The 288,358-nt window shown below is 40.0% G+C and overlaps 5 protein-coding genes across 18 annotated transcripts in view; 3 read left to right on the top strand and 2 right to left on the bottom strand.

The window, feature by feature from the left end:
• Positions 1–38,516, top strand: part of KLHL14 (kelch like family member 14) — a 60,659-nt gene extending 22,143 nt beyond the window's left edge. For all 3 annotated transcript variants that reach the window (XM_085572062.1, XM_021525724.4, XM_085572063.1), the window contains exons 4-9: positions 21,256–21,345; positions 25,800–25,878; positions 31,994–32,184; positions 32,346–32,504; positions 35,210–35,367; positions 35,827–38,516. In XM_085572062.1, the coding sequence (XP_085428188.1) occupies positions 21,256–21,345; positions 25,800–25,878; positions 31,994–32,184; positions 32,346–32,504; positions 35,210–35,367; positions 35,827–35,967 (818 nt within the window). In that variant the 3' untranslated portion in view covers positions 35,968–38,516. The remainder of the gene's footprint in view (positions 1–21,255; positions 21,346–25,799; positions 25,879–31,993; positions 32,185–32,345; positions 32,505–35,209; positions 35,368–35,826) is intronic.
• Positions 38,517–68,397: 29,881 nt separating this feature from the next.
• On the top strand, positions 68,398–103,266 carry LOC110468134 (ras-related protein Rab-10). 2 transcript variants are annotated; one of them, XM_021525739.4, is made up of 6 exons: positions 68,400–68,597; positions 74,718–74,778; positions 77,923–78,061; positions 86,177–86,266; positions 91,087–91,188; positions 100,330–103,266. In XM_021525739.4, the coding sequence occupies exons 1-6, from the start codon at positions 68,432–68,434 to the stop codon at positions 100,402–100,404; spliced, it is 633 nt and encodes a 210-aa protein (XP_021381414.2). In that variant the 5' UTR covers positions 68,400–68,431; the 3' UTR covers positions 100,405–103,266. The 2 variants fall into 2 exon arrangements, with proteins under 2 accessions (XP_021381413.2, XP_021381414.2); XM_021525738.4 differs by lacking the exon at positions 86,177–86,266 and having other exon boundaries at positions 68,398–68,597.
• A 3,085-nt stretch (positions 103,267–106,351) lies between these two features.
• On the top strand, positions 106,352–207,538 carry GAREM1 (GRB2 associated regulator of MAPK1 subtype 1). Of its 2 annotated transcripts, XM_021525726.3 has the most exons (6): positions 106,352–106,769; positions 129,105–129,245; positions 182,983–183,113; positions 192,301–193,479; positions 198,485–198,651; positions 202,041–207,538. In XM_021525726.3, exons 1-6 carry the CDS (start codon positions 106,649–106,651, stop codon positions 202,951–202,953), a joined length of 2,652 nt encoding a protein of 883 aa, XP_021381401.1. In that variant the 5' UTR covers positions 106,352–106,648; the 3' UTR covers positions 202,954–207,538. The 2 variants fall into 2 exon arrangements, with proteins under 2 accessions (XP_021381401.1, XP_085428187.1); XM_085572061.1 differs by lacking the exons at positions 106,352–106,769; positions 182,983–183,113 and having other exon boundaries at positions 129,106–129,245.
• An 18,204-nt stretch (positions 207,539–225,742) lies between these two features.
• Positions 225,743–252,587, bottom strand: MEP1B (meprin A subunit beta). 6 transcript variants are annotated; one of them, XM_085572054.1, is made up of 15 exons: positions 250,898–251,026; positions 246,139–246,157; positions 245,903–245,953; positions 245,761–245,804; positions 244,687–244,759; positions 243,636–243,753; positions 239,549–239,727; positions 237,910–238,128; positions 234,694–234,846; positions 233,746–233,961; positions 231,011–231,478; positions 229,338–229,517; positions 228,643–228,901; positions 226,998–227,070; positions 225,743–225,920 (listed from the first exon to the last, which is right to left on the bottom strand). In XM_085572054.1, exons 1-15 carry the CDS (start codon positions 250,958–250,960, stop codon positions 225,903–225,905), a joined length of 2,133 nt encoding a protein of 710 aa, XP_085428180.1. In that variant the 5' UTR covers positions 250,961–251,026; the 3' UTR covers positions 225,743–225,902. The 6 variants fall into 6 exon arrangements, with proteins under 6 accessions (XP_085428180.1, XP_085428179.1, XP_085428182.1 ...); XM_085572053.1 differs by lacking the exon at positions 225,743–225,920 and having other exon boundaries at positions 226,648–227,070; positions 231,011–231,169; positions 231,269–231,478; positions 250,898–251,031; XM_085572056.1 differs by lacking the exons at positions 225,743–225,920; positions 250,898–251,026 and adding an exon at positions 252,497–252,587 and having other exon boundaries at positions 226,648–227,070.
• A 5,758-nt stretch (positions 252,588–258,345) lies between these two features.
• Positions 258,346–276,314, bottom strand: RNF138 (ring finger protein 138). 5 transcript variants are annotated; one of them, XM_085572059.1, is made up of 7 exons: positions 275,995–276,260; positions 274,949–275,114; positions 273,342–273,457; positions 270,396–270,464; positions 269,802–269,907; positions 268,901–269,008; positions 258,346–260,367 (listed from the first exon to the last, which is right to left on the bottom strand). In XM_085572059.1, the coding sequence occupies exons 1-7, from the start codon at positions 276,105–276,107 to the stop codon at positions 260,278–260,280; spliced, it is 768 nt and encodes a 255-aa protein (XP_085428185.1). In that variant the 5' UTR covers positions 276,108–276,260; the 3' UTR covers positions 258,346–260,277. The 5 variants fall into 5 exon arrangements, with proteins under 5 accessions (XP_085428185.1, XP_085428183.1, XP_021381402.1 ...); XM_085572057.1 differs by having other exon boundaries at positions 260,152–260,367; positions 270,396–270,461; positions 275,995–276,249; XM_021525727.3 differs by lacking the exon at positions 258,346–260,367 and adding an exon at positions 264,394–267,510 and having other exon boundaries at positions 275,995–276,314.
• Between the last annotated feature and the right edge of the window lie 12,044 nt (positions 276,315–288,358).

The following is a 288,358-nucleotide window of genomic DNA, read 5'->3' as shown; positions in this document are numbered from 1 at the left end:
AGTCAGGATGATCAGCTTTTCATATTTCTTCTTCTACTAGTTATTCCTTAGTCTTTTTTTCTTTTTTGCCTTGGCTTTCTGGCCTTTGCTAGGTATGTTTAGGTCAGCTGTGTTTGGTCCATATGTAAAGACAAACAATGAAGCAGGCACTTTGATTTCCTTCCCAATCCCTTTCCTTCCTGCCAGCAGCAATCACACAGTGTTAGAGTTGTCATCTTCATCTGATTCCCTGACCATAATGAGCAGTCAGAAACCTTTGCATCCTTTATTCTCTGATAAAGGCAGTCCACCTTTGCCTTCCTTCCCCAGGCTGGCTGTGCTTTCATTTTTACATGAAGCAGTACTACCCTGCAGGTAGTCTGGTCTGAATACAACATACTTTATTTCTGTCATTTTGACTTTTTAAATTTCCCTTGCATATATTCCGTGACAGTGCAGCAGTCCTCCATCTTCAGTAACAACATTTTTGCATGTTAGCCAGCATTTAGGCATACTGATGGTTCTCAAAACCCTTTGAACATCATTATGTATGTACTTTATCTAAAGGGAAGTCAAGTGGAAGGAAGGTAGAATGGTTTACTTCAAAGTCAGCATCAGAGAACCCAGGTCACTCCAGTCCCCAGCCTGCATTGTTCCTGCTGGAATAGGTTATATTTCTTTCTTCCATGTTTTCTTTGGCAGTTCTGTGGTGCTCTGTTGTATCAGCCTTTCCTATACTGAATGATACTTTATCTTTCCTGAGCAAATTAAAAACAAAACTCATGTTCCTCTTTTTCTGAAATGTCTTTGGAGTTTCTGAGAACTTCTCAATCCTTCATGTGTTGGAGTGTTTTATCCAGTTTTCTATTTTCCAGGTTGGCTACTTGTAAGACAAACAGTATGATTATAGCTCACATCAGAGGTTCTTGGAAGAAATTTTCAAAGGCTTAAGTGTCAGCTTGAGTACTACTAGATGCCCAGCACACATTATGCCTTTGGAAATGGGGTGTCTTTCAAGTAAATACACTCAATCAGTGTAAAGATTTTACTTTTTTGAAGAATGATGTTAGAAGCACAAGTTTCCTTCTTCAATTTACCCCAAAACAGTTGGTAACTGAATAAAAGAAGTGATGTTTGCAAAAAGTCTATGAAATCAGATGGACAGGTTGTCTTGATAAATGCTTGTTCTAATTTCTTCCTCCCCCTCCTTTTTTTTTTTTTTTTTTTTTTTTTATGTAGTTGTGAGAATAGTGCACACTTATATTAGTTAAAAAATATGTCTTGATGAGCTCTCGGCAGCCCTGATAAATTTCATTTCTCTTACTCCATTTATCCAGCAGCTGGAGATACTGCAGCTTCTACTTCAGTGCTGTGTCAAGGATGCTTCCAGCACTGCATTGAAAAGCTTGAGCAAGCATTAACACATCGCTAAGCCAGTAGTCTTTATATTACCCACTAGACAGGTATAATAAATGTGGTAGATGTATGTAGAAGTTGTACATGTACACGTATGTACATGCTTCTATGCATCCTCCTTGAAGAAACACATAGATTTTAAAACAAATTCCATCTATGTCTTTCATCCTTATACTTAGACCCTTTTAAAAGGTTCAGAAGCAGGCAAATACAGTCACAAAGGAAGAAAGATTCACACACAGAAAACTTGGCTGATTGGTATGACTATCCAGCTTTAAGTCTGGATTTAGGAGATTAATTCAAGGTGGTCATACACACTGCTAATAAGCCACATGTTTTATACCTACAGGGAAGTAGGAATATAGAAGTGAGAAACAGAAATACAGTGAAGAGTATTTTTCTACATGTGACATAGCAGAGGTTAACCACAACTCCCATTCTGAGGATGATGCGTGGGAGTTCAACTGTGCAAGTGCCATTAATGGCGCACGCCTGCGTATCTAAGAGCATGACAGAAGTCTCACAATGAGTAAAACATAGCGGGTGAAAATGTAGCAGGTTCTCACAGTGATTGCTTTATTTATGTGTTAAATATTATTTTCTTCTGCACTGCCATTTGAGATAAATTTCAGGAAATGTCAGACCTCTTTGAGCACATTTTTGGTTTTGATTACAATGTTGTCAATTTCTCCATTTACACAAGTGTTACTTGATTGTTTCTCCTATTCCCTGTGCCTTATTTGTAAATGTGAGTGTTGTAAATTCTGGATAGCTGTCTATTCCTGTGTTTCCAGTGCTTACACGTCTTACTGTGGTTGAAACAACCCTTTTCACTGCATTCAGTCTGTGCTAAAGCACTCAACAGTCTTTCAGCTTCTCTTGGCTGCTCTGTCTTTTGTTATGAACTTGTGAACACCCACGTGTGTGGAAACCAGGCTGTTCATTTCCTTTTGTATATACAAAGATACCTGAAACTACCTACTCATCTTCATCCTCAAAAATGCCATTGGCAAACAGTTACTTTCAGAGAGAGTCCATAAGTGTTACCTAAATGTCCTGTTCCCTGCCTGTGCTCAGCCAGGACTCTTTGTTGTTGAAAACCTGAGATAACGGGGCACAATTCCCTTCCAAATGCTGAGGAGTGCTCCTTCCTCAAGCAGGGCACTGAGGCAGTGGAGAGCTGAGTGAGAAGGCAGCAGATGTAAGACAGATGAGTTACCCCATGATCGGTGCCATTTTCACAGCAGATGCTGATGTCAGGCTGCTGTGGGGACATTTAAAAATGAAAGATGCTGGCTCCTGGAGATGCCACTTCTTTCTATATCCTTGCAAGGGCATCAGGACCTTTGACTCAAACCCTTCCTCCTGGATCACAGAGCTTACCTTTTTCCAAGTCATCTTTCAACTTGAGTTACATATCTTTACAGATGGCTTGAGGGTGACAGTTCCATTTTGCAGCAACTTCTACTGCTTAGTTCCAAGGCAAAACAAAAAAATATTTCAAATGTTTTGGCAAAACCAGAGTCACATCAGAACATCTCTTCTCAACATCTCTTGTGGAAGAGGGTCACAGTTAGAGCACAATTTTCTATCTTGTTAATTCTTCATATATGTCCCAAGGGATATTTCACATCTCCAACAAAGAGAGTTTTGTCAAGTTCTGCAAGGCTAACTGCAAACCAGAAACTGCCTAGCTACAAATGACAAGTTGCTGTGACTTCACCAGGTGATCAACAGAATGTAGATAGTGGGCAGAATGCCGCCCTAGAGGCTCTGCAACACTTTGAGTCCATCTCAGCCTATGGGCATTGTCTGTTATGTACACACATCTGGTCCAGTAGGAACAGGGAGCTGCCTTGTCCTGTATTCTGTCCAAAGCAAGTGTCCCACCTGGCTAGGTACAGATTTCAGTAAAGTCACCTAATTTCTACATTACCCAAATGTTCTCACCAGACCTCAATACTATATGGCTACTGTCTCTAAAAAAATCAACCATCTGGAATAACTTTAACACAAAATTATATGTCACTGTGCAAATTCAGTGCTTCTTGCAAACATCGCTTTATGTTTTTGAGTTAATTCCAGGTAAAAATCTCTATGTTTATTCTTACCTACTTGCTCTGAGATTTATGTAGCATTAATGGGAGCTAGGCCTGTATGGAGATGAAAATGAACTCAAGTGTGTTTATAGAGTCTTACTTTGGAAAGCATTCCCTTTCCAGTGGCTGATGTGGCATTTATGTAAAAAGGATTGCAAACAGGATGGCAGAACTCTTTTAGATGGGCAAAATGTAACAATAAAAAACTCTAATTGAATTCCTCCAATTTCTTTGAGAGATTGGTACATTTTATGAATTTTCTCCTCTCAAATGTTATTAAAAGGCTGTTTCCTTCTCAGAAGTGTTTTGTACACAATTATTTTCAATACAGATTTTTGAAGCCTGCCTTAGCTTTCTCCATTTTTCTAAGTGCTTTAGTGGTAAGAAGTGAACATTTTGCATCCTCAACTTTATTTGCTGTTGTATGTTCTTACTGTGCTGTAGAGGCTCATTGTTTATAGCTAGTCATTCTGTTTTCAATTTTCCTCTATTTCCTCACAGCTTAAGTTCCTTTCTCCCTTCCCTTCTCCATACCTTTCCCCTTCCCTGCTGCCCCCACTACTCTCCTACGTTCCCCTGTTAAAGACAGAAATAAAATTTATTACATACTTCAGAAGGGTTTTCTCTAAGCTTTCTGTCTCATACCAGGTGTTGTATGAGCTAGTGCTTTGATTTAACTGAATGCTGGAGTATCTGCAGGAACAGACTAATATGTCTTTACAGGGATGGGTTTTGGTATGTTGTTTTGTCATATTTATATATTGTGATTCTGTTCCCAAATGGGGATTGTGCTACTACACAGGGTATGCAACTGCAGAATGACTGTTCACACCGAGAAAAAAAGTGTTAACAAATTGAATAGTAATGAATTAACCTGCAGAAAAAGCATTTTGCCCTAGTACACAGAAACCCTGCATAACTAGAGCATATAATTTTAAATGAAGCAGGCTCTAGGAATGCCTCAATGGATGTGATGTCGACAGTAGCTCATAATTCATGGATATGAATTATGGCTGAATATCAGGAAAAAACTTCCTGACATTGAGATCTATTAGGTTGTGGAATAATCTCCCATGGGAAATGGTGGAAGTCCCATTGCTTACAATCAAACTGAGCACTGGGAAAGGGACAAATCCTGGCCTGGCCTCAATCTTTTAGGGCAAATTAATTAATTGCTTTAACATATGCCTTCCTGTCAGTCTAGACAAGTGGTCTCTTCTGGTATTTGCCAGGCAGGAGCAACAAAGGCAGCTGTAGTATCAGCTGCCCTTCCTTGCCCCACAGCTGTGCTGCCTCTGCTTGTGAATAGATCACCCCCAGGCTGAAAAAAGAGGTGCCTTTGAGCCCCTCCAGAGCTGTTCTGGAGAGTTACTCTGATGGCTTCTTGGGGGTTGAGTGTGAGATAAGCTGGGCTGTGTTTTTGGCGTGGAATGGGGTCTGGATTCCTGCTGCAGTGCCCTGGACTAACCTGCATGTGAGGGCTTAGGTAGATGAGCAAGCCCAGTGCTCTGGCTCTTTGGCATGAGATATCCCACTCAGGATCTTTAAGACCATGAAAGGGAATAGGAATCTTTTCCACAGTGCAAACATCTGTTTTCCATGAAGTGGATAAGCTACCCAAGCATTCCCTGGGCTCAGCAAACACTCAGAGCGGCCAGTGGCTGATGTGAGCCTGTCGTTTGCAGCAACAAATTATCTGTGACTGAATCATCTTAAAAATTCCCATTTTATTGCAAGTAGATAATGTATTTAATGCACATGATTTAGCTTTAATTTAGAGGGGTGGGAAGTCTTCAACTCTTGAGATGGCTGTGACTAAAACTATTAAATCAAACTTGTTTCCTTATGAGCAGAAACAGTAAGTAAATGCAAGTGATGGTTCTGCAGTGATAGATGACATTAATGTATATGAGTAGGCCAATGCTTGGAGTTCTGATTATTTTAAATGTATATATACGTATAAATACGCGCACACACACACACACACACACATATATATATGTGGATTGGAAAAGGTTTGACTGCAAAACTTACTAAAGATGGTAAATGTTCCTCCTAGGCTAAGCAGCAAAGGGAAAATTGAGAGAGAAATGTGCTTGCATCACTTTGAGGTGGAGAGGCTTGGCAAATTATGTTGTTAGAAATCATTAAAATATATTTAAATAGAATTACCATGATGAGTGATGTATGAGCCATGTTTCTTCTCTTCTCCTCCCTCCCCCCCCACCCAGTTTTACATGCAGAAAAACAAAGTGTGTGGCTCCAATCTGTACTCAACAGCAGCTGCTTGCTTGGTGGTCAAGAATTGCAGCTGCTGTGTGTGCATGGCCTTAACCAACATACACACCATATGTAAAAGATACTTTTCTAACTGAAGTGACATGGAAGGAATGTCAAAGAGCTGCAAGATCAGAAAGAAATAAACAGATTTGTTTTTTTTCTTGATTATAGACTAACAAAAAATAAGTCCAATTAAAAAGAAGTCTTCAGCCCTCATACATATGAAAGGCATTGTGCAGGCATAACTAAGGCAGAATTTGACTCCCAAATTAACTCATTTGTTGGATGCAAAACTGAAAGAAAATCCTTATGTCCATTTTCTAAGTGTATATAATGAAAAACTGCAACAGCAGAAAAATGTATTCATATCTCTAATTCAGCAAAGTATTAATCACACTGATGTTCAGCAGCCTGTTTAAATACATGCTTAAGTACTTTACTAAGTACTGCCTGTAAACAGCTCTATATGACGGTGCATTAACATAGAACAGAGTTTATCTATAGACTCTCTCCAGAGGACTGCAATTATTTTAAGTACCGTGGCAGACAGCAGCACAGTGCTGGATGATCTGTGGTGTCCAAATCCCAGCCTTCTGGCTAGTCCCCGTGCAGCCCTTGTCTCCCAGCTGCATTACACTGATGTCCACTCAAGCTCATTTAAACTTTGTTTTATTCAGCAGAATCACCACTGCTGGAATCAGCTGGACATTACTGGCTCCCATTAACTTCAGCTCCAGGAAAGAGTTCAGGGCAGAGATGTCCCATGTAAGGGTTTATCCAATAGTCAAGCCTCCAGCTTAAGTCCTGTTAATATGCAGGGTGTTTTAGGGGTTTTCTGCACCAGGACATATTTCACCCAGCAAGATTAGAGCCACTGTCCTTCTGTCAGCTCCCATGCTGTCTCTAGTACTGCTCCAAGAAATGATCACTTCAGCACTCAGAAATTTGATTTTTCTTAACTGCAAAGATTTACAACGTCAATAAAGCCCTGACATAGCATCCGTTTTCCTGAAGCCATAATTTGGCTTCACTCCAGCAGCTTTATTTTAGCAGCCTGGCTTTTCCTCTGAGAGGCAAGGCTGACACTGAAAGGGGTTCCCCCACAGGTAAAGCACTGGTACCCACCTGAAGTAGTTGCAGCCACTTCAGGGCTTTAATTTGAAACTTTCAGTATTGGAAAATAATTCATTGTCATCAGAGAAAATAATGGAGGGAAAAGTGTTCTGGCTTTACATGGCACAAAACAGTGCTGTTCAGTGGGAATGAAGCTATGTCTTGACACCATGTTTTTTTACCTCTTCTTCAGAAGTCCCTAATTACCTTTTAGCAGTATGCAAAAAATGTTGTTCAGGGCTCTGTGTTTCCTCTGAGGCTCAGAGGTTTTGCAGGGTGCTGCAGGGTTAGGCTTCAGGGGTGCAAAGCCAGGGGTGGGAATCCTCTTCCTCTTCACAAAAGCAAGGCTGCAAAAGTAGCACCAAAGTGGAGAAGGAATGATTACACGCCAGTTTTGGGTGTCAGGAGCCCTACAGAGGGTGCAGCTGGGGTTGAGGAGTGACTGGTTTTGGTTGGTTGGGTTGGACAATGAGGGCAGACACCAGGGCATCTCACGAGTCCACACCTGGAATCCTTTTTGGGTGGCCTCAGAGGCTGGTGCAATGTCAGGCAAGTATAGCAGGGAAAAAAAAAACACACAAGTAAAGGAGAGTCTGGGCTATTAGAGGTAAGCAAAGAGAATGGCATGGACCAAATTCATATCACTCTGTGAAATCTGTGGGTGAAATGAAATGTATTAAGAATTTAATGTCTGTTCTACTTATAAATGATTTGTGATTATCCAGTAGAGCAACCCACAGACAGATACTGGGAAGAAATACTCAATTTACCCATTTTTGATCATTTATATATGCCTTTTTAATGCACTTTTTCCTGCCATTGGTGGATAGAGTACCTACTGAACTCGGGCCCTTGACCATCTGGGACCTTTAAAACAAAGGAGAACTCGAGAGCACACCAGCTGGGGCTAGGTCAGTAACATGAAGTTAGTTCAGTTATCACTACACCACACCATAACAATTTTGGTACTCACAGTTCTACCCTAGGACCGTCCCCTCAGAGCACAACAATAATGATGCCCTTTGTCATGGACCCAAATAAAGCGTAACTGAGTACCTAATTCTGATTACTTCAGGGAACTTGCTGCAGAGTTACATTAGCTGTGTTGCCAACAACTTTATCTCTGATCTTGCACATTTAGTATATTAAGACAAAGCTGTGTGATTCAACTGATTGTTTTCAAATGGGAGGTTTTGATCTTATGGTTGAAAATTAAAAGTCAATTGAAAGCAAATTGAGGAAAGTAAATTAAGGGGCATCAAGCATATGTAGTGTTTTGGATATAGTGGTGTGGCTTGTAATTTTTGGAAATGTTTTGGGTTATCAGCACTTGTACTCTAGAGTAGATAAAAAATAACTTAGCCTTCATGGTAATATGATTTGAAGACAAAAATTTTGTAAACTTGCTTAGTATTCATTTTTATCAAAACTATGTTTATGCACCCTGGCGCTGCAATAGGAATGGATTTATTTGTGAATATCCAGTGAAATGGATCTCAGCAAGTGTCCCAAACAGTTTTTGCAGTTGTTCAGATGCTCCACATACTACAGAACACCAAAAACTACTTTATATCAGAAAACAAAATAAATCAGAGGAGCTACCATTTGAAAGCTTACATACAGCTGATCATGTGGAGCTGTCTTTGCAGACTTAATGGCTAAGATTTGACATCAAGGACTCTACAGAATTTTAACAAAATTATTTCTGCAATAAATATTCCATACTGTATCTTAGGATATGTACAGTCAATGCAAAATTTCAGAGTTTTAGTACTGTATAAATAGGGTACATTGACATAAAGAGTAGGTTGCTTTCATCAGCTCATTTTGCAGGTAGTTGCTGTTCTTGTCACCTGCGGAAGTTTATTCAGTCTGGAATTTTTGTGATTCTGTTGTGGCCAAGGGATTGCAAGAGATCCAGTTGATCTGCTTTTCCCCAAGGTAGCACCTAGTAGTTGAGCCACAATGCCTGCTAGTGCTCTCCTTCCTAAGTGGTTACAAATGTAAGGTAAAATGTGCTCATTTAAACAATGTAATCAGTGCTTAAGGTAGTTTAAGATAGTGGCTTCTTCTAATTTTAAAAGTCTAGGAGCAATTACCACAGCCCAGTTGATAAGTGGTGACTTCCTCAAGCCTGGTGCTACATCAAAGCAAGCGTGTTGATCATCTGTTCGTGCTCTGTAGTATGAATCAAAAGTGTTTGTATCAGTGGTAACCTAATTTGTATAAAAACACATTTATTTTACCCAGTTGTGGATCAGCAGTCTCCATATTAATATATATGATCAAACACCCTGCACTTGGGATTATATTCTGTCTATTAATTTATATAAAGACTGCAAACTCCTTAGGCAGGATCAGTCTGTGTTAATGTCCAGGAGTGATGCACTGCACATTTTATCAGCATTTTTGCAATGAATTAAAAAACCAACAGCTCAAATGCACTTTCTTATTTTATTTCGTGTTTCTTTTTCTGCCACATTTTTTACATCTGCTTCTCTTTGTGAAAGTCCAAATTCATTGGGAATGAAAGTTAAATTGAGTTTTTACCTGCAGGGTATGTGACAGGACACACTGTTGGGCAGGCACATATCTGTCTGCCTGCACTCCTCTCTCAGTTCACAACCCAAGTGCAATCCTGCCAAATCCAAGTGCTGCACTGCCACTTGGGTATACCCCTGCATATGGCTCTTTCAAGATGGTTTTTGAGACACTTGCAGGGAAACCAATTTGTGCAGTATTGTCTGTAACAGACTGCAAAATTCAAATTGTTCAATTGCTGGGCTAAAGAGGAGAATGGAGGGTGTTGTTACTCCTGCCTGTACTGCTGCCCTGTGCTAGGAGCATCCCCAGCAGTGGCTCTCAGGTAGTATTCCTTTGCTGAGCAGGACTTTCCCCATTCATACCATAAAGGAAAAGAAAAGCCTGATGAAAAAATTATCCTGGCTTTTTGCTCTCCTTCTCTTGGCCATGGAGAAGGAGTCTGTAGGAGCTTACAAGGCCAGGCCTGGTCATGAGAGGGTACTGTGCAGGGGATCTCAGATGTTGGTATTTTTGTGGGAAGCTGTAAGAAGCTGGATGTTGGGAAGGAGTGTTTGGTTGTATTTTATATACAGGTTTAATATAAGTATTGTTATTGAGATGGATGGTACGTTCAGAGGGACAAGTCTTGTAAACTGTTGGGGAAGAGTGAGAGAAGGCGTAATTCAGCAGTGGTGGAAATGCAGGTAAATATAAATCCCTGCACTCCTTCCTGGATGGACTAGACATGTTTCAGATTCATCACGCCTTCTCCAGAAGGTCATTCTTCAGGAAGATGAGGAGAGAGCAGTAATCTGGCCACCATTATGCAGTTCAGCTGGGGACTATCTGAGTAAAGCACTGTCTTCCCATTGGAAAGAATTGACTTTTTTAGAAAGGGTTTTTTTTTTCCTTCATTCCATAGTTATCTTTTTGTGTCACAGTTTCCTTGCATCCTCTTTCCTCTTAACCCCTGTAATGAGGAAGCACGCTCTTTGCTAAAAGCGAGCATGTTGTTTTTACCCAGATTCCAGATCATTATTAAGAGAGGGAAAGAGATTTGGCGGTGTATTGGTGGGGACGGGAACTGTGCCTGCTGTATTTCACTGGGACTGGCGCGTGGAGTAGAAAAGCAGATGTGTGTGCACTGCCAGGGAAATCGGTGACTGATCCTTGCGCAGTCTGGGTTCGAGGAGCTGAGACAAGACGAGACAAAGCAGGTATGACTGACACCCGTGCCAAAGCCTGAGCACCTGCCGTGCCCATTGCAGGCAGCGGGAGCCGGCGGCGGCTCCGCATCCGCCAGGATCGATGCACCGAGCACTCCCCGGGGCTTGTGTACTCCGTTTGATTTCTTCCCTTTCACGCCGAACACGAGGAACAAGCAGAAGTTAACTGCTTGGGAGGAAGCTGGCTATGCCCTTTTTTGTGCTGCGTTTCACCTCTTTTGTTTTTTGGTTGGCTGCAAAAGCTGAAGCCAAAAGATGATCGAAACGCCTCTCCCCGGGGCGGGGGGAGCCGGGCACAGCGCGCCCCATCTAGTGGCTCAGCGTCGCGCTGCCGGAGGGAAGGAACTGCGGCAGCAGCGGGAGGAGGAGGAGGAGGAGGAGGAGGAGGAGGAGGAGGAGGAAGAGGGCTCCTGCAGCCCTGGCCATGGGCTCCGTAGACTTTGGTCTCGTGGGTGATGCGGAGATGCTGAAGCAGCAGAAGGTGTTGGCTGTCTGTCACACCTGGGGCGAGGAACGCACGAGGGACTCGCACCCAGCTCGGAAAGAGTGTTAGACAGACGGCGATACTAAGCCCTCTGGAGTTAAGAAATGTGAGAATTAAGCTGCCTCTGCAACCTTAATTCGGCCTCTGTTTGCATGAGCACTAAGATAAAATCTCCAGTGATATCACACACTATTCTTTGTCACACATCAGTGCGCAGAAGGGACTGTGCTGAATTTCTGCTCGCAGCATTTCTCCTCTGTGTTCAGCAAGTAGATCCTGTCTGTCACATACTTCTGAAATACTCTTCAGAAGACGCAATTTTTTCACAAGGGTTTCTTCACAGACTTTACAACAACAGAGGCCAACTGCTTCATGGACATTCATTGTGATATTTTTGTACCATCCTCTTTGTGAGGAGCATAGTCTATCACTGTTCCAATTTTTTTGCAGATGAGGAACAGAGGTGCAATGTGATTAAAATAGAAGACATCCTTTATTTTGGGGTGCCTATTTTAAGACCTCTTAGACCAGGCTTTCCAGATGGCCTCTCCCACCTACTTCTGTTACAGCAGTGAGCACAGAGTGCTCCTGCATGTCAGGCACAGGGATCAAATCAGGCTCTGAAAATGAAGCACAAATAATTAGTGTTCTCCGAACAGGAGAAATGGGTAGCTGTAGAAAACAAACAGCTTAAACTAAATTGAAAATATACTTTTTTCTTTTCAGAATCATTTTTCTGCCAGGTTATTGCTTTGAAAGGACTCACTGGGGTGGGGGGATTCTAGGTTTTCTGGGCTGTAAGAGGGACAGGGCCACAGCAACCCTCTGTTAAAGCCATTTCAACGGCTTGGTATTTTGTGCTGAGGTTGTAGTTTCACAACCATTTTAAGCTGATCCAAACTGGTGCTGCTGTTAATACATCAGTCTTCCCTTCTCATGGCCTCACACTCCTGGTCAGTCTAATTTGTGTGGCCTGGCAGGAAAGCCTAGTGGGGAACAGATCAGGGTTAAATGCAATGCACCTTAAAAAAATAATGTGGCTTCTTGATTGTTTATTTCTTGGCTTCATGTGTGCACAGGCCATCGCATAGAATGATGGATCCTGAGACCCTGAGAAGGAGCTGAAGTGTTTTTTTGTAGTGGAAGTTTCCACAGACCTGTGGTGTGCATGGAACTGGACCTTCAGGAAGGTTCTCCTGGGAACCAGGGGGTGTAAACATGTCTGGGTTCTACCCAGATGTGCTGACAGCAGAGGAGTGTGAAGACTGCAAGACTTAAAGAGTTCTGGATCAGTATGTGCTGTGTTTGCAGACTTTGCTGTCTCTTCCTTCAGACCCAGTACTTTGGTATGTCCTCTCTGACCTGTCCTGATCCACCCCTGCCCTTTTCAGTTTCATTCCTTCTTCAATTCAGTCTCCACCAGAACCTGGTCCAAGTCATGTTTACTAGTACAGTGAGTCCCAGTTTCATTCATGCAGACTCCATGTCTCAGTTCTCGCTTTCCTTCACCTAACTAACTGAAAATTATACCTTCTTAAAAAATTCTCTTTGCAAAATAAATGTCTTAAACAAAAGATACAAGCTTTTTGAGGATACTTAAATATATTATTATATTATAAAATACACAGGTATATTTTATGTCTTTGGGATTGATCACAACAGCTATATTTTAGTCTATTGTCTGTGTTGAATCTGGCAGTGCCAGCATGGCCAGTAATTTGAATTAACATGACCTTTCATCCTGTTTGTCAGCAGCCCACAAGCATGCACTAGTGTGGGATTTGTGAATTATTTGTGATTCCATGTGAACATGTTTCAGCCCATGAATTTTGATACCTCTTGATTTAAGTAGCAGCCACTTGTGCTATGATACTCAGCTTGGTATTCAGTTTTGAGAAATGTGGTTTTCGGTCTGTTTCCTGATGGGATGCTTTCTAAATCCACAAAAGGTTTTTGGAAACACAGGAGTATGAGTACTTATATGGATTGAATTTTAGGGATTGTTACAAGTAGGCATCACAACACATTCTTCAGAATTGTTTTTTTATTAAAATATTAAACAGTACTGTTTTCATACAAAACAAAAGAAAATTAACATAAATTTAGTCCACATCTATTAATGGATTTTTTTTTTCAGCTATGCATTCTGATTTTGTCTTCTGTGTATAGATTTACAAAATAAATCTATGCAAATTTTACCTATGTGGTTTTGCTGCCTAGATCATTTCCTGCCCTAAATTTGAAAATTTTCTGTGTGTCTGTCTTTCCCTTCATTAGGAATTCCACTGTGGAGAGAGGTCTAGGAGAGAAACATTTCTGCCTTGTTTCTGTTGGAGAAATCAGTCCTTGGTGTTACCTACTTTATGTGGTTCAATTCCTGTGCTTCCTTCTGTATTTGTATTTGTATTTGTCTAGCTTCTATGTGGACAGTCCTGCTTTTGCATGCTGAGATTGAGCATGCTGGAAGTTAGGCATGTGGGAGTCAGGCTTTTCTTCAGATACCCGTATGAAGTATATATCTTCTGGGAAAGGAAGATTTTTTTCCAGGTGGTAGGTGTTGGACAGATCTTTCCACTGCCTTCTGCTTTAGGTCTAGTGCTTTAGGTATGGGCTGGACTTTCTTGTAAAAAAAGCCTTTCATTTGAAAATATTGAAGTACTTAAAATGAAAACTTGAAAAATCTGTAGCAGTGAATTTTAGCAGTTAATTCCATTTCATGTATTATGAATTAACTTCGGTGTATCAAAACTGCTTTTCTAATAGGGTGAAATATGGGTATATCCTTCCTTCATGTATGGTTTTCCAAATGGAAAATCACATTTTTCTTTCCCTGGAATGACTTTGAGAGTTAGTGGGAAGAAACAAAACCCTAAGTAACTCCAAAATGCTATGTCAGTCAAGAACTGAGAGCAGAGTAGGAAGTAGTGAAACTGAGAGAGAAGGTTGTGGAAGACTTGGGTTTTGGGGTGGTAGGGGCCAAGTAAGATATTGCTGCATGTGATGAATGCCTTTAAAGACATGGGTCCCCAAGGAGCATCAACCAGGGAAACACAAAGAGGGTCTGTGATTGTTCTGAGCTTGGAAGGTTGCCTTCAGAGGAGACCAGGAGAATGGGTGCATTTCAAGGTTAGGTGGAAATTGGGCCATAAATGAATACAACTGGTCACAAGCAGTTGGGTGTTAACACACCATTCCTGGTTAAAATTTTCTGCCCTGTGGCACTGTTGGAGAAGGGAATGCATGTCCTTGAGCTGACATCTTGGAGAATCTGAAAGCCCACTGGGACAAAATAGTATTTCTTTCCAGAGCTTTCTGGCAACTCTGCAGTGGCTTTCTCCCATCAGGGACTATTCATCATTTCGTCCATGAGAAGCTTTTGTTGTGCAAAATGTCACATCATGAGACTGTTATGATGTGACGAGATGTCATTTCCCAGGAATACATGTTGGGCTCCACTTCAGTGATTGTAAACACAGGCCTGAGTAGGTACACAAGATATTCTACTGGGGGGCAGCCATCACTGAGGTAGCATTGCATAACTCATGTTGGTGGACAAGTGTCTCTTGATAAATGCTCTGTGGAAATCCATGGGGCATCTGGATGGTGAGGGGCAACCTTCAGCAGGTAAGTTGATAAGCAAGGAGTAAGAAAACAATAAAAATTGTCACTTTGAACCTTTCCACAGGACCATGCATTACATACTCAGCTCCAAATTGTGCCAAGATTTTTGGTGTATTCACTTACATGAGCTTCTCAGACCTGCATCAGCAGCTCAGCTGCACAGAGTCATTCCCATGGGGAAGGCAGCAGGGGAGCACAGCAGAGTGCGCATAGGTTTTTGTATGCACTTCATGGGGAAGATTGTGTCAGGTTTTTGATTAAGGAATATCAGTTTTTAAGGTGGGAGTGCAGTATTTATCTACCTTATTTAAACTCTGTTGATCCAAGTAGACAGCATTATTCAAATTAAATCCAAACAGGTGCTTGCACCTTTGAAAATGTATGGATAAAATTTGTTCATGTAAGCAGCCAAATCTATATGTTGCTGAAAACCCAACAGAACATTCTCCCACAAGGTGAATTTCACCTGCAGAAACAGACAGATCTGTAAATAACCTTAAAGAAATTTATCTCAGGAGGGAGCTGAGCATGCCAGCTATTCCTGATGTTATGTTTGTTATGATTGTTGTGTCAGCATGAATTTAAGTGTCTTATTTTAGATGCTCATATATGAAAACTGTAGCTCACTAAAACAACTAAACCAAGGAACTCCCTGACCTCTGGAAAAATGTAGCTGTTGTTAAAAAAACTGGCTGAATGTATAAAAGAATAACTCTTGACATCTGAATGAAAAAAAAAAGTTAAGAAATATTGTCACAATGAGAAATACTGTAATTGACATTAAATATCATTCACTGTGTTGTGAATGGTCTTTGATCTGCTCAGATAACTCTTTCTTGGTGCTTATGTTATCCTTAGCCCCAGTAGAAGTATGGACTGTATCCTAGATGAACTCAGCAGCTCTGTGCCCATCCTACTTGTGATGGCTTGAATGAAGTTGCCACAAAGCTGGCATGGGAAGGAAGAGGTGGTGAGGTTTCCAGCTGAGCTGATGATGTTCTCAGTGGTGTAGCTGGACCAGAGCTGTATCAGTAATATTCCCTCAAAGGTGACTTCATCATAAGACTTTGTGCTTATGGTAACTGCTGTTGGATGGTCCCAGCCTTCCCTCAGTGAGTTGAGCTCAGACTCAAGGCTGGCATTGGCATGTTACTCGAAAAAACATTTTGCATGTATTTCCTTGAATTTGAGGTGACAGAATGCAGTTTGGCCAGGAATACTAACAGGGGTATTTTCCATCTATGTTGACAATTCTCTTAACTTTCTTTCCATTATCTTTTGAGAAAATAATAGTGGATGAATATCTGATGCCTTTAAAGCCAGTGCAAAACTACCACCACATTCACTGAGGCTAGAATTTCACACTTGTTGTGATCAGTCTTCCCCACAGTTATTAAATAACAAAAAATTGGAGAGAACAATTCACAGAGGAATTGTAGTGTTTATTTATATAACCTCCTTGGTGAGAAATAACAAGTAACATTCTGTAATAAATGCATAGTCTTTCTGAAAATGATGTATGAAACACAGAAAGGTGAACAGTATCTAATGTTTTGTTCTCAGGCAATAATTGGACCAGCTGTGGTCTGCCCACCATTTTGCTGATAGGGTTGGGAATTAAATGAATATTGTGTCTCTCCCATGAGCAAATTACAGTCTCCTAAATTAGTCTGTAGGTGCCTTCAGTACTGGAGAGACACATCTCTCATTCCACTGCCCTCTTCAGAGCTGTAGAAATAGCCAGTTTTCAAGAAGCTGTAGTTGAATATTATGTAGTCAATATGATAGGCTGTTAATATTGTGGAAGGTCATTATTGAATCCATATGTCCTCTGATAATGACATCTTTGTTCTGGAAACACTCTCTTCTCTTGCATCATCTGCACAGGTCATTAGAGATGCTGAGCATGACTTCTTGGTGTGTACTGAGTCTTGAAGGGGCTATGCTCAAGCTGTGCAGCAGTTGAGGAAGATATTTCTTGGCTTTCCTTGCAGTACCTCCTGTATCTCAAGCAGCTGATTTCTTCAGGGCAGAGTGTTCTTTTGTTGTTGTGGTTTGGTTTTGGGGTTTTTTTGGTTGGTTTGGGGTTGGTTTTTTTGTTTGTTTGTTTTGGTTTGTTTTGTTTTGGGTTTTTTGTTTGTTTGTTTGTTGTTTTTTGTTTGTTTGTTTTTTTTTTTTTTTTGTTTTTGTTTTTTTTTTTAGTAGGGGAATCACATAGAAATACTGGAAGGAGTTTTTAGCAGAGCAGGAGAATGGGTATAGCCTGTATCACAGATTTCAGATGTCCTGGGACTTGAGGTCATTTTCCTTCTGTCTTCCAGTTTTCCCTTCTTCCCTGGTAGTTAGTTTGAAGCGACAATAGACAGGGGAAGGTATAAGGAGGAGGAGGAACTGATGACCCTTTGATTAATTTATGGAGAACAACCAGATGCTGTTTCCTAAATGTGCAATAATTGGCAGGAAGTAAGCAAAACTGGGTAAGACAAGGAGCACATATTGTTGCTTGTTAGGTTCATGAGGTGTATCATGGAGGTGCCTTTGAAGCATCATTGCTTCTGGTTGACCTCACAGGCTTTCTAGTTGAGAGTGTTTAATTTAATGAATTCTGATTTTCATTAATTTCTCTGATTTTGACAGTAGGTCCCAGAACACTGTCTGGTACTTTTTATTAGGTGAGCTTTGACATATGTGAGGAATTTCTTCTTGGGATATCTATCCTGATATGCAGTGCTGCTGTGTCTTCCACCTCATCTGTATCTGAAGAGCAATTGAGTGTCACCTCCTGCACAATGTCACTGATGTTTGTGAAGTATTTCTTAGCAAACACCACTGCAGTCTTGGACTCCACTGCCTTCCAGATAATTCTCAAGTATAAATCTTCCATTTGGTTTTGACTTAGCTTTGCATGTTACATATCTGTACCTGAGAAATTTCCTCCCACGTTACCAAGTGTCTCCTACTGACCATACATCAAATGCTTGGGAAGGAGGCTGGTGGGAGTGCTGTCTTCAGCCAGGCTGTTTGCACTTGTTTGTGCTCTTGGTGCAGGAAAGCATGGGCATCCTGAGCTTTGGGAAATGTGTGTGAGGGGCAGGGACTTAGGAGAGGTGGTTTCTGCCCATCCAGCTACTCTGTTTTTATCTTCTATTTCACATATTTCTCTGGCACCTATCACCTTGGCATGTTTCTCAGATGACCATGGCTTTTTTTATCTTCTCCTCTTTTTAATAGTGTTTTTGCCTTATTTTTAAATTGGTCTTCAATAAAGTTAAGAATTTTTGCACAGGGTTTTATAAACATGTGTTATTAAATTTTAAATCTGTTTTGAAAGTGCCTCTATCCTACTCCCTCCTAGTAAAGTGACCTTTTTAAATGGAGGGAAGTGGGTTTAGATGACAGTCATGATAAATGCGGTCATGTTCACTCAATAAAATAAGGCCCAGTGCATTTGAGGATAAATCAGTGAAATGTACAGCCCCACCTGTCTGTCTCCATCATTCATTTCCACTGTCACTTTCACAGTGGCTGATGGATCACAGTTGCTGTAAAATTAGACAGCCTTTAATCTCATTTCATCCTGATTAGCTTCTCCTTACCCTTTCCCTCTAACTCACTGACTGACACGCTAAAAACTCATGCAGGGCTGTGTTTGAGCGTGGCATACAAACTTCTCTTCAGATACCCTTTTTGTGGGGCAGGCAGGTGTTCCAATGAGTTGAGATTAAAAAATGAGAAGATAGGATTTTCACAGCAGACAAAGACTCATATAAAATTAATGAAAGCAGCAGTCTGGCTAGACTTTGTGATGGGCCAAATTCTTCCAGTTACACCCTGGCAAGCCTAGTGAGTTTGAGAAGATTGCTTCTACCAGATACCGAATTTAGTGTGCTCATTGCTATGTGATTTTGACTGTTGTCTATGAAAAGTTAGGTCCTATCTGGGTGTATATTCACAAGAATCATGGTTTTTAGTGCAAGTTTTCTGTGTTCTCAAGGAATATTTTATAATAGAAAAAAAAATTGTTCATTCACATAGTTTTGTTTTCTGTGTATAACTCCCAGTTGTGACGGGTCAAGGAGCAAGACTGAGGTGATTGATTTCTCATGTAGAGTCCCTTCCCTCTTGGATGTCCACAGTGTTGCTCCATCCTCCCCGTTTTGTCCAACTCCCTTCAGTCCCATGGCTAGATTCATGAGACTAAGAACAGTTTTCCCCAAAGCTCTGAGAGAAACAAAAGGTCACAGTAAAGGTCTGCAGTGTTTTATTGCAGTCACCTTTCTTTCTGAAGGCCAAACACTACCCTCCTTTCTAAGGCAAGCTTCCTTTTAGCTTTCCCGTGAATTATGGACAGTAGTTTGGGTCGTTTGGGCCCAATCCTGTATCAATGGGAATGTTGCCATCAATTTCAGTAGGAGCCAGGATTAAGCCATTTGTTTTCAAGGTTTAATTATCATAATAATTACAGGAGTTTTACTGCATACCTTATATGCATGGTAACAGCAGAAAAGCTTAAAGCAGAATTTCTTTGTCTACTGACCCTGTTTGTGTCAATATGGTGGATAAATAAACACAAATTTTTGCAAAAGTGAAAACACAATGTGAAAAATATGCATGTATGCTGCCTGCAGACAGTTTTTTCTGTAAATGCTCAAGTTCTCCAGACTGACCAGTATAAGAGGTTGAATGTGCAACCATCAGCTTGGAACTTATTGGAAGCCGTAACAGAGCACTGTATTACTTAAAACTTGAAGCCCTTACAGACTGATCCTGGGCAGTCTCTTCTTGAGAGGAAGGGTCTCAGAAAGCATCTAAGGAAGACAGCAAATTTCTCAAGAGACTACAAGCTTCCACAAAATCAAGAAAAATTCTGTGGTTTTGAGAGAGAAGGTTTTAAAATAGGAAAATATCTAAGACTAAAGAGTGAGACAATGATGATATGGTGTCTCAAAAATAGCAAAAAACAGACTTCATCCTTTCATCCTACTGTAGGAATCTCTAGGTAGCATAAAATCTTTTGCAGTGTCTAGTATAAGATTAGTTCCCAGTTAATATAAATTGGATCAGTAACAAATAACCTTAATTAATGAACTCTCACTGTACCTGGCTGCCTAATTTAAGAACTGCTTCATTTACATGACTTGTAAGAGCACAGACTATGAAAAAGATATTCGACCTTTACTAGAAACTAAAAACATACCTTATTTATTCATCATTGCCTAGGCAAAAACTTCAGTAAGAAGCTAAAATGAGCCCACTTGATCTTTAAGAAAATGTATCCTAAACAGCAAAGCTGTGCGTATTTCTTCTTATTATTATTTGCATATGCTATACTGCACAACTGCATTCTGAGAAAAATAAAAGATAATAAAACAAATGAAATGAGAGATATATCACCCAAAATAATCCAAGTGTGAGATAGGCTGCCTCTTTTTTTTTTTTTTTTTTTTTTTTTTGGCATTGGCAAAAGAGCACAAAGTAAGAGCTGGCCCTGAGTCATATTGATTTCCCACTGCACTGGTTTCCTAAGTGCTCTGTTGATCCGTGTCAAGCAATAAGTTCCCTGCCTGTACATGCACATCACCTCCCCATTTGTCCTCACCTAGATTTAAGGTGCCCATATGATGAGCTGAACAAGGACATCATTTTTCCTACTGGTGTCACTGGGCCAAAACTACTTTATGTGGTATAGTAACTAATGCTGTATAAGTTTACATTTTCTATATGATATCATTAAAGTGGGCATGGCACACTGCAATAATATGTGTGTATTATCTACATATAATCCTTGGTTTTGCATTTTATCATTTGCAGTGGAAAAAGTAAATATTAAGAAATAGATGTTTACATCTGTAGCTGGTCCATAGTAATCATGATACCTTCCCCCCTAAAAAAGGGATATTGCAAACCTAATGCCACAGTTTTGATCTTTGTTAACAAAGGGCTTCCTGATTAGATGAATAGAAGATGTGTGAATGTGCTGCTAATGACATTGTACAGGAAATTAAGCGTATACATTTGGAAAAGGCATTAAATCAGCAGGACCTTAATTTAAAAACTTAAAACTCTATGGAAATGCAGCTTGTTCATTGCTGTGTAATAGAAAGCTACTGAACATACTGACTCTTCTTCTGGAAACATTACCAGAAGAACAAAGCATAGCTGAGGATTTTTTTAATGTTTTCTAGCATACTAAGATTCCTAGCATCTGCTTATTTTCAGGGAAATATCATGCAACTTCACCCCTTTCTACAAGTTCTTTTTAGATTAGCATGTACAGTATTTGGGCAGATGAGGGGACACTGAGGGAACAGAATTCCTGATTTTTTCCTTAATTATTTGCAAAATTAAATTTAACAAGTTTACTTTGTAAACTGCATAAGTGGCTTTGTCTGCTGCTAAGTCAGTGTTCGTACATGCCTGGGGTGACTCATATTATTTCCTACAGATGGTAAAGAGGAAATATTTGATAAAATCAGTGTCCTGAGCTGACAAGGAATTCTTGCTTTGTTTGCAGTTATGCCATACAACAGTGCCCATCACTGTGTCGTGGAAGTGGAAAACTTCTTGTTCGTGCTGGGAGGAGAAGACCAGTGGAACCCTAATGGTATGTGCAGAATACTAAAAGCAAAGGGAGCATCTGCCTTCCTGTGCTTTCCTGTCTGTCAGGTCAGCTGATATATTAATTAGCAAGGGATTTTGAGGACCTTCAGCCTAATTGTTGAACCTAGTAAAAACTACTCTTTGGTATTGATGTAATAAATATTTGGTACTTTAGCACTTAGCATCTCTGTCATTCATCAGCTCCCACATCCCTTGAGAAATGCCACAGGCAGCAGAACAGACTCTTTCAAGTGCATGCACCAGGCAGCAGCTGTTAAGAATTTTAACCTTCATTTCCAAGCTCCTTCCAGTCATAATATAATAATGCAATTGCAGTAGATGAATGCTTCTTTTCTATTGTCAAACAAGATACTTGCAGCTCAAGTTGTTAATGTGTTAATTATCTATACTTTCAGATTTTTAAACTGATCCTTTTTTTCAGTTTTGTGCAAGAGCTTCTCATATAGATATCTGCTTCTACCTTCTTTCATTTGATTACTTCATAAATTTACTGCAAAGAGAAATTAAACAATTTAACAGGCTTCTGAGCAAAGCAAAAGAAGAATACCATGCCTTGCAAAATTCACAGAATTGTCAAGACATTGTTAAAAAGCTTGCACATGAAGAAAGAGTTGTAGTTGTAGCAGTCTGTGTAACAGAGATAATTATGACTGAGAAACCATAAAACAGCTTGCAGGTACACATTTTTACTTTAAAACACCAGAGGATCCAGCTGAAATTACATATACTGCATATATTTTATTGTGAATGCCCCATTTCAGCATCTGCACCAAACCAAATTATAGAAAATTGTTACATCTGTTCACTCCCTAAAACCTGAGACAAACAATCCAGGCCACCCTATAAGCATGTTTCTGGTGTAGTTAAGAATATCACTATATGTCTTAGTAGAAGGGCCCCTTAGTTCTATTGTTGAATATTGTTGAGTGTCTTTTATTTGGAGCAGGAGACAGTGCAGTATCACTAATGACAATTTCTTTTAGGATCGTTGGCCACATCCATCCAGTGAGGGCTCCTGTTTTGGTGGTAGGCATATGGACAGCCAGACCTTGTTCCAGACAGTTTATAATTAAATGGCCATGTCACATGAAGGGTAAAAGAAAAAAAGTATAATTACCCATGTTTCAAAGATGTGGAAACTGACTTGCAAGGTGATGGAGAGATGGTAGAAGGGGTACATATTTTGCATCCAAGATAGGAGTCAAACACAGTTGTTTGTGAGATGAATAGTACCTAAGGCCTGAGATTGCCCAGATCTGGGTCAGCCTCTGGGCTGAAGATGTTGCTGAAGACATTTACCAATTTCCCTGGCCTGTGAATACCAGTGCTGGGACTTTTTCCGTAGAGAAGATAGCAATAAAAAAATATATGAGCATTGTTATATATTGATCACTTTATCAAATGGATGTTACTTGTCACTGAAAGTCGACTTGAAATCATAAACTACATCCTGTGTTGGGCATATTCTTTCTTGAAACCACTTTGCTCTAAATGTGCAGCTACATGGGGGCATCTCACACATGGCCACTTGAATTTATGTAAAGGTCCTTGACTGCTATCCTCAGAGCATAGGAAGGACTTCATATGGACCTACCTGGAACCATCTTGCCAAGGCTTTACAAAACTTCTGCTTCAAAAGAGGATGTTACAGGTGTTTTTCCCAATGTAAAGAATTATCTTAGAGGTGGTAGCCATAGTAAGATGTTGCTTTAGCCATCAGACTGTCTGGTTCTTGAGAAACTATGTGGAGTGCTCATGCTTCCTTCATGCTCCACTGACTTCCTGACAACCCAGAAAGTATGGGAGACATTTTTTCTCACTTTTTTACATCCTCCAGTAGCTATCCCTTTCCAGTCACAAGGGGTTCTTGCATGAGTAAACACTGATGAAAGCAGGGTGCACAACATAGGCATGGATTTAAGACCAACCTTCATAACCTTCAGAGCCCATCACCTTCTAGCATGGCTGCAGAGCAGAGAACAGTATCTGCCTCTTTTTGTGCCATCATCCTGGTTTGCTAATTCTGATTTTTGTTCACTTGTCCCAAATTCTGTGTTCTAACAGAACAGATGCATCCTAATATGTGCAATCTCCTAGCTGATGAGCAAAGCAAAATATAGGTAGAGTTGTCTTTCAGACTGAACTCCTGATTCAAACTGCAGTCAAACCAGTTACACCAGGCAGATTAAGTAGGTCACCAAGTCATTTTCCTGCATCATGTAATATAATCCCATTTTGTAAATTTTCAAAGCTACATTTGAAAAGCAGTTGGATTTCCAGTTCCCACTACTCCTCTTAGAAAACTGTTAGAGAATCCAATTGCTCTAAATTACTAGGAATCTTATTCTGATAGCAAATAAAAAGTATTCTTTGACTGTCTAAATCACCTTGTTGTCATGCCAAAGCTGGCCTTTATTTTAACAGTTTTTCCCCTTTTGGAGATTTCTTCCTCTAAAGTATTACAGACCTTACCTCCTATCCCCTTTCAGCTTTTGTATTTCTAGGTGCAACAGGCCAAATTCTTTGTTTCCTGCTAAAAGATAAACTTTCTGTTCTCCCTGTTGCCACAATAGCTCTTCTCTGTGACTTTTCTAGTTTGATTTCCTCTCCCTTCCTATGAAGGACCCAGATTTGTAGCTGCACTCCCAGTCTAGGCTTATTATACCCTTCTTCTACCCTGCACTTTACAGTCTTCTACATATGTGGTGTTTGTATTGAGTATGTGTATGACATGTGTTAGGCAGCCAAATTATAGATTTGAATGACTACAATCTATAACTAATGAGCACTGAAGTTCCAGTAACTCTGAAAGATGTAGTGAATACAGCAGTATTATAACCTAGAAAAAAAAAAAATAGAAGTTTAAACTTTGGATCAATATTTATATTATTTTGAATTCCTTCTTTTTGAAATGCAAATAGATTAGTAAATATCTTAGACAGTAAAACCTAGAATATCTTCAAGCTTGCTATGACTGTTTTGCTGTTTATTGAATCTATAGCTCTCAATGCCTCTTTTTCTAAATTGTCTGTGTAGACTAAAGGAATCCAAATAAGGACCAAAAGCAAAGGCTCACTTCACTAAGCCCAGTGGCAGAATGGCCAGTTGCCCTTAGAGTATGGGAATGTCACCCTGTGTCTTGAGATGGTGCTGAGATGGTCATGTCATTGAGTGGCACTCAGCATGGTCCTTGTTAGGCACCATGCTGGACTTGAAGGGAAATGCTGCATTATTCATCAGTCTTCTACTTTACCTTCCTCATACAGAACATGCTTATAACATGGCGAGGAAATCAGTTTACTTCCAAAGCGGTCAGTGTGGTTTCTTTCTCTGTTTACTTGTAGAACATGAACTTAAATTATTACAAATATAAATTCTAGCTGTATTGTTATTCTTCTCTACTGTCTTGATGGTCTGTTTACACATGCTGAAGTGTGGAATGAAGCAGGCAAAGCAAGCCAATCCTGCAGAGACTTGTCTGATGCAAAAATATTCACCTTGTAGAATGCCCAGTGACCATTTATAGAACTGTGACATATGCAGTTAGGTTATTCTGCTGGCCTGTGAAGCCTCTAATTCAATTTTTTAGTCACACATACATAAACAAAGGTTTCTGTTTTCAAAATGCTCATCTATTGAAGTCTCAGGTGTTACAGGAAATTGCCATGCATTCTATTGCTTCAGTTTTCTTGCTTTGGTGTCAATCTGCATGTAAAATAAGGTGAAATCTTAATATTGTGAAGACATGAACACAGTTCTTGGGCTTGACAGCAGGGAGAAGCTAGTTAGCTGGTGTATGTTGCTCATGCTTCATATTTTAGCTAACAGAGTTGGAATAAAACTCTTAGGAGTGTATTCCCCCTTCGATGCACATCTGTAATTCTTTCTAACTTACACTGAAAGTACATGGTAGAATACACTATCTAGTGCAAACACTGCATACCCCATGCTGATGGCTTATGCAGCTCCTGGTTATTTGCACAATGGGTTTTTGCCATGTTCCACACAGAGAGAATGTAAGGAGAAAGAAAAGAATGTGTTCTCCCTTCAATTTTTCTACATGACAAAATTCTAGTCATAAAAATACCATGGGGATGCCCTCTTTGGGCAGTAATTTTGTTTAGTGCTGTGATTTATTGTGGCTGTGAAAATACCACAGCTTGTATAAGTAAATTTAAATACACATTTTCAAGATCTTATTACAAAGACCAACAATAATCGCTATCTGCTTTTACTGCTAGCGATTGCTAATTCAAGCCTTGCAGTGCCCCATTTGTTGAATTATTACTGTACACACAGTGCAATCATACATTGTTGTAAAAGGGGGAACCCTTCATAAAAGGTGTCAACTTGTGAAGTATATGTAATATATATTACAATCATGGTGTTAAATACATGAAACAAACAGCTGAGTGTCAAAATAATCTATCTTTACAGGGAAACACAGTACAAACTTTGTTAGCCGATACGATCCCAGGTTTAACAGCTGGATACAACTTCCACCCATGCAAGAGAGGTAAAAACCTGCTATGTGTTTTTCAATTTCTGTTTTCTCATCTAGGAGCTGCTGAGGTTTGTCTTAGTTCTGGGAGTAAGAAGGCCTATAGAAGCATTGAAAACACAGATAAAACTGCAGCATGCAGTTGTGTCCCATTTGCTTCTTAATTTTTAAAACTTTCCAAATTTGGAACTCCAGATGCCAAGTCCTGCAGTGCTAACTCATGCAAAATAGCCATGGACTTTATGCAATTACTGGTTGCCTCAGTATGGTCTGAAGGATTTTCCTGAAGTCTCCGTAGTGTCCTGTCATGTTCCCTGACTGAAGTGTCGTGATGAGTTTGCAGTAAACAAGCAGTAATTATAGTCAGATATCTTAGAGGGAACTGAAACCTTCACATGTTGACTCCATCCTGTTTCACCACACCAGCTATGAAAAGCTCTCCTGAACATGTCTCCACTTGTCAGAGGACTCTTAATCCTAGGTGGTCTTTGAGTGAAGTTGCTGTCAGTAAATGCATATTAGAGTAGCTCATGTTTTAATCTTGCTGTGTACCAAAGAGCAAAGGTGGATGTGGACTTGAGCAATGACTCATAAAGATGATGTAAACATAACTGTGGATCCCAAATCCTGCCCTCACAGGAAAAAAAATCCCATAAACCTGAACAGAATTGTGCATGTTTCATAAGAAGAATCTCAAAGGCAGAAGATCCAAAGTTACAATGTTATTTGAAGAAAATATTCAGCATCCTTCCTTCAGTTAAACACTCATCTTCTCATGGTTCCCATGTACAAAAGATCTCACAATGTCTCCCTCAAATGCTTTCTTTATTCCATGCCAGTATTACAGTTCTTTTTTTGTTGGCTGTCTACACTATTCAGGTGTCTGGCAGTGATAAATATATTTAATTCAGTGCAGTGTTGTGATTCAAGGTGTGTCCTATGAGATGCTTGGAAATATGGCTGTTTTTTTCAAATTTTCAGGAGTAGAATGTCAGTCTGCAGAATTTTTGAAGGACCTTTGTTCAAGATTCAGTTTGATTGACCTAAGTCCCTTCTTTGGCAGCACCTTGCCTTCTCCCTTTTTCTCACCAACACTGTGGGATACCCTTCACAGCTGTGATTGTTTACTTTAAAACAGAGGAACACTTTCCCCCCTGGTTCAGCTTCCTAGAGTGAGTCACCACCAGTTTAGGTGTTGGCCTGGGGGAGACAGGAGGTGAGCATCAGCGTGGTCATCCTTACTGAACTGGGAGGCCAACTGATGTTTGTATGGAGCCTGGAGCTCTTCCATGGAGCCTGGAGCTCTTCCATGGAGCCTAATCTGAATTCTAATAAGGCCCTCTGGGTATCTCCAAGCCAGATTCCTGAGGGGTGTTGGCAGCTGGCTGAGCAGTTGGATTTATTTGGCTGACAAACTACAGAAAGCAGAAGGAGGCAGCTGAGGGCTGGAGAAAGGAAGCAGTAGGAATTTTCCCACCTCCACATTGGCCAGTTATGTTTCCCTGGAAAACCGTGCGTCAGATGACTGGCTTTGTGCTTTGGTGGAAGCTGTTGCCTTCAGCCAAGAGGCCAAAGCTCAGCTGTGCCCTGCGCCCCTGCCCATAATAAACTGTAATGTATGGACACCACAGCTCCTTTCAGAGGGACTGAAATACAATGGTCCACTCATACACAGTTCCTTCTGCAAGGGGCTTTGCTATGACAATGTTAATTGTCACCTCTTTTGCTCATGGGCTTGCTCATATTTTTTCTTTAAAGGGTCCTAAGCATTAGGGATATTTTTGGAAAAAAGAGATTTTACACTCACTTTCTAAAATGTTTTTGATGGTTTGTTTGCTCAGTCCTAATGACTTCCTCAGAGTTATTGCAGCTTTCAGAGGTATGGACTGGCCTAGTTTATAGAAGATCACGCAAATAAGAGAGAGCATTTACTCAGTTTTCTTTCCAAACTCCTTTAGTGAGATAAAGTTCCCATTAAAGCCAACAGGCTATTTTCCTCATGCTAGAAGTACAGGGTCATGCCCTATCTCTGCTAGCATAATGCAGGCACCATTGACAAGACAGACTGTTAAATGGGTTTTTCTGAGTCATTATGGTCCATCAAGTCAAAACCTATTTAGGAATTTTAGTCTGAGAATAATTGGCTGGATAGACTATAATAGCTTCTTTGAAATGACTGCCAGGTAAATGTGGGACTCATTCACAGGCAGTATATTCTCAAATCAAAAATCTGTATTAAATATTTGATAAGTAAATTTTTATCTCACATGCCAAAATCCATATCTGATTGATTTTACTATGTGAGCTATAAAGAAAAGTCTAATGCCATTATAGATTCAATGTCACCAGTGTATTTTCTTTAAAGCTAAGTTTGGTTTCTTTTCCCTTGAAGAACATCTCAAATATAAATGCTTTTGAAAAATATGTACTATTTTCAGGAGTTTGTTGTTTAGAGAACCAGCAAGTGACTCATAAGCTTTGGAAATACACATCTGCCTGATGATGTCATAACAACAGGAAGGTTTTTGGAGAGCAATTAAGTTAGACTATGATAGCTACTGAAGGAGCAGTCTTTGTAGCAATTGTATCTGAACTTGAGGTGTGAGCCTCAGCTGGACACCTCAGTCAGAACTATTGCTCCTTGCCAGCTCTTTTCAAGAGCTTTTCAAGGTGTGTGGAGCAAAACAGCATTTAAAACAACTTCCTTTTTCTTATATTCTGAATTAAAAATGTTTGTTTGAAGACCAGCAAAAAGTATGGCATTATACCAGGTTCTGAAGAAGCACAAGTGGAAGTGGAAAGTGAGCAGGTCTATGTACTCTCTGAGGCTGAGTGAACTAAGAAAAGGCACAGAAAAAGAGATTTTAAAAATTCACACTTTATTTTTCTCTTTGACTTTAATAATAGTAATGTCAACCCCTATTAAGATTATTTATTTTTTAAAAGCCAAAGCATACACTCTATAACTGACTCTGAAATTAGGTCCAGATATGTCCAGTAACAGCACTGGTAAATTTAAATCTCAGACTGGTAGCTCTGTTTGGTGTTTCAGGACATGAATTCACTAAGTGTGAAAATCATGAGGAAAATCTTCCCTTTTATATGTGTATATTTGGAAGAAGAAGTTGGTTGGGTTGATGGTTGGGTGAAGGGGTGTGAAGGAGAAGCATTTAGGAGACCAGTGAACATTGAGTACTTTCAAGTCCCGAAGAAAATCACAAAATAATTGTCTTATTGTCCGTACTCAGATCCTGAGGTACATTCTAGTTACCTGATTAGAATGGATAGTGTCTTCTCAGTATTGAGGGGAACGTTGTCATGCCAAGATTGCTGTATTATAGTTTAATCTGAATCATATTTTACAGCAGTTTAAAAGCCATCACTTGACAGCATGCCTTTGCATGCTGTAACAGCATGCCTTTACACACTGTATCATTGAAAACTTAAAAAACCCAAAAAGCTTAAAATATTTGTGACAGAAGCTACTGAGTGAATGTTCACATCCAAGCAGAAGAGTGAAGTATGCTGATGTTTTCATTTTTGCTCCTTATAGTGACACTGTGTGGATGAAACCAGGAGTACACATACAGAATATCATCAGTGAAACCCTAGTTAAGAGAATAATGCATGCAACTTGTGTCTACCTCTGTTTATTAAACCTGAACCAAAAGGAAAAAAAAAAAAAGGGCAAAACCTGCTGAGAGCAGTTTGCTAATGGGTTCACCAGAGGAGGTGCACAAGGACAGACGAGTGGATGTGAAAACACTGACAACAGGCACACTCTGGTTATGTGCCTTGTGGCTGCTGGACAGAGGAGGGTTGAAAAATGTGTACCTACTGATGCAGGCTCTCTCATATCTAGTAGGAGGTGACCTCTGCAGCATTTCCTACTTTTGGGGCAACTGCAGGCTGTGTTGCCTCAGGCCCATCACATGTTCTCAGAATGCTTATACACACTTGATTGCCTGTAACACCTATAGCCTCTGTCAAATTAGAGTGAAGTCAGTCAACAGGGTTTTTTTTAAGAGACAACAGTAGGCAGACATGGGTACATGTACAGTGTAATCAAATTAGCTTCATTTCCATAGAATATCAGGCTAAAAACATAGATGCACAATTTGCTGCCCAACCATGTGGAGCAAAATATGCCATCAGCTTCTATCTGCCCACTGACAGATAAATTAAATGGTCTTTTTTAATTCATCAGTTGATCTGGAGACATTTGCCAGTATTCCTGTCCTCCTATTTCCACTTTTTTTTTTCATAAGTCTTCCCTGTAGTGGAACTCCTCAGTCACATTCAGAAAGGGGTTCTGTCCCACACCATCCAAGTTTCCCATGTGCAGGCAGGGTGAAAGCAAAGAAGTGAACAGGAGGTGTTCCGTGACCCTGGCTGGTGAGAAGCCCTGTCAGGTGTGCACCAAATCCAAAAGTAAGGTCAGAAACTGGCAGTGATGCATCAAATCTGTTCCGTGGATGCCCAGCAAGTGCTGCTGTTTCCATGGCTGTATTCCTTGGTAGCTGCCTGGCTTCTCTTCCAGCTTATAAATTGTCAGCCAGTCTCAGGCACTTTTAACTAAGAGGGAAATTTCTCCAAAATGTTAAAGGATGCTGCAAATTTTGCGAAAATAGGTAGCTGTGCAAAAGAGCAAGATCTTATTCCTGCCTTCACTGAAGGAAATGCTCCTGAACATGCCTGGCTAGATGTCAGGTTAGGGACAGGGCACACCAGGCTTTGTTAGCTCACCTGGCCATGGGATGGCTCTCGGGAAGGCGGAGAAGGAGTTGGACTTGCCCAAGCTGTTCACTGAGGATGCTGTGCTCTGTGTGTACCACTGCTCATCCATGTGCTCTGCAGTCATCTGCAGGTTCAAGTCCTTGATGGTGCAGCTGACCATCAAGGCCCCAAGATTTAGTGCATGATTCAGGAGTGAAATATACAGCTACTCCCAGATTCGAAGTAAGGCATCTGGGGAGGAACCAGAGTGCATTGAATCAGCCACAGAGCAGGGTTTGGCAAGCTACAGCCACACTCCAGAGTGCCTGCTTTGCACGAGCTGTCAGACCTAACTTTGCTGTGCCTGGCCTGCCTGCTCATTTCTGGGCTCCCATGTCATTCTGGTTTCACTCAGGAGATTTTATGTTGGGCACTGATGACTCTTGTCATTCAATATTTTGTTCAGCTCTTCCTAGCCCAGCTGTGCTCTTTTGCAATTTTCTTTCTCATGTTATTGCAGCTTGAAATTAAAGATCTCTACTCTAGTAATCCTTCCTGTTGCTGAATGATCCAAGGAGCTCTCCCTGGAGTGGATCACACCAACCAAGGTCTCTCAAATTCATCTGCTGCTCAATTTTTACTTCAGCAACAAACACTCAGCATTGATTTTGGAGGCACAATGAAGACAAACTAATATTTGCCCAGCAGTCCTGGCTAGAAAACTTAATTGTTTTCCTACACACTTGAGTTGCATGTAAAAGCAGACAGGTGGCTAAAACTTTTCTCAGGGTTAGTCAGATGGAGACAGACCTCATTTGAGTTAAAGGGTGGAAATGTAGTGTTGTGGCTAGCATAAGGAAAGTTGTTCTATTTGCAGTACTGCAGAAGGAAGAAAAAATGATAATTGAAGAAAAATTTTGATGATGTGGTTCTCTTAGTAAATTGGGAACAATGACCCTTGAAGGACCATAAAGAAAGTGAATGTCAAGATAATTTATTATTGTTACATTATCTACCTCATTTTTCACTTTGTCTTACTGAGTTGTTATATCCCTTACAAGGTAATGCCCCATACATTAATGAGCACCTTTTTATCGTTCACGAGTGTGAAAAAGAAACAAACAGATTGGAAAAGGGGTATTTTCTGTCAGTTTTATGTGTGCCTAATTGTTTTGACACAAAAAATGAAGTATTTTTTGATGTTGAGTATTGTGCATTTGATTAGCAAAGCAGCCACAGTCTCTAGGATAGCTGTAAGCATGTGAAGCTTCCTGGAAGCTACTTCTCCCTGATGTAGCATTTGAAGGAGCAAATCTCTTAGTTCAGGAAGTCAGCTGGAGAGGGGAAAGAAACGTTTGACGTGGCTAATTGGTTTTTTGTTGGCTTGTTTGTTCTGCCCTGCCCTGTCCTCCAGGAGAGCCAGTTTCTACGCCTGCCGCCTTGACAAGAACTTGTATGTTATTGGTGGAAGAAACGAAACTGGCTACTTGTCCAGCGTTGAGTGCTACAACCTGGAGACAAACGAGTGGCGTTACGTGTCTTCGCTACCACAACCCCTGGCAGCCCATGCAGGAGCCGTTCACAATGGCAAGATATATATTTCAGGCCAGTGTCTTGAATAATTCCTGCTGTATGACAAGAAAACCAACCCAAAACCACCATAAAAAATAAATAAACTGCAGAACCCCAAAACCAGAGAGCTAAATTCCTGCTGCAGTGCAATGTCTTTATTTATATGAATGAACTGATGTGTATTTACTTTGCAGGAGGTGTTCACAATGGAGAATATGTTCCCTGGCTGTATTGCTATGACCCTGTGATGGACGTCTGGGCCCGGAAACAGGACATGAACACAAAACGAGCAATCCACACTCTGGCTGTAATGAATGATCGACTGTATGCAATTGGAGGAAACCATTTGAAAGGTCACATTTTTAATAGTGAAAAAGTATCTCAGTGTCCCACATCTCTGATAAAGAATATTTTTGTTAAACAGTCACTGTTAAATACATTGAAAGCCATGCAATACAATTTAACAGGACACTTGAGCCAGCAATTTTACAAACATTTTATGCAAATTATTTTAAAATTATAACAGTACATTAAATATATGAGTAATGAATGCTTTAGATAATAAAAATGGGAGCTTCCATTACTCAAAAGCATGGACAATTTGTCATTACCAAGAATTCAATGAAACAAACAGATTATTCTTTGACCCTAAAGCACCAGCAATATTTTCCTCTGTAAATCATTTTCCAAAATGTGCAGTTAAAGAAAGCTTTATTCAGAGCAACACACAAAAACAAGCTCCTGATTTAATGAAGAGAAAAAAAGAAGCAAACTTCCACCCATTAAATAGTAGAACTAAGCTCTTTAAATCCCTTTTTAGTATTAAATGCAGCTTGTTTATTATAATTCTTTTTAGAGGTCTCTTGTTTTCATCATTTGAAAAGGTCTCATATTAAAATAACTATTGCTTAGGCATCTGGTACTTTTATCTTAATACCTGTATGTCATTGCTGTTAAAGATGCTTCTTAATCCAGCCACTTAGACAAAAAGCACACCTCTTGCTCATTTCTCCCATGATGATATTTGATCATTTATATGCACTTTTTTCTTCTTTCTCCTTTAATGTTTAAAACTAAAAAGAATAAAATACTTCTAACAACAAAAGATAAAATCACACTATAGAAGAAAAAGTTAAAAAATGTGTTAACTGCCAGTAAGACCAGGTCATGTCTGACTCCAGTCCCCATGTCCTCATGACACGGTAAAGCCACATGCTGCTTTTGGAGACCTGAGTGTCTGTGGAGCATGCAAGGGACAAAGTCCCAAATGTGAATTTTCCCTGATAAATAGCACTGGTGCATAAACCCCTGCAGGCAGGTTCAGTGCTGCTGTGCCTCCACACCCCACACCAGCTGGGATGGATGTTTATGGACTGGACCTTACAAGGTGAAGAGAGCAAAAGCTGCTTGCACGTGAACAACTGCCAGGTTTCAGTGCTTTGGCTTTTCCTCCTACAAAAGTAAAACCTGTCACAGCTCTCCTCAAGCTAAAGCACATGCTTTGATTTGCAGGGGCTTGAATTGCTTCTATTCTGCCACCTTCTTTTTTATTTTTTCCACACAGTTTCACCTACTTCTAATAAGCATTTTTGCCTCTACAACTCTTGTCCTGTGTGCCTTTGTTATGCTTGAAGCGTTGTGAGGGTTATTTAACATCCAAGCTTCTGGAAAGGTGTGGCTGTCTGGTAAAAGGACTTTTTGGAAAAAAATGGTTTCTGCTATACAGAGAAACAAAAAGAAGAACTGCAGGTATAGGGAGGAGGGAGGGGACTGAAGTGTGGATGAAATGTTACAAATTCTCCACCAGCAGGGAATAGCAGGGCTCCATGGCAAAGCCCTCCTTTGTGAAGCTGAACTGTATAGTAGTGTAAGCTGTGCATTTACCACATCACAGCTGGTCATGTGCATACTGCAGTTTGTTACAGAGCTTTTGACAGGTTCTGGGTACACAGCAGTGGCCTTTTTATGACACCTTGAAAACATTAAAGTAGCAAATAATTATATCATCATTAATTATTTCATATTATTTCATACTCATTCCAGACATAAATAATATTCAAGCAAGCAGCTCCCTTGTGAAATGCCAATATCACCAAATACCCTTTTTACAGAAAATCTTACTTCTCTTTGCTGTCGTATCTTGAAGAGAAAACAGAAGGGTTAAGAAAAGCACTTCAGCATATTAGGAAAGCCATACTTTAACTGCAGTGCTCTGATAAAGAAGGTAGTTTGAAATAGGGAATTGCCTAAATATTAGAGCAGGAACCAGAACTCCTGTGTTCAATGTCTGTGTTCGGCTCACTTAATCGATACTAACTGATACAGCTTGAGAATCTTGAGCTGAGACCCCTCTGCCCTTTGGTGATCGAACAGCAGCAGTCGCTTGGAGCATTTTTTGGCCTACAAGGGAAAGATGGGGCCACCATTTTTGTGGTTACATTTTTTTGTTGCCTTAAAGACTTTACCCCAGCTGTGTGCTTTAGAATATACCTTAAATCAGCTGGAAAATTGAAACTGGTCCTGCACATCATGACCATCATGCTAAGCATTTCGTCCCACTAGAAACAAGTGGCTTCAGTTGTCTAAGCTCTCCCTGGACTTGTTAGACATTGATTTCTGAGCAAAATTCAATCTGTTAAATTTTGAATAAATTGTATCTGATGAATTTTCAGAAAGACTGCCAGGACAATCTTTTCCTACATGTTCAAACTTGTATTACCACTGATAGACAAGGAAAAATTTTGAGTCTGCTTGTGTCCCTAATAAGTTATTACTGAGTGTTTCCTGATGTGGTCAGGTTTTATATAGACTTGTGATTTGTAGAAGATTGTAGAACTAATGGTAAAAACCTTCAACAGATTTATTTGAACTGAAATAATAAAGCATTGATGTTACAGAATTTGGCTTAAATGTATATGAAAATATTTTCTAAAAACTATTTAAGGATTATAATTGTAATAATATAATTGTAACTATAATTTAATAAATGTAACAGTAAAATAAGTAATAAACCAGAATGTCATAACACATATTCTCTTTTCTTAATGCCCTCATCCAGGTTTCTCCCATCTCGACGTAATGCTTGTGGAATGCTACGATCCAAAAGGTGACCAGTGGAATATCCTCCAGACTCCTATTCTGGAGGGTCGCAGTGGCCCTGGCTGTGCAGTCCTTGATGACAGTATTTACCTTGTAGGAGGCTACAGCTGGAGTATGGTGTGTACCTGCTTTCTACAATCACCTTTCTATTCCTTCTGTGTTCTTGTGGTCAGTCCATAGAGCATGCAGATGGGATGGAGAGGGGAGGCGAATTAGCTCTACTGGGGCAGGTTCAGATTGGTTTTTAGCTTATAGAGAACATGGAGTGTTTTTTTACCTTTGTGCTTCTCTATTTAGATAAGTTATTATTACACTCTATTCACCTATATGGAGTAATTTAAAAACCAGAAGGAATTTTGAAAAAGTGATTGATGGGATTATATGCTTACAGCTCTGTTTATGAGGTGCTTGTAAAGGAGACTGATTTTCAGAGGCTGGGTGCTCACAAAACCAAAACCTCTTGTAGAGCTTCTAAGTTAGAGTGACCCTGAGTCACTTTCAAACATTGTTAGAGCTGATGTGTGACTTGGATTTTACCAAAGCCACATGTAATACGACATTTTGTTCTCTGACCAGGGAGCCTACAAATCTTCAACTATATGCTACAGTCCTGAGAAAGGGACTTGGACAGAACTGGAAGGTGACGTTGCGGAGCCCCTAGCAGGACCTGCGTGTTCGACTGTGGTATTGCCGGCCTGTGTTCCGTACAACAAGTGATGGGCCAGGAGCACTGACATGAACACTGAGTGCATTTGGGAAAATAATGACGGGTGACGTAAATATTTTATTAGAACAGAATTCCTGTTAAAACAAAGCTACCATAATTGACCCCTCATTCCATGTTTATGCTTTTGGAGCAAACTAAAAGATAAGAGAAACCAAGCATTGTCCCATCTCAGATAGGTGCCGGTGTCTTATGAAGCAAGAAGCTAAAATACACCGAACATTACATGCTGACAGACTGCCATTTCAGACTGATTTAAACTTTTCCTGCTGCAGAGATACTCCTCACATCAAATTTAACTTAAAAAAAAATGATGGCTAACTGTTCAAATAGAGCCTGAAGAGACAAGATCAGTATTGTGCATTGTATCTACCTGCATGTAATCTGTGTTGAAGTCATGAGGATGTTGTTTTCATGAATGTTTCAGAATTCAGATAGTGAAAAGCTCACACTGCATTGCAGAATTGTCTCCTCCTCTGTAATCCTAACCTACAACTACTTCATATGCTCTGCAAGCAACACAGCATCAGAAGATTATAAAAGGTAAAGAAACATTCAGTTTTTGCACAGCTTGGCAACTAATACACTCTGCCTTCAAAGTCCCCATGTGCAAGTGCAGCAGAAAGCAGACTACAATGAAAGCTATGCTTTACAGAGCACTTCTTGCAATAGCAGCTTAGGGATTAGGATCAAATTCTTCTAATCACACTTTTGTAAAGTCAGAACCATTTCACTGAAATCACATGGAATGACTGGTTCTACATTAGTATAACAGAATTTGGATCCTACAGCTTAAAATCTGGCTTTGTAAAGTAAGTTATTTCTATGACCACTTAACAAAGCACAGAAGCCCTACTTCCTTTTCACTAACCTGTTAGATATCAGCATCTGTGCAAGTTCTTTCCAAAGACAAGAAAACTGCATTTAATCATAAATTTATTGCTTTGGACTCTGAAATGCTTATGCACATTTTTAGAGAGACACTAGTAAGTAGTTAAAGTAGTCCTGTGTAGTTGATCTTAAGGTCCACTCTGAGAGAGTTTTACTGTTGATCCAAAGTAATACAAGGCTAGACTTTCCACTGCCTTATAGCCTGTGTAATTATTTACACATTGCAAAGTGAGTTCAGAATGCTCCCACAGGGGATCAGTAGCATTTAGGACTTGCTTCATGAAGTCATAGCTGCTTGCACAAATCAGACTGTCTATGTGTTAAGCTTATGTCTTTCTGTCCTGGCTTTGCAAAAGCGGTGACAAAATCTGAGCCTGATTCTTCACCACCTTGCAGCTAACAGACAAAATCATCTGCACCTCATTAAAGTGTGTGCATAATTCTCCCACTGTGGTTTACTAGTGCTGCATCCATTACTCTCAGGACCATCCTCTTTACTACTGTAAACTGACATTGCGCCATCGAAGCCAATGGATATACTTTATGTCAGCTAAATATCTGGCCTTTAATTTGCCTAGTTGTAGCTGGCTGCACCAGATAAAAGGCAAAGGACACTCTGCTCCTGCATTTTCAGCCCTGCACATATCTTTCATGACAGGACCTAATGCTAGTGTGCTAAGCAAGGAGCAGGCAGCTACTGGAGGTTGGTTTCAGCTGCAGAGGCAATAAATGGGAAAAAGACTTCATTTGCTTTGCAAAATAGAAAAAGGGTGAATGTACACAGAAATTACACTATATATTGATGCTTGAGAGCAAATATCACGGTTTCTCTCTGACATCAGTCCAATTTTATTGCAACTCCCTTGCTTGCATCAGAATTACACAACTTGTAAAATTGGTGTAATGCAGTAAAGACTGGTACCACACAAATGCAATAATCCAATTGATAAGGTAGCTGCATTCCCATAAAAAATGTTTAAACAAAATAATTATCTGAAGATGCTAATATTTGAATGTGCCCTTGGGGAGTTTTCCAGTGAGCATCACTAAGGAACTCATAAAGGTGGAGTGTATATCCTGAAATCTCAATCCATTTCTCCTATATAGTGCAATCTTAGTTGGTTTTGTATTTATTTATATTGTTCAGATCCAAGGGATCCCTTGTAAAATATATTTGGTGCAATCATGACTTTTTTTTCCTTTCCTGTTGAAAGTATATAAATATAAATATATATAAAAAAGGAAACTGTTAAGATAATAAATGAGGAAACCTTGTATGACATTTAAAAGGTCTGCCACTGAACATTGACTGTCACCTGTCTCTACTAAAATGTACCATTTTTAAAGGATACTTCTTGTCCTTTTAAATGGTTCCTTTTTTTACCAAAATAATTTAAAAATTTATGAGGACTGTATCTCAATCTTTCTATCTGTCAGGAAGGCATGACCAAGGAAACAATACTAACTAAATAAGTCACACAAAGAATGTAAATTTTGTACAGTACTAGACTGTGTAAATGAAGCTTGCTTGTAGGGGGGAAACTTTAAATAAAACTTTATGTACTAATTCAACTGTCTGCCATATTCCTACTTATAAAGTGTATGTATAAATAATATCTACATTAAATTCTTTGGAACTTTTTTTATCATGTAGATGTGTGAACTTCGTTTATTTTCTGGTGTTACATAACAGCCTCATTGTTTTCCAAGTGTCATTACTGAGTGCTTGTCAGTGCAGTGACCGCAGTAAAACGTGGGTCTGTAGTGAGCTGGTCTTCCCCAGAGCACAATGCCTGGCCTGGGAAAGCAGCACCTTTTTCCATCAGGGAAAGCTCCACCACTGTGCCTGGTCTCACTAGAGAAGCCACTACGTGCCTGTGAAATGCCTCCACCTTGTGCTGCTCCCTCTGTTCCTCTGTCCCACAGTAAGTGAAAAGGACCCTGCTTTGTTAAGCCCAGTCTTGCTTAGGGGAATTTAGTGCTTGTTGTGGCAACTTCATACTTCTTCAAAATGTTCCTCCCGTGGCAACTGACCCTTCTAACTATAGGTATTTCAGTTCTTGGAGGGAAAATGCTGGCATGGGCGTGCTGTAGAGGAGTTGGGACAAGAATTATTGCCAGGCTGAGAAGGTAAAAGCAGGAGGTTCTATCAGGAAGCAGAAGCATCATCGATGGCAGTTACTTTTCATGCATTGTTTATTCGTGCCTACAAACCTTTGTCAGGGACCAGAATCTGCCTGTGCAAACCAGGGGGGTGCACTGAGCAAAGTGGCTGTATTTAAAGCTGGTGTAGGCTGTACTGGATAGCACTAAGGTAGCACAATTAATAGAATTGTTTCATTAATGAGTTTATTGCAGCAGAAGAAGGAAAGGAGATTTATGCATTTTTTTTAAGTAATGTGGAAGAAGGATGAAGAGGAAAAACTGGAAGCAATGAGCAGAGATATGATTTGGAAAGGAAGGGAACAAAGAAAATGAAAGGAAATAATCAAAAATGGGACTATGAGAGGAGAAGCTTGGAAGTTTTTGAGGATCAGGAGCACAGAAAAAATCAGGATTAATGAGGAAAGCAAAGATGGTTTTTGAGAAGCACATATCAGAGCAAGGCTGGAAAAAAATTAGAGGAAAGGCAATACAAAGGGCAGAAGAGAAACATAATAAAATTCAATAGAAGACAACATGAGATAAACATGAAACTAACTAAAAAAAGCCCTTAGGTGATGGTATTCAGCTAATCATTTTCAGTGGCCTAGCTAATGTGCAGAAGGATTTAGGTGTTGCAGTGTTAAAGCTTTAATGCACAGACTTCAGCACAACAAAACCTATCAAAGAGATGCCCAGTGACACCTCTCTGCCCGGCCTGGGCTGTGGCAAACACCCAACCACAGCCAGCACCTGTGACAAGGGGAATTGATGCTGGTGGTGGGAAGCACAAGAAGAGCAGACGAGCCACAATTCCTGGTCCCAGTTGCATTGGAGGGAAGACCCCATTCAATTTCTGATTCTCGGATGAGAGTCATCTTTGGGAGATGGACACATGGACTGGTTCCATAGTTCTCTTTCTCTGCTGTCCTTCCTGCCTAACCTTAATCTTCTCCATTTCATCCTCAGCATGACAAACTTGCCTAGGTACTTTTGCAGAGTGGGACCTGGAAAACAACAGACTGGTGACTGAAGGTATTTTCCTGATCTTGAGCTATGGTCCCATCCACTGGACAAGAAGTGTGAGAAGATTGATTTGCTGGTGACTTGCTGGCTGTACCCATGCCTTTAAGAATGACAAAGAGGGCATTTGAAAAATATGCTTTTCAATAATTGCAGTGCTGTCTTTGAAGATACTCTGCATCCACCTCCCAAAAGCTGGCATTGCTTTCCCTCATGTGTTTGTCCCCCTTTCTGCTTTTAATTCAATGATTTCCTCTGCTAGCTGCATCTGTGAGCCAATTTCTGAGAAAAATCCATGCCAAACCTCATTATATATACTGGTTTCTATTGTATTATAGTCACTCATCAATAAAGTACTCTACTTCCCTTGCTTTTAAGGGAGAGGCCATATTTCAATTTAAATAAAGCTTTCTGATACAGACAAAGGAGAAAGAAATTCTGAGCAGTGCTAAAAGGCCCAAGGTAAGTGCCAATGCACACACTCCAGGGCAGTTTTAAGATACACGTTTAATTTCTGTTATTAGTGCAGCAGTGGAAAGGAGTCAGTATTTCAGCCTCTCGGGTCCAGTCCAAGGGAAGCAGTGATGGCAGCACTGGAGGTCAGAATGGCTTGCAAGAAGGGAAAGCACACTAATGAATTCTGGAGGGCTTGTAATGCCATAAAAGATTCAGTTAATCTGCAGCATAGATGTTGATCAGCAAAACTGAACCTAACTCTCTGGACCTTGTCAGATGTATTCTATGCATGTCAGTGTTCCACACCAATTACAGATTTTAGAAGATGCTCTCATGCAAAACTATGCACCCTAATATATAAGCCAGCTCAGATGTAACTAAAATTAAAATCTGACTGTGGCAAATCTCTGTGATCCTGATATATGAAAATCCAAATAAATGATTTGTTCCCAGAAATGAAAAATAACTTCAGCAGGAAATTTCAAAATTACTTATGCAGGATTAATCCAGTTCAATGAATGCATCTTGTGTTGATTAATAAAGCAATCCTGAATTGCAAACTAAAACGAGAGGAGACTTCTGGTGCTGATATATTTGTGTATTTCTGAAGCTGGAGAGAAATGCACACTTGCGAGAGATGTGGTCAACCAGTGTAAACAGAGATTGAATACAAATAGTGATTTTCTAATTGTCTGTCTTCTCCCTGCAGCAGAAAACTACCTTTTTGTCATTGATCTTTTCTTGAAGAACATAGGTACTATGTTACCTGCCACATATTGAATGAGAACAGGGTATCTAACTTGATTGTACAATGACTCCAATTAGTATCCAAATGACATCTGCAGTTTTATATAGCAAAGGAAAAAAAAAAAAACTTGAGGTACTTTCTGCTGATTTTCCTGCCACAGAGTAGAAATTTTGGTCTAGTAGCATTCGCTTTTGTGATCTGCTGCCCCTGAATTTAATTGGGCTTAGAGGTGAACAGATACAGGCAACCTATTCGTAAAGTGAAGACAAGGGAAGGAGATTTAAATGAATGTAACATTTTCCCAAATTTTTCATCAGCATCTACACAGACAAAAAAAAATTGGTTTTTTTATTTAAAGGGGTCTCATCATTAAATCTAAAAACCTCTTCTTCGGTTTGAAGAATTACCTTCAATCATTACAGTGTTTTAAAAAGGAGTAGTTACAAATGGTTGAGGTATTTTGCAAAACATCTTTAAAATCCTTTTGGTTTTATCTTTAAAAAAAATGGTTTCTCATGTCACCCTTAAATATCTTCCAGAAAAATCACACTTGCAGGATCAGATTTGTAAACTTCCTTAATATCTTGGTGTATTGTGTGGTATTCAGTTCCTGATCTTTGAAAAACGATTACTATTTTTGTTTCCATTTGTGCAAAATAATTCATTTTTCAAAAAACTTTGACTGACCAAGACTGTTTTGTATGAATGGAGGCTGAACTTAAAATGTACTTCACTGTGAATAGTGAATACCAAGGCTGATGATCCTTTTCATAAACACTAAGAGAAAAAAAATTGTTGCTTCCTATTTATGTAGGGGTTTTGTAAAATGTATACAAATATACATGTACACGTTTGCACCCAAAAAAATGACAAGTTCATAGGCCATAGCAAGGACTGCTGTGACATTGTTTTTGCTAAAACTGTTAACTCAGTAACAGCACTGAAACTTGGATGTTTTTCTTTAAAAACCACCTCTTTAACTGCGAAGATGCCATTAGTCACAGCAGGGAGCATAACCAGAAGGAGGATGTCTGTAACTATAGCAAGAGAGCACATTAAACTGTAGGTCAAAATCACGACTGACTGATTACCTTCAGGGTGAAAGTAAATCTTCAGACTTGCCGGAGTGAGAGGGAGCAGGAGTGGCTGGGGCTTGCCAAGGTCATCCCCTGCCTCCCCCACAGCGCGGCGGGGCCGGCGATGTCCGGCGCGCTCCCAGCAGACATTTGCTGACTGGCCTAACCTTCGTAGCCATGTGTGACGGGATGGAGTCACCGTCATCATCAGAAAATGCCTCCTAATGTCTGGCTTCAATGTCTCATTAGTTTAAAGAGGTGATTCCTGGAAAAAACCTAAAATAGAAAACAAATATTTTCCAAAAGTGTAAGTCCATAATTAAATAATCTAAAACTTGCACAACAGACAGAATCTTTAAAGCTGCTTTTTCTTCTCCTGCTTTCAGTGGAATAAACAGGAGAACTGTTTATTCCCACTTTGCAACAGGTTTTTTTGCAAACCCAGAGACTACCAGTCTTCACTTTCCTCTAAGCTGGTGACTCATTCTCTCCCTAACTATGGAATTTATATCTATCAGCAGATCTGGTTTTCCCTTTTTAGCTGATCACCTGTCCCACATCTTCACCTGCACAGTGACCAGGTGGTTTCTGTCTAGCTTATAGTAATGCACCCCAGGATTGCAATGGACTGAAGCTTTGCAATGAGGTCTTTCCATCCCTAGGAAACCTTGCCCAGGTCCCAAATGATCAGACTGATATTTTGGCACTAGACAAAACATCCCATTCTTACCAGTGCCTCCACTAAAGATAAGGATGAAAGCTGTCATCTGACTGTGTGAGGTTCGGGTAGGGAATCCAATAAACTTTAGTGAATGGAGTTTACATACAGGTCTGGGATTAATTAACCTGCTGCAAGAAAGTGTGGCACTTAATCACTGGGCATTCAGAACAAAATTGCTGATGTCTTTTAAATGCTTTTGCTTCTTCTACTGGAATAAAATGAAAGATATTGGTGAAGAATTATGTCTGGCATATCATCACCTCTTGTGCATTATTCTCCAAGCACTCAATTTTTCCATGATATATTCTAGTGTTCTCAAGAGCTGCTGAGCACTTCCAGTACCTGAACTGAAAAGATATATTTCTCCAACAATAGTCTATTTTGACTAGCACAAGGGTTTTGTGCTCTGGATCGCCTGCTCTTGTTTTTAGGCAGTTGGTCAGGGCAATTAGTTTCATAGATAGATGTATTTATGCTTCTGAAAAACACCAGCTCTTCTGCTTGTCCTATAAAAAATGTCATTGGACTTACTCCATCTCTGGCCCTGTAGTTCAGAGTTTAATCAGAAAACAATTTATTGCAATCCTTAGTGATACTGGATCTAGTAACTTAAGTCTTTGCATTCAGGGTTGCAATAACACTGGCCATTTCTCTTACAGTGGAGGGAAACAACCACAAAGAGCTGTAGCCTTGGTCTGCAAAGTGAACTGTGTATTAAACTCTATGCCTAGTCCAACCCAAAACATCAATTCATGAAGCCTTGGAGTAGCTCACACCCCCGTCACTACAAACACCACATTTCCATGCCAGCCCATAGGGCAGGCCACAGGCTGTGTGGCTTCACTCCCTCCTCTCTCCTCCAGTCCCTGGAGATAAGTGACAGCTTTCCCAAATGCCCCCTCCCTGCTGTCACTCCTGGCATTCCCCAGGCTGTGCCCAGCCCTGGCCTTCCCCAGGGCCCACTGTCACTCATGGATGGGCAGCAGGGCTGGCATTGGCCATGTGTCAGGGTCTGCCACTGTACCCTGACCATGTCCCTGTTTCAGATGAAGTAATTAAACTACGTTGCTTTGGGGAATTAACTGTGCAAACATTTTAGGAGCCAGCTGCAGAACAGAATTGGCACTATCATATTTTACCAGAGGGCACTTATTGGTAGCTATGGAGAAAACTCAAAAAATAATTTTTAAGACCTGAACAACACTTAACAGATGAGAGAAAGAGTTATCATTCTGTACTTATTGGTTCCAATTAGAGGATGAACTGTCCTCTATTTTCCAAAGCATGTTTAATTTTGAATGGGTTTCTCATGAGCAGTGGGCTACCATAGGCAAATCTCATTTTGGCAAGTACTAATTATGGACAACGCAGTGGCAGACTGTAATCTCTGTCATGAGAGCTATCAACAGGGATGCAGTGGAGGCTTTAACAGTGGGTGGCAGTACTCTGGGTCAAATTAATCACCACCATAATGACAATGAAATCAGTAGAGCTTTGGGATGTTAAGTTTGATAAAAGAAGCCATTCTGTTCTCTGTCTGGCTATTTACATTAAAGCCTGGCCTCAGCTTGAGCTAATCCTTTGTCACAGTGTTCAGGGCTGGATTTTTTTGGCATGGGGGAGAGAGAACAAAGAGCAGTCCTCCTTACACAAGAAATGTTTTCATGTCCAGGTCTGAGTGGCTGAAAATGGATTACCTAAGTGTGAAGGAGACAGCCCCACAGGCTCCTGTTTTGAGGCACGTGAAAGGACTCAAAAATATAAGTGGGATTTTTGGGGGCACAGCATTGGAAGTGTTGATGTGCTTGAAGTCAGCACCGTTTGGCTTTGGATTCTTGTGAAAGAGCTTTAGGAGGGTCTGTTTCTTTACTTTGCCTCCCTTTGCCACAGCCACAGGTTGAGGTCTAAACAAGTACCCCCCCCTGCAGCAAGATGTAGGCAAATGTCAGACAAAGAGAGATGCAGTGAGTGCAGACACAGCTGAAAAAAAAAGAAGAAGAATCTAGGAATAACCAGGTAAGACAATTCTGCATGTAATGATGTTGCACTAAACTGTGTCAAATCTGAACCCAAGTCAACCTTGCCCTACAGCTATGGACTTGCTCACCACGAGTGCTTCATAATGCTTAATTCTGCTTTAAATACACGTTTCATGCTCTGCTGCTAATGGCAGTTTCTATAATATTGAGCCTTAGAACATTCCCTAGCTATGTTCCATGTACCAGTTGTACCAATGCACAGGCTCCCTCCAGACCCACAGGAAGGGCATGTGCAGAGGTTGGACAGGAGCTGCTGCCTTCCCTGCCAGCTCTTAAGGCTTCAGATCCCAGGCAGTGGGGCCCAAAGCGCTGTTCAGCATTCTAGCTGTGTCCATGTGGACACAGACACAGCAATGGGCTGTGCTGCTTGTGTTCTGCTGTGGCACAAACATGGAACACCTCCTTGTTTAGCCACACAGGGCTCCCCAGTCCCCTGTTCTGCCCCCCTCAGAATTATTGTTCCATGTTCTCTGTATCTTCTGGCAACTTAACAAATACTGCTTTGATGATGGTGTGGTAGCCCAGCATTTTGTCTGGGGCTACAATAGAGAATTTTCATCCCAACATCCAGAGTGTCATATAAATAGAAGAATGAAATGTAAAACAGTGTCTTTCCATTCATTTATTTAGTAGCAGACTGGTTACAAAAATATATAAGTACCCTAAAACCCAAATAAACTGCCAACCATCCGTTTTGGATCCATTTTGTAACTGTGCAGAATAATCTGTTCTTTTATTAGAGTGGTTAAAGGAGATTTAGAGGGAGGAAAGAGCATGGTGACTTCCAAGGGAAGAGTGAGTGATTCAGTGCAAAAAGGGTAAATTTCATCTGCACATTCTTAACTGCGAGGACATTCTGCACATCTCAGGAGTGCACTAAGTGGTGCAGTAAACCAGTAAATTAGAAGAATGTAAATTCTTTAGTAGGAATTGCACGCAAGGGAAAAATGCTTCCTCATGCTCATATTTGTTTTCATGAAAATAATGTACACTCTTCCTAAAATCATACTGGTACAGAGCTGAGTAAGACATCAAAACCAGTAATAGATATTACACTGGACTAAGAAATGGCAATGACAAAATTATCTTTGATATTTCTGATGATCACTACGATAAAGCCAGGAGCTGGAGTACTTAGAGCCAGCTCGTAGCATTGTAACTCCCTTTCCCTCTCACTCTGTCTGTCTTATTTATCTCTCATTAAACTAAATTGTATTCTTATTGGCTGACTGACCTCTGATACTGTTATTAATTGATTTATATAGTGCCTTTTGCAAGCCTCAAGGCACTTCAGAGATTTGAAAATATATATAAGGATCACTTCACCAATCACCTCAGTGCAGCCACCTCTGGGCTGGAAACTGGTAGCCACTGCAGTGGCACTGGAAAGAATTTGGGTTAGAAAAGAAGGCAGGGTTGTGGAACCAACACTTCTAACAGTTCTACTGCCAAGCTGCTACCTTGTTATCAGACTGCAAGAGTCAAAAAACTTTAAGAACAAAGACTATCTCTGGCAAATAATGAGTCAACAGAATATGTTTAAAAGCAAGCTTGAGGCAAAATATTTCCATGGTGAATTCAGTGCCCAAGGGCTGTGGCAAGGCCTGTGTTTTTTCAAGAGGTCCTGAAGACCACAGAACCTCTCTGGGCATCATTCCCTCAGAACTTCTGCCCAGCATCAGCCTCCTTGCAGCACTGACCAACTTCCCCACTGGCTCCCATGTGTGCATGCAGCATGTCCCCAAAAGCCTCCCGGTGCCCAAAGGGTGGGTGGGTGCTGCCATGAATAAATGCCATGGACAGGCTGGGTCACTGAACAGCTACTGGGAGCCAGGACTGGTGCTTCCTCCTCTCACCATGTCAGGCACTTGGGAAGCTGACAGGGATTTCAGAGCAGAAACTGGGGTTTCCTGGCTGTCTGAGCCCTGTTTAGCTCAGGATCTAAAGCATCCCACACAGTGTGGGATGGCTGCTAGCACCACTGCTACACTTCTTAATGTCTGCAGGGTTACGAGTAATGAAGAAAAAAAAGTAAAAATAGGCAAACACACATAGTGGGTGGTCACCCTGACAGGAAGGGATAGCACCCACCAAAAAAAGGATGCAGATCTTCTCCACTGAAAGGCAACCCAGCCCTCTTTCCCTTACCCTCAATGGTGACTCCCAACACCACAGCAGAACTACACCTGTGGTCTCTGTCAGCATTGATGCCTACTTCTCAAATGTGGAAAGGCTGTTGCTTTTCTGTATAATAGCTTGAGCATTCACAATAAACATTTTTTCTGTTTTCCCATCAATCACAGATGAAAGGACTTTGTGTTTTTTTTCAGAATATTATAGTTTTGTCTTCATTTGAAACATCTGAATGCCTCTAATTTAAAAAAAATAAAAGAAAAAGAAATCTTTCTGAAGGTGTAAACATAACAGAGAATATCAGAAATCTCCTTTATTATGTTAGGTCATTAAAGCCACTTAGTGAAATGCTTTATATAGATCTGAAGGTTTTGAACCTTCCCCATTAAAATGAACCCTGAACATGAAAATGTGTACCCTTTTCCAGAGCAGAATTAATTTCACTAACTCTATTAACAAGCAGGTCTGCTCTCCTCTTATCTTTCAAGAATTCTCTACCTGATTGCATTTATGTTCTCATTTAGCATCTCAAAATGGGCACTTTCTCTCAAGAAGGGTTAGTGCATGACTCACCCGCTTAGTTAATCTGACTAATTAGCATACAGTCACCCATTAACAGCATTAGAACAACAACTGTAGCTCTCACTACCTCCCTGTCTGGAAAACAGACCTCTTTTAGTTTGCAAGGTCATTGGTTGCTGTCTTTTGACTGTGTGTGGGGTTATTTATCACACCAGCACAGGATTTGCCAATAGCTCTGGAAGGGGTGATATAATTCTTAATATCCTGCAAAAACCCTCAGCCCATAATCTTTCCTAGCAACTTATTGAAAATTATTCTAAAATTAAGTCCTTAAGACTGCAAAAACCTCTCTGACATCCAAGCTGCTCCCATGCACCTCTTCCGACTTCATTGAAAGAAATCAATTGTGGAAATTAAATAAGTTTTTCTGATGTGCGATAAGTCACAATAAATGTATCAATATTAAAATCTTTCATACTTCAGCCCTTCACAGTGGTTTTGGACTTATTTCCCACAGTTATTCTAGATGTATCAAGACAGAAGTAAGATCTGTGGTTGCTTAGAAGAGTTATTTTCTGGGAAGCATGCCTTGCAAACCAGGAACATTTTTATTCATGAAGGGAACAGCAGGTTAAAAGACTGAACTAGGGAGGCAAAGTTGTTCCTTAAGACAACTGCAGAGTTCCCAAAGTACTCAAGAAGATTTACACACCCAATTTTAGCCTGCCCCAAATAGTCTGAAAAGCTTTAGGATCCTGATAGGTGTGAATTTCTATTATTTATTTCAAAGGGTTGTTCACCAGAAGCCTAATTTTGGTCACTTAAATGCCAGGACAGTTAATCTTTCCACTGCTGCTCACCACAGCAGAAATCCCTATAATATAACAGACTTCCCCTGTGCCACCAGCACAGAATACCCTCACATCTTCACACCCAAGGGATAAACCTACAGCCTGACTGTGCCTGCCTGCACAATCCTCAGATGGTCCTCAAAGCAGGAGGGGAACTATTCAAAGCCTCTTGCAGTTAGCATGAAGCTCTTGGATGCTGGTGTTTGCCTGGGTTTTTAAAGTAAGGCTGCCTTTGTTGGGTGCCTTAGAGCCAGCTCTGGCACCTGCAAGACCTTGAGGTTTTGTAACCTCTGTACCTCACCTCCTCCTCAACCAGCAGTGAGAAGCAGCAGACATAATAGCTGAAACATGGGTATTCAACACAGCATCACAAACTCTAGAGATCTGAAATGCTTAGTGGGCCTGCAGGTTTTACCTGATGGCAATGTCACTGTTCACTGTCAAGAGCAAATCCAATTTTCAGGCAGGCTCAGGCTGGACAGTGCCAGAAGTCGTGCTGAATGGAGTTTCTATCTGAAAAGCCTGACTTGATCTGATTTTCTATCTTTTGAGCAAAAGCTGAGACACAGATCCCCTGACCAAAAGTCCCTCACAGGAGATGATGCTGCTTGTACCCCCCTCGTGCTGTGCAGCTGTGTCGTGCCACTCATAATGACTGTGCCTCCACAGCTGGGACTGAAGGGCAAAAGCTCCTAGCACAGATGGGACAACACCAATGCCCCCAGGAATTTGAGTCGAATTCTGGTTTCAAAGTTCCCCTGATGGCACCAACAAAGATTTTGTCCAACTCACATTAGCACTAGTTAAACTAGTTTCAGGACCAGTGGAGGGCAATATTGCTTTGGCTTCCTTGAATAAAGGGATTGAGGCACTAGCTAGGGCACAGACCTGCTGTTTGCAAGGCAAAGCCCTTTATTTGGGCACAGGATGACACTTTTTGCTCCAAAAGAACCAGCCCCTAGTGTCTACAGCCTCTGGAGTACCAGCACTGCCTTGTGGAACGCCTCACTCGCTGAACACCAGCTTGCTGTAAAATTGATGCTTTTGATAGACATCATTTCCCCAGACTCATACACAGTGAAAGACAGAAGTGGAAGCAGCTCCAGGGTGAAAGAGATTCTCTGTACATATCAGTTCTCTTATAACATCTGTTGTTTTACTCATTAGGAGCTTGACTCAGCATTCAAAAATTTCAGAGTTCTGCATTTACCACAAATTCATGTCTAAGTAAATATATGAAGGAGGTTAAAAAAAAGTACTTAGGGTGTATTTTGTGGAAATACAGTCTAGTTAATGCAGGACATTAAGTACTTCTGGATTTGAGCAAAGCATTCAGAAGTTGAAGTCAGCAAGTCTGCAAAAATAGCATGCAACTTAAAATATTTGCCTTTTTTAAAAGGTCCTTATACCCCTTTCATAATTTCAGATTGCTTATTTTAACTTTGCGAGGGAATGTCCATATTTTATGTTGCTTCTTTTAGCACTTCCGAATCAATCTTGCAGTTGTATGGCTTACTCTGCTGTAAGTTCTCTCCCTGGAAAGCAATGCTTTGCACTTGGACTCAGTGAAGAGCTGTGGCATTCCTCCTTTTCCATCTTTGGTGTCTGTGGCAAGTGATGGCTGCTTGCTAGCAATGATGGAGCAGGTGGCTTCGGGATGACTGCTGCTGCTGGGGTGATGAGTGGTCTTTCTGGAAAAATGGGACAAGAGCAAGAGGGCAGAAGCCTGGTTGGATAGAGATGGCAGAACATTGTCCAAATAAGAGACAAAGCTGGGGCACCTGAGGGATTTTCAGGGGTAGGTAAAGGGTTTGTGGGGACAAACATGAGGTTTTTCCTTCTATCTCCTCATTCACTGGCTGCTGCCACATCCCTGCCTTGTCCTGCTTCCACTGTGTCAGGAGGACCGCAGTCCCCACGAAGAGTTCCACAGCAGATGCCAGCACAGTCCCAGCACAGACCACCAGCAAGCACTGACAAGTTCTGCTGCCCAGGCTGCAGTGGGGCAAATCTGTCAGAAGAAATTATTTTCTTGGTTACTTGGTCATAAAACCACAAAAAAGCTTCCTAGCTTTTTTTACCTGCAGAGAAATTTGTGCCTGAAAACGTGTTTCTTCCCAGCTATATCAGTTGCTCCAAGAAAAAAAAAAGGTGTAATTTCTTAATGCAAGCTGCATCTGTTATATCTGTAGATGTGTATCACAGCTACATCATGATTTGGAATTTAGCACATCATTCAGTGTGAGCTGCAGATCCGTGCCTGCTGAAATGCTGTCCAAGAGACACAAGTGCATGTTAACCATTTTTTAATTGCAACCTGTATATGTTCAACCTGACCTTTACAGACACCAGGATTTATTCACGTAGCATAGAAAGTGGTAGAAGGTTGGAACTGAAGCCTGGAGAGTCTTAATGTGCTATTGGGATTCCTTTTTGCATGAGAGAAGCACCTATATTTTTTACATATAACTATTACATATAAAATATAACTAATGATAGGATAGCAGCAAAGTGACTTAGTGGTGGCTAGCTACTTCAAAAGCCATGGATTGACAGAAAATATCTGCATTTCACCTTTAACATGTGACTGCAAAGAACAGGTTGGCAATGCACAAATCATTCCTCTTACATCCATGTTTCTGAGAGAGTTTTGATGTTAAAACTATTATCAAAAGCTTTAGTGAAGACCTGAAATAATCACACAATAGATTCTTCAAAAACTTGAAATCAGTTTGGGGTTTGAACCTTCTGTCTTGTGATTCCACCAGGGACACAGTGGAACCACAAAGGTTCAGCTGCTTTTTTCTTCCTTGTTGAGGTACTTCTGTCCCAGGGAATTCCACATTATTGTATTATATGTAGTGTTTCTGGCTCCAGAAGACAGGAAAGAACACAGTTGAAAAGCCTCTACTTTTAATGACAAGAGGTGCTCAATGTTCAGTGGTCTTAGACTTCAAGAAAGAAATATACTGTATGTATGAAGACTTGCACCATTGCCTATCTGCAACTCTGATCATAATGAGAGAATCCAAAGAGACTGTGCAGTTAAAACAGTGCTGGCATATCACATGGCACAAGAATGTATTTGTTTTACTCTACTGATACCACTTAGTGCTACTTGTAAATTCATGCTTGTTCATCCCCTTTAATTTGCATACTTGCCAACAGCCTTGCTGATGTCAAGCTAAGCATGCACGCAGGGTTATTCTAACTCACTTGTGAAATCTTGAGAAAGAAAATATTCTTTTATTCCACTCATTTAGTGTTCCATTACTGAAAATATTAGATTAGACCTTTACTTAATTAGAATTAGTAATTGTCATGTGGGTCTTTAGCTCATTTGTGCATACAATTACCTTCAATTCACAATCCTGCTGGCTTTTAACACATGATCACAGGGAAGGACACCATACATTTTCAGGTTGTCCTTTGACATGTCTGTATGCCTCAGACAAAGGTGAACTCTAACAAAAGAATCACTAAACTTTTGGCAGATAAGAAAGTCACCAAGAGAGAAGAATTTATTATTTATCAGGAATGGCATCTCACTTCTCTGCAAAACTGGCAAAATCTTCTCAAAGAAGTAAGCTTTAGATCAAAAAAGCTTTATTCCCTTAATCTTGTTTAGAGGAAAATTTAAAAAAAAAATCCATCACTTTCATCTTTCTTTAAGTGCTTAAAGTGTTCAAAACTGGACACCATTCTCCAGCTGAACACCACACCTGCACAGATTCACACTAACTTCTAGATCATCTCCATGGTTTTTATGGTGTTTCAGCTATTTCCAGGTCTGAGGGGTTTGAAATGCAGGTTCTCATTTCTGAGTGTAGGGTTTTTCCTTGAGAACTCACCCAGTCTTTTTTTTCTTATCTCCTTCTCCAAGACACCAAGAATAGTCTAGATCCTAGCTCTGTCCTGAAAACTGTATGCAGCTCTCTTAGCTTGGTGTTTTCTGCAAATCTAATAAATGTGCTATTTACTTCATCAGCTATGTTTCACTGAAATTTACTCTGAATGAATATTCAACACTAATACCAGGTCCATGACAGATCTCTGGGACATTCTCTCTTGAAATATGCTTCAATGTGACAGTGATCTACAAATTTTTCCCTTTAGTTTTTGAAATAGCTTAGGACTAATGTACCCAGAGTGTATTTTCCCTGAGTGCTTATGGGAATTCCATGTGTAACCATGAAAAAAATTTCCCTGAAGTTGTGATTTACAGACTCTTATTCCTTCTTCTCTAATCCACAAGGCCTGTTATCCTGTCACAGAAAGAAATTAGGCTAGTTTAATACAATTTGTACTTGACAAATCCCATTTGTCCTTGAGGCTTGTTTGATTATTTGTTCCTTTAGTCTCTGGTTTTTCCTTTCCCTGCTTTCTAAAGATAAGCTTTACATTTATCATTTTCCAGGCTTATCCTGTGTAACTTATCTGGCACACATTTCATTACTTGTTTTCATCTCCAGCTTCCTCTGAAGGTGAGATTTGGTCAACTTCACCGGTCATCAAACAGCACTCTTTTAAGCTGACACACTCCTGTGCACTTTGTAATGTGCATGATCAATGGCTCCAGAAGAGCTTTGGAGCACTCCCTCAGTGCTAACTATCCTTATTTCACAGAAGGTATCAGTTCTCATGCTTGTGGATAAACTACAGCCACAGTAGCCTGCCTTAGTCTCCACAACCACAGCACCACTTGTCTGCTCTCCTTTGCTGAGCCACAGCCTGCAGTAGCCCATTGTAATTTTGTTCTTCTACCTTAAAAAACACAAACTCCAAATTTCAAAGTCATCTTTGAGGAAGGTCACTTCTTGGATTTTGATTTAATTTAAGAAACCATGCTACCAGTATAGCTGGAAGGGTCGGATTTCGCAATCTGGTTCAATCTTCTTACAGCTCACCAGAACCTGTGTCTCCCATCCTGGCTCCTCTCACCCTTTTGGTCTTTCCATCTCACCAGGCCCTACCTATGCCTTGTCAAGCACAATGTTGGAGAAATATGCAAGGTGGAAAACCCAGGAGGGTGTGGAAGATGATGGATGAGGCAGTTATGAAAAGAGTTGTATGCAACATCTATGGTGATACATTCAACACACAGCCCACCTCCACCTGCCCCCATCCTCCCTGTTCAATTTCTGTTGCAACATGAAGCATAATTTAGGAAGTTATAGTTGATTGGAAAAAATGACAGACTGTCACTGACAGACAGAACCATTGGTTTCATCAGTTCAAAAACAAGACGAGAGATGATGACTTTCTACAGATTATTGGTGCTTAAATACGAACATGGCCCCACTAAAAGCTACAGTACTCAGTGCTGCAAACCCAGCAGCCACACTACAAGTAGCCACACAACTGTGGATGGCAGCATTGGATAGAAAAGATGTGATCTTTAGGGTCTTCTTACAGGAAGACAATAAAGAGAAATTTGCTTTTATTTGGGAAGGTGCACAATATACCTTTAGCAGACTCCAATGGGGATATAAACATTCACCCATGACTGCTCATGCTGTACTCGCTGAACTTGCTGAACTTTTACAGACAGTCTCACTTCCTCATATGTGAAATTATGTTAATATAGATGATATTGTAATTGCAGGAGATTCACCTGAAAAGATGGGGAAGCATCAGTAACAGTGCAAGCACTGCATAAAGAAGGTGAGACCTCACCAGAAACATATGTCAAAGGCCAAGTGAAGAAGCAAAGAATCTGGGTACTTGGTGGATAGCAGGCAGTATGATAGATGGCAGTAAGAAAACATCTGAAGAAAAACAAAACAGCTGCAGTCATCCCAATCTAGGAAAGAGTTACAAAAGTTAATGAGAACTCTAGGATAGGGGAGAAAACAAGTATCTGGATTTTCTATTGCTTCTTGCACATTATATTCTCTTTTATGAATGGGAAAACTGTGGAGATGGAATTTGGAACATGAAGAGGCAACCAAAACCTCAATACAGGAATTAAAACCATCAATCACTGGGACCAGTATACCCCCATGACCCTGTCATAACAGAATGGGGATTTGCTGAACAGGGTACTTCCAGTAACCTATTTCAAAGTGTTTCACTGATGCTTCAGCAAAAAAGATAAATGGTAAATGGCAATGTAAGGCTATTGCACTAAACATTAACACTGGCAAACAAATAATAGAAGGTGGAGGTAGTACACAAGTAGGAAAATTAAGGGCAAAATTAAAGTTATTTTGGAAGCACAAAATGGAGGAAAAATTTTATATGTGGAGTCCTATGCTGTGTAGATAGGCATCACACAATCGTTCAGTCAGTGGAAATATCTGGACTGGGAAGTAAGCAGATCTTCAATTTGGAGAACTCAAGACTGGCAATTATTTCTTGATATAGACAGGAAAACATAATTCTAAATGGGATGGGTGAAAGTTCATGCCAAGGGTAATAAACCAGGCACAAACTGTTATGAAAAGGTAGATGAATTGACTAAAATTAGGGAGATAAAAATAGGGAACTCTTTGAATCCTGAGTGGTATCAATTGGGAGAACAGTCACATCAGAAATTAGGTCACAATGGCAAATCAGCACATCATTTTGCTGCACAGACCAAAGGTTGAAAAACTTGTCGAGCTACTCTTATAGAATGTCATCAATGCAGCTTAAAATACAACCAGATCACCCTGCTAAAGCAACAATCAGGGGAAAACTTTATAGTCTACATGGCACATTGATTGGATCAGGCCTTCAAATCGTCTGTAGGATACCTTACAGAGTGTAGCAGTAATCTTCCAGTTTACCTACAGTGACTAAGTGCTGAAAGGCTGATGGATAAAAGTGCACGGATTATGATGTTGGTTCTTGAGTCTACTTACTTCCCATAATGTGATACTGGCTCACAATTCTCATTTACAAAGATGGAAGGATGGACCAAAAGAAGAAATGCAATGGGTATTCCACACTCCAAATTACCCCAAATAAAATGAGATGGTAGAAAGACCCAAGGGATTATTGTAAAGAGGCTTAAGACACACAATGTTCAGTGGGATACTTGACTTTCCAAAGTGCTTCTCTGCAAAAGCTGAACTTGATGCTTTACCTTCCAATTACTTCTTTACCTTCCAATACTTTCTTCCAAAGAAAATATCAGATATCATTACAGGCAGCACAACCCAACATATGGTAAATTTACCACAAATGGGAACTGTGCCTATGACTCTGACTAAACCCTATGGCTTACTTGCTTGGGAAACTACTGATAGGAATGTTGAAAAATAAAGAATTAAAGCATAGTGGATTTATCTTGCATCACAAAAGGAATAACCAATTCCACTTTCCCCATCAAAACATTTTATTTCTTTTCTTTTACAGCAGAAAAATAATCTATATTGATAGCAATTAAAACAGCTGTATAGCCCTAACACAGTCTTGGTTTTCCTCTTGATTGAGAAAATATAATCCCTCCAGATCATACACAAAACCCTTGGGATCATGCACTGCATTACTGGAACATTGGGGGATCCTGCCAAAAGGTAAGGCAAGCTTAAGCTTTGCTACTTTTTTATACATTGAAATGACGTCTAGACAACAAGTGAAGATGGAAGACATTTCATGGGAAAATAATTAGAATAGTAATAATAATTGTAATACTAGGATAGGAGATAAAAAATAAAAATAGGGTACTGGGCAATAGATGGCTCTACTCCAGAAAGTCACATCAAGATTAATAAACACTATAGTGATTTTTTCAAACCAAGAAATAGTAAGAAAACTTTCTATAAATTGTCAGAGCCAAACCATTGGTTCAATTTTACTTTTATACAACTCATACTTACATTTTGCCTCTGGATAAACATAGTGTAGAACTATTATTTGATTTCATTATTGTTAAGCACAAAATGCGGAATTTGTGTACAACAGGGTGTATATGGGTTGATGCATATGTAATGCTAAATGTAGCTATGTCTGATCTAAATATATCAGCAGTAGCACTACACAATAACATCTCTTTTTGTAGGCAGGAATGGATTCATAGAGATGAAAATGATAACCAACAAATTCCATCTTTACATGGACCTAAAGGAGTCATCACTTTGACAATACTTTGAGATACACCATAAAGCTAATCATTGTGATGGGATTAAATCGGCATGAAACTCATCTGAACATAGACTATGGGCCCAGCAAAATGGATGCAAAGCTGTTGATGTTGGTGCACCTGTTGCTCAGAAACAACATTTGTTTGTGAAAGTAATACCCTTATGACCCAAGACATTTGTTTGACACTGAACCAACTGTTTGTCATTTTGAAATGTATCCTGATGAAACCCCAAAATGGTACTTTTATATGTTGGAATTGGATTTCGGGTATTTTGAGAACTCTTTGTGATTCTGTACTTACAGACAACACCACTGTAGATACAAGCAATCAGTCAAATATCTGTGTCTATAATTTTACCAAACTGGGATGCAATTTTAACCATTCAGCTCCTGTCACAACCCACCAATTGTTGCAAATTAACTGCATCTCACATCAAGATTTACCACCTACCCCCATTGGCATGAGTTTTACCTTGGTGAAGAAACTACTAAATGATGACCTGAGACAAAACCTACAACATACATGTCTAAAACCATGGACACAGAGCTCTAAGCACTGTTCATTAAGCCACAGAAGATATACAACCTGTCCTAGAAAGAGCAAGAAATACAGAGTACATCACTAGTGGGATACTTTATTTGAGTGGTTCTCATCACCACAGGAGCTCTAAATTGAATCTCATTGTAATTTTATTTATGTCATATTATGCTTGCTATTTAAGAGTGTGGAAAATAGCTAGATGGGTGGCACAGTTGCCAAGTCCTCCTTACATATGTAATACTACTCAGTCATGCTTAATAAAATCTATATAATTATCTAACAACTGAAAATCTCCCTCAAATTACAACTGGAATATGGCATTAATCTGTTCACATTAATCTGTTCATATGCCCAGAGACACAAGGTGACCCTACCTCCACCCTGTGGAGCAAGACAAATAAATTTTAAGTCATGGGGTGGGTTGTGGTGGTGCATTTCCCACACCCTCACGGCCCCCTTGGACCTGCTTTGTGACTTCAGCAATTCCCATTAAGCCTTGACCATACCAGTTGGGCAGTGAAGCGTCCCTTGACTGTATGAACTGGGCAATGAAGCATTCCTTGACCATACCAGGAACTCTTGAATTGCACAGCTGGGAGTGGCACTGTTCATACACAGTACATCCATTTCCTGACCAAAATGGAGAACAAGGGATAATCAATTATGTCCTGACAGCCTTGGAACATTACTTAGCTGAATTGTAGCTAAAGTGAAATGGCACCATTGTTGTCAGACTTTTGAAAAACTTCAGTAGTTACTGACTTGGGTTGTGGCCAGGATTATGGCCATATTGATTAAAGTCAGTCATTTTGTAACCCTATAAACAGGGGACCTAAGTGAGGCCTTTTGAACTCTGATGGATTATAGTGACAGTACCTCTCTGAGAGGAATGCCTCTCAGAGCCCACAAGATCTCAAGTTTGTGATACTTGAATGACCATCACCAAAAGCTGATACTCTCCACTCTTCCGATGCTCAGCCCTCACCCTTTGAGAAGTGCATAGACATTCAACAGGAGTATTTTACTGAACTCAAGGGGATTTTAACAGGTACCTATGTACATACATATATGTTTATATATATATATATATATATATATATATATATATATATATATATATATATACACACCTCTGCATCTGTGTGTATGTATTTGTGAATTTATCCAAATGCCCACTAACATGCATAGTATGAATGTTGTTATCCTCAATCCACAATTTAGTTGTTGTGAGTGTAGTAAATCCTGTTGGGTCACTTTATAAATACTGATCAATAATTATGTGTCGCTTAGCCCTTTAGAATCATTGGTCAAATATGGGACTCAGACTGGACTTAGCTACATCTAGGATCTCTCAGAAGTTTAGAAAGCAAAGGGGTCCTCTTTGAACTTTGTGACTTAAAAGAAGGGTCTCCTTTATCCTATTGCACTCTTACCCTTTTGCATCCTCAGTCTCAGTGTAAATCATTCTAAATTGATTCTAAACTGACTTCCATTCTGTAGTGAGTAAGAGTGAACCTTGCCATTGAAATCTGTTACGCCACTCTTTTGCAAATCAATACTAAAAACTGCTTTTGCTAATACCTTTGGTAATGATTTATTTTAGCAGCCTAAACTACCCATATTCAACAGTAGCATATGGGGAAAATGCTCTTTGTGTAGCACACTGGGCAGCACAACATCACCGTATTCAGCCATGCGCCTTTAAAAAGTCCTAGCAGTGACTTCAAAAATTTTGGTGCACAAAAAAACAGAGAAGGTTAGAAATAATGATATTGAGAAGAATGGTGCTGCCCAAGAAAGCACCAATTTCATTGGATTGTTCTGCAGCAATATTAAAGGTTTCCAAGCAAACAGTGAACATGAAACATTACAAAAGTATAAAAAATTGTTAATGTGCTTTCTGTTGGAATGGAAGGGAGCTCAAGAGCTCGTCATGCAGGTGTATAACCTGTGTGTCCCACTGCAAGAGTCTGTTTTGCTAAACAAGGCACATGAGGCCTTTCTCAACATTTTTTTATTCTTTCTCCAAATAACTTTCAACTGCTTGATCAATATTTCAAATGATGTGCACAATCACTCCTTCACCTTTGTGTGTGTATGGGGACCTGGATGAAAGTTTGGGGTTTTTTAGCTCTAAATCAAAGAAAATGGTCTTTATTTAAACATTGCTTTTACTTAAGGGAGGCATGCCTTTAAGAAAGTTAGATTGAGTTAGAAGTGAGCATTGATTATTTCATATCTTTGTGGCAAAACTGCACCTTATGCTATTTTCTCTCTTCAATGGGTATTAAGCATTCATGTTTCATATAGCTTCCCTCCCTTGAATACCAACCTCAAGACATTTTTAATATTTTTTAGACAAGGGGAAGGGGAAGATACCATCCCTGTTGCTTAGGAAGATGTAGAGACCAAAAGGCAATTTATTTATTCTTTCTTGTTTTACAGTTATTGTTCTAATAATTAAACAGAGGGTGTGATTACATTAATTACACTTTAACCAAGTGTTTTATCTCAAAGAACAGCACAAGAATTGTAATCCCCAAAGTAAGGCTTGTGCAGGATTGATGTCACCAAAAAATAAAACATGAGATAAATCATCTAATTTTCTCAGGTATCTTCTACCCTAAAGGTTCATTTCAGGCACTCTGCTTCCAGATTCCCAAGGAGCAGCACCAATCACAAACTGATATTGGGTATCAGTGGTCAGCCTGTCAACACTGCTGGCTAGATGTCTTGTGCAAAGTCCCCTAGGCTTATACTAAACATTTTTAACTGTATCCAAATTTTCTTGGAAAAACAACCAAAATGTAAATGTTTTATATGGCTTCATGTGGGCAAAAATACTTTTTTTCACCAGGACAACATGGAAGCCATCTACTCCAGCAACAAGGAACTGCTACTGCATAAGTGGCAGCAAGCAGAAAAGGTGGTGTGGCCACAACGACCCTCTCAGCCTTTATAGGAGCACCATAGGGCTCATCAGTCTGTGACCAGATCTGGGCCCCAAAGCCTTGGATCCTGACAAAAATTCCAAGCATAAGGAAACCCACTACACTTGTGTTGCTCACTTGAGACAATACATTACTATGCAAGACACAGAAAGCTACATTAAATTTTTTAAACTTTCAACATATTTAAGATACTGTTAAGAACTTGTAACATTGAGTTGCATCATAAATTAAAAAAAAATCAAAGGCAATAGTTTAATATTTTGAAGTTATCATTAAATAGTTTACAATTTTCAAACACTAATTTACTGAATAGTTTTATCTGCTTTCAAAAGATCACTAATGTTTCCCTGACAAATACTTATGACTCAAAGTTGTTTCAGTCAAAATATATAAGAAATAAATAGCCTGCATTTGTTAATAGTAAGAAAACATTGTATCAGAAACACTATTCATCTGAATGGTGCAGGCAGTGATACCAGGGAAAAGGAGACCTTCCAATAGTCAGGCTACAAGGGAAACTATGGAGAAAGAAAGACAACAGTGAAACCAAGAAGTTGAGAAAGAGATAAGGAATGAAATATGCCCCACATATTTCAAAGGCTGAGGTTCTCATATTTGGAATCACTGCTTCAAAGCTGTGAGGAACAAGTGAAGCATATAAGAGGGGGCTGCAGCAGTTAGTTTCTGTCCGTCTAGCATATTATAATTTCATTTTTACAGAACTGTCAGGCTCCTCAGCTTCTTCTGTGTTGACCAAATATACTTCTCTTCAGCTGAATCATGCAGTACAATTCCAATATGTCTTCTTTCCAAGGCTGTTTTCTGCAGCCAGCACTTTTATGGGACTTAGATGAGGTTTCGGTGATTCATAGTACTTAAACTACTCAAGAGCACTTTTTCAATTGGAAAATTCACTTGAAGTAAATGCATCATCAGCATGATTGTTCATGCATGAAAGAACTACAAGCAAAACAATGAGCACCATTTTTTAAAACCTACACTTAAGCCAAGAAAAACAGTTATCATGAAAGATATTAAAAGACCTTATTTTTCAGTTTCCATGAATCTCTCATGGAAAACATGGATTATCCTTGTCTCTGCACCTCCTATTCTGAGAATCCCAAACTGCAAATGAAAAAGAAATATAATGTGCACATTGGTTTAATCATTAATGTGATACATAGCAACATAAATTAGATTATCTACAACAGATTAGGGTACTACTAATTTAGCCTTATTCTTCTACCAGACTTTTCCAGGAAAAAAGCCTATAGGATCTAGATATCAAATAATCTTATTATTCCCTACTCTGCTTTCAGAAGGCTAAATATAAATAAAATGCAATTTAAATCTTTTTACGATTAGTAGAAGATGCTTTGGTATCTGCCAAGCACTGTGGATTTGAAGAGTATGTCAGATACTTAAATGAAAATGGATGCCTGAATTTTTGACATTTATCCCCAGGAAAACATATTCTCTGGGGGTTATGTATGTGCATATGCCTCTGTGGCATTTTCACAGATGATTGGATAGTGGTGCCTCCAAAATATTTCTACTCCTAATAACATCAATGCAATCTTTCACTCTTATTCCATTCTGGAACTGTTTATTTATTTATTCACTTAAATAGATTTATATGATACATAAAAAGGTCTATCTGCAACTCTGCATGCTTTTGATATATAGGAAGATATAGTCAGACTAGTGACAACAAGTATAAACACAGCAACCTCCATTAAATCAGAAAACAGTCACTGAAAAATAAATTAAAAACCATTGCCTGCTCCAGACAGTCATTCAGATAACCTCCACTGACCAAAACCATGAGGTCAACTGGAGAAGTGGCTTCAAATCTTAAGAGCATTTTAAAAATGCCAAGCTCTGAGTATACCCAACCCAGTCCTGGCTTTTTGCTCCATCAGATCTGAAGGTCACAGGAATTAGGCAATTTCACAGGGGAATGGTACCATCCAGATTAGAGAGCCCTTCACCAGGATGAAAATGAGAGGATAAAAGTTCATGTTGCCCTTTGTATATAGTTTTGGGGTGGGTGGGTGCTTTTGAACATGTATGGAGACTCCTGCCATAGAAAGTTGAACTGTCTGGAGAGCTGCCAGTTATCTTGCAGTTTGTTAATCAAGGTTCAGAGGATTAAACACCACCATCATCAGCTACCAACACATCTTCTCCAAAAACACTGCTCCACCAAAGGCAGCAGGGCTGCAACCTCAACTGTCTGTGATAGGCTGACAGACACCTCCTAGATGGAATAGTAAGTCTGGACATAGAAGAGAAGCATGTGGCCTGGGAGTTAGCAGGACCAGCTGTGGCCTAACACATGGAGACAAGAGCAAGCCAGTGAGTGACAGCCAGGGGACATGAGCTAATGTCTACAGGACAGATGGAGCGTTTTCACTGGTTTACTCCTCCAGCAACTTCGCTTGGTGAACTTGAACTGAAATATGGATATTTCTACTGAAGGTGGTACAGATGTAGTCTGTGTATTCTCAGGCTCATCTATAAGCAGTCTGCTTGCATGGTCTCATATTTGTTTCCATCACCGGGTAAAAAAATAATCGTAAGAGAACGTCAAAGCTTATCTTCAAAGATGACTGTCACGGCTGCTTGGCCTTTAGTCTGTGACCTCTCTAAGCCACATACTTCATTTAGATACTCTATAACTACTGTAGGAAATAATTCCCATAAATTGTACCTAAAGGCCGCTGCAAGGATGAATTCAGTCTTTCACCTCTACATCTGCTCTAATTTTCTACTCTCCATCCCTCTGATTTGGAGATCAATAATCTCCCTCAGTCCACACTGCTCCTGACATTACAGGTGCTAAGAAAAATCAGAATAAGAACATGTATTAAGTGTCTTCCTACTACTCCTAATATCTTGATAATAACATTTCTTTTCACTCCTCTTCCTATTACAGGGCTTGTTTGGTGATGCTAGGATGTTTCCCAAGTTTGGTTTTTTTTTCAAACAATAGAGATTCCTGTGGTTCTGCTTACCAAGATATCTTCTATATTGTTTTTGTAAAGTCAGGTTTTTGTAGGTGGGGCGGGCCACATGGCCTCCGTAAGAAACTTCTAAAAGCTTCTCCCATATCTGACAGAGTCAATGCCAACTTGTTCCAAAATGGACCTGCAGCTGGCAAAGGCTGAGCCCATCAACAACGGTGGTAGCAGACCTGGAACAACAGCGTTAATCACAGAACCACAGAATGGTTTGGGTTGGAAGGGGCCTTAAGGATGATCTCCTTCCAAACCCTGCCAGGTTAGACCAGGTTGCTCCTGGCAATAATCCAACCTGGTCCTAAACACTTTCAGACATGGGTCATCCACAACTTCTCTGGACAACCTGTCTCAATGCTTCACTATTCTCTTTTTCTTCCTAACATCTAAACTAAACCAGCCTTCTATCAGTTTAAAAGCATTGCCTCTTGTCCTATCACTATCTGCCCATGTGAAAAATCCTGTCTCTCGTTTTTATAAAGCCTTTTGAGGTATCGGATGGTCTACTGGAAGCCTTTTTTTCTCCAGGATGAACAATCACAATTCTCCCAAGTTTGCCCAGGTCAAGAAGGCAGGGGGACGGAGGGAGCAACCACAGCCAGAGAGAGGAGTGAGAATATGTGAGAGCAACAAGTGTGTAGACACCAAGGTCAGTGTAGAAGAAGGGGGAGAAGGTGCTCCAGTCAGCAGAGAGAGATTCCCCTGCAGCCTGTGGTGCAGATCACAGTGAGTCAGGCGTGTCCCTGCAGCCCATGGAGATCCATGGTGGAGCAGAAATCCACCTACAGTCTGTGGAGGAAACCGTGTCAGCAGGTGGATGCCTGAAGGAGGCTGCGACCCTGTGGGAAACCTGCACTGGAGCAAGCTTCTGGCAGGACTTGTGAGGCTACTTCTTTCTCTGTAATGTATCAGAATCTTTCTTACTTATCTTGGTAACTAAAATAATTCTCTTAGCCTCAATTATCTCTCCCTTTGATTACAGAAATCCTCACATCTTTCATTTATTCTCCTTGCTGCTCTTGAATCAGCTGAAATTGCCTGTTACTGTGACCACTGCGCTACCTCTTTCAAATATATAAAGAAATATGGCTTTGAATCCAGAGATATCAAGGGATGCACTAACTGAGGATAATAAGCTAAAGCAGAATGTAGTGACAACTTCTGCCATTGAATACAGTAAAATTAAAACCTATTGCAAATCCCAAGTGGATCATGAGCTGCTACAAACAATGGGTAACTCATCACAATCACTTTTCAGCAGTTTTTATAAGTAACCACACATTTAAGTCATTCTGATGTGTAGAGAGAGATGTTCACTGATGAAATCTTAAAAATTATATACTGGTTTGACAGAGAATCCTGCCTCTTAAATAACTAAAATACTTTACGGTTGGCCCAGAAATTTCATTTAAAGATTAGTGAACCCTGTTTTGCCTATCACGAGTAATTTACCTCAATTTTGTCCACTCAGAAGTGGTTTTATCTTAACAAAAATGAAAGAAAAAAGTTTCACTTTGGTCACTTAAGAGAATCTATTCACTGAGTAATCTTGACATGAGCAGTAACTTAGTACTGAGCATTTTAAATCCAAATTAAGCCTCACTCTTTCTTCTCATTATAATTTTTAGCTTATATCTCCAGCTCAGGAACACTTTCATGAATATATGCTGCTAATATTTGTAATTACATTAGTATTCTAATATTCCATAGAAATAATTTCTGATGGAATACATTGAACCACTTTGCAATATTTTGTAAGCTTTTCTTCATTAAGGAGGAAGCTTCGTTTATTAAGGAGGCTGTGGCATCTTTAATACCATTATGCTTCAAAAGAATGTTTCTTCATCTTTTGTTCATATTTATGTCCTTCTCCATAACTTTTTTTTTTTAATTATGGTTGCTTGCAAGTATGTGCAAAGCAGGCTTAGTGACAAGATTATGCTGCATGGTTTGCATGAAATATTTTGCTGAAGAATATTTTTGGTTTCTTCCTGCATTCAGAAAACTTTGCAGTACTTTCTGTAACTGCAGTGAGGAATTGGCCCACTTTTGTGGGGGTTTGGCTCTATGAAAAAATGGCTGATTTATCAACTTATCAGGAGAGATTGGGGCCACATGCCACACTAATGAAAACTAGGAGGTGTGAGCAGTTTGAAAATTTAAAATTATGGCATTATCTGCTTTGCCCAAAGTATTCTGTACTCAGAGTAAATCAAGCAGTTATTTCTAAACCAAATTTTTCAGGTAAGAAGCAAAAATGTAAGAATCATATCTATGACATCAACTGGAACAATTTACAAATATTGAAGAAAAATGAATGTGATGTTTTTATAATCTAATGGTTTATGACATTATATTATAATAAATCTAGTATTTTTTCTGTATTAAAATTTCAAGATCTCCCACTAAAACCCCTTTTGAATTTATGTCTTTATTACTAGTACTGTTAAACATGTTTTTGGATGGAGTCAAGAAATGTAAGTGAACAATCAAAAAAGCTGAATGAGAAAAAAATACATTCTTTTCCAAAGATATCTCAATAAGTATAATGGAGACTTCATTTTGTACTTTGCACTGAGTATTTTGTAGCCACAGTCATTGTTTTCAAGTCATGATTTTCATTAAACTAACTTTGCTTATGATTAGCCCTGTAAGTACAGTAATATCATATATACAATGTTCCGGAACTTTTTTCTAAAGCACGAAACATGTATTTAAAAAAAATACATTGAATTCATTGAATGGTAGATTTACAAAGAGCTAACTTTTAAATGGTTTTAGTCAGTGGTAAGAGATGGAAAGACTGTCCCCTTGTGGATAGGAGTATGAGGAAAAGTGATACTGTAACTCACTGAGAGCAGCAGTAACCCCGGGTATTTGGAGTCTCATTAGAAATTTGGCTAGAATCCTGCTTTGCACATGGCTCATAAATCAACACTCGAATGTACAAAATGCTATGGTGAGCCTTTTTATTTAAATTGGTTGGCCTGACAGACAGCAGAGGGTAAAGACTGAGTTAATGTAGCATCCTTGTTAACACCATCAGTCTAGTCTAACACGTAAATCTAACTGCTGCAGGCAGCTGCAGCATCGCCTGTATTTGAAGAAAGCTATTTTGAGAAGGACAACCTCAGAGCAGACAATCGAGAAGGGTCCACAGCAAAGACAAACCCTTATGGTGTCTCTGTAAAGAAGTGTCCTGCCCACATGAATGCATCTGTCCAACCCCTGCCACAGCACCCATCACAGGACACAGCACCATTGTCCTCACTGACCGAGGGACCAGAGCAGCAGTGACACACAGCTGGCTGCAGACACTCGTCTGTGCCTGCTGATGTTACATTATCTGTGTTGGACTTCCCCCATGGATGTCATCGCCTCTGACCCGTGACAAATAGCAGAAGATGCCAGCACCCCATCTTCCCTCAGATTCGGGATAAACAATGGTAACTTCAAATTTCTGCATGGGGAAGCAGAACTTCATGGGGCTGCTGAGACAGCAGGGGAGGATCTTTCTCACAGCAAATGTTCTGGTTTATGAAATCCAGTCCTTCCCTACTGCAGGCAGTTACAGCCCCTCTAATGCATTTTTCTCGTTTTGCATTTATGAAGAATTTTCTCCCAGTCATCTCAACTGCAAGAATTTTCTGAAATATCATTAGAACCCTCACAAATTTTGGTTTAGTCATATTCATGGTCAATGTATATCTATCTATTCACTATATTATTCTTTATTTTATGCAGCTTTTTTTGCCTCCTTTTAGTTGAATCCCTGGCAAAGAGTAACCATACTCCCTCCTCGCCTTTGCTTTGTTGACCTAAGCAAGCCACATTCCTGCTGCTTTATTGTACAAGTCAGGCTTCCAAAACACCTTCATAATGTAATATGTCACCTGAAAGTGTCCTGTGGGCTCAACTTATTTCACCAAGAGTGTCTCAAGAATGTATTCAGACTCATCAATACACAACCTTACTCTGTCCCTAATGGAAACACTTTAACTGATGCCTTCTGTTCTAGCGTTGGGTTTTTTACACAGTCACATCTCAGAGATCGCTCCTAAAAAGCCCACCAAATTCAGTAGTTGATTTAATCTGTTGTTTCCTACTCCTTATTTCTCAGCTTGTAGCAGAAATCCTCATTTTTCCATCAATGAAGAAAATTGTACTGACTGAGAAACAGGTTGATGACAGCTTTTGGAGATTTTCTACCACAAAGTCCTAAAGGTCACCAAGTCCGATACTGGCAAGCTGAGGCACAGGTTAGAGTGAGGGGTGAGGGGGACATAAGCCTGAAAAAGTATTTGACGTTTGATAAGAGGACATTTGGGGATTCAGCATTCCTGGAGATATTTAAGAGGCATCTGGATCTGGTGCTGGTGATACAGTTTAGTGGTATAGGAGTTACAGTGGCAGTGCTGGGTTGCTTACAGGACTGGATGATCCCTAAGGGCTCTTCCAACCTTGATGGTCCAGATTCTGTAATTCTGAACCATGCTAGGTGGAGCTCACTGAATCTTAAACTGTTCTCCACAAAAAGTGAGCATGTCACATCTACAGCTCTGATACATAAACTCATCAAGTTGTTGCTTGAAGGATTTAAGGTGACAATGTGAAATCCCATGGGAAGTCATTGCAGGCTTAGAAATACACAAATATTCATAAATGTACATTAGCACTTTTCAGTCAAATATATCCTGTTCCTAAATTTATGACACTCGATGAGTTCCGTGTGTATGCTGGCTAATGGCCATGGGCTTTATAATCTGGACAGTGTGGGATTCTGGTAAAAAAACATCCAGACACATATGCAGCAAACCTACACTATAGATATATAGATACAGGTGGTTTTGGTTGGCTTTTTTTTTTTTTCCACTGTGTGTGTGTGTGTTACAGGTTACTTTTTGACATTTGACATTTTGACACTTGACTGTCAGATGACAACAAATTAAAAGCAGAAAAAAAGGAAACTCTTAAACCCTGTTTCTTCTGTCTCTGCCTTAACGCTAGGAAGCAATTTGAAACCAGACTCTTTATTTCTGTACTTCACGGAGGAAGCGTCATGGGGGTTGTGAAAGTTCCCGCTTCCACCCTGGTGATGAAACTTCTTAAAAAAAAAAAAATTAAAAAAAACCCACAAACAAAAAGAAAAGTGTATCTTTGCATAATTTCACAACGCGGCTCGGGGCAGCGGCTAGCGCTGAGGAGGCTCCGGGCCCGCTCCCGCCCCGCCCCGGCCCGGCCCGGCCCGGCCCGGCCGGCACTCGGCGCCCGCCATGGCGGGGCTGGGGCCCGGCGGCGCGGCGGAGCCGCGGCCGCTGCTGCTGAAAATCGTCATGGCCGGAGAGTCCTGCGTGGGGAAGACCTCCATCGTGCGCAGGTACACGGAGCCCGGCTCGCCTCCCGCCGGCTCTCCCGCCACTTCGTACATGGCCACGATCGGTGAGTGCCCGCCGGCTCCCGGTCCGCCTCCTGCCGCCCCTCGCACTCCCCTCCCCGGCGCCCGCGGCTCCCACGCGGCCAGGCCGGCGCTGTCAGCGCGGCACCGGGAGGTGCCAAAGCTCCCTGTGCGGGGCTGGCAGGTGCCAAAGCTCCCTGTGCGGGGCTGGGAGGTGCCAAAGCTACCTGTGCCGGGCTGGCAGGTGCCAAAGCTCCCTGTGCCGGGCTGGAAGGTGGCAAAGCTCTCTGTGCGGGGCTGGCAGGTGCCAAAGCTCCCTGTGCGGGGCTGGGAGGTGCCAAAGCTCCCTGTGCGGGGCTGGCAGGGTGTGCAGCTGTGACCGGCGGCTTAAACCTCTGCCGTGGTGTCACGGCATGTGTCACACTGGCTCCAGAGCCACTGCAAAGTGCTGGGTTGTTACAGTGTCCTTGCTCTCGTGTGGGCATTGGGAATCTGCTCCTGGTGTAAACTTGTGGAGACTTGTTTCTTATTGCCCACAGAGACCCTGCTGCTGTACATCGGTGCAGGCGCAGAGAGAAAAATACAGAGCCCCAGGTCAGCTAGGTTGGAAATGACCTCTGAGATCATCGAGTCCAACCTGTGACCAAACACCGCCGTGTCAAACAGACCGTTCACTGTGTGCCTTTTCTGCTCTTAAACACCTCCAGGCTGACTCCACCACCTCCCTGGGCAGCCTATGCCAATGTCTAATCATGCTAATCATTAGAAATTCTTTCTAATGTCCAACCTAAACCTTCCCTGGCACAGCTTGAGTCTAATTTCTCTTGTCCTGTCACTTGTTGCCTGAGCGAAGAGGCCAATCCTCACCTAGCTACAGCCTCCTTTCAGGTACCAACCTCAGGGAGTTGTCAGATGTCAGTAAAAAGCCCAGTTCATCAATATTTCAGGCTAGAAAGGGCTTTACCTTTGTGTTTATAACTTTCATGATATAAAGATATCTTGTACTGTAGTTAGTAGTATGCATGATGATTAAAGCAGAGCTGTTGCTATGATGGAAATATTTAACCCTACCAGAGACTGAGTCAGCTCTGTGCTGGCACCACATGCTGCAGCTGGCAGGTGATGGGGGGCTCCTGCCTTGGCACTCCCAGACCCACGGTGCCATAGGGAATGGCAGGATGACTGTCCACATGCTGAAAACCTTGTCTTCAGCATGAAGATGTGCTATGTGAGTACAGTGGTTTGATTTTGCTGTGGACATGTTCCCAAATCCTCATCGGGAAATTTTAATTTTTAAGAGTTTGTGTATAAGAATATTTTTTCTTTTATTTAATTTGATTTTGAAGAGAAAACTAAATTAGGCCAGGAAATTGTGTATTCCTGCATTTGGAATTTTCATAGTTCATTTACACATCTTTCAATCGGAGAGGAGTTGGCATAGTGGAATTAAATACCAGACAGTAGCTGTGGCAGTAGTTGGTCCAGGGAATACTTAATGTACATGAGATGACTTGATCTGTCCACATAAGAATGGCTGAACTTTAACCACTTTTTATTTTCTTGCCCTTTCTTACAAAGCAGTTTCTGCAACCAGCACAGATGAAGAGGGAAGAACACAACTATCAGTAAAGTCAGGAAATTGATCCTAATAATAGGCAACTTGTTGCCAGGCTTAACAAGAAAGCCCAAAGAACAACTATAAAAATAACAGCTTTATTGTGCTTTATATTGAGATGTGCTTTACATTGAGATTCCTGATCATCAGGTTATTATTTTGAGACATAATTTCTTTTACTCCTGACTCAGTCCACTGCAGACTGAAAAAACTTTTATATGGTAATAATATTTAGAATATATTTCCCAAGTTGTGACTTGAACTATTTCAAGGAATAATGACGATAATAGTTTTTATGACAGTTTATGGACTAAGATTAAATCTCTTTAGTTTCATTAGTGACACATATTATTGAGATATTTAAGAACTTTTTTTTTTTTTTAATGCTTATCTGGAATATAAATAAATAATCCAAACATGGTATTTGTTACCTAATGTGTTTTTAAAGCTATTTCTGAAATGCTCTGTTCTATTTAATTCCATTTTGCCATGTGCTTTAGAGCTTGGACTTTGAAAAAAAATGGGATTATGAGTGATGGCTTCCAAAAGAGTAATATTGGAAGTGGAAGGTTCCTTTTTCATTGAGACAGCTGCAATGGAGAGGGTGCCCTCAAGATTGTGGTTCCTAGTGGTGTAAAGGAAGAAAACACATTGTGTTTTCTCATTTTTTGATGTCTCCTTCCTCACTGTTGGTACCATCAGAACAAATAACTGGTTTTATCTGGATACCTGTTTCATACAAGCTCAGTCAAATGATCCCTTTCTCTTGTACAGCCTATTAAATGCTCATCTGCTGTCAGGTGTTTTGTCACTTTACCTGTCCAATTGAAATGGTGATTTGAGTAGAGGGAACATTATCCCGACTGTGCAGTTTTGCAACTTCCTGAGTTCCCTGACAAAATCATATGCCATCATCTTCCTTGGTGGAAGAGGGTCTTAGCACACAAGTTAAAAGGTAGTTGAAAGTCTCATTTCTATGTCATCATGAATCACAAATTTGTGTTACTAGGAAAATTCCTAGTGTTATTGCTGGGGAAAAAGCCAGATAAGCATTTTGTAGTAGGCTCCAATAGTAGTGAACTTTTCTAAAATTATGTATTTTGTGAGAAAATGCAAAAAATACATCTACAGTAAATTTTCATTGAAAACTTTTAATGCAGCACTTAAACACTCAAGGCTGGGTGCCCTTTCTCTTCTTCAATTACATAGTTTGGATAAATTACCAGCAGTTATAGTTTTCTAATTAAACTGAAACACATCATAAGGTGGATGCATTGTATTATGAATAGATTATAAAGAATAAATGGTTTTTTTTTATACAGTGGTATTGTGTATAAAGTCGTAGAGGTTTATGAACAGAAGAACCTCCTTGCATACCAGTGAACAGAATTGTGATCTCACAGGCTGTGAGGTTATTTTGCTGTATTGCATTTGCTGTGGTCTTTCAGCACATGTGTTTTCTTAGAGAAAAATTTCTGCAGAGCTGTGAGTCCTCCCAAATCTGTCATAGTTTAAAGTGGTACTTCAACATTAGGATAAATAGTCTGTGTAGATTCCCTGATATTTACCTTAGAAAGGAATAAAGTAATCAACAAAAATTAACCATATTGAAGGTAAATATGTCCTGTGTTATGAACACCAGTAGCAATCCAAGTCTTTTTTTTTTTTTTTAACAAAACTGGATATTCTTGTCACTCTTGTTTTCCTAACAAGAAACAACAACTCTTATCCCATGAGTTGTTTTTCTCAGCAAAACAGGAATTATCAATACTTACGACTGCTCAGACACCTCTCTGCTTCAGACATTTCTTGATATGTTCAGAAAATAATGTGATGCAAGTAATGTGCCAACAACTTGGAGAGGTTAAGTGTGGGCACAGGAGCTGCTAGGAACTACTTCCTGAAGTTGAAGATGCTGTATGACAGGCAGTGGGCTGGGTAGAACCTGCACGGGGGCATTCACCGCCCTCTGTCACTGTTTTCACTGTTGTGTCCTGCTAGGCTACTCAAACTTGCATTTTCTCTAGATAGACGTAGGTTTTTGAGCATTTTCTATCAGGAACCCGCCAGCTCTGTTGGTTTGAAAAGTGTGCTGTAATTTTCCAGGCCAGCTGCAAAAGACTTCTTTGAAAAGGACTTCTACAATTGGCAAAGGGAGGGAAGAGAGGGGCATTTCACAGCTGAATTACCCTGTGGCTGACTATTTTTATACTTTTTATACTTAATTGTCTTTAAGATGCTTCAGTCCTAATATGGGCATTTTTTACTCTTTGAACTACAAAGAAAATAAGTTTTCATGGCTATAAAAGTTGGAAATAGCAAACAGTATTAGAGCTTGTACCCAGCATCCCCCTTCTTGGTTTTATTTGACAGCCTAAAAGAAGCAAACTACATGCTGTTGCATTCCAATAACATTCATCTCAAGAGCTGTAATCAATGCTTGCTTTGTTATGTTGATCATGTTGTATACCAGGTAGGTCTTAAAAGCATCTGAAATCCGTGAGCTGTCTTTGGCATTGTGTATCTCATTTTTCTTTTCTGTCTTTCCAATTTGCTAAGTTTGCTGGAAATTTCATATAAAGACATGAACAATTCATGCATGCAGAACATATTGACTTCTGTTTTTCACTAACATTCATTGACCTTTTAGGTCAATAAATTTTGAAGTTGACTTAAGAAGTCAATATGCCTGATTTTAATTTAGATTAAGTTTTAGTCTTATTCAGCACTCTGCTTCCCTTTTTTACAATTTTTTTTTAAAAGCTTATAGCAATTTATTATTAAAATGTATGTCAACTAAGAACTTTTCCCTATAGTTCTGGGAATCCCTGTCTGGACTATAATTTTTTGCTGTGCTCCCAATGCACCATTTGTAAGTGACACTCCAGCCTCCCAGTATATACTCTGTCCCTCTCAACTGCTTCAAGATCAATTGTAGAAAATGATACAGATAATTAAACAAAACCATGTGAATTTCAGGAGCAAATGTTTTCCAGCACGTTGGAATTTCACCTTACATGAACAAATTTTCCTTAAATCACATTTTCTTCTCACGATATTAATTCCATCAAGGAAGGTTTGTGTAATATTAATTACAGATACCAATTATATTATTTCATCTTTCCCTTTCATTGCAGCTTCAATGAAAATTCATCAAGTATAGGACATGATTATCATAATAATTTTTGAAATCCACCTCAATTCCCTTACCACATAGACACAAAAATATTGTAATAGCATTGAAAGTGCATGTGAGTGCATGCATGTGAGAGTGTACTTGTGAAAATTTTGTGCACAATACATCTGTCCCAAAGGAAGGGAGCATTTCCTCTGCTCTTTTGGTTTTCTGCCATGGGTGCTTTCCTTTGATAAAGTGATTTGGCTTGCACATTCTACATAAATATTAACTTAATTTTTTGTGTGATTTTTTTCAGTCTGTCTAGTTCCTCCAAATGACATTACTACTAGTGAAAAGACAGTGTAATTTTAAGTAGCTATAGTTTGATCTTACGGAATTTTGCCCATACAGTATGGTCAGCTGTCACAATGTTACCCTAACTTCATTTACTATAATTGACAAAAAGAGCCTTATCTTTATCAGTGGGGGAAAAGAGCAATCATAGAAATTATCAAATGCTATTTCAAACTTCAGCAGTGAAGTAATAGGGGGAAACACTGCTTTACTTTGCAAAAATATGTCATTCTAAGATAGCAGCTGATAGCTGGCAGATTCTAATTTTAGAACTGGAACTTCAGCAGCTCATCAATCTAGGTATGATCTAACACATCTGGAGTACTAATTTGACAATTCAATAAAGGCAAATACTATAAATCATAAGGAAGATATCTTTGAGGAAGGATCTGTAGTGTGTTTAGAGACAACATTCTGCATTGATGTTAAGTGTTAATACTTGCTTTTAGCATTGCCTTTCTGGATCTGATTTAGGCTGTAGAGCTATTCCTCTTCATTTTGAATTAAATCCCATGTATGTTTTTCTTTGCACTTAATGCATACAGGCAAGTCCTATTTCTTCTCATGTAACCCTGGAATTTTTTTTAGGGATTTGGAATTAAGGACAGCAAAATTGTGTTGCACATGTGACAGCTGCTTTGTAAGCATTTTTACCTTCCCATTCATAGCTGCCATGCTCTTGAAAATCAGCACTCTATTTGCACAATGTAGTGTTGTGCATAGGCCATGAAACTGCTGTTGTGTCCCTTGCCAATCCATGGTAGTACTTAATTGTGGTTTCAGAGTATCTTCACCTTTCCTTTGACCTGGCCCTTCTTTGCTTGGTATTGGCATTGCTTTGTATTGTATTTGTGCAATGTATTGGCACTCAGCAGTGAATAATTTCCTTTAAAGCTTCCATTTTGAATGTATATGGTTGGCTAATTATTCTTTCAATTCTATTCTATCTATATTTCTAGGAATTGTTCCTTTTCACTTTCTGTCTGAAATTGCGTGATAAATAGAGCTGAGAAACAATCTTCAGAGGGAATCCATCTTATTATGAGAAATGTTACAGATTTTCCTTTTTTTTTCTAGGCATTGATTTTAAAGTAAAGCCTGTAATGTTTCATGATAGAAGAGTGAAACTTCAAATATGGTAAGTTTTATTTAGTATCACAAAAGAAAGCCAACTCAATTGCTTTATGACATGAAAAATTTGATCTACTTTTAATTGTGTGCCTTTATAATGTGTGGGTGCTCCTACTAGATAATTTTAAAATTTGAATCTAGACTGGGAGAGTATATTTTTTTGCAACAGCTAATGGAAGTTAAAAAGTGGCTTGTCACTGGTTTTGCATTAGCAATAGAACTTGCAGCATACAAAGAAGTGCAGATCTATGATCAGTTTGAAATGTGTTTAATTGTATAGGAACATTGAGGAAAGTGACAAAGCAAGAAGATGTTACATTTCATTACCCATCAAATGTAGGTTCAAAAGGGTCACCAAGAGAAATTACTTTTGATAAGATAAATCTTTGTGAATGTGGACTATTTTTGGTTTTGAAATTTTTCTAAAGGTTATGTAGGGCTTCTGACATCTGGCATCTAATACTGAAAATTATCTCTATATACCAGTATTTAACCTGTCAAGGAGTAAATCTGTACATGAATATCTGACTGGTATTGGATCTGCACTTATTCCATCTCAGGCTTTAATGCAAAAATAATAAAGGCTTGGTTATAGTTTTCTTAAGGCATAATTAATAGAATCGTAGAATATGCTGAGTTGGAAAGGACCCATTAGGATCATTGAGTCTGACTTCTGGCCTTGCATAGGACACCAAGAATCGCACTATGTGCCTGAGAACATTGTCCAAATGCTTCTTGAACTTTTGTCAGGGTCAATGCTGTGACCACTTCCCTGGGGAGCCTATTCAAGTGCCCAGCCACCTTCTGGGTGAAAAACCTTTTCCTGACAGCCTACCTACCTGTCCTTGACTCAGCTTCTGGCCATGTCCTCAAGTCCTGTCACTGGTCACACAGAGTGAAGATATCAGTACCTGCCCCTTTACTTCCCCTTGTGAGGAAGTTAAAGACTGCAGTGAGGTCTCCCTTCTGTTACAGAGATATTCAGTCTCCTCCAGGCTGAACAAACCAAGTGACCTCGAACACTCTTTTTATGGCTTCCCCTATTCTCATACCCCTCCTTTGGATGCTCTTTAAGAGCTTAATGCCTTTTTTATATTGTGGTATCCAAAACTGTGCCCAGCACTCAAGGTGAGGCTGTTCCAGTGCATAGCAGAGTCAGTTCTCTCCCTTGCCGGGCTGGGGATGCTGTGCCTGATGTACCACAGGACATGTTTGGTCCTCTTGGCTGCCAGGGCACTGCTAGCTCATGTTAAAATTGCCAGTGGCCAGGATCCCCAGGTCCCTTTCTCCAGCCCTGCCTTCCAGTAAATCATTCCCCAGTCTGTACACACTAATGGGATTATCCTGTCCCAGGTGCAGAATCCAGCATTTGCAGTTGGTGATTGCCCAGTCCTCGCATGTGTCGAGGTCTCTCTGCAGAGCCTGTTTGCCCTCAAGAGAGTTGACAGCTCTTCCTAATTTAGTGTCATTGGCAAACTCACTTAGTACCCTTAAAGTCCTGCATCCCAGTGTTTGATGAAGATGTTGAACAGACCTGGGCTGAGGATGGAGCCCTGCAGAACCCCACTGGTGACCAGACCTCAGCCTGATGTCACCCCATTCACTATAACCCTTTGTGCCTGACCTGTGAGCCAGCTGCTCACACATCACACAGCATGGTTATCCAGCTGTGTGCTGGATGCTTGGTCTGGAAGGTACTGTGGGAGACAGTACCAAAAGCTTTGCTGAAATTCAGTGAGACCATATTTACTGGCTTTCCTTGATCACCTAAGTGGATTACCATTTTATAGAAGGAAGTCAGGTTCAACAACTTGACTTTGGCTTGCTGTGCTGTCTGTGACCAATGACTGTGTTGTCATCCAGGTGTGTATCTCCCAGAATAATATTTTTCATTATTTTACTGGGCACTGAAGTGAGACTGACAGGCCTGTAGTTTCCAGGGTCTTGCCCTTCTTGAAAACTGTGACAGCTTTACCCAGCTTCCAGTCAGCCGGGACCTCTCCAGACTCCCAAGACTGCTTAAAAATCAAGAGAGGCTTTGTGATGATAGCAGCCAGCTTTTTGAGAATTCTCAGATGAATCCTATCAGGCTTCATGGATTTGTATGGATCCAGCTGGGGAAGCAGATCCCACACAGTTTCTGGGTTGACTAGGAGTTGATCATTCACACAGTCCTGGTCTTCCAGCTCAGGGCACTGAGACTCCCTTGGTCTGTCATCTGTGTTGAAGACAGAGAATGCATTAAACACCTCTACTTGTCCATGTCCCTCTAGGTGAGGTGACCATCCTCATCCTGTAATGAGCTGATGTTATTTCTACATTACCTTTTGCCATTTGTGTATTTGAAAAAAAATTTTTATTGTCTCCCATGTTTCTGTCAGCTTTGGCTCCAGTGTAGCTTTGACCACACAAATTTTATCCCTACAGTGGCAAACAGAATCTCTGTATTCTATCCATGTCACCTAACTTTGCTTCCATTGGGCATGCACCTTGCTTATTCATTTTATTTCCTATCAGGTTTCATTCATGCCAGTGATGTCATGTCTCTGGGAGTGGGACAAACCTTGGAGCTTGTCTCATTTGTTCCCCTTTCTTGGTGTAGTAGTGTAGAAACATTTCAGGTTTAGCTATTTTGTAGCAAACATCTCCTGAAGCAGATTGAGGTATCCCATTTGTGTTTCTTTCCTCAGGTTTTGGCATTATGTGTAAGAATCGCTGTGTCCATATATTTTATGGTTTTTTCCTTAAACCTGTCTTCCATCTAAACCAGGTTGTTGTTTGTATCACAGTTTACAAAGGGCTTGTCAAAATATGGGGATGTCATCTGACATCTGATCTTTTTATCACCTGAATTTATATAAAGAAGGAATGGTGGGCTTGACATTAATCTCAGGTTTCAGCCATTGGTTTGGCTTCCCTAGAAGGGCTGTATTATTCAGAATAAATTTCCAGTTTATTTCTTTTATAGCTATATCTGGCACCCATATTTTCTGTCATCTGTATTTTTTCATGTTCTTTTCATGTTAGAGTACATAATTTAAAATTTGGACAATACTCCTTAAAGTAAAGTAATCTTTCTTGGGGATTCTGCAGTTTGATCATCTCTTTTTTTGTTTATTTTTTGTGTGTGATTTGTTACCATTTCCTTCAGGGATACTGCTGGCCAGGAAAGGTTCCATACACTTAGTACCAGCTATTTCCGTGGTGCACAGGGCTTTGTTCTTGTATATGACATCACAAATCTGAAGAGTTTTCAAAGTGTAACAATGTGGATGAACGACATATATGAGGTAAATATATCAGCAATTGATCACTAAATGAAGGTAATTAATGTGTCATTGTAAACAACTGCATGAGATGTATTCTGTTCCTGTATGTTTCTAACCAGAATTTCTTGCATTTAACTCAGCACAAAGTATGATAATATAATTACTGTCATCTGAAATGGAACATGGTTTATATTTAGGAAAGCCCATGTTGATGGAGGAATGTTTTCTGAAGTACTTCTAAAACATAGCTTCCAATCCCTCTTTGTGCATGCTGTGTTATGGTGCTCTTGTCACTGGTGTGGCTATGCATAGATCAGTCTGCATGAGCTCATCCTGGGATTTTAATTAGATTCCATATCAAAATTCTGTATCACAGCCCGTGATTTCCCTTTCCTAATTTCATTACTTCAGTGTAGTTACCTCATCCCAAGATCAAAGGAATTAAATATCCTCTTTGTCCTTGCTGCATATTCCTGTAGAGGATGGTTTCAAGAGGGAGGAAGTGGGGTGGGAGGCTCTTTGGTTAACTCAGCTGCTCGTGGTGCTGCAACCAGAAATACGTGCTTTCATGTGACATAGGAAGTGATTCAACAGCATATGGCTGCCAGACAGGGTATGTGTTCCTGCTGGAGCTTGTCAGAGCTCTCTGTGCTTCACTCTGACTTCCTAATGTGATAGAAAACTAACACTGCAAAAGAAGTTAGAGTGGTTTTTCTGCTCTATTAGTGAGCTTGAGAGGCTCATAGAAAGATCTGACACTTACTGGAGCTGCAGTAAGGTAAACAGGTTGGAGTAGGAAGGCCAGAAGAAGAATGTCTGGAAACAATGTGAAGGGAGAGAGGAGTGGGCAAGCCCTTAGACACGACATCCTTCAGCTGACTCGAACCCTGTATTCCAAGTCTTTTTTGGTAGGTCTCTCTTGATGTGTTCTTTATTAGATAGAGGCAAGGCAGTTTTAGAATAGAATAGTTCAACTGTAAGGGGCCTTCAACTGTAAGCTGCCTGGCCACTTAAGTGCTGACTAAAATTTAAATTATGTTATTTCTTAACAACATTGTCCAGATGCCTCTTAATTTGGCTTGGAAATTGACCGTCTCCCTAGGAAGCCTGTTCCAGTGTTTGACCACTGGCTCAGTAAAGAAATGCCTCCCAATGTTCCAGTCTGAATATCTCTGGCACAACTTTGAGTCATTCCCATGTGTCCTGTCTCTTGATACCAGGGAAAAAGATCAGTATCTTTCAGATCTACTTTCCCTTGTGAGGAGGGTGTAGGGAGCAGTGATTGCCCCTCAGCAGTAGCACAGCAGTTTGTAGTTTGTAGGCTTGTGGAAGTTAGTGTAAGAATACAATCAAGGTAGTGCTCTTCATTGATCAAAATCAAGTAAAGTTTAAGGCAGGTTTTAAAATATTCTTATGGTTTGATGGGGATGGATGGGAAAGGGGGCTTTTCATCTTGGGAAGGAGGGATTGAAATAAAACCATGAAATGCATTCTTTTCTTTCTTCACAGCTTCAGTATACAGCTGAATTAATGAACTACACATGATCATATATCCAATAATACATACGTGGGATATCTCATACCCCATACATTAGGAAAACATTACATTCACATTATCTCACTTTTAAAAACATTACTCTGGTGACATAGTAAATAATTTTTCTTGACCTTAGAGCCATATTAAAAATCTTAGTGGCAAGAGAGCCTAACTTCAGTAATATGCTACAAAGGAGATTGGATGGCTCAATATTCTTACTGGCTTGTCTGCCCACACTTTAAACTAACACATATGTTTTATTGTTTTGTTAAGAAAAGCATGTGCCTTTCTTCTGTTGGCCAAACAAAAGTCACAGCTAGGTGTGCCACTGGTTGTACAATTTCATGGTTAACAAAACTTTAGTTCAGCAAACAGTAGATAGCAGGTTTACTGTTACCTGAAACTGAAAATGTGGATTATCTGCATTCATTTATCTATCTATGTATCTATCTATCTATCTATCTATCTATCTATCTATCTATCTATCTATCTATCTGTATTTCAACATAAAATATTGTTCTGGCTACACACTGGCTCCAAAGGGGTCATATTATCCTGTCATCTCCAATTAGATCAACAGGATGATTGATTCAGTGGGCTACAGTGCACAGCCATAAACAGTGAGCAGGTATCAGGGATGTATGGCTGGGGTGGTGGGAAGGATGAGACTAGCTCCTGTGGCCACCATGCAGGTTTAGATCTAATTTATCAATCAGGAAATGCAGGTTTAGATCTAACTTATCAATCAGGAAATGACACCTGCACAAGCCTGCTTTCAGTTTGTGACATTTTAAAAGTTTTCATGTAGATGTATTCAAGGTATTAAGACTGTTTAATCTTAACCCCTGAAAGTACTTCTGTTAGTTTAAAGTTTAAAAAATGGAAAAATACTCAATCTAAAACAATTTCTAGGAATGTAAATTGCATGATTGATTGTACCAATCTCAAAACTGGCAATTAGTGTTGTAATAGAGCTAGATAGTAATAAAAAATTTAATTTAGTCCTAGTGGGATATCAATTTATGAAGTGTCTTGGTTAAAATATATGGGGCTGTTCATTGCAAAAGAAATGTTTTTAAGCAATAACTGTTAAAAGACAGGGCATTTCATGAAAATTAATTACTTCCTGGAGGTCAGTGACATTCCTTGCACTTGCTTTGGTCTGTGAATGCAAACCAGTTTTTAATTCCCTACAAATGCCCAGAATCAAAGTGACTGTTGCTACAGCACCATTTAAAATATGCAAACGTAGAAAAAATAAATAAGTTTTTAAAAGGGAAACAGAGAGAATACAGACTTCACTAAATACCAGACTAATAGGTGTAAAGCTTGCACCTGAACCAGTCAAACATGAATTTTTAAGGCAATTCAGTTATTACATTATGCTCTCATTTTTGGGTTCTTTGCACATAAAGATTTTAAACAGAAAGTTTTTTTAAAATGTGTTCAGTGTACTAAGCCATTTTTGCAACAGTTGAAAATAACAATCCAAGCAATTTAGTATTCTTAAAATCTCCCATTGATTTTATAAAAACTGGCCAGTCAGTGCAATTATAATTAGATTACCAGTAATGTTCTCATTATATTTCGGTTAGTTTGTGTATGGAATACAGCAGCTTCACTATTAAAAATGAATTATTGTCCAAGGAAATACAAGACACAAATATGCTTCCATATCTGTATTGCTGTAAAATTTGAATTCAGAACTATAGGAAATGAAGTATCATAACTGTACTTTTTAAAAGCATGCTAGAAAAATATACTCGTGCATAGATTAATATTTTAGGACATTACTGGCAAGTCCAATATAGGATATTGGATTTGTAATGCAGTCATTAGGAGCATGATAATTGCAGGAAGATAACTTTAGAACCTTAAACCATTGTTTATTTGTAGAATTGCAGGTTGTGTCCAATTTATTAAAGTGTTCCTCTAGCTGACATGGTTTTTAGCTACTGTATGCACCTGTTCTGAAAGGCTGATGCTGCTTGGCCTTTGAAAATTAAATAAATACAAACAGCTGTGTACCAAATCACTTTGCAGACAACAGTTTTTTCCAGGATGTTTTGAACAAGATTCCAGCTAACATTGGCAAAAGGTTCCTCACAATAGAGTGGTTCAAATGCTCAAATAGGTGCCCAGAGAGGATCACTTAAAAGAGGCACTTAAAACTCCATTCAACAAGGCCTTGAGCAACCTGACCTGATTTTGAAGTTAGCTCTTCTTTGAATGCAGGACTATACTAACTGACTTCTAGAAGTCCTTGCCAACCTAAATCACTCCATTATTCACACATGGCATCTGAGTCTCCAAAAATGGTTGACATAGATGGTAGGTCTTAATTTACTTCTAAATACCTTGAATTGGTTTTAATTGTGCTAGTCTCTCTTGATGTGGCCATGAAGGTGGCAATACCGGCTCCTAACAATTATCTCTGTGCTGGAAATTGTCTGCCATCACAGAATTTTCGTCATGGAGAAGATAATCTTTTCTCGTGCAAGTCGTGGTGACGGTAGTTTAGTGGTTTTTAATACATTAACTTTCTATTTGTCCTACCTGAAGCTATGAACCAGGATATGAACTGTATGAATTGTTGAGTTGCTGCCATTTCTGCATAGTGCCCTTTTTTGGTTTGGTTCCTCTGGTTCATTTGGGAGACTAGACTGCCTTTCAGCATCATACTTAAATAAAAGCAGCACAGCAAACTGCTTTACAAATGTAAATTAGCTTGACTTGAAACTCTTCTCAGTTTTTTCTCCCTCAAATGGGAAAGCTTGATGTTAAAACATCAAATTGTCCCAGTTCATAGATAGGTTTGTCATTATGGCTCTGATAAGACCTTAAAATTCTTGCTCTTGTCATTTTACTAAATTGGTTTATCTGTAGTCCTAGGTTGGCTTTGGGATAAATTGGTTTATATCTACTGCATTCTAAATTTGCTAGTAGACAAATAAATTTCATCATATTTCCACTGAAGTCCTGGAAACCAGGCATTTGTAATTGAGGTCATAAGGTGGCACTTAGGAAAATATGTGGAAAGAGACATGTTTGGCAATCCTAATATGAACACTGCCCATGTGATGCTTTCAAAGAGTCTCTGAGGACAGTCTATTTTAACAAGTTGTTCTTCAGTACTACAAAGGGTAGGTTTCTAGTGTCATTGTATAATGAGTAAAAAGAAAAAGTTTTCCAGTTTTATTGCCTTCTCCAGCTCTGCCTTCATCTTGATGTTTGACCATGTACATTTTCACATATGAAAAGCTACATTTATTCCTTAAATACAGACTATTTAAGAATTCCCATAGTTTATTTATCAGGTATGGGTTCTCAGTTTCACTGTTTAGACTTACAAACAAACTTCTGTTGCCTTTTCAAGCTGTATTAATGAGTAATCAATATCATGCAGCCCTTCACAACTACACCCTGGAGATGTGGGGAAGGGACAAGGCAGTGTTCTGGAAGATGTATCCCTGGATAGATAGCTTTATACAAGGAGTCTCAGTGAGCTCATAATCATCATGGGGAGGTTGCTGCAGGGGAGGTTGGCATCATTCTTGGTAGTCTGTGTTCACCATTTAAGAAGTGAATGGATAGTTTCTTCAATAGTCTATAAGTACAGATATAGTGTAGTTTTCTCATAGAAAAGGTGTCTGCTACTTTTCATACTCACATAAATTCACAGCACTTCTGGAAAATAAAAACTGTAGGGAAAAAAGATCTAACATATGAAAAAACCCCACCCAAATCCCCAGACAAATTACATACAAAAGGAATGAGCAAGATATTTTCGCTTTTGCATCTTTGATTTCTGTTAATAGGCTCATAGTCAGGTTGTGTGTTCCCCTGGCTGGGTGGACATTAAGCAGTGGGGTGAGGGGCACAGGTGGGTGGCCCCTATCAGTAGTGTGCTACAGAGACTGTGGTACTGTGATGTGACTGTCCAGTGCTCTGAGTCCAGGATGTGGCAGCGCTCAGTTTGAGGCTCTGCTGCTGCTCCCTCCCGTGGCCGCTGCTCAGAGCAGCCTGGCTCCTGCTGCTGCCAGATCCAGCTGTCTGGGAACCCAGTGGAAGAAAAACCCTTCTGCCAAAACCTGGTGGCTCCAAACTGTGCCAAACATTTGAGAAGACTCGCTCAGTCTCAGTAAATCTCTTGGCTCCATTTTTTTTTCAGAAAAATACAATGATGAAGTTTTCCTTTTCAAAACAAAGTGGTGTAGGTATTCTCTAGGTTCAGATTGTATTTATTTTAACCTTCAGTAAAATGTGAACTTTGAAATGTTAAAACACAAAGAAAAACGGAGAGAGTGAACCAAAAAATGGCATATTTGAGATACCAGAGTAAAGCTTTATCTGGAAAAAAAAATATTTCTGCCTTGATGAAATTGATGATTTTTAATAGGACGTCATAAATGGGGGAAAAATGTTTCCTGAGTCTATGAGCTTACTCAGTGCTGACTTGCATAATAGGATTTTAACAACTGTAAAATAACCCTCATCTTTTTAGCTATAGATTTTGCATTTGGAAAGCTTATTCCTGAGCTATAAATAACAGAGCATGAAAATATACAGCAAGCTTTTGGAAGCACTGAAAAGCCGTATTTTTGGCCAGTGTACCTGTGTCGTTTTTATGCTAGCTAAACACATGGTCAAACTACTGCCTAGTTGTATTGACTAAATTTTTTAAGACGTCATGCATAATCAATTTTCAGAATTTAAAATGCACATCATTTTGACTAACAATATTCAGTTTTCTAAATGCAAGAAACTGCAAGATACCATCTTTAAAAAAGGAGAACTGTAAGCTTTGTTGGAGGATCCAGACAAAGTGAAAATACATTAATACGTTATACTAATGTAGAAATAGTAGTTATTTGCAGAAGTAAATACTTCACAATATTAATAGCAATACTATTAATAGTAGTACTAATAAATACTTGCTAAAAACCTTGTTTAAATTTTGTTATTGTTTGAAGCTGTTTAGAAAGAACATTCCGACTGCAAAAATTTGTGCTGTTTATACAGAAATTAAGTTACAGAATTAATTCAGTGGGTTTGTGCGTGCAGTATGCAAGTATTTCCCTCTAGACTTTAACTTCACAGTGAAGTCAAATGTCACTTGTAAAACCTTCATCAACCTTCAGTATTCTTCCAAATTAAAGGTTGATTACATAATGAGATTTAATTGTCTATTTACCCTATTTTGGGACTGATATATGTGGTTTTATGTAGAGAGCCACTGATCTAAATGAGTGAAGCTTCAATGTATTCTGAAACAGCCAATGTTTTGGTCTATTAATCCAGGTTAGAATGATTCATTTTTTTATGCCTCTACTTTGTACTCTTACGAAGTTTACTTCATTTTAATAAACTGTGGGTATGAAATAAGTCTAAATGGCTCTAAGGAGTATGGATTAATAAAAAATAAATAGTGTTCCTTAATATTAAATTGTGCCTACTAATGAAGTCTTCAAATTGTTATAAAAGTAGAAATAGACTAAAAATAGTGTTCTCTCATCCTTTAATGAATAGAGGTTTTTCTCTGTGTGGTTGTCCTGTATTTTGTCTTATGGCAAAGTTACAAGAGTTAGGCATTTGATAAAGATCAGAGATTTTATCAAAGTCCCTATAGAGAGTTCTGCAGCCTGAGACCAGGCTTTTTAAGTCATCAGGGAAGCTGTGGGACCATGTACCTCCAGAATAAAATCCATGGCATCAGACTACAGTAGCTTCAATTGTTTGTAGATTGAGATCCTCAGTGTCCTCCATTTAAGCACCAGAAGTGGTTTTAAGTATTATGATTTTCACAACAAATGTCAGATTTCAAATTCCACATGCTGTTGCAGAATTATTCGCTTTCCTTGTCATTATTCCAGTCACGTAGTTACAATGACTTAATCTTAAAATAACATTGATGTGAGAAACCCAGTGCATTTCACAGTCATCATGCAGGCAAGTGGATTAGAGGAACAGAGAAGAAGAGAAGGTCAAAAAGGTAGATTTTTCTTCCTTTTGAAATCAATGAGGTTTTTAAATTTTACTTCATTAAAATCTATTGCCTTCTTCCTAGTGTCTTGGAATAATCAGACTTTTATATTGAGTTTTAACACTTTGAAAGTAATTTTACAGTCTGTGTGCAAAAGTGAAACACAGAGAGGTGTTCTTTCAGGTGCAGCAAATTCCTTCCCTTTTACTTGTGAGTGCTGGATGTAGACCAGAGTCATATGCTAATCCATGAATCTATTACTTTTAGTAGGGCAGTGTCTGTGAATTCAGGGCATTTCCAGTCACTTTAAAGCCTCAAGCTGGAGCATTCATCAGAAGATGGTGCCCATGCACCATGTACTTTATATCTTACAAAAGAGGTTGGAAATTATATGTGGCACTTCCAAGTGACTTTTTTCTGCTCTTTGCATTCTTGCTGTTTTCCTCCAAATCCCAGTAATTGGTGGAAAATATTTGCACATTTGAAGGTCATGAGAGAATTTAGCCTTTACTTTCAAGGAAATTGAGTGCTGAAGGTTAGTGTGAGCTGAAGGTGAAGGGCTTTTGTTGTTTGCTTTTTTCTTACTTGACATTTATTAATGCTGGTTCTCTTTTAGAAAGCAGGTGATGAAGTGGACGTAATACTGTTGGGCAACAAGTGTGATAAGGAGTCAGAACGGGTAGTTCCAAAACAGAAAGGAGAAAAGGTATCTTTAGTACTTTCTTTGGGTCCTTTTGAGTTTCTTAGTATGTGACTGAGCTGTTAAACAGAAAACGGTAAAAAGCTCCTGAATTCCAAAAGTTCTATTAGGACTTAGCACTAGAAGAACAGTTGTAAAGTTCTAGAGTGCTAGAAATACATTAAGTAATCTCTTGCTGATCTCTTCAGAATACTGATTTTTCTTTTAAAGGTTATAATGTACTTTAAAAGTTTTAGGTGTTACAACAGAAATCTTATATAGACTGCATTTTCAGAGTCTTGTTGTAATGTAGAATATTAAAATTAAATACTTTCTGCATAGTTTTTCTGATACCACCCATCAGTGGTATTTTTGCTACAGTCTGACTATAAAGAACTATTCTGGCAGACTGTGCAAAGTGATTTGCATTGTCTCTTGAGTAGCCTTTAATAAGACTGGACAAATACTGAATATCCAGCTCCCCAAAACTGTGTATGTGACATATAGTTGAGACTACAGTAGAGTTTCTAGCTGCTGATCATGGATGGGGGAAAACTTACTAAGTGGGGAGTGCTGTTCTAAAAGGGAATGGCAAACGTCTCTCACTGAGAGCCAGTGAGGAAATTCAGAAGCCATGCTATGACAGAAGTAATTGGGATAATAATTAAATATTGCAGAACAGCATGTTCTGTATACCAGTAAATTTGCTACTGTAAACTGTATGCATCTGTTCTCTGGAACTTGGAATTAGCCCTCCTGTTATGCTTTCAGGCATGGTGAGTCAAGCAGGATGTCTCATGTTTAAATAAAAACACACTGATAGCTTCTTGCCAATTACATAATCCCAGATTAGGAAACTTTAAAAAAATAATACCAACTTTTGGACAACATTACATTCCTGAGATTTTGTAGTTCCCATGCAAGATGCTTTCAGTGTTAATGTACCCTATCTGTGTACAAGGAATAAGGTTGCTGAAAATTACATGTTGTAGTCTCACACAAAGGATGCACTGTCAGAAACCTAGAGAGTCACTGGATGCATGTGCACCAGAGGGCAGTAATAGGGTTTTGCTTAGGATATTAACCATGACATTTTCTGACTTCTGGGTTCTTAACCATGCAACCAAAATGTCTCTTAATGTAGTATTTTTTTTTTTCAGAAATAAATCATTTTCTCCTCCCCAATGGGTCTGCTTTCTAGATTTTGCCTGTGCGTTGAGACAACTCTTCTGTTATACTATTTCTTCTTTTAATATGATTTACAAGGATAAATCTAAAGGATGTGACTGAATGTGCTGGAGAAAGTTCCGTTAGCAGAGAGAGACAGTAATTGTCTTCTCACTCTAAAGAAAAAAATATCCTAATTAAGAGGGGAAAAACAGTTTGGTTCTAACTTTGACAAATAATAATTTGTAGTTACATATTTCATATTACCCTGATAGTATGAACTTTAAGTGTTGTTCTGTTCAGTCTCTTGCACAGAAGAACTCTAGGTTCCCTGGGGATTTCATCATCTATATTGGCATTTCTGTAAAAATCTGTTACAACTGAGTGGCTGTTGTATATAATTTCATTTCAGTTTAATGCTGAGAAATTTTTTTGTTCTTTTTTTTTGCACATAATCATGTAATAATTAATTTTGTACAAACTTATGTAATTGTGATCACTCAGAAATGGAGATATCTAATTTTAACACTATGAAGTATAATTTTCTTGTATTAATTGCTTCTTGTTCACTTAGATAAAAGTTCTAACTCAACCTTCTTGGGCTTCTCTGTTCACCCCCCAATATGATATCTTTTTCATTGAAAGATTAAAATGTTGCAGGTTATATGGCTTGGTAGAATGTGGCTGGTTTTCTCCTATCAACTCTTTCTAACAGAAAAAGCCAAGTAAAATCGTCTTCTTTTTTTTTTTTTTTTTTTTTTTTGCTTTTGCTCTCTTCATAGCTGAAGCTGATTTATAGTTTCAAAGCTGATTTTTCACATATAATAGAACTGCACCATTTCAGAGTATTGCAGACATATCTCTCTGATTCAGCACTAAGAAATCATACCAGCACTTTACTGAGAAGTAGTATTAGCATTACTTATTTTATTGTTGTTGGTAATATACAAGCTTATTTCATACAAGTTCCGCAAACTGTTATCAAGGATATTATAAAGTATAATTTCTCAGTAGCATAATTCCCACAGGTCTGTAAATGTATTTAGGTATTTAATTTATGGATCTATTCAAGATGCTCCCAAAGGAAAAAAAAGCAGTAGTTATTTGAATACACCTTTCTATTGTGTTTTGGAGAGGGAGTAGCCAAATACATGTTCATACTTTCAACTGCTTTACCACTGGACCAGTGGGGGTTTTTGCACTGAGCTACATTTTTGGAGGACTTGCTTGCCACAGAGTTTACAAGTACGCAGGCTAAAGTGAAAAAATGCATACATTAATCTTCTGTGACCAATATTGTGCACATCTATATGTGCACATTGATAGATGTAGTAGGCAACGTAGTAACATGATACAAAGAAGTCTCAAGTACTTAAATTTTTTTTGTTTGATTTGATTTTATTTTTCTTTTCTTTGGTCTTCACAAATAGAGCTTGCTCCCAGGCCTCTGCAGGTGCTGGCTTGGTTTGGGAAGGAGCAGGTCAGCCAGCAGTGGGAAAGCTTTGGATTGGAAATCGCTTAGGAAAGTTGGATGCACCCATAGACATGGTGAAGTTTTCCCAGTTGTGCTGAAAGAGCTGATTATTGTGATTTGAACCCCTGTAAGTCAACTCCAAAAAATCATGGTAGTTGGGAGAGATCCCTTTTGACTAGAAAGATGCCATGACATGTCTTTTAAAAAAGGCAAGGAAGAAGGTTCAAGGAACTACAGGCAGTCAGCCTTGCCTCAGTCACATTGTTTGGCATCTTCATTGATGATTTGGCTGATGATAGAAGGAGATTTGCATGTGACATGAGATTAAGGGGTGTGACTGGAACACCATATGGGAGAACACCAATTCTGTGCGACCTTGATAAACTTGGGAACTGGGCCAGCGGAAACATCATGAAGTTCATAAAGTGCAAAGATTTGCACCTGTGATGGAATAATCCAAGGCATGAGTCACTGCCCTGCCACAAAAGACTGATGAGTTACAATGAACACCAGCTTGAATATAAGTCAGCAGTGTTGCCTCATGGCCTTTAAGGTGTTGGGCTACATTAGAAGGATAATGGATGGCAGATCTGGGGAAATTATTACCACCGTTACTTAGTGCTGACAAGGCCACATGGAATATTGTGTCCAGCTTTGGCTCTCCCATTTCAAGAATGGTGTTGAGAAACTGCATCTGGTCCAGGAGACAGGTATGAAGGTGATTGGGGTCTAGTGCTGGTATTCCATGAGGAGAGGGAGCTGGGTAAACAGCAGGCTAAGGAGCAGTTACTGGTCTACAGCAACTGAAGTGGCACTAAAGGAATGACAGAAATAGACTCTTCTCAGTAGAGACAGACAATAAACAGATGGGTAGCAGACACAAGTCCTGGCTTGGGAGGTTCAGATTGGAGTTGAGGAGAACCAGTTGCACTAGAATGTTGATGTAGCCATGGAAGAGGGTCCCATAAAGGCTACAAAATTTCCATCATTGGTGGATTTCAAGACTTCTGTAGGAAAAGCCATGGCTGACCCAATATTGTGTGAGAGGTAGCCTCGTTTCAAGAGGGGTTGTCTTTCAAAATTACTTCTGCAGTTCCATTATTTAAAGCATTGGTTTGTATTCATCAAAGTTTGTACATAGGTAACTTCTAGGAACCTGTTACATGATACAAGGAAGAAAAAGGACATATATAGTTTCTGTGTACTTTATAATCAGCAAGCCAGTAGTTCTCTACTTTATTACCCCAGTATTCTTTTAATGCTTGTATTTTTCTTTATGAGCCCTTATGAATCATTGTTTTGTACTGGCAATTGTTGAATGATCTTAACAAGTTGCTGCAGTACTGAAAACAGTTCACAGCAGTCCAAGTTTCAGAATCCCTTATGAAGTTGTGAAGTGGTCTCTGTTTAGTGAATCAGTTAGATCTCATCTTTATTTTCAGAACTATAATTTCTTGTAGTATTCTGGAAAGGAAACCATTTTGCTTACTTTTTTTTTTTTTCCTTTAGTGTAATCTTTATATATTTTGACTAAAACTCTAGTCTGATTATTATGTATCTATATCGTGTTGGAGTTTTTTTATTCATGCCAACATAACTCAAAGCTGTCTGTAATGGAAATAAACTGGAAATAAGACAACAGCAGTAAATTAAAGAAAACCAACCAATGTAAAGTCTGTGCTGCCCATCTGTTTTCTCTCTTTTCCTTTTACCATAATATCATTTTGCATGCATATGTTTTCTTTGCTTGCCTGTTATCTCTGTGCTTCTCTCTGTCTAGCATAAAGGAACATCTCTTTTTTATATTTCATTCGGCCACTTTTTTTCAACAGTTCTTGTCATATTTTTATCTGCAGGCCCTCCATTAGTTTCCTCTAAATAATTGGTTAGGAGACAGTTGATTTTCCAAATAAATCAAAAAACTGAGAACAGACACACTGGATTTTATTCTTGTCATTTGCGAGTAAAGATTGGTTAAAAGAACTGTTTTGAAAACACAGAAATTTAAGAAGAATGTTTTAAAAGGTACCTGGAATTTATAAACTAAGGATCAATATAGACTACTTTACTGAGCAGTCATGTACTTAATTAGTGTTTTTATAGTGTGTTAGCAGTCAGAACACCTTCATATTGCTTGCTACTAGTATTAAGAACTGGTTTTTTTTCCTGAAGAATGTTCATCTCATTTCCTATATTTGTTTTTCAGCTTGCTTGGGAATTTGGAATGCCATTTTTTGAGACCAGTGCTAAAGAAAATGTGAACATTGAGCACGCATTCTCAGTCTTGACTAAGGAAATCCTGGAAAAGGTAGGCTTCTTTTCCAAGGAGAAGGAAGATGGGAGATTTTTCTTGAGAGATTGGGTAAACAAGGTTGTAACTACAGAATAGTTTAAGCAAAGCAGAGCTGATGCTGGTTTTGCATTATGGAGTTAGTATTTTGGGAGGATGCTGTGGCTGCAGGCATACAGAGGAGAGGCATGGGGGAAAGGAGAAAAACAGAAGAGGAGAGCAGGTACAATACAGTTCAGAGAGAAAGTGAAAATGCAGGAAGACTATTTTGTGGCTTTATTTCCCATATTTTCCTTTATGGGAGTGGTTAACAACTCTTGAGTAGTTCCACTTCTGTGCCAGGAAGATTCCTATTTCCTCTAGGTTTCTGCAGAGTGTGCACACAGTGAAGATGCTGCATGATGATGGAATCAGTGGAGCTTTTATGTTCAGCAATTAAATGTTTTATCCAAGATTCATACCTGTTTGTTTGGCTGATTTACACTAGTGCTTTTGAAGTTATCAGGGCCTAAATATTTGGGTTAATTCATGGTAGAATCAATATGGATACTGTCAGAGTCAGCATCTCTCTAACTTCAGTGTGTTGGCTTAAAGGTCCTTACTCCTCAAAGTTCCAATTCTTTTGTAGGACTGAATTACTGTTAATTAGCTCTGAGCATGTTTTGCGTTGCATTTTATTTTTAAGGAGCAGAATATTATTTTAGACATGAATAGATGTTCTTCATGCAATGTATTATCACTGCCATTCATCACCAATATTAGTTGTACAAAACTAACCTTCCACTCCAAATACTCTTCAAGTCATAATAAAGATAAATGAGCAAAATTACTGACAAAGTCACAAGTAGTAGTGTTTTGATTAAGTAGCCAAAGGGGATGGTCAGAATAATAGTTCAGGGTTGGACTGCTTCTAAATCGAGGTCCTGTCATACTACATAGTTGCACAAGTTGTAGTTGGTTATTTTGGTGGAAGAAAAAAATAGGAAAAAAATATTTTGGTTACCTTGACATGAAAGTGAAACTCAGCAACTGAACAGCCAAATATTGTTTAGAACAGGAGGATAATAGCAGACCCTTGAGTTACTGAGCTTGTTGGAAAAAAGTCTCAAGTAAAATAACTCTGATTTTATTGTAAAGGAAAAAGTTATTGTCTACTGTAAATAGAGAATATACTATTAGTATGAAATATGAAAACTACAAAACAATAGCTATGATCATAACTGCTGCAAAGACAAATATGTGTGAAGTGAGCATTTCTGCAGAGTGTGTTTGGATGATATCTAAGATAGTTCTCTGCACATGCAGAAATGATGTTTGGGTATTTTTCATATTAAGATTGCCTACACTTACTTTACGGTAAGTGAAACTTCAGTATTCCAACTCACCTTCATGAAAATTCATGTGGTTTGTAGCGTGGACATGGCAAAAAAATTCAGACAACGTTGAATATGCTTGGTTTTAATTAGAACTGCTTTGAACAGTTGTATGCTCTGCATGTATGTGTGTTTGGAAAATGTGCCCATAAGAATTTGTCATATTTGTCTGTAGTAATGTTTCACCTTAGCTAAAAATATTTGGAATACTGATGAGGCATCGTGTACCGTTACTTTGGTGTATAATTTGCCATTTTTAGTAAAATGCATTTGTTGATTTAAACAAGAACCCCTTTAGCCCAATTGGTTTTACCACTGGCCTGATAAGAGTTTGCTGGAAAAAAAATCTACTATACAGTTTCATCATGGTTTTCAGGTTCGACAAAATAATTTGCCTGTTCACAAAACTGTGAAATCTGAGTCTAGTACTTGAATTTTAACTTCCTCTAACTGATGAAATTTTGGAGAATGGAAAATGCAGTAGTAAGTGTGACTAGTAGCTGTGAAAAATGACATGATAGATGCCAGTCTGAGATAATTTCAGTCATACATCTGTTTGGTAGTGGTGAAATACGTATTTCCAGATTGTAAAAAGGAGATACAGCTTTGCACAGTGTTTTGGCCCAAGGCACCTATGCCTGGGGATATCAGGCCTCCCTGCCCTCTGCAATGGATGAGATGATGTGACTGATGAGATGCATCCTCTGCAGTGGATGAGATGATGAGACTGATGAGATGCATCCTCTGCAATGGATGAGATGATGAGACTGATGAGATGCTTCAGTGGAAGCACATCATTGCTTTCCCAGTCTCACAGAATAAAGGAATTCCCTAGGACAGTCTATTATGGCCCACTTTTGGGAAGTGCATGAAGCTTACTCAGAGTTAAGATAAATAAACAGGGTAGGCTGGCAGGCAGTAGTCCATTCTCAGATGCATTGCAGTAGACTGTATTAATCTGAGGAAATCTCAGACTTTTTGTGTACATTCTTGCTTGCCATCTACTGTGGACATGTCCTTAGTAACTTCATTTACACAAAGCACTCCTGTAGATGGGGAAGATTGATGTCTAGAGTTATAGAGCTCATACAAAAGTACTAAACTTCTTGATTCTTTCAGAATTTATAACAGGTTGTGGTTCAGTGGTGGCTTGGGGAAAAAAAACCATATTAAAATATTTAATATTAAAGACATTTAAACAACACAAAACAAAAAAGCACAAGTGTTTCAGTGTATTGTTATGATTTTGTACTGCATTTTCCCATTTCTTTTTGCAGTTTGTGTTCTGTTGGGCTTAAGGGAGAGATAAGACTTCTGTATCCCAGTGATCTGGATAACTAAAGTGCTGCTTGATCTTTCAGATACTTTTCATCTCAGCCATTCTATGCTGGGTCTTGGTCCTGCAGCTCTAATTTACGTGGGCAGTCTCATTAATGTTTTTCTGAGATATTTTTTTGCTTACATTGGTAACAGCTAAGGAGTCATGCCATATTTCTGAGAACTCACAATTTTCAAACCAATCAGTTAATAATAACTGAGTGCAGTACTTGAGTTTTAACTTCCTCTGACAGACAAGTTTTTGGAGAAGTGCAATAATAACCAATTTGATTGTATTTGAAAGGCTGCAGTGGAAATAAATGTTAATGACATAGATTATTCCAGGAGTTTGCTTAGACATGTTGACAAATAACAGTATTTTATTTATTCACAAGTCTCATGAATCTCAGATATGCCTAAACCTGTTCATCAATAGATGACAGCTGTTGTTTGACAATGCTTCTGGTTGCCAGTGAACTATTTGGACTTGTGAGTCAGTCCTGAAAACAATCAAAACCAAAAAACTACCACCCAGAATGCAGTTAGCATTTGCTCTTTTGTGTTCTTTGGTTTCATGCCTGGCAAGCAGTGGTGTTCTCAAGTAGGTTTTCAAAAACATATTACAAGCCTTTGTATATGTCCTTTTGGTGTGATTGTTGGTATTTTTCTAAACTAGGATCGGGAGAGAACTCTCTTAAAAAAAAACAAAACAAAAAGAAGAATGAAGTTACCAGCTTTTTCTGAAAACTGCAATAAAACTAACCAAAACTTCTATTCTGCCTACCTCCCAAGAGTGATTGACTACTAAGACTATTTTAATCATATTAAATATATATATATCTACTGAGTAGAGAGCAGTGAAAATCCATTTAAGACCTTGCCTTGTGCTGTTGGGACTGACATTTAATGTTTAACAGCTGGATGTCATTTGAGATGAACATTCAGAAGTAACAGTCCTCAATTTTGTCCTTTCTTCATTTCTTTACACTTTCCTATGGCAACAAGATTGTTGAGATTACACTGTATTTTCTATTCCTTTGCTCTTAAAGTACCTTTGGAACTTGTTAGCTGATTTTAAAAAAAATTGACAAATCAAACTAAAAGATACTTAAGTTTCTGAGTAGTTTCCTGAAAATAAGGTGAAAAGCAGAGTACTCTGCAGAAGGAAAGTCTCCAGCATTAGTTCATAGAGTATTAGAGACCACTGCACAGAGAGACTGAAAAATGCTTCAACCAGCTACTCCAGCTGTAGCTTGCATCACAGATATCAAATGTAATTCACTTCAAGACCTAAATCCATAGGAAATCGGATTTCATTATTGCTGAGGTTCATGGAATTGTTAGTTTGTCTGAAAGATCCCTGTGTCTCCAGCAGTGCATACTCAGTGTTTCTTTATTATCCTTAGTCATGCATGGAGCCCCAGGCTTTATTTGCCCTTTACTTATCTTGTACTGACCACAGAATAATAATTCCTTCGAGAGGGTTTTCATAATGCTTATTCTGCTGTACTTTAGATCCCTTTTAGATTTTTATCTTCTTAACTTTCTTAGTAACATTAGGTATATTCAGCATTGCACATGTGGGAACAGAGGTACAGAGATTAAAGCAAAGAGGATAAATGGTACCAACTCAGTGCTGGTGCAATGTAAGGCAAAATTTAACTATGCTATCTTATTTAATTTTTAAAAAGTCTGTTCTGGACATTGAATGCGCCATATATTTTTCTGGAAACAGTAGCATATAATTATGTCATATAAATCAAAACTTAATCACATCATCTGTGTATGGGGGATGAGACTCAGCATGCAATCTTAGCCAGCTAAAATTTGCATGACTGGTCTGGAATCATCTCTATTCAATGGAAAGAGATGAGTCTTTAGGATAAAATTGTGGTTTTGAGGTGCCTTTCTCCCTCCATTGATTAAGGAGGCCTCCATATCTCAGTCTATATGGTTTCTTATGATTCAAATTAAATAAATTAAATTCCGAGAGAAAAAAAAGAAAGTTACAGACTTGACTTCTGGCATTTGCTTCTGCAGGATATTGACTTTGAAGATGTATTGCTCTCTTAAATAGAGTTTTTATGATGCAACTATATTAAACATCGCCTAGATGATCTGTAGGGTTGAGGAACCTCAAAGAAGATCCACACCTGTCTTCCCAAGTTTGTGAATAACTAACTCAGTACAGCATTGTTACATTCTACATGGTAGTGACAGGAGAAGGAAATAGAGCCCCACGCTTTGCCAGTGCTTTAGATGTTTCAGACGTGGTGGAATAGCAGGCTTTGGGAGAAGACCTTCATCAACATTCCTTGAGGAATGTAGTCTGCAGCAGTTAGATCCTCCTCTCCTGCTCCTCTACCTGTTCCCACTGTGATTGCTTTCCCTGCTAATATATCTCTAGCCCGTGCTTAATACTCAATGTCCAGCCCATTGTGATTGTGAGACTACTGTCTTGCATTTTGAACAGATAATTTGAATTCCAGATTATAGGGGAAATACATAAAAAGTATCTGGACTATTAATAACCGAGTTCTCTCTAATGGCAAGTCAGACACTGAAGTCACATGGGACTACATTTCATGAAGTTCTCTGCCAGTCTTTGTCAACTATCACTGTTAAATATAAACAAAATTATTGCAGTAATTAAGTAGGATCATTTTTTAATAAGAGTAAAAATCCTCAAAATTTAAAAAAGTTATAAATAATAGTAACCTCAGTTCCAGTCTCTTCTATTTGTTTCTCCAAAGCTTCTAATTTTTCAGCAAGCACTCCAGGTCTGACTTTGACTGGGAACATGATATAGATAAAGCAAAATCCTATCACTCTTTCAAGCCTACAGTGAGCCCTACCTTCCAAATAACTTAACCAGTATCAAAATACCAAAAACTTGTGCTAGAGGAGGGGGATCCTTCATTAACCCAAGTAGGTTTTTAGCAAGGAATGCACAGCTGAGCTTAATGAAAATTTATATATTTACTCTATTAGAAACTTTTCAAAGAGGTTATTGGAGCTTTTTCATTACATTTTCCTTCGTATTCCACTCTAGCTTTCTTGCCTTGATTAAAAAAAAAAAAAAAAAAAAAAAAAAAAAAAAAAAAAGTAACTAAGCCATCTCCTCACAATTACAGTATGCCAGTGATACAAATTCTGCTTAGAAGTGGGCAGGAGAGCCAGAAGGGGAGATTTAAGCAGGAAGTTGAAACTGGCTTGCAGAGATGCCTGCCAGTTAGGTGAGACATGTCTGCTGTTCTATTTAACAGGAAAAACTAGTATTTAATAGCAGGAAGTTTCAACATCTTACTGAAATCACTGCAGGGTAAAGAGGCATCTGTGTCTGTGGCGGTATTTTCAAAACCTCACTTTGCCCAAGATACAGAAGTGGAGTCTCCAGCTTCTTGGTACCATTTTGGTTGCTCTCACTTTTTCACAGTTTTTTGCTGTTTGTTGGCTGATTTGTGGGGCAGTGAGTTACAAGCAGCTGAGTTGAAATGTGAGCTGGAAGTGTTAATGTTCATGGAGCCCTGGAGGAGGAATGCTGCCCGCCTTGTTCTCGCAGGTGGGAGAGATTTGCATACCTCCCTACTGCAATTTCGGGAGGGGGGGTGCCCCACCTCTCCCAAGGCTTGGCTGAGGCTGAGCACTACGTGGGATTGCCCAAATCTGATCGTTGCTTCAGCACTTTATGCAGGAGTTGTAGTATCTCTTTAGATCATGAATGTCCACTTTTTAATTGTGTGTGCAGCACATTTGCTTAAACGGATCCCAGACCCTTATTTGCTTCACAAAGACCCTATATGGAGCAGTCTTACAAACTGAAGTGATTAATAGTCCTCAGCTTTTAAGTGAATTTTTAAATGGCTGTTCTTTATTTGTAGAGTGGTGGTTCTTGTCTGTCTGTCCTTGCTAGTTTGTAGATGAACTAACAAATAATGATTTTAGAGATTATAAGAACTCTTGCATTATCAAATACATTTCATCATTCTTAATCACTCAGCAGTACTGAGGATTCTTGTTAGGGGTATATGAAGAGCTTCTTTACCATCCAAAAGTAATATTGAGTAGTAAAATGCTAAGGATGCAGATAAGTATCCTCAGTGTTTAAGGAAATGTACGTTTTTTTCCCTTTGACTGGAAGCATGAAGTTTGGTCTTGAAGTATAATCTGCAACATCTTCAGATTACCTGTTTCCTCTAAGTAAGTGAAACTTGAATTCTGAAACTGTTCAAACAGGGATTTTTTCAGGGCTCTTTTACTACCTAAACTGATTTTTTTCTTCAGAAGAATCATGGGTGAAACAAAGCCTATTTAGTTGATGTTCACAACAATCAATGCTTAGTGTTATTTCTTGGTCTCAATTGAGTGAAATTAAATTTCTTACTGTAGCATTATCTTCCAAAGCTTTTATTTTCCCTTCAGAATCTTATCTATAAACCAGAGTGGTATCTTGTTTCTTGAGATGACAAGGTTATGTTTGTGTAATTTTGATTCTGCCTTGCTCCTTTTTTTAAAAAGGTCTTCATACTTTTAATTTACTGTCTGTGCTTGCAGACTACCAAATACTGTCTCTGTCTAGCAGAAACCATAATAGCTAATGCCTGTACCTCCCACAACTGTGTAAAAAGTTAAAACTAATCAGAAGCTATAAAGACGCATGTTGGTATTTGTGGGAATTATCAAGGATAATAAAAATGCTGTCTTTTGGTCCTTCCCACTCAAAAAATAAATAAAAAAAACCCAAAACAACAAAAAAACCAAACCAAACAAACCCAAGTAAAAGTGCACCTGCTGTTTTTCTTTATTATGTATAAAATTAATTATGACAAGAAATTTCTAAAATCAGTAAGCAACAGTCTTTGGATATTCTAGTCAGATGGTATTTGCTAATAATTTTACTCATGACAGCTTCAGCATCCATCCTGGGATTTAGACACTACAATACATTTCCTGCCCTCTGCTCCTTCCTCTATCCATCACTTTTGATCCCTTCCCATATGTTTCATGTTCTCTCCCAAGCACCATGCACTGTGGAAGCCTCCCTAGGTCCCTGCAGCCTCAGGGAGGAATGAGCTCAGCCACTCTCTTTGTGGCTCTGGTATAGGGCAGCCAGAATCCTGGAAGAGCTGGAATTATGGCTACAGAAGGAAAAAGGAAACAAATTCCATGCATCTTCTCCAGAATTTTAAGAAGTGATGAATATTCTCAGACAAAGAGGCAGAAGGCTTATTTGTAGCACAGGGGAGACTTTATATTTTGCCCTCATTCTGATGCAGCTGAGTAATTTTAGGTGAATCTTTCTGGATGTAGTCAATGATCAACTACCCTGTGAATTTTTATGTGTAAGTTTTCAATTTGGAATCATTATTAGTATTGTATTACATGATGCCTTTTTTCCCTTCTTCCTTTCTTTTTTTCCTGTGCTTTGGATTTCATTCATTCCAGTTTAGATAGCTGTTTTCTCTGGAAGCTTCTCTCTATTGTCAAACATGGTTGTTTATGGCTGTTATTGATTATTGTTCGGGTTGAGAGAGGAATGTGGTGAATCCACTGGTTGCTTTTATTTCTCTGAGCTTGGTTGGTAGACCTGCCAAGACACGGGCAGCAGAGTGGCAGGTAGAGAAGTTGGGGCTTTCATTTTCTTGGGCATGGGACAATATTCTCTGTGTCTTTGTGCCTGCCCTAGTTCAGGGTTCAGTGTTCATAGTTTCAGAGAACAAGATTGCGACATGTTCTGCATTGCACAACTGACTTTGATCGTTTCTCTGGTCAACATTAATTATCTAGTTGAGTTCATTGCTGAAAGGAAGAGTCCTGGTTTTGATGATTTTCATTTTTGTTACAATCTGCTTTTACAATCAGTAAATAAATGTTTTACAAGGGTGGAGTGCTATTTTGATAGTTTATTATGATAAAGACTGAACTGTTTCCATTTGAGAGCATTCCTGGTTATTAAATAGAGGCAAGAAAACAAAATTTTAGTCAATTTCACAAAACAAGTTAACTTCCTGTATTATAGTTAATAGCCTGTACCTGTTCCTTTCAACTGGACTTTTCCAGCCCATGCTCAATACTTCAAAGATAAGGGTACTTAATTGAAAATTAGCTAAAATCGGTGTAGTCAACAGAAGAACCTGTACTTATATAACAGTTCACGTGAGTAAAGATTTTCAGGATTGGCATGTATGGTTTGTAGTGACTCCTCAAAAGACACTTTCTATCACCTTCAGATTTAGGATACATGTTTGAGGCAGCTAAAGAATGTAAAGATGCCAAATAGGACTTGCATAGGCATCAGTTTCAATCTTAATTTATTAGAAAACTTCAATCATTTAATTAAATATTCAAGGGATAAACATATCCAATGACTGCACCAAATATTTTACATTAAAGTGTATGAAAAAGCAAACTTGTCAACCGTTGTGTTCTAGTTATCTTAATGAAGTGTTTGCTTTTGTTTGTTTTTCAGAAATCCGGTGTATTACATGACTTAGACGTTGTGTCTCTAAATGAAACTAAGAAGAGAACCTGCTGTGCATTCTAAAATACTGTTTCTTATTCAGTTTTCAGGAAATATCAAGTGTTACAAAGGGACATATAAGATTTTAAAAGTGAGCCTGCAATGCAAAAATACAGTGTTTAAGCATCCTTTGTATTACACAGACATTGTCACCAAATGTTTTTATATGTTTATATTATATTTTCATATTTTTAATGTGAAGATAAAACAGTTATCTGATTTAGGAATTATTAGGTGCTTCACAGGGTGACCGTGCTTGAATGTAAATGTTTGCAGAAATGAAGTCTAGGTGTACTAATTTTCTGTTATTAAAAAACACCCTTCACTTTTTTTGTGTGTTATTTATACCGGTTTTGTAATACAGTGAACATTGACATCATCACACAAGCAACCTTCTGATATATGAAATCATATAACATCTCTTTAAGTACCTGATACTTACTGTAATCCCTTAAGACAAGTCTCAGAGGACTTTTGGCTTGGTTTCTTTTATACCCATTTCAGACACATACATGCTAGTTCAATACTCTTGAATAGGGACTCTGCAAAGGTGGTGTCTGAGAGAAAGGGACAAACCCATACTAAGACTGCTGTCATAGAATGTTTTGGGTTGGAAGAGAGCTTGAAGGTCATCTAGTTCCAACCTCCCTAATATGGGCAGGGACATTTTCCAGTAGAGTGTATCTTCCTGAGAATTCTGAACCATCCGCCCTTCCCTTCCCTTCCCTTCCCTTCCCTTCCCTTCCCTTCCCTTCCCTTCCCTTCCCTTCCCTTCCCTTCCCTTCCCTTCCCTTCCCTTCCCTTCCCTTCCCTTCCCTTCCCTTCCCTTCCCTTCCCTTCCCTTCCCTTCCCTTCCCTTCCCTTCCCTTCCCTTCCCTTCCCTTCCCTTCCCTTCCCTTCCCTTCCCTTCCCTTCCCTTCCCTTCCTTTCCCTTCCCTTCCCTTCCCTTCCCTTCCCTTCCCTTCCCTTCCCTTCCCTTCCCTTCCCTTCGGCATTTCAGTTGCTCCAGTCTGCCAGGATCCCTCTGAATTGTAATGCTGTACTCCAACATAGTTGGAGCCTCTTCCTATAAATACAGTCTCCAAATATAAGTGTACTCTGTTCAGTCGTCAATTATATTGATGAAGGTCCTGGATAGTTCCGGTCCAAGATGGATCTAAGTGAAACCCTATTCAGTGTATCCTTTCAGCTTTGGAGTATTAATTATTTCCAAATAATTTTGTATTTATATTGCCTAAACTGTTCATTTGGAGTTTTTTTGTTAAGAGCATATTATAAGAAACTCTTATGATCCTCAGTCTTTCTCTGCCATCCACAAAGCCTGTTAAAACCTTTTGAGTTAGTAGGAATTTTACTTGATCAATTTGTATATTATATCAGTTTGGTATTTCCTTCTCTTCTTTGAGAGAGATGCAATCCCTTTTGGGTTTTCTGGAACCTCATTCTGTTGATTTTTGGAAATCATCAGTTTGAACCATAAGGGAGCTTCACCAGGTCCAGTCTGTCCAAAAATTTTTAACTTGTCAATGTATTTTCCAGTTTATTTGTTCCTTTTTCTGGCCTTAGATGGTGGTGGTAGAGTGAAATCACATTTGCCTTCTAAAATTGAAGGCTGAGGTTGAAAGTATCAGCATCACCAGTGATGATTAAATAGAGTTACCCCTCTGTGGAATAAGAGACCAATTTTTTCCTTAGTATTCTTACTATGAATCTTATCAACAGGCTTGCTATCTTTAAAATCCAATTTTCTAACTTTCTGGGAGCTTATCTTCCAGGTTTTGTCCATACATAGTCTATATATTTATTAATAATTTAGTAATTTGACCTACTTTCTATTTTATTTCAGGTCACTGAAGATCTCATTATTCATCCAACTTAATCTTTATCTCACTTCCTTCCCCACCTCTGTATAGATCAAATTCTGCAGTTTTGCCTTTCAGCAGTAGTTCTGTGATGAATTTCCAGCTGTCCTGAACTCACAGTCCACCTACTGGTTCTCCATGTAATTCACCCTTCTTTTTATAACAATGGAAATAGATTTTAAAGGGTCAGATTAATTTGTAATTTTGATTTCTTCTCTTTATAGCTAATGAGAATTTCAAGTAAGGAATTTCTTCTATGCATTTTTCCTTTGTGCAGAGATTCCTGCTATGTGTGCTTAGGCATGATCCAGTCCCACCTGAGGGAGATGCAGAGATTCATGTTCCCATGGCAGTTTTTGTAGGATGGTAACTCCTGCTAGCTGATGCTTCACCTAACATTCCATGAGCACCATGAGTGCTCTCCTTTTCACATCTCCTGGAGCAAAACAACTGCCTTTTTCCAAACATACTCATTGTAGATGACAGGAGTGTGCCAGTGGGGAATAAACACCACTCTCACTAGAAAGGGCCAAAAAAGGTTCAGGTTGGACATCAGGAAAATTTTCTTCATGGAAAGGGTTGTTAAGCATTGTCAACTGTTGGAACAGGCTGCCCAGGGAAGGGGTAAATAACACCATCCCTGGAAGTGTTCCAAGAAATAACTGGATGTGGCATTTAGTGCTGTGGTTTAGTTGACAAGGTGGTGTTTGGTCAAAGGTTGTACTCAATGATATTGATGGTCTGTTCCAACTTAAATTATTTTGTAATTTAGAGATTCAGGGAAAGAAATTTAGGATCTGATTCTGAAATTATCACTGCATCTTCTGTTACATCCCGCTGGATTTGTAAATATTAGGAAAATCGTGCCTTTGATATAAAAAAAAATCATATGGAAACAAGGAGTGCAAATTATTGGGGCTTTTTTAAAAGAAATACCAAATATTATGGTTTCTCATGAAACTTACTGTATAAAGCTCAGTTTTATTTGATGCATGGACACAACACCATAAAGCATGTTACCAGATTCATACTGAGTTTGTTGTAAACAGTTCCTTTTCAGATGTTAGCACATATCTGAACTGAAAATGATCTGAAATGCTTTTAGAATAACGCTATTGGCAATGGAATATATACATACTACAGACTCTACAGACTACTGCAGAAATGTGTTATGAAATCAATATGAAAGTCAATTCAAAATGCATTTAAGAATAATTTCAGGAATTATTCTGAGTCCTTTTGCCACTGCTTATGGTCTTATGGCAAGAATTTTCTGTTGATTCATAAAGACTGTCCCTGAACACCACCTGAAAGGCACATAGACAAAAACTAAGACACTGTGAAACTAAGGCCCTGGCCCTAGGGTGGATTTACTCTTCAGGTCTGGTGGCTTCATTAGCATTTTACATCAGTAGGAGACTGGTAAGCCATCACACTAAGGCATTGCTAGACATCAGGAAAATTATCTCTAAAGTGTTAATTATACACAAGGTGCAGTTAAAACAAGAAATTTCTGTTATGTGCTGGTGATTTGAATGCCATTTATGTACTATTAGAATATATTCCAAGAAGGTGGAGCTGGAGTACAGTTAGGACACATAACAAAGTGACTCGAAGAGCAAGAGCAAGACATTTAAATAGTAGTGAGAATTATGAACTTTCTGCCTGGAGACAACTGAATGAAATTTAGATATTAGCTAGAAGTTAGATTTTTTTTTTTTTAAATGCACATTGTGCCAGTAAAATGGTTAAAAATGGTCTGGGTTTTCAGTGGCTGGAGAGAACACAAACGCAGTCATAGGAAGGCAGATTTAAAGGCCATAGGACATCTAGTACGGAAGAATGAAAAAATCTCTCAAGAAAAAACAACAGTAACTATTTTTGTGTGAGAGATGCTTTTCTTCCCAGACGGCAGAAGTGCATGATGTCTGAGACAAATACTGTGAGATGGTATCTCTCCTGGAATTAATGGTACCCAAGATAGTGTTTAAGAACAATTCCTGACAGACTAGTGCTTCAAGTCCTGGTGAATCTCAGTCTGATCTGATCTGCTTCGCTTTACATACTGAACCTGGAAACCTCATCAAGCCTGAATGAGCTAAACCCATGTGTTCCATATTTCAACAATAATGCTCTTAGCAACAGTGCTCAAGTTCACTGATGACACAAAGCTGTGAGGAGTGGCTGATACCTGCTGGGAAGCAGCTCTGTGGAGAAGGACCTGAGGGTTCCGGTGGACAACGAGCTGTCCATGAGCCAGCAGGGAGCCATGGTGGCCAGGAAGGCCAGTGGTATCCTGGGTACATTAGGAACAGCATTGTTAGCTGATCCAGGGTGGTGATCTTGCCCCTCTACTCAGCCCTGGTGAGGCCACATCAAGAGTGCTGTGTCCAGTTCCCAATACAAGAGGGGCATGGAGCTCCTGGAGTGGGTCCAGTGGAGGGCAACAAAGATGATTAAGGGGCTGGAGCATCTCTGCTATGACAAAAGGCTGAGGGAGCCAGGCCTGTTCAGCCTTGAGAAGAGATGAGAGATGACAGAGAGGACTTTAAAATGTTTGTAAGTACCTGAAGGGAGGGTCTCAAGAGGATGGAGCCAGGCTCTTGTCAGTGATGCCAAGCAATAGGACAAGATGCAACAGGCAGAAAACTGAGGCACAGGAAGTTCCACCTGAATGTGAGGAAGACCTGCTTTACTGTGCAGGTGACCATGGACTGGAACAGATTTCCCAGAGGAGTTGTAGAACCTCCCTCAATGGGGATATTCTAGAACTGTCTAGATGCAATCCTGTGCCGTGTCCTCTGGCACGGAGGTTGGACCAGATGACCCAATGTAGTCCTTCCCAACATGAGCCAGTCTACTTTGCACTTCAACAGTTTAATTCACTGATGTTGTTGAAAAGCATTTGGTGAACTTGGTAAAAGGAAAGCTACTTTGAAAATAAGTATCTTTTCAAGGTAAATTTTAAAAAAATTAAAGCTAATTATGCTGGTAGGTAGGATCTAACAGCAGAAAAACTTTTGTAAAGAACAAAGGTTTTTCACAATGCTGGGAAAATCCAGTGCCACATGTATCACTAAATCATGGATGCACAGCAGGATGAGCTTGAAGCCAACCTTGATCAACATAAAGCAAGATAACTTGGGTTTTCTGTAATCTATTTCGACTAGTTTCCACAGTCTTTGTTTCATCTTGGAGACCATGGATAGCCCCAGTCTCTGTTTGCAGCAGAGTAGAACAAGAGCATGTCTGTCTCAGCCCCCCTCTTCCTGGCCGTGCTGGGCCACCAGCAGTGACAAAGGCACGCAGCAGTGTCTGGCCCTTTACCCAGGCCATGAGGAAGGGTGAGCAGCAGGAGCTCTCTTGGTAATACAGCTCTTCCCCGAGCTCTGCCATCCCCGGTATCTCAAGGATAGATAGAGAAGCTGGAGTCTGGAGAGAGATGTTGGCTGTGGATGTTCTCAGTCGTTTTGCTAATCACTGCAAGGCACTTTTATAACTCTAGTCAACAGTAAAGGCTTAAATGTAGCCAAGTTTGCTGCAATAAAATAAACAGTTTTGACACAGGAGGGAACAAAATAAACTTGAGCACAGTACAGTGCAACCACCCAGGAGTTTTTCTGGTTTAATTTCCCAGAGTTTCTGCAGTCTGGCAGCCTGGAGATCAAAATGCATAAAATAAAGGATAACATTAAATAAAATATCTTATGGAGATCATATAGGATTTCATCACAGAAGCCACTTTGAAGAAGTAATGTCTACAAACGTTTCCATGGCGTGAAGACCTTGGAATACGCAATATATGTAATACCTGCGTGTGTAGTAACAGTGCACAGTCTACATACGTGAAGTCACACGTACATACGTAACTCATAGGTGAAAACTAAAGTAAGAGATACATAGCCCAAGTGCGGGCTGCACGTCGGGCGAGCGGTCGGAGGGTGGAGTGAGAGGGACGGGCTGGGCGGCTCGGCTCGGCTCTGGCTCTCCGCGCCGGGCGGGCGGGCAGCCCGGCACTTTCCTTTTCGGCGCGGGGAGGAGCGGCAGCTGCGCAGGCGTTGCTCGCACCCTGTTGATTAGTCAGTGCTGGGATGGCGCTTCCTGGGCCAGGCGCGGCGGCGGCGGCGGGCGGCCCCAGCCGGTCCCGGGGGGCGGCGGGAGCAGCAGCAGCCGCAGAGGCAGCGGCAGCCGCCGCAGCAGCAGCAGCGGGCGCCCGGCGGGCCTCCCTCTCTGCCTAGCCCCGCGCGTCCCGGGCGCCTGGCGCGGAGCGAGCCGCGCTCCCTCCCTCCCTCTCTCCCTCCCGGCGCCCCCTCCGCCGCCCGCCCCGCTGGCAGCCGCCCCGCCGGGTGGGAGCGCCCCGCCGGCGCTGCCTGTCTGGCTGCTCCCTCCCCTCCCGGGCCGGGAAGATGGACCCCGGCCCGCCGCTGGGCTGCAACCTCAAGGACGTGAAGTGGAGCGCGGTGGCCGTGCCCCTGGACCTGCTCGTCAGCACCTACCGGCTGCCCCAGATCGCCCGGCTGGACAGCGGTGCGTGGGGCGGGGAGCGGGGCCGGGCGGGCGCCGGGCTGCGGGCGGGCTGCCGGACGCGGTCCCGGGAGCGCCCCGTGCCTCCCGCGGCTCCTGGGAGCGCTCTCCCGGCCGTCCTCGAACTGGCATCCGCTGCTGCCGGGGCTCGCTGAAAGGCTCTGCTCCGCGCGTCGCTTTGCACCAAAATAGCTGGGTAGTGTGTCCCTGTGCCCCCTCCGCGTGTTTGGAGGGCAGCTTGGTGGAGCCTGTTTGCTGTCGGCAGCCTGCCCTACTGAGAGAGGTCCTCGTAGTCCCAAATTAAGCGTGGAAGGGCATTTTCAGCACTAGAGGCTCGGTGTTTTGATGAAGTGATGCTACAGCAAGGCCCAAATGAGAAGGGATACAAAATAGCCAAGTGGGCTAAATCCCTTGTGTTACAATTCCCTAAGAAGGCCACGGACCTGTTAAAAAAAAAAAAAAAAAAAAAAGAGTAACATAAGAAGCCTTTGCAGTCTCCAGATAACTTTTTATTACAGTTCACTTGGGTGCTCACCTGCCGTTTCCGAGTGTGCAGCTTTTTGTTTACTCCAGGAAATATGAATCAGGTCTGACAGCTATGACAGCACCATTTTACTGTTCCTAGATCCATGTCTTGAAAAGTAATGCATTGGCACAGACAGATTAAAATACGGGATTTTTTTTATGAAGGCTCGACAGCTGCTTTGTAATAATGTGTATGTGCATTGCATGATAGCTCCATGAAAACTGTCCAGCTCTCTAAAGGAATGCAGAAGATTACTCACAAATTGGAAAAAAATTCTAGGCTTTTTAATTCATTAGCTTATGAAGTAATGTACTTTTACGATGTAATACAGCAGTTCTTGATTTATCAAGTTTTGTATTGATTTGAAAAGTTAAAAATGAGCACAGAGGCATCATCCTCTGTTACTTCCCAGTGTACAGGTCAAGACCAAGACTGTTTTATTACTTAACTGCAGTTTTCATAAAGCAGTGATGATTTTTGACTTTGCCCCTGGATTATGCAGTATTTTTCTTTTCACTTGTAGTACTTCCTCAGAGCTGGCACTCAGAAGTAGGTTAAAGAAAGGGTGTTTTTTTGCTTTTTTAACTGCATCTTCCTGATCATCATACTGTCAAATATATGTTGTCCTGTGAGAATGGCAAAGCTGGTATGTTAAGGAGTTCCTCGTGGTAGTACCTTCTGTCACTAGGAGCAGCTAAGATGGCCTCCAGTCACTGTACTTATGGCTGTTAATTTACTTGAGGCTTCTGGCACTGATTCAGGCTTTAATAGGATGGATATATTGATGACTTATTAATTTCCCTCTCTGTGTGTTACACCTCCAAATCTCCCCACTCCTCTTGTCTTTCTTCATTAGAAGGTCCATGAAAAAGCTTTGTGGGTAGAGAAAGCTTAAGGGTTTTGAAGCAAGCGGCTGTTGGGGTTTTTCTGGGGGGGGTCCTTGTGTTGGAGCTGTTGATGGGAATATCCCATAATTGTTGGGGAGACAAAGACGTTGTGGCTTTCGTGCAAAGGCTTCTTTGTCCCATGTGCCACATTTAAGAGCATATGCAAAGGCAAGTGGATGTAAGCAGACCTGAGCTCTTCTGCCATGCCCTGAGATGGCCAGACAGGAGGCAGCTGTTGGTGTAGGTGTCCTGCAGTAGTGGTTCAACCCCGCACTGCCAGGAGGCAGGCTCAGGTAGGGCTCTGTGTGAAGGGTTTCGGGTTGGAGCCGATTTAGATCTGCCCGGTTCAGTGGCTCGTGGGTCTGGTTTTACCTACTCAAATGCATGTACTTTTAACTTCGGGCACTACAGACAGCAGACAAATCAATATTTTATAAAAACGCAGACGCCATGGTCTTTGGGATAGGAAGAGAATGCTTTCCCTTTTTCCAGAGAAGCTTGTCTTGCAATAAGAGAAAGCAACCATGAATCAGTGGATAGCCTTCTAAAGGAGGAAAGTTGGGAACGTGCAATGCTCGTGGAATTGACTGGAGCATGGGCTGTTGTGGGGTGGTTGCTCTGCATCCCGGGTCTTGTCTTGCAAGGTTAACAAGTAGAGCTCTGTCGGAAAATTTCTTGATGCAACGCTGAAGAAAATAAATGCAGAGTCCAACCCAAATGTGTGTCATCCAGTGCTTAGGAAGTTTAAGGCTACCTCTGTTAGCAAGGTAGTGTGCCAGTTTTATCAGGGTGTGGCTCTTATCTTTCTGTCAGGGTTTGTTTGCGCAGAAATGCCCTTATGTCGTCTTCAGGTGCTGAATTCCTCTCCAGGTCAGGGGAAGCTGTGTGTGTTTCATGCTGTTGGAAATTGAACCACCTGTAGATGTCTGTCTTCAGTCACCTTTTGATTCTGTGGTTGGCCTCTGTCTGTAGCAGCAAGTTGTTTCTTGGCTGTTGTTTCATTTTTCATGAAGTTTTGTGAAAGCCAGAATTTGTTTCTTCTGGCAGACTAGGACAGGACTGTAAAGCTGGAGTTGTATTCTCTTCAGAAGATGTCAGTCTTATTGTGTTGTTTCTACATTTCTTAATAGAGTTCAGCACTTGGTGGATAATATTCTTAGATGACACCCATACAAGATGTCCAGTTTTGCACTGTGCTTCACCTTCTGGCCTCTCAGTATAAAGTGGAAGAATGGATATGATCAGTTCAGTTTTATTCTTTGAGCTTGGATGTGCAGCTCCTGGAAAATTGCCCTTAAGTAATTCAGTTTGATTTCTTGACAGGATGAAGTTATGAAATATTTATGTGCACTAAATTTGGTCCTCTGCTGAGAAGGGAGGGTTTTTCTTGCTGGTATGGGAGGAAGTAGTGTTTTGTTACATCAAGATATAGTTGGAAGTAGTTAGGCATTCATGCCTACCTTATCCATCTAGAAATGATAAATATGTCAACTTCTAGGTTTGTTTTGTTTTCAGAGCTTGAAAACCTGAAAAACTTTTCAAGTTTTTTTTTATTTTTCATTTTAAGACTGGTTGTGTTTCAGGTTATGCTTTTGGACACTGTTAAGTCATAAATCAAATTCTGTTTGTTTCAATGTGTTCATGGTTTTATTGTTTTCCTGGTGAACATTGTTATATTGATTGAACAAATAGACAAATAGAGAAAACCCCAAACCTGTCACTCTTGAAGGGAGCAAATGGGTTTTGTATGTTTTCTTTTATTTCCCAATCTCCTTAACAACTTAAATATTTCTAGATCATAACTCAAATACAAAACTGCTAAAAAAGTGCTGAACACCCTACCAGAGAAAATGCATGGACTTGATCTCACACTGTGGAATTCACTGAGTGGGCTCTTTCAGATGAAAAGAAGCAAGACTCGAAGAACAAGAGAGGAACGAGCTTTGTGCTGTGTTTTTCCTGTCCTCCCCCCTTTCTGCCCCCGGTCCCGATTTGCATTGTCACAGCTGAATACCACCCCAGTGAGAGACTTGTGGGTGGGTGCAGTGGGGGAAAGATTTTGCTCTGGGAACCCTCGGCAGAAAGAGATCTTATCGCAGTGTGGTTTTTGCAACGGGGCAAAAGGTGAGCACGGCTGGCCTGGGAGAGCCAGGGCTGCACGTGAGGCTGGGCTTGGCTCTCCTCGGACCATCAGGAGGTAAAGCTGATGGCGAAGCTGTGACTGTGCCTTGTTGCTAGTGAGGAAATGATGTTGTGCGTGGTGATCTCAGGGCTTTACATTTCTGGTAATTTTGGACAATTTTGGAGGGTAAAAGAGAAATGCCGTCAAGGTTAAGATCTGGAAAATACTACTTTGCATAGAGCTGAGCTTTAGGTTAAGCTTTTTTTTGTAAGTTTATGCTCCCTTCAGACTCCTAAGAGCCTGTCATTCTTTTTCTTAGTGGAACTCCCTTTTTCCCAGACAGTCTTGATGTGTTTTCACAAGTAAAGATCAGCCTTTTTACCCACATATTGGATATGAACTGGACGAGTTCACAGAAATTCCCAGTTTGTGTGCAAAGATTAAGGTTTATGTGATTAAAAGACTGTCTGGTCTTTTGATTTTTTTTTTTTTTTTTTTTTTTTTTGATGTCTAGATAAAAAAAAAATGTGGTGGTGCTGTTGGGATCAAATATAATGGCACTTGACCTCAACTCATAGAATAGTGATTCCCTACTGTGCATGGCAGGGAAAACATGCTGAACTTTCCTGCAGAGGAGATGATGGATCTCAATGAGCCACCAAGGCAGTGAAGGAAATTCTTCCTTATGCATTGTAAATGTACTGTAAGATGAAATGGCAGAATTACTGGCTATGAAGAAGGGAGAAATCTGTAAATGGGTAACAGATTTAAAAGGGGTTTTTCTTCTTCCTTACCCTTAGGTGAACTCCTGTGCATATCAGTAGTAGGTGAATGATGGAATTGTACTGCTGTTGCTCCTGGGGACAAATGGATTTTATTTAGTTTCATTTCAGGTTCTCTTTTTTTCTTCCATTTCAAAACTTTCTTGTGGTGACAACTATCTGCCTCAATTGTGTTCAGGGGATTATTGTTCTATTCAGCACGTTACTGTAGAGCTGATTCCAGTTCTGGAAACTAAGCACCCTCACATCTTATCAAAGATCATACTCAATAGAACAGCATGGCCATGTACATAATGAAAATTTTGCATTGCGTCACTCCTCAAATGTGGGTTATCTGTGCAGCTGAACAATACTTTGAAACTACAAAGAGGCTTATTCTTTAAAGGTCTGAATGCTGCTATCCATGCTTTAATTGTCTTGAATGACCTCTTCCTGTTGAGAAGCTAGTGCAGCATGTCTCAGTAGTCTGCTATTGAATAAATCTTTAAAAGGCATCATGTGGGAGTAGGGCAAAGCTTTTCAACAGACCAAGAAAGAGGTTTCAGATATGCTCAGACCCTTCCTAATGGCCATGATCTGATTGCCAACTGTAGGTGTGGCTGCCTTGTCCAGTGAGGTGTGTAGTAGGTGATAGTTCTTATGTATGGGGCAGGCAAGACAGGTGTTTCATTTGACAGCAAATATCCTCAAGATACGTTGTATCCACATGGCTTGCTTTCTTCCTTAGGTACTGAACAGCTTTGAAACTCCAGCTGTTTATACTGTGTGTTCTGCCATTAAAGAATAATTTCAGTAGTATCTCCTGCTTGCTTTCTCTTCTTTCTGCCTTCACTGTGTGCTCTGCTGTTTCCATCAAGACAATTGAATGAAAAAAACCAATTGACAGGTTGCCACTAAATACTACTTCTGGGTTTTTGTTTTGGTTGGATTGGTTTTTTCCTTTTCCCTTGCTGGCAGAGATGTGTTCCAGAAACATTTTAGTGAAAAGTTTTTAATTCATTTAAAACCTGCAGCTACCGAATGGTGTCTGTGAAGATTATTGTGCCTTTCTGGAGATGGAGGCCAGTACCTTGGCAAAACCTGTTCCCAGGAGTACCCTGGACTTCCACTGAGATAGACAGAGTTCAGCATCATGCCCATTTTAGTAGTGTGTCTTGTGTGTTCTTAACCAGACATTTGAACCCTTGGTAGTGTGTTAGGGCTGCTAGGATGGAAAACAGTTATATTGCTCTTATTTCTTCTTGCTTCTTTGTGAAGCCTCACAAAGCCTTACATAACTGGATAAACACTTCCTGGATAATTATGTAGTTCAGGTATTGGAAGGTGAAATGCCATTAGTCTTTTCTTAACTGGAATTCAAGTGCTATAACTTTAAGTTCTCCTCCACTCCCCCCCCGCCCCCCCCCCCCCCCCATTTAAATTACATATAGCTTTCAAATAAAGCACGAGATACACATAAAATCTAAGGTATTAAGGTGCCTCAAACAGTCAAACCCCTAAGCTTAAAGCAAATGTGGTGTGATGAATCATATGCTGCTGTTGCAAGGAGTGGTATAAGTCTAGCATAGGAAAGAAGGGGTTCGTTGTTTTCTGCTTTGTCTGTAAGTGCTGTTCTGGAACTAGGTGTTCCTGGCTTTGGTGATTACGTGAACTGGCACTCCCTGTAATGCCCCAGCAAAGGCAGCTATGCCAAGATGAAATGCTGGAGGATATTGGACAGCATGGTCTGGTGCAACAGGATTTGATGGAAGTTGTGGGAAGAGTTGCAGTGTGTTCCAGTCATTCCAGTGGTGGTTTGTCAGAAGCAAAGGGCATGGGTGTTGCTGTATTTCCTTTTGGCATTAGGAGTAACAAGTTGGTTGGATTAGGGCAGCTTAAGTCTCTCCCCTATAGGAAAATATTCATCATCTTAATGTGGATTGCATATGACTCAAAACCAACCTTCATAAAACTCAGTGAGCCAATATTTCAAGTCTGAATATTTTTGCTTTTAATGGTGCTCCTTTTTGGAAAGAGTTTAACGTAGCATTTGTGGTCTGCGATTTTCATGCCATTTGCAGTATGAAAAACTTGTGGAGTGAACTTCACTGTGCCTCCACCTGTAAGCCATGTCTGCTCATCTAAAGGGCTTAGCACAGAAATGTAAAATTGAGGTGTATAAGCAGATTGAAGAGTGTCTTTGCTGAGGATTAGAGCCGCATCTGCACTGCAGTCTCTGAGGCGGTATGCAAGTTGGCATAAAACTAATAAATCACAGCTTTGTCAGGGCACCTGTGTGCTTGGCTGAGGCTTTGCACCAGCAAGAATAGCTGTGGTGTCTCAGTATCTCCTGTACCACTGCTATGTGATGGATTGCCCTGCCAGGCTTGGTGCTGCATGCTCCTGGGCTGGGGAGGCTGTGGAGTCCAGCCTCCTCATCCTTCATAACTCCTGCGTGTTATGTGGAGGGAGATGCTCCTGAGACTGTAAGGTGCACACTGAGTGGATCAAGCTAGGATGAAGACGTGAAATGCCGAGCAATAACTGCCAGAGCTGTGTTTTTGGGGGTGTGGGGAGCCCTGTGCCAGGGATTGCAGCTCTGCACCCCCAGGCAAGGGCTGATGTGCACTCAGCAGAGGACTGGATGGTGATTTTTCCAGGAAAAGCAACAAATCTTTTTGCTGTGGGGAAGGTCACTTGGAGCTTCCTGGAAGTGCAAACATTCAAGAAATGCAAAATTACTTGAAAAGTGTCCTTTTTGGTTTTGGGGTTTTTCTTTCAGGTTGTTATAATCCTGTAATCACAGAGAACTTGGATGTATGTGGATTTCCTTGATCTGTGAGAATGTCACTGGGCTTCTAATAGAATCAAGAATAAAGACTGAAACATGGTCTCAGAGGCTGGAAGATGCCCAAGAGCTCAACCTGATGAAGTTGATACTGGAGTTGCTTCATACCAGGGCTGAACCTTAGTGACTCAAATGTTATATAAAACACAACATGCTGCAATTCTGTTTGTGAAATGAGCAGGGAAAACACTGTGGTGGCGACAAGGAAGTTGGGGCATTTCTCCTTACAGTCAGAGCTGGGGGAGTGGGAAGAAAAGCTGAGTAAAGAAGTAAAAGCCCTTTTTGATGGGCCATTTTGTGCCGTGTGCTGCTTTGCCTTCTGTCTTGATGCTATCATGGCAAAACATCTGCCTGGCATGGATAAGGATGTGGCTCCATGGGTGACAGGTTTCCAGGGACAAGTGGGGGTGTGCACACTCCAAAGGCAATGTGCTGGAGAGAGGCTGTGTGGGGACACTGTTCTGCTCTGCCAGGAGGAGGTGGGCTAGTGTCACAGAGTACATAGATTAACCACCCTGAACAGAGTGCATAAGGCTTCACTCTGTCCCAAAGGGACAGGCTGTGTGCCCAAGGCTGACCCAAGGGCACAAGTAGAGGAAGGTCCCTGCATGCAATATAAGCAGTCATTTCAGAGCTGCCCTTGACTCGGTGTTGTGCTGCCAGGGCTGCTGCTCAGCACTGCGTGAGCTGGGCGCCAGACTGAAGCAGAGCATGTTTGCTTTGCAGCTGGGTTTGTAAGAGCTATGCAGTCTAAATACTCAAGTTACTAACTTCCAGGAGCTATTTCCAAGTAGTCCACAAATGCTTGGATACCCCCTCTCCTGTGTTTGTTTTTCAGTTTGCAGCTTTTCTGTTGTTGTGGTTCCAACTGGCAGTTTTGCTTATTTGCCCCACCGAAAGTTATTCTTGTAGCTTCCTGGCATCTCATCATTTTGGAGAAGAAAGAAAAAAAGATTTGGGTGGGAAAATGAAGGAAACTTTTTCTTTCAGGAGGAGGAGGAGGAAAATGGCATTTGTGCACAGATCTCTTCTTGCCAGCTGTTGCATCTTTCAGTGTGTCCCTTTAGAGCATGGTAGGTTCGAGGAACCCCTTGACTCCAACCTGTGTCATTTTTCCATGCCCTGTCCTGCACTTTTGGGCTTCCAGGAAGTGTTGCAAGGTTGCTTGTCAGGTAAAACTCACAGCACTGTCCAGCAGTAGCAGAATGCAGCAGTGCAAGGAGCTGCTTCTCATATCCTTTCTTCTCTTCACATAGGATAGTCCTTCCTTTCACCCCTTCATCTGTTGTGCTGTCTTCTTCCAGCACCTGTGCAAACTCTGCTTCTCTATCCCTCCCTACCTCCATCTTTTTGCTCTGCCCTCTTCTTTTTTCCTCAGTGTGGAGGAAGTCAGGGTCTTTGTTGGACCAAAGAACAGTGTGTTTGCTGTGTGTGTTCTAGAAGGGGTAGCTGCCTATGTGCTACCAAATGTGAGAAAGCAAGCAGGCAAAGTAATTTTAGGCATTTCTAGAGACTTTAGTGTTTCTGGTCACTGGAAGCAGAAGCTAGAATTGCAGTTCATTGCTGTCAGAAGGAGCTGCAATTCCTTCCCTGCTGCAGAGGGGTGGCTGCTATCAGCGCAGAAAACGTGGGATCTCCCCCTGTGGAGTCCTACACTGTGCTGCTGATATGATGTTTTGTTTAACTTTGGTGAAGGGAGTTTTGCTGGCAGGACTAAATGTGAATTGATAGGCTTTGCATGTAATGCTTCCTTTTCTTAGCCAGAATCCTTCTTGATTTCTGGCTTGACCTAGAGAATGAGAGTGGGTATGCTGTGTATTTGTATGAATAATAGTAATCCTTGTCAATTTGTGATGTGATGACCCAAAAGGAGAATCTTAGGTGTGTATCCTTGCTGAAAGACTGGCTTCCAAAACACTTAATTATTCCTGCTTCTTTCTTAACAGTTTTTGTTTAGGCTTCTATGTATTCAAAGGACAAACTGCCCTGTTTCCTCTTTGAAGGGGCCACAGGCACACACATAGAGTTAAATCTGAGATCTTACCCAAGTTGCACTCACATAATTTCATTATGGTCAGACATTTTTTTTTCCTGTCTTAATCTTTGAACGTAAAGCAGAAAACTCATAGCAGGAAAATATAAAAAGTATCTGCACATGTGTGACTCAGAGAGGTGAGAGGGCTGAAAATACAAAATGTAGTGACACACATGAGTTGCTGCAACCCCTGGAGCCAGGATGTGGCTGCAGACCAGCAGCACAGCTGTAACAGCACTGCAGCCGAATGTAGGGCAGGCTGGAGAAGAGTTTTCTGTTGCATGTCTTATGGGTTGCAATGTCAAATATCATTTGGATTCCTGTCAATATATAACAAAATATCTTAAGACCAAATTGCCTGTGGGCAAAGATAAATGTGCCCTCAAGGGGAGAGTGAGGCATGATGGGCTTTTCTTATTCACTGTGTTCTACTGCTTACCAAAAGTAAAAGCTTTCCTTTCCACAGGAGGGTGGGGTTTTTTTGGGTTTTTTTGTGTGTGTACCTTCTTAAGTTGATAGAAATATTATCCGAGAGCTGTTAAGTTCTGTTATTCACTTGTCTCTTACATTTTATTTAAAAGCAAATCCATTCTTCTTATGCTTTACAGCTGAAGTATAGATTTCTCTGAAACAATGGAAATAAACTGCATTCAGGATTAAGACTGTTTTTAATCAGAAAAGATGTAGGGCTGCTTTGAATGTGTTCCTCTTGTTAGTATTCCCATAATACTCAAATACTGTTCCAGGATGTAAGCAGACCAAAGAGGTGCCTAATTAGAATTGACCATCCATACTTCTGTCTCTGTATGCAGTCAGCCCACGTTTGAAGAGGCATTGCCTGCCTATTAGTGATACTTGAATTTTTCCAGGTTGAGCAGAAGGGGTAGGGTGGATGTGGCTAAAATGCAGAGGCAATGGCAGCTCCAACAATCAGGTGCCATGTGTGCACAACCCATTAGTGCCTGCTCAGCCTGTGAGGGCACAGGGAGGTGGGCCAGGCCACTGGGCAAGCAGCCAGGTGGCAACCCCACTTCAGAGCAGAGCTGAACTTTTGTTCACTTCCAGCTGTTTTTATTTCGTCCTTAACCCAGGCTGCAAGAAAGATGAGAGACAAATTAAATTTTAATGATCAGTTCTTTGAAAGCCAAAGAAAACTATGCTTGAGCAGCTCCTGCATTTGGGCTACTTATTTTTAATTGGGAGCTTGTCCAAGATGCCTTGAGTTCAAGCAGGGATCACTGCTGTGCAACACAAAGTGCCATAGAGTCCCTTTAGGACTTGGGATAGATAATGAGAGGATAGAGCATGTTTACTTGGATGCTATTTTAAAATATCATCTAATTATAAATAACTGTCAATGAGAGCTCCCCAGCTCTCATGCTGTGCCCAGGAAAAGTCTGAATGAATAGACTGTTTCTCTGTCTGCCAGGGCAATCTGGGATCAAATTCTAGCTCTTAAATCCATGAGGTTGGTAGGGTTAACATTGTCTTCATCTTCATCCCAGCTCAGGGGAGCTTTACCCAGCCTTCCCTGACCTCACTGCCCAAGACCTGTGCAGCAGCAAAGGTGTGCAGCTGCCTCTGGCTTGATCAGCTGAAGCAACCACTCTGTAGCTGTGCTCGGACATAAATGGGAAGTCAGTGGAGTTTGTTAAGTGCAATGCTAAATTCTGACCTCCCACCTCTTTAAGTATTAACCTTCTCCAGCTGGGCACCTGATGCTAAACAAGCACCTGGAAGTGTGTCCTCCAGTGGACCTCACAGTATTTATAGACACATCTGAGCAAGAGCTCTCTACAATGAGGAATGCCTGCCTCTGGTGAAAGAGAACCTCAGTTCTCTGAATGAAATATTTAAAGGAACTTATTTGTGTGGCAGCAAACTGCTCAGAGGTCTCATTACTGCTGTGTTTTTCCTTTGGTCAGGTAATGCTGTTATTCTCTTTACCTATCAGACTGCTTTTGAAAGCTACTCTTTGCATTCTTCATTTCCAGGCCTGGTGCCTTCATTGCAAAGGGCAGATAAACATTTTAACTTTTTTTACCCCTTCGACTTTGGCTGTGAGAATTCAAAATGGAAAATTAACTACCTATGGGATCAACATAATTCCTTTCTCTCGCTCCCTAAGGTAACAATAAACTAAGCTGGAACCTCTCTTGGATGCAATGAAAAGCTTAGTTAGCTTTCTCCTCAATATTTCTAACCTGTAATCATTTTAAGTGCAGTTAAACTTGTCATTCCTTGCTGTTTTTCTCAGCACAGAGATTTGTGATCTTAGGTGACTTCAAAAGCAGAGTGGTCTCTTCTGTAAGAGTCTCATTTTTTTAAGGAATTGAGTGGTTTTATGATTTTTTTTTCCTTCCTTGTTTTTACAATGACAAATAGTTGCCACTAATAGTTGGCAGGTATTCAACATGTTGCAGAATATCAGAATAGTTTAAAGAATTGCTGATATTTTCTAGACTGTTGTAAGTAACCATGGTGTTTGACTGTTTTGTTTGAACAATCATAGAATTAAATCTGTCATGAGGATACAGAAATCTGCAGTTGCATCTGATAATGCTCAATATTAATAAGAAGAGTAATTATGGTAGCAACAGAAAGTTACTCTGCTTTGCAATGTGAATGTTAAGATGTTGTTGTACTGAGTGGTTTTTTCCCCCTGTGTGGGAGTGAAGAGCAGTCTGTGTTGAAAGATGTGTTTTGGCTTGTTTGGCTTGAATTCATAAAAAGTAAGGTTTCTCATTCTGGGATGTTAGTTCTGAAGGCTTGAAATAAACACAAACAAAGCTCAATGAAATCTGTGTTGTTACTACTCTTTCTTTTTTTTCTCACTAATTTTCTTATGAACGCAAAGAAAGCAAGATGCCAAGGTTCAAACTGTGAGATTGCTGAAGTCAGCAGAGAGTTTACCATCAGTGGTAGTGGCACCAAAATTCCACTTAGTGCTTATTTAAAATATTTCTCCTTCTCCTCCCTGCAGTAGGTCAAACAGGTTTTTTTGAAGACTCACTGAGATGCTGTCTTTGTGTATTTGCAGCTAGGGAAAAGCTTGCCTTGGAACAAACTGGATTTTTCAGCGGATTAATCTGTCCCATAGCTTTGTAATGAGATTATGGTTTATGCTGATTTGTTACGACAGTACTAGTATATCCAGTCATTCCAATAGCAAAATGCTAATCCTAGAGAAATAAATCTGTCTTCTTGCTGGCAGGCATGAAAAGAATTGGTGGTTGGGAGTCTCTGCTCTCTTGTTAGGTATTAATGGGTGATAGCTTAAGTTCAGCATCAGTTGGATTGAAGCAATTTGATTTTATCAGGCTTTTGCAGAAGGAATGGAAATTGCAGAAATAAAGCTTTATCTCCTTTCTCTTGATTGTGAAATATTTAATGGTTGCCCAGAGCAAAGTCTGATCAGTACTGTGAGGCTGAAGGATTACATCAATGCACAAAGTACCCCAGGTAGTAATATAAGGCACTCTGGGTGATGCTGTCCTTGCTCCTTCCTTGCTGAGCAGTTAGGGTCAGTGAAGCAAGCTGGATTCCCTGTTCAGACAACTGAAAATTGTTGCAGTGCAGCCAACAGCAGCTGTGTTTCATCTGAGGTGTACAGTGGCAAGAGGCTTCATCTGGGACAAACTATTCCTTGGGTAGATGGATCTTGCCTGGCTCTCCCTGAAGCTGCAGGAGGATACAGTGTCCCTCTCTCCACCATCCAAGGTGGAGACAAATGTAAGTGCTGGTGGCAGACCTTGCTGCAGATGAGCAGCTTTTGGGCAGCATTGGATAGGTTGACACATCTCATGGATATTTCCTACATTGTCTCTGCAGTGAATTAATGTGGAGATGATGTAAAATTGTTGTTGAGTTTGTGAGGCACAACCTGAGCTGGCTTTGATGCCTAGCTCTCAAACAAAAATATTTTTAAAATATTTTTTAAATTCTTTTGTAGTTAAAAAGCAACTCTGAACATCAGTAGGTTGAGTCTTAATCTGACAGACAGCACAGAAGAATTTTGACTAATGCCTGAATTTCCATGCTTACAACTTTTCCCCACTTCTTGTTTTTAGCAAAAGAAATAAGAATGTAAGTCATCCTAAAATCAAATTAAGTATGAATCCTTATGCTGTCAAAGGAAACTTTTCACTCACTGGAAGACATGAAGTCTGTGCTGCTGTTGAATGGTCAAGTCAGTATTACTTGGGGTTTATTTTTTTTTGGGGAGAGGAGTTTTAAGTTGCAGTTTCAATCATGACAGAAATGCTCGTTGATCCAGGTAATGGGAAGCAGCACAATTGAATGTGCTGCAGGAATTGAAGTGTTAAATGGAAGCACATATTGAAAACTATTTGGGAATTTTTTTGAGAAGAAAGGAAACTGAGAAGTGAGGCTGATTACCAATAGCCCTAGATGTAAGTGGAATATTATTCTAGATCTCTGTGTTGAAAGCTCACAAGATTGTGTAGCTGGTACAGAACCTTCTGTTTTCATCTTTTCCACTATGCTCAGACATTGGAAGTCAGTTGAGACCATTGTCAGGCTTGCCTAATGAATCTGCCCACTTTAAATTAAAAATTTAGTACACTACATTATATAGCCCTGAGATGTTTAAATTTTAATGTGGTTTGTTTTGGTTGGGTTGTTGTTTTTGTTGGTTTTTTTTTATCGTACTCCTAGAAACTACAATATTTGCTCCTAGAAATGATAATATTTGCTCTTTTAACTTACTGGCAGTCGGTATTTAAACTTTGCATGATATACTCCCACACAAGTTGCTATGCTTTCTTTTAAACAAGGGAAGTTTCTCTGATCAGCTTGATTTTAATTTTTTAATCAACTTTTTTTTGTTTCTGTATGGAATCAGAAAGTCAGACTGATAACATGAAGTGGCTTTCTGAGAAAGCTTTTCTTCAGTAGTAGTAGTGTCTTTTACAATTGCATGCTCTTTCTACTTCTCTTCCATTAGGCATTTAATGCAAGAGTAGCTCCTTTGAGCATCTGTTCAGTAATAGTGATATAAAAAAAAATTAATTTTTGTAGGTCTAATGTTGCTACAAGTGGGCTTCATCATGTAGCAAAATATTTCTGGGGTTTTCTTCCCCTTCCTTTAAGGGACATTACAATGATGTGAATTTTTCCCTACAAATTTCCTTTGCTACTTCAGACTGAAAAATTCAGGTGCTCTTCTCTACCTAATGAACTTTTTCTGCTGACCTATATCACAGACCAGTGCTTTTGCTGAAGAAGTAGCACTGACAGGCTGAAAAGCTCAATGGAAATTTGACTCAGTAATGGAGGACAGTGCCAAAGCTTAAGCAAGCAAACCACCCTAATTTAATATTTATTAGTCTTCGACATTCATTGAGGTGTGTCTCCATAGATAAAACCCCAGCAGATAGTCTGCAGTATGATGCAGTGTGCAGAAAACAAAAGGTTTGACTTGCTCCCTTCACCCTCCCTCAGAGTTCAGAGGAAGTTCTCATAAGGAGAGGTGACACAGCCTGCTAAATAATAATAAAATAATTTGTCCTAATTTAAATATTCAGAATTAGCAAAAACTTTGTTTCTTCACCCGAAACGTAAATCCTAAACTCATCATTATAATAGAAGAAAGCTCTAAGTATCAGTGAAATGATCTGTAGGAGAAGAGGCAGCTGTTGTGCCAGTGAAATGCTGCGGCAGTCATACAGCTGAGTGCTGGAGGTGGTGAAGGATCATGTGTTGACAGCACTGTGCAAGCCGGATGGAAGCTGTCCTGTGCACTGTTGTAAGGAACTTGGAGGTCTCTTTCAGTAGCTTGTTGCCCATGCTAACACTCTGAGGCTTTTTTTGTGTATGTTTTTTCAGAGAACTTGTATTCTTAATAGCACGAAAGCAACAAACTCAGTGCAGTGCTGCTTGAGCTCTACTGGTGCTTCTGCGTGTCCCTGAAACAAATGAGTACAAATTCAAATTAACAGTGAATGTTCTTTGTGATGCAGCCTGGTGTACATCTTTTTGTTTTGGCTTACTTGGTTTGTGTGGGACAAGAATTTTCCATCTGCTGTTTTTTTGTGGATGTTATGCCTTGTTTTTTGTTGTGTTGTCGTTTAAAAAATCAAAAGCCCAAACAAACAACTGGCTAAGAAGAGCTAAAGTGCTGAGACCTCTTTGAAGATTATGTAAAGGATTAGCCCACCAGTGAGGGAAACAAACGCTCTCAAATAAGAATGCCTCTTGTAATTGATCTTTTCTTATTTTTTTTCAAGATAAAAGAATGCTGCGGTACCCAGCCTTGTTTTAACACCGGGTGGTACTGCAAAGCTTACCTTGGAAAGACTTGTAGGTACCTGTGGTGCTCCCAGACCCTCATTGCCAAGGAGACTGAAGTGTGTGTGTGATGCCTGCACTTCACAGCTGCTCACAGGTGCTGGGTGTTTCTGGCCTGTGTGTGGTCTCTTCAGGTGTCTCATCACTGTCTCATCACTGCTCAGCCTTGAGCTTCCCATTTTTAGATGGGGTCTCCCCCAAGCTTTTGTGCTGAGAGGAAGCCTTGGCTTCATCTGTTACCTTCTGTGGATCTCCCAATAAGATGAAAAGAAATTGAATTCATCTTAAGGTGTTACCTTGTGTGGGAGCTATGTGACTAGCTGTATCTGTTGAAACACAAATTTGCCTTTCTAGAAACACAACAGCTTTTATTAGTTTGCTAATGCCAGATTTTGTAGATTTCTTATTTTGCCATGAAAAAGCAGCACTGGCATTTATATTTGTGCTAGCAGTGTGACCTCCCTCTGACCCAGAACATCTCTTTGCACAGAGCCATGCAAGTCTGTAGTACTTTTATTTTTTTAAACAAGACATAGATTGTAACTTCATTTCATACTGTCTGGGGCTGTCCTTTTGTTTTCATGATGGGGTAGGGTAATGTTAAGGTTTATCTTAATACATGGCTTGTTTGGTCCTCAGCTTGGGAAAGTCCAGGGAAGCTGCATGCCCAGTGAAGCAGATAGTGTGTGACTAGGGCTCCTCAGTGCAATGGGTGCATGATGAATAAGTGAGAACCTAATTTCTTTCTTTTTTCTGGCTTCTGATAGTTTTGCTTTCTCTTAGCTTTCTGTTGTTGCCAGATAAACCTCTTTCCTTCTAACACTAGACGCATGCTGATGTTTCTGACCAATTATTTCACAGCATAGGTGCTCATCTGACCAGCCAGCCACCTCTTTTTCCAGTTAACATGTAATTCCTAGCAAATGTTAGTGCAAACTCAAAGGGGAATAAGGTGGATATTATTGTTTTGTGTGTTTTGGTAGGTACCGGGCTGAGCACTCAGTCATGATTTTTAATATTGCTGAGATTTTTCTATGTAATGATATGTAATGTGATTATGGAACATTAGATGGAATAATTAAACTCACCACCTACTTAACTGACCAAGACAGTCCGGGTGATGCACTTAATTGTACAGCATCTGTTACTTTGCATGCAGATGGTGTTCAGGCTTAATGAAAACACATGGCCCTAAGTCATGCCGAGTTTTCCCTGGGGTTTTCACAGGCATCTTTTTCATCAGTTATTTCACAAAAGCCATCTTAAGTTTCTTGTGAGCTCCTGATTCTTTTCTGTAAGCCGCTTCGTTCCAGAAAGAGCAGGTTGAGCATGCTTGAGCTGATGTGCAGGGGGGACAGCACTAAGCTCACTTTGCAGTCTTCTGTGATGAATGAGATGAGTGGAATGTGTCCACAACCATCTTCCTGGCAGAAGGAAATGGTATCTAGCTCATCTGGTGTGTGTAAATGGAATCTCTTCCATTACTGGAACCTTGCATACGGCGATTTCTCTTTCTCTGAATACCTTGTTACCTACTATTTTAATGTCTCCAGACACAAAGCTTGTGCTTTAAGGCAGTGATGCAAACTCTTAGCCACAATGACAAAGTATGTGGCATTATAAAACATTTATATTCCTGTACATCACTGCCTATTTTTAGCTGTGTAGTTTCTGTGAGTAAGTGAGTCATATTAGTCTGAACATTTTGCAGTGACTTGAATGTTAGTTTTCCCAATATTAGGAGGAGAACTGTAAAAGTTTTGGTGTTGGATTGTTGGGTGGTTCATTGGTTGGTTCTTTTCATTTGTTTCATGAATTTTCTTTAGTGGTTGGTGTTGAAAAGTCATTGTTGTCTTTGGCAAGCAGAGTATGTGGGACCTGTGTGAGTTTTCTTTTGTGGACTATAATGGGGTATTAGGAAAAGGCTCTTCTCTGAGGGAGTGTTCAGTCACTGGAATAGGCTTTCCATTGAAGTGGTCAGAGCACTAAACCTGTCAGAGTACAAGGAGCATCTTATGATTCTTACCCATATGGTTTCATTTTAGGCAATCCTGTGAGAAATGAGCAATTGAGCTTGATGATCCTTACAGGTGCCTTCAAATTTGAGATATTCTGTGATCCAGGAGGAAGCAAAGAAGAGACAGGAGTGCTCAGACCCTTCAAAACTGAAGTGGTCTTCAGTTCTTCTCCCAAGGCTTTGGGGAAATTCATAGACATTTTGGAATTCTGAAATGCTAAACTAAATAAAAATGTATATGTCTTTAGAAAGTAAGCAGTGGCAACAACTTGCAGAAATGTCTCTTTTCAAAAGATACCACTTTTTTTCTGTGCTGTAGCATAGACATATATAAAGTCAGCCCCTGCATGCAATTGATTTCTGTTTTCTCACCTGGGTCTCAAAAAGTACAGGTGAAGACATAATTTCATCTCTGAATTTATAGGTGAAGGTATCCTCTTTCTCCTTCATCAGTCTTGCTACAGTTGTTAGCTGTTAAATTGAAATTGGAATGTTTACAATGACAGAGCCAAGATTTGCCAAATGTGGATGATCCAGTTTTGGAACTGGAAAGAAATATTAAAGTAGTATTGGTATGTAATGTAGATAATATTTAATAAGCATGGAACTCCTGATTAAGGAATTACCATTTTGTAATGCCTGTATCAACATTTGAATGATTTTCCTATCCTGATCCATGTTTCCCCTGCAACTACCCTTCAACAAGCGTGGTATTGGCAATACTGTAGAGGGTTTCAGGAATTGTACAGAAATTGGTTATGCAATTAAAAAATGATAGTGAATCTTATTTGCAATGAACACCTGAAGACCTATTGCAGTGCTGCTTTGGTGGTGCAAAGTGAAGTACTCAAATCCTGATTGTGGTCAGAGTGCTTGTGGGAGGTCAGCTTGTGTTGGAACATACTGGTTGAGTTTTTAGTTGAGAGGTATGAGGCTTTTTGTCTCAGGCAAGGATGGGTGTTGACACTTGATTTAGGGTTTAGGAGCTGCTAGCGAATCGTGGGTGTCTTAATCTCAGGCATTATTATGAATAAACTTGACTCATATTTTGGAAGGAGGTAGGCAACTTGGGGAAAGGTGGGGAATTGCATGTGGTAGTTCATTGCTTCTCTTGACTTTTATTTGGTGGGGTAAAAGACCAGCACAAGTATTTGCCTGTAGATTCTTTGTAGTGGTTTAATTATATTGCAGGCATGTGGGGCAGGGAGGAGAGGGTGAAAAGATAGAGCAGCTAATCCATACTGGATCATAAGAGACAAAACTGTTACTAAAGATGAGTGGCCTGTGTTCTCTGTTTTCACATGGCGTCTTATTTTTATGTAAGCAGCAGCCTAGGAGCGTGTGGAATAGGTGAGAACCAAGTTGCATAGCTGGTGAATGTGAGGGCTGCCGAGTTCTCTCCCACACAGCTAAAATGTGATTAATGAAAGGCTTGCACAACTTGTGCCACTGCAGCAGGGGGAAATCAGATTGAATGTGTGTGGCTGTTTTGCAAGGAATGGTTGGCTGAGAAAGGTGTAAAGGGATAACTCAGCCAGGGCTGGGTTGGGCTGGGCCAGGAATCATGTAGCAAGGGTTAGAGGGGTCTCCAGCCTGGAAGGTCCTCCCCTTCAAAAAGAAAGCACTTCATAATCAGTGAGCAATTCTTATGGGGAGACAGAGTAGAAGAAAAGGGAAGAAAGAAGTGAGTTGCTTTGTTGTGCTCAGTCACATTTTCCTTGCATAGCTTGGAGACCATGGTTAGCCAGGTGTTTTTGAGAGTCCATTAATCCCTTGGTGACAGGGAGCCTCTTCCAAGCAAACTCCAGGAATCTGTCTCACCAATGCTTGAGAAAGGTCAGGGCTTGGTAAGGACAGACCTGCCCTTTGTTAAGGAGCCAAGGGGAGTGTCAACTCCTTGTCACATCTGCTTCACCTTGTTTCCTCCAGTCTCCTGTGGCAAAGCACAACATTCATTTCCGATGTAATCAGTTGCAGCAAATAATTGGTGTAATGAGAATTGTGGTTTCCAAGGTTCTGTTTAAAAAAAATACAGCTACTTCCAGCTGCAGACTCAATTATGTAGTCACTCTTGGGCCTGCCTTACTAATCTCTTTTTACACTCACCTGTCCCACCCAGTTTTAGTGGAGCAACCACTTAAACAGATCGCAGCATGTGAGCCATGGCTGGAAGCACCTCTTCATAATGGGTGTCTTTATTTTCCTGAGAATATCTTCCTCAGATTCTTCGAGGGTGACCCATACTATAATTATTTTCCTGCAATCCTGGATGTTGAGTCCAGCCTCCCTTTAGGTAATATTCTGAAATTATACCTACAGATTGCAAGGCAGAAAAAATGTATATGAGAAATGCTTTGTGTTTTATTCAAAATTTGTTCACCACTGTCAGTGAAAGTAGTAAAATACTAGGTCTTCCCTTAGGTATCATTGGTTGGATTTTGTTGTGGGACAGAAAAATTACTTGTTGCCACAGATTATAGGAAGCATGACTGTAGCTCTCAAAACTGAAGCATGAGTTTCAAATAACACCATTTATTATTATTATTACTGTTATTGTTGTTATTATTATTGTGCTTTCCCTCAAAATCATAAAGCTTTGCAGAAAGCCAAAGATAATTTTTATACATATTAGAGGTTGCCCTGTGAGCAGAAAACAGGAGATACTCTAGGTCTGATAATTTGTTAAAACTTTGCAGATGAGTAATTCCTTCAGCAAAATATATCTGAATTTCTCTCAAGATAGGGATGGGAAAAGAATTCCCTGGTGCTGCATGGTAATTTTACCACTTTTCTGCAGGCTTTACAATAACACTTATCCCAGTGTGCTGTGGGTGGAGGGGTGGTGCTTCCCAGGGATCAGGAATTGGTATTAAGCAGCTTGCTTTGGTCCAAGGGACAACTGGAAACCAGTTCATGAAATGGCCTGTTTACCTGGAAGCTACTTTCTGTGGAAAAGAAGGAAACCTAGAAATGTACTTTCATAGGAGCAAGAATAACTGGTACAAAGCAGTTTTGTATACCTTCTGACTTCTTAATTAATTTGGGTTTTTTTGTTTCTCCTCTACACTTCCATCATAGTAGTTTACCCATGGTTATAAGTTAAAGACACAAATGGGCAAAGCAGGAATATTTTAAGGTTTAACAGGCCATGGAACAGCAGACCCATGGAAGTACATCTACTGGGCTCTGCAGGTTTGGCCATGTCTCTCCCTTGTTTAGCCAGATCCAAGTTTCTGGAGGAAACAAGCAGAGTCCTGTGGCCAAAGGGTGTCAGAGCAGATGGTCGTAATGCTCTCTTCTGATTTAAAATCTTAACAATTCTCACACAGACCAGTTGCTCTGTTTAAAATCGTGTAGGAGGGTGCTTTCTGATAGAATGGGAGCATGAAATCAGGCAGGAATGGGCTATGTAGAAGCTGTTGCCTACGGTGGAAGAGTGCCTGTTGTGGGCAGAAAAAAAGCTCAGTGGGAAGTAGCTCTCCTCTGCAGAGATTGAACAGAGGAAATGGCTGCTGCCCCAGCCTGAGGAAATTCTCATTCTTCCACTAAATTTTAGGAATATCAGGACAAGGTGGAGAAAGTTCAGTTTGTTGTAGTAGCTGAAGGGATGGGTTTTGTCCAAACTTGATTCTGGGGCTAAACTATTTGCGTTATTTTTGGCTGTAACTGCAGAGGGCTGGTGGGAGAGGAGGAAAATGAAACTTAGTTTCATTATTCTTGGACCGTGTTTAGTGTCTACTGAGTGCTCTTGAAAGTCCAAGTGACTGCTTCAAAGACACCTGGAGAAAGGCTGGTTTTTGTGTGCTTAATGCAGAAGTGTACTGAGCAGGACTGCAGGTGTGTAAGAGCAGTTCTGTGATGATGCACAGAGCAGTTTCCTGCTCTGTGAAATTTTGTTCATATTTCATATCACGCCTGAGATGTGTAGCTGGCACTTTAAGTGGTCTGTCTAATATGGCTCTTGCAGCTGCTGAAAAACCTAGCAGAGCACTCTAGACCTGATCACACACTGCAAACTGTAGAACAAGGTAGGATACTCTGCAGAAATGCAAAGCTGTGAGGGGCAAGGGAAGAAAGGAGAGCTGGATCTTTGGCTGTGTTTAGGATGGGTTTGACAGACACCAGAGTGCAAGAATATAAGAGAGTGCCTTAAGAAGGTGAGCAACACATTGTCTGGGTAGGCTTCTGGTTGAATTTCAGTCTGATATGGGACTTAGAGGTTTGTGAATTTTTTTCTTAATAATTATTTATTCATTTCTCTTCCTTAAGTGATAGGATTAAGTTTATAGACATCTGAATGGCTAATTAAGCAGTGGCTTGCAAAGGGATAGAATGACAAAGATGAAATATCTGGATCTGAAAGTGTGATATCCAGTTAGTACTGTATGCTAATGTGATGCTTCTCTTTTAAAATATGAAAATGCGTTGGATTTTTTTTTTCCTTTATTTAAAAAGTAAAGGACCTCTTGGGTATTTGTATCAAGTGAGATAGGGAGACCAAAATAGAAATATGAAAAGTGTGTTTATGCAGAAAGTTGAAAAAGGAGCCCCAGAGCGACTAATCAGTAATCTGGATTGCATCTCTATGCTTTGTGTGCATGCACTGAGGTATTTTGCTTCATGTTTGTTTTCTGGAAGGTAAGGTATTTAAGTTGTAAAAGTGAATACTGGACAGACTTGAAATTAACTTAACTGAATTTTTAATTATCAAAAAGTCTGGGAAAAAATAAACACCAATAAGAATAAAATGCTTGTTGTGATGCTTTCCTAAGTCATCATGCAATAAGTGTGGTTTGTTTTATTTTTTAAAAAAACTCTATATCTGTTTTACAGGAGAAACTATAGAAGGTCTTCGGGAGAACGATTATCTTCTGATTCATTCGTGTCGGCAGTGGACAACAATTACAGCTCACAGTCTGGAGGAGGGTCACTACGTCATAGGGCCAAAGATAGAAATCCCTGTACATTATGCAGGTAAAGCTAATGTTGACCTGAAATACAAATTCAAAAATAATTAATTTCCTGCCACTTATACTGATCATTATATTTGAGAGTGTGAAGCTAAGCCTCTCATGCCATTGTCTGTGAGTTAACTTTTTAGTTATGTTACAGAGCAAGAGATGCTTACTTGCAGGGCGGCTAAATAGATGTATTTCATTGAGCAACACATTGACATAACACGTAGCTGTGTAGAGGAATTGATTTCAATTTGAGCATAATGAGTTGCCAGCACTTCTCATGTGTGAATGTGGAGACACAAGTGTGAAAGTTTGAAATTGCCTTGAAATGTTTGGTCAAAGATGCAATAGATAGTATATTCAAGCCTGGGGGGATTTTCTGATGTTGCCATGTTGAACACCAGGGAGTCTTCATAATATTGCTGCAGTTTTAAACTAATGCTCCTCAGTAGTGCCTTGTCTATGCCTTCTTGAGTGATAGAGTAATACTGTTGTTCCAAGTAGCTATGATCCAACTAATCCATATTTATTTTATGATTTCAAATTATTTTTAATTTGCTAGGAAATTATTTTTAATACTTTTTTCTGCTGTTTAGTGTTCTTATTCACAAGCTGAACAGAACAATACAATGAGAGTGAGAAGTGCTTATCTTACAGGAGTAGATAGAAAACTTTTCAAAGCTGGAAAGTGTAAACTGAAAGAGCCATGGCTACAAAATAAAGATGCGGGCTTAGTGTTTTAATTAGTCTTCTGTATAAACAGTTATCAATTGAATAATGTGCTTGGCTCTGCTACAGTCACCTTTAAAACATTGTGCACAGAGGGTGTGCTGACTTGGACAAGACCTGGCTGAATTGTTTTGTGTCAGTCGCACCAGTGCGGCAGCTGCAGCAATCCACCCTATTCCAGTGATGAAAATTACACCACTTGCCTTCTTAGGTACTGTTTCTCCTTGCTGCTGGAATGTTATTCTTTCTAAGATATGTTTAAAAGCTGTGGTCTGATGGCATAGAGTGTCATAATGTATGTAGCTTTAAAACTCTATGAAGTTAAGTTTCTTGGGATAAATATTTTCTAGTGCTTATGCTTAGTAATGCTGATTTTTTTTTTTTTATTATTGCACCTCCTGGCTGCATAAGCTCCAGTGGTGTGGACAGATAAACACTTCACTTCCTTTGAACTGAATGCCATATTTAAAATCCCTACAGTGATTCCTGGAAGGAGAACAGAAAATAAAATGGTCAATGGCATAAAAGATCTTAAGGGATTTACTGAAGTCTTGGTTTGGTTCTTTATTTTTAAAGTTAACAAAGACATGCTAAGTAGTGTTTCCTGACTCTTCATGTTTCCATTCATTCATATCTTAAATTTACACAGACACCAGCAAAATAAAATTCTGTCCCCTGAGATACTGCAAAAGTATCAATGTGCTTTTCTTCCTGGCTTGTGTTAATGCAGGAAAAGAGGGTGTGTTTAGTTAGCAAAACATGTTTTGCCGTCAAAGAAAATTCCCTGCCACAAAACCCTTATTAATGAGATGAAAATACCTGAAAGTTCAGAAGCTTCCACCTAGTAAGGACACTTACTGAACACGAGATGAGCCAAAGGAACTTCACAAAAATGGTCTGCGCTAACTTGCAGAACCAGAGCATGTCTGATGGGTTTGCCTCCATGTAAGGAGGGATGAATCTACACACGTGAAGGGTTAGTTAGCAATTTACTGCAGTTTGGCACTTGGATGCTAACATCTAAATACAGTTAGAGGTGTCTTCCATAGCCTAAAGATTAACTTAGGTTAATCTTGTGCTGCTGTGGAGTACCATACCCAGGTCTGTGAGCTAGCACTGAGTGTGCTGTCAGTGCTGCCCTGTGCAGTGCCTCATGTTCTCTGCTCTTGGGATCCAGAACCCGCTGCTGCAGAGGCCAATTTAATAGAGCTGCCTAAACCAGCTTGCTGGGCTGGGTGCTGACCTGGGTTATAGGCCTGATTTTTGCATGGTTAAACTTTAAACTTCTGTCAGCTAAAATGTACTACCTACCAGAATGACCCTTAGCGATGGAATATAAGAGTTTATTGAAATGACTTTCAAGGTTTGTTTGTGCTTTAATAGAGTACCTTTTTTTTGTTCTTTAACCCTAGAAGAATTTCAATGTCACAAATTGCAACATGATTTTCATTGTAACAGTTGAGCAGGAAGAGACACTGAAACTGATTTTATTTTCCTGAGATTACAGTTTAAGTACCACAAAGTCATCACTCATATATATATGAGCATACAGTAAATCTTATTTTGCTGCTTGCTAAATCAGGTTGTGATACACTTATTAATCAGTAAAATAAAACAAATACAATAAGGCCTTACTAAAGAAGGGGAATGCTGTATTTTACATTTAAGTGGAATTTTATTACTAGAACCTGAGTTGTGCAGTCTTGCTGGTGGTGCTTTCCCCACTATGAAAGTGCTACCATGGTTGTTTCTTTTGGTGGCGGCAGACGTGATTAATTTTTGCTGTTCAAGATCATATATGAGAGCTGTTAGTGTAACCATTGTCTCTTGAATATTCTCTCCAGTCTGCTTCTCTTTAGAGTAAAAATTAAAGTTAATGTAGCATCAAGTTAAATTTTAATGTAATTAAAACCACTAACTAATGTGCTTTTGGCACTTAAAACAACAAAAGTCTTCACATGCATATGGAATGGAGAGCATATCAAAATTAATGTCCTGATAGTGCCCCATCTTGGCCTGAAAGAATGGGTTTCACTGGAGTCTGAGGTAAACCATCACAGCAGATGGACATTCACAGCAGGTGGACATTCCTTTGGTGGTTTTGTTTGCTTTCTTCAGGTACACAATTCACACTTGATACTTATAGGAAGGTCTTATCAGCACTTTCTCTGAACTAGTTATGTTTTGTTCCTGGTACTCTGATATCCTTAATTTCTACTCTAAAAGCAAGTGTGTGTTACCAATACCCTCCAGCTGATGTTAGATATTACTGTTACGTCTTGTTTAGGCAGCATGGTAACCATTACCTTGATAATTGTCTCCCCTGGTAGCCTCTGGAAAATACTGGTTTATGATCTCAATTTGGAAGATACAGGGCCTGTTGGTATTACACTTTGCTGTGCTGAATTACACTTTGCTGTGCTGCTGCTTGCCAAGAAGGATACTTTTCATTCTTCTGCAGAAGTTCTGCATAGTAAGGTGTGTCCCCGGACATGCTGGTGACCACATCTGTGACATAGTCTGTGATAACTGAAAGGCACTGAAGACACTCTCTCAGGGTTTTAATACTGTGGCTCTTGGGTGTTGTCTGATTCTTCTTGCGTTACTTTCCAGGACTTGACAGCTCAAAACTATCTTTCTGAGGATTCTGAGGTTTGTGTGTTTCTGAGGATTCATCAGCTCAAGCCACAGAGATGTTCTGCTCTGACTGTGAATGGCTTGGGCTCAGTCTGTTGTACATGCCTCTGCTACCTGGCCATAGTTGTTTGTGTGCAGATTATTGATGTGAAAGTGGATGATCAAGTTGGACGTGGTTGCTTAAAACCTGCTGCACAGGAAAAGTGGCACAGAAGGCTGTGGAGTGTGTGCATACTCCACCTACACAGTGCAGGCTTCTCTTTCAAAGGCCATACTAGTGTTGGTGAGTGCATGCAATGGAAGAAAAAAGTACTTTGGGATGAATTGGCAGCATCCAGGTAATTTTGCCCCAAATACTCAATCCCATGTTTAATCAAATCATAACAGGACTTAATGTTGGGGTTTTTCAGGGCCTTATCGCTCTTGTTGCAACTGATGGTTCATTTTTTCAACTGTTTGGTTTTTTCCATTCTGAGAGGAAATCTGTTCCTTTGAGATGATATCTTAAAAAAAAGGACAAACACACAAGTGTAAAAATCTTTTTCTTTTTCTGTAGTCTTTTACTCAGTTTTGCCCAGAGTTTGGAGGGAATGGCTCTTATGTCTCTGCTGCCATCTGTGCGCACAGAGGAGGCAACTAATAACAAAAGTATTTCTATAAAGATATTAGAAAGTAACACCCTATTCCAGGGTGTGCCACACTGTAGCACATCTGGGATGTTGAAAATACGCCTGTGAACTCACACCTCCCTACCACAGACTGACAGTGTGCAGTTGCTTATACAGAGTAATCACTGGTGCCCTGCTCTGGTTGCTTAAGTGTACTGATAGCTTTCTTAATGTCTTTTAAATGAGGAAATATAAAACCTTGTAATGTGAACCTTCCACAGGTGGGGTGTTGGATAGGAGTGAGTCAGAAGGCCCTTCTCTGGTGCTGGAACTGGTGTACAACAAACACCCCACTGGAACCTGTTTCTGCGGGTTGGATTTGTTAATCACGGAGCAGGGCCTGCTCCTCCCCTGTCCTGCTAACACGGAGGAAGACGCTCTCTGCAAGTCTTCTCAGGAGTGAACTTGCCTTGGCAACAGGAGAGCAGGACAGCTCCCTGAGATTTGGCAACATGCAGCTGCAGAAGTTCTCTCTCAGGTCCAAAGGCATGGCTGCCTCCAAGGCACAGTTTGGCCATTTCTATAGGCTTATTGCTATCCACTCTGGAAGAGCCATCCCTTGGACACTGAGGGACGAGAGTATCTCCCAAGTTGTCTTGAGGTGATGACAGTGACAGCAGCTGCTCTTCCTCATTAGCCACCCTGAACCTGCTCCATCCTGGTTTAGGAGGTCTGGAAGTGCTCAGATTTTTCCTTCAGTGATGCTGTGCTCTCTTGTATGTTTATAATATGTTGGGTCTTCTGTAAGTTTGCTGTAGAGCTCTCTTCCTGGCCCTGGGGAGAAGAGCGAACATTAGACTGGCACGCATCCTTTGCTTGTCAGCATTATGGTTTCTGCTGCCAGCTTGTGTTACTTTGGGGACAGAGCCTGCTTAAGTTCATTTCAGACTCTCCACTCCCTCAGATGCAATTTAATGCTGTCTGCTGCTCAAGGAAAGTGGTGCTGGACAAAGAGCGCTTTGTCCGGTGCTTTGCCTCCCTTGGAAGAGCTATGCCTGCTCTTCTGAGTGAGCTGAGCAGTGCAGCTCCGATGGGGTAATTTTAAGTTCAAAGAGGTGGGTGAGATCTAAGGCAGGGAGGGACACTGCCTTAGAGAGAGAACTGAGTAAAGAACTTAGGTGAGTCCTTTCCAGCCACTCCCTGATATGAAATGTTTTGCACTTTAATTTGTGTTATGCTTTGAACTTGACCTGGCACTGGGCTATCACACAGTTCTCCTGAGGCTTTTGTGCTCTGCAGCTGAATATCACTTTCTAGGGAGCAGGGCCCGAATGCAATACTCCTGAAAGAGGCAGGCTGCCATGTGTACGTGGGCTGGTAAATGATTAATGAGTGGATATCTTCTTCCTCAGAAGAAAACTAAGAAAACAACCTACCCACACATTTAATCCCCCCAGTACTCAAGTTTTGTTTAGTTTTTCCTTTTTTTTCTGAAGAGTTGTGCATCTGCAAAGCAATCAGATATTTGAAAACTTTTCACAAATACTTATTATGAAAGAAAGCATTGCCACCAGCGTATAGCCTTCATGCTTTTAAAAGAGAACTATGACTTCTGTAGTTTTGAATACTCATCTGTGTGAAGTTTCATGAGAACAACCACCTTTCTCTCCCCATAAACATGTAGAAGAAAGTGTACTGGGTATTCATTTAAAAGTCTGATTGTAGAGTAGTGCCTGAATATTGCACAGAGAGAAGGCATTCATTTTATTGAACTGTTTGTGCCTCTTCAACTCTGAGATCAGTAATGTCTGTAACACTTGTAATTGCCTATACAGCATCATTACATGCTTTTCTGGAAATATTTGTGCTTTAAAATATATTTATTGACATGATTTTATTTTGTTGCTACCTCATTTTCCCCACAAAGACTTTTTTTTTTTAATTCTAGGAAAACACAGCTTTGTAGTCTGGAAATTCTTCATATTCACACTTTCTCAAACCTGTCACCTTGAAAAACTGGATGAACTCATCTTATATACAAGCAAATATCCATATTCATCTTTTTTTTTTTTTCCTCAGAGAGTTACCTTCAAATTGTCAGACTTTCCCATGGTCCTGTCTATTATTTCACTTTCTGTGCCCATTTAAATTTTGGCAAACAGTTCTCCATTGATCTACAGTGCAATATCAAATTGCAGAATCAAAATGCAGTCAATGAGATTGCTGGCAAAAATTGCTTATTTCTTTTGCATCTCTGGGTGCACTTGTTCTTCCTGTTCTTTCATCTCCCCGTTAGCCAGTCTGGCAAAGTAGCAGCTTTTTATCTCATTTTAATGAAATATTCCTCTTTTGTAAGATCACCTGTGTTGGAGACTCTTGTCTACTTTGCATTTTGTTTTATAACTGCTAAGGAAAGTATACATATGTCTTGTCTTTTTTTTTTTTTCTGTTTCTTTCTTTGTGTATATGTGTATATACAACCTTACATCTATTAGATATTCCTGATATCCACTACAGAACTTGTAGAATTTGCTTGATGGGTGGATATATCAAAGTTTGCATCCAGCTTTTTAATGATACCACATTCAACACTCTTTTAGTTCCAATTTACCTTTCAGATAGGGCAGACAGCAAAACTGGAACTGCTGTCTGTCTAAGAATCTGCAGCCCTCAAAGACTATTGCTCTTTGATGTAATGAAAAAAGTGGGATTAATTCATACAGGGTAGTAATATTCCAAGCAATGGAGGAAAAGTCTGTGTCCCAGCAATTCATGAAATAAATGGAGTTTACATTTTCTCTCTTTCTTTCTAACCTGGAGTAAGAGTCTATGGTTTGTAGGCACCAGTTCTACTCTAAAATATGCTTGGTGCCATAAAGGGACCAAAAGCTTGTGATGACTGATACTTTTCAATCCTATTGCAGTGAGGTGCTAGGTGGGAAGAGGTGTATACTTTTAGATACAGCTGTCTTGCTCTCTTGCTCTCCTCTACCTTGACTTCAGCACAAGTAAAGTCTTATCCTTGTTTTAAAAAGAAAAACCCTAAGTTTTTCCTCTGCATTGAATTTTGTGTTTTATTTGTGAGAAGGGAGGTAGGAAGAGAGAGGGAAAACTTGCAGCTTTTACAACTCATGACTCCTAATATCACATGTTTCTCTCAGACTTCCACAGTTCTTGGCTGTTACTCAGTCTGCAAACTTGAAACTTGCTGAAATTCAGCTGTGACCTTACAAGTATTCATTGTAAGGTGGTTGGTGGGGATTTTTGTTTCATTCTGTTTTCTTGTTTCAGATCTCCATGAGCAGCAAAAAAAAGCCAATTGCAGTTGCATCAATTAGGAAAATGTTCTAGAGGCTTGTACAAAAGAAATTAACTGGAGAGGACTTTTTGAAAAGATTGCAATTGAGGGAAGGGTAGAATAGCAGCCAGGAAACTGGTTCCCAGAAGACTGGGAGATGACCTGGATCACACAGGATTTACTTGGCATTGCTTGAATTACTTTGCCTTAGCTCTTGGCTGGTACAGTGGAGTGCTGGGCTCATTTGCATGAAGCTGGAAAGACTTAAGTTCTTGGGAGAGGGTCTTAAAAGCTGTCTAACTTAACCACGGGGAAGCTGAGAGAGAAAGGTTGATTCCCACTGGTAATCTGAGGTGTATTCAGTGCTGCACTCGAGGTTCTAGTCTGATCCCATATTTCTATCGATTTGAGGATACCCTAAGCAGTAGCTACAAGAAAACTGGAAATGTGGCTCCTGAGTTCCCAAGAGACAGCTGTTCTCCTCTTTCATGAGGTCTAACTTCAGAATTCAGCAGGGTGGAATTGCATGAGCACTACAGCTTACCCAGCTGGTAAGCTTCTGCCAGCAGGTTGGGGCAGGGAAACAGTTCCTGTTTCTAGGCACTGAGGAAGGCATGAATATAGTGAGAAGCTGCTTCACCCCTTGCCTACCCCAACAGGCCTGTAGAAAACCATACAGTTAAAAGTCTTTAAGGATAGTTAAAGAGCTCAAAGAGGGTTTCTTAGTCTATATTCTGTAATTACAATCTGGAACTTCACACCAGTTTTCCTAAAGTAGGAATTTTACAGTTTTAACACCACCCATCTGGCTTTGAAGTTACCCATTAATGTGGTAAAGAATAAAAATAGGGGAGTTGTAAAAGCTATGTTTAACCAGTTTAAAATATGCTTTGTCTTCTGTGCAAACTTGGGGAAAGAATTTTTATTAAATTCTGACAAATGGGGTATTTTGAGTTGATGGTTCATATGGGCAATGATGCCTTTTGTTAATCTCTTACGTAATGCTGCATGAATTTTCATTTTTACAGAGTACCAGGTGCAGAAGAAAGCAAGCACATGTAACTGCTAGGAATGAAGCTATCCCATGACTCTTATCTGGATAACAGTTCATGCTAGTAGTGGATGAAGACTCTTGCAAAGAAGTAAAGCCCTTAATGCTTGGGGGAATTTGGTTATGGACTACTGCACATTTCATTTGGTTGATTCTTCTGCTTTTGGTTTCACTTTGTTGCAAGTTCATCCTCACTTTTTCCTTTACTGATGACTTGTTACATGGACTAAATCTGCATGGGAATTTGTGAGAGAAGAAATTGCCATGAGCTTTCTATAATTAGTCTATGAAATCTCTTTCAGACAGACTGTCCCTCTTCCTTCTGGGGGCCAGAGGGGGAACTGTTACAACTGAGCTAACATGGCAAACGAGCAAGGCAAAAATCATTGCTGTCTTTCCCTTCTGTAAATACAGAACTCAGCTGGCAGGAATGTAGAGCAGGAATTTTGATAGGTCATGTGTGTTTAGGGAGGGAGCTGCAGAGAAATCTTGTCTCACAGGGTGACGTTGTCCTGTGAATTTTTGGATGCCCAAATAGAGGATTTTTTTTTTCCCCCTGCTGGAGCCAGTATTTGCTGCTGGAAACAACTGATAGGAAGTGTTGTTGGAATTCTTCAGTCAGCATCCTCCCTATGGAAACCAGCACACTTCACGTCTGGGAACGAGAGCCGGTCACGTCAATGCTGCCAATTAAAACAGCTGACATCATTGATGTCCTAAGCTTTGACTGAACTACTGTGCCAATAGGAAAATAAACCCATGCTATTTAAGTAATGTATAACTGTTTATATGGAGAATGTAATTTGTGTGATTAATTTAGCCACAGTGATTCTGCTGTGTCAGGGAAAGGCACTTCTGTCAGCTTTGAAATTTAAAGAAGTGGAAAAACTGGCGTTTTACTCCATCGTGGGCTGTTGTGCAGAGATTTTCTGTTCTCAGTTGGCAGAGATGAACTTGTTTCAGTGGCAGGGAGGGGAGGGAAGCTATTAACACTAAGAGCAAAGGTGACCATTATTACCTGCATAGGAGGAACATGGGTATTTAACTTCTTGCTCTGAAGGACCTGTGCAACAGAGAGAAACTGAAAACCTGTACTTACTTTCTTGCAGCTTTATGTACAGATATGAAGCTCCGTTTTCCGTTCATCCCCTTTACTGCAGTGAGCCTCAACTCTTCTGTTGAGCCCAAGTGTTCAGTTTGACTACAAACCTGGATGGAGTAGAGGCAAAAAAGGGAATCCGTTGTACCTGTAAGAGGGCTTTCATAAATGTCCTCAAACTAGGAACACCAGGCTGCTGAGCTACCTGTCACAAAATCTACAACACTGACAGATGTTACTGTCATCTTTGATGGTTGATAGCCTATGTAGAGTTAAGAAAGACCTTTCAAATCAATGTGTTAAGGTTATGTTTTTTAGGGGAGGCACCTTGACATCACACTCTTTAAATATTTGTCACCAGTTCAACCTTTCCGGTTCATCTCACATGAATTCTATATTGCAGTGCACTGGGAATAGCCAGCCAAGGCTGGCTGGCTGCATTTGAGTGGCTGAAATAACTCAAACCAGCTGCATCTGTTCCCTGCTGCCTTGTTTCATGGCAATCACCTGATCCTTCTTTTGCTGTGTGTGGACCAGCTGATCATGTGAAAGGTCCCGTTTTTGTTTTGATGGCTGGCTGCACATGTGCTCAAAAAGGATGAGTAGGATGCAAGATCCCACCTGAGAGTCTTCATCAAAATGATGGGAAGTTAATTTGTTGTGTTCTGCCAGAATAATTGTTTTGTGTATTTTATTTAATTTTTTAAACTATTTATCATTTATAATTTTATAATTTTTTGAGCAAGTGTGAGGTGTGTGTCTGTGGAGGAGAAAACATTCAGAAAACGTACTGACTTTTTCTGGGAAAGCTGTCTCTGATAAAATGCTGCATGGGCTTCATTTCCAGAACCCCAAAAGTAAAGTCTGTGTAAGCCAAGTAGGATCACTGTGAAACTTGATGGGAAAAGTGAAACAGGTGAGATAGATGGGCAAGGTAACTTGAATAATCCAGTTTCTTAGCTACTATGTCTCTGCTAAATTAATTACATGGGCTCCATGTATGTGGGAGAATTAAGACATTGGCTACAGAAATGGCATTGCCAAAAACAGAAGAAAAACAAACTAGTGCTGCATTAGATTTTGTATGTATAAATTGTGAGATTCTTGTAAATGTAGCTTAGAAACCCAGAACCAGCTGCTGGGAAGCATGTGTCCCTCAGAGTCAGTATAGGAGAAGAGCTAAAGCATGGCCTGGGGTGTGGGATGAGAAATCCTCTGAGTAGGAATGAAGTTGCTGTATGATACTAAATCAGCCTTAGGCTTCACTAGACATTGTGGGACACTGGATGGGGGAAATGGTCAGTACTTCTAGCTGTTCATGGTATCAGATTTTTTCTGTGCAGTGCTGTTGAGCTATCCAAGAGGAGAATTGCTATAGAAACGTAACACGTGAATTTAGACAAACTTTCTAAATAAAATCAACAGAAAACCTGAATTTGAGTTCAGACTGGTAGTGTCTTAAAACAGAATGTAAATAGAAAAGAATAACATTTATACTACGATCTAGTATGCAAATGTTCCTATCTGAAAAAATGCTTTACCTGAGTCTAAAAAAAAGGCTGAGATGGACTCAAAATCATAAGGGTTGGGGTGGGTTGCTTGTTCTTCTTCTTTTTTTTTTTTTTTTTTCAATTTGATTGCTGCTGACTGATCGCTGTCTCACTTCAGGAAGTCTGTGACCGCCTGTGGGCAGCCTGTTTGTCTACTGGTATGTCAAAGACACACAAAGGTGTCAAAGGATCTAGTGAATCCAAAGGTCTGAAAGAGCTGTTCTGGGCAGATGGCTGGGACCAGATGTGCTTGTGCTGACTTTTGTCACCCTCTGGCTGTGGGAGTGTTGGGGCGGTAGTAGGGAGGGAGAGGAGTGAGCGGCAAGTGCTGCTGGAGGGGGAAGTAGGGGACAGTAGCAGCAGCAGCATGGGTGGTGGTGGATGGCAGCAGGAGGAAGAGATGGAGGGACAAGGGGTCCCTACTGGGAGGTCAGGGCTGCAGCCTTGCAAGGATGAGGCATTCTGCCAACCCCGCTTTGGGATTGGGGCTCCCCTGTCAAACTGGTAACTTGCTCTGAGCACCGAGTAGCTCTCCGTGCTCTACTTAGGAAAATTTCTGGTGCTATTTTAGCAAAAAGTTGCTTTGCTAATCTGCATTTCTGGTTAAAATTTTAATGACTAGAATTAGTCTGTCTAGAAGAAAGGGACATATGGCAAGCAAATGGCCTTTTTTAATGAGCCTCCCACTCAGCAGTTGGCTGCTCATCCAGTTTGTGTGTGGCACAGTCTTAGAGCAGCATCTTCTTGCCAGATTAAAAAAAAAAAAATTAAATCCTGCAACTTATTGGTGAGTCTCCTTTCAGGAAGGGGGTTAGGAAACATCATCATGTAAGTATTTTAGAAAGACAAAACTTCACTGTAGCTTCTGCAAGAATTTGTTACCAAAGCTGTAAGAAAATATTCCAGAACCTGGTTTGGAAAACTGGAAAGCACACAGTTCTTTACCTCTCAGTGGTGGTTGGGTACCACATATACTTTTCTGGAGCATGTGAAATTTTCAATGATAAGTAAAACAAAGTAACATAATATCTGACTTCTGAAAATCACAGTAGTCTAAAAGACTGAAATAAATTATTGCAGCTGGTCTATAAAATCCTATTAAAATTTATTTCAGTAAATACTTGTCGGAAAATACTGTATTTGATAGCCAGTAGTGAGTCTGGAGGATGGATGGGACCATTGTTTCTAAACTGGGGTGCCACCAGTATGGGAGCATAAAATTTATGATGATCAGTCTCTGCTGTTAGTAATGGCTCTGTGACTGATCTAAGAGAAATCCATTGCCAAGGTGTAGCTGTGTAAGGATTCATGAAGAAAAAACTTATTTATTTATGCCCAACTTCCTCATTCAGCCTTAAGACTTCAGATGAACTTGTGGAAAGATAAGGATGATCTTCAGCACATAATCTTGCCTGATGATGAATATTCTGTGTTATTGCAATGACTTTTAATATTGGCTCTGATGTTTGTGTTTGTTCTCATGTTGGAATTAGTTTGTGTGTAGCAAAGGGAGAATACCTCATGCTCCATCATCTTACTGCTAACCCCTTCTGAAGTTCTGCCTCACCTCTTGTGCAGCAGTGCTGCTTTTCCTTCTTGCTGTGATTTCTAACACTTTTCCTGACCACTCAGTGATTGCTTTGAAAGTGTGAAGTACTTTGCTACCCTCTGTGTGCGCTCAGCCCTCAGCTGAAGAGTGAGGGCTGCTTGTGCATTCCTTTATCTTGAGCACTGCCACTGCATGGTGGGTTTGTTGGATCCTCTGTAGGACAGAGGCTGGTTAAATACTTCTACAAGAAAAAAAAAAGAGAGATGTGTTTCAGACCTGTTTCAGTAGGACTGCCTGAAAAAAAAATGGGAGGTACTGGAGTTCACTGGGGTGGTAGCAGCAGCAGTGTGCACCTAACCCTTCACCTGGTGCTATTTACTTTGTCTTTAGCTGCCATTACTGAAATCCTTGTGGTTCTTTCGGAAGAGAGAAGAAAGCTATTAGCAGCAATGACTGTGTTCATCCGGCTCTTTTGATAACGTATGAACTCGTAATTGCAACTTAAAATAACTTCTCCCAGTCCATCCCTCGGCTGCACAGTTGTTATCTAAGCAGCCTGGAAACAGAGCTGTGCTGCTGGCCTCAGGCACTGCCAGGTCTGGTGTCTGCAGACTGGTTTAGAATCTGGGGATGAGCTTTTCAGCTGGCCAGCACAGTCTGGGTGTTGGAAGTCTTTTTGTAGACTGTTAATCTTCAGTCTTGCAGGCTTTCTTCCAACTGTGTGTGTCTAGCAGGGACTCTTGGGAAGCTCTCTCTCTCTCCAAGCCTTGCCTGGACATGTGCCAGCTGAGTGTGAATGTACAAACCTTTTCTATGTCACATTGCTGGGGACCAATTATAGCAGCACAGTATGGAGGGGGGGAAGAGTGGAAGCATTTGACCCTCTGTATTTGCCAAGTCATATTATCACAGCAAGGTGTGAGTAATAGCCTCTCTCTCTCTCTCTCTCTCTCTTTCTTTCTCTTTATACACATACACCGCAGTAGCAGATCTTACTTTGATTTGATTTCCAAACTATCTGTATACCTTAAGGCAGACTACTCCCAGATATTTCTTCTTGGTGTGTAAGCAGTAAAAATCATTCAGTGTGAGTGGGTTGAACATCTCGGGGGTGGGAAATGTAGATATATTTTAAGGAAGGTATGCTCTTATAGGCAAGTAACTGAAAAAGCAATGTAGCAAAATTGCCTGCCTAATTTTACCATTGTAGATAACCTTAAACTGTGTTCTTTGTTGTTGGGATGCTTGTGGGGGATTTAATTTTTTTTAAGCTAGATTTTCCATTGTAAAGCATAAAGGGTGTTTAAACTCCTGTAACATGGTGAATGAAATAGAATCAGTGAGGAACTGGTAGATCCTGCTGACTGTACAGTAAGTAGCTGACAGTTTCCTACCTGGAAGTAAACTTATAAGGTATCTAGCTTATTTCCATTGTCTTAAATTCATCTGAAAAAAGGTAAAGAAAAATTAAGTTAACTCAAAATCAGGTGTTTGCACTTTGTATCTCTGGTTCTCCAAAAATAGCCAGAAGAATTCTTTCATGTGCAGTTTTTAACAATACTCTGGTACTTTAGTATATTTCAGTATTTCATTTAGTTTCAGGTGTCTAATGTCACAAATTTTAAGAGCACTGAATAAAGGTAACTGATATGCTTGAGGAAGATGGTGAAAGATGTGATGCTGTGGAATTCCTCTATGACATGTTGCCACAACGTGTATACATCTGAGTAGGTTTGCAAGGAAGCTGGTGTTTCCATTAGAAAGTTCCTGCAAAAGAAGTTTGAAGTCCACACTTTCCATTTTGGAAAAAGCTCTTAAAGGAGTGGGGAAGGAAGGTTAAGTCCTAGAATTACAAACTCAGTAAGTGTTTAAGGGCTATGAAAATTAAATTTTCCCAAGTTTTTAAAACCAAGCTACTATATGAATGCTTCTGAGAGGATTGCTCTGCCCAAATCACTAGAAGAGTTATCTGCTGCCTTGCTTAATAGAAGGCTGCTTTTTCAGGGTAAGAACATTTTCAGCTTTAAATGCCTGTTGTGCTCATAAGCTGCCGTGATGGATAGGAGTTGTACTGCATGTGAACAGAGACCCTCACTTTGAAGGGCCTGTGTCATAGGAGCCATAGGTGCGATTTATGTGCATATTTCTAGTGTTTGCATTGTGTGTGGTGATGATGGGTATTGATTGTTTTCCATACTTGCTGATCAGTGATGCTTAGATGCATTTATAAAATAAAATGGAGGAGAAAATAAGCATTAGTGTCTGGGGCCTCCTGTTGAGCACCAGTAAGCTTTGCTCTTCCAAATCTGAATCAAAAGTTTCAGCTGTTGTATTTTGAAAGGCAGCACTTGAGTAATACTTGATCTTGTTCATAATTTAGTTGGATCAGTTTAAAACATACTCTCTTTGTAAAGGCTTAGTTGTTTATAAAGCTCAAAGACTTGTTTGGATAGCTATTTGGAAAACTAAAATGGGGGACCTGGTTGGTAAGCATTTGCCCAAGGCTTTCAGTATCATTGACTTCAAAAGAAATCAACAATAGAAGCAATTTGGGCTGGTTTTGGCAGATGGGGCTTTTTGTTTCTCGTTTTCCTCAGTTGGAGGGATGATCTTGGGAATAGAGACTGAATACTTTGACTAGCATTGTTATAAATATCAGTCTCCCTTGCAGGAATTCTCTGTATTAAACAAATAAACAAAACTGTTCTTACATGTGAGGAACCGTTAAAATGAATACAGACAGCCTCTTACCTATGTCCTCAGACAGTTTCTCTGAAATAGGTTTAAAAATAACGTGTGTTGCCTTTTTCATTTAAGCTCCATGTTGCTGCATGCTACAGCATGTTGTATCACGGCTTCTTAGGCCAGATGAGTTTCACTAGTTAATCATGCTTAAAATTAAACCAATGCTGTAACTCAAGATAAATTTCAGAGTGATTGGTTTTGTTGTTCTAGGGCTTAGTAACCCTTGTCAGGTAGTTCTTCAGCGAGTATTGTCTTATTTGAAATGCTCAGAAAGTTGTTTCCCTTGGTAACACTGGAGGAAAAATTCTTCTTTCTCTGCCATAAGAAAGAAGTGGCTATGGCACATGGACAATGTCAGAACTTTTGGGTAAATGTTTGGAGTAAGTGAAAAAGCAAACAACATCAGGAAAGAAGAATTAAATGAAACCTTTGACTGGTCTTTCAGGAAAAGTTTTGTGGATTTATGTAACATTTCCTTAGCTGAGCCATTGATTTTTTTTTTTTTTTTTTTTTTTTTTTTTTTTTTCTCAAGACAGTGATAAAAGTCACAATAATTTCAATGGGAGCAGAGCTGGATTACTAATAAGGGCTCTTGAGAAGAGCCTATTTCTGAATATTTGGAAATCTTTGTATTCTCTCTCTGGTGTTCTGCTCATACTACTAGGTTCCAAAAAGTGAGAAATGTAAGGGAAGCAATGTAGATGACTTTTGGTTATATGAAGACAATGCCCTGGATCTATGGGTTCACCTCAGTGAGAGGAGGTAGAGGCTACAGATGGCAAGGTTTCCAAATCTTACTCAGGGACAACTAAAGTTCAAAAGCCTTTTGCCTTAAACATTGAAGCTTAATCCAGTGGCAATAAAAAATATCCATCTATATACAGAAATAAATGATAGCAATATCAGTTTAGTGCCTGGGGATGAATGGAGATAATGCAGATAGGAGGGTACATATATTTGTTTAGCTGATTTTATATGAAATGTAGACCATATATAATGGCAGCAACAACAAAAATGTGATTCCCTATTAAATTTAGCTGATTGTAATAGCAGCAACAAAAAATGTGTCCTTACAAACTCAGAACATGTAAGTACAATTACTAGTTTAAAATGCACAGAATTAGTGACTCCCAACCACCTACAGCAGTGAATTTATATGTATTGTATTTAGGGGGCACCTTTTAGGTTCCTTACTCTTGGCTGCTGTGGCTCAGAAAGACTAAGGAGTGAACAGTATAAATGTGGTTTCCACTGAAAAGAGCAGGTGCAAAATCATATACTAAGGATTTGTATTATTTCATGAGAGCACCTCTTGAAGAGTTGAACTGCAGATTCTTTGAACCATATCCAATCAAACATTTGGAAACAGATGCCTTCAACTGTTGTTTCTTCTCTCTTTCCTTCCAGTGGAAAAAAATGCAAGCTCTAAAACTAGTGGGTAGAGGTTAATACTGTATAATCACTTTTTAGTTTGAAAAAGAAAAGAACAAAAAAACCCCTACACATCCAAACTGTAGTTGTCAAATCTCCTTGTTTTGTGGCCATTTTTAGGATCTTTCATTGTAAATTGAATGTATAACATGCAGAAGTCAGTAACTCAGTAAATGTAAATCCCCACAGTACTGTTTTCATGGATATCTCTCAGTCCAGTGGTGATGTTTTTTTTCTTCCTTTTCTACATGGGAGTTATCACTTATGATTTGTGGAGACCTATTAACTTCAGCTTTTGACTATTCCAGAAGGTCTGACTAATAGAGATGACAAAATTTTGTCTGTGAACAGTTACAGAAGAGAGAGTTCAGGCCAACGTGGAAATCAAACTTTGTGTGTTGACATCAGTATTCTTCTAAAGAGTGTAAACAACCAGACAGATTATTCTTAGCAATGATTTACAAACCCACTAGAGATTTGATTGCATCCAGATTATAATGCAACATTTCCCTCTGAGCTGCAAAGCCAGTTATTTTGTCAGTAGAGGTTGTTTGATTGCCACTATTTCATAATTTTTTTCCTGTTATTTTGTGCCTATGTGTGGTATCACCTCAATGTTTTAGGTTGCTTAACAGTCTCACAGAACTAAAGCAAATCAAAGTAAACGTGAAGAATAGCTAAGAGATTGCTAAACTCATGTAAAGATTTGGTAAATCCCTCCAAACAAATTCCCCAAAATGAAAAAATTTCTTCTGTGCCTGCTAAATTCTTTTACTAGAATCATTCCCCTTATGTTATCAGACTGATTTAACTGTTTATTTATTTAATTATTTACTTTTGTTTTTGTCTGCAGATGTACTGGCTCCAGGCATTGGCGACTAACCCGAGTTATATTTGTGGAGTTGATGTTTGTATTGTATTGATTGTGCTACTCCTAAATATAGCAAAGTCACTTTTAGACTGTTCTCTCCCTTTTGTTTTGCAGTCGTTCAGAGATATATGTTCAACTGTTAAGCACCACTGTCCTGCAAGTTCAATACCTTAGCATTTCAATTTTGAGTAAAAGCTTTTTGATCTTGAGATTTGTGAGTGGAGAAAATACCTTTATGTTGTACTTGACTATGAGAAATTTGTAATGATATTTTTGAATAGCTGTTAACTGTGAGAGTAGATTTTGGGCCATTTAAAAAATCCCTAAACATTCCCTTATTTCATTGTGCCATTAACAAGACCAACATATTGCTTGAGAAAAGCCATTAATTATTTCCTAAAAAGTTACTGGTATATTGTCTTAAAGGGTGATTTGTGTTAGAATAAATCCTTCTCAGGTCCAGAATGGTGGCAGTAGGTTTTCTATGGTTTTTAAGTTCTATATGTTTTCTATGGTTTTTAAGTTCTAAGTTTTTATGGTTTTTAAGTTTACTTTCTTACTGGAAAGTAAACTTTCCAGTAAGAGGCTGCTTACTGTTGTAGACTTGTAAGGACAGGACGGTGGGGCTACTCCTGTGGTTCTTTGTGAGATGGACTGCATTCTTGGCTATGAACATGCTGTTCAAAGTATTTTTCTGGAGGCATCTCAACGTTTAGGCCCAGCCAGGAGAAAAGGAGAACTTCCCAGGTGGAACAGGAAGGCAGATGAGGTTGAACTTCCACAGGCTATACACAGCAAGAAAGTTTTATGACCCATATCTAGATAAACTGCTCCATTTAGATGAGAGACTCTGTATTTTTATTTACCAGATGCTACACGCTGAGGTGATGGAAAATGAAGGGGAATTCCTGGCTCTGGGCTGAAGTATTTGTGTGGGCTTGTGTAATAGAGACCCAGAATTAAGAATAGTAAGTGAACTAGCCTGATCCTGACCAGAGACCAGCTTTAAAAGTACTTGGTCTCTGGCTAGAAAGGAATATTTGTGAGAACAGTTGCAATTTGGTGCTGAGTTGGCAATGTATTCATGAACACAGATGCAAATCTAGAAGAGCATCATGTAATTCCAATGGAAAATGTCTGCCCAACCACTAACATTTCAGAAGCAGCAGCAGCTTTTGGTTATGTAGGACTGGATTCTGAATCCGTTCACGTCCCCCAGCTGTGCCTCATCTCTGGAGTTGTCCTCCATCAGCTCTGCAGAGGTGCCCCACTGCTGGTGTGTGGCCCGTGGTGGCCAAGTGGGACACTGCTGTAGCACAGCAAAGTGGAACACCTGCTATACCAGCTCTTTGCATGCTATTTCTGTTTGGTAAACAGAATGTAAAGCACTAGAGGAAGCAGTAAAGACAATAATTTATAATCTCTTAAATTCATTATGTAATCAGGACTCTTGCAAGAACAGATTTTGTAACCATCTTTCCTGTTTTATTAGTATTATCTTGTGTTGCAAAACTCTTCCTATTATCAGATCAATTTGTAGGTATGTTTATTCTTAGGGGCTGGGACTTCTCTTTCATCCACAAACTGAACTGTTAATGTCTGGTGTATTTGCATTACACCCATTTGCCATTTTTGAGTTCTTGAAGGACTGCGGTCTGCCATTTAATGTTCTTCACTGACCATGTAGTACTAGAACTTTCTTGAGTCTGATTTATATGTTCTTTCAAAGGAACAGCCAGCCTAGCTCAGTTAGTAAGTGCATGGTGATAATAACATCAGGGTTATGGATTTGATTCCTGTATGGGTTGTTCTCTTAAGAATTGGCCTTGTTGATCCTTGTGGGTCTCTTTCAACTCAGAATATCCTGTGATTTGTGAATCTGTACAGTATATTTCCTCTAAAAATGCTTAATTCCATAGCCTTTTCTAGGCCTTTCTTCATTCTGCTGAAACTAACTGGCAAAAATCCCTTTATATGATCTGTATGTTGACTGCTTACGCATAAATGTGGATTTAACAAAGCAGTTAGTTGTTAGCCTGCTGTATGTGTAACATATTGACAAAAGGTTTTAAGCAGGACCGAAATCAAGCTGACAAAGGCGTAAATCATACAGCTAAAGGATATGAATGCAAATCTGTCAACTGTTGTAGCCCTAATATCTAAATAGTCCTCTAAAAAACAACCGCTGCTTTGTTGCCAAGATTTTCTTGAGGAGATTTTTTTTTGTTTTGTTTATATTTCTTTAACAGAGGTGGAAAAGGTGCTTGGGCTGAATTTTTTCCCCTCGTCTTGGAAGGTAATACATCCAGAAGTACAAATATAGTACAAATATATAATCTAACAGCTTGTTTTCAAAAATGCAGCATTAAAAAAAAAATTGTTTTGTGCTGCAGAACATTGTAGGCATTCAGAAAAAAATGCTACCGTAGCTTCAGAAACTTCTTACTTGAACTAAGCTGTGACTGATCTTAAGCTTATTTAGTGGACATTTCAAAATTAAGATAACACTTGCACAAGCTGGTCAGAACATGGAGCCATGAAATCATTTTTTATTCCATGCCTTGTTCTTGCATGCTGGCACATAGCAAGAAATGTGTTTCCGGGTGTTTGTACATGTGTATATGCACACAGTAATACCCATGATCAATCACCATACTACAGCTCATTTTCTTACACCTAATTCTTTTCTGAAGAAAAGTGAATATCTGTAGGACATGTTCAATTTCAAACTTGGTTTAACCAGTTAGAGAGCTTGACAGTCCTTTATTATTTCTCTCTGTAGAGCAGCCATAATACCTGAAGCACCATTCAGATACATAGGCAAGTAGTTCTTGTGGTGGGAAACTTTCCTCCTGCTAAAGGCAAGTTAACAGAGGAGAGGTGAAGAGAAGATGGCAACAGGACATAAACGTTCAGGGCATATGCGTACAACTCTTCAGAGCTGCATGGGTCTTCTTCAAATGGCTGTATAATTTTTTTTTTGTGATTTTTTTTTTTAATCTGGCAACCTCTTCCTCAACTGAGTGATGCTTCCTGCCTGCCTTTCTTGGTAAGGGAGCCTGTGTGTTCTGCCAGAAAGCAGCTGTCACTTGACACAATCTGTTCTGTGCTCCGGCGTAGGCTGGCTGCTCAAAGGGGGGCTCTGTTGATTCTTACACATTAGGAGATTAGAGAGTGACTTCAACCTCCCTTGGTTATTAGGGCTTAAAGACCAGCTGCAGAGTTAAATATTTGGAGCCTGTTTCACTGGCTTTCCACAGTGAAGTGTGTCAGGGTTATGTGTTGAAGGAAAGAGGGGTGTGCTATTCTGACATCTATTCTGACATTGACAGATGCCTTAAGTGTATCGTGGTAGATGTGGAAAAAGGAAAGTAGGAGGAAGAAAGGTGTGAGATTCAGGGTTTATGAAGTGGGATTTTGGTTTTGTTTTTTTTGCAGAGGTTTAAGAGGTAAGGTCCATGTTTCAAAATTTATATGTATATATCTATTGTCTACATATACATACTCATATGCTCATACATATCCACACACCTGTCTGTCTGTCTATCTGTTTGAAATTGTGATAACTAATTACTACTGCCACCTTTTTTTAGTGCCTTTTAGCAATTCAGAATTGCAATTCAGATGTTCTTCCTGAAGGCCAAGTTCTTGCTGCAAACAGAAGAATAATGGGGTAGTAATACTAAGCTTCCATAACAGCAGTAAGTGAAAAAAAACCAACAAAAAAAAAAAAAAAAAAAAAAAACCACAAAAAAAAAACCCACAAAAAAAAAAAACCACTTCTGCAAAATAATTACGTCTGTTTGGAAGATAATGAGCTCCAGAATCACATGCCAAGGCCTAGCTGCAAGGAGATTCTGAGTTACAAGAGACACATGTATGTGAGCTTAATTCTCTAGAATAAGCTTTAATTAATAATTGGCAGTACAGGAAATTTTGCCATCTACTGAGTCATCTGGAAGTCCTGTCTAAAATGTCTCCTCAGGACAACTTTGAAAGAATCGGTAGTACCCTACATAAAAATCTTACTAATGCTCTGTTTCTGTGATTACTGTCCAGACAGTCTGATATGAAAGTTGCACATTTTGGGGTATATTAATGAAATTTAATTGAAAAGTAGTGTAGCTGAAGGATATAAGAAGAATTTATTATCCTTTGGCATTTTTCGTATTTCTAAATCTGAATGAAAAAACATTATTTTTGTGTAATTTTATGGCATCCTTACACTTGCAATGTATACAGCCTTAAATTTAGGAGAATTTGTGCTAAAGGCATCTTTTTTTTAGTTCTTAACATTTATGTTTCTATGCAAAGACAGCACAATTAAGGCCTATTAGCTAAACTAAAGTGGTTTGAGAAGGTAATGTGAAAAATCAGATTTCAGTGTATATTTAGTGTTCTCCAGTGGTCTCATAGGAAAGCAGGTTATATACAATTTGACTCATTTATTTTACTAGAAAAGCAATTGTAGACAACACTGGAATGACTCCCATCTTGGAAAATGCTGAAAAATATTTCAAAGAATACAATGGGTCAACAAGAAAAGTTGTCTTTTTAAATGCAACCTCATATTTAAATAACAAACTGTGACTTTGCTTGGTTTCTTAAAGTGGTTATTTTCTCCTTCAGGTTGTGAAATAGGGATTTGTCATAATAATTCAGAAAATTCATGAGTTCCACAGACATTGTCCATGACTTTTTCAGCTGTTCAGCATTGTTAGAGATCATGAGATTAAGGCTCCTCACCACTTTCCCACCCCTTCCCTCTCTTCTGTCTGTAAAGACTGTTTTGTTTGTGTAGTTCCTTGGAACAAAATCCACTGACAGCAGTCTGTGCAATAGATTTATTAAGCAAATACAGTAGCTCCTTCTGTAGCTTCCCCTTTCCTGTATCGTGCCTGTGACCCCTGGAGTTTTTCCAAGATAATGTCAGTCTTATGCTTCATAGTTGGATCCATTAATTATGCTTATGTGGAACTGAGCGTCTTAGAGTTCATTCATTCATTCATTGCTTCTCTTCACAAATCTTGCCAACTTAACTGGTTCCTAGAGGTGTTCGGTTCCAGCAGAAGGCCTTTAGGTTATGCTCTGTGGGACCACCTACTAGCTGGTCTTTGGTGAGCTAGCAGAGAGTGGTGGTGACACCGTGCTGCTCCTTGTTTCCAGCTTTTACCTAACAGATGAAAGTTAAAAACCTGCTCTGGAAGCTATTTTAGTGCAACAAATTCCTGTGGGCTTGTGTAGTTGGACATAGTCACTGTAACCTCACTGAAGAGGTTGGACCGCTCACCTGCTGTTGAAGTTGTTCAGCATTCTCTTCTTAATATTACATCTTTGATCCATTTGAATATTTTTTTCTGTAAAGATCCTGATAATTCTATGGGCAGTATAAGCTGAATAACAACAGAAAAACTCCTTGCTTTTCACAATTGCATTAAGTGTAGTCAATAAAACATTAAAACTCACTGCTGCAGGCATTAACAAACTTGGAAGTCTTCCTGTTCTCTCCAAAGTCTTTTGTGTATTAACTGTGTGTACTCTTAACATAATTTCTCTAAGCAGGAAAATATAAGGCAAGTGGTAGAACACCCAATGTAAAGCAAAAATTAAGGGTCATGCCTTACTGATTAAACATACCTGAAAAAATACCTTCTCTTTTAAGTAATGTGATGATCATTGACTATTTGTCAAGCCAAGTAGAAGACAAAAGGTGTCCACTGGGTTAATTTTCACTGAAGTGGTGTATCGAAGTAAGAACCTGAATGAAAACAGAGTGGAAATAGTGATGGAGTAAGCCTGGCAGTACTGAATGATATCTTTCATGTGATGGTAGGAACAGGAAGCACAGCAGAGTAGGACAGAATGGAGTTTTGGTTACTAAATATGTTGATTGCTGTCAGTTCTCTGCTAGTCTAATCCTTCCCTAGTGGATGAGTAGGATATGCAGGGCTGTCTGCTCTGTAGGTTATTTTGTACATAAAAACTGTATTTCCTTTGCAGGCTGATGTGTGCTTACATCAGTCACAGGACAAGCTGGTCTAACTTGGATGATGAAACTTCTGTTTTTGAGGACTCTTGATTGCATATTGACTCACTTATGCCTAGCTGATTGTGATGACACTGTACCTTGTTAAATTGAATTAATTTGCATACTACCTCTGGAGTAATCAAGAATAACTATAACTACCAAGTGCTTGATTTTGTTCACATCATTACTCTGAAGCATAAACTTTCAGTAGTGACAGGAATAGAGAAGAGTAGATTTCCTAGCACAGTTTCCCTGGAAAGTTGATTTGGAGTTTTTAATTAAGATGGTACTTGGGGCCAATGGATTTGCCCCATTATTTTAAAAGTAGTAGATGACAAATCAGAGTTTGTAGTGGATGTTGATTGCTACCAGTAAAAGACTTGTTGGGGGCCTGCCAAAACATTTGGTTATCTGGCTTTTTCCTGGTGTATTTTTATTTGTGAATTCTCTTACTTTACTAAATGCTTCCTAAGGGCTTTCCTGGAGAAAGTCTGTAATCTTATAAGGCAGATTATAAACATATTTAATTAAAATCTATATAAGGTTTATGGGTAATTATGGCTATCCTGCAGCAAATGAAAAAAATTGCCTGACAATTTTGCATGGGCGAATAAATGTAAGTAGACTGATGAAAGTTTCCAGTTGAAGCTTAAAGTCCCTGCTTGTCCACTGTCTGAAATGAAACTAGAAGCTCATGACTTATATGTGATGAATCAGTTCACATTCAGAGGCTATAAGTCCTTGCACAGATGAGCCAAAACTGAGAAATACTCCCCATAGTTTTTATTAACAGGAAAACTAGCTTTTGATGGGTGGCCACTCTGTCCTTGGGAGAGTTGAGGTGGTTTTGATCTTCTGTGATCAGAGCAGAAACTCAACCCTAGGCACAGGTCTGAGACTCAAAAATGGTGACAGATTACTAGTACTTGACCTGGTTGTAGATGGGAGAGGGAGTTCAGGATTAAAATTGTACAGGAGTGACTCTTGCTTGGTAGCAGTGGTAGAGCCCCTGCTTGGAGCTACAGCTGCCAAACCACCTCTTCCAAAGGGCACTAGATGGGGTTGAGAAGCCAGCCTGGCTCTGCAGGGAGCGTGCTGTCTTCTCTGGGATGTGAATGGATTGCTTGGGAGAAGATGGAGGCCTACACTTTTATCATGTGGGTGCACAAACATGAGCCAATTTTTTGCTGAGGCTGTTGGGGAGCTATGTCATAGAATTAGAGAAGGGACCTTAAAGATCCTCTAGTTCCAACCCTACTGCCATGGGCAGGGGCATCTTCCACTAGACCACAGCCCCATCCAGCCTAGCCTTTAACACTTCCAGGGATTCTCTGGGCAATCTGTTCTAGCATCTCACTACCCTCACAGGAACAAATTTCTTCCTAAAATCTAATCTAAACCTTCTCTCTTTCAGTTTAAAGTCATTCCCCCTTATCTGTCACCACACTCGCCCTGGTAAAAAGTCCCTCTCCAGCTCTCTTGCAGACGCCCTTCAGGTACTGGAAGGATGCTCTAAGGTCTGCCCAGAGTCTTCTCTTCTCCAGGCTGAACAACCCCAACTCTCTCAGCCTGTGCTCCAGCCCTCTGATCACCTTTGTGGCTCCCTCTGAACTTGCTCCAGCAGAGCCCTCCTTTGCTACTTGCAGCAAGGCCAGTGCAAAATCCCTTTGTGTCCATAATGAGACAATCAGTAGTAGTTGATTATACTGACAATTGTGGTGGACTGCAGAGCTGTTACTGTGACAGTCTGTGATTGATCAGAAACCTGAGCTTAATGGCATGGGGACTTTCCAGTCCCACATTTCTGTAGATTCTACATCTTGCTAGTGCAAAAATGCCAGCTGATATTGGAGGTATCAGAGAGCAGAAGGCCTTTGACAGGCAGTCTGACCAGTTTCTGGCTTTTCCCTGTAAATCAAATAACTGACAGCTTTTTTAGGTAGCTGTCTAGTCTCTGATTTAAATCTTAGCTAAAGTTTTAAAACTTAGATACCCTGGAATATCCTATTTCTTTCTCTACGGGAGAAGTGAGGAGGAAGGAAAGGCATATGCAGGCAGAGAGGGGCAGTAGCTGTAGTGTTTGTAGGTATGTTGTCTCACTGTGACAACAAGTTATATAGAGAGGCATAATATTTTTGTTAGACCAGCTGGAATTTCACAAGATACATTTGGAAAAGGCAGGCAGACTTTTGGGCACATGGCTCTTAGGAAGGAACAGCTATTTTTGCACAGCATGGGAGGGATGAGACACATGGAGTCCTTGGCGGGAAGAACAAATGGAGGATTTGAGTATTGAAGTAGGAGGGCAAAACAGTTTGATGTGGAGCAGAAAATGTTCTCAGCCTCTAATCTCATCTTTCCAGGGTGAGATTTTACACTTTCTTTTCTCTGTGACTAGGCATTGTTAATACTAGCAGATAGCAGTGTGGAAAGCACCCAGTTTAGTCCTCTGTGGGCACCACATTGTTTTTTATGCACAGAGTGGTTTGGTTTGGAAGGGACTTTAAAGACCATCCAGTTCCAAGCCTCCTGCCATGGGCAGGGACACCTTCCACTAGACCAGGTTGCTCAAAGCCTGATCCAGCCTTCAACTAAGATTAGTTCTGATTCTTGGTTCTTGGGCATCTGGGAAATTTGCATCCTGTGAGAAGGTGCAAGTGAGGAGAGGAGGTTTTCTTGTTACACAGGGAGAAGAAAAATAGCTGTGTTGGAGACAAGTAGCCAGCAGTGCTTACCTGAACATGGGTCATCTCCACTTCAATACCTGGTCTAGCTGAGAGAAAAGACAGACTTCTTGTGTTGCAGGGGAGCCTGAGGACTGCCTGGTTTTTGGGGCATGAAAGAGATGCTGCCTGTACATCCAAATGCAAGAAGTGAACCATGGTAAAGGATATTGTAGTAGGAAAACATAGTGAAGACTTCTTAGAAATAGCCATTATTTTTTGGTTTATACAGTTAAAATACATATTTTTAATTAAGGAATTGTAATAATATTTTTAAAAGCAAACAAAAAATCCAAACAAACCCTGACTAATGTATGTCTGTGCTGTAATATGTCACTAACTGCATGTGCCTTCCTACCCTCTTATCCCAACCTGTTCTTCAGAAGAGTGAAGATGGTTGCTTACTGTGTAGTTTTACACTTATTTGATTGAGAATGGATTGAAAGGGACTTCTGCAAGTCCTCCTCAAAAGCATTCATTTACCAGCTACCAATGTAGGAAGGGTTCCAAGAGTAAGCTGGGTGAATGTTGTTTTATACAGCATGTGTTCACCATCTGTGATTAGTCTGGATTAAAGAGGTCACACATGCAAGATTTTAATCTAGGCACTTTAACCACGTGAAAAAACCCTACTGGTGTTTTCTAACAGGACAGAACTCAGATTTTTAAGAAAATTTTGATTCTCTAAATAACATCCTAGCACCATTTTACTTCACAACCTAAATATTATAGTCACTATAAGCATTGTGTGGGAGGCATGTAACAGAAGTGTGCCTTACATGCGTGTAGAGTTCTAGATTTGTTTTGTTGGTTTTTATACTACTAGTAGTAGGCTTACTAGTATTTAAACAAACAGCATCTTTAAAAGTCAGACAAGCCAAGGAGTTCTAAAAGATGCTTGTTGTTGATGGTTAGGGGGAAGAGGGAACTACTCACTTGATTTAAAAGAATATCTGCTGGACATCTAGAAATATTTCTAGAACTCAGAACACTTTCCTATGCTGTTTCCAGACAAGACTGTTGTGGAAATTTATATAGTGTTTATCTTGGTAAAAATAACACTGCTTCCATAAAAGACTTTGAAATGTTGGCTGTGGTTAAGTCAGTTTCACCCTGCAGCTGGAAACAGGTTCACATAAGGAAAACTGGAAAAGTTATGGTTTAATAGAAACCTGTTTAGTAAAATGTGAAAAATAAAGTTGTAGAAAAGGTTAAACTGTGTTCATTGACAGAAAGTGCAATTCATAGCTGTTGGTCTTATGTAAGTAAGTAGCATCTTTCATTATAAATGAGCATGGTTTTAATAATATTTACTACAGTTTAAAAGCACTTCCCTTTCCTGTCAGATTTGAGTATTGCACAATGCTGTATTTGGATATTTTTGATAAAATCTACCTTAAGTAGCAATTCAGAAACAAGTCAGGCAGAGCTGTTTCTTAAATGATGTTTCCTTTTAGAACCAGGAGGACTTGCACTGTGTAGCTGCTTATGCTTGAAAGCAGCTTTGAAATTCAAGCTGGTTTAAGGATGGCCTCTGCACTCTGTGTACAGAGGAGAGGAGCTGGCTCACTTCAACTCCTTCATGCTACTCTGGTTTACAACAGTTGAAAGAAGAACCCAGGGATTTTAATTTCTTTCTTGAAAGAAGGATATTGCTAGGTCTGTAGCAGCTTCTAGAACTTTTATGGGTATATGAGGCAAGGAAAATATTAATCATTATTTGGGAGGCACCATGGAGATGTCACATTTTGTAGCTTTTAATGTTATGGCTCATTTCTGCCTTTTATGGTATTACTTCAGTGGTTATTTCTGTAAATTCTTACGTATTCTTAATGCTTCTTGTGACTGCTTTCCTTAGGAGGGAAAAAAAAATAGAACATGTTTGCCTGATACATTTCAGAAGGAGAAACACATTTCAACAGATGCTTCTTCAGGTTTTTTTTGTTTGTTTCTTGGACTAACTGACTTTGGGGAATTCAAAGCCCATGTCAACTTTAGGAAAATCTTAACAACCCCTTACTAGGTGTTGAACAAAGACATATATTCAATAGCTTCAAGCAACAGATTGTGTCTGTCACTATCTGTCTGTCCAACAGCATTTAGAAAAAAACAGGAATATTTTTTATCAAAATGAAGGCTATGAAGGAAGTTCCTTCATAGTATTTTTTCATCTCTTTCAGTAGGAACTACTGAGACTTAAGACATGCATGTTATATCTCCTACCCAATCTTCATGTATTGAAGATGTTTCTTTTGACTCTTCCTCAACTCACTGGCCACTGCACTGCTCTTGCACACCAGCATCCCTTTTGGAAAACTCTTCTGATGTTTTATACAAACATCATATATTCTGTGAAGTTGCAATGCAGTACAGTTTGTAGTGCATGTTATTTACACACATTTCTAAGACATGGGGACTAGATCTGAGATTACAACAGTTGTTATATGTAAGGAACACAAGCTCTCAGAACTCATGAATGTTTTAGAGGGTTGTAGCCTGAGTGCTCCTTGCTGGATTTTTATAGTCTAATTTGATGTTACTACAAAGACAGAAGTCTCTGTGTGCTACTGAACACTTTGCTTGTTTACCTCAGGGATCATTGCTGGTGTCTCTTTTTTCTGTTGTCAGTCAGTTCCCTGAGATGTTCTACCTCACTGAAGCTCTAAAGAAGAGGGCAAATATAGAATGTGGTTTTTTTGTGTTCCATGTGACACTTGAGCTGTTTTTTTTAAAAATACTGTGTTTGCTACCAGTAGGTCTTTTACTGTTCTTTCTTTGTTGTTTATTTTAATGATAGATTTTAATTCTCCTGAAGAAATAGCAGATATTGTCCATGCAGACTTGATGTCCGAGGGTGCTTGGAGGCAAACAAAATGAAATGCCCTTTCACCCATACAGACAATTTAGATTCAAGCGATAAGTGTTTGTGGTCTGCATCTTGTATTCTGCTCTGGTTTGGGTTTTTTTATTATTTTTTAAGAAAGTGGTTTTTTAATATGTCTGAAAATCAACCATCCAAGCTCCTGATTGTTCCAGTTTTAGAATTCTTGACAGCTGAAATGGAATCCGCTTTAGAACAAGAGCACGAATAAAGGTTAAAGGCAGGCATCAAGCACATTGCTAGCAGCAGACATCAAAGATTTTATTTTCAGCTGGATATTTAGAGATGGAAAACAAATTTAGTAATAGTTTACTTCTGTTTATAAATCTGAACATGAGTCAACTGTGTCATGCTGTTGCCTCAAGGAAAGAGGAGGGGTGAAGCGTCTGAGATGAAGTCAGTTCGTAGGACGAGACGGTTCTGCTCTCTCAGCTGTTGGTAAGGCGGGAGCTGAGCAACATGTTCACTTCTGACACCAAATATCAAGAAAAGTGCAGGCAACTGGAAATCCAGATGACAGCAGCAAGAATAACCGAGAGCTGGAAAACACAACCTCTGAAGGGAAGAGTCCTAGCAAGAGAGATTTAAATGAGTTATTCCAAGTAACCCAAAAAACTTTTCTGCACATGAAGATGCTCCACATTGGCTTAAAGTGCCTTGACAGTTTAAGACATCTCCTATGTTAGAAGCTTTAAAAACATGTCAGATATTTGCCAGAATTGGTTTAGAGGTAACAAATTCTGCATTGGAAGTGCAAGAAGGGAGGGAAGAGAGAACCTTTGGACATCTACTCTTGTTTCCTGTGATTTAAGAACTGAGCTATTATAAAGTCCCATTCATACCCATTCTTTCTCAAATGTGTGCATGGTTTTTAGCATTTTTATTAATAAATTTAATGTCTGGCATACAAAAGATCAGGCATGGGTAGAAAATTAATTTAGGTTAAATATTATTCTAGATTAAAACAGCATTTATTTCATTATAGACAGATACAAAAATTATATGTGTAGGAACAAAGGCATGTAAGTTACATTTACAGGATCAAAACACACTATGTTAAGAAGCATCAGTTCTGAAAAGGTCTTGATTATCTACTGTGAGATTTTTTTAATCTAATTTCTGTGGTAAATGGGCCTCATAGTAACCAATGGGTTGAGAAAACAGAGGCAAATACTAATCTCTGTTCGGGAGTGATGTGACTGCAGGCAGAGCACAATTTATGTCTACTTTTCACAGTGGAGCAGATACTAGGGGAAAACAAGAATTCCTCGAAGAGGCACATTAACATGATGGGCTGGACAATCATATCACTTGTGAACTCTGGAGGCTTGGAAGGAAAGTTAGTTTTATTCAGCTGTGGTCTTGAAGAGCTTTCCCTTATCAAAGCAGTGAAATTAAGCCATGTAATGTTAAAGCTAGAAGAGCCTGCCAGGCCAAGTCACATCAGAGCAGGAATCAAAAGTAAACAAAATGGTAACAATCAGCATGAGGACAGAAACATTAATTTGAGGGTAAAACTTCCTTCCCTGGAAACATTTCACTCAAGATTGATAGGACAATTTTTTCTTCTCTTTTGGAATAAGCAAAACCCCATAAGCCTTAACTCGGAAGAAATAATTCATTGCAATCCCCTGGCTTGTTCTATCAAACAGATAAAGACTTAGATGATTACATTGGCTCCTTCTGGCTTCCTAATTTATTTTCCAAAATGAGGAAGAGGGGGAGGATTAAATGGGAGATTAGCAGCTCTGGTGGGAGTGGAAGGAGGGTTTTCCCATGACTGGCATTTTGTAATCTCTCTCTGAAAGTGATGTTTTCAGTCTTTGTACCTGTTCTTTTTAGATCATTAGTGTTTCTATCAATTTTCATATCAGAGAAGTATATTTTAGCTTTTATTCTTCTTATAGCAGGGAGGATGTTGTTCATTTGAGAACAATGGAGAGTGTTCCTCAAGGGAATTCCTCTCAATTCTTGATTTTTTTTTTTTTTTTCAGTAATTGTTTCATTTGTTATTTCATTGGATACCATGATTTTTGGAGTCACATAATTACAAGCAATCTTCTTTCATAGTAAAGAAACTACTATAAAAATATGTCCTGAAAACTGTAAAATCTGAAAAAAAAGGCAGAACCAAGTAGTTGATGGTGTGGATATTGTACATGTTAAATATATAATGATTTTTTTTATTGGGTGGGGGTGGGATGGGGTACAAAAAGCTTGGTTTACATTTCCAGTATTTAACCATTTATAGATAAAACTGCGAAACTATACATCCTTCATGTTGAGGGAGATTGCAGTAACGTATTGTATAAAGGGAATGTCAGAGAAGGAAGGTTGCTAACTTCAGAATGATCTTACTGGCAAGTGGTGAAGAGCTCTCTGCAAATTTTTAGTGTATCTGGAATTAGTGATCAGCAGGAAAAAGTCACAGCTTCCTGGGGGCTGTAGCATGTGGTGTTATGAGAAAAGCTGGAGTAAGTTAGCTTGGAGCCTGGAGAAGAGAAACACAGGGGGTGACAGTGTCCACCAGCCACAGGGAGTTTTGACAAGTGCAACACTTCTAGGAGCACAATGAAACAGCAACATATGCCATGTCCAACAGGGAAACTTAGCCTTGGATGTAAGGAAAAGCTTTTCACCATCATTGTTGTTAAAGCTTGGAAAGGATCACCCAAAGGTGACATGAAATGTTCATCCTTGGACACCTTCCAACCCTGATGGAACTGGATGCTGGAATCCACCTTTCAGGTTAGTCTTGCTTTGAGCAGTTCATGACCTCCAGAGGTCCTGCCTCATTAAGAACATTATAGATTTGTCTTGTAAGGACAGACATCCCTCCCCTTTATTTCCTGCTTATTGCTAAACACTGGATCTGTAGCACTGAAACCTTACTTTAAAATGAACAGTTTTATTCTGATGTTTGTCTTCTTTTATGAGATGCTCTTAAGAGTTGGACAGCAAGATGAGGAAAGGAATGAACCTGTCTTTATCACCTACAGTATACTGGTGACGTTTCTTTCTGTGGGAAAGGAAGTTTGGTGGTGTACCACAAGGTGTAGTGGTAAGGATTATAGCCATCTAGTTTCTCATGTTTCCCAGCCTTCTGAATTACTGCCTGAAATCTGGAGCTGATGTTGAGATTCGCTGTTTTCTCCCTTTCTGCTAGGAGCTGGGGATGTGTGTGGGCGGCTTTTTGTCCCACTCCCTTTTCTTCTTGTATCTCTCCAAAATACTTCTTCCTAAACTTTACAAATGCTGCCAGGAGAAATTTTGGCATATGCATAGCATTAACTGTTGTCCTGTTCCTAACTGATGAGAATACACCTTTGAAATTGCTAAGAATTCTTTGCTTTGGAGTTGGTTGTAAGGTTTATTTTGCATCTAATTTGTGATTAAGTGGCTGTAGCATTTATTTTAAAATAAAACACCTCTGTGTTTACTTTTTTTCAGTTTTGTTGATTTAAAGTAATTTTTATGTTTAGCTGCTGGTGTTTTCTGGACACTTCTATTAATGTCTGAGCCTAGTAAGGGCAGGTCTTGAGTTCATAGCTCAAGTTCACTTAACAGATGGCCTTCCTTGGCTAACTTGCTTGTTCTCCTCCCCCTCTCTTCCCTTCTCTAGAGAGAGAAGGTCTCTCTGCTCATGGCTGTGAACTTGTGAAAACTGGATTGTACTGGTTTAAGCCCTTATGCATCCAAGCTGGGATTGAACACTCATGTTCATCTGAGTAGTTGTGCTGATGTACGCAATTTTCTTTATTTTTCAACCTCTTTGTCTTCCTGCTTCCACCCACAAAATCTTCCCCACCCTTCCAGGTTGCCTCTTTGGCTACTCAAACATCCAGTTTTTCATTAAGCGACTGGGTGGTTTTCACAAAGCAGAAACTAAGCTCTGTATTTTAGGATTTAGGGGTTTTTAAAAACAGCCTTTTACCTATTTTTCATATCACCTCCTGTAAACTATCTGTACAGTCAAACTTTGTGCCATCAGACATAATGACCCCGATATCCTTGAGCTTCACTGTTTCCTATTTTGTAAGTGTGGCACCAGATTTCCCTATGAACTGGGGCATAAGTTAATTCCTTGGAAACTCTTCTTTGTGTTCTGGTGGGTTGGAGCTTCAGGCAGGGATGGAAGGAGAGGGCTTAGCAGTTCTCTGGGATGGATGCCAAATAGCTTCCTCTGAATCCTCACCTCAACTCTCTTTTCCCCTCATTTCTTGGAACAGAATAGATTCACTGTGCTAAATAGAGTAGAGTTACCTTTTAGAAGCTGAAAGACCATGATTTTTGGGCTTCATAATTTTATCATTTTATGTGAATTTAGTTTCTTGGAAGATATAACTATTAATATCACCAATCTTTCTTTTTCTTTTTCCTTTTCCATCTCCCACAATTTCTTTGTTGCAGTGCTGATAGTGACACTTGCCAAGAGTTGCTAATAAAAGATAAAATTAAATACCTCTCAGTACAGAATTTAGTACAAGAGTAAATCCCATGTCTCATAGCTCAGCATAGGTATCCTTAAAAGGTAGGTTAGTCATACATGCTCCTCAGGGGCAAGTGCATGAAGTGCCAGTACTGTGTTTGGGAGCATTTGGGTTCAGAGTCCTGAAGCTGACAAGTATGACTTTAGGATAACAAATGAGTAAATGAAGCCTTAGTGTTCTGGAGGAGTTCACAGGATGTTCTTGCTTTAGCATGCTTGAACAACTCTGCTCTCTGTCACACCTGCTTCACACAGCAACATCCAGCTTTGCACCAAATGGCAAAAAAATGGACATCCTGAACTTCCTTACTGAGCAATAAATTCCATCCTGTTTAATGAAATACGAACAGAGGTCTCCTGCTGATAATGTTTGGTTGGATCTTTTCTTGAAATTAAGGGTGTCTTTCTGTTTATTTTACAATACCTGAGAGCAATATTGTTGTAGGGAGCCAACTGTTTTATCTTTTACCAGCCTGAAGTGCTCTGAAGAATTTAATAGTAACCAAACCATTTTACAAAAAGTGCTATCTCAAAACAGATTCAAATGCAGCTTTACCTAGGAAAGCCATGGAAACACATTTATTTTTTTGTTTTTCATATGGAAACAAATGTTCTGTTCTTGTACCATGTGAAACTGGAATAGATTCTGGTCAGGCAATGCATATTCATTCCTTGAGACTCCTTGACAGTTTTAACTACAGTCATTTCCCTCTCCAGCCCACTCCTTTCACTTCTAACTATGAGAATGGGAATTCCTTCATCTTCTGGGAATTGTGCTTGCATGTCTCTATGCCTTTATGGATAAAAATCTGTTAAAATTTATCTACATGGAACAGATTCAGTGTGTGAATTGTGTTCTGAGGAGTTGCGATATAGAAATAACAGCATTCACCAAAAATGGCTTTCAGTGGTAAGCATTTTTTCTGTATTATTGTGGACTTTTTTTATACTTCTTTCAGTATTTTGAAATTTGTTGTGGGAAGTGTTAATCTGGGTGAGTCATGGTAGATCAGCAAAGGTTCCTTGGCTGAGATCTGAAATGTCACTGATAAAGCCTAAAATCTTGTCCTTACATAAATTAATGCATCCACTAGTCTGCAGTGATGCCAGTTAATCACGTGCAAGCAGACATGTAATGCCTCTCCTCTCTGATCTTCACCAAGCATCTGATGGGAAATCTGTTCAGGACAATAGCAACTGTCTCTTTTTTTGGAAAGTTGAGAAATATCCGTAGGGAGCGTTTGTATGAACTACCAGGTGTGGAAAATGTTCCATAAAAGCTTTTACTAGTCCTTGAGCTGGTTTTACATTACACCCAGAGAGTCAAATCAGTTATTTGCTTTAGTCATTTCAAAATTATTCTTCTCTTGCCTGTTTTAAGGGTTTGAAGGTTCAAGTGGCAGCATTAGGAGTTGAGAAGGCTGTATTGTACTGAACAAAATGAGGGCTATTCTCCGAAACCCTGTCCCCTGTTACACAGGGTCCATCTATACTGCAGGAAAAAAGAATAAGTAACAACAGATTAGTTGTGCAGGGAGCCACACAAAACACATTGCCTGTGTGGAAGATTCAGAACACTGAATTCATGTGCTACTGAAAAGGTCTCCCCTCCCCCCAGCTTCTGTGAACCAACACCTTTTCTATTTCCTTTCCTTTCTTTTCCTTTCCCTTTCCTTTCCCTCTTCCTTCTCTCTTCTCTTTTTCTTTTCTCTGTTACAGAACCTTAATGTGCTGGAGGTCATTGGATATTTTTCTCATTAAAATTTATGTTTTGAATTGTTACCAGGTCACCAAACTGGCTAAATACAAAGAAGGAGGATTTAGCTGAGTCTGAGCCAACCATTTACTAATAAATCTCTTGGGGTCTCTAAACACTGGTGAATCTCAACATCACTTTGATTTGAAGGCAGATTAAGGATTACAAATACTTTATAAATCTATTTTTAGCTTTGCTGCCATTACATGGAGGTGAAGGATTCAGTGCTACTTTTTCACCCTTTTTTACCCAGCAAACTGGAATGATTTATTTTGATAGGCAGAAAAATGTTAAGTGTTTATACTCCATCTGTACCCAGTGCATGAAACAGTGGTAAGTGATGTGGCCAGAATGCATTGGTACATAACTCAGGGAATTTTGGTATCACAAAATGAGAGAGCCGTGGAAAAAAAGGGGTTCCCTGGTAAACTTTTCTTTCCCACAGATTGGATGTGGATGAATAGTGCATGAATATTTCAACTTTCATGGCTCTTTGTCTTAAGTCTTTGTGCCCGATTCCCACTGGGGAGCATGGTCTCTGTGGGATACTGCAATTCCTTGACACATCACTCTTGACTTGCTGTTGTGTCTGGTAAGGAAATATCTCTTGCTGTACTTTGCCATCATCCTCTTAGATACAGGGATTTCAAATAATGATAGAAATTGCCAGGTGAGTTTATTCAGGAATAACTAGGTGTTTGGATACAAGGTGATGGACATGCCTTCTTAGCCAGGTATGTGATACACCTTTTCCAAACTTCCAGAAGCCTATTCTGGCAATGTGAAACTGCAGGAATTCTGTGAAATTCAATCACAGAAAAGCCCTGTCCACAGGGCTGCACAATCAGCATCCTTTAGTCCCCCAGTGCATTACACCTTTTCCCCCATGCCCCTCTTTGTCATCTGCACCAGTTGTTTGAACCATTTTGCTCTGCCCTGTAAATTCAGTTCAATCCCAAAACAGTTGGGAGGGGCTGGGAGAAGGCATGATGGCTCCTGTTTCTCGGAAACCTTCTTAATTTGGTGCTTTATACATTTTAGAAATAAAATCCTGAGATAATATGTAAATGTTAATGAGCCTTAGCTGGGCTAAAGGTGCCGAGATTTGCCTGCAAAATCCATCTGGATATCTGTCAGTGCAATGTTTGTTCTTTGTATTATTCTTTCAACCTGCTGTAAACAATTTCAATGGCTTCTGGATTTCCCCTTGATATACAAACGAATCTTCAGTGGTGATCCTCCCTTTGACTCTCTGCATCAGTTCTGATGCCAAGTGGAAACAAAACTCCCTTCTGTATAATCCTGAACCGTGTGCTCCTGTGGGATGACTTCTGACAGGGAAGGAAAGGCAGCCCCAGCCCTTTCCCTGCCACCAGGCTTCAGGAGATTCAAGCCAGAAGAGTGCAGAAAGTCAAGGTGGAGACCTGATCCTTGAAACCTGTCTCCAAGGCATCAGCTCTGGCACCCCAGGCAAGGAGAAAAAACAGGGCAGAGGGTGAATTGCAGCTTGCCCCTTGCACAGCTTTGTATAAAGCCTTTGAACCCTTGCCCTAAGGGGAGCCAGGGTGCCCCTGCAAGGCAGGGGGCTTCTAACAATGTGCCCCTTGTGCTGGCTGGTTTCTCCAAATGCTGCAGCATCTTGGATTATCTTGTTAATTGCTTCATCAGAAGGAACTCCCTCCTGATCTAAGAGTAATTTCCTACTGCTGTTGCTGGATGGAAGCTGAAATAAAGCAGTTTCATCTTTAGAAAACTATCAACCCTGAAAGAGTTGGGCTATTATTTTAAGTAATGTAATGAGCAAACGTTGCTTAGAAATCATTAAAAGAACATTCACTGCTCCAGACCCTGCTATCCAATGTATATTGATGAAGCTTTTCCTGAACCAGGAGGATGCAGGTTAATTTTTTATGCTAAATTGACAGTGGCAGGGGCAAGATATTTTGCTGCTGCTGTGTATTGCATTTCCATCACTGGAAATTGAAGTTGAATACAGGCTATTAGTGTAAGTGTGGGTGAATGGTGCAAGTGAACATTCATAATGATTTCTTCATAGAGGTTTGAAATTAGAGTTGGCAGGATTAATTTTTAGCTATACCTTTTTTTTTTTCATGGCAATGCTGAACTGTTTGCACTTTTGTAGCATCCCAAGTTTGATCTGAAGTTATGCTTGTGTTTTGGTTTTGGGATTTTTTTTTCTTCATTGGAAAGCTTCTCAAATCTGCAATGGAAATAGCAAATTGTACCCTACAATAACTAGTGATTTAAAACTTTTGCGAATAACATGTAAGATGTGTAAACTCATTCATTTCCTGTCCTGCTAGATGTGGAACAATGTCTTGAAATTTGCTTTCCATGTTCACAGTTCCTTGACCATAAAGATGTATAATCAGCTACCTTGCCCCAAGGATTGTATTTGGAGCAGTTATTTTCTTTTTTTTATTCTAAGGTATATACAATTCTGACTATGGAAGAAAGATTGAACTTACACCAGGGATGTAATAAATTCAGGTTGATAGCTCAAATGAAAAACAAGAGGGGTAGATTGAACTCCAGCTGCCCACCAAGATGCAGGGTTTTCTAAGTGTACTTGGTGGCACTGAGTGCATGCAGGCATCCCATGTAGGCTTCAAAGCACTGGTGAAGTATCTCAGAATAATTCTGTTGTGAAAAAAAAAATAAACAACTCTAAAACTTCAGATCAGTATGAGAGAAGGAAAAGTTTAACCAAGTTTCTGAATACAGAATTTGTCTGTACGCTCAGTGAAATAAAGTTTTCAGAGGAGCTTCAAGATCTTTGGAAAGAGGCTGCTGAAAAACATGGCAAGCAAATTGCTAGCATAATGTAAAATACAGATGGAGTATACAGGCTTGTGTTCTTCTTTCAGAAAAGCAGGGGGTTTTTTTTGGTGTTACAACTTTGTAAAATAACACCTACAACTGTTTTTTGTAGTTAAATTTCCACCTTCATGGTTCTCCTTTGTATAGATGTTGTTCAGCTGACAAGAGCTGGAGCACTGAATATTTCTGGATCCTCATGATGGGCAGGTTTCTAAAGCTCACCGTGCTTTGTGTTGCTCAGTAACAGCAGGGGACTGGTGATGAAGGTGACAGATGAGCTGATCCAGCAGAAGCACGGTGTCATTTCTTTGTCTGTACCTCGCACATGTGCAGTCTTTCTGCAAGGTTTTCTCAAGGAGAAAACCAAAACCGTGCAGTGAGAGAGCACTACAGTGTGGGAGAAATTAATAATGGCTGAGACCCAAATTAGCTGTAGTCCTAAAGAAAGAAAATGAAAACAATTTAGGGCATATTTTTTGAGGGAAAAAGAAATCTGATTATTCTTACATTTCCCTATTGCCTTCTTCACCTGTTAAGAAATAATTATTGTATTGTAGGATTTTTAGTATTTAGAGATTGAGCTCTCAGCTATAAGTCTAAATCAGATGACCCAACACTTGTTCTCTTTCACGCTCTTCTTTCCATCAAACATGAGCTGAGTTTGCTCCTTGAGTTTGACCATGGAGGTGGAATCAGATTTCATAAGGGAAATGAAAATCTCATTTTCAGCCAGATGTTGGATATTAAAACCAGACACATGTTAGGAAGCTTGATCTGAAGAGCTATGCATATGGTTTAATTTTTTCAGTAGAAAATGTAATTAAATTGTCTGGTGTTCCTGGATTAGCCCATAGTGCTTCATGCTGTAATCTTGCACAAAGATCTAAAGTGTGTGGTTTTGATATTTCTGGTATATGTAAGCTTTTTTTATTGTGAAGGACTGGTATCTGGCTCAATTTATTTACTAATTAACCTTTCTTTTTTCACTGATTGTCGGAGTTGGTGTGCTATGTGGTCATAGATAAACTTATCCTCTGTTGTTACTCTGGGAAGAATGTTTTTAAACTTTGATTTCTCTAAATATTAATACTAGCTGTGAAGCTTTTTCTAACGATAGAAGAAAATATGTGCAGCATAGATTTATTTACTCTATGTTTTTATAAGTTTACTATGAAATTTGGCTCATACTGATTCCTGGCATGTCACTTCCTAGAGGAGAACCACTGAAGGTAATTTCAAACATACTCTTTTGCTTGTTTTTCCTTTTCTTCAAAGGAAATTAATTGTGGATGAGGGAGAAGGGAAGCAGAGAAGCATTGGTGCACATGATTTTTGTCAGGGAAGAAGTGAGTAAATAGAATAAAAAGGGCCATGCCTTCGGCATGCATGAAGATGTGTGCAGGCTTTGCAGATCAGCTGTCTGCAAGGGACTTTCTCTGGAAACCCTGGAAGTGAAGTGTGTAGGGTCTGCCCACATACCCCTGTGAATGTGTAAGAACCTGTCCTTGCCTGTTGGACAGCCGTGGGGACAGAGCAGCAGCCCAACACGTGATGGCAGCCAGGGGCTGTGTGCTGGGAGTCCCTGGAGGGAGGCATCCTGTGCTGCTGGGGGTGGAACGTGCTGCTGCCGTGTCTGCCTTACTGCTGTCAGAGCTGCTGGCCCAGGGGAGTAGGACTGTGTACATCCACCTGTGTTTGGATGTGCCACTCGTCTTCTCCACTGTGGAAAATGAAAACAGCCACCTTTTTCCCCTAGTGCAGATCTTTGTCACTTTATGGTGTTTGGCTACTGTAAGGCTCATGTAATGTGGATCAGATGGAAAGTGTGCAGAGTGGTTTTCTGACTCCTGTCCAAGGAAAACCTTGGGTCAGCTGGCACACAGCTTTCTGAGAGCTGGCTCAGCCAAGTCTTCCTAAGGATGGCAAATGAGCTGCCTGTTCAGCCATGAGGAGCCTGCAGCAGGCAGGGATGCATCACTGGGGCAGCGTAATGCGTAGGTAAGACATCAAGTAACTGCTGTAGGTATTTAGACTCCCAGCCACTTGGGCAATTCCAACTTGAAGAGTGGCTGGGAAGGTCAAAATAATGCTTGCTCAAAGCATGGAGAGTGACTGCAAGGAGGAAGAGTGAATTGCCCTGTTTGGTATCACTCAGTCACTCAAGAGAGCACCTAGCAGACAAAAAGACAAAGATTGTAAACCAGGTTGTGTCTGGCTTTGCTTAGGTAGTCACAGTCTTTCTCATGATTTAACTAAATGTGTTTTGTACTAATTTATTTAGGCAGGTGCTGAAGCTTTTTTCCTGTGAATCCTGCACCTACCGCCGGCCAAGCTGAGACCCTCCCTTCAGTGGCAGGGTTTTGGTGGCATGGACACTGTCCCCTTCAAGGCAGCTTGGTGTGGTAGGAGGAGGTGGCAGAATGAAGGGGCAAAAGAAGGGTTGGTCTGCTTCCTTGGGGTAGGTGACCCTTCTCCAAGCGACCTTCTGCAGCACAGTGATGACTGTGCCACTGTGTGTCTGTCAAGGCCTTGCGTGCTGTTGGGTTTTGCTTCGGTGGGTATGAAGGAGTGCAGTTGAAAAAAGGAAGGACTGGACTTTTTTGAGGAAAAATGTCCTTTGAAAGAGCATGATTTATGTCATTTCAAAGGCAGGAGTTTTTAAACATCTTTGCCTCTCTGTTTCCTATGTTCAGAAATCTCAACTGAAATAGTCGTTTTCCTGAAAGGAATATTAAGCTGTCAGGAAAACTTTGCAACAGCTCTAGCAGACTGATCTTATGATGAGCTTTGGTTTTGAGTTACTTTTAGCTTGGGATGTCCCAGTTTTTTTGGTCTCTAAGCACCATCTGTCTCCCTTTCTAAATACCTACAGTAACCAATTCTAATTGTCTGAAACCCTAATATGCTTTTTTCCCCACCCATGGCATCTTCACAACTTTAAATCTATGTGACAAGGCAAACTATTCAAATTATTGATTTAACTTCTTTATTCAAGGAATAACTTTTTTTAATGAAAGTTTTAATATTTTTCCTAATCTTAGAGGCAGATTTAAGATCACCTTGTTTTACAACCAATGTTCTTTTGCAGAAATTTAAATCACAGAATTTCCCTGGAATACTTGCACCTGCTAATGTTAGATTTTGTACTTAGAAATCAGCATGTAATAATATATCTCATGATAACCTAGCAGCTGGGGAAGTCCATGAGCACTCAAAGACAAACAGGCAGTCAGCCACTGTGATAGTTACCACTTCACAGCCCTTTCAGTGAAAGGCTACAAAGTGGGATTGGTGCAAAAATGCCTTTCAATGGGTGAGAAGTTTCCACTAGAAATACATAGAGGGAAAATATTCACTAGTAAAACTCTAACTCATGAATTATCATTTAGATGAAGAAAACAAAATCCCATAAGTGGTGGTCTGAAAACATTTTTTGGAATTAAACCCATGTGTAGTCTGCAGCATTTTTTTCCATCAAGCTGTTTTAGGCTAGGCTGGCAGCCTCTAGTAACAGGATTCATTTGGCTCTCAGCAAGCTGGCAGGCATCTTACAAGAGGGAAAATTTGGCTGGGCATTCTGTTTCTTTATACCTCTTGGATTCAGCTGTGGTAAGTTGAACTGCCAGAGAGAGATTTAGATGGTACCCTCCTTATTTAAGGTGTGTGACGGAATGCATTCAAGAGAACTGAGGCAGATGCATATCTTGCTTAGATCTGCATTTTAGATTTATCATCTTTGTTGCCTTCTTGAGTAGCAGTGAAAATTAAATGAAGTGGCAGTGCTGAAGCAATGTGCTCATACTCATCATCTCTATTCACCCACCTTTTCAGCTCATCTCTGTCTTTCCCTTTTTTCCCTTTTTTTTTTTTCCTGGTGACACTTCAGCATATGCTGTGAACATATGCCAAAACTCTCATTCTTAAAAGCTGCCTTCATTCATCTTGAGCTGTTATCAAGAGCTTTGTCTGCTTCGTGGGTAAATTGCACAGTGCTGAATCAATGTCCTCTTGTACTGGAAACCAGACAATTCTGACAAACTCTGTTGCATTCATCAGGAGTGAGGGAAGAGATGGCTTAGCTCATGCAGAATGCAGGGATCAAAACACCTTCTGCCTCTCAACTGAGGCAGTGACACAAACGTGACTGCTGATCCTAAACCAAAAAAAATTAGAAATGTTTGCTTGCTGCAAGTTACTTTGTATGCTTGACAGGTATTCCAGCATTACAGGTGACAGTTTTTGGAGCATAAGCTCCTATGTGTACTTCATCAAGGTGATCTTCAGATCATGTATTATTTTGGCTCTGCACTTGTTTTAAATTCTCCTTAATGTAATTTTAGCTGTAGCATGAATGTACTTAAAGCTGAATACTCTCCTTGACAGGAAACCTCAGATGAATAAACCAGACCTATTGTGTAATTAAAGAGTTTATTTGGAAATTTGCTTTGTTTCAGTTTTTAAAATGTTGTTTAATTTGTTCCAGAAGTAAAGTGAATTTGTTTTTTCAGAACTTGGTCATGACTGCTGGTGGTCAGAGATATAATAAATTGAATTACTTCCTAATTTAAACACATTATAAATATGTAAACTAAGGTATAGTCTGCAAGGACAGGCATTGGCAATACAAAGTGATAGGACCTTTCCAAAGAAAATTGTCTTTTTAATTACACTGAATAATAGAAACTGCTTCTTCCCATTGCAGATGCACAGATGTTGGGAACTTGTTTGAGTGACAGGTTCTGCAGTAATTTGAGTACAATACTTCAGTAGATTTATGTTGAGGGAGAGGGGAGAAGGGGAAAAAATACAGGCTCTGCTAGAAACTACATATATATTCAGCAAGCAAATGAGATACAAGCTTTGAAACAATAAGCTGCTCTATAATGCACAGACGGTCTTTCAGGATACCAAGTCTCAGCTCTGAAATCTCTCTACACATTGATAAAAATGTCTAACTGAATGAAATAAGTTTATTCTGTCTCATGTTAAAGCCCTGTTAAGCTACTGAGAACTGACTGAGCTTCTGACTCAGTCATTGTTCCTGGCTTTTTACAACTCCTCCCATTCAGTTAATTAAAAAACCTGTTCCTGAGCAGGAAACAAAAGCACTTTTTATACAGAATTGGTCTATGTGCATTTTAAAGATTTCTCCTTCATGAATGCAGTTTTTCTTTATCTTTGTTTACTGCAGCACAAGTGGGTGCCAGGGGCAGTGCTGGGATGTGACTGCTGTCCTTGCGTGGAGGACACACCGTCCTACACTTGGGCCAGGCTGTGTTGCCCACGGGATGGGGTCAGAACCTGAAAGGCACAAAAGACTCTCAGTGAGCAAGAAGGCGAAAGAATTGCTCTCAGGAGCAATGAATGGTGCTCAGGTCAGGCCACAGAAATGGGGGTACTCATGTGGGAGAAGCAGGAGGAAAAAGATCTGTCAGCAAAAGAGCAGAAAGCATAAAGGATGGTTGGTTTGCAATTGAAGGAAGTGTCTTTGCACTGTGGCAGAACCATTAAGAGCTTGACTTTTGGTGAGTGCTGGCTTTGAAGCTTTTGCCAAATCAATAAAGCTGTTACTCAGTAAGGCAAAGTTAATGATTAAGCTCAGAGGTTGTTGCTGTTATTTTAGTGAAAGTTTTTACTTACCAAGAAATGTGTATGAACTTGTTTGGGAGAGCTGCTTTCACTTTACAAATTTATTTTTTAAGAGATGGATGCCAAATCCAAAAAGTTGTCTGGTGTAAATCCACAACTTTGCTTGTGGTTAGGATCACTGGAATCCATATTGTGGTAAAAATGCACTTCTGCACATCTTCAATCTCTCCCTATAATTGCAATTTCTCAATTTTTTAAATCAAAGTGAAATGATAGGATTCATAGTAGACCTGACACAGAGGCTGGAACCTGCTTGTTTCTAATTTGCAGAAGTTGGCTCTCTTCAATGCATACAAATTTTGGTCCCTAAAATGATTAGCCCTGTTTTCAAATTCATCTGTTTCTTTAAGAATGAAGCCTCTTCCATCTGTCACTATAACATTTTTCTGTTGCCACAGGTGGACAGAGTTTCTTTCTTGAATGCTGTCTAGTTTTTCTATTTCTGTCAGCGCAAAAAATAATTTTCATCTTTTTGAACAAATTTGGGCACTGGAATTAAAAGAAACTCTTCCACTAGAACTGTTCCACTGAACTCAGGTCCTGAAATATTGCTGTCCTCAGAAAATACTCCACTTTCTTTCATTAACACTTAATTTGCACAAGGAACTGAAGTTCACAGTTCAGCAACCAAAATGGCAAGTGTGAAAGGTGGAGGCACCTGCTGAGGCAAGGGAAGGATGTCACTGGGTTTCTGTACTCATTAGGCACTTCTAGTTCATCATCCCCAAGCAGATTATGGACTACAACTGCACTGCTGCTGGTGTAGGCATCAGCCTACAGGAACAGATTGTGTTATTGTGTTTTCTCCAAATTATTAATTACAAATTGTTCTGAAATAAAAGGAAAAGGGATTTTCTCTGTCAATATTGAGGAGGAAAACTTACACATTCATAATTTCTTCTGAAATCAGTTTTAATGAAGTGAGTAATCTGTGGTATAAAGGCAAAATATTTGGATGCAGCTCTGATGGAGAATCCCAGGTATTCTGTCAGAGCCTGCTTGAAACTAGTAATATTAGTTTCAAATGTTAACCAGAAGTTTGTTCTGTTACTCTCATCTCAACTTTCTTCTGTGCTTTAATGAACTGTTAATCTGTTTTAGACAACCCTGTTTGTTTACTGTATGTATGTCTTGGGATGGATATATACTGATGATCTGGGAGGAGATCCCCTAGCTAGGAATAGATCCAAAGGCAGATTAGGTCTGTGTTCCTTCTTACTTTTAAAGGTTTGTGATGTCTTTCACTCAGATAGAAAAATCTATGGGCACAGCAGTGTGAGGTTCTGTTAAGGGTCTTACCTGCCACCCAATGCAAGGTTTGATATCCAGTTTACATTGACATATCTAAGCTCGGTCTCCGCTCCTTAGGATTGATTTTTAGCCCCGCATCAGTGTTAATGTATAAATGAAAGCAGTGCATTTACTTATAAGGCAAATGTTTCAAAGTATAGTAGGAACTGTAACCATGTATGTTCTCACCTTTGATCCTGCCTCATTTTATTTTCTGGTACTTTTTGTTAGAGGCTTCTAAGTGAGGGATTAAGTTGTCTTTGTCTTCTTATCAAGTCTTCCTCTCTGGTGGCAGGCAGTTCTATTGGATGTTCCCATAAGGATCCTGGATGCTGCTGCAGCAGGTTGGAGCCATAAGCTTTGAGTGACTATTAAACACTGTCATATCTGAGAGAGATCTGCATGGATATTATCCACTCCAGTACCAAGGGAATGATGCTCATACAAGGAAAGATTTTGCCATTGGGCAGCTGCTGTAAAATGTAGTCACCTCAGTACTGTTTCATGCAAGCTCTGGGTTGGTTTAGCTGGGCTTTCTGTAACTCTTTTTCTTTCTCTCAATCCCTTTTTAAGCTGTGATCAGGGTAAGTGCTGATACTCACCAGGAGAGCATCCCGTCTTCATGTGTGTACTCTTCAACAGGAAACTTAGCACAGCTTTTGTTAACAGTAATTAGGAAAGTCAGACAAGTGTGGTAGTCACCAGAGTCCTCTGCATGGTCAACTGAGTGTGTGAACTAACACACTGCTTATGGAACATACTCTTCATGTCTTTTGGAAGCACATGGGAAAGGAAGAAAATTATGCTAATTGCAGGTTAGATCGATGATAATCCAGTAAGTTAAATCTAGTTAACTTACAGTCCAGACACTCAAAACATGTGACCCTGTAAAATGGAACATTTCATTGTGGTAATCTTGTGTTTGTGATGATAATAACTTATGAAACAAAGGTTGGAGGTTAGGCTTGTTTTCCCTGTCTGTCTTTTTACATGATCTGTAACCTAAAATTCCCTCTCTTGCAATATCTGTGAGTTAAATCTGCTTTAAGCTATCATCAGTTACCATTTGAACTGATTTTTCTTTGTTATGCTGCCAACAGAATCTTTATTTTTTTGTTATGCTAGTTACAAATCATAAAGGTAAGATAAGACAAAAGAGAATGCTAGGCTGTACCATCCCCTTTGCTTTGCCAGCACAGGATTAGAGGGTTTGATTAGCAAGCATTGCATTGCTGTGTGGGAAACTTGGTTAGATTCCCTTCCTTGATGTCTAAGATGGTGTCTGTGCATATGCACAGGTGATGTGTCAGTGGGCTGGTGCCCTGCTTCAACATGTCTCACCAGGTTGTGGTGCCTGATTCATTCTCTCTTGGTTGATGGGGTATTTATGCCACAGACATGACACAGTGAGGAATAAAGGCATTCAAGCTTTCAAAATCTTCCTAATACTTCCAGGAAGTTAAACTATTCATTCTGAAGGGCTCCTTTGCCATGAAATGTTACACAATATCAGCTGAATATGCCTTTGTGCCTTGCCCTCTGCTTTGCAGTGCCATAAGTTTAGCTCCAGTACACTTGATGAATTCTACTGATGACATGTTTACTTAAATCTATCTCTAGTTCATGTTCCATCTATATTTTTAATACATTCCCAAAATTTCCAGAAGATTTGGTATAAAATGGGACACAGGAGGTCCTCTTCTTCACCTGTCTTCTCAAGGAAAAGTATTGACAGGCAGTTCTTAAAAAAACAGGAGTATTTTGGTTTCTTACAGCTGTTTCAAGGTGATTATGCTTTAAGAATCAATAGTAGCATTTCTTGTTTGTGTCCCAGTTGTCATGCTTTAGAAGCTGTGTACCAAAGATACACTTGTGTGTTTTCCTGTTGTATTCTCCACCCTTTTATAGTTTCCTGTGTGCCTTCAGCAGGCTACAATATGAAAATAAACAGTTTTCATTAATAACTCCAAAAAATATCTTCTCTGCCCCCAAGCCATTTTTCCATAGCTCTCAGAAGCTATCGGTGTGGCAGATAAGGATGAACCTGTGCTGCTGGGTTATTGTGCTCTATCTTTGACGGAGGGGTTGAACTTACCATGGCACTGCATCCATGTTAGTTTGCTGCCACATCCCAACCTGAGATGGAATCAGCAGCTCCTTCAGTGGAGAGCTCAGAGATAACAGAGCAGGTGATTTATTTTCCTGTCTTCTCTGTGAGCAGCGAGCCTGCCTGCACTAGTTTGTTTGTGGACTACTGTCTGCTCCTGCTGTTAAAAACAGCATTCTGTAATTCCATTTACATTTGCAATTTGTCTCTTTGCAGTGGGGTTCTGCTGCTGAGTGTGCCTGCACTCTTCTCTCCTCTGGAGAGCTAGAACAAATGCTCACTGTTGACAAGCTGGAAGATGACAAAAGTGAAGCAAGGCATTTATTTCTCACTCATCGTGACTTCTGCTTGTCTGCCAAACCCTTTCACATTGGCTTAGTGATAGGTCCCTGAAAGAGCTTCAGTATTAATTTTACACTGTGGTCCCAGTTAGCCACATGATAGCTCTGTCAAAGGTTGTGATGGGCTTTTCTTCCTTTTCTCAGGTCTAGACAGCTACAGCCATTGCTAGGACAACACTTCTTGCAACAACAAAACGCCACATTGAGGTTCTATGCAAAAACATATTGGCAAATGTCAACTTAAATTAAAAACTGACTATTTTTTTTTTTTAATTGCAAGTGGGCTGAAGTGTTATGGTATAGCTTAATCTATTATTTTAAAGTCTTTATTTTGCCATGCTCTCTCTTGACTGGTTGCCTTGTCTAAGGATTAGTTAGGGATGAAACAGCTCAACCGTATAATCTAGTAGATGGGCTGATGGGGAGACCACAAACTGAGATTCCTTCTATTGTCTCCTACTAAAATGAATTTATATCTTTATCATACATTGAGGAGAGCTGTATACACAATTCGATAATGACTATGGAGGTGCATCTAAGAACCAGATTTCCTGAAGTGTACTTTTTGGCTTATGCTCTTCAACTCTGCCCAGTTATATCAAAGATCATCATTTTGTGAAGAAAAACAAAGTAATTTACTTGTGTTATACACAGGACTGCTGAAAAATGTAGGCAAGAGCTGTCTTTTTTCCAAAATGATGTTATTTTGTCAGGTAGAGCCTTTCCTTTTTAAGTAGCTCCATTCTTTGAAATACTAAAATGCAGTCAGCATTCAACAGGTAATATGAAGCATAAACCCCTGCAGTGCTTTTGCTGCCCTGCTGTGCTGTCTGCGCATTCTTGAGAAGCAGTGGGCCTTGCATACAGTCTCATAGAGGGCTGTGAGACTTCCTAAATAATCAAAGAAAGACAATACAGCTCCTGCTTCCTTGGAGAAACATTTAGCAGCTAATGCAGCTGAGCAGATGTTTCAGTGACCTTCCATGTTTGCTATTGACGACATGCATTTTTCTTTAACAGAGTTTGTTTTTCCAGCTTTTTTTTTTTGTTTTTGAGCATAAACATGCTCTCATGCTTTTATATCAATGAATACTTGACAGTATGTCCAGCCAGTGAATGCCTGCCATAGATAAAGACTGCCTGGGTCTAGGTACAGTGCAGACACTGTACAGAATGTTTCTGCTTCAGGAACATTCTGGACGGTTGGAAACTGCTGGACTATTAGAAGGTAAGGGGTAAGTCACTTTGAAAACCAGGGGATCTTACATCACAGAAATAACCTGTATGAGCTGGGTTGGAGTTAGGAATGTGTGTAAGCCTGCAAGAACCTAAGCATTGGAAGTAGCAGAAGCTGGGACATAAAGGGCTGATTAATGCCCCTGCTCACAGCCATTCCAGGGCCAATCTGGCAGGAAGGAAGATGGACTGATCTTCCTGCTCCTAATGGGTTTTTATAAATGCCTTCATAAACTGGAGAATAAGCACTGGTTTAGGTCCATCCTTGCCTTTTTAGCTTTCCAGAGTCACTTCCACCAGTAGTAGATTTATTGTCTTTGCTGTAAGTACCTTCACAAAGAAATAAGAATTCATAATCTACAGAGATAATATATACTAGAATGAAACTGTTCCAATACTGTGCCTGCCAGAGGCCAGACAGAAAGATAGAGATAAAAAGCTTGCAGTGGTTGTTCATTTCTCCCTTGTGTTTGGCTGCAGAGGAATAGCCATACCTGCTCAGTGGACCATGCAGGTATTACGAATCTTTGATCTTTCTGAACCTTCACTGATTTACTACAGAAACATTTCATTATTCTTTTTGTGCTAGTGAGAGAGGGGGGTGAGCTTCTATAAAAGTATAGTTTTAGCTTTATATTTTCTTTATTTTTTATTAAATTTTTGATTAACACAAAGTGAAATTGTCCTGTGGTTTGTTCAAACTTGCTGTCAATTTTTTCAAGTGTCCCAAGGAAATTGTGCCTCTTGCAAAGTGGAATAAATTTCCACTTCAACATGCAGTCAAGCCATACTTGTGTCTGTTAAACTTTTGTTTAAGCCATACTGTATTTGTTTTTTTTTTATGGAGGCTTGAATAGAGACCAGGCAAAAACATAGTAAGAAATTGCTTCTTCCCCATTAGTTAGTTACTGACATCTGGTTCAAATGCGTATTATAGGCTCTTCAGCCCTTCTTTCTCTCCTTCTAATAAAAAAAAAAGTCTGCTTTTATCAATGAGGAAATATATATTTTTAAAAACTGTCTACAGAAAATCTCATATTATAAACCCATCTTTTTCAAGGAAGAGGCATTTTAACGTCTAGCCCTGACAGCTCCCTTGCACAGCATACTTCTTGATTTCATAACAGGCAGAGATTAATGCTGCCCTTCTCTTCTGTGCTTTGGGATCTGTGTGTACTCCTCTGTCGTCAACCTCCTTGTGAACTGCTGCTTATTAACAGTGAGGGCACAGACAGCTTTGTGTTTGTGAGGCTCAGCTGAAGGACGGGGAGGATAGCACAGATAGTGACACAGACAGCTCTGAGTGTCGCTTTGTACGGGAGCAAAGCTCCCAATGATGATTTTCTTTTTTTCTTTCTTTTTTCTTTTTTTTTTTTCTTTTTTTTTTTTTTTTTTGCAAGAATGTGTAGTTCTGCTGTAAAGAGCAAACTCTGCTCCCAGTTGCACACAGCCCAAAGCGTTTGTTCTATGCTGAGGAATTTGGGACTTTTTTTGTAGAACTTTGGGTTGCAGGGAGTAACTGGCCTTGTCTTGCCACCAGATTCACTGTTGTTAAATATATAACAGTCCTAGAAAAATAGTATTATTATGCTTGCAAACAGAGTAACTGGAGAACTTAGAATTAAAGGCCACTGTCTCATTCAAAGGGCTGGATTAGTATTGTTCATATCATGTATTACTATTCAGTATTTTATTTTCCTTCCTCGTTTATGTGAATTCATGCTTTGTTACTGTGCCCAACTCAGTTCCCACTCTGAAGTGAGAATTCTCAATTTCTTTCTGAACTAGTAAAATTTTATTATTGCAGTATACTGCCATTTCAAAAAACTATTTAGCTTCCATGCAATATCATATTCACCTAAATTCTGTGCATAAGCATGGAGTATCAAATCAGAAGTAACTCCACTGAGCTTAGATATGTTTGAGATTACTTTTTTGTCATTCAAAACTCTGATCACAGCTTGCCTTAAATGGTAGACACAGCCAGGAATCTTGGAAATGAGACCCCTAGATCCCAAACTGGCCAGTCGTTTAGGGCTGCATCCCAATGGCTGTGTCGGTAGTCAAAGAGGAAGACAATTGAAAATAAACACAGCCTCAGGTCAGCCCATGGTGAAGGAACACTGTGTGACATCTGTTAAATTTAAGAGCATCCTGCTCTTAGTGACTATCTGAGTAAATTTGCTCGCTCTGTGCTTTAGAGTAGTGGTTTTTCTGTGCTGTCAGATGCTCCCTGGTGCAGCTCATAGTCTCTGCTTCTACATGATGTCCTGGCACATCCTGACTCCATGCACAAGGGCACCTGACTTCACTCAGCTTCCCCACTCCTCAGTTTCTTTTACAGGAAAGTGGGGTACTTGTGAGGGAAAGGACCTGTTCAGCCAGCGAATGCATCTTTCTCTTGGTTAGGCTGTAGCTGACAGGGAAATCCTGAAGACAGGATTTTCATGGTCTGTGGCAGACTGGGGATTAAAAAGCACAGTTCTCTCTTCATCTCTCCGTGTGTGTGCTTTGGCATCAGTCATAACACACTTCCCAGCATCAGTTAACTGAGCAGCTTCTTGCTCATTTTGCAGATTCCCTTAGCCCAAAGGTGTTGGCTGCCTGGCCCCTCTACTGCTTTGCACCCAAAAGGGCTTGAAGTGGACATGCTGAGGAATTCAGATTTAGTATGCTGGCATGTTTCTGTTCAGTATGTGAAGCATTTTCTAAATGCTTGTCTGCTGTCAGGTTTCCTCTGACTACCCATACTGTCTGCCAGGTATAGCTTTATCACTCCTTAATCCCAGAGGTACTTTAAAGTTTGTGGAAAAAGAGTTTACCAACATTTTTCATTATAAGAGGGTATGTCTACAGCAAAAGTTTTCTATACCATCAATAAGCAATTAAACAAATTTACAGGGAAGAAAACCTCTGGGGTTGCTAAGCCCACCTCTTCCCTGCACTGGGCATCCTTCAGCTATGAGTTCCTCTGAGAGCTGGGAAGGAGATTCTGGGCAGTATTGCTAATTGTGCATTAAGTAACCTTTTTACATGGCTGTTGTGGAATGCTGCATGCGGCAGACATTTGGTCTGATCCAGAGAAGCCATTCCTGCTGTGGTACACTGTAGGAAGGGCTTCCTCAGGTCAGACCAAAGGTCCTGTGGCTTCTATCCGAGTGCTGGTCTCCAAAGCACATGAATTGCCTTGGTTGAATGCCACATCATAGCATGCCCTGAAGCAGATGCGAAGCTGGGAAAACTCAACTGATTTTGAGAAGTGTGATGAAGTTAAAACACTGGAAAAAGAGTCCTGCAGTGAGAAATACCAGCATCTGTGGTTACCCTGCTGATAATACTTCAAAGTTACCATGATCACTTTAGAAAGACAAAACATGGAAGGGCGTAAAAGGAAGTCCTCTGCCTTGCAAGTTGATATTCAGAGTTGCAACCACAGAGCTCTTAAAATACTGCTTAAAAGAGTGTGCCCCTGGCAGCAGGTGCTGGGGATGGGCAGCAGCGCTGAGCCTTTTGCTCGGGCACCTCTCCTGGGGGGTGGTGGTGGGCACAGGTGTGTGCACACACCTGGCAGGGGCAGGACAGCTCTCTCTCATGGGCGTCCGGGCTCGCTGAGTTTGCATTGTCTTCTGCTGTTGAGTGGCCTGAAATAGTTCAGTGTGGGTGAATTCTCCAAACGTGTCACAGAAGTCTCAAGCATGATGGGATGTAAAAGGGCAGCAGGGTGCTGAGCACAAGAATGCTGAAGGAGTGAGAAATATTTCTGTAGGTGGCTAACATCCTCATATACTGAATGCATTTTAATGAAGTTCAGCACTATTTGAGAGCAATAATCCAGTGCATTGCAAATTTTAAAATGTGATTTACAGGAGATGCACCAACCACAGATCTTATTCAACCTTTTCCTCATTTTCTAAAGTTTTTTTTTTACATCAAGTCTTGCAGAGACCAGCCTTTAACTTAGTAGTAATTACCATTTCTAAATTTGGAAAGAACACTCCACAGATTTTAAGCTTGTCATGCAAACAGTAAATTGTCTAAGCTTTTCATATATCTGTATTTATAAAATAAGGTTCTAAAACTTTGTGTTCATAATGCACACAGGTGATTGATGTGTCTGGCTGTCCCTGGCAGGTCTGCCTGGGGTGGCTCCCTCCATGTTAGCTCTTGTCTTTTACAAGAGATAGAAAATAGCCAAAGTTTCCATGCTGGGGGGGGAGGTAAAGTTAGCAAGGAACACTTCTTTCTCATGCACTTCTGAAGGAAGGCACCTTCAAAAGAGTTTTAAATGTGTGTGGTTTAATATCTTATGTTAGCTAAAGTTCTCAAAGGGTTTAGCTTATCATTAAGGAAAGTTAGATGCTGTTCCATTCTTAGGGAAGCCCAGGGGTAAAAGGGTTTAGGTTTAGCCTGCTGTTTGATGATGCTAAAACAAACCCAAACTCTGTATGTTTATTGTTTTGGGGTTTTGTAGGTGTGGTTTCTTTCTGTAAAACTTTTAATATTAAAGACCCAAAAGTGCTATCTGTACAGATACTATAACACTGAATTAAGTACCCAAATGCAAATGCCTCCATAATTATTTACTATTTCTAGAGAGCACGTGATAAACTAATCTTTTTTAATTTCACTTTGGCTGCCACATGTTCTTTTCATTCCTAGGCAGTGAATGTGGGTGTCTTTCATGGCAGGTTCAGGAGACTCTACAATCTTTCGTCTTCTTGTTTGGTTACTAATAACTGGAAAAATTGACTGAGCAAAATGGTGAAGTTGAGCCAGCAGTTGCCACAGTGACAGTTGTCCAGTATAAATATCTTACAATTCTTCTGTTTATTATCTGTTTTCAGGGCAGTTTAAGCTGCTGGAACAAGACCGAGATATTAAGGAGCCAGTGCAGTATTTTAACAGTGTGGAGGAGGTGGCTAAAGCATTTCCTGAACGAGTTTACGTCATGGAGGAAATAACATTCAACGTTAAGGTAGTCCCTGAATAAATATTTGTCCCTGTCTCAATGATTAACTGTTGCAACCTTTATATACATGGCAAGTGAGCAGTGGCGCTGAGTGGGAAGTGTGATTTTTGAGACAAATGAGCCTTTAGTGTTCCACATTCAGTGATGCAGTGGTGCTCTTTGGGATCATTTTTGCAGTCTTAAATCAACATGTCCTCTAAGGGCTCTCCTACCCTATGGCACTTTGGGGAGCAATCTTGATGATCCATTCAATAATTCATCTAATTAGGATTCTCCTGCCAGATTTTAAACAAATGTTGTTTGTTGCCCCCTTTCTCCTCCCCCTCTAGCAGTCTGAATTTCATTCTCTGCTAAGCAGCAGCTGCTCAAATCCCTCTCCAGAAAGCCTCTTTCTCAGAGAGCACACAGGGTGAAATGATGGGGTTGCTTGTCTCAAAATTACTGCGGCTAAATACCATTGTGAATAAAATAATAATAATAAAAAAACCACACACCAAAATGAAAAGACACAATTGTTCTCTGTGTGCATGTGTGTGTGTTTGCTTGTGCACAGCTCTTGGGCTTATGAAAGGGTCACTGATCCCATGAGAGGGTTTGCTGTCACCGAGCACACTGCAGTGTAGTGGCATGGAGCAATGAAGACACAACTTGTTCTTCTTTGTCCTACCTACATGTGTGAAGCTGCACAAGGTAGGTCAGCTCTGCAGGGAGTGCAGAGTGGTCTCCAGGCTTGAGACCTGGAGCAGCACCATCTCAGACTGGTTGGTTTGAGCAGCAGCACCATCTCAGACTGATGTAAGGGCATCCTAGAGCTGATGTGCAGTGGTGGAGATCCACATCATGTACCCTGTGGTGGAAACTGGCTGGTGCTAAACCAGCCTGGAATTTCCTGGTCCCATGTGTATCAGGTTGGGCTTTGTACAACAACCTTTTAATGACTTTTTCCTTTTTCTTGCACTGCTACAGCTGGGAGACACCGGCTAGTTCACAATTTTTATAGGTGTTAGTGGAAGAGCTCATCAGTTAATTTACTCAGTGACTAAGACTCACACCTTGCTAGACAGTAGATTGTTTTCATTTGTGTTCTGCATTAACCTGAGCCTGTAAAACAGAGGTTTTCATGAATGAAGGCTACGTGAGAAAGTTGGAACACTTCTGTATCTTTAGGCAAGGGAACAAGAAAATTTTATCTCTGCTCAGAAAAAGTCCTTGTGACTGTTAGCCTTATCCAGAGTTGTGCTATTATTTCTCTTTTGATCAATGACCAAGCCAAGAGAATGGCACAGTAGAATGTGCAGCTTTGATTTTCTAGTGCAAAAAAGTATTTGTCTACAGGTTTGTTTAGACATAAAACGCCATATCTTGAGTTTACCATGAGTGGTTTTAAACCTCTTTTTCATATGTAGCAAACTGAGAAATAAGCATAGCTTTCAGTTGGATATCAAATCCATTTTTAAAAGGTTTTATAGTGATACTCCTTAATGTAAATAACAGTAGTAATAATCCAGGTTTAACCTAGTTATACAGTTATCTTGGCAGTATTCCTCTTGGCAGTTTTTCCAGTTTCATAGAAGTCTATTCCAAGGTTATCATCTTCCAAAAAATAAATTAACTTAGCAGGATTTATTAAAGTGTTTAATAACCCTTTACATGCAAGAGAATTATGTACGCTAAAATTTTAATATGGGAGAGATTTTGTCAAGCTGATTAGAGCAAAGGGAGGAATACTAAGTACAGTTGATTCCTATGCAATGTAGTGTGCCTGTTTAAATTCAGAAGAGAGTATCAGAAGGTAGCTAATCCGATATAAAAAGAAAAGTGCCCAAAATATCTGATGAAGCACTTAAGATGAGAAAGAGCTCTGAAGTCTGGGAATTCTTTCTTGTTCCAAACACTCTAGTCTTCAGTGGATAATTTTTGAAGAGGGAGCCTATAGAGTTCCAAGGTGACCAGACAGCCACTGCATGCTTTTGTCTGTGCTTGTTGAGGTGTGCCTGCATGTGCCAGTACACCATGGTTATGATTCCACTTGGTGTGAGCCTTGCTCCTGAGTGTAAATCCTTGGCAGCTCTAGCAAGATTTCACAGCTGCCATTCTCCAAACTGCCTTCTCGGTGCAATGGGCTGCGAGATCATTTCCAAGGGGCTTATTTACTTTTGCTTCTTGTAGTAGTTGTTGAAGGGAAAACTCAGCCACCTTCTCCTGGCGAGGCAGGGGAGGCAGTGGTTCTCCCTTCCTTTCCTGTGGTTTTGCAGCTGGATAGGCTTTCTGGGCAGTGTCCTAGGCAGGTGGTTGAGGACCTAATGGGTGTTTGAAGAACAGATGTAATAGATACAAACAGGTGCCACTAGGAGGGAAAGGTAGTATCTTTTCAGAGACTAGCAAACAAAAATTTTAGGTTAAATAAAACTTCTGTAGTGGCTGAAAGTACTTTGTAACTTTTTTATCCATATGTACTGCACTGAATACCCGCTTGGTTGTTTCGAGTGGTGGCCAGCAGCATCTACAAGCACAGTAATTTAGAGTGTTCTGGGGATAATTGAATTTCACTCAGTCAATAGTTTAATTTCTTCCTGTTCAAAAAATAGAGGCATTCTGTCCTTTCTTCACTGACCAGATAGGTGAGAACTCTTTTTGTATTAATATTCAGTGCATAATTGAAGAAGATTTTATGTTACAGCATTATGCTACAAATATGAGATTATTTTTTGTTTTTCTATTGCTAGGAACAAAATACTAAGAATGTTGAATTACCCCAGGACCCTGTCTTTTGCTGAAACAGCAGAAGTAGATGTTTGCTTTCAACTGCTCTGGTCTCATACATATGGCAGTGTGTACAAACACCCAGGAAGCTATTTGCACCAGGTCTTAAAAACAAGACAAGGAACAAACACATCCCCACCCCCCACCCAAATAATACTGAGGGCAATTCACAAAAAGTTCCCTTTAAAAAGCAGCAGTATTTTCTGATAAATTGAAATTGGACAAACTAGGAGCTCCTTCACTCTAAAAAGCAGCTCACTTAGTGTTGCAGGACCCTTCAAATCTTCCAAAATAACATTTTTGTTCTGAAGACATCATTTGGTCTCCCTAGAGAGTCTGTGAAGCTGTTTGCAGACAGTTTCTAGAATGGAGAAATAGGTTAGTGAATTAGCCTTCTAATGATTCTTTTCTTACCTGTCAAAGATATTGTATGACTGGTGTGAACTTTTGATACCTGATTTGTTCATCTTTTTTAATGTAATCCTCTTTTCACAGTGATTTAACCGTGTTGGCCCATACCATGTACATTTTGGCAGAAAGAAATCTGTAGTAAAAACTTCGCGCTTTTCTTTTTTTTTTTTTTTTTTTTTGGCAGATGGTAATTCAGTACAGTGAGGCAAAATTGATTTCCTGGTTGTAATTCTAGAGCCTCTGATAAACTCATCCTGAGTTGCCATAAAGCACATATATAGTAGGCTGTAACTTTACGGTGACATTTGTAAGTGCTGCAGTAGTGACTTTCTTGAAATGAGGTGGTGTGTAGATTTTGGCTCCAGACTTTCAGGCAATTCATAATTCTTCACCTCAAGAATTAGTGCTTTAGTGGCCTTGTGGCTTGATGCCAGCCTTACAAAGCAGCAGGAGTCAATTCCAAGCAGTTTGGGTTTTTTCTTCTTTTTCCCCTTTGCTCCCAGTACACGCAGGCTCGACACCTCGGTGTCTTGCATTGGCATTGCAATCCTGTGGCTGCCTCTCTTCCTCCTGGAAAAAGGTGGGTGGCTTGAGTAAGAGGAGCAGAGGAAGAAGAGCTGCTGCTGCTGTGTGCCTACGTTGAGGTGCCTGTGGGAGGAATCCTGCTCCAAAGGGATCCTGGATGGCAAGTGCCACTGCCTTGGTGGCTCCTGACATCCCACATAAAGACATGCTTCATGTTACAGCTCTGCAGTGTTACCTGCCACATTTTGGGTCAGTTTTAGAACACTGATTTATTTGAGACATTCCGTAAAGAGCACTGAAGGCAGCTGTTCATGTACCCATTAGGCAAAGTCCCTCTTATCCCAGACGGACATAGATGCATGAAGACTTTTACTTGCTGATTCTGTCTTGGGAAACAGAAGAAAAATGGGGTACTATCTCACTGAATTTAGCCAACTTCCTTGAAAATGTTTGCTCATAATTTTTTTTCTGCTAACAGCTCTTCTGAAGACACTGTTTTACATTTTAAAAATCTTTTCCTATTTTTGTGACCTGAAAAAAATATATATCTAATATATGATATATTAAATATATATGTAGTGCTACAATTGGTGCTAGTAAATTGGACCTAAGTAAATTGGCTCTAAGTAAAAAACATAGGCTGTAGCTATGAATCAGAGACTTCACAGTTACAAAAAGCTCTAACAAAAAAAAAATCCTAACTGTATTTTTAAAGTTAAAGCAATACTTGCATTAATTGAATAAAATCTAGCAGTTATACCAACCTATATAAAACCACAAATCATTTTTATAAAGGTGTTCTTATGTGTCCAGTTAAAGACTTCTGCTTTGAATTATAACAAATTAGAACAATTGGACTCCAAGACAGCATATTGACTCAGGTGTTACCAAAATCTACTATTGCTAGTTAGCCTTTCCTTAAGCAAAAGGAAGATTATACCCGAGCTTTTCCAAAACACATTTTCCTAAATAATCATTCATTGCTTTTCTGATGCCTGTCTTCTGCAGGACTTTTCAATGGCTTTTCAATGTTACTGAAATTGCATGAGTCTTAAAATATAAAATATTACCGTGACTTATACCGCTGCTGTTTTGCAGTGTGTTTGGTAAGATGTCTGGGTGCCTGTAAACTTTCTGGTCAGTATCCTAGCATCAACAGTGAACACATAGTATGGATTAACAGCTGGCAGTTGGAAGGAGAAGGCAATTCAGGGAGGAAATTCTGGATCATTGTTCAGCTCGAATATCTATTACTGATTCCTAGATGGCGTTGGGAGTGTAGTGTGGCAAGCACTGCCTCTTTCATAAAGCTGGGATCACTGGTTATTCTCAGCTGTTACCAATGAAAACTGACTGAGAAGAGCAGAAGAGTGCAAAGTAAAACTGCAGGAGTTTTTGCAGTGCATGAAACATTATTGTTAAAATGTATAAAGCCCTCCTTGGATATGTGATGCAGCTGAGTGAAAGCCTCTTGAATGTTTTCTGCCTTCTGAGTGTTACCTCTTTTCCAGAATTATTATGAGACTTTAGGTGTTTACCTCAAAAATGTATGATTTTTTTCTGCACTAGTTTATGATCTGGACCACGCTAACTCTTCCACTGTGCAGTGCTGTCTTGTGTGCATCATTCAGGGTTGTGAAGATGCAAATCCTGCTGGGTCGGTGCTGAAAACTTAGAGGGTAGAGTGAGATGGGTCTGGTGTGGTCCTTCTGCCTTCTAGGAATAATTTATGATATGCACTTTCATGTTGTCTACAAGTGTACTATTTGGCATAGAACCATAGAATCATTTAGGTCAGAAGAGACCTTTGAGATCATCAAGTCCATCTATTAGCCCAGCACTGCCAAGTCCACCAGTAAACTATGTCCCCGAGTGCCACATCCTCACGTCTTATAAATGCTTCCAGGAATGGTGACACAACCACTTTCCTGGGAAGCCTGTTCCAGTGAATGACAACCCTTTTGATAAAATACCGGATATCCAATCTAAACCTCCTCTGGTGCAACTTGAGGCCGTTTCCTCCTGTCCCATCTGTTCTTAGGAAATGCTCTGCATGACTAATTCCTGGACTTCTGGAGGCCCTGTGAAGCTCACCAAAGGCAGTGTAAAGCCAAGCTAAAGTCCATGGCTCTTTGCTGATTTTTCTGTAAAGTTTTGTGGCCACTGATAAAGTGAAATGTTTGAACAAGACAGAGCAAGTCTGATTTTCATATGTCATTGCTACAAGGACAAAGTAAGGATCATTTAGCCTAATGATCTTTAGCCTTTGTAATCTTCAGAACAATAGCTCAGCAGTATATATGCACTGTTACGTGTATTGAGAGATATGTGATATGTATGGTATATCTTTGTTGCCCATATGCTGTAAAACATATTTACCTGCTGTTTACCTACCAATTTTAAAGTATAATCTGCCCAGTGGGATATATCAGCAATCTTAACATCACCATAAGTTGAATTTAGTAGATAAATTTCTGAGGTCTTAGACTTTTAATTTCATGTTTTTGATTTTTATTATCATTTTGAGCAGCAACTGATATCTTAGATCTTTGTTTTGAAGAAAGAATGCAGAACAGTATTTCTCTCAGAGTGCTAAACTAGAACTATGGCCTCATCTTTCTTTTCATAAAATATCACAGAATATACTGAGTTGGAAGGGACTCATGAGGAACATAAAGTCCAACTCCTTGCCTCGCAGAGGACACCCCAAGAATCACATCATGTGCCTGAGAGCATTGTCCAAATGCTTCTTGAATTTTTGTCAGGCTTGCTGCTGTGACCACTTCCCTGGAGAGTCTGTTCCAGTGCCCAACCACCCTCTGGGGGAAAAATCTTTACCTGATTCCGAATCTAAACCTCCCCTGACACAACTTCAGGCCATGAGTCCTGTTCCTGATCACACAGAGATCAGTGTCTGCCCCTGCTCTTCCCCTCATGAGGAAGTTGTAATTGCAATGAGGTCTCCCCTCAGTCTCCTCTTCTCCAGGCTGGACAGACCAAGTGACCTCAGCTGTTCCTCATACAGCTTCTCCTCAAAGTCCTTTGCCATCCTCAAAGCCCTCTTTTGGATGCTTTCTAAGAGCTTAATGTCTTTTTATATTGTGGCACCCAAAACTGCCCCCACACTCGAGGTGAGGCCACTCCAGAGCAGAGCAGGACAAGCCCCTCCCTTGCCTGATGCTGACAGTGCTGTGCCTGATGCACCCCAGGACACAATTGTCCCTCCTGGCTGCCAGGGCACTGCTGACTTATATTCAACTTGCCATCAACCAGGACTCCCTTTCTACCGTGTTGCTCTCCAGTATCTGATTCCCCCATCTGTACACTGATTCAGGGTAAAATTCAGCCTTATTTCACCTGCAATGATCCTGTAACTATATTTTTTTTTAACAATGAAAAATTGTTTTCCAATGTTTTTAATTGAAAATAATTTTGTCTTTAAACTTGTCAGTTGACTCTAAAAGCCGATTTGCTATTTGGCTGGTTGAAGTGGATGACATCAATAAGTAGCTGCTCCACAAGACCTTAATTGTAAAGCTCAGCCATTTATTTACCTTTGTGGTTTCACGTCTGACCCACCGCTTCCTCCTACAGTGGCTTGTTTGTTTGTGAATCACCAGGGAACTGTAAGTTGGTCGAGGAGGAGCTCCCACAGCTGTATGATGTGACATGTCCCTTGCTCGGGACAGTGTCCCACAAGTAGTGAGGAAAAGCTGTGATCGTGCAGCATTGAGTGAAGAATTCAGCAGTGTAGCTGGCATTGTCAAAGCAGCCATTTGCGGGGACTTGTTGGTTCTAGAAACCAATATTCTTAGAGAAAACACCCTCTCAGAAAGAAAAGGGGGAGACTGCATGGTACAGGCACAGAGCCCTGTGTGTTCTCAGCCTTTTTCAGCCCCTCGAAGGCAGGGCTGTATGGCTGCAGCTCCAATGCAGTGCTCTGTGACAGTCTGAGGAGAAACCAGCAATGGACATGACATGAGCCTTAGCAGCAAAAGAGCCCTCAGTGCTTTCATTTCACATTGCAGTGTTTCAAATACTGCCAGACCAGTGGTGCAAGCTGTGAATGAGTATTACGTACCATAAACCCTAGTGGTTTCCTGGATTAGAGCAATTAGTGTTTGTTTAGATAATTCAAGGTTTGAATGACTTCCTCTCCGGAAGCCCCAGGCCTGAAGTGCTAAGGCGGCACACCTCGCCTGAGCTGCCTGTGCAATTAATCCTGTGCAACTGCAATTCTGGCTTGCAGAAGATAATCACAGTTCTGCAAATACAGGTCATGTCTTACAAGAGGCAGAATTATTCATTGTGCTTGTTGGTTATTGATTTACTAGAATTACAGCTTTGATTTCATGCAGTGGCTATTGTGTGATGATACCAGGGTTTGAAGCCTGGAGTTTGGACTTCACTCAAGTCCATGAAGTCTTAGGAGTTTTGGAGGTGAGGAAGGGATATACAATTTTAGCTTAAGTTTTCATTGGCGGTTTCTTTAGTATGTTCAATTTCTCAAATAAAATGGTCTATAACAGACCAATAGTGTTTATCTGGTGCACCTTCATTTACGGGTAGGAATCTGCTGCTACGAAAGAATTGGGTGGGTTCTGTTAGGTCCCTGAAAATGGCTTTTCACGTTAAACCACTCAAATATGAGGCAGAGCAATCTTGTCTGTAAAGAGTTATTTCAGTCATAAGGAAATAACTTCGGGAGCAAATGAGCCTTGGACATCTGTTTTGTTGGGGTTTTTTTCCGGGTACAATTTCCATACTAGAAAAGCTCACACATGGCTGTGCATATGTTGTTTAATCTCTTAAATTGCAATTATGATCAAAAAATGAGGAAGGAAGTCTATGACTAGGAGAGCAAAGCGGGGGGGGAGTTAGGCATATGGGATAGACCGATAATCTTGATTTCTCCTTCATGGAATAGATGTCATCTGTCACTCCCCCTAGCCTGGAAAAAATTATATCAAAGGGATATGCTTCATCTGTAATGATGAAATCACCTTTTCTGCTCCTCAGGGAGCTGGAGATGGTGAAAGAAGTTTGTGTCCCTCAAGAGCCTGGCAAATAAGTTCTGTTTTTGCAAACAGCAAAAAACAAAGGTGGGAAAAGATAACCAAAGGAATCTAGACATGGTCTGTCATAGCTGTATGACACAAGCAGCTATTTGAACTGCTATATGGGGATATAACTGGGATGTGTGGATTTGCCCTTTCTTTAAAAAATGGTTATGTTTATTCTCATGCCTTCTTTGGCAGTTTCAGATGGCTCTTTCCTCTCAAGTAAGATGCAGGAATGTGCTGAACAATTTAAAAAGGTTATTTAGCTGAGCTTCAGCTTAAACACCTCACACTTGACCGGTCAGCTGTTCAAATATAGCTACTTTCATTTTTTCCAATACATAGTCTTGTAAGTTCAGTCTCAAGAGATACAATGTGATTTGAAGTATTGTCTTCATTGGGGGAAGATAAAATTTTTTATTATTATTTTGCAGGTAGCTTCAGGTGAATGCAATGAAGACACTGAAGTTTACAACATTACCCTTAGTACTGGGGATGAGCTCACTTTAATGGGGCAAGCAGAAATCCTTTATGCAAAATCTTCTAAGGAGAAGTCACGGCTCAACACCATCTTCAAAAAAATCGGGAAGCTTAATTCAATTAGTAAGCTAGGCAGAGGCAAGATGCCCTGCCTCATCTGCATGAACCACAGGACCAACGAGAGCATCAGTCTCCCTTTCCAGTGTAAGGGCAAGTTCAGCACCCGCAGCCCACTGGAGGTGCAGATGCAAGAAGGGGAGCACACAATTCGCAATATAGTAGAAAAAACCAGGCTGCCTGTTAACGTTACTGTGCCAAGTCCTACACCAAGAAACCCTTATGACCTGCATTTTATCCGTGAGGGGCACAGGTACAAGTTCGTCAACATTCAGACCAAGACTGTGGTAGTTTGTTGCGTGCTTCGTGGAAACAAAATCATTCCCATGCATTTTCCCTTGCACTTGACACTTCCGAAATTTATTCTACCTGATAGTGTGGTGAAGGGGGAGCTGTGGCACGAACCCCTCATCCAGCACTGGTTTAATATATGCCAGGAGCAGTTTGACATAGACGAGTATTCCCGTGCCGTGCGAGATGTAAAGACTGACTGGAACGACGACTGCAAGAGCCCGAAGAAGAGCCGGTGTGCGGGGCACAGCCACGTGCCAAACTCCCTCAGCTACGCGCGGGACGAGCTCACGCAGTCCTTCCACCGGCTCTCCGTGTGCGTCTATGGGAACAACTTGCATGGGAACAGCGAGGTGAACCTCCACGGCTGCAGGGACTTGTGTAACGAGTGGGCCCTGTTCTCTCACGATGCCCTTCAGTACCAGGAGTCCGGGGACAGTAGCAGTGATTACCTTTTCCCTGAAGTTAGCGAAGAATCGATGTTTCTGCCTACGAAACCGGAACTTCCTTACGAAGAGCTCTGGTTGGACCAAGGATCTGGAAAGGGTGGTGATCAGCCTCTCTCGTGCTCGCTAAGTGAGAAGAACAAGTGCGACAACTACAGAGGGTCTTTCCGATCAAAGTGTGGTTCCGCGTCTCTTCCTGTGCCTGCAACTGTCGGAGCAAACACAAAGTCTTCAGATGTTTCCCTACCTCCACCTCCAGTGCCTCCCAAATCAGAAGCAGTAAGTTGGGGTTATTTGTGTTTGTCTGTTTCTTGTTTTAGGTGGTGAAGAGTTTGCATGTAGATCGTTTTAGGGAATGTGGTGGAGAAGGGAGGGCCACATACGGGGCAAGTGAACAGTCAGACTTTGCAAGATGTGCCACTTTAGCTAGTTTCCTACCATGTCTTAAAAATCACAGGAGTATATTTAATATTATTGATCTAATAGCTTAATCCTGATGCTTTCTGGTGATATTTAATTTGGGTTTCTTGCTCACACAAACAAGAATTGCTGAGTCACTTCATTCTCTTGCTTTCCACATCATCTCTCCATGTGACCTCCATGTTTTCTTATATCTTCTGTGGGCAGAGTGTGTGGGGCATGACCCACTTGGAAATGCCTCAGATTGCCTTAGTGTATCTTCAATTAACAGGCTCTGATAATGAGAACAGCTAGAAGAGTTTGTTAATGAGAGATTGTCTTCTCTATTATGACCCTATAGCAGATTTTGAAGAATATTGCATCATTGTCCTTTATCAAACTAGACCGGAATTAATTGGTCAGTACTGCTTATTGAAAGAAAATATGTTTAAATAGGAGGTCTGCAGAATTGATAAATGAGCCTTCTAGAGGACTAAGATGTAAACAGAGCATGTTTCCTGGCCTAAGGTTTTTAATGAAAACTCCTAGGAGAAATCACTTTTCCAAACTTGAAATGTCATGGAGACTTAGGAGGGAAAAATGCAAATGTATTTTATCAATAGGAGCTTATGTGGCCTGGCTGGAGAATCCACCCATTATTGGTCTCTTGACATAGTCCTAAGCCTTATTAAAAATAAAAAAAAAAGAAAGAAAAGAAAGGAAGAAAGAAGATTCCCACAGGAAAGAGTGTCTAGGAGTCTTCAGCAAAATGTCAATGATGCATATATAGCATGAATATTGGTGTATATCATTATTTAACAATTTTTTTTGCAGGAGTTTTTCTGGATTTAAAAAAAATTCCATTCCACTTGCAAGCCCTATGGTGGTTTCAAGATTATGGCTGTACAGTAAATTAAGACTAATTTGAGACAAAACTGCAACAAACCATGATGATCCTATACTTTTCCTATTGCTATCTAACAGTCCAGTAGTGTTGGCTGTAGCCTTCCCCTCATAAGTTGGGTCACAGCTTGGTTGAAAACTAAGGTGTGTTCTTTCATGCTGCGTCTGCCTGCAGTGGATTTCTGTGGGGATGCCCCTGGCCAGGCAGGTGCAGTGAGGAGAGGGGAGGAGGACACTTGCAGGTACAAAATGCCCAACTACAGCCCTTGGACTGTGCCACCAAAACTTCCCCGAAAAGCAAACGCAGCAGCTTTGCAGCAGCCAGGAAAGGCAAGACATTATGTATTAGCAAAGTGTTTACGTGCAATGTTAAGTGCAGGAACCCAAGAGCACTTCCTTGCCTCTGAGGTCAGGTATGCACTGACACTTTGTCCAGACTCTTGGACAAGTGCCCAGCAGCACCATATGGAGATGAGGCTCCCTGGCAGCCTGTGCTGATGTTAACTGGAGTGGGGCTAGTCCCACCCTCCTCCTCCTCCTCCTCCTCCTCCTTTCCCAGACACATCGTCCTGGCTTCCCTTTTGTGCTGGCTCTGGCACTCCTGTGCCTGGGAAGGCAGCCAGGTCTGGATCTGGAAAATGATTTGTTTCCTGCTGATTTCTGTGAGCTGAACTGCTTCTGCACAGGGTCAGAGGAGTGCTGGGAGGTGGGTGGTGGGGGAGGAAGGCTGCCCCCACAGCGAGGTGAGGGCAGCCCTTGTGGCATGGGGGTGCTGTGCCTGGGTCATGCCTGAGACATGAGGGTCTTACGCCTGAGGTGTGGGCACTGGAGTGCTGGGAGAGCTGTGGAGCACCTGCACAGCATCGCTGTGGACCCTCATACCTGGGGAATCCCCATGAGTCCCTTTTGGGGACAGCAGGGTGACACTTGGGGTAGATGTTTATGTTGCCCTTTAGAGTTATTTTGGAAAGCGTGCAATTTTGTCATGTGTGTCTTACATTACTGAGGTACTGTGTGAATGCTGTCAGCAATTTCAGTGTAGCTTTCTAGCCATTTTGGAGAAATAACTTCTGCTGAAGAAATTAGCTGGGATTTAGAGGTGGGCAGGGGGTGTAACCCCATTAAAAACAAAGCAAAACTAAAAACCTACATTTTCATAGATTATAATAATGCAGACTTTCTTTTATGGCTTCCTGGAATAGCTTTGGAGTGAGTATCAGTGACCTACAGAATTCATCTGTGGGCTGGGGCTGAGGAGACGTTTGCATGGTTTCCATGTAGGTATTTATAGAGTAAGTAGATCTCAGGAGCTGCTGGTGAACATGTGGTTTAGTCATCACTCCCTCTAGAATGATATTCCATAGCATTTCTGTGTAAAGGTTGGCCAGCAATTGTATTTTTGAACTAAATTTAAAATGTGTGTTCAGGAGCTGTTTGCAGGATAGGAAAGGACATCTGGGTATTTCAGAAGCTGTTCTGGTTTTCTTCTCTCCAGCAAGATGAAGCATTATGATACATTATGTGTATTTTCTAAATGCCTTTCAGAAAATCAAAGTAGCGTGAAGGCAGGAGGCAGAGGAGGGGGGAATAACCTCTGAATTAAGGCCTGTCAATCAGTAATTTCTTCATTCCCCAAACACTAATTTGCATAACATCAGAAGCTGTTTTCCTGATTGATACGAAGCACATCCCTAATGGAGTGCGCCGGAAGTTCAGGCTCCTGTGGCGAGGAGTGTGGAACTGCTCTGTGTTACGCTCACAGTCAAGCTGTGCCAGGGCAGGTTTTATCCAGCCAGCCTCAGAGCTGGTCACTGCAATGGGCACCCGTGATGCCCAGATTCAGCAATAACACCCCAGGGCCCAGGTGGTGCTGGCAAGGCTTGGGCTGGCAGCAAGGAAAAGGAGCAGAGGTCTTAAAATCAACATAGCACCTCATGCCATTGGAAACAGGTCACCATTGCTAGGTCACAGGAAAGAGGATTGGAGCATGAGAGAGCTCAGTGTCGAATAGAAGTTTCAGGTTGTGCAGTGTAAGTGTTTTATCTCTATCTGACAGCCATGTGACATCTAGTGCTTCCAGGGCAAAGAGTATTTCCAGCTAAGAGCAGCAGCCATCGAGGACATCGTCCTGTCACACCCTGGCTGTTCCACTCATTTCCTGCATTTATTTCATTGCCATTCTCTTGGGCCTAGTGAGCATGGCTTTCCTGAAGCTTCCCCTTGCTCTTGTCAGTATAATCTGCAAAATCTCTCTTTTTATTCCTCTGCTGGGTTTCCTGGGGGCTGTGTGTGGCAGCTGTAATTGTGGTTTTGTGACAAGGAGCAATTGGGACTGTAAACAGGTATTATTTATGGCTTCATTCTGATCTGTAATCTGGGTCAAGCAAGGGAGTTTGGCAGAGTTTTTTATGCCAGCACCTTTGAATTCCTCAGTCTTCCCAGGAAAGAAAAGCTTTAAGCCTTTGACCATCTGCTGTGCTCCAAGAGCTCCCCTGAATGGTCTCTGTAACCCCATGAATATATATTCAATAGCATTCACTATTAACTTTGCCTATTCTGACTTGGGGGAGAAAAAGTCTTCAGGCATTCTTGGGGCACAGTACTAAAATGGTTGAAGAATTTGATGCCTGAATTCAATAACAAACATGAATAAAATTGATTCATTTTTTTTCCCTTTCCTTGAAAGACCAAATAAGATCCCTTAGAACAAGATTTATTTCAGTGTTTTATGCTGACGGGCATTTCCTGTAATTTTGACTTGTTTTGAATTAAGAAAAAAATGTACTACAGTGTCCTAATCCCCAGTTTTCCATTTCACAAAAATACTAAATATGCTGTTGCATTTTGAAAGCATTGAAGTGGATTGCAAAAGGTTCCACATTTATTTTGTTTTTAAATAAATTACATCACTTTAATTGCTAATTATGTGTTGCAGAACTGCTAAGATAACTTTCAGTTCTGCAGTGTTGTAAAATTTTAAAATAAACTTCAACTTTCAAACACAAAAATAATTTCCTTTTTCTGATGCATCTAAGACTGTTTCAGACAAGGAGAATGTAGAGGTCTTCTCCTGCCCAGGGGCAGGTGGTGAATCGTTAAAATCCTGCCTGGCAGCCAAATTCTAAGCAGCCTTCTCACCTCTAGCCTTACTAAATAAAGTTGCTCTCCCAAATATGTCCTGATGAGATTAAGTCCTTAACTCCATCATATTTTTTATGGGGATGGATCCTGAAGTTTTGCTCCTGTGCAGGGACACCACACTAAATTTCAGGTGCTCGTTGCTACAGCTGTGTGTTTTAAGCTGTGATGTTGTCTGGCTGCACAGAGCAGACCTGTTGGCTGGGTGTACACCTTTCCTCTTGTACATTTTGGACAGCCTTTTCCTGCACTGCTTTGGTAGCAACAGATGGATTGAAGATCCTAGTTTGAATCCAGAAGCTGGTAAATATGAGATAAATGTACTATTCCTGAGGGAGGGAGGCTGGGAATCATCTTAGAGTTGGATGACTGACTATCACTGGTGAAGTAAGTCAGGAAACATCAAAGTATATTGAGATCTTTTCACTACATAAGCTTGGTTCATTACATCTAAATAAACAACACTAATGAAGTTTAGGTGTAATTAATTGCTCCTTACAGAATGTATAATATCAGGAACAGTCTGTCTGATTTTTTGTGTTATTGAAATGTTCTTTTACATAGTTTCATTGCTGCTACTTTTTAAATGAGTGGCTATCAAACTGCTGAAATGTGCCCTAAAAAAGATTGCTGGTCATTCTACCAGTGGCAAAGCATTCTTTTGGACTTCCTTGACAGCTATATACTGTTGCAAATGTATATACTTTTTCATTTCTCTATTCTCCTCCCTTTTTAATTATTTCCTTTCAAAGAATCAGGCAGAACCAGATGTGCTTCATCTGGTTGAGGCTGCTGCTGCCCAGATTTTCTTCCTGCTTTGCTTACATGTTCTTCTTTTGTACAGGTGAAAGAGGAATGCAGGCTCCTCAACGCTCCCCCAGTCCCACCGCGGAGTTCAAAGCCGTCCTCCACCAGTCCTTCCATCCCTCCTCGCACAGTGAAGCCTGCTCGACAGCAGACCCGCTCTCCCAGCCCCACTCTGTCCTACTACTCTTCAGGACTGCACAACATGTATGTGTTTGAGCTGTGGGAGCACCGTGCTAGCACTTTCTGAGAAAGTTAAATTTAGCACTCTTCTTTTTGAAGGCACGTGTTTCTAAGGCACAGTGTAGTGTCAGACTTGCAGTAAAACGGGCTAACCTGTCAAGTTGTTTTGAAAGATTCAAAAGGAAGAAAAGCTCCAGCAGAAACTATGTTTTACTAGATAGGACAGCAGTTTATATTAAACACCTGCGTGCATTGCTAGACGTAATATCACTCTTAGGTGACATAGGCTGTCTAATTAAAAGATCATGTATAGTTCTCCATGGTTCTTGAAAGGCTTGAATCTTCAAACCAGACCACCTCAATGCTAGTTTTTGGGATTTCAGTGTTGCATGCAGTGCAGCCAGCTCTAATAATCAGGGACACAAAAAGAGTGTGGTAATCCAGAAATGTGTTGTACTAACTATATGGACACCTACAGGGTGGATGTGATGGAGGACAGAAAGACCAGCAGACACCACTGAGTGCTAAGTGAGGTGTAGCAGAAGGGGGCCAGACAGCTTCCACATCAAACACACTTCAGCACAAACCCAACCCACAATCCAGAAAATCCACCCAGGCTAGATGAAAGTTGACAGTAAATTCTGAATTATGTTGCTGCATAGCTTTCTTGGTGGTACAGTGTCCTTCCTTTGGCTTTAGAAAGTTAATACAGCTTCTGAAGCCTCACCTCCTTTTTGCCTTGGATGTCCTCTTGCCATTATTTTTGGTACCCCTTCAATAACACAATGCTACACAATTATAAATTCATCCAAAACATCATTTAATTAATTTTAGCCTGGATACAGTTGGTATAATTACTTACACTGAAATTGCCTTACTAAGTCATACTGCACATTTGCAGCTTAGTGTTCTGGATCTGGCAACGATCACTTAGATCAAGGCTGCTTGCTTATTTTATGAAAGCCTTTTGGGTAGTTCTGTCAAGGTCTACTCCACAGGAGGCTGAGCACAAGACCTCCCAGTTTTAGGGGCCCACCAAATGCTGCTTTCTCTCTTTGTAGCTAAGAATACATCTGCCAAAAACTAGGGCAAAAACTAGAAAAACAGAAGTGAAGTTTCTCAAGAATGCAAGAAGTTATAGTGAGGTGAGGGTCAGTCTTTTCTCCCAACTAACAAGCAATAGAATGAGAAGAAAAAGCCTCAAGTTGCATCAGGGGAGGTTTAGATTGGATGTTAGGAAAAATTTCTTCATGGAAAGGGCTGTCAAGCGTTACAACAGGCTGCTCAGGGAAGTGTTGGAGTCACTATGCCTGGAAGTGTTCAAAAAAAGTGTAGATGTGTCACTTGGGGACATGATTTAGTGTGGACTTGGCAGTGCTGGATTAATGGTTGGATTGATGATCTTAGAGGTGTTTTCCAACCTAAATAATTCTGTGATTGTATGATTTGCCTTGACTTTCACAGTATTTGCATGAAATTCATCTCTAGCTGGGTCCAGACCAGACGTCTCCGTTTTGGTAGAGCTGACCTGGTGTTGCAGAGGAAGCTACTAGAAAATTGCCATTATGTGGAATAACCAGATTGCTTTGCCATTTGTATCAATAAACTTGTTTTCTGGATATGAAGGGCTGCAGACAGTATTTTAAACAGAAACAATGTTAATATGATTTGTCCTTATCTGCCTCTAAAAATGCCTGATACCTGATTTCAGCTGTATTTGAGGCTTGTCTTGCATCCTTTCACACTGAGTCCCAGGCAGTTCATTTTAGTGGAGGCCAAGTGAGGAAGCACTTTGAAAATGTTAAAATGTTACTTCATCAGTTTTCAGAAATTCCATTAATCTTTGAACTCAATAAATGTTCCAGTTCCAGTATGGAATTGGAGAACAGTTGTTCTGCATGTTGTTTAAAACACCTCACTGACTGTTTTCTCAGCTTGATGACTTGGTTTTTGAAAAATGATTTTCACTGTGTGCAATACACCAGTCGGCCTTTAAGCAACCAGAAATAACTAGTTGATGGTGTATCCCTGTTGAGGGGGCAAAACTCCTTGTCTCATATTGAAAACATCTAGCTGCTTTACCTGCCAGACTTGTATTAGTGACATAAACAGAGGAAAAGTTTGGAAGGCACAGAATGGAGACTGAGAGATGGTTAGAAAGAGGGAAACTGCATTTGTTGGGACAGAGATTTTCCAGCAATGCAGATTAGGGCTGGTTTTACACATCTGCACTTTGTATTTAATCTAGGCGAGTCCAGATTTGCCTCTCTGATCCACTGTAAGCACACAGAGAAGTAATTTTGTGTCAATCCATTGAAAACTGTGCTGGTTTTTTGATAGCTCCATTGATCCATTTTGATAGCTTGATCCATTCTCAAGCACTGTTCACTGAGCTGTCATGGGGTGACTACTGAGTTTTTACTTGAGTAGTTAGTTTTCAGAGAGAGAGGCAAGTCATTAAAACATTTTTTTCAACTGTTTTTTTGTCTGTTGTGTTGAGTAAGGATTTTATAAGTCTGCTAATTATGTTTTAGTGTTCTAGTTTAATTGCCCAAAATTCCAAAGATCAGCGCAATCTTTCAGATTTTCTTTTAGAAAGTGGCATAAAATCAGCAAACATTTGCTTTTTATAACAGATTGTGCCCTTTGATTGTCATCTCTGTCTCTTGGGAACACCTGGATATAAACCATCAGTTCCCTTGGACAGGCTGAGCTTAGTTCACCCCCTGAAGTGGATCCAGGGTAACTTTCTTTAGGTGCCTTTGAAGAGCAAGTGTTTAACATCAAAGCTTGTTAAAGATCCAGATACACCAAAAAGTTACTCTGAGTAAGCTTAAAGCACATGCAGCCAGGTCTGCTTACCCTTCCAGATAAAACTCTTCCTTTGGCAGTGAGCATTAACTCACTCTGTTGTCTCTGTACTCTGCACTGGTTCACATGGCCTAGGGCAGTGGTGACCTGTCCTCATATGAGCTTTTGCATGACACATCTGTGGTATATATATATATATATATATATATATATATATATATATAAAAGTGCTGGATTAGAACATCTTCTAGTGTATGTGAGACTGTTTCTTATCCATGGTGATATCCCTCAGAAATTCAGCAGTGAAAAACTGAGGATTTGTGAGGTAACACAGAACTGAATTGAGGCATCAACTTTTTTATGACCTTGAAAAAACAAGACATGGGGCTTTTGGGTATATCAGCATCTTGTCAGGCTTGTAGAAGGGGTGAAGGAACTCTCAATACATTAATTCAAATATGTTAATTCAAATGTGAAAAGTTCTGCCGGAGGAAAGAAGATTCTTTCCTTGTGATGATCACCTTCTATCAGATGATTTATGAGTTTCTTGAAATGCCAATTTTTCTCTTACTAACAACATCTTTTCTGTTTTGTTCCTCAAGTAATGTCACAGAAAGCGACAACACCAACCTAACTGAGAGCACACCTGTTTCCTGCTACCCGTGTAACATGATGAAAACTGAATCCAAAGAGCCTGAGAGCACAATGCCTTTGGGAAGCCCCTCAGCTGAAGCTCTGCCTTCGAGGTTATCTTGGCCAAACCATTTTTCAGGAACTGCTGAAGGCCTGAATAGGAGTGATTTCCTCCTTGATCCAAGCAGGAGCTACAGTTACCCCAGACAGAAGACCCCAGGTACGCCAAAGAGAAATTGTCCAGCACCTTTGACTTTTGACTTCGATGGATGTGAGCTCCCAACAGGGTACTCCCCGCTGACTCCAGCAGAGCTCACAAACACCATCTCCAGCTGTCCAAAGTCAGCAAGTTACTCTCTAGACTGCACTGATGAGAAAACTCTGGGAGTCAGCAACACAAAGCAGAGCCATTCGTGTCCTGCCTTACCTCCTCGGGCACCGAAGTCAAGTGAAGATAAGACAGTTACAGACATGTGTCCCTTGCCACTGAAAATAGATGGTGCTGAGGAGGAATCAAAAGCTGGCTCTGCAGTCGTCTTGGAAGATCAGTATCTGGCTAAAAAGGGCATGCAGGATACATTCTCTGGGTCTTACCCCTTCTCATCTCCCCTCCATCTCCAGTTAGCACCAAGGTCTTGTGGGGATGGCTCCCCCTGGCAGCCACCCACAGACCTTTCTGGACTCTCTATAGAGGAAGTGTCTAAATCATTGAGGTTTATTGGTCTGTCAGAAGACGTCATATCATTTTTTGTCACAGAGAAGATTGATGGCAATTTACTGGTTCAGCTTACAGAAGAAATCCTATCAGAAGACTTCAAGCTAAGCAAATTGCAGGTTAAGAAAATACTACAGTTCATTAATGGCTGGAGGCCCAAGATGTGATGCTGGCTAGTTTTTTAGTGAAACTGTATACTTGATACATTTGAGCTAATATGTCACTTCCTGTTTTTTTGCACTAAAAATCCTTCTTGTAAATAGTAGTAGAAAAATTCTTACTATGCAGATAAACATTTTTCAGTGGTGAATGGACTTTTTTTTCTATGTCAATAATAATGGTAGAGAATCTGCAGAGGTGTGCCTTTGTGCATTCCTGAACATTCAACAGCTGCTAAAAACAGGACACTAAGGGAACTTTGACTCCACAGTCTGTTATGACTTAGTCGTATTTATTACTGAACAATTTGATGCTGAAAGGCACACACCAATCCAGTTTACAGTTTTGTGTTAACTGCAAAAAAAGGTATTTCTTATGGGATTATTTCTGTTCACATAATATTTGGCAACATGCTGTGACTTGCAGATATACAAAAGCATTGGTTTTGACACTACATCTGAAAATGTTAAGAATTGCTGTGAAGTGCCACTAATACACTATTCTTGCAACATTATTTTTATGAACTGTATCTTCCTGACTATCTGTAATGTGGATGCATTTTCCATGTTACTTTGAGCAAAAAGAGTTAAATGTTTTTAAACCAAGAGTCATGCTTAGCTCGTTGCCCAGAGGGGAGGGAGAAGGGGGATTTTCTACTGAGCCACTCTGCCCTGGCCAATTAAAAGTTTATGACCTGTAGATTTCAAAAGTTGCTTTTGTAGTCGGATGACTGGAGTAAATAGCATGACTTCTGGTCGTGCAGCTTTCTCATGGGAAAAGCAGTTCAGTGTACAGGCTCTTTTCTCAGCAAATCCTGCATGCTGCAGCAGCCTGCTAGCACAGCCCTTGCAGGAGCCGTGCTGTGGTGAAAGGTAACAACTCCTTGTGTTTCTTGTGCTGCTGCTCTCATTGTCTGGAAAAGCGCTTGGGCTGCTCTCCTCTTCCTGTGGTCAGACCTGTATAGGAAGGTGACAGTGCTCCTGTGTCATGCCTTTGAAATAAAGTGCTGGCAAAGTGGGAGGGATCGGAAACAAAGCGTGGCATGCTGCTGAGAATGAGCTGAGGGAGGTTTTGGGCCATGCCACAGGAAATGCTTGTGATCTTTTCAGTTCACCTGTCTTGTTTGCAGTGGGCTAGGAGGATGTGGGTGGCAAAGTGGGGGGTGCTGTAACATCAAAGCATGTGCTAATTCAGTTGCCCAGCTGCAAAAACTCACTGCAATAGATGTCACATGGAAGTAGCAGTTAAAAGGGAGGCAGAAATGGTAGGTGGGCATTAGTCTGCCCCTAGAGACCTCTTAAATTTAACTGCTCAAAAGGCTAGGAATAGCATTAACTTTTGGTAGTCCTTTGTGGATTTCTTGTAGCAGACAGAGCTCTTTGAAATGTGTCTAAATAACCCCAGGATCGCCCCTGCCTTTGTATACTGGATTTGAGGATTTGTGGAGATCCTTAAGAAACAGTCTGTGTTAACCCTTCCTCCTCAGCAAGTGTGCATGCCCAGGATCCTCAGGTGATCAGGGCTAGGAATGCTAGAGCAATTTCATCTTCACTTACTGCTGAGCAGAGCCCTGGCCAGGAGAAAACCATCACCTGCCTTGCTTACCTTTTTGATGTATTAAAAATATCTCCATTGTAGGGCATGTAGTTGGGAGCATCAAGAGAACATACAGAGCAGAGACAAAAAGGCTAGGTTTGCCTGTTTTCTCAACCATGTTGACTCATTAAAAAGAATTTATTAGCAAAGAGAGCTTTCTGTTGTTGGGACATTTCATGTCATGTCACCTTGCCGAAGCCAAGATCCATTATTTGTCTTCCAGTAATGCAAACCACCAGTTCCCAACTAGAAAGAAAAGCCCAGTTGTTGTGGGTACTATAGAGCCAACAAATATCTCAACAGAAAAAACCCCAGGAGTTTATAATCCTGTTTTTCATAATATATTGACTTTAAGCAACAGATCAATAGCTTTTTCCAAATGCTTTTGAATTAGCATTCTAAAATATTTTAGCTTTAAATAAGGGTAGATCAAATTCAGATATTGTTCAGAGGTGTATGTTTGTTGGTCAACCACATGCAAGTTGAAACCAATGGCCTTTTAAACCTCACTGTCAAATGAGTGTTCATATATGAAAGGGCCTAATCTTTAATGTCAGGTACTTGCCATTGTTTTGCTCGGCTTGTTAATTCTAGATAAAAAAAACCCCCAAAAAATAATACTGCAGTCTTGGTAATATTAACATTAAATATTGCTAACACCCCCCAGAATATTAACATCCCTGAGAAAGAAATTTTCTTTGACTGTGGATTCACACCTATTTTATTATCTCTGCTTACCTGCTTCAAGTGGTTATTCCTGCAAAGAGACTGGTGGAATTTGCATTCATGACCATGCTGCACTAACATCCCATGTGCATAAACCAAAATAGAACTAGCCCACAGAAAGGCCTAGAAATGTGCATTGATTGAAGAAGCTGAGCCTGTGTGCCAAATTACAGCTAAAACCTCTAACTGCAGATTTGCTATTGATGGCCTTCCAGTTGTCTCGTTCTGCTTGGCACTGCTTACTTACTTTTATGCATAATATATTAGCATTTAACATTTTCTTTTGCCCTTAGCCACTCATCACCTTCACTTTCCAAGCCATTTTGGGGGATTTAGATGTTCCTAACATTTGTGTTCTGTGAATTATATGGCTCCAGTGTCGATCTGCCTGCTGTGGTACTCAAGCTGGAGTGAAGTGTCTGCTCTGGTGAAATCAGAAGAGTGATGAGCAAACTGGGTGTATGGAATGTTGTAGCTCAGCCTTTGGATCCTAGGTTATGGAAAGGGGTACCTTTCAGTAGGTAGCCAGGCTATGGCAACTCCCAAGCACAGCACGGATGTCAGCAGTGGGGAAAACCAATCTGGTTTTGGACAGTAGCGGAGTCCAGCCATGTTGATGGAAGTTGTGTTGATTGTCTTTGAAGCCTGAGAGCTGTAACTATTGAGCATTGTGCCAGAGTGGGCCTAAAATCACTTATATTTTTAAGGCAGTCCACTAAAATACGCCAGTCCTAACCTTGGATTTCTTCCCTCAGATTAAATAAATGTAAGGCCTGTGGTGCTTACTTGGTTACCGGTGTCTGAGCTGTGTGTTGTCCTTGGGGTTTTTGTTTGTCTGGGGGTTTTAGTAGCAAAAAACATGTCATGTCATTCTGTATGGAGCTGTCTCTCTGTCCTGCACCAGGAAACACATCCTTTCTATGCAACTGTTATGTGCTGGTTCAAGGACTGATGCTGCCTTCAGCAATAAAAGCTGGATTCTGGCATGGAGGCTTTCCTGGAGTGGACACCACATTGGGCAGGGAAGGGATGGAGAGGAAACTTGAGGGGAAATGCTAGTTTCTTTCAAATGTTCATTGTGCCTAGGATGATGATTCTTTGTCTTGCTGCCTGCCTGGCTAACCAAAGCTGTGTTGACAGCAACTCAAAGTGCATGTTTGCATTCTTATTCTTGCCATATTGTAAAAATTGCCTACAGCTAGAAACTTAGATGGAAAACATTTGGTCCATCCAAAATTAGAAGGGAAATACATTTTGAAGTGTTCTTTTCAGCTAGAAGCAAGGATTAGAATTTACTGTGTATTGCTGTGTATTTTCTAATAGAACGGGTTTACTTGCCACTTAGAAGAATTTTGTTCCACAACAACAGCTTCAAGAGAAACAGTGTAAACAGCAAAGCTGCCTGAAAATACTCTGAACACCTGAAAAAGGTGTTTCAAACCTGTCTATAAAGAGTTGTTTTCTCTGATCTTTTCATCTTGAATCAACTTCTTGGTTGTCCCCCCACAAAACAAATTGTGCTGGCACCAGCCTCTTGTGTGCTTCCCAGTGGGTTTCCTGCCTGTAACACAGGCGAGCCAAGTCCTGCCTGCAGGCCAGGCAGGGGGTCACACCGTGGTACTTAACAGCCAAACACCAGCCCTGTGCGAGGACTACGGCTTAGCACAGCTCTCCTGGCTCCTCTTTCTGAAGCTTTGAAATTGCAGCATTCCTGTATGCAAACCTGAAGGTACAGATGAAATCCTAATAAGCGAGAGGGATCGTCCTTTTTATTTATAGAGATGGCAGGGCAGTGGGGAAATTAAGGCCCCTTGTTGAGACCTAGCAATAAATGACTCTCCATTTTGTTATGTCTTAAACTCCTGGTAGTCCAGGAGTTATTCAGACTTCACAATTTTTGTGTGTAATAACCAAATTTTCAGTGTGAAAATCTGCAGAGTGATTCTCTTGACTTGGACAATCTTCTGAATTGTATTAAAAATATGTTTGTTCTTAGCTCTTTAGATTCACTTCGGGTATGTCAAAAAAATAACACTTGGGAAAAATAAAAAAAGAAAAAGCCCCAAAACTTTGGCTTAGTACATTTCCGTTATAAAACGAAGCATGGGTTTTGTGGAATTCTGTGCTGTTTTGGGCTTTTGTGTAAAAGGCTGGAGGCAGATTGTTATTTAAACCAGGTGCAAATAAATATCCCTGTAATGTATATGAACAAATTTAAACTGCGTATTGTAAGTATATAAACTGTATATTAAAGACACTATTTTCATGATACTTCAAATGCGTACAGAATTTGTTGTACTAAATTGGTTGGGTTGCATGTATTATATAAAAGGGTTGGTTTTCATTGAGTAATTTCACTGACTTATCCTCTTGCTCATCTCAGTATAATTTGGAAATAAGCAGTTCTCAAATAGTTACTTTCACAAAGTAAGATTGGGATAATTGAGAGGAGTAATCAGGTTTTGCATTTAACCTTTCAAGACATGTTACTTTTTCCTGTCTTGTAATCTCACTTGCTCCCCTTCAGCAAGAGTATCGAGCTGTTTCCCCAAAGAATTTGTTGCCAGACAGCTTGCCAGTCTCTAGCAGATGTTCATCTAAAATATTATTTTCCCAAGCCCTATTATCTTTGCTTTGGAGGAAAGCATTCCATTATAATTGGGATATGCTTTTAAGTGCAAGGCCATGCGCAAATATTCCTGTATTGCAGAAAGTTTTTGAGGCATTTATTGGATGGGGAGGAAATTAGAGACAAAACAATGCTGTAAGGTTGCACGTTGTCTGTTCTCACTTCCTTCCATACTGGCGATGGAGGGAAATGTCAAATCTACAACCATCAAGGTGTTATGCAGCGAAGTTGCTGCTGCACCAGGTTCCTTTGGGCTGAAGCTTCTTTCGCTGATACCAGGCCAAAAGAAAGTTTACTACAGCACAACAGTAGTTGTGGAAGGGTCTATGGAAGGAATCATTAATACATGTTTATGAGACATAAAGCAGGCAGAATCTGACACTGTAGTTGCCATTGGATTGAGGCAGTTGGGGTTTACTTGCCTCCAACCTTCACAAGGTTGGGGAGGAATGAAATGTGTCTGGATGCAGGATGTGTATCACAGCGAGGTGAGGGGAGGGACAGAGAGAAGCAGATTGCTTTCACAAGTTAATAAAAGTCTGATTCACCATGAGCAGGTCTGTTTAGGGCACATCTCTGCTCCCCTCTCCTAATAAGGAAAAGAAAAATATTTAATTTTTTGAATGCTCCAGTCAATTGGGTCCAGCCTGAGCAAAAATATCTGCAGGATACAGGATATCATTTACTGCATGCAGGGGGAGTGAAGGGCTGTAGCCCAAATCAAAAAATGTTCATCTCCCTGTAAGGAAGGTGCTGTTCTAAACAAGCAGGCATATTATTTTTATATATATATTATGTATAGCAGTCACCAAGCCTGACATAAATCTCCTGATTAGTCACCATGGCTACCTATAAACATGAATAAAGAATAGAGGCAGGGTTGGGACCTGAAACCACAGCTCTCTTCTCTTTGGAAAGTGGAACCTTAATGCTCTTGGACACGCTCCTCCTCTCTGTGCACTACAATCTTTCCTGGTCTGTTAGGTGTGTATATCCCCTGTCCTCCCTCTCGCTAAGGCTCCTCTCCTTAAGCTGCTGTGGGACCTGGGGTGCTGACAGAGCCTGACATCCTGTCTCGCGTTGCCGCTGATTAATCCCTGAAGTCCTTGGTTGCAGAGGACTGCGCTAGCTCAGGTCGTCACTAGCTTGGGGCACTCTACACCACGCTCTGCTGCCCAGGTATAAACACATTTTATGTCACCAGATGCACACGTCACATGTAACCACTTTGTCCTGTGCACTGACTGACTCAAAGCTGCAAACCTGGGTGAAGCTCCCATGTTCTTCCCTTTTTCTGTGCCGTGAGCACATGAAGGGATTTGCCATTGCAGAATGAACATAAAATCAGTCCTGCTTGGGCAGTTTGCCCTTGGTGATTTTGCTTAGGCCCCCAGTGCTGCTGTACCATTTCCCTAGCAGCCTCACTTCTCTGGCAGCATTATTTTTAGGGCTTCCCTTGGCATCCCTTACTGACTACTACCTCTGCCTGTATGGGCGACTGTTGGAACAGGACTCTGGTAGTTCCATAAAAACTCACTATTAATTGTATTCTGTATATAGAACTATTTTCTCTTTCCAGTAATTGTCTCACTCAATGAAGATCAATTTTTGTTGAAAGCTGGCAGGATTTATATTTTTACTCAGTTGCCTGGATCCAGCATTTCTCCTTCCCCCCTAGGATAAATAATTTCTACTCTTTCTTACTCAGCATAATGGAGAGCTGCCGTGAAGAGTGGCTTTGAGAAGTAGGTGTCTTCTTACCATTCTCTCCATCAGATTCCAAAGGTGGAAAGCTCAAGATGGGTAACCAGGCCACCACAATGAGACGACAGAAATATAACTCAAATATTTATTTATTGCTCAATGAGACCTCAAAATGCCCTTTACTCCTGGGCGGGACAATAGGAATATCTTGCCAAACACGCTTGGAATAAATGAAAACCACTCCTCACAGGGAATCTGGGGTAGGAGGAAAAAGAATAAAAGGAGAAAAAAATATAGACATTTTTTTAGGACAAGGAAAAAACATTTCTAAGGTGCCAAGCCTAAGGAGCTGTTAGTGAAGTGGAGGGACGTGTCCCCTGGCTGTGTGTGGCAGCAGTAGCTGTAGTACTTGTACGTGCCACACAGTGTCAGACTGGCACACGGCCACTGAGAGTGGAACCTGCTGGAGGGGCTGCAGTGCGTGATGGATGGGTTCAGGGACCTCACTAGGACTCTGCCAACCCCACAAGAGCTTGTGAAGCAGGTCTCCAGGACTGGGTTTCCAGTGGATTAGTGCAAAGACAAAGCAGGATGAAACTGTAGTAGGTCAGCAGCGTAAGACCTGGCAGAATGTCTGGCAGAAAAGCTGCATATATCTTGGCTAATCTTATTTATTTAACTGCAGCTCTGCAAAGGGGAGAAACATATGACAGCCAGAAACTATCCTAAGTGCTAGTTCTAGATAGCAGCCTCTGCCTCTGATGAAAGAAGCCTTGGGCATCCTGGTAACTGGCCCTCCAGTTTCCTCCTGAAAAACATGGGTGCTTTTATCCCTTGAAAAAGACTGGAAAAAATGCAATGGATTAGTATTTCATTGAATGATAGAATCATTTGGGTTGGAAGGGACATTTAAAGATCATCTCATCCAACCCCCTGCCTTCCACTAGACAAAGCTGGTCCAAGCCCCTTCCAGCCTGCCCTTGTGCACTTAAAGGGATCCACAACTTCTCCAGGCAACTTGTTCCAGTGTCCCATCATAAAAAATTTCTTCCTTCTGTCTGAACTTAATCTACCCTCTCTCAGTTTAAAAGCACTGCCTTTTGTCCTCTGGCTACAGACCCTGATAAAAAGCCTGTCTCCATCTTTCCTGTGAGCCACCTTTATATGTTAAAAGGCAGCACTAAGGTTACCCTGGAGCCTTCTCCTGGCTAAACAACCAAAACTCTCAGCCTGTCTTAATTGGAGAGGTGTTTGATTTTCATGGCTCTGGAATTTCTCCTTTCATAACAAATCAGTGAAACTCCAATAGGGATGGGCACACTGCTCCCTCTGCATCTTTGTAGGTCTGCAGTTACTCCTGCCTTACTGTCAATTGCTGAAACATTTTTCTCTTCTGAGTCCTCTGATAAAAGGCAATGATATTTAAAGTTTTATTTTACCTGTCAAGTAAGGCTTTCAATAACTCTTCCTTCCTGATTAAAAAGAAAATAAATCCCATATTGTTTCTTCTGCTGATTCTTCTCTGCTACAGTTGATTTACTGAAAAATGAAGTGACATTTCACAGGTTCCACAATGTTCATTTTTATTTTATACAATTCAATCTGAGCTCCTTGTACAATGCTAAAAACTTGGACTTGGAAACTGAGCCTCCAGAAGGAATGTGGCAGGCCAAGGATAATAAGCATATAGATTTAAAAAGCAATTAACAGTACAAATCTAGGTTTCCCAATTTCACCTAAAAACCCAAGCCAACATATCCTTTCATTTTGTCATGCTCCTTTGCTACCTTTTGGTCTTCAGAGCCTGACTGGTTGCCTCTGGCCACAGGTGATGGTGTGGTTGCAGGGGTGGGTGGCTGCCCAAATCTGTTCCCATGTGGACCCCTACTGCCATGTCCAGGCAAACTTCATCCTTTTCCTTATCTGCTGCTGCTCTCTGCACCCCCCCTACTCCTCTGAGATCTTTAACCCCTGAGCTTCCACTGCAGTGGATCTGGCTTCCACCATGCCTGCAAATCCTGAATTAATCAATTACAATGATATCTACATATAAGTAATGCTTATAAAATACTCCACTGCTGTTTAAAAAAGCAGAGAAAGGCAAAGCATAAGCAGGTTCTTAATCTTAAGCTTGAAATTTTAGACCTAATGATGAACCTGCCCAAAGCCATTAATTTCCATATCCAAGATGCAGCTTCGAAATCTTTTTCAAAGCTTGTGTTTGAACTGTGAAAAACCAGACATGAGGAGCAGTTTCTAAAGGAGAGAGGCCTCTCTGTCACACTGCACCTTTCATCTCCAAACACAAAGCACCAACCTACAGGAAAGGAACAAATGTAATCAAGCCACAGCACCTCAGCCTGAGGTTGCAGCCTGGCATCACCTCCCTTGCAGCAGCCCCAAGCAAAGGGCATGGCAAAGGAATGGGAACAGGAAACACCAGAATGATTTTTGTGACTGCTTTCCCCACCTCTAATGATTTACATCTCAGGGGCTTTCAGAGACAGTAGTGTTTATTTTGTACTTAAAAGTCACTGTCTTCATTAATGAGTTTTGAAGTCTCATGCTAAAATGCAAAATTTTACCTGTGGCTTATGCTGAATTTTGTTCAGAAGTGCTAAGCAAAAATCTAGGTTATAGCAACAGAAGCATTCAAATACCCTAGTGCCACCACTAAAACAGTGACAGTATGTTGTATTTGTAAACAGCATGTGACTCTGCCTCTGGTATTTTTGTCCTTGGATGCTTTTCTAAGGTGTTACAACTTTCTGTTGGTACTCACAGAGTTTGACATTCATGCAATAACATGTGGAGCACTTGGAATTAGGGGATGCTTGTTTCTGGCTGGTTAAAAAAACCCTCCCAATTGACAAGGGATGCAGTTTGCACCACCTCATTCATAGGGATCTAAAGGAAAAGTGTCAAATACCAAGGAACAAAGAAAATGTTGCCTTGGACCCCAAATCTTAGCATTTCTCAAGTTCTGTATGAAACCAACTTTATTGCACTGTTTTCTGAATTTATTTCTAAGACAAAATTTGCTTTGAAATGAAATTGGATTTTTAGAAGCCAGAGGGGATTCCAGCCAAGAAACTAAGGTAATGTTCATCAGCAAAAATTTGACCCAAGGCATTATCAAGTATCTTAAGCCTGTTTTATATATCAGAAAAATTCTTTCCAGAGAGCTGTTCCAAAACAGCAACTGCTTATTGCTCTCCCTTTTGCCATAAGCCAAGAAAATAAATGTATTTTTAATTGATGTAATGTAAGTCTTGGAGGTTTTTTGAGAAAAAAAAAGAATTATAATTTCTTCAGTAAAGCTGAAATACTTGTGAGATCATTTTAAATAGGTTTCTCCTAGAAAGCTTTGCTATTCAGATGGGAGCTGTCAGAGCATCAATAAAAAGTTTTTAAATGCAGGCTAGCTTCCAGTGAGCTCAGGTTTTTGCTGAAGCTGTGTTATATGTTACTGAATGCAGATGTGTGTATGCACCTGTGTGTCTGTCCATATATGCATGTAACTAATAAAAAATTCACAAATAAAATACTCATATGCTGCTTATTATACAGCTTAAGTGCTCCTGCAATACTGAAAACTCAAGTTTTTCTGGCATGTGAGAACAAGCAAGTGAACTTGCCTGACAGATAGAAGCAAAGTCTGCTCATGAAGACAGACTGACAGTTCAAGAGAGTTCAAGGAAGTGGGGAAAGGTGTAATCCAGGATCCCTTTTAAGTTTGCTTAATAATAAGGTTCTCTCCTGTTCTGAGAAAATCAAAGATTACATTCAAACAGGTAAAAGGCTTTTTAATTTAATTGTTTTAACTGAGTTTCTTTATGCAATTTTCCATTTGATTTAATTCTATTTAGTATGATAAATGCTGCTTAATCTGAAAATCTTTTCCGTGTTGTTTTCATGTATGAAAACCAGAGATGAAAGATTAGCTTCTAGTGACCTGCATCAAAATATAATTTGGCTGGAAATGAAATGAATGTGGATTTAGCTGTATCTCTTGGGTAGTTGTGCTGCAACAACAAATCTTCATAAAGTTAAGCTGCCTCTGCTCAAGGAGTGGAAGAGGTTGTTCAGGCTGTGAGAAGCTCCCGCGGTCTCTGCCCTGCCTCTATGTGTCTGACTGGGAGTCAGTGCCATCAGATCCTCAAAATGTAAAGGAATTTAGGATTTTTAAGTAAGATTACTGCAGCAGCTTTTCATGGTTTAATTATTTTATATTAGAGGCTGCTGAATGATGCATTCAGTGAGCTGATTGCTTTTCGGAGAGCATTAAAAGATTTACTTGCTTGCCGTTTCAAACATTTGGAAGTTTTTGCAGTGGGATTGAAAGGAGCCATGGAGCAAATCATGTCTCTCCTTGGGTGCTGGCATCTCGCTTCCTTGGTAGCTTGGACTGTGTGGAAGGAATTGTGACAAAATGTAATTATTTTGGATTTAAGCTTTGTTGTAACTTGGTCTGTGTTTTGTCTCTCAACTGTATAAAAGGCAATATGCACTGGTTGTTGGGTTTTCTTACCCAGAAAGTATTAATGGCAAGAATTAATACAGCATTTCCCCCTGCTCTGCTGGTAGCACTGATCTCGCTGGGTGCCCACTGCCTGGTCTGGTCCTGTGGCTGCCGTGGGGAGCTGCTGTCCCTCACTGGAGAGCAGGCATGTCCAGGTAGATCTCTCCTCAGATCCTTGTGTTCTCACATACCTTTAAGGCATTGGCTGCAGCTCAGGTTGAAGCAGGCATTGGAACAAAAATACGGACAACTTGTGAACCGTTGCATTCTCCTTTCCTCAACGCACCAATTTGTAGCTGCCGGAGTTGCCATCCATCCTCTTCCTCCTCAGTGGGGGAAAAATCCAAATACCCTATGTCTCAAGAGCAAATTGTCTGCTTACAATATTACAGTATCCTGTGGAAGGTATTTACAAAAAATCAATTTCTTTTGGCCAGTGTGCAGGAAGAATAAGCAGTCATAAAACTGCATAGACGGGCATGGCAGCAGGAGAGGCTGCCATCAGCACTGGCTTGAGAGGAATTTGGTGCCCCATGGCAGGGACTGGCATTTACCAAACAGTAAAAAATTTCTTCTCAGCATGCTTCCAGTACTGAGAATGATCCATCTTCAGAGCCAGGGGCTGGCCTGGCCTGTGCCAGTCGCTGCTGGCTGCTCTCTATAGCTGTTGGAGATGGCTGCTAAGCTGCCACTGGAGCTGACAGCAACCCTTTCCACCTAATGCCATCTCCTCTTTGACAAATTTCCTCCCATTACCTAGCCCTGAGCCCTCCCCAGTAACAACTTGATGCCCCTTGTTGTGTCTCTCCTCTTCCATGAACCCTCTTTGCAGAGGCTGATGTTGGAACTTCATTGAATCCTCTCGCAGTGTGGATTTCACTTGCCGAGCCATAATAAAATGCATAAACTTAATGATTTCTTTGAATTCTTTTTTGTATTGTGTAAAACAATGGTCAAGTATTTATTTAATAGTTAATCTCATGACATTTCTCTGCATCTGCAAGAAAATACCCAGGACGATAATGCTTCCTAATAATATCAAACTGATGAGCAAAGAAATAGCACCCACATTCTCAACTGATGATATGTCAAAGATCATGAAATTCTGCAAAACTCAAACCAAAGTAAGATATAAATTGCACTAATGCTGGCTAATAGATAATGAGATTGCATTTAATGTTGGTAATGTGCAATGTAAGTGTTTGCTGTTTCTTAAATAGCGTATCTTTGACCATTTAAGCAAGCCTTTAGCACCAAATGTTCACGGCCATGAGTATATTAAAAAAGCCATTTTTTGTATGCTACTGCAGGGTAATGAGAATGTTCTCAACAATGGGGCATGCATTAAAGGAGACATCAATATCTTATTATTAGATAAGAGCTTGTAGAGTTAATAGCGCATTGATAAGTTATTTTATTATCCCCCCTCCTCATCATGCCAGTGTAGTTCTGTTATGCAATATTAGCAAGAAAATAAAAGCCAACCCAGTACAAAGACTCATTTTGCCTTATACAAGAATGTTTGTTAGTGTCTTAGGATCAATTTATTTTATCCTTGGGCACATTTTTACAATTATTTCTGTTTTGTCCCACACTTCCCTATTTACTTGACATCTGTTCTATGTTTCTAACTAGTGCTGGCATGATGCGCAATCGAGTCTAATCCTGTGCTGCTCATTCGGGCGAGACACCCACTGATTTCACGAATGGGCTTCACGTTATCTCCAAAGTTGATGGAACTATTCTACTTCTGTCACTTGTAGTCACAGTGGCTGCTCAGTTGTGACTTCATTCCTAAATGCTTTGTTTTCAGTACCCATAATTAAGTTACATTAGCTGCAGATTCTAACCTGCTCCAGAACAGCTCCTGGCGGAGATGTCAACTTCCTTACAAAAATCAAGCTCTTTGTTTCTCTGCAGAGTTTCAATCAAATGTTTGATAACTTGCTTTAAAAAAATAGAATAGCCTAAAACAATAATCCATGCCAAATATTTTGGGTGTATAGTTTCTCTCCTCAAGAGGGCAACTTGAAAATCTTCCTGCACAGGACCCTGCTGTGGCATTTTAACCATGTCAGTACAGGTGGGATCTGTTGGCCAATAACCCCTTGTCCAAATCACTTGCTCAGCACCTGCATTGCCTGGCTGGGTACCCAAATGTGGCATACATGGAGCCATGGAAGTTCAAAGCAGGTGTCTAATGGCACTCAATGACATGCTAATGGATCTACCTGTGCTTTGTAATCCAAAAGACTGTCTGTTAAAGCTTTAATAAAACCAGAAACTGGTCCCTTAATGAAATGCAAAGCTAGGTGGGACATAGGCAAGCTTCTTTGACATACAGAATGAGATCTTAAGTTTAAAATTTTAAATATTTATAACTCTAATTAAAGAAAAGTACATTTTGAGCATTTCTATCTCATTTATTGAAAAAGTAGAATTTCTGAGGATGTGTTTAGTACCCACCTGTGTTGTACTATTGTCTAGAGAACTGTTAGGTATGCAATAATACTGTAGTAATACCAACTTTTCCTTAAGAAAACAGTTTTAGTTATTTTATATAATTTTTAACAGTCTTGAACTTAGAAATGCCAGCTTCTGTTTCTTTTCCTTTTAGGGTGAAACTGAAATGAAAATTGCAATCACAATACACACCAATATTGTTGGTATAACCTTACAAGTAATTAAGGCGTTTAGAAGCTAATTAGTGTTTCAAGATTTCCATATTTGCAAGAACTCAAGAGCATTCTAGAGAGAAAATGCTGGGGGGGGGGGGGGGGGAAGGCAAATTAAAATTCCATAACCAGAACTTTTCAACTTTGGGAACTTCTTTAAGGCTTGAGCACATGTTTCTCTAATGATTTGTCTTCTTCCCATTGCCTGGACCTCTGCTTTTGGAGATCCTTGTGAAGTGTGGCAGGCTCCTGTACATGGAATAATGAAAAATATTTATTTGATTTGCTTACAATTTTCTCCTGGTAAGCTGAAGCAGATGGGACATTTATGACATTTATATGGAAGCTGTGTTTTTTAATAATTGATGAAATAAAAGGAGTAAATAAATATGTAGTAAAGATGTTTCAAGGTATTTACAAGGTTTAAGTGAATGTTTTAAACTTTGTAGGTTTTGATCTTCATTACTTGAAAACACGAAAAGCTTTGACACTTCCCAACATACCTTGAACACTGTCAAAGGCATCTTCCTCTTTTCACAGTGAAGGAGCTTAGAAAACACTGAATAAAAAGTATTTACCATGAAGAACAAGTGGCAGCGCATAAAAGTTGGCTGTAAATGTCATTCAGGTGCCTGGAAAGCTGCACCTTTTGACACCACAGCCCCACACTTCCTTGGATTTAGCAAGATCAGGGTTAGCATCCCCTGACCCATCATGAGGGACTTCTGGTACTCTTGGTGCCACCTGCTTCATCCAGCTGTTGAGGTCTGTTGTCTAACAACTGTGGGATTTTGGGGGCCAAGAGGAAAGGAGTGTCTTGTCAATGATTGTGGCTGTGGCAGAGCAGCAAGCCCTGTCTTAGGTCCCAGGTTTGCTCCCCTCAAGTGGCAATTCTCTGGTTGTGACTGCTCGATTAAATGACACCACTGGGGCAGCAAAATGTCAGACCAGCAAACAGGCGCTGCTGGGTTGCCTTTCCTCAATCTGATTCGACAGCAATTTATTCTGTGCCCTTACTTAAGCCTCCTAATAGTACTGATTTAACTCTTTCCAATAAATGAGGAAACTGATTTCCCATTTCCCAGAAGTATTTTGGTAATTAATTGTAAAACTACTTTATAAGTGCTTGGCCATTCCTCTCATTCAATTTCATTCCTCCCAGAGATTGGAAGTATCAAGATTCTAGTGTACTGGGGCAATTAGCCCAACACCATAAGTAAATATTTAGTGACTATCCCTAACATCCAGTTCAGAGCCCTGGACCTGCATCCTCCAGAACATAATTCTTCTCCTGCCCTTTCTTTTGCACATCCATGGAGAGGAGTCAGGACTCTGGCTTCTGGGATCCACATTTCCCTTCCCTACATGCTTTTTTTTTTTGTGAATTTATATGGAGTTGCTGTGCTCTTAGATATCGCTGAAGTCTGAGGTTTATAGACAAATAAACCTTTCTACAGTTGGGAAAAGATCTTTCGCAAGTTAATCCTGCTAATGTGTGGTTCCATCTGAGATGATCCAGACCCTTGGGATCCAGTGCTCTGCTATGTCTTACAGTGTGACCTTTAAGAGAGATGTCCAAAAAATATTTTTACTTCACCAGTAGCTACTGAAATTTCAAGTGCTTTCAGCACCTCTTGTGACAAAAGACAAAGTGGTGGATGAGGAGGGTTTCCTGCATTCCTGTTTAATAAACTAAGGCGAGTCGTGTACTTCTGCACCAGTTATTCAGCACAGTTTAATCATTTGCATGTATGCCGAATAAAATGGTAGCAAAGAAAGGTCAGGATTTCTCTACTGCTTATTAGGCTATTTGGTTTTTCCCATTGCTCTAAAATCAGTGCACAAAAGGTTGGAAAATGGCAAAGTGCCTGCTTTGCCCTTTAAGAGGTGATCTTTGTGTTGAGAAACATTCCCTAAACCACTTCCACCATCAGCAGGGGGTTGCCAGGAAGGCAGTTGATAGCAGCTGTAACTGCTGATTAAAAAACTGATGCTCAGCCTTGCATATCAAAGATATCAAACTTTCCATCTTCTGAGTTTTAAAACCCTCTTGTGGTGCAAGGGGCTGCACACTGCACCCACATGAGCATCGGCCAGCACCCATTGTACCTGAGCTCCTGCACCCCAGCCCATGAAGGCTTCAGTAACAGAGCCTCAAAACAGTTTTGATGACACCTAATAAGAAGTAGGAAAGTGTTTTATAGTTGAAGAATATTTCTGGAATGGAAAAGAAAAAAAAGTTATTTTAACCCAGCCTATTCTAGTCCTCCAGATCATTGAAGTGTTGTGGGAAATAAGTGAGAGAGCAAATACACAAGTGAACCTGACCACAGCCAGTCTCAGAGCAATCTGACACCCCTGCAAAGTGGTTTGTGCAGTATGGGCATAAATCAAGCCAAGTGGAAGCCCAGATGACTTGTTTTTAGGAAAACAAGTAGAACAACTGGATCTAGGCACCCAGGTATTAATATGGAGTAAAGAAAAGCATTTTTATTACTTTCTTAGCACAAAGGGTGGAGTGACTTTCTCATTTTAATCTCCAGGGAAAAAAAAGTAAATAAACCTCTTTTTCTCCTTTGCCCACATTTCACTTCAAAAGTGTCTTAGAGGCTGCTGGGACTGCACTCAAAATGAATGCATCTGTGAATATCTGTATTTCTCAGAAATTCAAATTTCTTCCAAAGCTCAGGATACACTTGTGAGAGAAAAGTGGCTGCCCAACAGCTCTTCAGATCTTCCATGGACAGGCTGCTGCCAGTGGGGGAAGTTTGATGTTAATCAAACTGATTTGGAGTCGCTCCCACCATGCGACTTTATAAGGACCTGGCCAGGGAAGCCAGTGTGGGGCAGGGTGCTGGGAAGGGCTAGACTGGCTTCCTGGCAAGGGGTACTGGATGTGGAATGGTGGCTTCCCTCCCAAGTCCCAAGAGCAGACAAAATCCAGTCTTCAGTGTCTATGTGAAACTGAGATCCAGTTTCCACCGGTTCCTCCAGCAAATCCTGCAAGGTAAGAACCACTTTTATTTATTGCTCCCAGCTGCACCTTATGCAGGGATGAGCCCTCCACAGGGACACAGCAGAGCTGGCACACCAAAGTACTACCACTGGCTTTGTCCATGGAAAGGGTTACATTTTCAGGTTTCTCCTCAGTCTTCCAGTTCCCAGTGGCTAAATCTGTTTTGTGTGATACTTATGCCAGCTCTGCATTTCCCTGGCTGTCAGCTTCCCAGACCTTCCCAAGGGAGAGAGTTGCCTAAAGAGGCTTTGGTGCCCTGGGATTTGGGCAGCTGGAGGTCTCACTTCTGAGAGACATAGGCATTGCTGTAAGCTGATGGAAATAGTTTAAAAAGGACACACGTAGTGGCAATTGATCTTGCTGTGAGCTAGCAACCTGTGAAAAGCAGAGCAAACGGGTGGGCTGCTGGGCAGGAGGAATCTGCCTGGGAGACAAGGCCTGTAGACAGACTATCATGCAGTGGCCCACAGCAGATATTCACTATCTCAATTTAAGTTTCTTTCTTTTCCTTAGAACTTTTTCCCCTTAAGAAAATTCATACTATGTTTTCCCAGCAGCTTTTCTTTTCCCATTCTTCCCAATCACACATGTTAAGGCTTAGGTATGGTCATTTTTCTTTTGGTCAAGGCAACCATTTAATTTTCTTTTTCTCTCCTTACCTCCAGCTTACACTGACAAATCTTTTCTGGTGATGAAAGCATGACAGTAGCTGCCAGAATGAAACCTGACTCTTCTAAGGAGCAATAGAGACTCCTTCCACAGTTAATAAACAAATTTTAATAAATAACTTAATAGCTACCAAGCTCAATAAAATAATAGCTTTCTTAACAAGCAAAACAGGAGTTGCAATTATACTTTTATGTAATTGATAATGTTCTGTTTTGAACAAGCAAATATAATTTACATGAGTGAAAGCTGCCTGCAAAGCCCAGTGCTCACAACATGATGTGAAGTATAGTGGGGTGTGGGGGAAAGTAGAGATTAAGAGGGAGATGTACCTCTGGGAAGTTTTGATCTGGGTTTTGTGGAATAGACTTTGTAGATCCAAATGGAATTAAAATAAAAAATCAAGGGCAAGTGCATATACACAGAGCTCTAGCAGAAGAAAGTGGCTGGTTCTAGTTACGTATTAGTAACTGTGAAGTAGAAAGGCTATCATTAAGAAGTTAATCAAAGTATTCCATCAAATGGTTTAGAGATAAGATTCAAATCTCATAAGGAGCACACAGGTCTTTTTTCCCATGAGTATTGAATTGGAAGAGTGACCATGTTTATGTATTGTAGGTTTAAACATTGCAACCTTGGGAAACCATGAGGTTTGGTTTTGCTCTTTTAAGTTCTTGACATTCCAGTTAAACTTCTTCGATGCTATTTTGTTTTCACAGTAGGTGAAGTCAAAGGCATAGATCAAGCATGGAACTTGTCATCTCCAGTAGAAGTTTAGGAATTTATGAGCAAAAGAACTCAAATATAAACTTGCCTGAAGCCTTTATGATACCAGTTAGAGTGCATCTGGTGTAAGTAGTAATCAGTCTGAGTTGTTGTGGTCATTGTTTTTTCCCAGTTATTTCTGTTGGTGCTTAGAAGAGGGAGAAGACAAAGAAAGCAATCACAGGGAATCTGTCTGCTGCAAAATTTCATTATCTTCTTGCATGAAACAAATCATTAAATCTCAACTTTAGAGTTTTCTTTTGCAATAAATTAGAATATATGTCATTGAAATAAGTGGGAAAATTACATCACCATGTATTTCTTCATAATTTCATAACACAGAGCAAAATACAGGTGTTTTGCCATTACTGTGTCAATATTACAAAAGTCTCTAAGCAATAATTGTTGGTTATCTTCTCCTTTTGAGACATAACTGTCTGTACTACCAGCCCCAAAGATAGTTTGAAAATGCTATTTAAATTAAGATCATATTTATCAGAGGCAAAGGTAGTTCAGCTGATGGCACCTATGTCTTAGGAAAAGACCCTGAGCTCTAATATCAGTGGATAAAGAGACCTGTGGAGAAAATAAAAAGGAAAAAATCTACTTCTCTGTTCTGAATTGTACCTAAAGAAAACAACAAGTCATGACTCCTGCCCTTCACCCTGGGACCGTGTCTGCCTGGCGTGGGTGGCCCTTTTTTGCATTTAGACAATGCTGTGCCAGCCAGACTGAGACATTATGACTCAGTAATTTGCTACTTGTGCAAAAGCTAAACTGAGCAGAGCTACTCTGTGTGATGCAAATAGCAGTGAGTTGGTTTGCCTGTATCAGGAACAGGAGGCTTCATATGCTGTTTAGCATAGATAGTAGGTAGCAGGATTAAAGGTGCTGAGATTCTTGTAGAAAGACCAAGAAGTACCCAGAACAATGACCCACATGTTGGTTTTTTTCTTTCTTTATTATTCCACACCTAAGCCAGTGACTTGAATTTTGGAGTTAGTTTATTTTTAAGCGCATGATGTTATCCCTGATAGACTCAGTAGTGGGGAATGAGTCATGCACACAGTTCTGGATACGATGTGCACGTACACTGTGCCAGATCTACAGCAAATCTGGAGCCCACAAAAGGAGGAGCAGAGAAGAAAACATTCACTTAGGTCTGGGTCTTTGCTAGAGATGCTCTTGAATGAGGAACAGGAGCAGGGCAGGCAACCCAAGGAGTCAATTTTCACAGCCCAAACCTCTGTACTGCATATTGTGGGAACACAGTAATAGGGTTTTCACACTAGTCCTGGTGTGTAGAGAGTGGAATGTGCCTGAGCAGGCATGTGGGCAGAGTAAATCCTTGTTGCAAATCAACCTGAGTCACTACAGTCTGAGAACAGGAAAGATAAATGGATTGCTGCAGATTTAACACTGGTGGTGTTTACGATCACATTAGTATCTCAGTGATTTTACAGAGAGACCTTTAGTAAAGAATAGTAAAGATTTTTAATAAAACTTTCTGTGGATATATCTGCTCTAGGAAAGTAAGGTAAACACCAAGGCTGCAAGCCCATGTAGAGCTCTCTGACCAGCCAATACAGTATCTGACATGGGATAAGTATCCATAGTATGTGTAAATGTGTAAAATGTACCTCTCCAAAATTAAGATCAAGTCATTTTTTGCTAGAGCTTTTTAAGAATACAGTATAATATTGAATCTCATTCTGCATTTCCTGAGTAATTTTTCTGCATTGTAAAATTGGAAAGAATTAATCCTCTTGAGTATTTTTAGATCAGTTAAGGACATTTAAAAAAACCTCTCTTTTGGCTCTACGGAAGTGAATTGTTCACATTCACTGGGAGATTCAGTTTTAAATCATGCTCTTCATTCATTCCTGTTTTAAATGAATATGCAGAAGCTTAAGATTTTTTCCAATGAAAGTTTAACATTTCAGGATATACCCTATGGAATTTGTATCTTCCACAATGTATTGAAATTGTATTGCAATACTGCTCTCTGTTTTAAGCTCTCTTCTAATAAAAGTACAGGTAAGTATCTCATGTAATGTGGATTTTAAAAATATAAATTATCTCTACTGTCATAAATCTGGTACTTCACATTTGAAAATATGAAATGCTTGCAGTTTATAATGTTAAGGATTGTAGCCAGGGTTGAATTTATGAACAGTCTCATTTGTGTCTTCTTAACTCCATGTAAATCTATGTGCATATCTTAATTGAAGGCACATTTGGAGGATTATTTGCATGAAAACTGCTGATGAAGACATGTAGAAATAGGAAAGTTATTTTAAGACAGCTATAGTAGGGTATTTTCCTATCCAGGATGTTTGTTAGCTCTGACAAATCTTTGTTAATTTTGTCTGGCTGTTTTCATGAATCTTTGGATTCCAACAAAAGCTAATAAATCCAGCTATGAATGCTTTAAATACAACTACATTTCAGAGAATATGAATCAGAGAAGGACTACATATATAGCGTTGATACAGAAGAATACACATTTGTTGCTTTGTGCTGTGCAGTAGCATTCAGAGGAAGACTTGCTCCCTCATCAAATTTCCATACATTTGAACTGCTCTTGCCCAGAGTTAGGGCAAATTGCATGACAAATGTTAAAATCATTAACACCCATCCCAGGCAATCAAAGTAGCTGCTGACCTTTAAATGTGAACACATTCACATACCAGTCTACCAACCATCTGGTGTGACCTGACATTTCCATTACAGGCACTCCTGTCTCACAGCCCCCCCTGCAAAACACCACAAATGTGATGATTTGTGCCCATGGTGGTTGCCATCTCCTTCTGCTAAGTGTCCTCAGGGAGGGACGTTTTGCTTCCTCTGGCCCTTTTATTTCCATGCTTATTTATTTCTCTAAATCCTACTGAATTGTAGCTCTATTTGTCAGGGCTTCAAGGAAGCCACTGAATCCCCCAGACCCAGGATCCAGCTCCCCAGCCAACATGTCCAGCCAGGAATAGTCCCAGGTGATCTCTGCATCCCAGTCCTAAGGATTTGGCTGCTGCTCCCAGGGTCTGGCTGGCAGCAAGGTTGTGCCCAAGACACACTGACACACACACAGGGGTCCCTGAAGTGGCTGGTGGTGCAGGCTGCTGCACACACACACAGAGCAGCACGGGCTGCACAACCCCTCTGTAATGCTACCCAAACTCAGAGAAGGGCACAAAGCCCTGTTCTCTTCCTCCCCTCCAGGAAATCAGAATGCTGGTTCTCTGGTTAAAAAAATGTGTGCCCTCATTCTCCACATCCAGAAACACACTCAAACATGCACAGTCCCGTTAAATGTTAGCATGGCTTCTAAATCTGTTAAATATCCATGCTTGGAAGTTCTGGCAGTACAACTGGTATACAACTCACTTTCTTCTTGCCAGGAAGGGCAGTGTGATGTTTGAGTCATCCAGATGTGGAAATGTTTCTTCCAACTCACTAGCTAGTCCAGCTTGAAGTTTGCTAGGGAATTATGCACACACGCACACACGCACACACACACACACACACACACACACACACACAGAGGATTAAATTCACTGAAGAAATATTAACACACAGATTTCTCCACTTAGACCTCTTACACATCAACACACAACCTGATCCCTCCAGCTGCTGCTGGCACCTGGACCTTTCAAGACACATGCAAAAGACACATACCAGTCCCTCCAGTTGCTGGTACACAGCCCTGTGGCCCACAGTCCCTCCAGTTCCTGGCACACAGACCCTTCCATGCAAGTCCCTCCATGTGCTAGTATCTAGATCCATGCACCCTAAGAACTGTGGTCTCCTCTGGCCATTGGCATCTGGCTCTCTTTTACAGGTGGATCTTTCCAGTTTCTGGCCTCATTTTCCCTCACTTTTCTTTGGATCTTTTGATTCTTCCTCTAAACACACCATAGTAATTTTTACATAAATCTACAAGCCTTTTCTGATAGCCTGTATCTCAAGCAGCCTCAACTTTTCCACAACACTAATGTTAATCATATTTTCCCCTTCCTATAATTGTTCAGGTTGACATTCTTGAGGGTTCTGCCTGAGTAGTTCCTCTAATGGACCATCAATCAGTGGCTGAAGCATTCTGGATCCTCATTATTATCTCTACTGTGACTTCCTCATTAATGTGTGTCTGTGAGATTCATTTATTACTTTCCTCATTACTTGTTATTTCTTTTATGGTGAGTAGATCACAATCAAATAACATAATGAACCAGATGCTCCCACACTTTACAAACTCTCACACTACTGACTGACAGCTGCAGCAGGACTGAGAACTGCTGGGTCCAAATCCCCTTTATTATAGATAACTATGCAATGATAGTATAGCAAACTTGGACTTTCCTGTGTTGACTGAAATTCAGGATGCCATTTTCATGTTTTCTTCATGTTTAGGTAGACTTGAAGGATAAGGCAGCCATGTCACACAATGTATTTCCATTTTTCTCCATTGAATGACGATACACAACACTGTCAGACACTCCACTGACTTTAGCACAGTGTTTTATACAGATGATGAATTATTTTCCTGACTTTACAAAGTTTTATCATGATGCTTGAGATAAAAGGAACAGAAAGAATGATGACGTAGTTGTGGTTTTGCAGTGATGTTCATCTTGTGTCTTTGATGCTTGTTTGCATTATCTTCAGAAAGATGTTTTAGTCTAAGTGAGGGAAAAAACCAAACACATCTTAAAAGTGTATAGGGAAGGGAAATATGTGCATAATGTAAGAGCATTGCTTGCAAAGAAACCAAAACTATTTATTGGACAGTCATAAAGTAGCAGTGTCAAGTATCTGACACTGTACAGAGGTACTGCAACTCAATGGGGTATCACATGAAGAGTATTAGTACAAAATTAAAAATGGAACTCTGCTTTCTGGAAGGATATTCCTCTTCAGTTTGTTTACAAAATTTCTCCTGTGCCCTGTGAGTCCCTCTAAACTATGTCGCGCTTGCAACAAGCTTCTTAAGTAAGCCCTTTAAGTAGACAAGCCTCTACTTAAAGTAGGAGTCCATGTGTCTCAGACTGCATGAAATTTCCTGTGAAAACATGCCCAAATGCTGCTTCTATCCAGTAATGGAATTTCTGATCTTGTCATCTAGACAGTTTTAATCTGATGTCTTCTTAACATTTCCTTAAGTTAATATTTCCATGGCTACTTCATGCCTTGCATAAAAAATGGCCTTTGAAAGTGGAAAATTATTTTTTATATTCACTTTTTGTTTTGACATCCTGGGATGCATTTTTTAGCACCATATCCAGGGAGGGATCTTTATTAGAATAGGCAGTAATAGATGAAATACAAATTTACTGAGCAGAAAATATGGTTTAATTACAATTTGAAAATTAGGCCCTTTGCTCACACTATCCCACTCAATGTAGGCTGTCATTGGTACAGAGTGGAGGGGGGTGGAAGAGGAGAACAGGTTTTGAATTAAGTGGGGTTGTGGTGTTTGATAAATTAGTGTCACTTAAAGGAGCTCTTTAATTCTTAACCTGTAGCCTTTAGGCTTCAAAAATGTGACATCTTCCCATTTACTTCTTAGTTAACTTAATTGTTTGCTTTTGAGTGAATATAGATATGTGTGTGTCTGTATATTTGTTGAAAGAGGCTAGAGTCACACTCTCCTTATTCTCCTTTCTTTGTTTGTACTTCTTTTTAAGGCACACTGCAGTTGTGATGGTGACAATTAGCATTACAACAAACACAGTTATGGTTGAAGAAACAGCTATTACAGTATTTTCTTGAGTTGAGCCTTTTCTTTCACACTTTTCTCCCATGTACCACCAGTTGTCACCTGCTGGACATCTAGAAAGCAGAAGAACAAACATGTAATGTCACTTAAAGATTAAAAGTGTGAAAAGGTCTACTTCAGAAAAATGACATCTGTGGTGCAATTTCTATATCTGAAAGCATAATGAAGTTATCTTAAAGTGGACTTGTATTTTAAAATTATCTTGAGTGGCCCGAGTGACCCACTGTCCTTACACACCTAAACGTGTTTCTTTCAGCTTCCTGATGTTTCACAGATTGTGCTTTCAGATAGAGCCTTTGCCAGAAATCCTAAAAGCCTTCTTGATCTTCTTGACCCCTTAGTGCTTGGTTGCAGCTGATCTATGGAGCTTCTTTTTTTTTTTTTTTTTTTTTTTTTTTACTTTTCAAATTTAAAGGACTTGTAAGAGCTTCCTTTGCCCTCACCCAACACATGGATAAGAAAAGAAATTCACAGCCCAGCAGCCATCCAGTTTTAGGACTGAAAACAACCTCCAGGGTTTGATTCCATCACCTTACCAGACCACAGTCAGCACACTCACCTCCATCTTTCTAACCTTGGTTTCTCCTTATGTATTGATTTTCTAGCTCTTGTCTAAGCCATTTATTCAGGACTAGCGCAGCCCTGAAAACATGTTTGCAGTGCATTGCAAAGATATTTCCTGCTGGGGAGACTCCGGGTAATTCAGCTTAAACAGAGGTATCACATTCCCACCCATTTCCCAACAGAAAATTAGGGTGAAAACTGACTGCTGGTCACACATTTCTATAGGACAGAAAGTAGGTCGCAAAGGCACTAAAGCTTCAAAAAGTCCAGATATGTCAGAAAATAAATGTTCTCTTCCCATAATGTTGAAATGAGGCATAAGATTGAGCATATTTTTTATTTTTATCTTATTGGAACCACTTCTTGACATTTACTCATATTTGTGACCTGCTTCTGATGAGTTGCACAAGAATTATTTTTTAAAAGGTTCCTAAATGGGGACATATAACACTTAATGCGTCATCCTGACTCCTGTGGCTCTTGGCCTTTATGTTTTCCTCACAGCACTCGCCCAGTCTACCTGCCCTGGAACAGCATCTAAGGTTACTGTCTTCAGTCTCAGAGCTTATTTGAGAGCTGGAACAATGCTAATCAGGCAGGTAGGGTGCGTAAATGCATCCACAGAGAATTAAATAAAAGTTGATATTAATCTTCTTGCAGGGCAAACAATCTTTTATTCCTCAGCTTTCTCTGCTGGTTTCAAAGGCAAGCGACTACACTTTGGTAACTCATGGTCATAATTTGCACTGTATTATATTTCTGAATCAAATTTTAAAATAATTTCTACACTGCTTCCTACATGATAAGTATTGAAAATCTACTTGAATTATATAAATGCTCTTTTCTTTCAATTACATTTATTTAACTATTCTACATTTTGCATAGGGAATTATAAAACTTGGAGTAATACATTACTTAAAATAATACACACATTTAAAATATAATTTACAGGAAAGTCAAGCAGAGGACTTCAAAATGATCAAGTGAGCAAAGATTTATTTCATTAGAAACTTTCATTACTCATCCTAAAACTGCATTTGAGAGTGAACAAAGGCAGTTACCTGCACACAGGTGCTCTGTTCACCATGACACAGACGCCGTCGTTTTCACAGGGGTTGTCTGAGCAGAAGGCTGGAGCCTCTGGATCTCCAGGCTGGGTGGTGCTGCCCGTGGTGCTGCTGCTGCTGCTGCTGGTGGTGGTCTTAGTGCCACTGGGGGGCTTGGTGGTGGCAGTGGGGTGAGGGCCAGGTTTGGTGGTGCTGGCACTTGTAACAACAGGGGGTGGAATGCTCGGCTGAGTTGACAGGAGATGCGATATATCTGCACAGTGAACCCACAGACAATAAGGTTTTTTTTCTTCCTATTCTAATGATAATTTCTAATAACAAAGAGCAGTAATCCTCTCCAAAGGTATAATGGATAAACAGATTTTTTTTCCTTTCAGAAGCAAGATGTATTTTGGAAATGTCCTCTAGAATTTTTTCAGAAACAGATAGCTTTATTCGAATTAATATATTCAAAATAATTTGCACAGGATTAGCATTGTTTTACACACCTTCACATGAGATAAAGAAATTACATTGTGTATGTACCTGTTCACAAATTTATTCAAATATACAATTTGAATTTAGACACAGGCATAATTCAAATACTGCTAAAGTGCAAATTGCATCCTATATTTATAACTACAGCACTAGTGACTTGGTATCTGACACTGTTTGCTGCATTGTAAAGAGTATCAGCTGTGTTTACATACCTTCCATTGTTAAAAGAATATAAACACCATCTTCTTTGATAAAGTTGCGGCTTCTAAGTCTCTCATGAGTTAAAAATGCACTTGTTCCAACTCCTGGACCTCTCATGTATTTAGTTCCATTGGGAAAAGTTGCTTCGGTTCCTACTTTATCTGGCCTGTCCCAAATATAGTTTGATGAGGCTTCCAGGGGGGAAAAAGGAAAAAAAGAATGTGAATGTGAGACTGCTCTGGATTTGTGTCTCAGTAGAAACCTCAATTGCCTGAGATTCCCCACTGATGAGAGGCACAAAGCAATGGAGATCTTCAATGATTTGGTTTAACCTGAGGTACTGAGAAAAGAACCTGCTGGAGGTGAGGATATTGGAGACCTAGTTGAAAACCTGTTGTATTTTCTTTTTAGTTCATTAAAGTGAGGTGGTCAAGAAGATAAGTAACACATCTATAACATGAGTTAATGCAGTGCTTCTCAAAAGAGAGTATTTCCTGCAGTAGATGTGGGGCACAAGATATTGGAGCAACCTAAATGATCACAAATCACTGAGGTTGATCCATCAAACCCTGTTCTAAAGCTCAAAGCTGAGCCTGATTGTCCATGAAAGAAACTGACAGAGGGAGAAAGATCTTCCTGCTCCAACACCTCTCTGGTTAGATAAAAAGTGTGTATTACAAGGCTTCCCTTGGGAATCGTGGACTATTTGCAATATAAGAATAAACAAGGGCAGAGAGCAAACAGACATAGGGTCAGAGAAAGAAAAGGGCACTGTGCCTGTAACAGCAGAAAGTACAAGGAAAATGTGCTTTTACAAATATCTATGGAGGACATGGTGTGGCGTGTCTTTCATTTACAGAGAGGACATTAATTCTTTCTCGATTAACCACTTTGTTTTCATGTAGAGGCAGTGTCACAGAAAATGCAAAGTAAAACCTACTGGTTTTAAAGTAATAATACGAATTGGATGGTTTTGTGCCTTCCTTCCTTTTTAGTCTGAAAGTCCAGAAAACTAATTCAGTGGCAGAGATGATTTCTTTTGGCAAAAAGAAGGATGTTATTATGGCTTAAGTCCAAACTTTATCCAATGCTGAATGTGGGTGTTTTCTTTTATATCTCTCTCTGTATAGATTCCTATCATTTCTCAGAGTTACTTTTTACCTCAACTGTCACACTGCCAAGTTATTGTGGGCAATGGCCCTTATCTTCTCACATCTTAAACAAGTACAGATTAGATAATATGAATCAGTACTTTGTCCATCTGGAGGCTTGTGCTGACATCACAGTACCTTTGACAAGGAGGGCTGGGATTTGTTTGATAGTTGCTTCACTTTTATTTGGTATAAACCACCTGTATTTTTAATTCAGTATTTTTCTTTTCATGACTTCTGGAAAACTTCCATTCTCATTAAAACAGAAATATATGTTTCCTCACAGAGCATATGAAAGAAATTTTAGGAATAGATCATCCACCTGTTTCTTATGCAAATGCAACTTTTAAATCCAGAGTCCCAGCTTAACTTGCTTGTTAGTTTAATTTTTTTCTTGTCCATGGATCAATATTATTGTTGCTACAAACATATGAAACATTCCAGAAGCTAAAAAAATATGCATTAATTTATACAAAGAGGAGATGTGACCCCTTGTCTTTTGGTTGTGTTTTACATGTTTGATTTTAACTAACCTGATAACTTCAGAGGGTCTGTTGTTATACTTCTTTGGTTTGACATCTGTTGACGAATATCAGGATGCTGGTCAAGCAGGATCATGGTACCTTGTTGCCATGGACAGGGCCATTTCAATTGATCATCGTTTGCTCCAGAAATCAAGGACAAGTATATTCCTAAATTAAATGGGCTATCAATGGTACCATTTACATACAAGCTGACCTGGAAAGCATATCCTTCACTAGAGTAAAAAGGTGGGCTGTATACTACCCCACCTTTCCCTGCTGGACTTGTGTTGAGGAGCTGTGTGAAATTTCTGATATGCCAGACATGGTGGGGACACTGAGTTTCTGACAAGTTGATGTCATCAATAGAGAGGCCTCCATTTGACAAGCCACTTCCTCTCACACCTTGAAACACAACCCGGAATTTACTGGTGACATTCAAAGAAACATGATGGAGCTGCCAGTAGGTCTCAGGTGAACCTGAAAAACAAGGATAGAGATTTCTAAGTCAGCAGCACAATCAAACACTGCACAGGTCTGTGGATCCTATACCAACCCTGTGTAAGAATTTTTCAATTCCACTAGCACTGGTGTGATGGACTATTTCTCCTGTAGATATTACTTTTTCAGTTCAAAATCATATTTGTTCAATACAGTATTTTAACAGAATTAATATGGATAATAGCACTTGTTGATGGGTTTTCAAACTGCTTTTTCTTTTACATTTTAAAATAAAATTTCATTAAATTAGTCCAGGAGTTGTGATTATTAAATCCACAAAAAGAGTTTCATCTGTATTGTTAAAAAGAAAAAAATCAGAACAAGTTATATTCATGTAACTGAACAAAAACATGCCTCAACAAAAAATACTCCAGAGGATTCTGGGAACCTAGAACTACAAGACTAGTTCATTCATTTGTCTTTGTATTTTTAAATGGCTTGCTGGAAGCTTGCCTATGCAGTAGCACTATTCACCCATCACATGATTAATGGTACTAAGGTCAAATGAAAGCCAGTCATTTGCAAAACCTGCTTCGTGCAATAGAACTTTACTGCAAGTTTGCTGCCACATCCAAAAGTGCCTGTACTAGCAAATTCCACTTAACTCCAAGAGCAGTGTACACAAAAGCAAAGACCTCTGCACAGGGGCCTTGTGAGGTCAATGAAAGTAGAAGATCCTTTTTTTTAAAAGTATGTGTACCAAAACTGTTTCTTTTGTGGCCTGGTTTTAGTCCATCTGTACAGAAGACCAGCTGCATTTATTGAACAGCAGGTACAGACTCATGCATCACTCTCCCAACAATCCAAAGCACAACACAATGGATCTCAAATATGTCTTAATTTCTTGACATTTTTCATTACTGTTCTAATTAGGAGGGAAAAAATTAACCAAGAAACAATAAGAAAAGCACCTCACTGTTTTCCACGAAATTGCCTTCTGCATAAGCTAAAGGATTTTTACATGTACTATGTGCAGTTCAAAAATCCCCAGCTGCCACAAACCAGTGGGAAGGGTTCAGGGATTGTCCCTAAGCCTCTCAAACAGTAGCTCAATGCAAACCCATGAAAAGCTCATCGAGGGTGTCAGACCATGGATGGAAGGGGATGTAGTGTCACTCTTACTTCCACATTATTGACTGCATTGGTGAGAGTAACTTCTCACTTGAGAGAAGTGAAACAGCTCGGGGGAAAAGTGGTCTTGAACCATTCCTAAAAGTTTTGCCACAGATTGTCAAAATAGGGTGCTGCTTCTTTGGACAAGCTTATGAGATCAGAGTCTTCAAAGGAAATTATGGACTTGAGAAAGCAGGAATGGGAGATGGGGCTTAATAGACACAAAAGAGTGTTTCTGAGGAAGGCTGAAGTCTGGAGAAATTAATCTTGGCATCAAAGCAGGGTTTGAAAGAGTTTGGAGGGCTAAGACTGATGTGAAGTCCGCCTTAGCAACTCTTATGTTGCCTGTTAGCACAGAGGGCACAGACAGTGAAGCCATAGAGGTGAAGAAAATAAAAAAAAACAGGCACTGTCAGTAGCTGAGCCTAAAGGGGCAAAAAGAGACAGAAATGATACCTATTTAGTAAAAGAACTTGATCATATCCTTCTGAACTTGGTGTAGGTGAAATGGAGACCACATAATAGTTAAATATTTGAGAAAGCAATTTAATCACAAGGTGACTTTGTCAATTCTAGCTTAAAGAGCTCTTGTCCATTAGCTGACCTCAACTGATCATTCTGTAGGCCACAGGCTCCTAAAACCACAAGAATTTAATCTTCTTCAAGCTACAACTCAAATCATGATCTGTTGCACATATATTTCAGTTAAGTAATTTAAATTTTATTTATATATTTTAAACTTAGATATTCCAGGGTACTTATGCTTTCCATTTCTTTATTATACTTTCTTATTAATTGTAATTTACTCTAATATTCCAACTTCATCAGCTGCTATTGATACCAGCAATTTTAGAACAGTTAAAATGATTGCTCATGGAATTTTAGCTAGTTTGGCGAGAAAACTATCTTGATAATACAAGAGTCTGAAATTTGTGGTAATTTATTATATTATAGGAAAGCAGCTGACTGAGGATCTGTCAGGTATAATTTCAGCAGCAACGAATCAATTACATAGATAGAGAAGAAGCCAAAGAACAGCACTAGGAAATGAGTGACTTTGCCACAATAATTTTCCTCAGTACTTTGAAAAATACTGAGGATAGATTAAAACAAAACACAATTTTATTCCATACCTTTTATCTCCTTGATGAATCTCAGAGTGCCATTTGGATTGGCAGACATGTACTCCCTGACCCAGACATTCAGCTGGTCACTCTCATTACCACTGTTATATAAATAGAATTGTAAGCACTGAAAACCTCTTTTGGGATACAGAATTCGGCTCTCCAGGACAGCTGTGCTACCTTCTCCTCCAGCACTGGTGTCAAAATGCATGAAGTAGCCAGAATCTGCCAAAAGTCAATGAGAAATTAGCAGTAGAGGGGAGAGAAAACAGAATTTTCCTGGTGTATTTGGTTTCTTAATGCTGTATTGTAATAACTCTAGAAGATACAGTCAGGTACAAATCTCTGACTGAGGACTCTTAATTGTTCACCTTTTCCAAAGCTACAACTATTATCTTTGCAGCTTTTCTCCTAATTTCATTATCTCTAGCAAACTGTACCCAAACCATGGGTTTTTGCTCTTTACCCAGTGCCAGTAACTCACAGTTGACACTCTGGAGGACTGATTTAAATTCCTCAACTCTTGGACCATTCTGGCATGTCGAGATACATCTAGCTAGATTGTCAATTAATTTTTCACCTCAGCCCTGATAATACACATTTCAAAATCCTACTCCTGTCCAAGGTCTTATTGAGCAATTATTCAGAAAAGCAGCAATCTATTTGGTGTGCCTGCATCACAGGTTCAATGCTTTATATAACTCTCATGACAGGATGTGACACTAAGACAAAAAAAAACTTAGCAAAAGAGATAAGGACATTCAATCCTCTGAAATAAGCAGATAATCAACATATCACATGATGTCCCTAGGTATGTAGATTTATGCTGCTTAGTTAAAAAACAAACTGTAATTTGTCAAAAAATAAGCAGATAAGGCCAACCTTGAAGGAGCCCTGCATAAAACACTGCCTCTGCAGAAAACACTTCCCAGAAAGATAAGAGGTTTTTTCTCATACCTTTGCATTCTCCCATATTAGTGTGATCAGTATTTGGCCCAGCTGGAACCTGAGACAAACGCTGCCAGTCACTGTTATCATCTGAACTTTGAATCATGCCACATATATTTTCAAGTTCAAAACTGCATGTGTCCATGAAGCTTAGGGAAGAGGCTGACATTAAAAAAAAAAAAAATTGTGAATCTCTATTACACAACTCATTTTAATTCTGAAGGTCCAAAGCTGTGAGCAGAGAAAGACTAAATGCAAACACCACGTAGTCAGATGATCAGCATTCATACATACAATGTACAGGAACTCAAAACACTCGCTGATTAACACTGACATTAATAAGATGTCCTCAGGAACACTCTGGGCTCTCAGAAAACACAGGATGGCATCTGCTAATTATCATATCATGTCTTTTTTTGTTAAAGGACTACTAATTTCAACCCAGTCCACACACCTTCGTATTATAGTCAAAAGATCCTGAGACTTCCCATTCTTTGTTCTACTTTCTTTGGGCCAGTCCACACATGGCCACAGATTTTGATAGAAACTCACTTATGTATCAGCTGGAGTGCTTACTTTGAAACATAGAAGAGCAGAAGCTATTTGACTGGAATAAACAAATCTTGATTGGCCAAACATTGAATTAAAAAAAAAAAACACAACAAAATTTCAAAACAAAAACAAACAAACAAACAAACAAACAAACTACTTTTTTTTGTCCCAAATGTATATTTGGGACCAGTGGATATTTCTTGTCATACAAATTTTACAGTATCCTTCATGTAGCAAGTGAAAATTTAGGTAAAGGAAGACTCTGCAGTTTATGAGAGGGAGAACACCATATTTTCTCTGTCTAAAGCAAACTCTGGATAGGTGAGAGATAGCACAGTCCAGGTTTATCCCTGTTCTTATTTTTGTTTCCCATCATACCATGTCTGAGCTCATGTGTAATACAAGCCATAATTTGAAAACACCTCAGTTAATGAAATATGTTTTAAAGTATGTATAAAATATTGTGGCTCAAAGGTTTAAAGGTTTCATTGCATAACAAAAAGGCCCTGAGAACCACAAAACTCTACCCCAATAACATATCAAATGCTTCACTTAAGTTGCAGGTCTGGGAAGTACTTAAGTATGAACTGCTGCCAAATTCAGTTCTACTGATGAGATATTTTGTGCTGTCCTCACAGAAAGCTAAAAACCCTCTAGAGGCTGCAAGGTAGTCAGAAGTGTATGGCAGATATTTTTTAAGATACAGTTCAGTACAATGTTGTAAGATCTAAGAAAAGGCTTTCACGGCAGATGTTATGCTGACTGCTGGAGAAAGAAGGTAAGCAAAAATGGGGAAAGAAGGTGAAAGAACTCTTTGAAATCAAAATACAAAACAAAACATGAAATTGATTTGGCCAAGCAGGAAGGAAGTAACTGAATGACCTTAAGTATAAAGTGCTGGCTGGCATGGAGAGTTGACCTGAATGCCAGGAAGACAGAAAAGCAAGACTCAGTAGATTATGATGTATTTCTGAGATTCAGTCCTGAAACAAGTGAAGGGGCAATGAGTGAGGCAGGTTGTGAATTCCATCTGCACCAAAAGCCAGATACTTGCTTGGTATATAGTTAAAGACTGGACTCGGAAGAAAATACAGGGGGGGATGAGTGCCAAGTCCTAACTTCCAGAGGCTGAGGGAAATCTCATGGTCAGTTCTGCCAAGCAGTATGCTCCAAGGGGAAAGCAGATTAAAATCTATTGTTATCATATGGCCTGAAAGACAGCAATGAATTCCAGACTGGAGTAGCACTAAATTATCAGTCAGTATTTCTTATGCTGTGGGGTTTTTTCTTCAATTTAGGAACGAAGTTTTACATTTTTAATGCAATTTCCTGCCCACATGAGCCTCTAGCAGAAATTTAGCTTAAACATTTCCTTAAATCATGTTCAGCAAATGAAGTAATATTTTGTGTGGGTGAGGGCTGGGAGCTGTGAAGCACCATCCTCCCTGGCACAGGTGGGTGATCTGACAATATTCATGTCTCTGCAAGTATCATCCACACTATACACATCACATGAAGCCAAGGGATGGACTGAGGAGTAGGGCAAGTCCTGATTGCACTGAAGGTGGTGGAAGTTTTGTCACTGATTTCAGGAGGACTGAGACTTTTTTCATTTGGGGAATGTGCCTATGGGTTAAGAATAAAGTTTAAATGGCATGAAGTATTTCCTTAATGCATGAGAATGATGGAAAATAGATAAGATTAATGGAGAGGAAGAAGGACCCCATCCCATATGAAAGACATCCTTAGCTGTAAGCACTTTTACAATGCCTAACTGACTGTGTAGTGAGTGCTAGAAGCTAAGGCTGCATATGTGTATTCAATTTAGACCTACATTAATAAAAATATTTTCATCAGAATTTTACACTCAAAAAACTGCACCATTTTAATAAACCAGTTTGATAATTGTTTAAGCAATCTGTATAATAAGGCTTAAAATACACTTATAAGCCAGGACTCACTACTTGGGATATTGTAAAAGTTTTCTTCTGAGTGCCAGGGCACACTGAATGCAGCAACAATTTCAGAATTATATTCCAATTTGATAATGGACTTATCTAGATTTCTCTGTCTCTTACTTTCATTCAGCTTTGCAAAATAAACCCCACCTGAGCAAAATAATTCTTTTGACCACTTTTGTAAGAGACCTGATTTGAAACTAAACATGAAAATTTAGAAAGTTTGCATTTATTCAGAATGGCATCTGTTACCCTATTTGCATGAATAGGGTATATATGAATAGGCATGAATCTGTCTCACAGATTCCATGGAAGTGGAGTAGGTATGACAGCAACAGCAAAGATGCTCATTTCTGTGCAGTGTGTGAGCATCAGCTGTGGAATAATACAGGGAAAAAACAAAAGGCTTTGTGCAGAAGCACACATTTTAAGCAGCCACCCAAGGGATGAACAAAAGTCAGCTGCTGAGCAAAGCTGGTTTTTAACTAAAGGTCAGATAAAATTGCACAGAAACCTCTGCTACTCAGCAGTGTTTCTGCAGGAGGAATGTTATTTCTAGCTGTACCATTATTTCTGGTGTTTTTAACTCAATTCACTTCTCTAAATATGTTAGTATCTCTTTCCTTTGTGTCTGGATGGGTCCAGCATGTATGTATCACCCTCATTTATTTCAAATTATTCTTTCAAATAATATAAAATAAATGGAGAAACTTACTACAGTTGTAGAGCCGGTTCAGTTTCTGGAGGTCGTACTCACTGAAACCCATTCGCTGTCCTATGACGTCAGTGAAGTCTGGTATGTTGGTGATGATGGTGGGCTCAGTTCCATTCCTGAATGCAGTCTTGCTGTAGTGCATCACAGAATTGTAGTCATAGGGAACATTCAGGAAGTCTGATTTTTTATCATCATATTTATTGAAATTATGTTCTTTACCTAAATGGCAAAATTGAAAGGCAAGATTGTCTGTGGCTCAAGAGAATCAAATTTTAATGTAAAGACTTGCAGTGACAGAGAATCTATCACAACATTTTTTGTAGTAATTTACTTGTACTAACTCTGTAAAACAGTTTTATTTCCAGTCTAGGCCTATTTACTTTCCTCTTTCAGCCACTGATGACTTCTGCTGGATGAAGCAAAATCTCTGCTACCAAAAAACTATTTCCTGTGGAACTTCTTATAAACTTTGATGGGCTTTTGATACTCAAGACTGGAGAGAGTGTTTCAGTACTCAAATTACAGCAATTTGCAACTGTTTCTAATCTATAGTCTCTGATGTTCAATTGCTAGTCATTTTAGGTAACAATAAACAATTTAGAGTTGTCATCAGATATACTTCTAGAATTTAGTTTTACAGATGTTTTATGGAGTATGAGCAAAAAACCAGTTGCTTACTACTCAATAGGAAGTCAAAATTTAAATCAGTCAAAATACAGGAACTATATTTTGGTCAGTGTAAAAAAAAATGCAGCAGTTTCAAATGTCTCACAATAGTGGAGCTTGTCACTGAATAGTCAGCAAAATATAATGGAAATCAAATAACAGAGTCTAAGTAATTTTCGGTAATATATAATTGCATATGCACCTGACTATTGATCATGACTAAAATCAAATGCATTAGATTTAATCATTATCCTGTTTTTCAGTCTTCTGTATGTATCTATGTTAGTAAAACATCAAGTCTGCATATATAACTTTGTTTTTGAACAGCCTGAAAGTAACAGAGGATGAGGACAAGCTAAAGAGGCAGAGACAGAGCAAAGTCCTGAGTAATTCTGTGCCATCTCTCAGGATTGTGCCAAACATACCAACACTTACAATTCACAAGCTGCATTTCTAAAGTAATTGCTGGTGTGACACAGACCCTGAAAAGTCTCTCCTGCCTGCTCAACTTCTGAACACTCTGTTCTCTCAGGTCTGCTCCTGGTATCAGGTGTAGCAGACAGGCAGAAAGAGGAGGACCAGTGTTTTCACTGGAGATTTTCTACTGGTTTTGGTCACACTGGATTTTTCAGACTGGATGTTGGGGGTGGGGGGGTTTATTATTTTTATTTCATTAAGGGCTTCTAGAGTAACTAAATTATCCTCTTCTGCTGCCCGTGGTACAACATGTGGCATAGCAGGATTCAGATCTCCAATTAGAGCTTCGGAAACTATCGTGGCACAAGCAATTACAACAGCAGCAACAAATGAGAATTTGTGATTCAAGTAGATGTCCCTTTATATTTAATTTATTGATATACTGGCTTTGAAAAGTAAGTCCAGACAAGAGAATAGCATGACCACCAAAAGATGCCTGGAAAGGATGTTCCACAGCAAACCAGAGTTTGAGAGGAAAAGCAGAGGAGTGACTGACCAGACTGAATCCTGTCCCAGACGATGCTGACATAGTCATCCCGGTCAGACCGAGACTGCTCATGCCAGAATCCCAGGGCGTGCAGGAATTCATGCTGGATTGTCCCAATCCTGTCACAGCTGGCTCCGATGGAGAGTTGCTGCAAGCCCATTTGCCTGTTTCCCACTAAGGACCAGCAGCTGGCAGTGACATAAAATGGGAGAGGGCTCTGTGAGATACACACCACCCCCATGCCATGCAAACCTCAAAACCAGTCTATTCAACAGGTATATTTTTAACCTGAGCATTGAAGTCACATTTTGTTACGGAGATCAGTTTTCCACTGATCTGTTCTTTATCATACCCCTTCCTCTCACACTTAGCTCCGTTTCAATGAACAAGAAGATGCCCATCTCTGGCTCTCTTAGAAGAAAAATATTGAGCTATTTGTGACAAAAGAATTCTAATTCTGATGATGATTTCTTTAGTACTCTGCAACATCAAAGGTTGTGGGCACATAATTTTCAGCTAGACCACAATATGTGTCTGTGAGCACACTTTGAGCATGTCCCTCTCATCAAGAGAAGTGTGTTCATGAACATTCTCTCCTCTGCCTTCCTCTGTACTGTTTGGCCTTTTACTTTGCATGGGGCTGTGGCTGCTAGGCAAGGTGTGCCTCTGCATGCTGTGTTTACCTTCTGACAGGTTGATGGTTTTGACAGTACTTTTCACAGGCTCTTTTCTTTCTGGCTGTCTGTGAGCTGCTGTGCTAGAGCACTTGCTGCTTTCATACACTCCCAAGAGCAAAACTGCAGCTGTGCTGCAAGTTTTTATTAAAGGGTGAAAGAATTTAGTGAGTTATCTGCACAGGCCAATAAAATGGCACCCCATGTCCACAAACTAGCAGGCACAGAGAGCTACATTTAAATTGATATTTTATGTAGCAAATAAATCAATATTTACCCAATGAAGTATGTAAAATTAATCGGGCACAAAATATGTCATAGGATTTGCAGTCCTATCACCCCAGAAATTTAAAAATACAAGCACACCATGTGCTTTCAAACTCCGTGACTTATTAGTGCAACATATTCCCCAGTATTTCATTTTCCACAGAGCAACGCAGGCCTTGCCTATTGATTACTCATTAAAATCACAACATGAGACCTCTTAAGGAGCACACGTAGCATCCATTATTTCAAGGTCTTTCCTTGAACAAGGCCTCATAGTGATTCTTGTGTTGAGCAGAAGAAGTCCATCACAGGCCTGGGTCTACCTCCTACCAAAGCCACCTCTGGCTTCACAGCTGCTGCACAGTGCACAGCAGCCTACAGCAGGCACATCCAAGACACTTGGCAAAAGTAGCATCCAAATGACAGTAGGTGCAGCTGCCCCTTGCCTTTGGTCTGTCAAATGCCTACAACACTCTCAGTCAACAGCCACAGAGGGAGCATACACACTGTCTGTGCCACCCTGCACTGAGAATAAAGTTAGGTGAGTGGGACATGGCACTCCAGAGCAATGGGCACATAGAATCCTGTGTCAGCAGTGTTTTCTGGAGGGGAGAAAGGTGAGGAAAATCTCATCTTTCCCCAGGTGTGTGAGAGCAGTACTGCCTGTGACTCAATGGTTCTGCATTGCTATCAGAGGCTGGAGGAACAGGGGAGCACTTGCTCTGACTAATCCCACTACCCCCCTTTTGGGCTTGTAAATAGACACATGCCATCAGTTGCAGTGGTGCCACTTATTTCAGGCACATTTTATACTAATGTCCTGCTACTAATTTTGTTCCCACAGTATCACAGATCACCAATAACAGATCACAGACACTCTGATTTACCAGCACCAAGCTGGAGAGACAGGGATCTGTGTCAATCTAATCCTGCATGGATTCCCTTTGCCATGTGCAACAGTGGCAAAGAGCTGAAGTGGCCCCAGGAATGCTCCATGAAAACCTGATTTTCCATGTGGAAATACTATTCATCTTTCCTGGTCTATTAATCATTTGATTCTACCCACACCATTTTAGTTTTCCTGCTGAATGAATCCTGCTCTTCATGAGAACAGTAAGGTGAAATTGCACATCCATTGCAGGTTTCCAGACTCCTCTGTGAACTTTGCAGTCACATCCTGCCACACCTGATTACCCTGCATTTCTGTAATTCACAATTACATACCTCATGTGTTTTGCTCAGCACACAGGCAAGAGTTAACATAATACTAGTAGTAACCAAGGTTAATGATAGATGAAGAATGTGTACAGGGAGAGGGCTCCTTGTATAGGGCCTTGATATACTCTGTACATACACCAGAGACTACAAATGAATTTTTACACAGGGCAGTCAATACAACAAAAGACAGCTGGCTTCTTTTGTGGCTGGCCTCATTTGAATTCAAAAGGGTAATCCAGATGAGAACTTTATGGCTTACTTCAAATCCTTTTGACAAAAAAGTTCCCCCCACATTCCTCTCTCTTATAGATGCAAGCCAAGATCAGAAAGGCAAATATGTGATTTATCAACCATTACTTCAAGTGGTAAAATGTTATGTTGCCAAGAACTTTGTGTGCCTCTCTGCACTGTACCCTCTGGGCTGAGGTCTTTAGTCAGCAGATAGAAGAGTCCTAATTGATTTTAAAGGCTCCAAAATATTAGGAACAACAGAGCAAAAATGGGTTGTTTTACCCAGCTTACACCAGAAGTAAGAAATGGCTTGAAATGAAAGCAGTTCATTCAGGGTCAGTCCTGATTTCTTTGTAAAATCCAAGATGACTCACTGAAACTGGATGGACCTTTTCAGGAGACTGCACCATTTAGCTCCAATCTTTCAAATAGTTCTGCTGTGGATGTGTCAGCTAAGGTGATGGAAACACTTCAGGGCAAGCCACACACCAGGCAGTGAGGGCAAGATATGTTATTCAACTAGAAGGATTCATCTTCTTCATCATTATGACTCATCTATTTTTAATAGACATATAAATGAAACGTTACACAGAGGCCTCCTACTTGCCATAGGCTAAATATTGTGGTTCTTTTTCAGGTACAATTATTAGCAAATTCAATGCATACTTTAGGGGATGAAGGATTACAAAATTCAGCTACATGAGTTTTCCATTTAGCTCAAAAAGCCGGAGTCATTAGCACAGAGAAATGCATTGCTCCCTGAGTCTCCAATTATACATCTTTTAGAGCTGAATTTCAGTGTCATGTGTACAGCATGAACAGCAGCAAATACAAGGAGCCAGACACCAAAGAAATTTTGAAACAATTATCTGATACAAATATCTCAGAACAAGCCAAAGGGAAAGAGAAACATTTTTATTATCAGAAAATCTTTTCCCATTTATGAATGTATTCTCATATCAGGAAATGAATTTCTGAAAGCAAATTTCCTCACCAGGCTATCAAGCTCTCCCTGTTCTCCTTTTCTATAAGATAAATGATTCAGCACAGAGTGAAAAATATATTTGTTCTTATTGCACTGTTTTGACAGAGAATATCTTAGAAGGGAAGAAATTGGGATAATTTTGACTTCTTTACTGGAGTCTTATTTTGCAAAATGTAAGAGGAAATAGCATGACTATTAATCAAAAGAGGTAAATAAAGTAAAATATCAGCAAAATATCTCAGTGCTATACAGAAATTTAAAATATTGCTCTTTTATCTGAATGCTCATGTGGTGTTGTTGAAGTGCAATTCCATTGTTACATTCAAACAAATTCATTGCCCCACAGTGAAAACTATTCTATTTCTCCTTGTTTTTTCTTTTCCCCTAGAAGCCAAGGTATACTAGGAATGTCCAGCTGAAGTGATATTCCCTATATTCAAAGATCAGTCAAGAACATAATTGCTTTGTTTCTGATATCTTTTACCATGTCTAGTAAAATACCTCTTAAAAGCCTTGATTTCTTCTTATGTTCAAGATAAATATCAGTAGAAATTCATTACTACTAGGGTAATACCTCTTTTAGAAACTGTAGTAGTTTAACAAAGACTGGGAAAATGGAGACAACAAAAATGTAAAATTATGACCAGATATATGAGTTTTAGGCCATGAGAATAGTCTGAAAGCAAACATAATGAAAATTATTTTGAATTACTTCTCTTACCCACTTCCTTTGAACACAGATATGTAATTCTTCTCCCTTTCCCAAGGTTTGAAGTCAATACAGGTTTTCAGTCGATACTGTTCAAATGCTTTGAGGATAACCCCCTTAGCATTCATTTCTGCAAAGCAAACAGTGTTCTTGTTAATATTGAACTGAAAGATTTCTACTATTACCCATATGGAGCAAGTCCCAAGGGTGGCTCTTGCTCCAGCAATCTTTGATCAAAATAAACAGATCTTTGCTGGATTAAGGCCCAAGTGGGGACCTAAAAAACATAAATTAGGGTATTGTAACACTGTATCTTACTCTTGTTTTGCTCCTCTGTAATTTTTATTTGGTACTTATGTATCAAATATGACATGATGAGTATACAGAAGGATACTGTATGGGGTTTTAATTTTGTAGATTCTTTCATATATTTTTTGAGATTTATGTAAACAAGTATTAAATAGATAGGAAATGAAGACTTCATATTTTACCTAATACAGAATGCAGGCTACAGATCCCTCACTGAATTTCTCCAGCACTTGAATTTTTCAGAATATATCTGAAAAATTCAAATAATCTGTTTTATCTCCTCTAAGCAACTTGCATAGTTTCGACACAAAGATTTAAAGGATGGAGTCAAATTATGGTGTGTCTCTGACTCACATTAGGGGAATCGGCAATGTGCCATTGCAAACTCTCTGTCAGAATGCCATTTTGCCCTCACTGCTGTAAATTATATAAATGGCCAAGTAAACTTCCTGTCCTTTAAAGTATCTTCCATGCCCTCTTTTCATCTCAGCTTTGTAGAGTTTCATGTCTTAGACACAAGATTTCAAAACCAAAAGAATCTGCTGGGCCGTAGCAGGGTAATAATTCAAGAAAGGAGGTGAGAGCCAGCTTTGATACCAAGATTATAAATCCCGTTTATGCACACTCAGCCCCACTCCTGCTGTGGGAAATGGCCTCTCTAGATTGAGGAAAGGACACCACAGGAGCTTTATCAAGCTGTGCTGAACAGTTCAATCAACACAACATACAGACATGGTGAAGGGCAATACTGTACCCAGGCTGTCCTCAAGGACATACGGGATAACATGGGGCCATCGATAGTTGTCACCAATGATGGAGTTTCGTTCCTGTGTCCAAGAAAGAAAACAAGCATGCAGTCCTCAGTAAAAAAGGGATCTAGCATCAGGGACTACAATAGTGCTAAAGCAAACCTACAATTCCAAGTAAGACATAAAGGAAAACAATGAGCTCAAAAATCTTGAAAGATTACTCAGAGGTCTGAGATCTGGGTTTGAAATCACTTCATGTCCTTCACTGGTGTCTCCAACTTCTGCTGCATTTTCTCTGTAGAAATTACCCAAGTTTTTGATGCATGTGCAAGAGAGCTTCTGCTCATATGGAAAGCCTTAAGATCTAAAGTCCTGGAAAAATGTACAGAGATTAATAGTTTTGTAATTTTTCATAATGCAAGAATTTGTTTCTGTGCCTTTAGCAAGTGCTGTCCTCACTTCAAGAGGTATATTCAGCATATCTCCCAAAAAGGAGAGTAAAACACTATTTTCTGATTACTTTCAGAGTGCAAGACACTCTGGGGGTTTCCTACTAGATATTTTTGAGATGTAAATGTGATTTTTTTATTCATTGATCAGATAAGGATGCTGACCAGATGCCCTAAAATGTGGTATTAGAGATCTAAATTTTTCACTGGTTTTAGTAAATCTACTTACAAGAGGAAGGTTTTGCAGTGCTGCTCAGTAAATTTAACTGGCTCAGAATAAATATTGTGCAGAGAAACAAAGAATTCTTTTTATACAAACCTGCCTGGATGATGATCAGTGCTGCCTAATCTCTTAAAAGTGACAACGTAAAAAAGGAAACAAGAAGCTAATAATATTGATTTAATCACTGATGAGATCTCATGCTGGATAATGTTTCTGCAAATGCTGTTGACTTCTTCACTGTCTATGACATTTTGTAGAATTCCATCCCCAATCATCTTCAGTTTATTGTTACATAAACAGCATTTATTGTTTGTAAGAGCAGGATGCATCTATTATTTCCATGCCAGTGATACTTTACATTTAAGTCAATGACTCATTTTTAGCTTTATATTTTTATTTGAACTCACCCCAGGAAGTTTGATGTCTCCTTCAAAGAGGTCTAGTCCTAAAGCTAAAGGGAAGAGGAGAATAACATTCGGTTATTATATTGATCTATGACTACTATAATGAAAATTATAGAAAAAAAATTGAGACTGAATTTTGAAAAACCTTCATTTATGTCAAAGATGTCCTGATCAATTCCTCCATCTATGTCTATTTCTGAAAAATAAAAAGACAAGTGAGGTAGGACATTAGCCCTTGCTGTTATCTTTATGAAGTGTGAAAATTAATGCAATAACAATAATAGTAATTATAAATCTGTGTCTGTCCTAGCAATGTTTATGAGCAGCTGGTTTTGTTGACTGCCTCCCATGCATACAAATAGATCTCTAAACTGAACTCACCAGTTGTCTCTGGAGCAGGCTGGGGAAGGGAAAGAAAAAAAAGATATTATTAGAAAGGCAGATAATGAAATGCAGCTCGCGTTACTTTCTCAACAGTATTAGAGATGTGATTCAAGCTCAACTGACAGCACTTAGCACACGGCTTTGTGTTGGACTGACTGCACCCACTGCCTCCTCATTTGACTGGAAATCTGTATTTGCTTGTCTGGCAGCTTTGTGCCCTCCCCACCTCAGGGTGCCCAACAAGTAATTCACCAGTACTGCTTCTGTAGAGGTTTCACAGCTACTTTTTCTCACAACTCAGGTAGTACTAAGTTGTCCTTCACAAATGGGAAAAAAAGGAGCCTGTCATTTCTATGGATTCAAGCTATTAGTCAGCAGCTGTGCAGAGCCTATGGAAGCTGTGCTGAACTTCCCATCACAAATGTGAAGATGTGAGGAGAGAATGAGTGGTCTGGTGTTACCCAGTGAGGCTTTGAAGGACTGGGTACATAGCCCAGGTCACTTCAGCCCCAGTTCAGTGCCCTACCTGGACTCCATTTACCTGAGTAATAACAACTCATACACTCCCTTTGCAACATGGAGAATCCACAGACCATAATGAGATAAAGTGACATATGTGAGATATACATAGAACAATTTCATTGCCATGACATCCCTATAGAATCTAATCTTAATTATTTTATTTAACTGGACACTTCATTTTTGGACTACTTTGGACATACTTGACATAACACTACATTACTATTTCTCACATAGTGAGTAAATCATGAACAGCCATTCTAAGCAATCAATCCTGCTGTCTTGTATTTGTGTGTTTAAATAGAAGTTCACAAACTGAAGATAAAAAACATCTTCATATTCTAAAATAAATGTGACAGCAATTCTGGAAAAGAGTGTGGAATTTTTACTTTTTTTTTTTTAACCACAGTTTTCCTCCTGTGTTTTTTTCTCCATATAAATAATTTTCTGTACATGCAGCTTTGCATGTAGGACTTCTTTTTCTAGCGTGATAAGCATCTGCAACTTCCACTAGAAGTAATGAACAACACAAAATCAGAATGCTGAAAAAAAGCAAAAATCAAGCCCTAGGAACATTAATTGTAGTAATCTCCAATATCTGTACAATGTGTAAGACAACACTATGGACAGAATATTCAGGAGAGATTCAAATGCACATGTTCTTCTAGATCTAAGTTTCAACACATAATGATGGGAACAATTTTGAGGGAAACAACTTGAGCCCTAGAACTGACTCCATATAAAAATTTTAACCAAACACAGAAAAAAAATCCTACCTCCCGTGAAATGTCAAGGTTCAGAAAGAAAGCTTTGAAGTTGTCAGGATGTCTCATTTTAGCTTCATAAGGGAAGATTGATTTTTAATCTGAAATTACTGTCTTTTAAAAACTTCAGCAAATGGCAGAAAATATATTGTAAATACAAAGGCCAGAAATCTCATTTTATGATTCACCAGAACTAAAATTCACTCAAGGTGTTGCTTCACAGGTTTTGTCAGATTTTGATCACTTAATCTCATTGCCTAAGAGATGAAAACCATTTTTTTTCCAAACCAAGTGGAGGCTATAATTTTTATCTTTAAGAAACATAATTCCTAATTGGTATCAGCTGGCATAGCAAACATTTAGTAGCTAGCTGTTCTATAAACAGCCAAAGTTTTTAATCAGCTTCTCCTGCCTCCTTTTTCTACTTTTAATCAAACTACCACTCACATATGTCTTTGTCCAGTCTCAACCTGACCCTGACCAAGGTCAGTCTAACTTCCCTTGAAGGGTCAGTTACAGAAAACACTGAGTAGAATCTGTTTTCTGACTGAATTTGTTCTCAAACAGCCCCTCTTCAGCACTTTGCATTTTCAGAAGTTTTTTAATTTGTCAGGTTTTAAGCGTGGTGACTCTTAAAAACCCAGTATCATTGCGGAAAACTGACTCTATTGAAAAACTGGTTTCAGAGTTGGGCAGATGCAAATGCCCAAGGATTGATGCAAATGCTGAAGGATTGATATTGATCTCACATTTCAAGATTAACTGGAATTTAGGTTTACATTGATACATGAGGAATAAGGATGGGGATTTGAGAAAGAAAACCCCACAACTGTATACACTCACAGCTTAATAACTGCAAGTATCTTGTTCAGACAAACCATCCATACATTTGAAATGTCAACAGACTCCCCCTACATGTTGAAGTTTCATTGCATATATATCATACTATTGCACTTTGTTATCACTGCACAAGACAATTCATTATCATTGTGCATAAAACAGTATTTACATATTCAAGTATTGAAATTAAGCAGCTTGTAAAACAAGTTGCAAGTACATGGGCAAAGTGTGCAACACACACTTTAAAGGCTTAATTTGCTTTTAAATTCCCACTAACACAGATTTCTTGGAAGAAAAAAAATTACCAGTAACATTTGCAATATTAAAAAAATTAAATCACATTATTGCATTTTATGTAAAAAATTATTGATGGAGGAGAAGAATCACACCCATATATCCTGAATCCCCTTATAACAATTAATGGTGAGTAAAAATTTTCTGCCGTTCCAATAACTATAAACTACAATGTACCCATATCTACTAATCAGAAAGTATAACTGTCCTAAAGATACAAACTGGGTAACTCCTGGAAAAGCTCCTCTAGCAGCAGCAAAAGCTCACAAACTGAGATCACTAGCTAAGTACAGTGGTATTTTTGGTGCACAAATCAAAATGTGAGTCCACAACTGAATGAATACCAAATGCAGTGAAATCCAGGCTGGTCGTCAGTGTCTGTAAACTGCTACTGAATGTTTTATACTGACAGAATCCCTTTTATCACATCTTTCTACTGTGTTCCAAAAAAACCTAGGTTTTTCGTCCTGTGAATCTCAACCGCAAAATACTCTGTTTCAAAAGCTCCATCTCTGCATACAAGTGTCACTTGTTCACATGGAAGTGACTTTGGTCTCAATACAGCCTAACAAAATATATGATGCAATTTCTAGGCTGTGAAAATATTGTAAACACTCAACAAATACACAGTTCATAGTCTCATGCAGAGGAAGGTTGTGTTAGCTGAAGTGGCCCAAAGAGGAATCTAATTTAGTCTAATCTAATTCACATACACAAATTTCTGATCATTTTTAATACCAGAATCTAATTTTGGACATGGACAACATGTCACTTAAGACATTGTAATGGTTGGTTAAACCACTTGTGAGAACACATTTAACTGACAAAAACTTCAAGTGTGTCTTGGACAAGTGGGAAACAACTCATCTATTATAATCATGTAAAAATCAGGTAAAGGGACTCACTCAGTAATCAATCAAGAAACAAATGGATAATTCTTATGTGACGAGAATATCTATGGCACCACCATGATGCCCTGGCATTACTGTAAGATGATCTACCTCACCTAGCCTGGACATCTATTCAGATGGAATATACTAATCTAGTTTGGATGAGACACTTAACTTATCAGTGATTTTTCCGGATTATATTATTTTAGTATTGACATCTAGAAATTTGAAATTAGCTCCTCCTGGCCACAGAACACACGGAAATTAAATAATTAGCCCTGGTGGTCAGAACCGCTCTCTCACACAAGAGCTGGTTTTTGGGAATCAGTTTGATGTCAGGTTACTTCTGGATCTTAGTAATACCTTGTATCACCTACTATAGGCTTTAACAAAGCCAGTGGAATCTAAACAAGACTGAGGCTTGAGTTTCCAAAAGACTAAGGCAGAGGCACAGGTCGTGTGAATAGTAAGGAAGGATGGGATTGGAGTGGTGGGGAATATGGGAAAGTTTGGGTTGAGGCTGAGAGCTTAACTTAAGGAGATGTCTGAGCATGGGTCAGTGGAGAGGAAGAAGATAAGGCTGCCATAGGCAGTTACGTTGTGTAACTTCAATAATGTTATTGCACTTACGTAGTGTCATAAAAAATAATGCCTTACTCTCTAGATTACCCTGAAGTAACAAACAACTGAAACAAACTTTCACAAACCTTTCGATTTTTGTTACCTGAACTAATTATATTGTGTATCACCAAAAGTTCCTGACCTCTACAGCAAAGCCTCTCAACATGAGCAAAATGCTACATTTCACTAAAAAAGGCAGGTAATATCAAAATCTCAGCTGTTACTTTTTGACCTGAAATATTTCATCTGGATTGGAGGAACAGGAAGCATTAATTTCCAAGCATATCCAGTGGCTAAAAAGGCATAAATTCCAATAACAATTATATTGTGTTGTAGCAAAAAAAACCAACCAAACAACCAAACCAAACTAAACAAAAAACCAAACACATCCCAAACAAAAACAAAACCAAAAAACCACACACACATGAAAAAAAAAAAAAAAAAAAAAAAACGAAAAACAAAACCAACAAAACAAACCCCAAAATCGCCCCCCAAAAGCCAAAACATTCAGACATGGACAATTGAAATAAATTTCATTTCTGGATTTTAACCTCAGACTAGGTCTGGTAACTTTGAATACTAGTGGACATTTTGCTTAGTTGGGGAACACAAGGTAATCTCTCTCCATGTATAGCCAAATCTATGAAAAATAGCAAAACTAAGATCCCAAGGAAACAGGAAACACAAATCATTTATCTCTCCCATGCAGACAATAACAGAATTATATTGATTCTGGAAAACAATAATTAAGTCCTTTCCTCTCAAGCTCATCTTAAGCTGCATTATTTTCTCAGTCAGATAAAGAATATATATTCTTTGTTTTCTTACCAGACTCCAGACCACCTGAAAAAAAAGACAGGTAAGAAGCCCAGGCACAGAAAACAAGCTCATGTTGTTCTCCACTCTACAGTTGTGTGGATAGAATTTTACACCAAGTTGGTATTTAAGATAGTAAATATCATAAATCAGAACCTTTGTCCTCTCAACAACAATTAACTCACCTTACCTATGGTTTTCTTGTCGAGTAAGCACATCATTGTCAAGTAAGTCCATTATTAGTGTATTGCAATAACTAACAGAAACATTTTAATTATATTTAAGAACTGTTGTGAGAAATAGTGTTGAAGAAAAATTGAAATACAGGGTGAAATAGAAATAAGAAGAAGGAAATACAGGGGAAAGACACACCGAAACACAGGAAATTCCATCTAAATTTAAGGAAAAATAAAACTTCTCATTGTCTCAAGCACTGGGACAAGTTGCCTAGAGAAGTTCTGGAGTCTCCTTGATGACAATCAAAACACAACCAGACAGAGATCTGAGTGACCTGCTGCAGGTAACCCTGCAGCACAACAGCGGGGGAATGAGCTAGGAGATCTCCAGAGGTGTCTTCCCACCTCAGTCATTCTGTGATTCAGAGAATAAAGGTGACACTAAAACCTTTTGAACAACAGAAAACTAGCAAGACTCTTGGCAAGACATAAATATATTAATAATTGCACATTTTTTTACAGAAACTGAAAGTGAGAAATGTGTGTACATTAAAAAACCTATCAGCAACATAATTTGGCCATCCTGCTTTTGGAAAATGCAGAGCTATTTCTAGTGTGGATATATGTGAGATACTGCATTTATCACTAGTGTAAATAATGGCATCCTTCTCAATTACTTAAAGATTCCAGTCAAATGAATTTTTTCAATGTCAGTACCATTCTACTGTCACCACTGTCTGTGACTCTTGGGTATTTTTTTCAACTTCAACCACCTCATCTACTTCCTAGCTGTCAGTGAGTGCTGGGATTGCCACAGCTTCTCTTTAGGCTTAAACTGCAGGTACTTGTGGTAATTGTATGGTCAGGCTTTGCTAACCTTTTACTTTGTCAGACCAACTACTTGTATAGACTAACACAAAAATTAAGAATGGCATTTAGATTTTTTTATTGTAAATTCAGACTCACAAAATTATTATATCAAAGTTAATAACATGTTGCATTCTATTTTAACTATCAAAGATGATAAGAAAGAAAGATCCTAAGTAATGAGGACACCTAAGCCATTTATAGCTGCTCAGATCCAACCTTATCACATCATTGTTGATGCATTGAGAAGCAGTAGTTGTAGATATTATTGTTCTTATAATGGTATGGTCTTTTTCTATGAAAGCAACTAAATATTAAAATTCCCTACTCTCCAATAATGATGGTGTCAACTGGTCTGAAATCAGTGTTTGGTAGATCAAAAAGCTCTTTTGTCAAGATTTCTTCTGCAAGTTCAGCAGCCCTTGAATTCTGCATGTTGTCATCTCCAGCTGCTGGGAGATTATTAGTATGGATTCTGGAGGATGCCCGTGCACAAAAAACCCTGAAATCCGACTGTGGTTGCAAAGCACATTTGTTTTTATTAGATGCAGTACCAAATTATACATACCGACCCCTGGATTCTTTGAAAAGCTGCTGAGCAGGAGAAGGAGATGGAGCATGGTGCTCAGGTGGGAGGGGCAGGCAGGCACTGAACCTTCAGGAAGTCCCCTGGATTGAAATGGCATGCCTCTTGTCCTCTTCAGCCCCTCCACCCCAGAGCCACACCTCATATCTCCTCCTCTCAGAATGGAATTTTTCCAGTTACGACATCATCTCACACTTGGCCAGAGTGTGAGATGAGGCCACATCGGCTCAGGATACCACCTCCATGCTAACAACAGCTCCATTGTATATTGTTTTTCCTTAAGGTTAAGTTCCCAACACATTGTTTCTCTTAAGGGTCAAATTCCCACCAGCTAAGCAATAAGGATTTCTTCATTGCCCTTTCTTCATTATCTGGTCAATGTGCCCAGCAGCAGACCAAACATGGCAGGGCCTTAGACACAACTTTGGTCCCTGACACATGCGACCACATGATCCATGGTTGGAACACATCGACACTCCACCATTCAAACAACAGTATGATGCAGCATGCAATCTATTAAAGATCAGTTCAGTGATACTAAACTAGAAATACAACAAATAATACAAAGAAACCTACTACTTAAGGCACAAAGTAATCCTAATCCCTTTTTCAACCAATTCCAACCCCATGTCCCTCCAGCAAACATATTCCAACTGTTGTCTTCTACAAGTTGAGAAAGTGTTCATAATTCCTGTAGTGCATGGACAGAGTTAGGATGGTCATTTAAGTTTATACAACATACCTAATCAAAACCTTCACACCAATGCTCATGTGGTAAAACCTAAAAAACAATTGCTGCTCAGTTTTATAGTGTAGCTTGTTTAATGCTGTCTACATCAATTAACAAATCAGATATAGCTATGCTGGTAGTATTGCCAAACTTGGCTAACCAACAACTAACTCCATCAAGGCTCATGAGGGCTTGTGCACTTGCAACCCCAGGAGCCAATAAAGAGGAAGTGGTTGTCTTGACAGAATTTAGTGGTTGTCTTGTCTGGAATTTAGCTGTATCTCTGTAGTCAGGAGTAAAAGCATGTATGCTCTGGGTATGACAGTGGTGAGTTTGGTTTTATTGGATCCATATTGGAGTAGTTATATTTGGAGATAAGAGGGTTATCTTTCTTAAGGTGCATGGAAATTTAATTGCCATTGGCACTCTGGCCTAGGCTAAATCCCTTCAGATTAAGATGATATCATGTGGGAGTTGTATTCATGTACTAAAACTCAGGGTTAGCTGTGCTGTCATTGAATTATACCAGCATGAAGTATTTTAATACAATGGTGGCATTGACCCACCAAGGGCTATTTTTTGTGCTAATAAATGTAAAGGTGGTATAACTTTCTGCATTCAAGGTGCCTAAAATCCACAACTCCTCCGGGGATAAAGCAGGGGATTTCCCGAGGTGGGACATTTGCTGCCAGAATCAGGTAGCCAGACAGGCCACAGGTGCAGGGATGTGCAGGGATGCTGTTACATAAATGCTGCAGCTCGTGGGCAGTGAGAGGGACATATCATGTCATGGATCAGACACCTTGTGAATGGGTTCTGAGCCACAGCAGTGTAAGCTCTGGTCACCTTAGCCAGAGTCACCCAGATGTTTTTCCCAAGGGGGGTATCAATTGGAGGTACCCTGTTAAAACATAAACAGAAGTCACCTCCTTACCCCTTCTCCCATTCCCACCCACAGAAGTGTTTAGCAGGTACTCAGTGCCAGTGCTGTTCCTCTGGAATGGTAACAGTAAGCTGCTTTGCTTCTGCTGCCATCACCTCAGCAGCCATAGAACCAGGTTCCATGCGGTGTTGATACTACACCTTTGCATCTGAAAAGTAAAACTGCACAGGACCTTGAATGGATAGGGAGGGCATCATCCAAAAGAAAACTGACCCAACAGTTCCGCTGGGAAGTGTATGAGTAGAAGGATGGTGTTCCTAATGCCTGAAGTGAGTGGATGTTAATTTTCCTATTGTTTAAAATAGTGCAACTATAGAATAACTCCACTGAAACAAAGGTAAAATAAAATTTGAAAAAACTATATACATCTGAAAATGTCTCTGCTTTTCTCATTCTTCCTCTACACAAAGAGGCTTTTAATCAGGAGGATTTTAGTTTTATCCGAAGACATCCAGCCCATATGTGCCAAAACCATCCCACAATGATAACCAAAGGACAGTCAGTAGGGACAATAGGGAGTGTTGTTTCAACATTGGCATACACTGTGAAGGAGAGGAAAGATAATTTCCAGAACAATAGTTTTATTCAACAATAGTGAGAAATAGGAACTGAGTTTTGTTTTAAATCAGTAATGGAGGCAGTATAATATTACAAATAATAAAAATAGAAAAAATTATGAAAATGACAACGTGATAATTATAACTAAAGTAATATTATTAAAATGCTAGATGATCAAGCTATGGAAAATGGTTTTTAATTTTCTTGTGCTGCTCTAAGCTTTATTTTCCTTGTTGATTGGCTAATGACCAAGACTATGGAAACAGCAAAAGTCATAATTTTAAGACCAGATGAAATTTGGTGATACACATTAGAAGCATTAACAACTCCAGAAAACTGCTGTAGGAGCTGGATATTCAGCTCTGTATCCTGCAATACCCCAGTATGACATCATATCTTTCAGCAGATGAACTACATAATACCAGGACCTCAGTGGACAGGTTCACATTGTGCTTAGGTCCTTGACATTCTCCCAGGTAGAGGTCACCTGGCTACCTTGCTCTCCAGTTTTCCTTTGAAGGAAATCAGCTAGGTCTGATCACACCAAAGCATGAAGGCAGCTCCTTGGATAGCTCACTACCAACCCTTCCCAAAAGATAGCACGGACCAGCCTGCACTCTGTAGGCTTTGCTCAGTGTAGTTCTCCAACACCATTGCAAAAAACCTCACATTATGTCTTTCAGAACTTGCAGCACATACTTTAAGATTCATATAATGAAACCTCCACTCCAAAATACTGAAACACAAGTTACATGATACACTTAGATTAGAAAAACACATTAAAAATAGCAACTTGCAAGGCAGCTCTTGTGCTATATATATACAGAATTTAACACTACAAATCTACTTGCTACTAATGCAAGGTTGAAAGCAAAATATAAAAAAAACACTTGCTTGTAACAAATCGTGAATGGTTGCTTGGATTTCTGCATCTCTTCCTGGAATCTTAATTCTGGCTTAATTGTGGCCACTGCATGGTGTCAAAAGCCCAGTCGGCAAGTTTTTTCTATTCCCAGCACTTCCCCAGGGGTTCCATTCCCCAAGATTACCTAGCTGCCACATTTTTTCAACTATCTCATCCAGAGGATTTCCTGTTTCATTAATCAAAAGGGGTTTTTTTTATTGCATTTTATATGCTGGGGGAGCAGTCTTAATCAGTCTATTTCTCATGGTAACAAACAGGGATCCCACATCAGAGTGTCAGTGTCCCCAGTAAAAATCACCACTTTAATTCCTTCCTCCTTCATTCACTGTATATAATATCACAAGGTATACCACAGACACTCAGATCCTGGTTATGCATTTTCTGTGGGGTATTCAATACTACATCCCTGGGTAGCTGTGGCTAGCAAATTAGTATCCTGTGCATAAGTTTTAAATGTATTCTCTTTAAAAGAAATTTGGGCTTAGCACCAAGAATTTCTTTCAATCTCCAGCATCCAAGGTTATGAACAAGACTTAGAGATTGCTTAAAGAATCATCAGCAAGGGTATCAGCAAAAATTAGATTTAATATTGACAAAGTTTGTTGACAAGATTCACTTTACTACTTACAGAACACTTAAGGCACCTCAAGTTAAAACATGCAACAACAAAGCCAAATAAAAGCCAATCAAAACAGATTCAACCAGGAACTATCTGTGTGTGTGTGTGTGTGTGTGTGTGTGTGTGACAAAAGGATAGTAAGACAAGGATAAAAAGGAATATGGCTTAAGAGCTTAATATCATTCAACAGTACTTTAAGTTATACTTCAAACTTAAAAATTTAACAAAGGAACAACACTTACGACTAACTTAACTTATAACTTAAATTATACCTCAACTGTAACCATTTAACAGAAGAATCACGCTTAACAGCATTTAAACTAACTTATAATTTAAAACTTAACCTTACTTAGAGGTCTAGCTTACTGAGATCACAGATTGAAGTGCAGCAGCAGCAACAGCAGCTAGAAACACTTGCCTTTGCAATGTTATATTGGCCCTCAGCAGCTGTATGTCCTTGTCTTGTTTGTCTGTTTTTCAAGCTCTGTATTCTTTTCAACTGCAACTTTGTATGCAAATAACAGACATTCAGCCATGCATCTAGCAAGAAAAAGCCATTCTTTAGAGTGTTTTTGAGGAGTTTGCACAAACTTTCCCCAATATTTCAACACTCCCATGGAATCTTTAGCCTCCCATGACTTGGGCTCAATACTTGTACAAATTTCTAGCTTGTCCCACAATGTGTTCCACAATTCTGGTGTCCACTGTTGCTCCACTGGTGGAGCCATGGTCCAAGGTTCCTTTTTATGAAATATCTTTACCAATGCATTCATATTAGAACATGATAACGACAACAGAAATAGTGAGGGCAATAATTCTGTTGTAGTGTTATCATCCAGAGACACCACAAATGCAAAGGACTAAGTTCTTCCTAGTGGAATCTGAAATGTACTTGAACTATGTTTACAATACACCAGGCAAAAACAAGTGTATGACAGTGATTACACTTTGGACACAGAAAAACATTACTAAGCTCCCACACACAGCTGGGTACTCAGACTAAGTCTCGACCTCCCATATGCTGCACACACACATGGAACAGTGCCTCTCAGTACAGCTATGTGTTTCACTTTCTTGGTGCAACCATGCACTCCACTCCCCAAGCCCTGTCCTTTCTTTACATCAGTTTTTGTTCTCTGGGCATCCTCATCGCCATTATATGTTATGGATTCTGGAGGATGCCCATGCACAAAAAACCCTGAAATCCAACTGTGGTTGCAAAGTACATTTGTTTTTATTAGATGCAGTACCAAATAATACATACCGACCCCTGGATTCTTTGAAAAGCTGCTGAGCAGGAGAAGGAGATGGAGCATGGTGCTCAGGTGGGAGGGGCAGGCAGGCACTGAACCTTCAGGAAGTCCCCTGGATTGAAATGGCATGCCTCTTGTCCTCTTCAGCCCCTCCACCCCAGAGCCACACCCCATATCTCCTCTTCTGAGAGTGGAACATTTTTAGTTACAACATCATCTCACACTCGGCTCAGGATATCATCTCCATGCTAACAACAGCTCCATTGTATATTGTTCTTCTTTCACAGGTCATGTTCCCATCAATTGACCAAATACATTGTTTCTCTTAAGGGTCAAATTCCTACCAGTTAAACAATAAGGTTTTCTTCATTGCTTTATTTTGTCAAAACTGGTCAAAACTGATCAAAACTGAAAAGCTCTATCCATTTTTTCTTGATTACAGTACCTTACAAGGGCTTTGCGTAGATGGTGAACTCAACAGAAATAGTACAATTTTGGTCCTACTACTTGACTTTAGAAGAAAGCTTAACACTCTGCTTTTCGGCTCCCCTTTGAATGGAAATAATCACTAGAATTGTTCTTTGTTCCCCATTCCCACTTCTAAGATGTATCAACCACTACTTGGAGCTCACACCAAATTCTTGTCAATAGTATATAGAGGGATGAAGGGTTGTATGAACTTCCATGTCATGACCATTGCTGCTTTCAGGACTGGCTAAAAAGTGACTTACCTAAAGAAAATATTAGCAGGTGTGGGAATTGGCATATAGTGACACCAAACAGAGAAGGCACAGAAGTTATATGCTAACACACATTGCTGTTTCATTAAATAAACTCAGAGTTTTGACACCTCAACCAGTCATCTGGTAACAGAAAACAAATGCAATGGAAAAATACATACTATACCAACAACAGAACATCAGGACTTTTAAAATAGAAGCTCTTGGCAGAAAATTCAGTGTCACCCAGTAAGTAGCTGAAATAGGTTTTTTAGCCTATTTGATATTGAGAAGAAAGTAAATCATATATGGGCAGTCTTCAGGAAGTTTTTTTCTGTCTAACCATGGAAGATCTTTTCAACATACGTTACCTGCTTTCGTGACCGTGTTCTCTACAATGACAAACATCTTGCCTTACTGACTTATTGTCTGTGTTCAGGCAATATACCCATCCCTTATTTTTCTTCAGGGTTTTCCTACAGGATTCCTTGCATTTTTCTTACCAGATGAATAAAACAATGTCATACCTCCAGAACTGAGGTTCACAATAAGAAGTAACTTCGTGTTACTTCTGATTACTTAATAAAGAGTAGTGCAACTTACTTGAATAGACAGTGTGCATTTTCAGAACAAAAAGAATGGCAGTCTTAGATTAAATCTTTGTTCCACAGGCTACCAGGGCATATATGTTTGGGAATGCACTTGCTCAAGGCAGCTCAGGTTGCAAGCTGCAGATTGAGATGCCTGAGTCTTGTAAATAGTCAGACTAAAAAGTTTCCTTAATATATGACAACCAAAACAATGCATGTTCTTTCTTGGTAAAGTCAGGGATCTGTGGAATTCAAGAATGCTATTTCCATTAACATTTTGATCTGCAAGTAGACCACTAGTATCCTGATTACAAGGATCTTCAAACTGGAGTTTGAAGAAAAATAAAAACATTAAATGCAAAAGAGAATGAGCAGATCTTTAACTGGTAGGTTGCTTTTTCCTTTCTTGCAATTCTTTGCCTTTAACACATTTCACAACTTTTACGAGCGCTAAGATATCTAATGAGCCCTGAGTAACTATAAGAGACACCTGCAAAATCTGAGCTTTTGCCAGTCAATTACATTTCTTTCCCCACAGACTCTCATGCTCTCATGCTGCTACAGGAAAATGAGACATCAGAGCTTGCTGCTGATCTGTTGCAAGTGACTGCCTGGATCTCCTGCTGAGCTCACTTTTCGAGCACCAGAGATGGAGAGCATCCCATAGCAAACTGCATATTCCCTGGGACAGGCACCCTGTCATCTTGCCTTCCTAGTGGCACTATTGCCTGTGGGCTCTTCCACGGCACAGCAATAAACATACTGCAGTGCTTTTCCCCTGCCTTGCTGCAGAAGAAGGAACATTCATCAGGCATCATCCAATGCAGATGGGAAGCATCACCTGTTTTACTCTTCTTAGTAAAGCTACTAAGCTTTGTAATAATCTAGAAAGAGACAGTAATGGGGGCAGAGAGATTGGGAAAAAATGAGTGGAGGACGGCAACAATGCTCTTTTAAAAGCCAAATGAACTTAATTGCAAAATGCAATTTCAGCTAACTACTGAGAACCATAAACCCAAGTAAAATTACCTCCATACATATAGTGATTTTTTAGAATTTTTAGTATGTAGTTTCACATTTAAATAGTTTTGTTAATCTTCTGTAAGGCAGGAAAGATGCTTTGGTAATTTTGCCATCTGTATCCTGCTCAGCAAACAATGGTGATTCATGACTGCTCGTGGACATTTGGTGGATACCTGTCTGATCCCAAGTTTCAGCGTCACCTTCAAGTGATATGGATTCATTACATAACATGAAAAGTGCTGATTTGCAGAACGTCATGTGTCCCGCTCACAGCAGTGCTTATAGTTCAAATGTGAAAAGACCAGGATACTTAGATGGTCTATTACTCTCAGATAGTGGATTGTCCCTTGCCCTGTCCCAAGCTTCCTGCATTATCTTGCACAAACTGGGCTCACTTTTTCGGTTAATCTCCCAAGCAGAGATACTGTTGCAGTTTTATCTCCGTGGCTGATGAGGCAAAAGCAGCAGTGAAGATAAGAGTTGTCAGATACACCTGCAAAATAACACACCCTTGATCAAATCCAGAATGCTACAAGTTCAACACCTAAATATTTAAAGTTACCAGTGTTTACAAACCTAGCAAGTGTCATGTGGCATGTAATGAAAAAAAAAGTTAAAATTACACCAAATATCAAATACAAGTGTTACAACTGCTTGCAGAGAAGCAAACAAAGCAGGTTTGCTTTCATTAAGACTTTATCAAGAAAATGAAGCAGACCTTCAGCTTCCTTGCACTGCTTAGCTACAGGTCAATTTAAAAGCAAGGTCAAAAAGCAAATGGCAGAAATTTGGGTATAACATTGGACAGCTTCCTGCCTACTGCCACTTCAGACCTACTTTAACCATCATTTTTTGTATGTGTAAGAAAACAGTATTTAATAAATTAAATAACTACTCATACAGGCTTACACCTCCCTCCCTCTCCCAGGGTGCTGAATCATGTCTGACATGTTTTTTCACAAACACATTTCACGCTAAATGTGAATCAGATTACTGTGTGAAACGAACTGTCGCTGATCAGCAGCTACTCAAGCGGCTGTGGCTGGCCACTATGATGCCACTGCAGAAGCACACTCCAGGGAGACTTCATTCTTTCTCAGATGAGGCAACATAAGCCTTAGCTGCTACAATTCCTCCCTTCATAGCAGAGGGCTGTCCCAGCCCCAGACTATTGTGAATGCTAAGAAGGGATAACGCTGCACACCTGGACGGGGCACCTGGCAGAGCTCGCACCACCGCGGCGAGGGGATTAGCGAGGGCGATGATCAGTGTGCAGTCTCACAGAGCCAGAAGTCAGGAATGAGCACTAACCCCTTGTCACTGTCACAGAATGCATCAGTCCCCAGCTGCCCCCGTGTGCCTCCTGCCTGCACTACAGCGCTCGAACTCCAGAGGACTCTGGAGAACGCCCTTGGACAAGGAGAGGTCCTGCAGGTATATGGCGCTTGCAGGAACGTGTTACATTTAATGTCCGTTGGTGAACAGGGGAGCACTCCATTATTCCCAGAGTGGAGTCCACTGTTACTTGCCACAGATGATAAAGCAACATACTTTAAAATTTTTAAATTACAGATTTATGTAAGTTACAAGTATTCTTTCTGTAGAATAGAATGTCCCCAGCCAGTTTCTTAAATCCATAAAATCCATAAAAAGATTGATTGCATTTTATGAAATATCAGGAGAGAAATTCCATACCTAATAGTGTTTTGGAGCACACCTACTTATTGAATTATCACCCTTAAATACTTATTTAAAGAGGACCCAAAAATACTCAGTGCCCTCTGGTGGTTTGAATTATGAAAGACAAAAAGAAACTACTCAGGTTTGATCAGTCTCACAACTAAGGCGGCACACGAATTGCACCTTCTATAGCAGTAGGGCCACAGCAGTCACCCTGAAGAAGAAAATACATCCCACACTCTTCAGTCCATACCTGCAAAACCAGAGAACCTAACACAAGGTTTTCTGGGCAAAAAAAAGGGTGCTATTACCATCAAAGAACTGGGCTTTGTGAACAGTTTTTAATTTTCAACCTGATCCTAATCTCTCCAATCCTAAACGACATCCTCCCCCTACAGAAAACAACAAAGTAAATGGCTTAAAATGTGTTCAAATCAATAAAATCTATCTGCTAAGACTTTCCCATTCTTTCCAAGTGCAAACACATTCTGAGAAACAAACTCCTTTAGCCACAGAAACATGTAAACATGTCAGCTGAACTCCGTAAATTATTGGTGCTAAGCTTCTTTGTTACTGTATTTACCCCTGTGGCCCACACCAGCCCCATATTAAGGGCACAGCCAGAGGAGCTTATACAAGATACAGAATGTGAAACAAAAATTAGTAGCCAATATAATCATAGTAATTTAATTGATGACTACTTTAAGAGAGAGAAAGGGGAGTGGGAAGGAAATTAGTAGTGTATATTTATGAGTACTGCTGTAGGAAAATGCACATAGAGGAAAACAGGTGGTAAGACACTGGAAGAGGTTACCCAAAAATGCTGTGGGTGCCCCAGCCCTGGAAGTGTTTAAGGCTGGATGGGGCTTTGAGCAACCTGGTCCGGTGGAAGATGTCCCTGCTTCTGGGCAGGGGTTGGAATGAGATTATCTTTAAGGTTCATTCTAATCCAAGTCATTCAGTGAAAAAAATGAGTGACAGAAATACAACAGTAGAGAAAGAATGTAAATAGTGAGAAGCACTTTTCAGTGACTACACAACCTCACATAAGATTATGCAATTTCATAAACAGTATTCTGCCTCTAAGTCCTGGGAAATAACCTACAGTTTCACACAGCTGAGGAATGTCTCTAAATGTATACAGAGTACCTTAAGGCAGATTTGAAATATAATTAAATGCTACACCACAAAATGCATTCGGCAGTAATGGCTCCTCCCTCCCTCCTTGCCCTCAACTTCCTAACAACATGAGTCATGGTGAGGCAGTAAATCTAGAATTCACTTTCTTAGCTCTTTCCTGATTGTGTCCACCAAAATGCTAGATGAAATAAGGCTGGTTAGAGCTGGAAAATGAAGAAGTGAAAACTGGTCCTTCCCAAATCAGACCTAGAGTTTGAGAAATACAAGAAACAGTACTCTACTCATGAGACAAAAAAATAACCCATGCTTTGACCCTAGCAAGTCTGGCAATTCCCTGGGAAGTATAAGTTTCAACATTATTGAAATGCCTCCTCATTGTAGATACCCTGAACTTTGTCTCTTGATTTATTTTTTTTTTTCCTCCCAAATACAGCCACAACAGGAAACAAAAGAAACATGATTTCTGGAGCAAATGTACGCTGCATGGAGAACAGACTATGTAGTTTCTGTGCCCTTTCATTGCTTGTTTCTTAAATTCTAAATGAAACTTGAAGATGCCTTCATCAGATATGCCTGTAGCTCTTCTGTCTTGCAATGAAGCAGCCTTGGATGCCAGCTTCTGCAGTCATTTCACAAATGTGCACTTGACCACATGTAGTACTGTCCCATCCCCTAACACTACTCATGAGTTGGTGTGTCTATTTCTGCATAAAACAAAGGTTACAAAAAACACACCATCCACTCTTTTATAGCAGAGTCACAGACACTCATTCAAATCTAACCAGGCTCAAAAGTCAAATATAAAAAGAGGGACCCAGAAATGCTTCCCAAACACAGAACTCCTTTTAATCCCAACTACCTGTTAGATGATGAACTGGGTCAACAAAAATCCCCCTCTCTCCCTGGGAACAAGGCCTTGGCTTAACGCTGGAGAACAAAGAGCAGTTTTACAGAGCTGAAGTATCCTATAACCATGACACTACCAATATATCACATGCATTCTCTTTAAGTAGTGAAATATGAATTGCTGTAATGAAATCAAATGAAATCTCTAACAAAGGGCTAATAAAGAGATTCAGAAAATACAGTGGTTTACTTAGAGATCAGAAAATTAGATTATATGGGGAAAGAATAAATAAAAAGGAAATTTACAAAGTTTTGTTACATTTCCATAATTTGAAACAACACATTAAGTCAATTTTATTACTCTGTGTGTCCTTAGAATGCAAAAGCAAAACAACCAGTTTTTTTCAGCACAAGAACAAAAGGCAGAAGGATAAATCATCTAGCTGCCACTTAGCTGGTTAAAATTTGTAACCAGCCCAAATGTACTTGCAATTCTTTCTTCAGAAAAGCATTATATCTTCTCAGAAAACCTACCTTTAAATAACAAGGTTTGTTCATGACCCTAAGTGTTACATAGCTTCTTCTGTCTCCTTTTAGGATGTTATTTCTCTATTAACATTACATGGAACAGCAACAAACATGTAAACAGGAAAATATGCACAAAGCAGATTTGGGCCAACCTATAATCTTTTCTGCTTGCTGGAAATACCCAAGGTATGATATAAGATGCATCACCAGTCACATCTCATCATTCCAGCAGCATACACACTGTTCAAATAACTCAAAGTGTCTAGACATACAAGTGATCACATATTTAAGTTTTAGAAAGCATCTGAAAAGGAAGTAGCACCAAGGGAATTGATCATCTTTATTATGCAACAAAAAGACAAATAGAAAATAAAATACTTTAACAGGAAAAAAACCAGAAGGTACAATTCAAACATAACATATTGAAATGATACATAATGCAACATGAACATGAAAACATTGTTAAGAAGCAATCTTCTAGTAAAGATTTCAGGTTTTGGGCATCACCCATCACAAATACACAGCTTTTTGCGCATGTCTGAGTTTCAGTGAGAAAGATCATGACCAGCAGCAACATATTCAAATAATTTTTCATTAAACATTAACCTAGTGAATGTATTGGATGCAATCTCTTAATATTAAAAAGTACAAAATCTTAAGCAAGGCAGCACCTGCCAATACAGATTTTAAATAAAGAGGATAAACATTTTGAAAGATTTTTTTGTATTGCATTAATACACACTTGTTGCTTTAAAATGTGTATTCAAGTCTCTCAACATTTAAACATGACTAAAATTCTCAGCAACTATGAATCAAGAGACAACTAATTATTGCTTTAGAAAAAATTGTTTCCCAGAGTTTTAAAACAGATGTCATTTCACTTGCAATTCCCAAGACATATTCAAGTAATAGAAATAACTAGTTCCAGCGTCCATGAGGATTCAGAATCTGTATTGGCTGTAGGCATTTATTGCCAGATCATATAAACATTTTGTTGAATCTAAAAAAGTTAACTAGACTTACATCTAACTGTTAAACTCCTTAGGAAATGTATGCAGTAATAAATCACCACAGTATGTGGTTTTATTTCAAAAACGTAAAATTTCATCATCAGGTATCTTGACATTCTTTTCTGTAAAAGGGTACTGTTTAATAGATGGCTTTACTGAGCAAAAGTAAAAATTTACTTTTTTTTTTTCTGTTGGCTCAGTGAGCCACTCCAAAACAGTATGTGGTCACACAAGCACCAGAGCTGACAGACAAGTGAGAATATACAGATATATATGGGAGCAAAAACGGAAATTGGAATACAATTTCCAAGTGCGGTCTGCTGTCAAAATACTGTAGTGAAATAGTAACAAAATGCAAAAAATGTAGTTATAAAAGAGATGTAAGCTTCAGACAAAGTTTTTGAAATAGGCAGCAATTTCTGAAATAGACAACTTTCTCTGAATTTTAGCCAGCAATACCTTCAGTAATATTTTACACTCAAAAAAAATTTAAGATAGAAAAGGCAAGATAAAATGCATAGTGGGTTAGTTCCAACACTCAAAATAGAAGTTTCAGTTCTGAAATACATTACATTGTAAAATGAGGCATTTCAACCTTATCACTTTTGGAACATGAAATATTTCAGCATTTAAAGAATAATCAAAATCTCTGTTTGGAAAGAAAAAGGTAGGCAGGCCACAAGCAGTAGACTGTACTTTGGCTGCACAACTGATACTACAAAACAGAAATCACCATCTAGGCAAAAAAATTACTGGGGATGTTTTCCACCACATATGCAATGCTCATTAATAACAATAACTTGATAAGGGGTGATGGAAACACATAATGCAGTCCGCCCTAACAGGTGTATGTTCAGCACACTATTTAAAACTCCAAAATGTATGCTGTGCAGTGTGAGTCTCAGATTCGGTCAAAGAGAGAAATGAGAGTTTCTAGCCAGGCAGAAGCCTGGGAAAGAGCTGGAGAAGAATGCAAATAATTCTCTCTCTTGTTACTCACATTGTTTATAGTTAAGTTCTATCACTGTGGGTCAAGCCACCAAAGGTGTGGGTTGTTTTCACTTCAGGACCAATGGAGTTGTTCCTCACAAAGCTCTGTATAAAAGAGCAGTGTATTTTGAATAAACCGGAGTTTTACTCTCAGCAGCCTTCTGGTCAGAGTCTCTCCATTCCCATCCTGCCTCAACAGCGACAGTGCATCCTTCTCTCCCCTTCTCCCTTTTAGTATTATATAAAAGATCCTAAAGTTTTTATGACTGGATTTTCCATTTAAATTCAAAATTGCATTATTACTATTTTCTCCAAATTTAATTATGTTCTTGCTGGGAAGGTGGAAATCTAGAACAGGAACTCTTAAAATATGTTGGTCACTATTTTAAAGTAAGTGTTTTCTTCTCAACAGTTTTTTGAAGCCTTCAGATGCAAGAGATGTACAAGTTTTAAACAGCTTTACAAAAATAAAAAGTTTTTCTAGTGTGAAACTGGTTTAGTTATTTAGCAACACAACCTTCCATGAAAGACAGGACAGACCAAAACTTCAATTCCAAATGCAAAACTAGTAGTTCTTAAAAAGCTCCAGCAAGACCTGGTCACAGGCATAGGCCAAAAAAGTACACCTTTTGCATGTCATCTTGAATTGCTCAGAAAATATGTAATCTTCCATAGGAGTACAGAGAATACGTCTCATCATATTAGTAAGCAAGCATCCTATTTTAGTTATTCCCAAAGATGAAAAAATAGATTTAGTTATTCCTAGGCAATGGCATCATTCTTTCTCAATGAAAGGTGAAAAAAAGCCCTACTCTGCATTGTTATCTATAGAAATCTTTTAATATTTTAAGCTGTTGTTATTTTCTGTCACATAGCAATAGTAAAAAACAAATCACAACAACAAAATAAAATTAGTCCTTGGCAGGACAAATGCCTGTCTTTGTCAGGAAGAGGAAAAAAATAAATTATCTAACAAGATACCTTAGAAGACAGATGAACTTGAAGAAACCCAACAGTACAACAGAGCATCATCGCATGTCTTTCTAAAGATACTTTCAAAGCTGGTTTTGGTGAATCAAAACATCCTACATTAATCATATGAACATGTAATTAACAGAGTAGTAAAAGTTAGAGAAAATCAAGACAAGAGTGAGAAGTTCCAAAAATGTCCCTAATTCCACAGGGGCAGAACTCAGTCAAGATGTCAAGCCTGAGTTTCAGCAAAATCAGAAGTCCTTATGAGCGTGAAAAGAAGCTTAGCCCAGAAAAGAGGGTACTAAACAACATTTTTATTAATATACCCTTTGGATCTCCAACAGAATAAAGTAATTTTTCTGTCAGATAATCAGTATGAAGATGAAGGGGGTTCTACTTTAAAAGTTCACATGGCAGGATTCTTGAACTGCATTTTGGTATTGGGCTTCTTCATCAAGCTGAAGATTCTAAATAAAATGAAAACATCATCAAAATTGGTAAATATTCAAGATAGCATAGTCATTAGTTTAATCATTCATCTGCTATGTTTTTACATAGGAAATGGCACCTAGACAAAGACTCTATGCTACTAGATGATTGTTTATATTGCACAGAATCTTTTATTGTACCAAATACCAAGAGACACATGAGACAGGAGAAGAATAGAAGTATCAGTAGAGTGGGACAAGGATCATTAAGCAGAAGGGTCCATCTTCTCTCCCTGGCTCAACTGCATTACAGAACAGCCAGCTCAGGAAAGCTGTCTGTGTCACGCAATTGTTTTAACAGGGCTTCTAATCAGCCATAACATCCTCCATTAATAAAACCAAAATGGGATCCCCAGACAACAGTAATCATAGACTGTTGAGAATACATTGCCTAAAATGGGAAAGCAAACACAGCACACAAAAAGTCTGCTACTTTTTGCAGGAATATCCTCCAGGTTCTTAATATGCCAGAGTGATGAATTTTTTAAGTGCAATTCTGGCAGTTTCCCCAAATCAGAATTCCTATCACCAGTTTTAGGTCATCATCCATGCACTCATGGTGAAGAGCCAAATCTCTCCTTTCAAACCCTAGCTCTTCAGGCGTTTATCACAGCTCGCTCAACTCAAAGGACAAGATACATCATCTTTGCCATTGCCACCCAGTGAGACTGTCTGTGACTCAAATACTATACCTGTTGCACACCAAAGCCTGTCAAACTCTGTAGAAAAAACTACAATCTCTCCAGCTCTCTGATGCCACATGCAGAACCCAAATGTTTGGCTTGACTTACAAATCAGCCACTGACTACATCTGTGTATGTAGTTCTTCATCTACTTATAAGGTCATTTACTCAAAGAAAGCCTGAAAAAGGGCAACCTAAACACTGATTAAGTGAAACATCTCTTTTTCAGTCTCTCTCACTACATACAGGAAGAGTGGCTGCAGCAGCAATACCAGCTAGTCAAGCTGCACATTGAGTCCTGAAAATACAACTTCACAATTTCTGCTTTAAAAGGTCAATAATGTCCATAAAAAGAGTAGCATCTATCTTATTTTCCCTGGATGCAGCAGTAATAAACTGTTCTAATAAACAGAATAAAACCAATAAATAGTTCAGATTGAGAACACTAAGCCAAAGACTGAACTCATCAGCTTGGATCAGTTTGACAACACCTATTCCCAGCAGCACTTCATGTTAACTTCATGATAATAAAGTTTAAGAACAGACAGGTCTGCTTCTGAGTTCCATACAGGACAGGAACATGGCATGTCCAGAGCACATGTCAGGTACAAAATTTTTATTTGGCATTTTGATTTTAGGAAGAGTCACCATTTATTCCTCCACACATCAAAGAAGAAAAAGCTTACCACAAATTCTCCGTAGTCAAATCGGTGTCTTAGATTTAGATGGCTAACAAGATTTCTAGTAACCTGGTTAGTATCTGCCCATGGAAGAGATACACAAATAGGACAGATCTGAATTTGGAGGGGGAAGGGAAGAGACAAAATTAAAAAAAAAGTTATTGACAACGAAGAATGCATTAAAGACATGTTCTACAGGAATAACTAGTCTGTTACTCAACCACTATCAAAATACACTAAGACATTAACATCAAATCATACTGCTAAGTGTGCTTTTCCTTAATTGTGTAACATTCAAAAACTACATTTCAACTTGATCAATTTCTAAAGTGTTTCTCTTGGGAGTGAAAAATTATCATATCTGTCTAAGTTAATTCAGAAAAGAAACTGACTACAGCATCCTACTTATTGTTTTGAAGATTTTTCATACAATTGAGATGATCAAGTAAGCCAAAAGAAAAAATAACACACCCTATTACAGGTGAAAATAATAGAAAACCAAAGAGATTTTTCTCTTGCAGACCCTTTGGTTACGTTGGATTACTTTTCAAGTAACTGTCTGTTTCACACAAAACAGTAGTTACGTTACAAAATGTGATTCTATAGAAACAGACCTGAACTACTAAATAAAGAAGAGTTAAGCATTAGGCTCAAAAACTGAGCCTGTTTCACACCAAGATAAATGAGACAGTTAAGTCAGAAATGCCTTAGAACCAGCAGGCTGGACATGAAACGTTTTCACATCTAAGTCACTCCTCAATTTAAATGCACTGCATGAAGTACATTGTCTGTCTTTTTCAGACCACAGTGATTGTTACAGATATGGAGTAGGGACTGCACAGTTAAAATGCTCCACATAATTACAAAGAAAGTAGCTTAAGAAACATACATAAGCAGCTCTACTTACCACAGGAACGATCTGATAAAGATGTCTATTATTACAGTGATCCAGCAAGCGCTGTCTGGTAAAATTGGCTTCCTGACACAGGGGGCATTTGAAGGTTGGGTGTCCACTGTAAACAGAAATACAAGAGTATCAAACAAAAAAGTTTCAGAAATAGTGTTAAGAAACCATACGAATTAAGCTATCATTGTTTTCCCCGGCTTTGATAACAACAAAAAACCTCCACACCCCCACTGACATATTAGCAGATCTAAGGAGTCCCAGTGCTACTATCACATTGCAATTTGGAAGTACATTTACAATTAGTATGCCTAAATGCACTCCTCTGAGACTTGTGCTTCTTTTGTTCCCACTGCAGCTACACCCTAGTTTTGCTTTCTTGTATCATCTTTTAGTGCAAATCTTTCAAGGAAGTACTAAAATACCCAAATTCTAACAAACAGATACAAGCGTACAAGAAACTACAGGATTCTAGAAATACAGCTCTGGTATTTTTGTGTGGGTCTTTTTGTGTTTTCGTTTTTGCATTAGCAGAAGTTTGCACTGTGACTATCAGAATCTATTCTAATAACAGCTATAGACAAGTAAGCAACATACCTTGTTTCTCCTTGACGTATTTGATTATTAGCCATCTCGCCAGTGTCAGATATTGCATCATTCCTGCTACTTTAAATGAAGGAAAAAAAAAAAAACAATGGAACTTCAGATTATTTACTCAACTATCAACATTTTAAAAGTTTAATAGTAACAGAGGTGGGGGGAATATGCATTAAGTCCCATGAATTCCAAGGCAACATACAATGGCACATAGCCTAACCCTCACAATTTTCCTTTGTCTCAATATTTACAGAATCACCAAGCCTGAAAGAAACCTTCAAGATCATCTGCCCAAATGTCAACCTAGCACCACCATAACCACCACTAAATCATATTCCCAAGTGCCACATCCAGACACCTCTTGAACACCCCCACAGGCAGTGACACTCCATCACCACCCTGGGGAATTTACTGCAATGCCTGACCACAGTCTCAGTAAAAAAAAAAAGTTTCTACTATCTAATCTGAACCTCTTCATGTGTAACTTAAATGGTGAGGCCATTTCACCTCGTTCTTTCACTTCAAGACATGGCAGAAGAAAGTCACCCTCACCTCACTACAACCTTCTCTCAGGTAACTGCAGCAAGGAAGTCTTCCCTGATCCTCCTTTTCTCCAAGATAAACAACCCCAGCTCCCTCAGCTGCTCACCATACGACTTGCACTCCAGACCCTTCACCAACTCCATTGCCCTTCTCTGAATTCACTCCATCACCTCAATGTCCTTCCTGGATTCAGAGGCCCAGAACTGAACACAGGATTCAAGGTGTGGCCTGACTGGTGCTGAGTACCAGGGGACAATCACTGCCCCAGTCCTGCTGGCCACACTGTTTCTGATACAGGCCAGGATGCCACTGGTCATCTTGGCCACCTGGGTACACTACAGGACCATAGCTCAGCCTCTGTCAACCAGCACCCTCAGCTCCTTTTCCATTGGGTCGATTTCCAGTTATTCTTCCCCCAGCCTGTGGCACTGCCCGAGGCTGCTGTAAGTGCAGAACCCAGACACCTGGCCTTTTTGAACTTCACACCACTGGCCTCAGCCCATTGATCCAGCCTATCCAGATGCCCATGCAGAGCCTTCCTGCCCTCCAGCAGATCAACACTCCCACCCAACTTGCTGTCATCTGCAAACTCACTGAGGGAGCACTCAATCCCCTCATCTGAATCATCAATAAAGGTGATAAACAGGAGTGGCTCCAAACTGAACCCTGGGGAACACCACTGGCGACCAGGGGCCAACTGGATCCAACTACATTTACCACCTCCCTCTGGGACCTGGCCATCCAGACAATTCTTTTCACCCAGAGCACACTTGTCCAAGCCATAGGCTGCCAGCTTCCCCAAAATAATACAGTGGGATTGTGTCAAATGTGTTCCTGGAGTCTAGATAGACAGCATCCACAGTCACTCCCTTATCTACTATGCCAGTCACTTTGACATAGAAGGAGATGAAGTTGGTCAACCAGCACATGACTTTTGTAAACCCATGTTGGCTGGACCTGATTCCTGGGTAGTCCTGCACATGCCACATGATGGCACTCAGGATTATCTGATCCATGACCTTCCCCCATACACTAAGGTCAGTCTGACATGTCTGTAGTTCCCTGGATCACTCTTGACCCTTCTTGTAGATGGGCATTACATTTGCTAATTTCTAATCAACTGGGATTGGAAAAACCTCTGGATAATTTAATTACCATGGTGATGCTTGGTGGCATACTACACAACTTTACCGGAAAATGGTATATAATACAACAAACATTTAGTCAACAAGATCGGTAATGCAGGTGACAGCCAAGTATTATAAAAGCATTATGAACTATATGACTGTAAGACAGGTAGCACTTTCAAAGTTTTTTTACTTAGGAAGGTGTAAAAGGCCTTTAACTGCCATGTAGTCACACAAATAATTGGCAACTTTTAACTACAACAAGGTACATTTTCTTATGCTGAGCACAAAATAAACTATTTTTCCTAAAGGAAGACTAAAACAGAAGAATATTTTAGAAAGTAAATTTGACTATATATGCACCTCTTGCTAAGCAAGAAGAAAGTGTACAGACATGCTAAGAATATGAATATTTACAGTCACAAATACAGTAACTGTAAATTATTTTATACTTCTGTGATATTATAATCACAGGTATTCTACTGTGGCAAACTGCATAAATACTGATACCGGAATATTTAGACACTTTGGTGAAACATTGCTGCAGCTAATTTCAGTAACAGCTTCAACTTTCAATAGACTGATGGGTTGAAAAATCAAATACAGAGAAGTTCAGACTGCTAAAAATAGAAAATCAATGGCAAAAAAAGGGATATATATAATAAAGCTCTGTGAAATTGACATATAAAAAGCTTTTCAAAAATAACCAAAAATCCCCAACCCCTACCATCAATGAGACTATATGAAAAAAAATATTAGCTTTACTGCCTAAAAACAAATGGCAAGTGTCATTTGATTTTATGGTGTGTAACATACTGGAATTCCTTATATATTTAATAAGAGATCAGTTCAAAATAAATTCAATCAGAAAGCAAAAGCTTGCACAGTATTGTTTTGAAACAGGATACCCACTAAAATAAACTTCGGAAAGGGGAGGGGGAATAAAAATAGACAGGAACTTCTCCAGAGGTAAATATTATGAAATATGTTACAAAGTAAGCTGCTCAAATGCTGTCGAGGCAAGGAAAGCAAGCTACAAATATTAAATACTTTTTAGGAGAGTCTCTAGAAGACATTTCAAAGCCATCATGCAGAAAGGTTTTCTTCTGTCTGCTAAGAGTAGAGAAAAAGACCCGAAAAATCTCTTATTTTGAAACACAAAATATAGATAATAATAAATTCAAAAAGAAGAAATGCCCTGGAAAAAAAATACTTTCCATGGGGGGAGGGGGTGGGGAAAAAAGATGCACTGTTGCACACAGAACACCCTGATTACCTGTTCCCTGTTGCATCTTGGGAAATCTGTAATTTTGGCATAATTGAAGAAACACCATATTCATCCTGATACTTCTTACACGTTTTATAATGCTGTCTCATCCATGAAAATCTAACCTGAAAATAAAATGCCAAATTACTGAAATCGTACTAAACAATCCAGGGATAGATAGAAGGAAGAGACAATTCTGCCAACAGAAAGCAATGCATGCAGGAATTATTTAGACCTCATGTGCAGCAGAAACCAGAACATGTGTCTCCCTTTTGAGCATGAACACTTTCTTCACCAACAGGACATCTCCAATTCCTCTCTCTCCTTAGAGCCAGCGTCACTCTTGAGACTGGAGAACATTGCCACTCAAACTGCTGGACATCTGAGAGCTTTCTCAAGGATGAAAGATGCAAGTAAACACCATTTAATTGAAACAAAGTCACTGGAACTACACCTCCATATCCAGGATCAATAGGTGATGAGCTAGAACAGAGAGTGGCTGTGAGGATGGGATAAGCACCACTGCTCCTTCAGTCTCCTCTGGCCTGCTGTTACCTCATGCAAAAAACATTTTTTTTTTTTTAATTAGGTGTGTTTACTCACTGGCAGGGGAAGGAAACAAACAGGTGAATTATCACCAACTTAAGGCTGCCTATTGACCTTTAAATCAAATTAAGAGAATGAGTTGCTTAGATTTGTCAGAAGTCAGCTGAGTAGGACATTCCCATGAATTTCAGCTCCAACAGCACTCTCAGAAGGTGCTCACGGGTCTAGAGGCCAAACAAAATCGTATCTTACATGCCTGTGCCTAAATTCCATTAAAGTTATTCTGTTTGGTTCTTCTGTCTAGTTTACCAACTTGCTATCAGTTTCTTCTTCCCCACCTTTTATCTCAATGAATCATATGAACAATGCAAGCAGCTGAGGGCTCCATTAGTGCTGATCTTCACATTGGCAGAAGTCCCAGGTGAAATGAAATCAACATAAAGACTACCTGGATTTAATGCATTTTGTTATAAACAAAAAGTCTGGCTGAAATCCTACATCTGTTTATATCAAAAGAGACATAACTCTTGGTTTCATTGAGGGTCAAGATTTCACCCAGTGTTCCAAAAATAATGATCCCTTTAGAAAGGAAATTAAAGGAACGTAAAAGGACTGATGGGGAAGGAGGAAATTACATGATTGATCATGTGGGCATTGCAACTAATCAACTCACATATTTTAGTTTTAAATTAAATTTCATAGTAGCTCAAAGAAGTTGCATTTCCATACTGAGAGTTTCTGAGGTTTTCTATATATCTGCAATTTTCATGTTCAGCTCCTTAACTTTCCTTTTGTCATTTTTATAGCTGTATCAATTTTTTCCATCTTTTCACAGAAAGCTGGCACTCCACTTAAAATGCCTTTAATGACAATTCAAGATGCTCTTTCAGTTTACACCTGTTAGGTACAGCTAGCAGGCACTGCATGCCCAGTATATGCACAAACCACACAAAGCTAAGTTCAAATTGCTATAGGCTCTTCAGCTCCAAGATGAGAATGACACACAGTAAAGGCGTGTCTGGACAAAAACATGAAAAATTTATTCAACTTTTCTTAAAGTTTTACTCTACCTGCTTCTCACAGCATCTACAGCCCCCAGAAGCTTTCTTCATACTGTTTTCAACATCTAGAGCCCTTTTGGGATACGTTCTTTCTTTTTTAGTCACGCTCCCTCGGCAGAGAGGACAATGTGTTCCACTTTCTCTTATAGCTGTCAAGAAGCACTTCCTGCAAAACCTAAATTGAAAAGTTACCACAAACACAGGTTAGCAAAACATACAGTTAGATACTTCGTCCTTAAAGAGAGCTGGACGATTGTTAGGGGGAAAAAAAAAAAAAAAAGATAAGTATCAGAGTAATAGTTTACCGAATACAAAGTTTGACTTCCTAAAAACATGAAATAATGGTGCTTATGATGAAGTATATGGAAATCAGGGGAGCTTGGCAATGCACTCTAGATAAAACTCGCTTTATTTATTGACTGGTATTACCGAGCTGCATACCAGATTGATCACTAATGAGATATTAAATGGTGCAGCAAGCACGTGATTTTGGACAATCTTATCAGCGTAACTCCTGTTTTTTGTCCTTAAGCAGAGCCAAAACCACTGCAAAGCTTCATTCAGCACGCGTTTCCAGAGACCTCAGGTCACCAGCTTTTGCAGCTCTCCTTCCTTACGCACCAGCTGCCAAAGCTATTTTGCTTTTCTACAAAGTAGTACGTTGTAATCAAACGTCCCTGGAAAAAAAAAATGCTGAATAGATGAACTGAAAAGAGAGAACGACTCACACTACCGTCCTTGTTCGAAAAGGAACGGGGAAAACCATGAAGTTAAAAACCGCGAGTTAGCTCAGGCAGCACAGCAAAACTCCCCCACCGCCGACCAGCCACCCGGGGATGTGGGGGGGGGCGCTTCTCTAAATGACCGGTCCTCGTCGGCTACAAAAGAAAGAGGCGAGGGGAGGCTGGAGCAGCACTGGGCTCGTATCCTCACCGCCAGCGTCTCCAGGCCGAGGGTCCGTGCGCCGGGAGCGGGGGGGAGCTGAGGAGCACAAGGCGGAGAGCCGGAGGAGGCGAGCAAAAGGCTTGGGAAGGGGCGGGGGTCGGGATACCCACACGTGCTGGCAGTTGGCGGTCCTCACGGGCGTTTTGAACACCTCCTGGCACACCGGGCAGTAAAAATCATCCTCGCTGAAGCACGCCGGGGCCGCCGCGGCCCCCTCGGCCATGGCAACACGTAAGGGCCTCTCCGCCACGATCGGGGACGACGAACAAGCCCCGCCCTGGCGGGCTGAGGAGAGCCCGGCCCCGCTTCGCTCCCGGGGGGCGCTGCCGGGGTCGGAGAGCGGATGGCCGGGGGCAGCGGCGCCGGGTGGGAGCCGGGTGGGAGCCGGGCCGGGCCGCGGCGGGGCAGCGGAACCGGCCGGGCCCGCGCTCCGCCCGCCGCCCCTCGCGGCTCCGCCCGGGCAGCCCCCGCCCCGCGCTCTACCTGGCGCCGCCCGGGGAGGAAGAACCCGCCGGCTCCGGCCGCGCTCCCGGCGGCACCCGGGGGGGCGGGGCCGGGGTTTCCATGGCGATCGCCTCCCGGCCCGCCGGGGCTGCTACGACACAGCCCCGCTCCGCCCTGCCCGGGAGGCTTCCCCGCTCCGCCCGCCGCGCCGCGCCCGCCCCGCCGCCCTTCCGCCGGCCGGGCGCTCGGGCCTGCGCGGGCAGCGCTCGGCGGTGGGTTGTTTCTGGGTGGAATCGTCCCGGGCACCGTGCTCCGCACCCCTCGGGCCGCGCCTCGAGCCCCGTGTTCAGTTCTGGGCCTCTCAATCCAGGAAGGACATTGAGGTGCTGGAGCGAGCCCAGAGAAGGGCAGCAGAGCTGGTGTGAGGGCTCTGGAGCACCAGTGAGGGGCGGCTGAGGAAACTGGGATTGTTTATCGTGGAGAAAAGGAGGCTCCTTATCGCTCTCCATATGAAAGGAGGGTGTAGCCAGAGGTGGAGATGGCCTCTTCTCCCGATTAACGAGTGACTGGGACTAGAGGAATTAGCCTCCAGCTATGCCAGAGGAGGTTTAGGTTACACATCAGGAGGAATTTCTTCAGAGTGATTAAACATTGGAATGGGTTTCCCAGGGAGGTGATGGACCAGCATTCCTGGGGATGTTTAAGAAAAGATGATGGCACTTGGTGCTGTGCTATAGCTGACTTGGTGGTGTTCGGTCACAGGTTGGATTTGATGATCTCTAACCTGACTGATGCTGGAATTCTGTGACTGGGACTAGCGGTGATTTTATGGAGTAGTTTTAGTGGTATTACTGAGAGTTGGGGCGCGTTTTCAGCCTCCTGAATGATCCTGACAAAAAAAAAAAAAAATTAAAAAATCTTAATTTAGTGGTATGACTGTGTTTTTCTTCTAGAGAAGAACTTTAAAGAATATCTATCCAGCTGTATACTGATGCCAACATACTTCTCCAGGTAGAGAGGACTTTGGACCTATTAAGCACATCTAGAACTGACCTCATCTGGACATAACTCTTGGCATATAAACATTTTCAACCTAAAATGTTGAAAATGCTTTAAAAGAAACAGATTTGTAGGGAGTATATCAACCATATTAATTTGTGACACTTATAATCTTAACATTCAGATTGGGCCTGGTCTTTTTTTGCTCGGAGATCATAGAATGGTTTGGGTTGGAAGGGACCGTAAAGATAATCTAGTTCCATATGCTCTGCCCTGGGCAGGGACACCTTTCACTAGTCCAGGTTGGTCAGAGCTCCATCCAAACATGGACTTGAACTCTTCCAGGAATGGAGCATCCACAACTTCTCTGGGTAACCTGTTCCAGGGCCAGGACTGAGAGAAAATGGATTCTTCATCTTGGTTTCCCCTGTGTCCTTGACTGCAGCTGTCTGTACTGTAGTTAGATGTTCAGAGGAGATCTGTAGGTGAGGAGCTCTCGCTCTCTCTCTCTGGCCTTCCAGGAAAGAGAGAGTGCAAAACATTAAGAGCTGTGGTTCACATATGCTTTCAGACTCCAGCATTTCAAAACTGACTGAAAGCCTAAATGCTTTAGACATCCATCAGAGCTGGTTCTTGTGGCTGCTAGTGATCAGCAGCAAGAGGCAATGCCCATGACACCATCTGGGCTCATGGTTTGGAGGGGAGAGGGCCCTGCAGGGAGTGAAGCTGAAGCTAAGGTCTCCAGGTGAAGATGAACCATCCTGTGATTCTGTGTTCTTGTTCAGTATCTGTCACAATGACTAATAGCTATTAATGTTAGTAATTTCCTAAGAGAGAGCAGAGACAGCGCAACAAAAGCCAATCACTGCACTGAATAACTTCCTTTTAGACCACATGGAGACAAAATTTGCATGGCTCTAAGTACCAAGGAAAGTACCTTCTCAAAGGAAGCACTTCCAAAGCCTTTGGCCCAAAGTGAAATAAGTTGCTTGGGCTGGGATATTTGCTGCCCATGCTTCAGGTTGTGAGAAAATCTGGTGGAAAAGGCAGAGCTCCTTGGGCAGGGATCTCCCAGGGGAAGACAGGCCTGGGATTTGAGATGCTATGGCAAATTTGTCCTCTGTTAATCATGGCTGTGCTAGCTCAGAACATTATTGCTATCCTGCTCTCATCCCTGCTTCTGAGGGTTATCTGGGCTGTTTATAGGCCGGCAAAACCTCCTACTGTTTAAAGTGATTGATTATCATCTATGGAATGGAGCAGGAAGCCAGACCAATCTGAGTGGGTGACTAGCAGCAGTTGATGGCAGCAACCTCATCAGCACTGCAGAGACAGCCAGAAGACACAGAGCTACACCTTAAGTGCTAAGTAACTTGCAGAGTGCTTCTGGTATGTTCTTGTGTCAGTGAGGATGACACCACAGCCGTATATCAGCTTCAGGGACACCCTAGCCAGGGTGTGACAGTAGATGAAAAGGAGGAACTACAGAATCCTCAGTTCAGATGCCACACAACTACCATTGAAGGCAGCATGGCCTTCAGTCTCAGCACATGGGAGGCCAGCAGAGATGGGCTTCCAAGTCTTTTACTCTTCTTGTATGACTTCTGTAAAACACACCTTTATGCCTCAGTTTGTCAATCTTTAAAAAGGGTGCAGGTTTTAATCACCAAATAAGGCTGTTAGGAAGTTTAATTACTGCAGGTAAAGAAGGTTATGTCTTTTGAAGGTAGGTACTAAACAAAAGCTAAGATTTATTACTAAAGCAACATGATAGATCCATTTGAACTTTCTTCAGGAGACTGCAGTATTTATTGATTAGTGGCTTTGGCACGGGGAGAAATTGTGCAGGTGACTTCAGGGAAGTAAACTACAGGAACGTGTCTGTGAAGGCATTCATGCTCTTGTTAACATTATTGTAAATCTTGATCCTTTAATAAAGCTGTGACCTTGGAGCTGACAACTGGTGTGCCATGGAGCAATATAGAGCAAGGCACCAGCCTTGTAAATCTTACGTAGTTTTTGCCATTCACATAAACAACATGTAAAGAGAAATCAGGCAGCTGAAGTTTATGAAACACATTTATTTGAAGGAGAGCATTTTAAATCAGACTTTTTAGTTGAAATGAAACCAATGGCCCTTCCAACTTTTATTCCTTGTGATAAAATGTGTTTGTGAAATGAAATCTCAACAGTGAGAACTTTTAAAACTGCTTGTAAACTACTGTTTGCAGGGGTAAACTGCCACTCAAAAACACATTTTAGATCACCTTTGCACAACTATTGTACAACTTTGTAGAAATACTTTCTGTACAACTATTATTCTGTTCCTTTCTTGACAATGCTGGTGCAAGAACAGCGCATCTACGTGCCAATATGAAAAATGCAGATATTTGTTCTGTGGGAACAGTCAAAGATGGATGTGAGCAGAAGGGGAAAGAGACAAAGCTGTGTAACTGCAGAGAGGTCAAAAGGTGCCATGAGCAAGGGGAAGGATGTCATTTTTGCTCTTGCCAGGTGTATCTGCAAACACTGGAAGCCACAGACAAAACTAAGGACAACACAGCTTATTTCATACATGTAAAAAGTTTTTCAGATGTTCAGGAAGCCATAAATCAAATAACTTTTTCCCTATGTTTTAGGCTACTTTGCTCTGACAGACTAGATGTTTTTTTGGTTAGACGGATCTTCCCGCCATATCAAGCAACACTGCAACACCTTTGGAGCAACACTGTCCATCTTTCTGACTGAGGAGTTTTCTTTTGCAAGGGCAGTTCTCAAAGAAAAGGAAAGTAACTTTCCCAGGCATGTGAGACACTGAACCTTTCTTTTCCTAAAAAGGAGCCACTTTCTGATTCCAAAACCTTAAGTGTAGAGGGCAGTTTCCTTGTTAGTATGTTACCATGTGAGTAAAGCTGCTCTAATCACTGTATATGCTTCAATGAATGAACATCAATTTTAATTTTTTACAGATCAAGTGCATCTTTGAAAGATACTATGTTTTACTGTACATGTAAAAAATTGTCATCCTTTTTTAAATTTACACAGTAAAAATAGAGGTTAGTTAAAAGATTCCATTCTCTTGAACATTGTTCAATTTTTTCTTACTTTAAATAGAATATTCACTTTTTGCTATCCTTTCAAAACAACTTTCATTTAACCAGCTTTGCTTATTTTAAGTGTCATCTTCTGCTGTAAATGGAAACTTAAGTGCAGCCCTTGGCAATAGGTAGTACCTCCAATGCTGTTTTGAGGGGGGATTTGTTCCAATTTGTTTGGTCCTGTTGCATCTCAAATGCTGCTGTTTGTCATCTTCCTCCAGCATTGCGTTATTATCCTCAAGACACACAAGATTGGCCTGCTCCTGGAATGGAGGTGCAAACAAATAGGCTGCTGTAAAAGCCAGTGTGCCTGTATCCTGTACACATTAAAGCATTAACTCATATAAAGGTGCAGACTGTACAGACTCTGTGTGAATGTTTCCTTTCATTTACTTGGGGTCCTCTCTCATATGATCATGGTTAAAGTGGTGAAAACTAAGCTGCAGTGTTAAAGGGAACAGAATGTATTCCCCCATCCCACCCACTGTGAGAAATGGGAGTGCTGGTTGATCTGTCTACAGGTGCTTGAATCTGTAACTTCTCTAAAACACCTCTTCTCTGTCTGTGAGAGTCAGAGTCTAAAATGCCATGGCAAATAATGACCAGAGAAGTAAATTATATTTATCAAGATCCAAGTCTACACCCTGTTGACCTCAAACCTACAAATGGAGTCAGTAAGACCTCACAGCCTCCCTCCATGGACCTTCAGAATGAAGTCATTTATGTGAAATTATCAAAACTTAGAAAAAAAAAGTTAACCCTCCCACCATGACAGACTCCTATATAAGACCACATAAGCAGTTTTCAAATTATAACTTCAAAACCCAGACAAGAATACACAAGAAATGCTACACAAATCTGAGTTAGGGCAGTAGAAATAGCACATGCTGTATTTAAAATCAGGCAAGTCACTGAACAATGCTCTTTGACCTGGCTGTAAGTAACTGTTTGTTGTAACCATAATAAGATTTACTATACATTTTCAGTGGTCCAACGAGCACTTATAATGACAGGAGTGCTAAAATATTAAATATTATATGCGTACCTGCTTGTCTAAGAGAGATGGGGAGAGGGAAAATATAGGTACATTTGTCCTCTGCTGTCAAAATCAATTAAACAATTAATACACTTTCTCTATTATTTCCTATCAGCAATGGTTGCTAGAATTAATCAGTTTAATCTGCAAATTCAGTAAAATAATATGCTTATGTACATTACTACCACTGTCCCTTCTGATCTGTGGTGCATGAGACACGGCCCATTAGCTTACCCTCATTGACTTTGCATGGGCAATAAGGAAAAGAGTATCTGGAAATAAGAAGTAGTGTATTTTTAGTGGATGCTGAGTAACTGATACATTTTTGTTACTACAAACTATAAAAGAAGTATTGAGATTTCCTTGGGCAGACATTACAAGGATCCTTCTTTTGCCATGCCAGACTGCAGCACGGGTATGTAACAGGCACCTGATGTATGCTATGCTGGCAAGAGGTCAGCCTTGCTAATGGATGCTGCACAGAGCTGTGCCAGCATGTCAGGATATCGATCCAGAAAAGCACTCAACTTATGTTATGGTTATCCATGACCTTAGAGAAGAACAGATGAAAATACTGATCACTACCACTCCAGGCATTTTCTAAAAGCATAATTTAATTGCTGTGATATTCTTGGAGCAGGCGTGACCAAACTATCAATTCTCGGGAGTGCTCATTGAGTATTGCCACCTCTTATCAGAGGACTCCTACTCATTTTTCAGTACAGAGCATGGTCCTTTTGCATGGCAGAGACAAATATTTCAGGTCAGTGCAATTTTCAAGTGTATGTGGGTAAATGTTCAAGTTTTCCTGAGCATCAGAACAGTAACCGAAAAGGAGATGAGTCTGTCTTCAACAACCTGAATAGCATGTCATTTAGGAATTTACACAGCAAAGATTATACAGACTTAAATTCATAAATAAAATAATTTCAATAATGATATAAAAATTCCTTCTTATCATTAATGAACAAAACTAAAGGCCATTGAATTTCAAGACCTGAGTAATTTTAGAATGGCTAAACACTTAATCGAATTCTCTAACATGTCCTGCTCTGAAAGAGAATAAAAGGAACAAAGAATTTGAACTTCTGACATACAACACATGTATGTTGTTCAGTATATATTTTTTAAATATATATATTCTTTCTATATAATATATATTAATAAGAAGAGCTGCCAGTCTTCATAATTCAAAACTATTTCTGAGGAACAAATTCTTAGGAGATGGTCAATTACATTCAGATTATGATCAGTCTTATTCAACATTTTCAAGGAGTATTATTTGAAAGTAAACATATTTATCCCCCAAGAAAAACAGCAAAAACTGCTGACTTTTCAAAATATGTCTGTTTCTAGAAAGAAGGTCATGTGGAGCTAAAGTCTATCAAACTACTAAGTGCCAGTAAAATGTATTGTTTTGTAGTCTTACACAAAAAATAGCACCCATCTTAAGTACTATTCCAGTATAATAATTTTAAAATGTTAGTAAAGGATTCATATTGAATTACATGTAACAGAAACAAGTCCATCTAAAATAAAACAAAACAGAGCAAAATCAACAAAGAATTCTTCTACCAAATTGAATTCACTATGTTGGGATAACAAATCTAAAAGTGCTTTTAAAAAGTCTTCAACACTGAGGTCTACCTTATTACAGCAAGTCCAAGCTTCTATATAGGTCTGTATTTTTCTGCATCTTTTTCCTAAGATCTTAAATGAGGTCTTATTTTACTCAGACATATCTAAGCAGCAGTGAGAAGCAGCAGCTTGTTATGGTTTATACCATGACTCATTCATGCTAAATCATTACTCAATATATTCTAATTCAAACCTTATTGCAACATTGTGGCTATATCTAGGGAAGAATCTCTTTTGACTACTGTCTCAGTTCATGAAGCATTTTATTACTGGGTCAGTATTGCACTAATATGTTATAATAATATTCAGCTTATAAAAGTAAAGTCCATTTGGGTGAAATAATTATTAGTTTATGGTGAATTTATTTGTCCATTATATTGGCTCTTCATATTTTTGAATTAAATCTGGAAGGCAAAAGGGAAAAAAATTTAGTCTGGGGAGGGGGACCCTCCCAGTTCACATCTGGCTTGTTTTTTGTGATGAAAAGCTAGACCAACTGCACTAAAAGCAAAAAATATTCCAATGTGAGGCCTGATTCTGACCTCAGTGTAGTCTTCAGCCAAACTTTCTTGCAGATTCATTAAGGATAATTGGAGTTTGATATTGCTGCTGCTACTGGTTCTCTGATTTCCATGAACTCAGAACCTCCATATAACAGTGAAGTGCTATACTTCTGATGAAGCACAATCATGAAGTATTTTTTATGTCCTTTATCCATTCAAAGCCAATGTAGTGGGTCAAGAAGATTCAGCTCCTGTAGGTTTAGGTCTGAGATCAAGATTTACAATGGCACTGGCAGAATGTGTTAGAGCTCTTTTAGATATCAGCTTGATGAATTCCAAAAACTTATTCTTCCATCATTATGCTGATGGAATTTCTGTTTATGCCTGTCATTAAAAAGGGATCTTAATAGTGTTAGTTCTCATGCATGGATACATCTTTGGAATTACTTAGCAGTTAGTGTTCAAGGCTGCAAACCCATATTTTGCATTCTGTTCAGTTTCGCTGTGTACTTTCTGTCTTGGCCATATCAGTGGCTGGAATTCCTGCAGAATGAAGATAAATTCAGCAGTAAGGACACATCCATGCCATATTATTTAAACCTGCAGAAATACAGAAATGACAGAATCTATACACAGAAAGAAACAAAACCAAATGCTTTAAAATAGGCTTTCAATAAGGCAGGGTGTATAAAAAAGAACAAGCATTTTGCACCACATGACATCCCTGGTGTAACATGCAGGATATTTGTTCTTCTTAGAATATGTTAAGATTGTGCTAATTGTTCCTGCAGCCCTGCTTGCATCAAGCAGAACACTGGAAACAGACAAGCTAAGTCTCCTGGTAGCACCAAATTATACGAGTGTGAGGATTTACTGAGAGCAGAAGTGAGGAACTCATTCTCCATGGGCCAGGCAAAGCCTAGGGTCCGTTATTTTAAAACCTGACATCACAGCAAAGATTATTTCACTTTTGTGGTGTTGCTGCTGGACAATGTCACAAATATGAACACTAACAGCTTACTTAAAGTCTTCCTGAATGCAGAAACAGAATACTTCATAGTGCTCCTATATGAGACAACCATTTTGGTGATGTCCAATGCAGGGCCAGGAGCTCGACTCCATGATCCTGTGGATCCATTTAAACTCAGGATATTCTATGATGCTATAAACTATCCAGGTTGTTGAGACAAGGCAGTTCCTCCAGCACATGATGAAGTCAGGAGATGGAGAGTTACACTCGGGGTTTTAGGCAGCAGTTGAAGGGAAGTTTTGGGCTGTTGTGTGGTAAGTGGTTCCTTGATTTAGCTATCTCGGGGTCTGGCTTGGGTAAAGGCATACCCACCTCTGGGAGTATTTTAGCCACATCTCTGGTTTTAGGAGTAACAGCAGATTGAAATAGTGGTCACTGCAGCTGCTTTTGAAAAGTTTTTTCAGCTTTTGTCAAATTTGTCTGATATGATGGATAAACTTTGGTGAATTTTCTTGAAGAGATGTAGAAAAAACATTTCTGCCCTTTAAGTGTCTGAGCACTATTGAAAATTCATGGTGCTAATGGGAGAGGAAAAGGCCTTCCTTTACACTTGCTTACTGCTTTCTATTATGTCGAGATAGGGATCTGAAGCTCAAAATAACAGCCTGGGGCTGCTTGGAAGGACAAAAGAAAGGATGCACACTCACTGACCCATTGACAGCCCCTCTGGCTTTGGAGGAGCTAGAGGAAGCTGTTGTACCAAACTGCAACCTTCAGTGAATCACCGACTTTTCCTCAGATACCTCTACTCACGCCATTTTAGAGCGAATCTACTTGTTTTCCCCGTTGCTAAAATGCTAATCTTTGCACCTGCACCTGCTAAGGCAGGAGTCCACCTTGCTCCCACTAGCTCTGCAATGTAGAAGGCAGCTCCGGCAGGGAGTGGGGTTGGATACTGAGGCAAAACCTCAAACCACTGTAAAATAACCTGCTAAGCTTGCCAGAGAACTCAGCAGCAGCATTTCTAACATACTTAACAGCTTGCGATCGATCTATAGGAGAATTTTAGATGTAATCTCTTCTTTGGAAGCCACCATCATCTATAGCTCCACGGAGCCATATAAAATACAATCAAAGCCTAAGCCAGACAGAAGGTGGTATTTTGCAGTTATTTCATAGAATCATAAATGATTGTACAAGGTACAAATAGGTACAGCAGAGACCCGACATGCTCCCTGTCCAAGGATAAGCTCTGAATTGTTACACACTGTTTGCCCGCAGGCAGGTTTTAACTTAGATCATTCCTGTACTTTAGACAGGGTTGAAAAGGTTTCTTTGTTTCCCTGAGGAACAGATGAATCTTCTATAAATAACCCTGTACAAGGTTCACAAATGCTGAGAGCTTTCCCCTTTTAATGTATCAGAATATAAAATCAGATCACCCTTTGCCAGTTTGTTCACCATCCCTCTAAAACTGTCAGTAGCAGTAAAAAAAGTTGATGTAAAGGATAGAGGGATTGGTGAAGAAGAACTGCACTCATGCATTATATGCAAATGGTCTTATGCGGTTAGCCAGTGATTTCTTCACTTGACTATAAAAAACGTTTGCAAAAATTAAAAAAAATCTGTTTCAGCCACAAAAACCCCTCCATCCTTAACCCAATTTATCACTTTGCTCAGACTGCACCTAAACACATAAAATAAGCAAGCAAAACTTAACACAGTGCAGACAGATTAAATAACACCTAAGTATCTCAGGATATTGATTCTGAACACTGCTAAAGCCCTACAATTTTTCCCTTCCTGCCTAGCCTCCAAACAATTGCCATGAGTCTCTAGCCAGAGGCTGCCTAACACTTCCCAAATATAACAGAAGCGTTACATTAGTTCATCTAGGAACATACCCAGGCTGCTTTAAACAGTTGCACTTTTAGACATGCATGCATATATTTGTGTGTCTCAGCTCAGGAGCACCTAATTTTCCATAATCTGTGACCTGGCATAAACAGTGCAAACAAGCCCCGTCGAATGAATAGAGGAAAAGGCTCAACTGCTTAGCCGGATTAGTGCTGGGAAGGAACACTGCAAAGCTGACTTAGCGTCTGAGGCCAACGAGCGATCCTGGAAACACGGGAGCTCAGAAGCATGCAAGGAAGCCTTTCATCCTTTTTTCTCATTTGTCTCCCCCCGGAATTACTCGTGAACTCTCGCTTAAGTGACACTTCTGCCTCCCATGAGCAGCAGAAGGAGGCCTGTGCCAAGTGCCAGGCTGGGAAAGGGAGCAACTGTTGAGCGCAGATGTAACTGACAAGGCGTTTAAAATAGCGGCAGGCAGAGGTAGCTTATCTCAAAGCTGATGATTCAGTCATCTATTACTTTTAAAAACACATTTCCATTAGCACTGGAGAGATGTTTTCTCAGTTGTGAGCAGCTGTGGCCCACACTTCTTGTGCCAGCATGACGGACTGTGAGCTACTTCTGTCAAAGAAAGACTTAATGGTTAAATGTTACAAACAATGACCACAGATATTTCACAGAAATTTATTTTGCTGTATTTTTAAACATTATGAAGGATTATAATTTTTTATCTGTTTTCAGCCTGTTATTTCTTTACCCAGTACTCTGAGGATAGCTGTGATGGGGATGTCTATGCCAAATGACAAGATAGGGCAACAGAAGATATGAGACGTGTCCTTGTGTTAGCTAACAGACACAAATGTAGATGAATTTTAGTAGGAAGTTAAGGGGCTCAAGGAATGCTGAGCTGTGGAAACAAAGCTGTGATTTTTCTTGTCATAGTCTCTCATGTCATTCATCCCTGTGCATGAAGCTTCTCTGCCCACGGTGAAAATGAGTGCTGAAGCCAAGCAAAAATCACGGAAGTAGTTGAACACGTACAGACCTCACACAGTGACCTTAAAGCAGCTGTCGGAGCAATCTACCAAAGCAACTGGGTTGGTTTTGCCTGTGATGAAGAAAAAAAAAAGGCAGATTCCTTCTAGGTGTGTAGCCACATAGGTGTTCTTCAGGCATGTGAACACTCAAAGAACAAAGACAGTGTTCTACTGGAAAATATGTGATACACTGTCACTATTTCATGGCAAAGTAGCAATACAGTGCCCAACACTTAGGCGTGTAAGTGTTTTGGGATCTGTCTAGGTTCTTCTCATTTGGTTAAAAGTTGCACCTGCCCTATTAAATACAGTCGGAAAAGGTTGCAATATCTTTTGGGCAGTGTCTTTTTTATAATGACAGAATATATTTTTTCTTTATTATTGAGAAAATCTGAATATAGAATAATAAAAAACTAATATGTGGCAATTCATGAATATGTTTTCCAGTATCCTATGTATTTTCCTCAGCTTGATATTTTTACAGAAGCAAACTCAAGTATGACCCACTTTTGAGTAAGAAATAAAATGGGAAATGCAGTAGGTTTGGCACCTCCAAGATGAAAGCATCAACATATTCAGTTATCTTTCAGTTTGCATCTGGCCTGCAGAAAAACTAGTAATCTGTCAAAGTGATTTTCTTGGAAATTTCCATCACAGATTTGGTTTTGGAGAAGTTATCAGCATTTTCTGGGCCCAAACTCTGCAGTGATTATTATCTCATATAAACAGCCTTTACAGTCATGTTATTAACTTGCTAAATCAAACATGTAATGACAGCAGGACAGAAATATTTCCTGTTCTTGCTATTTACTCCTATGCTATCCCCCTGATGAATAATAAAAGCAGATCTAAGAATTGTATGTCATCTTAGGTAAAACCCACAAAAACCATG

The sequence above is a fragment of the Lonchura striata genome, chromosome 2 (assembly GCF_050655825.1).
Source record: "Lonchura striata isolate lonStrDom1 chromosome 2, ASM5065582v1, whole genome shotgun sequence".
In the NCBI taxonomy this organism is placed as follows: domain Eukaryota; kingdom Metazoa; phylum Chordata; class Aves; order Passeriformes; family Estrildidae; genus Lonchura; species Lonchura striata.
The sequence above is the reverse complement of the archived record's forward strand: the minus strand, read 5'-3'. Positions and strand labels throughout refer to the sequence as shown.

What these genes read in the sequence shown, in the direction of transcription:
- LOC110468134 (XM_021525739.4), top strand. Translation starts at nt 68,432, where the DNA reads ATGGCGGGGCTGGGGCCCGGCGGCGCGGCGGAGCCGCGGCCGCTGCTG. An exon ending in TTCGTACATGGCCACGATCG is followed by an intron (nt 68,598 to 74,717) that starts GTGAGTGCCCGC and finishes TTTTTTTTCTAG; the next exon opens with GCATTGATTTTAAAGTAAAG. An exon ending in AGAGTGAAACTTCAAATATG is followed by an intron (nt 74,779 to 77,922) that starts GTAAGTTTTATT and finishes CATTTCCTTCAG; the next exon opens with GGATACTGCTGGCCAGGAAA.
- RNF138 (XM_085572059.1), bottom strand. Translation starts at nt 276,107, where the DNA reads ATGGCCGAGGGGGCCGCGGCGGCCCCGGCGTGCTTCAGCGAGGATGAT. An exon ending in CAAGATGCAACAGGGAACAG is followed by an intron (nt 270,465 to 273,341) that starts GTAATCAGGGTG and finishes CTTCATTTAAAG; the next exon opens with TAGCAGGAATGATGCAATAT. An exon ending in TTTATCAGATCGTTCCTGTG is followed by an intron (nt 269,009 to 269,801) that starts GTAAGTAGAGCT and finishes CTCCAAATTCAG; the next exon opens with ATCTGTCCTATTTGTGTATC.
- GAREM1 (XM_021525726.3), top strand. Translation starts at nt 106,649, where the DNA reads ATGGACCCCGGCCCGCCGCTGGGCTGCAACCTCAAGGACGTGAAGTGG. An exon ending in TGCCTCCCAAATCAGAAGCA is followed by an intron (nt 193,480 to 198,484) that starts GTAAGTTGGGGT and finishes TCTTTTGTACAG; the next exon opens with GTGAAAGAGGAATGCAGGCT. An exon ending in TCTTCAGGACTGCACAACAT is followed by an intron (nt 198,652 to 202,040) that starts GTATGTGTTTGA and finishes TTGTTCCTCAAG; the next exon opens with TAATGTCACAGAAAGCGACA.
- MEP1B (XM_085572051.1), bottom strand. Translation starts at nt 250,960, where the DNA reads ATGAGCTTGTTTTCTGTGCCTGGGCTTCTTACCTGTCTTTTTTTTCAG. An exon ending in CATCTTTGACATAAATGAAG is followed by an intron (nt 245,805 to 245,902) that starts GTTTTTCAAAAT and finishes TCTTCCCTTTAG; the next exon opens with CTTTAGGACTAGACCTCTTT. An exon ending in ATTCATCAAGGAGATAAAAG is followed by an intron (nt 231,479 to 233,745) that starts GTATGGAATAAA and finishes CTTGTTTTTCAG; the next exon opens with GTTCACCTGAGACCTACTGG.